The sequence below is a fragment of the Pezoporus occidentalis genome, unplaced genomic scaffold (genome assembly GCF_034315485.1).
Source record: "Pezoporus occidentalis ecotype Australia unplaced genomic scaffold, CSIRO_AGI_Poc_V1 ctg93, whole genome shotgun sequence".
Classification (NCBI taxonomy): Eukaryota; Metazoa; Chordata; class Aves; order Psittaciformes; family Psittacidae; genus Pezoporus; species Pezoporus occidentalis.
The window spans coordinates 6120686-6409043 of NW_026916294.1; the positions used below are offsets into that span (position 1 = coordinate 6120686).

General features: G+C 42.7%; 5 protein-coding genes and 1 long non-coding RNA gene across 19 annotated transcripts in view; 4 read left to right on the top strand and 2 right to left on the bottom strand.

The window, feature by feature from the left end:
* Positions 1 to 9714: 9714 nt before the first annotated feature.
* Positions 9715 to 41174, top strand: FOXN2 (forkhead box N2). Of its 3 annotated transcripts, none has more exons than XM_062605891.1 (6): positions 9715 to 9865; positions 21006 to 21556; positions 26923 to 27047; positions 31204 to 31268; positions 35636 to 35704; positions 36430 to 41174. In XM_062605891.1, exons 2-6 carry the CDS (start codon positions 21020 to 21022, stop codon positions 36945 to 36947), a joined length of 1314 nt encoding a protein of 437 aa, XP_062461875.1. In that variant the 5' UTR covers positions 9715 to 9865; positions 21006 to 21019; the 3' UTR covers positions 36948 to 41174. The 3 variants fall into 3 exon arrangements, with proteins under 3 accessions (XP_062461875.1, XP_062461877.1, XP_062461876.1); XM_062605893.1 differs by having other exon boundaries at positions 31207 to 31268; XM_062605892.1 differs by lacking the exon at positions 9715 to 9865 and adding an exon at positions 11742 to 11874.
* Positions 41175 to 50463: 9289 nt separating this feature from the next.
* PPP1R21 (protein phosphatase 1 regulatory subunit 21) lies at positions 50464 to 82372 on the top strand. Of its 5 annotated transcripts, none has more exons than XM_062605860.1 (22): positions 50464 to 50546; positions 53458 to 53526; positions 53967 to 54113; positions 55905 to 56006; positions 56693 to 56857; positions 56958 to 57016; positions 59675 to 59769; positions 62095 to 62147; positions 64309 to 64458; positions 67464 to 67565; positions 67643 to 67731; positions 68601 to 68737; positions 69688 to 69780; positions 70903 to 71030; positions 71399 to 71551; positions 72286 to 72378; positions 73486 to 73719; positions 75214 to 75249; positions 76452 to 76568; positions 77460 to 77558; positions 79559 to 79687; positions 81132 to 82372. In XM_062605860.1, exons 1-22 carry the CDS (start codon positions 50487 to 50489, stop codon positions 81159 to 81161), a joined length of 2340 nt encoding a protein of 779 aa, XP_062461844.1. In that variant the 5' UTR covers positions 50464 to 50486; the 3' UTR covers positions 81162 to 82372. The 5 variants fall into 5 exon arrangements, 4 of the variants coding, with proteins under 4 accessions (XP_062461844.1, XP_062461846.1, XP_062461847.1 ...); XM_062605861.1 differs by lacking the exon at positions 50464 to 50546 and adding an exon at positions 52727 to 52789; XM_062605862.1 differs by lacking the exon at positions 75214 to 75249.
* A 6406-nt stretch (positions 82373 to 88778) lies between these two features.
* STON1 (stonin 1) lies at positions 88779 to 133412 on the top strand. Its single transcript, XM_062605839.1, is given in 12 exon segments — positions 88779 to 88832; positions 99389 to 101376; positions 110157 to 110359; positions 123472 to 123573; positions 123879 to 124002; positions 125465 to 125520; positions 126729 to 126822; positions 127659 to 127885; positions 127887 to 128273; positions 129804 to 130088; positions 130833 to 130922; positions 132453 to 133412. Coding segments are annotated over 12 exon segments (3705 nt in total). The 5' UTR covers positions 88779 to 88791; the 3' UTR covers positions 132561 to 133412.
* Positions 133413 to 139350: 5938 nt separating this feature from the next.
* Positions 139351 to 161963, bottom strand: LHCGR (luteinizing hormone/choriogonadotropin receptor). Of its 2 annotated transcripts, none has more exons than XM_062605721.1 (11): positions 161786 to 161963; positions 155625 to 155696; positions 153513 to 153587; positions 151841 to 151915; positions 151216 to 151290; positions 151032 to 151109; positions 148659 to 148727; positions 147837 to 147911; positions 146524 to 146709; positions 143283 to 143363; positions 139351 to 140713 (listed from the first exon to the last, which is right to left on the bottom strand). In XM_062605721.1, the coding sequence occupies exons 1-11, from the start codon at positions 161932 to 161934 to the stop codon at positions 139465 to 139467; spliced, it is 2184 nt and encodes a 727-aa protein (XP_062461705.1). In that variant the 5' UTR covers positions 161935 to 161963; the 3' UTR covers positions 139351 to 139464. The 2 variants fall into 2 exon arrangements, with proteins under 2 accessions (XP_062461705.1, XP_062461704.1); XM_062605720.1 differs by having other exon boundaries at positions 143283 to 143501.
* A 26856-nt stretch (positions 161964 to 188819) lies between these two features.
* LOC134157256 (uncharacterized) lies at positions 188820 to 258553 on the top strand. 5 transcript variants are annotated; one of them, XR_009962248.1, is made up of 5 exons: positions 188820 to 188935; positions 240624 to 240725; positions 244964 to 245151; positions 248281 to 248395; positions 257748 to 258553. It is a non-coding gene; the product is annotated as an uncharacterized LOC134157256 (long non-coding RNA). The 5 variants fall into 5 exon arrangements; XR_009962246.1 differs by lacking the exon at positions 257748 to 258553 and adding an exon at positions 254956 to 255049; XR_009962247.1 differs by lacking the exon at positions 257748 to 258553 and adding an exon at positions 254838 to 254885.
* The window catches only part of FSHR (follicle stimulating hormone receptor), a 76669-nt gene continuing 41467 nt past the window's right edge, over positions 253157 to 288358 (bottom strand). The window contains exons 3-11 of one of the 3 annotated variants that reach the window (XR_009962242.1): positions 277590 to 277664; positions 277116 to 277190; positions 269139 to 269210; positions 266569 to 266646; positions 264043 to 264111; positions 263853 to 263927; positions 258860 to 259045; positions 255986 to 256354; positions 254363 to 254493 (exon numbers count right to left, since the gene is read on the bottom strand). Coding sequence is in view for 2 of the 3 variants with exons in the window: in XM_062606008.1 (XP_062461992.1) it covers positions 253260 to 254493; positions 258860 to 259045; positions 263853 to 263927; positions 264043 to 264111; positions 266569 to 266646; positions 269139 to 269210; positions 277116 to 277190; positions 277590 to 277664 (1864 nt within the window). In the remaining variant the exon portion in view is untranslated. Of the gene's footprint in view, positions 254494 to 255985; positions 256355 to 258859; positions 259046 to 263852; positions 263928 to 264042; positions 264112 to 266568; positions 266647 to 269138; positions 269211 to 277115; positions 277191 to 277589; positions 277665 to 288358 lie in introns of all 3 variants that reach the window. The other 2 variants (XM_062606008.1, XM_062606007.1) reach the window with 2 other exon arrangements.

A 288358-nucleotide genomic window follows, 5' to 3' on the forward strand; every position in this document is an offset into this window, starting at 1 on the left:
TCTGCTGATTCTCTCATAGAATCCCAGACTGGTTTGGAATGGAAGGGACCTTAAAGCTCATCCAGTTCCAACCCTCTGCCATAGGCAGGGACACCTTCCACCAGACCAGGTTGCTCCAAGCTCTGTCCAACCTGGCCTTGAACGCTGCAAGGGATGGGGCAGCCACAGCTTCTCTGGGCTGCTCTCCATTGCATGTTCAACACAGACTGTGATCAATGAGCAAAACAAGGGGTTTAAGAACTATTTCTGACTGCTTGCCAACATCTTTTCTGCCCCAGAAGAGAGCCAACAATAACAACCTGGGGAAGGAGAGGGAGGAGGACTATATGAAACTGCCTGAAATCATCCACATGAGGCTGAATGGGGAATAAGGCTGAAGAAGTAGCTGCAGGAAGGAAGATGGATGGAGGGCAAGAGGCTGGAGCTGCAGGAGCAGCAGGGGCAGATGGAGAAGGATGGACCAACAGGAGAGAGGATGAGGAGTGAGATGCACAAAGGCAGCATGCGTGGCACAGCTGGAACCAAAGCCAGGCATGGCTTTGACATTCAGGGGTCCAGATAACTTCTCTTTCAAAATGCTGGTTTGTTGAAATATATGTGCAGAATGAAATTTGGTAACACTAGTTTGTTCCTACTCTTTGGCTCCTGACTAAAACCAGCCTCAGATGGAGAACAGAGCATTTTCTAGATGTATATGCACAGACACAGGTGACCCTGTATGGGATTGCTTTCTGTCCTTTCCTTTCAGCCCTTTCACTAGCTCAGACACCCAGCAGATCCCTGATCAACAGGTTTAATGCTGGCAAGCCAGCTGTTGGAGCTTCGGCAGTGAAGTGGATTAAAACCGTGTTAATCCATGAGTAGTGGGTATTATGAATGTGCCTAAAAGGACTGGCTCTGAGAGAAAAGGCTTAATGTACTCACCCAGGACCACCGGTGGTATAGTTTGCTGGCTACAATGAGTACATGAATATACCGACCAAACAAAATGCTGCATGATCATTCTACTGCCCTTAATCAACTGGAAGGCACCTTCCTGAATGCCACAGAGAGATGCACCAGCTGGTGTTGAATTGGCTTTCTTCTCTCCAAATAAGACTATAATCAACAGGACATCTGAGTCCGGCATATTTTCCAAGGCTTCATCCATCTGTTCTGACTCATGAGATCATACCCAGTGTCAGTGCACTGAAGAGAGCAAGCTTTATTCCATAGCCATGAGTTTCAACACAGTTACTCCTTCATCCCAGCACATTCTGCCCAGGCAATGGAAAGGTGTGTTTTGTCTGCAGAATAAAGACCATTTCAATCACCCTTTTCTCCCATGCCCTTTAAGTGATGGCAAGGTCACAGGTTAGTGCTTTGATCTACTCGGTATACCTTCATTTCATTCCTGCACATGAGCCACTCAGAAACAGCCAGCAGGAGCCATGCCAGCCCCCAGACACATGGTGATATGGATTTCAGTGTTCATTAGCTGAAAAAGAAAGTTTAGTGAAAGCATGGTTTTGGCTGTTGGAGACAGTGCAGCAACCAGACACAAAGGTCTTTGACTATTTTCTTTCCAATATATCCAGCCAGGGAGCTTGTTTGAAACCCTTGACTGGACCAGACTGTGAGTTTTGCAGCTTGGAGCTGGAATACCATCCATTTGAGTGGGACTTGTCTTAGCTTGCTTGAAAAGTTCATTGAGAATTGGTTTGCAGGAACCAAGCCAGCCATTACTCTTTGCCTAGTCAAGAACCGTGTATCTTGAGTTTCTCTTGTATGAGGTGATTACCAAGCAACTTCATTCAGAAATGGAGGGAGACTCAGGCAAAGGGTAACTCGCCTGCAGAATCAGGCTGCAAAACCATGTTTAGCAGTGCACCTGGAGCCATAAACCATGTGGTCCCTAGATAGAGCAGGAACTCAACGCTGCTCTCCTTAGGGGCTTGTATCACACCATGAAGTCACTGGAACTGATAACTTGGACTGCCTGAGTCAATGCTTTGATACTGATAGCACAACTCGGTGATAGTCTCTTGACATGAAAGCATTGCACAAAGAGCTTCATGTATAATAGATACAAGAAACTTCTGTTAAGAAATATGCACTCCTGCTTGCCCCATCCATAATCCCACTTCTTGTTTTATTTCTTTATATATTTCTACAAACACTTCAGACTTCATAAGAATGAAGTGCCAGTTCCATGTGCAATCTTTCTGTCCTGTCTGGAATCTCTTAAATTATAGGGTACAGGCAATGAAGGAGGAGAGGCAGGAGAGCCGGGGAGCTATGCACACATGCCTGAGTGTCGTGGTTTAAACCCAGTCAGGCAGCTCGTTCACTCACTCCCCGGCTTCTTGCCCTCCCCCTGCTCCCGGAGAGATGGGGAGGAGAATCAAAAGAATGCAACTCCCATGGGTTGAGATAAGAACAGTTTAGTAACTAAGGTATAACACAAATCACTACTGCTACCACCAATAATAACAATGATAAAGGAAATAACAAGGGAAGAGAATACAACACCTCACCACCCAGCAACTGATAACTCCCCCCCCCCCAGCCCGATGAAGCACCGACCCATACCTCGTCCAACCCCACAGTCCTAAACCTTCTGGGTCCCTCTCAGTTACATCCTGGGCATGACGTGCTATGGTATGGAATACCTCTTTGGTCAGTTTGGGTCAGATGTCCTGTCTCTGCTTCCTCCCGGCTTTCCCTCCTCCCTGGCAGAGCATGAGGCTCACAAAGTCCTTGGCCAGACCAAACATTTGAGCAGTAACTAAAAACATCGGTGCTATCAGCACTGTTCTCAGGCCAAAAGTCAAAAACACAGCACTGCACCAGCTACCAAGGAGAAAAAATGACTGCTACTGCTGAACCCAGGACACTGAGTTATGCTCTTACTGCTATGGCAGAGCCCCCATCACTGCTATTCCTATTGCCTCTATGTCTTGTCTGAAAACCAACTCGTCCAATATCAAAAGCTGTATATGGAGACCTGCTGCATATTGTCTTTTCTTCCCTTAGATCTGGGCCTCCTCTGTTCAGATGCCTTTGCAGTACTCAGGTAGACTAAAGGAGTTGGCAGGCTGATCACTATCATCCTTTGCTTTGTGCTGGGCACTCTTTGTTTTGTAAATGCTCTGTGTAAAAAGGGACATTCAGAGCATCTAAAGCTGTCCTCCCAGCAACAAGCTTGTGCATTCCTCTTGCTGATGGGCTGCACATTAGGATGGCATCACCTCAGGCTCAGTGGTCTGTGTAAGGTGGGTCCAAAACCACCCGACAGCAGAGCCACAGCTCTTCTGTGCTGTTCCCAATTCAGCCAAAAACGTAACGGGCCCGATGAAAGCAAATCTCTTTTGGGATTATTTCAGAGATGCTGAACCCCAGCTCACCACTGTGCAATGATGAGATTCTGTTCCCCTCCCAGCCCCTCCCTGTATCAACCCACCTATCTATTAGAGGAGATTATAACACTGCCTCGTTATAACACTGCCTCAGTCAGTGTTTTGAAGCTAAGCACTCGCAACTGCTTGAATATATTTGGATTAAAGATAGGCTCAGTAAAGCTGATATCAGAAGTAAAGCTTACAACATGCAGTAAGATGAGGGGCTAGCACCACTGGGCTTCAAGTCGTACCTTTTCTTTTGAATAACAGTATAAAACCATAAAACCTTTGCTACTAAGAGGCACCATAATGAGCATCTTGCATTGAAACCAAAATAGTTTCTTTTAAAAACACCCAAGCTCTCTTTAAACTGCCAGGTCTGTAGCTGGATATTTAACCTTAGAGCAGGACTTGAACTATTTGCCATTTGCCTTAAAACTGTGAGCATCAGTATAAAACTAAACCACAAGTAAATTCATTTGGAGTACTGCAGAATGCAAGGACTCAACAAGTTGAAAGCCAGTTGTTAAACAAGCAAGTACTCTCCTAATCGTAACAAAAAGAGAGTGCCACAACACAAGGTGAAAATAACCAGGAAGCAAATAGAGCACACCATTGATTAAGTCCTTCATTATGTAGGATAGCTTTAATGGAGGAGCCTGCTTGTGTGTCATTGCTCTTATCTCTCCAAAGACAGTAGGCACACACTGTAAAAAATCAGTCTGTTCATTTTCTGCTTGAAAAGATCATTGTAAAAAGAAAGGTGTCAGGGAGTGGAGGTCATGCTGATTTATTGGCAATTAAACCTGTGGGATTTCTGCACTCCTTTCAAAACTAAGTATCTCTGGGTAATTCAGCCTGGCAGATTACATTGTGGGCTATCTACTAAAAGGCATGAATCTTTTTGTTTGTGCACAACAGAAACAATTGACTTGGTCTTATTTAGGAAATTGCTGCTATTTTCTGGAAGGTATTTGTGTTACCCATGAAGGGAAGTAAGTTGTCTCTTAACTATGGAAGGTTCTTCCCAACAGTAAATATATGGGGTTTATTCCTCATCCATTGTTGAGGATAACAAGTCTACAGAGAAACTTCTTCCTGTTTAATGAGTAAACAGACAACGTCGCTAAATATATAACCCAGATGCATTGTTAAGACCATGTTTGCTTTACTCCATGGCTGATTTTTCCATTCTGGAGTAGGTACTTTCCAACCAGGCTGCATCGGCCTGGTCTCTTTGTGATTGTTTTCCAGAAGTCTGGAAAAACGTCGCCCTCAAGTGACATATCTAACCTGGCAAGGTGTTCACTATGCTGATTTGGCAGAACCATCTCACACAGATTTGGGGTTACATCATTTACTGAGCTAGCATAAGCTATACCAAATGACTAGATGGAAGTATGATTGATATTCCCACCCAAAGTAGTTCCTAGAGTAACAATGGTCTCAAATTTTTTCTAACAAAAGTAACTTCTTGGCTCTGCAAACAGTTTTGGATATCCAGTATTGACAGTTTTGGATATCCAATATTGTAGAGCCTTAACGTTTCAGCGATGATTCAACACATGTATTTCAGTCCTTGGACATGCAACATGTTGCGCAGGAGGAATACTGCAACCAGCACTGAACATTTTTCCAGTCAATGGTTGTATGGTTGGGAAAGCAATTATTGATAGATAATATTGCTCCTCAGACTTCCTTTATAGCTACCTGCTTGTCTGCACTCTAGATCTATCCTTCAGAGATACACACTGGAGATGATTAGGTCTTCAGGAAACATTAACAGCTCCTTAATCTTAGGAGGAGCTGTTAAGGGGGAAATTAAAAAGCAGAGAGCATTTTGAGTCCCTGAAATGACAGACTTCGGACCTGTCTGTATATAGCTATGGCAAGAACTTCATCACTGAGTCCAGTTTAGGAAGTAGCGAGAGATGAGAGAACAAATGTGTCAGGTGGGAGGGTGGTGGGAGAAGAAATGCTGTACATCACGCAACACATCATGTACATCACGCAATACATCATGTACATCATGTACCTCTCTTGGCTTTGCCTAGAGTGAAGGAAAAGATCAAATGCTAGACTAGAGCAGTGGTAGGAGACAGCAAAGCAGGAGGCATTCCTAAGCAGAAACACCCAGTTATGGTGTGGGAGCTGAATAGGGGGATATATGGACCTGGAGAAATAGGAAGTCCCTTTGAAGTTATTACTTCAAACAAGCTGCCAATGCAAATCACAGATGCTGCTTGCAACAAGAAGGCCTAAAAGAAGCAGGTGTCCAAGCAGTAGCAGCCCTGGGTAGAAACAAAGCTTAGCCAGAGCCTGTGCCCAGCACCCTGTTTTACTCCTCTGGAGGAGACAGCACTGTCCCTGGTTTGGATTAACCTGACAAACTCTTATTCTGGCTTTCCTCAGGACGATGCGTGGATCAAAGGGCCTGTGGTTTCACGATGCAAAGCGCTGAGGCACAATGGAGCCGACCATTCACACATGGCAGAAATCCCAGCAACGTAACTGGGGCTCACTGGCTCTTGTATATAACATGTTCAAGCCAATCTGGCACTTTGTATTAGCAGTTCCCTTCCTACTCTTCCCCAGTCTCCACGCTCCTAGGTCACACCTAAGAGCACTGATCTTGTATCGCACTTCAGATTACAGCTTGGGTGAGGAGGGGCTTTCATGGTGCTGGGTGGCATGGGTCAGCTCCAGCTGATACAGCCTTTGGAGACCCCCTCTGTGCTCTCTCCTCTCAGAATAGGCAGCTTGCAGCTTCCTGGAGGCAGCTTCCACCTTCCCAGTGGGGTTGTCCTCCACGTAACAGGTTTGGATGTCCTCTGTACCCAGGGTAAACTTTATCCCAGTACGCACATATAAATGCCATCTACCATCAACCCCTTGGATTGAAGTAAGAGCAAAGGTCTGAAGATACTGACCATGACGTGGGAGAGGTGGCAGGGTGTATTTTCTGCCCAGAGCTTGCATTGTGCTCATTGTGGTGAACACAAGTCATCTAGAGCTGTGACTGTGCCCTGGAGGGGAGAGGACAGCCAGCCTTTGGCAGAGATCATGCAGGAGCCAGGAAGGAGGGATGCAGTGATGAGGGCAAAGCAGACATGACATGTCCTTGAGTGGGCAGTGCCTTCAAGGACAGCCCCGGAGAGGCACCAGCAGCCTCTGCTGAGTCTGCCTTGGCTCAGAGCAGGAGGTGGTACCTCAGCACCTCTGCAGCCCTGCTTCCCCTCACCTCCTGCCTTGGGGGACTGCAGGAGGTGCGGCATGTGCATCCTGGGGAGCCGTGCAGACACCTGTAGTGTAGCACCATGACTAACATCTGGGCTGCCTATTTTAAAGGTCTGTGTTGGGAAATAGCACCATGTCCTTGTCACATTTATTGGATGAGTACTGCTTTGCTGCTGGTTTTCTTCAGTAGCTCTGGTGATTGTCCTGTAAGCAGTAGAAAGCCGAGGTGGAGCGAGAGGGAGATAAAGGCGGTGTGTGATATCCCTCGTGGGACAGGGTAAATGGCAGGAAAGAATGGGATAATGCCTTCAGACCTGTGAGCAAGCAGCTTTCAGGGGTTTTGCACAAAGCAGCCTGGCAGGGCATCCTCCAGGCCATGGCCCTCCAGCTTCTCAGGAATATGAGCAGGAAGATTCCAGTGGCCTTGGCTCTCTCTGATGCTGCTGCCCCCAGACCTCCACCACCTGCTCCCCCTTGCTTTCACAAATTGCATGCAGGATTTAGCAGGCCGTTGGGATCATGGTAAGGAAACAAGGATTAAACTCATCATGGACACCAGACAGGCTCCTCAATCACCCAGCAGCTGCCTGGGCACTAAGTGAAGGCATCCTGGTGCTGACTGAGGTCACTAGTCGGGAGTCAGTGCAGGCAGGGACAGACAGAGCAGGCAAGAATGAGGAGAGCTGCGAGTTCCCCCATGATGACCCATGGTGTCCCCAGCTGCACTGCTGCCGCCATCGGTGACTTCACAGGCTGCAAAGAGTGATGGTGATGCTGGTTGTTGTTGGAGGTGATGCAGAAGGCGCTCCAGAACACCTCAGATCTTGGTTACTGCCTTTATTGATATGAAGTTGATGGAATTTTAACAGCAGTATGGTTCAAAGCCAAAAACCTAACATAGACAGGTTGACGAGTAGAGAGGACAGAGGAACCTGAAGGTGATGATATTTTTCAGGAGGTGTAGAATATCGTTTGAAGAGCTCCACTTCCCCTGGTTTACATAAAATGCCCATTCAAAGGCGACGTTGGGGAACTTTTTGTTTCCATGAGAGGGTGGCAACTTCAGGGCACTTTCAGCTTTTGTCCTTTTAGTTTAGTTTTTGTCCTTCTTGGTTTGGGGGTTTGGGTTTTTAATCCACCAAAATGGACAAGATGTGAGGGTGCGCATTCCCACTGAACCCAGACTGTGTTTTTAAGGGATAAATGAGAAAAAAATCTGTGACCAGCTCCACTTTAAAGGCTGGGGTGGAAATGGCATCAAGGGGTGACAATAGATACCACCCTCGGTGGCACACACTGAGCCTTTGGTGTAACAATTGAAGTGGAAGGGTCCGGATTCAATCCTGGTCTCTCTTTCAGGTCACTGCCAAGCCAGGCAAAAGGCAAAGTAACACACTTGGATTCCAACAGGCAAACAGCAAGCTGCTCCTCCGTCCCTCTGGAGCAGCTGAGGTGTGGTAGGCAGCCACGCAAGCCGCATTGCATGCTTTCTGGGCAGCAAAGGGATGGAAATTCAGGCAAAATTGCCTCTCATGGGCGAAGGATTGCTGGTACCAGCAGTGCAAGGTCTGTTCTCAATGGTTTAGGAATGGAGGGTGCTTTCAGCATTCTGATGGTTTTAGTAATACATAATTTATACAAGTGCACTTCTGTTGCTCAACGAGAGGGTAGGAGAGCCCTGGCTGGCTCCTGCAGCTGTAAGAAGAAAAAGGTTGAATGGATCGTAATGCATTCAGAGAGCAGAAATTAGGTAGGAACAAAGTAACAGTTGCTGAGAACAATTTACCCTGGTCAAAACCATGCAGCTGGACTCTGTTTCCGAAGCTGAAGCTTCACAGCACAACAGAAGGAACCTGCCTGTGCTGGGCTAAGCCTTTCTGCTGTTGGATTTGATCCTCTGCCTGTGAGGCAATATTCTGCCTGCTGTAACCCTGGGCCTGATTCCTCCTCACACCTAAAAAACCCTAGAGGTTGTTCTCTGAGATTGTTTCCAGTTAAAATCCCAACAACTGGTTTCTGCTAGTGTGGAGTGGGGGAATTTCCTTGCAACCCGTTCCCACCCTCCCTTACAAATAAAGTCACTGCAATGCATCACGAGGCAGGCGAAAGCCAAGCATCCTTCTGAAGGCAAGGAAACCTTGGGAGGGTGAATAAACACAAACAAGAATTCTCCCTGCAGACAGCTTCCCGAGGTCCTCTTTATTATGCTCTAAGACTGCAAGTGAGCAGGAGTGTGAAACCCTGCTAAGCAAACAGCAAAGTTCTTGCCCTGAGAAGCTTAAAGCTGAGAGCATGAGCAGAGGACAGTGTGCTACAAGGCAGAGCAAACATAGTGGTGGCTTTATCTTTGTTAAGAGGACAAGGGGGAATGGCTTCAAACTGATTTAGATGAGATACTAGCAAGAAATTCTTCCCTGTGAGGGTGGTGAGGCGCTGGCACAGGGTGCCCAGAGAAGCTGTGGCTGCCCCATCCCTGGCAGTGTTCAAGGCCAGGTTGGATGAGGCTTGGAGCAACCTGGTCTAGTGGAAGGTGTCACTGCCTGTGGCAGAGGGCTGGAACTGGATGAGCTTTAAGGTTCCTTCCAACCCAAACCGGACTGGGATTCTGTGACCAAAAGAAAAATACAAGGGAAAAAAGAAAAAATGGTAAAAAAAGAGGAACAAGGGAGAAAAGAGAAAAATAAAGGGAGGGGAAAAAAAAAGGTTTAATGTCATTGGAGAAATGAAAAAGATGAATGGAAAGAGGGGAAAACCAGGCAAAACACACCAGCGCATGGGTGAGTGTGGATGTGTGAGCGGACCGGAAAGGGAAGTGAAACTAAAAGCAGACTTTACGTTTAAATTTAGGGTCTGGGGGGACTGTTCCGGGGGGAAACGAGAACTTTTCCCACCCGGCGAAGATGCTCTGGGCGGGATGCGGGGCCCGAGCATGGCAACCGGTGTTCCCGGTTGCCATGGGGAGGCGGGGCGGTGTTCCCGGTTGCCATGGGGAGGCGGGGCGGTGTTCCCGGTTGCCATGGGGAGGCGGGGCGGTGTTCCCGGTTGCCATGGGGAGGCGGGGCGGTGTTCCCGGTTGCCATGGGGAGGCGGGGCGGTGTTGCCGGTTGCCATGGGGAGGCGGGGCGGTGTTCCCGGTTGCCATGGGGAGCGGGGCGGGCGGAGCGGCCGCCGCTGCGCAGGGAGCAGCTGCTCCTGACACATCCCCCCGCTGCCATATTGTGTCCGCGCCGCACGGCTTCATGACCGCGGTGAGTGCAGCCGGCGCGCCCCCTCTCCCCCTCTTTCCCCCTCGCCCTCCATCCCCACGCCCGTTTTTGTTGCTTCCCCCCCTTTTCTTTATTTAGTTTTTGTGGTTTTCAGCGGTTTGGGGGTTGGGTTTTTTTTGTCTTTAACGTTCCGGACGGGTTTCGCGGGGGAACGGCGCGGCGGCTCCGCTGGTGCTTGGGGCGGGGGGGATGCTGCGACCCCTCTTACCACTCTCATTGCTGATGCGGGGCGGGGGGGGGGGAGTTGCGCGGTGCATGGGGACACCCCCCCCCCCCCTTCCACCCCGTTTCCCCGCAGCTCCTCCCCCCGGCGCGGCTCCGCGGAGCTTCCGCCCGCGGGTTTTTCCGCGGGTGACCCGGGATGACGCGGCCGCCGCGCGCTTGTTCCGCGCCACCGGGTCACCGCGGGAAAAGCCGCAAGCGGCTCCTTTAACTCAGCAAGCCCCGGCGGGTGTGTGTGTGTGCGCCGGGGAGCCACGTTGTCCTGTCCCCGGAGCGGTGGGGAGAGCCCCCAGGGGCGGGCAGAGGGGCTGCGGTTGGTGGAGGCGGGGGGGAGACCTCCTGGTGAGGATCCCACGTTTTGGGGTGAAACACTGGGAGCCGCTCATGAGGGGCTGGGATCTGCACGTGGCTCTTGGGAACGTTCCTGTGTTTCTTGGGGGAGGGGGGGGGTGGGTGTTCAGTGGAGCATCGGCTGAGCTCAGACACACCGATCCTCCCGGTCTGTGTGGGAGCCGGAACCGGCTTTAGTCCAGAAGGGTTTGGGTTCTGACATGGCCCAGACAAAGAGTAAAGAGGACAAAGAGGGAAACCAGAAGATAAGGAGTAATCTTGAGTGGGGCCGGATGAAGTCGCCTTGGTGCCTGCCGAGGGATGGGCATCATGTGAAAATGTAAAGTTAAAAATGATGAATTATGTCGGACTTGAGTGCTGTGAAGGTAGCTTGGTTGGGTTTGTGGCTAACCTGTGAAATCAAGGGAATTTTATCTATATTGTACTACGTATGTATATACATTATAGAATCACAGAATGGTTTGGGTTGGAAGGGACCTTAAAGCTCATCCAGTTCCAACCCCCTGCTACAGGCAGGGACACCTTCCACTAGACCAGGCTGCTCCAAGCCCTGTGTCCAACCTGGCCTTGAACACTGCCAGGGATGGGGCAGCCACAGCTTCTCTGGGCACCCTGTGCCAGGGCCTCAGCACCCTCACAGGGAAGAATTTCCTCCTAATGTCTCATCTCAATCTCCCCTCTGTCAGGTTAAAGCCATTCCCCCTGGTCCTGTCCCTGCAGGCCCTTGTAAAAAAAATATACGTACACCCACTCCAAATCATGTTATTGGTGGGCTTGCATTTAGATGGACTTTGGTAATGGTTGGGCTGCAATATGTTGACATGTGAATCATTTAACTTCTGCTGTGTTTCTTTGGATTGGGGTCTTCTTTTCCTTCTAGAAGCCTGGTGTGATGCTGTGTCTGTGCAAGAAGAATGGAGCTGGTGTAATGCCAGAGAACTTGAACTAGTTCAAAGTCAGTTTGGTGTTTGGTGTCTTTTTTGTCTTGGCAGGTGCCAGCTCGCATTCCCCAAGCTCTGCAGAAGGTAGTTGGGCACATCAGCTCTGAACTGCAGTTAACCCAGCACAGAGCTTGAGCTAATGAACTGAGTGCCCGGGTATGCTATTTCTGAGCCTGGCCACGTGAAACTTGGTTGATGTGTTTGTTGGCAACATCTAGGCCAGAGGATTGAGTGACCCTTTCTAGGTGCTGCTGCTGAGGCTGTGCTGGAGAAGTTCCACAGGGGTTGCTCAGCCCAGAAGTAAGATTATACCCCTTTTATCCAAAAAGGAACACCAACCAAGGAGTGTGCTGCCTCAACAGCTCCAAGCACCACAGATTTTCTCCTTGAGGAGCCTCCCCATGTCCTCTGTGCTGCTCGGGATGGGAGGCAGCTGCGTTGCCAGCAGCTATCTCGGTGTCAGGATGTGCCAGTCCAGTAAGTAATGGAGCAGCTACAGGGTTGTGTGATGGTCCCGCTGAAGGAGAAACTGCCTGGCGAGTGAGTGAGTGCCTGAGAAAGCAGACAGAGGCTTAGGTGAACGTCAGGCTGATTTTTACCATCTTCATTAACCACAGACTCTGCTTACTCAGTGCAGGAGACCCGAAAGCCTCACACCTAGAGCAAAGGCCAACTCTTTCAGTGAATGAGATAGTTTGGTACCTGAAGATGGGACATCTACCCCCAGAGAGGTGGTGGATGCACCATCCCTGGAGACATCCAGGGCCAGGCTGGATGTGGTTCTGGGCAACCTGATCTAGTTGAAAATGTCCCTGCTCACTGCAAGGGTTGGACTAGATGAGCTTTGAAGGTGCCTTCCAACCCAAACTATTCTATGATTCTGTGATTCTAAGAAGATGCTGTGTATGGATTCAGTTTAAACTGGTGAGAAAGTGATGCTGTTCTTGTGTGGAAATGTTGGTTCCTGTAAGAACAGCAGAGGTTTTTATGCTGGTTTCAGCTGGGGCTGTAATTCCACCTTCCTTCCCTGTTATTGCTCCTTGGTGACTGGTTATTTGGGTTCCAAGGAGCTGGTACAGATGAGAGGAAGTACCCCATGCATGCAGAAGACTGAATCTCACCAGTATGAACCGAACACCAGGACAATGAACCACTGCTGTGTATCTCTTGTGCTGTTCCCTTCAGTGGGGTAGTCCCACTGCACTGCCGTGGTGCAAAATGAGCTGTGTGAAGTACAGCTTTCCTTTCCCGGCTGTGAATCAATGAAAAAGGCCAGGTTGGATGCAGCTTGGAGCAACCTGCTCTAGTGGAAGGCGTCCCTGCCCGTGGCAGGGGGGTGGAACTGAATGAGCTTTAAGGTCCCTTCCAACCCAAACCATTCGATAATTCTATGAAACGCAACCTTTGGTGCCCATAAGTAAATGTTGTCAGTGATACAGATGGATGCTCACTGTCTTTTAGCACAAGTGGAAATCCTGCCCTTTTTCTTCCATCTGTCTCCTTGAGTTTTCTCTTTGTGGCCGTTGCTATTCCTCCACATCCCGTTCCTGAGGTGGGCTGTGTATAAGCTCAACTGCAGGATGCCAGCGCACTGATTGTAACCCTTCTGAGGGAAGCAGGTGGAGGCAGCGAGTGCCTCATTCCTAGTGCGTGTGCCTCGCTGCTCCACATCTGAAAGGGTGTTGGGCAACTTCCTGCGCCGAGACGCGGCCATCGGCGTGACTCATGTCAGCACACGCAGCTCTGTCTCTGGGCAGGTGAACACTTGCAGGCTGCAAACCCCATCAGCATCCCAGCGCAGCAGCCGAGAGGGCTGGTTTGGGTACGTGTGGTGTGTCTCCTTGCAGGTCCAGCCACTTCCTTGGCTCCCAGAGAAGATGCCTCTGCATAAAACAAGAAGACCCTGAGATGCTGCTTCACATTCTTTTTCTGGCTGGACTTCTGTGTGTGATACGTGTTTATTCATAGAACCACAGGATCAGTGCGCTTGGAAAAGCCCTTCAAGATCATCCAGTCCAACCATTCCCCAGCACTGCTAAAGCCACCACTAAACCATGTCACTGAGGGCCTCATCTACACTGTATGTGAACACTTCCAGGGATGGTGACTCCAGCACTGGCCTGGGCACCCTGTTCCAATGCCTGACTGCCCTTTCAGTGTAGCCTGAGGCCATTTCCTCTTGCCCCATCCCTTGTTCCTTGGGAGCAGAGACCAGCCCCCTCCTGGCTCCATCTTCCTGTCAGGTAGAGAGCAATAAGGTCTCCCCTGAGCCTTCTCCAGACTAACTCCCCCCAGGTCCCTCAGCCGTTCCCCATCACACTTGTGCTCCAGGCCCTGTACCAGCTCTGTTGCCCTTCTATGGCCCCACTCCAGCACCTCAATGTCTCTCTTGTAGCTGGGGGCCCAGAACTGAACACAGGATTCAAGGTGCAGCCTCACCAGTGCCCAGCACAGGGGGATGATCACTGCCCTGGCCCTGCTGGCCAAGCTATTGCTGATACAGGATACGATTCATTCCCTGTCATACTACGTGAGCAGTCTGACTTAGTGCATGCTGTGTGATGATGAGCTCTCCATCCCACCCTCATCATGGGTAAATGCACACAGTGATGCTCTAGGGTACTTGCAAAACAGAATTGAAGTCAGCAAGTGGCAGGCAGCTCACTCATGCATGCTTCAGGAATAAATTCCATCCTAGGGAAGAAATGCTGTCTGATGCCAGCCGCCGTCCGTATGACCCTGGGTACTCTGCCTCCTCCCTGTGAAACACGGTGGCTATGGAAGCATGAGGCTTGGGTTGCACCCGGTTTTGGGGAGCACTGCTGGGTGCTCCTCTGTGCTGAGTGCCTGCTGGCAACCAGGAGGCCTGGCTGTTGTGTCTGGGGTAGGAATACCCCTGTGACTGAGCGTACCAGGACCATTTCAAAAGAAGCCCAGAACTGGGGCAGATAAGAAGATTAATAGCAGAACTCAATGGTGTAGATTTTTGCTTTTTCTTTTTCCTAGTGTGTTCAAGCTTTTTTCTTTTAGGCTCAAACAAGACTTAGAGCTCTTTACTTCTTCCCTCAAAGCTTAGAGTATGTTGGGGACTGTGTTACATTTGCTACTGCTGCTGCAGAAGTTGCCCCCAACTCATCTTCTGCACCCTCTGTAAGGATCAGTTTATATGTAGTTTACTTCTATAATTAGTTTGGGTTTTTTTTTTTTGCTGCTGCTCAATCTTCAGGTTATCTACTTACACAGCTGAGTCTCCAATGTGCATCCTCTGAAAAGAGGATGGAGCCAGGCGGTGGCTGGTCTCTTCTCCCAAGGGATAAGTGACAGAACAAGAGGAAATGGCCTCAAGCTGCACCAAGAGAGGTTTGGATATTGGGAACAATTCCTTCCCCAAAGGGTGCTCAGGCATTGGAACAGGCTGCCCATGGCAGTGGTGGAGTCACCATCCCTGGAAGTGTTCCCAAACCATGTAGATGAGGCCCTCAGTGACGTGGGTTAGTGGTGGCCTTGGCAGTGCTGGGGAATGGTTGAACTGGATGGTCTTCAAGGTCTTTTCCAACTCAGTTGATTCAAAGATTCTGTGTGTGTCTGGCTGTTTTCCCAAAGCCCATCTCCTGCAGCAGCCTGTCTTGATGCCACTCTCAGGCCTCGTTCCTTCTCTTGGGTTATTTTCAGTGCATTCCTGTCTTGCAGTATGTAGCTAATTCTGGTTTCCTGGTTCATGTGGGGTCCCCTGCTTTCTTCCTTTTTAACACTCTTAAAGCATTGCATTGTGTTTAGATATGGGGCCATGGTCACCTAGAAGCTAATTACTGGATGTGGAGAGAGCTGAGTGACTGGAAAGCTTCCACTGGGTGAGTGGGAGCTGAGAGGCTTGCTGCTAAGCAGCAGCAGCAGTCACCCGTCCATCATCTTCTGGTCTGTGAGGACCATCACCAGACCCACTATAGAATCACAGAACGGTTTGAGTTAGAAGGGGCCTTAAAGAGCGGGGCAACCTGTTCCTATCTTCTGGGTTGGTTTGATTTAGGGATGTTGAGTAGTCAAAAGTAGGAGCTATATGCGTTTGGGCTCATGACCATGTGGTATGAGAAGTGTCAGATGGCATCTTGTACTTTGAGGGTCTAGTTTTGCTAGCATGGATGCCTTTCTTCTATGTTTAGAGACGCTTGTATCTTCTGCAGCCTTCCCCCTGAGGGTGTACCTCAACGTACAGACCCTGTATGATTAAACTGGGCCATTTTTCTGTACAAGAAACCTGCCTGGTCCATGTGTTCCTCTGTGGGGTCACCGTATAGAAGGTAATTTTATACCGCAGCCATGGTGAGGAGAGGGCTGATTCTGATATAAAGTGATTTGGAAACAGAAAACAAAGTTCAACAGTTGTGGAGTGAAATTAAGAGCGAGTTGACCAAGAAGGTCAGCATGGTGAGGAGCATCGCTTTGCTGCGTAGGGATGTGGAGCAGGAGCTGGGAAATAGCAACCAGTGACAGCTTCACAATCACAAAGCTGTACTGGTAACGTGGGTGGGTTTGTGCTACAACTAAATCTTGCAGAAGGGTCACTGGGGCGAAGCTTCAAATTGTTGGTTTTCAGCTGAAAACCAGGAGTTCTGGTTCTTTAAGGCTGAAGAAGGCAGAAAAGCTGGATGGAGCAGATAGCATTATGTTTTCCAGTGTTGGTAAATTGGTACTGACACCAGCTGGAATGTAGCTTATTTCTGTTTCAAGGGGATGGTAAAGAAACACATGGAAGGGTTACCCTGGAAGGGGAATTAGCATCAGAATTATTTTGCAAGGCATGTGCTCAAATGGCTCACTTGTGAATGTTATCAATGGCTTACATTTTTTTGCATGTTAGTCCATTTAGCAAGCAGCGTTCCAGGAACATGACCTGGAGGCATCTTTTGAAAAGCTGCTATTGGCGGTAAAGCATTTCTTTTTAAAGCACTTCTTCCCCTACCACTTTCTGTGACACCAAAGGGGTTTTTAGGGGGGTTTCTTAATAGATTTCGTTGCTGTTTTGTTTTGTTTTGTTTTGTTCGTTTTCTTCACTTCCCAGTTTCTCTGGTGGACTGTTTTCATGTGCATGGTTTAAATCTGAGGCACAGAAAACCTGGTCTGGCAGTGATTGCAGCCTTTGGAAAGGCTTCTCAGGGGCCAAGTCTCAGAGGCTCTGGGCCATGCACAGGGTCTGGAGTGGGGTCTGGGCATGTCTGAGTTTACATATCGTTGTTTGAGATGTTCATTTGGCTCACAAACCCACGTGTGTGTGTTTATGTGTACTCACTCTAAAAATGAAAACTTGTTTTCATACACGTTAGATCTCAGATGAAAACCACTCTTCCTTGGGCTATGGTAAGGGTTTAATCCCTTCCTTTTTTCAGTTTTGCAGCATTTCTTTTCCTCATATTGGACCTTTTCGTTGCTTTAAGCTCCCATTTTTGTTTTGTTGGTTTTTTGCTTTTCTTTTCCCCTGCCTTTATTTATATCACAGGGTGAGGGAGAATATTGACATTAAAAGAGGATTAAAATGAGAGAGGCTTGGGCAAACACCTGGAAAACCTTTCTTCTTCGACCACACCATGCTAAGGTTGAAAAGCAACCTGTGAGTTTATGGCTTGTCTGATCCCTCAGTTGGGTTGTTTTGTTTCAGGCTGGCTTTGAGAAGCCAAGAACTGCTTTTTAAATGGGTTTTAAACCAGTTATTTTCAATCCCCCCCCCCCCCCCTTCCCCTGCAAGCCATGAGGAGCAGGAAGGATGCTACCCTGATGGGAGCATCTCTGGGTGCCCTTTGTCACTGGTGGGGTGCAGCTGCCCACTTTCTCCTCTGCAGACAACAGCTCCTGGCTCGCCAAAGTCTATGGCCGTGAGGTGGTTTTGTCCTCGGGAGACTGTAATGCCTTTAGTTGTCTTGGATACGTGACATCATATAGTGTTGTAATCAAATATAGGCCTTTCACAGGGCTGGGAAAGGTGGGGGTTCAGCTGACCTCCAGCCGCTGCTGTGGGGTGGGCAGGGGATGGAGCAAGGCGGCCCAAGACAAAGGAGATGAGGGAGGGAGGGAAGGTTAAATTAATGGTGGGAAAAATGGCCTGGTGTCATGCTTTAATGCTCTTGGTGAAGCAGATGTGGTGCTTTGTATCAATGGGGTTTCCCTAGTCACGCAGAGATGTCCTTTTTTTGCTGCTCTTCCCTTTTAACATGCACAAACTTGTGGCTGGTCCCATGCTGTGTGCCTGCTGGCTTGGAAGTTTATCCCAAACTTGTGTAGGTGAGCAGTGACAGTCATTTATTCGTGCAGTTCTTGTGCTGTTTTAACAGCACAATACATTCAGTGATGTATTTAAGTCAGGACAAACCTGGTGTTGATACGTGCCATAGGCGCAGGGGAATATGGACATCTATAGAAGAGTTTGCTCCTGGTATAGTTACTTGTGTGCAAAAAGCATGTACCCATCGTTTTAAATACTCTCACAGTGCCTGTTTATGTTAGTACCAAAGCTGTGTGTGGAGTTCACAAATGCCCCAGCCCTATAACTAAGGCTGCACGCCCCGAGCTTGGTGCAGAGAGGGTGGTTGCAGAGCTGCTCTCCCAACAGAATTGTGATATGGCTAAAAATCTCTTATCCTGACTTAAAACCATATTCTACTCCTCAGACTGGGACAATGCACAGAAATATGTTGTTTTCTTTGTTTTCTTTTTAATTTTAAATCTGGGGTGAAATCACTGCATTGTTAGCAGTGCTAGCAGAGGCGACTTTTTTGCTTGGCTGGTCCTACAGAAATAAATAGGTATGTTTAGTTGTGGAGAAGGTTGCCCTTATCTGGGGCACTGATGTTGTGCAGATGCCAAACAGCACCTTTCATCTGATGCCACTGGACAGTGAGGAAGGGCCAAGCATGGTTCTCTTCCAGGGATGGGGTTGGCTGAAGATTTGCAAAGGGATAGTTCATACAAAATGAGCCAAGTGCTAAAATACAGGGAGACCTTATAGCAGTCTTCCCGTGCCTAAAGGGGCTACAAGAAATCTGGAGAGTGACTTTTGACAAGGGCCTGTAGTGATAGGACAAGGGGGAACGGCTTTAAACCAAGAGGGGAGATTTAGATGAGACGTTAGGAAGAAATTCTTCCCTGTGAGGGTGGTGAGGCACTGGCACAGGGTGCCCAGAGAAGCTGTGGCTGCCCCATCCCTGGCAGTGTTCAAGGCCAGGTTGGATGGGGCTTGGAGCAACCTGACCCAGTGGAAGGTGTCCCTGCCTGTGGCAGGGGGTTGGAACTGGATGAGCTTTAAGGTCCCTTCCAACCCAAACCAGTCTGGGATTCTATGGCTGAGAAGTGTGAGTTAGTATGTAGCTGGCTAAAGAGGCACTGAAGAAGAAGGTGAGGTTAATCATTATGACGAAAATGGTGCAGCTCACATTGCAGCAGGATTGGGGTTTGTCTCCTTTTAGGAATTTTGCCTCTTTGGTTTGTTTGGGTTTTCTTGTTTCTTAATTTAAGAAAGGAATGAAGAAGTGACATAAGCCTATGGATATATTGCTGTGTTTGAAGCCAGCCACCACTGAGTGCCAATATAAATCTGCTCTGACGGCTTGGGGGAATAATAAATTGTCGGGAGAGCAAAGCTATTTTTGACGGGCTGTTTGAGCAGTTGGCTTTGCTTTAATCTTTTTATTTTTGTTCATTTTTAATGACTGGATTGGTTGGTAATCACACCCATCCCTGCCTTAAACAGACAATCTGGGGACGGTTTCCAGCACTAGTACTGGTAAGCATAGGTGCGGGTTTTCCTGTCAAAACGGCTTTGCAATAGCTGGTGCAAAAGCATACAAGCAGATGAAGAGAGGAGAAGAAACTGCTGATGGGAAAGCCAGTGTATTTTCTGGGGAGGCACAAATTCTGCCTCCAACACTCGCCGGGCACCAGGAGGGGCTGGCAGGGCTCTGGTTCTTCTTGGGGAGCATAAAGATAGCTGTTGCCTTCCAATGTCACCGTGTCACTGCTCCATCACACATATCATTCCCCTCTTCCCAAGCAAGAAGGCTAGGCAAACACATCTCCAGGCAGGCTGGGCAGTATAACTGCATGTAATTCTTTGTTTGCTTGGGGGTTTTGGAGGCTTTTGTACAGTTAATACGAGTCTCAGCTTTACTGGTAAACCACATGCATAGTTGGGAGTGTCTTATGTTTAGAGCAGGTTGGTATAGCCTCTGTAATATGTGTCTTTGTGTATATATGTACAGTTGAGTGGTTTTGGTGGTCTGTACTTCTGGTACAGCTGTGTTGGCCCAAGCTGTAGGTGCAGTCAAGCTGTGACATGGTCACATCAGCAGGAGAAAAACAGCTGTTGCCATCACATAGTTTGCTAGATGGCTGCTTTTAAAGCTCTACAAGCAAGAAGACGTTCATTGTTAGTGTTAATGCCTCTAAAGCATGGGCGGCCTCTTCTGAGTGGCTTTTTTATTGGTGATAATTTTAGAATTCGGTGAGTTTTTTGGGTTTTGGTTGGTTTGGGTTTTCCCATCTAGGGAAAAATCCAAAGCAAGTGCTCAGCCATTATTTCTGCGACAGGCCTGAGCTGCCACCCCAGTGGATGGTCACTTCCTCTTGAGTGCTGGTCTCACCACTCTGCTTTGCAGGAGAGCCTGGGACAGAGCAGCCAACCCTTGCAGCAAGAGAAAAAGGTGGTCTTTTGAACCTGGGTAGCTCCATAAGACCCAACTGACCAACTGATAGGCTGGTCAGATCTTTCCCTGGTGGAAAGGGGAGGCAAAACTTGGAAGTGATTGTGACTTACACGGGGCTGTGAAGACTTCATTCACACTGAGTGAACAAATTCACTTTATGCTGATTTAAGTTTTGCAACTTGTTTTTCACTTGTTGGGCACCAAAGGCAAACGCTTCTTCATAGGTCAATTTACAATATAATGAGTGGAACAAAAGAGTTCATGTGAGAGCTGAATGGATCAGATCCTACCTGTTAAGGTCTTTTTCAGATTTCAGATGCTGACATCAAAATAGCTGTTATTTCTGTGTCGAGATTGGTGTTTCAAGATAGATACAGACGTTTCCCAATGCTTACCTTAAGTTCTGGTTATAAACCAAGGGGTGTTAACCCATGCTCATGAGATTATTGCCACGCTTTTGTTGGACCCTGGCTCTCATCAGTGACTACAATATTCTTGCACAGCTGGGGATGTAGAGGGACTTTTTGCTGGAGAGGGACTTTTGACAAGGGCCTGTAGGGACAGGACAAGGGGGAATGGCTTTAAAATGACAGAGGGGAGACTGAGATGAGACATTAGGAAGAAATTCTTCCCTCTGAGGGTGCTGAGGCCCTGGCACAGGGTGCCCAGAGAAGCTGTGGCTGCCCCATCCCTGGCAGTGTTCAAGGCCAGGTTGGACACAGGGGCTTGGAGCAGCCTGGTCTAGTGGAAGGTGTCCCTGCCCATGGCAGGGGGTTGGAACTGGATGAGCTTTAAGGTCCCTTCCAACCCAAACTCTCTGTGATTCTATGCTACAGCCCTGCATTTGGGTTTGGTGGGCTTCCACTGAACGTGGTTTTGAAGGTTTGCGTTGATTTCTGACCATCTCTTTTGTTGCAGACCAATAAAGCTAAATGGGTCCAGTCACTGGAATGACTCCGGATAAGAAAGCTGAAACACCCGGAGCAGAAAGAGCTGCAGGACTACGGCAGTGTCATGGCATGGGAAGCTTGCCTGATGCAGGCGATGCCGGCAGGCCAAAGGCCACCGTGGTGGACAGAGATTCAGCAGACGACGAGCTCACAAACTTGAACTGGCTGCATGAAAGTACTAACCTGCTAACAAACTTCAGCCTCGGGAGCGAGGGTCTTCCGATCGTTAGTCCTTTATATGACATTGAGGGTGACAGCGTGCCATCCTTCTCACCGTCCTGCTACCAGAACCCTGAAAAGAAATCCTCCACTTCCAAACCCCCCTACTCTTTCAGCCTTCTCATTTACATGGCGATCGAGCATTCTCCCAACAAGAGCTTGCCAGTCAAAGAGATCTACAGCTGGATCCTGGAGCGCTTCCCCTACTTCGCCACGGCACCCACCGGCTGGAAGAACTCGGTCCGACACAACCTCTCCTTGAACAAGTGTTTCCGAAAGGTGGAGAGAGGCCATGGCAAGGTGAGACCTGACGGGAGGGAGGTGGGGCAGGTCTGAAATTCAGGGGGAATGGAGAAGACTCTGTTCTTGAGGACTTTCGGTTTGGTTTGATTTGGTTTTTCCCCCCCTTCCACGTCCTGTAACGCTTTATTTGCAGCTGAAGATGGTTTGGAAATGCCACTCTGACAAATCACAGGATGACAGAAGTCACTTGGGTTTTGTATTTAGTGCTGGCCTAGGTAGAGCTAGAAGTGGTCTGGCTAACATGCTATTGCAAAGGACCTTGTTTTCACTTATGATTTTGTTAGCTTGCAATACCCTGCCTTAAATTTCAGGCATCTTGGGATGTCTTTTTGCTGAAGCTTCTTAAACTGGTGCTCTATTTTCCAAGGCTTAAGTATCAGTGTGTGTTCCTCCTTCCATGCTTTTCCAGCATGGCCGTGGCTACAATTGCACTGGCGAGCAGAAGAGATTGTGGGATGCCAAGCAGGGAAGCATTGGTGATGCCCATTTGGGTGCATATGTGGCCTTCAGCAAGGCACCCTTGCTTGCAGGCACACTGTATGAACGTGGCTGAGTGTTCCTCAATGTAACGGCTGCCTTGAATGTTAAACTCTTTCATTTGTGATCTTCCTTTACACTTACCACAATAACAGTCTTAATTCTTGCATCTAATGTACTGTATTGCTTTAACCTCTGTCATAACACAACAGTGTGTGTCTCTGCGTGGTGCAGACACAAGCTTCACTCCTTAAATTCAAGGATACCCTTCCCTGTACAAGTTCTTTCTTCTCCTGACCATTACAGTTTTACTGGTGACTTCCTTTTCCCTCTGTCATTTCCCATCCCATTTCTCAAAGAGCTGGCTCTGACTTGAATAAACCAACAAACCACATACCAGAAGTCAACAAACAAATCCCGGACGCGTCTGCTCGGAGGTCAGCCTGAGTGGTGGCAGCCTTGTTATCAGAAGTGTGTGCAATGCCTGGCGTGCTTGACAGCCTCTCACTGTAGATAGAGGTCCTGGAGCTGAGTGGCCATGGGGGAGGATTGCCTTGTACTGGTAGGACTGGATGCCCCATTCTTGGCAGTCTTCAAGGCCAGGTTGGATGGGACTTGGAGCAACCTGGTCTAGTGGAAGATGTCCCTGCCCATGGCAGGGGGTTGGAATTGAGAGAGCTTTAAGGTTCCTTCCAAAGCATCTATGATTCTATGATTTTCAGTATCCCTGCTCCTACATTAAATTGTTAGGGTGTTGTTTTCCCAAGCAGCAGCTTTGCTTGGGAAAAAGGACTTTCTGCTGCTGTATGGCAAGTTCACTGACTCTCCCATAGCCAAATCCTGCTGCATGTTAGGATGGGCTTTTAATGTGGCCACAGGTGCTGTAATGGAGTAGCTGCAGACTGTGCATGTGTGAAGGACGTGGATCTGAGCAGCCAACACAGGTGGCAAAAGTGCCATTAAAGGTCTGTGTGGCTCCATCCAGGAAGGGAGACAAGAGTTTCAGAAGAATTAAGGAAAGCAAGGAAAATCTCCTTTATTGGTGTATGTTCCTGCTGTCTGTGAACCTGCCATTTAAAGCTCAGCTCTTTCCAGCCTAGAAACACTCAAGGTTTAGGAGTTACCATCAAAACCTCATGTCTTGGCGGGTGATTGGAGGAGCTTGAGACTGCCAGGTCCTCTGCTCACCCTCACCAGTATTGCTGGGCTCTGAGGATGGCTTGCTGCTGGATACAACATCTCTAGTAGGAAAACCACAATGCAGAATAGCTACCATCACTACCAGTAAGGTGATGCTGATGTGCTCTGTCAGCATTTTCCCAGGGCTCCAGACACTCTGCAGCTCTCTAATTCTTAAGAACAGAAACTGCATTCACCAAAAACACCCACCGCAGAAAGCCTCTCCTGAAAGCTTGCTGAAGCTTCCCCATTTCCAGCAAACAGTGGTTAAGTCTTGATCCTCTGCCCTGCTTTAGAAAGGACCAGATGAGAGTACTGCTCCAAATTCTTCCTGCAAAACAAGTCTTTGGGGCACAGCAATACATGTAGACTCCATGGGAGATGATGGGAACGCTCAGACCCGCCTCAGTTGTCACCTTGGAGCAAGCAGCGGTAGCGTCCAAGCTCGTTTTGCAGGTGGTGTTGCCTGGCACGTGTGCTAGCCATGGTTACAGCCATGCCTCCGGGTGCTTTGCTCAGAGGGCAGGATAATTTTGTATTTTATTCCATTTTTTTCTTTGTTAATGGCATCTTAATTGTGTCCCAAAGGGAGTGCGAGTCAGCTTCTATCCCAAGCGCCTGGGTAAGCAGGGAGGCTCATGGCATGTTGCGTCAGAGGAGCATGGCTTATTTTGGGTGAGAAGGGCTTTAAAGCCTTTCAAACAAATCTGGGCTCTCATATTCCTAGACTGTGTCTGACAGGAGGGGAGGGTCTGTCCCCCACATCCCAGGGCAGGCTGAGGATGCTTTCTGATGCCTCCATGGGTATTGTTGCTAGCCATTGGCTATGAAATCCTTTTGCCCAGAGAGGGGCTGGATGCGCCATTCCTGGAGACATTCAGGGCCAGACTGGATGTGGTTCTGGGCAGCCTAGTCCAGTGCACTCTCCCATATGAGACAGCACTGCAGTCAAGAGGAAGAACTTCTCATGTTTTGGAAACAGGATGTACGTATGTCACATCTCTGCTAAAATATGCACTGCCCTTTCTGTAAGCACGTGTTGTGATGCTGCTGTACCTAAGTGGTTTGTCAAAGTTTACCCTAGTTGATAGAGCTGAAATACCCTTTCTTACTAAAGTTACAGTTGAGCTCATGCCTGCAGTCATCCCAACAGGAGATTTCCAGTGATTCTCTGGTACTGGTGGCTGGGAGCTGGAGTTGATGAACAGCAAGGGGATGATGCTGGAGCCAGTGCCTGGGACACCTGCTTGCCTTCCAGTATACCTGCTGTGGCCTTGGTGCCCCTGAAGACGTGGAGCTGTGATTACGGGCTCAATTTGATGTGATTGTGATTCTGAGCAATCCTCAGAAGATACAGCTAATGCATCTGAAGCACTGTCACGTAACCTTGGGATTGGGGGGAGAGAGGTCTGCAGGGGGACATTGCTCTTTTTGAAGGAGCAGTGTCTGATACGCAGATTTGAAGTGAAAAGTGGTTTGGAGTAGGAAGCCCTGAGGAGCCTCCCTGCTCTTTGCTAGATTTGATTTTACAGTTGTGGGTTTGGGGATTTTTTTACTAATCAGTACCACTGGGGAGAAAAGGTGTTAGGAGGCAGGAGCAGCATCCGCGTCAAGCATCAATTTGGCATGCTGCTGCTCATATGGATGTGGCCCTGCTACTGTTTCCTCCAGGAGGTTGGGGGAGACAGGGCTTGAGTATCTTCAACAGATCTCCCTTTCTTTTTCTTGGTAGGTATGTCCTTTTTTTTGACAAGACATGGTGCTAGACAACCTGTGTGGCTGTTCAGGTATTCAGGCAATGAGCAGGTCCCATCCATAAGCCTGTAGAGATAGGAGAACAGTGTCTGTGATCTGACAAACCTCTTGGTGGGTGTACGACAGACCTCCATGCGGACACACAGTATTTTCCAGTACCCAGCTCAACAGCCCATACCTGATGGAACCACAACCACTGTGCAGGGCTGAAGCTGGGTGCTTCAACAGCTGCCCCGCTGTTGATGTGAAATGGTAACCTCCACCGGCAGTTTAGCATTTTAGGTCATAGTAGACTTGGTCTTTGGTAGGAGAAATGGCAGTCTGTTTTGTTGCTGTGGTTAGACCTCTGGGCTCTTTTCAAGCTGGATGTATCTGTGTTCTATGGGGTTTTCAGCTCCAGCTGTGCATGGCTTTCCCCTGAAGTGTGACACTAGCAAGACCTGTCATGGATTGCCACTGTGCAGCTTTGCTAAGGCAGCCAATGTGAGTGAGACGATGCATACAAGCAGCCCCATGGGCATCACCACCTCTTTTGTTTAACGTCTGCTTTTAGTGCAAATAATGGTGGGTGAAAGTGTGATTTCACATTATGCTTAACCCAATATAACTTCCCAAAGGAGTATACTTAACCCAGTCTGACTACTCAAAGAAGACGTCACCCTGTTTATTGCCTCTTGCACTGGACTGAGTGTCTGTCTGGCTTCAGCTCGCTGTTGCAATACCCACCCAAAATCCTTGTGTTGTGTTGTCAGGGCAGCAAACTGGTGGGAATACCTGGCTGGGAAGACGAAAGAGGGAAACTAACTCCATTCTGGCTGCAGGCCCAGCTGAACAGCATTAGGTGTCAAGTGGAAGTGCTTGCCTGAACTGGCAGATAAAACCTGTGGTAGCTTCAAAGCTACCAAAGGGAGAAAAATAGCAACCCCCAGCATTAGGGGTTGGGTTGCTGGGGAAAGAGATAAAGGATGTTAGTCTGTCATTGAGATGATGGATGGAGCCGTCTGGGAGGATACCCCCTGTTAGTACCTAGCTGGCTAAATCATCCTGCCAGCCATCATGGCTGTTTAATTAAAGGTAAGCTTCTTGATAGGTATCTTGCGGGCTGTGTTCAGTTTTAGCATGAAAAGATGGGTATTAAGAAAGATTCAGGTTAAAAAAATCAATAACGGAGAGATGCTGCAGCTCAGAGATCTTTATGAAAGGCAGTAGCTTCAACCAAAATTGTCTCTTGCTCAGCTGGAGCCCTCCCTGGTTTGATTTTTCACTATGTATAGCAAAATATTTCCTCTTTTCAGTAAAAGCCCTGTGACTTAACAGGACTGTGGATTTATGTGCTGTGTGGGTCCTTTTTAGTCTTGTTTCACTGACCATCCATAAAATGGTGCTTAACTATTGGCATACCAAACTTAATAGCAAGAATAACTAGCACAGTGGTGCTTGCATTGTTAGGTGCATCAAAATACGTTCATTGGGTTTTTAGCCAGGCGTTTGGCAACGTGCTTTTACAGGATTGTGTAAAGTTAAATGAGTATGTGTACTTATGTAAGTAAAGGGAAGGGTGCTTTGGTTCCTTAGAAACCTCTTAATTGGAAGACTGCTGATCAATTCACTGGTGCCTGGACAGATCCTTAAACTCACGGCTGTATTTACCAAGCGTTAAAACAAGGTTTACAGCTTTCAGTGGACAAACATGAAAGGGAATGGAGCTTTGGAGCTGCTATCCCAAGCTGCAAGATGGGTGCTTCCATACCATATAATGAGGGTCTTGGGACCACACACTCACACAGGGAGTGTCCCCTTCCCACGCAGGCAATGGAGCTGCCTGAGGATGATGCACATCATCTGTACGGTGCTGGATGCCAACATCATTGCCTCTTGGGAATGTCACATTAGAAATGACTGTAACAGCCTGGCCCCTGGCTCTTCTAATTTGCAGTATTTCTTTCTTGCAGGTGAATGGAAAAGGGTCATTATGGTGCGTTGACCCGGAATATAAACCTAATCTTGTCCAAGCCCTGAAAAAGCAGCCTTTTCCCTCAGCGCTTGCATTTTACACGCCGCCAGCATCACCCCCAAGGTAGGTGAATTTTCTCATCTGAGTAAGGTGTGTGGTGGTTATGATAGAGAGGAAATGCCCATGGAGATGTTGATGTGGTGTTACAGGCTGCCACCCAAGAGAAGGATTTGAGTGGGGCTTAGGTGAGACTGGCTAGAAGAGCTGAGGAGATGTAACGAGCTCAGGCTTCCCAGGTAGCAGATCTGGGGTTCGTGTCCAAGTCACCTTCATAACTGTGGGAGAGTTTAAGAGAAGGAGGTCAGGGCTGTGGTGGGTGCTTACTGGTGATCCCGTGTGTCTGGAGGGCAGGCTGTGGCAGGAACTGGAGCAAAATCCTCCTTCAAACATAGTTCACCAGGACTGATGTAGGGTGCCTGGTGCTGCTAGCTTAGAAGGAAGTGTGGGTCTTTCTCCTTTAAGTCACTCACCTGGATATAAAATGTATATGTTAGATACTGTCGTAGAAAACAACTTTTCCACAATCTGAAGTGCTTAGAGAGGTTGGTCTGTGAAAGGTGTGTTTTTCTTGGAGGCTGTTAAAAGCATTTTGCAGCAGGGATGGGAAGAACAGCCTTTACCATAAACACGCTCGGAAGTGGAGCCTGCGAGACTTCCTCACCCAGCACATGTTAAGATTAGGCAATAGGTTCTGGAGAATTTGAAGTGAACATCCTCAGTAGAGGAAGAAGAACTGCAGCTAGGTTAGCCTATGGGGTGAGACAGAGAGGAAGAGGAGAAGGACAGAAAGCAGAGAGGAATGCATTGCTGATGGTGAGCTCAGTTCTTAGGTAGGCATGTGGCCAGTTTATCTAGTTTAGCAAAGAATTTGGGTGAGATAAGAGATAATTACGGTCTCTGAACATCGCCCTGTGCCTTAACCTTATTGCGAGGAGTTTCCTTAACAAACAGGAGGACCTAGGATTACAGGAGCAGGATGTAAAACTGATAACGTTGAGCAGAGATTTATAAGGGTCCAACAGGTCACTGACCCCGGGAGCTGGCACCCCAGTGCAACCCTTATCTGTCTGGCAGTAGCTGAAGATTTGTGTGGCATGGGCTTTTTCCAGTTGGGCTTGTAACCTACAAGATGAAACAGTGGTCTCTGACCTTCCAGCCATCTTGAGCTGTAAAAGGGTCATGTTGGGTTTGAAAGAGCCAAGCAGGAGTATCCTGTTTTCAGTGGGAATGAGAGCATTACTAAAATAACCCTGAAGCACTTAAGCATTAAGAAATAGTAAAATTGGAAAGTAAGAGATGGCTGGTGGTGTTGTAAGGCTTTTTATGGGAACAAAGATTATTGAAGCTACTGTAATTGAACTCCTATAATGATGATAATGCTTTTACAGGCTTTAATGTTTCTCTGTAAGGGCATGAACTTCTGGTTTTTGGTACAACTTGAGTGAAGGTTTTGGTCCTTGAAAGCTTTGTTAACACCGTGTCCATGTTAACATGGTAAAACTTCCAGATTTAAAGAATAATACAGATGGGAAAGGACCTCTGGAATGCTGTCTGTCCAGACAGAGGAGCAGAGGATCAGGACAGACAGCCTACTGCAGGGCAGGTCATTCAGAGCCTCAACCTCTCCAAGATTAGTCCAATGATACAAGCACTGAAGTTAAGATTTACCTTGCTTGTAGGAAAGCAACATACTGAAATTAGGTGTAGGGGAGGAGAGATGTTACCCAAATGCTGAAGTACTTGGAAGATCAGGACTTCAATCTAAGCTGTTGTTTCCGGTACCACTTTTTTTCCTTCACTGAAGGACTAGTCCCACTTGCCAGCTATCACAATTACAAGGAAATCCTGGTCCTAATGAAGCCACATGGCAACATTCCCACTGCAGTGCTTTTATTTACAAGGACAACAAAGTAAGATACTAAACTTCTCCCTAATGAAAGCTGGTTTATTTGCCTTTAATAATAATAATACAACCATTTGTAAGACTTTCAGGAAAACAGATTTATCTTTTTCCCTTCCATGTGCAAAAATCCTTGGACTAATTTTTTTTTGGGCGGGGGGGGAGGGCCTCAAGAGGCCGACTTGTGTGTGAAAAGAGAAAGAGGAAGGCCAGAGTTGCAGCTGGAGAGAGGCTGGAAGGACTGTCCAAATTCATCTACAGGCTGATGCTCGAATTCGACTGTGTCTTGTTGTGGGAGGGCTCTGTGTAGTGTTCATAATTACAGTGTGCTGGGGGGCTATGCCTGTCATTCAGTGGGATTCTAGGGTAAAATGAAAGGTGTTACTTTGAGTAGAAGCTTTCCAAAACTGGAATCTGTGTCTAGTTACACTGAAATGTGTATGATCATAGGTGACTGGCTTCACTGATGTGTTTTATTTCCACACAGCTCGTTCAACAAGTCCATGCAAGGCCCCTGTGTTCTAATACCACTGTATTATATCCTTTGGCTCTGGGGACAGGCAGGGTCCTCATCTTCCTAATACCTTATGCATATGCATAGCTTGCGTTAATACTAAGCATTAATTTTCTCTAAGAAAGCTCTGTGTGGATATAATTCTTGGAGGATCTGAGGTCAGAAAAAGGGATGAAGATGTTTAGCATCTCTTTGTACAATCTACCTGCAGGTGGCAAAGCCAGCCACGGTGGGGTGTGCCCATTGCTTTCCTTGTGGCTTTTGTTTTTTTATTATTATTATTTTAATTTTTTCCCCATTTTTGGATCTGTTCCCTTTGCACTCCTTCAAGAAAACACAAGTTTTGCACATATTCACATTCAGCTGCCCTTTTTCCCTTTGGTTGCCACACTGGGAGATGCTTAAATGTGACTCTCCTTTTCAGTAGCTTTAGTTACCAGTGCCAGGCAGGCTGCTGTGCTGCCAGGGCTCCTTCCATAGCTCAGATGATGTATTCCAAGCCACCTTGCTTCATTTCTTTTCCTCCTGCACTTATGCCAACCTTTGGAGCTGTTACCATTGGCCAGCTGAGTTTGGATAACATGATGGCAAGTTGGGCATCCCTCATTTACAGCTGTGTGGAGTAGCTGATCTCAGGGCTGTTGAGATGCGTGCAGCCACAGCAGCAGCCAGCAACCGGTGAAAAATATTTTATTCAAAATTCAACTTAAAGAATGAAGATTTTAGTTAAATAAATGTATTTTAGAAAAATGAAGTCGCCGTTTTGGGGTTTTAATTAATGATCTAGAGAAGTTAAAAGAAATATGAAGCATTTAGCAACTTTGTGATTTTTTGGGGGGTGGAGATTTGTGGCTGTGCCTTATTTTGGAAAATAGAGCTGCCTAAATATGATAAATATGAAAGGTGAACACGCCTTAATGATAGAAATCACCCCATTAATCCTGTGAGGTTGCTGTTACAGGTTGGGCTTGAAAATTCTGCCCATTACCCTTTGAATTCTTCCAGCAATGCTGTAAAAGATGCACATTGCTGTGTTTCACACAGCGTTAAGAGTTGTGTACTATTCCTGTTGTATTCGTTTCTAAACGTTTGCTACTGTATTTATAATGAACTGAATAATTAGGACTGGGTGTGCAGCAGAAAGCCATGTGAAAGTTTTAACTTGACCTTTATGCTGTAAGGTATTAAGTGGTACTTTGCCAGGCAAAGTAAGATCTCCTAAGACAACAAAGCAGACAGCATCACCAAAGCAGCCCAGGTTCAGCTCACTTAAAACTGAGCAGATATCTTGGTTTGAAGGGGTTTTTTTTTTGGCTCTTCCCCAGCTTTTGGCATGACACTACCTTTTGTTCTTGTTAATCTCCCACTACCATTTCAAAGAGCAGGTGGACACAACTGGTCCTTAACTATCCTGTTGCTCCTGGGCTCTAAGCATCGCTGCATAAGCTAATGTCTTGTTCACATGGAGGTTTTACTTAGTAAAAATCACTGTTTAAAATCCAGTCTTTAAGCAGGTACATAAACTCTGCTGAAGTTAGTATCTCTTGCCCACCAGGCTTTTGTTTAGTGTGTGTGGTTGGAGGTGTTTTGCAAATGCTGCTGATGGCTTACAGTGCTCCGTAAACCATCAACCAATGTGTCAGACCATCTACTAAGGGCAATAGCAATTGCTTGCCCACCAAACTGTGGTGATTGGGTTGGTTTTGTGTTTACCTCTCTATGATCATATTATTGTGACTACTGTACGTTGTAGAAATCATTTGGCTAATCAGGGCTCGCCTTTGACCTGTTGCATTTCTCTTCAGTAGGTCAGTGTCCCCTCACTACCTAACTTCAGTCCTTCAGCAGAATCACGGCCGATCTCTCAAAGGTAAACGTTTCATTTTCATTTGCTTTGCTCCCCTGGCTTTAGTCACAAGTGTGTGCTGAAGCCCAGCTTATGGACCTGCTCCGAAGGGTCTGCTAGATTATGATGTAGTAGAATGCATCCTTCTTAGCCACCTGTATGTTCAGTTGAAATCCCTCAGATGAATTTAACATGTAGTAGGAGCTGTCTTGCTCTGCCAGCAAGGTATTTAGCAGGCCCATCACTCCCAAATACGACCTGCTTAAAGAATGAATATTTCAGTAGAAAACAAATCTGAAAGCTGCACATCTTTACATTAGTTCTATTGGGTACCAAGAACAAAAAGCAGCCACTTTTAATGTATGTAACTGGTGGGACGTGGCCACAGAAAAGTCCCTTAAAATTGTTTGTTTGATATAAGTGGGTGGGAGAGCATGATGGGAATAATGAGTATCCTTCAGATGAGTATTTCATAGCTGTGTGGTCCTTTTCACTCCCTTGCCAAGAAGATGGGTACAAGCTAGTGTCATTGCCAGTGCAATTAAGCAGGAAGACCTGAGTTCTGGATATTAACCCGGAGAATAGAATAGCCTCATGTTGTCTGTTTAGTTGAAGGTGTCACCTTAAAAATTGTAAAATGTTCATTTTAACTCTTGGGAGAGAAGAATAGGATGGGTTTAACATATATATACTCCAAATGCAGGTCTTGATACTGTAGGCTGCATGCAGTACTGCCCCTCAACCAAGTTTGTAACCCTCTGTGTTTCCTGTATTAGTAATGAAGTAGGTGGAGGAGAAACCAAGTCATGTCCACATCCAAAAGCTTTTATGTAATATAAATGTTAGTTTAACCGTAGTCACCAAAAATTGGTGGAGAAAGATTGGATCTGACCGAGTCATGCTCAGTGTATTACCATGGATGAGTAATCTTTTCTAGCCATGGCAGGAGCTCTGACAGGTTTTAATGAGCATTAGAGTCAAGAACTTGGCCATGGGTCTGGCCTAGGGGTTTCTACGTTTGCTTTCCATGGGGAAAAACAGCCAGCCAGATTCAGATTTAAAACCCAAAAAGTGAATTTAAGATGGAAATCTGTTTTTCATTGGCAATCAAATGCAAATGGAAGCAACAACAGCTCTTGAACGGGAGATGGTTACTTCATTTTCCCATATGTACCTTTATGGGCTTTGGTACCAGGTACATATGCTAGTCAGCATGCTGGGAATCACAGCATTTCTTTTGAAGAAGCCTGTTCAGCCCAGGTCTTGCACTTCGCTACTAAAGCTTAATACATTGAAAGCTTGTTCTTGTCAAAAATAATACTAAGGTTTTTTCAAAGTGCTGTGCATTTTTTTAAAGTGCTCAGTTTGTAAAGGCTGATTCCAAGAAAAAGTGAGCATAAGTTAATTTCTCATAGAGGAGCATTGTTAAAGCCCTTTCAAAGGGTTAATGAAAGGCCCCTGATGAAGAAGGACTGGAGCAGCACAGCAGACATCCAGCGCTCTGCTTTTGCTAGCACAGTAGGCTAGCAAGGTTGTTTTTAGTTTTTGGCCTTGATCCAACACCATTGGTTAGGCAGCAAAGGCAAGTATTTTTAGAGACCAAGAAGCTGCCTGGTCCACAGATGATAATTCCCATGCATCCAGACAGACGTTTTACAGTGGTACCCAGGTGGCAAGGAAGCATCCCTGGCTGGCTGGTTTCTGCAGAGCTGCTAGGTCTGGGATTCCCAGGGATCAGAATCACAGAATCATACAATTCCAGGTTGGAAGGGACTTCAAGGAACATCTGGTCCAACCTTTCTAGGCAAAGCATGACACAGACCAGATGTTCCAGCACCCTGTCCAGCCAAATCCGAGAAGTGTCCAATGTTGGGGAATTCACCACTTCCCTGGGGAGACCACTCCGATGGCTGTGAAAAATTTTCCTCTTGCATTCAATTGGAATCTCCCCCAGAGTAACCTGTGCTCATCACCCCTGCGCTTTTCCATGTGACCCCTTGTAAAAAGGGAGTCTCCATCTTCTTTGTAGCCACCCTTTAAATACTGGCAAATGGTGATAAGGGCTGCCCTGAGCCTTCTGTTGTACAGGCTGAACAAACCCAGCTCTCTCAGCCTGGCCTCACACAGCTTCCCAGTCCTCTTGTCATCTTTGTGGCCTTTCTCTGGACCCTCTCCAGTCTGTCCACATCTTCTTATATGGTATAGTGGGGACCAAAACTCAACAGCATTCCAGGTGTGGCCTGACAAGCAATGAGCAGAATGGGATAATGACTTGTTAGGGGATACAAGAAATCCCCCTCCTCTTAATGATTTTGCTGGTGTGTCCTCTGACAGGTTTGGAGATTGCCAGTCTGATGCTAACTGTTCCAATTTGCTACACTGCAGGTGCCAAAATAATGACATACATCTGCTCTCATTTAACTTCTTCAGCTGGGTGAACCTGTTCAGCATCTCCCTGGCATTGGAGGCAAGCCAGTAATGTTCCTGGGGTCACATAGGGCTGCTGCTGTGCAAATGAAAGAAGTCCTTGGAATAAAGTGGTTCCTCAGCCATTCTCCTGGGGAGACATAAGTTTGGGAAATACTGCTCTGTTGAGGAGAATAGTCAGAAATGCAGCCAAAGCACATTAATAGTGACGCAGAGTACTGCTGAGGAGTCACTGCAGAAGTGTCTTTCCTCATTCTTTGGGGATACTAAGATGCAGCAGTGTTCTCCACAGGTAGTAATTCTGTGTTGCGTTCATGCCTCTGATTGCTTGTCATTTTAACAAGGTGGTGCTTATATACCAACATCAGATGTTAAAACCAAATGTCTGTGATAGCAAGTAAGGAATAGGAATATTTCACTTTCTGGTTATGGTAGTGGTGGAGGAAAGTAATTCCTTATGCTTGTGTTTTCATTTCTTTTTGTCGTCTGGATACATATGACTTGGAAATTCAGGGGCTCTATTGCCAGAAACAGTATTGACACAACAGGAAGAAACCCCAGCCTTGTGCGTGCAGTGGGATAGACCTTAAAGTATGCTGGTTTTAAAATGAGAGAGAGTGAAACAAGGGAGAAATACGTACTTACGTACACCTTGGACATAATGTTTTGCTCTGAGACACCAAGGCTCCTGTGAGAGCTCACCGTCTCATTGCTCCCCTTTTTCCTGGTTAGTGTACCATATGTATTCCTCCTGGAGGGACACAGACCTGCTTAAACAAGTCCCGAGGAGCCCACAGAGATGTTCTGAGGGCTGGAGCACCTCTGCTCTGCTCCCGGTGCCTAAAGGGACCGATAAGGGCCTGTAGGGACAGGACAAGGGGGAATGGCTTTAACCTGACAGAGGGGAGATTTAGATTAAATATCAGGAAGAAATTTCTTCATTATGAGAGTGCTGAGGCACTGGCACAGGGTGCCCAGAGAAGCTGTGGCTGCCCCATCCCTGGCAGTGTTCAAGGCCAGGTTGGACAGGGCTTGGAGCAACCTGGTCTAGTGGAAGGTGTCCCTGCCTATGGCAGGAGGTTGGAACTGGATGAGCTTTAAGGACCCTTCCAACCCAAACCAGTCTGGGATTCTGTGATCCATAGCTGGATGTCAGGGAAGGAAGACCTTGGATTTCCTCTTTTTTTAAAGAGCATGAGTGTGTCCTGAAATGAGAGAGAAAGGTGTGCTTGTTTCTTTTCCTCTTCACCTGATTCTAGCTAGAAATGTCACTCTGTCATAATGTCCTTAAGGTGCCCTTTTTGAGATGTAAGCAATCTGGGTGGCAAAGGATGGCGTTCCTCAGCAACGCTTGTTACCATAGCTAAAAGTGCTGCAGTTCACCTAAACCTTTTGAAGCGCCTATGTATTATTTAGATCCCCGTGCTTTCTAGATGAAGTAGTTCAGTGCCCCCTTCCCTCCTTGTCTTCTCCATTTCTTCCATCTGACTTGTTAGCGTGCAGATTACTGCCGGAGGAGAGAGGTGTGCTGAATTAGTGCTGCATTAACGGGCACGTTCGTTCTCAGCCTTGCATATTCACATAACCAGGGTAAGAAGCTGCTGAGATGCTTTTCTGTGCCATATGCGTAATCTTTCTCTCTCAATTGGTACCAACAAAAAGCCACTTGTTGGTAAGTATAGCAACAGCATCATCATATGAATGCCTAATTAATGATTCTTGGCTTCAGCTTTGGTAAGTGCAGTGTGAGAATTCAGCATTTGATATCATAGATAAGATGTGAGGCTGTTCTATAATGGTGTTGCACTGTACGAGTGTCATGCTCTGTCTGAATTCATGCATTCTCCCAGCCCTGCCCTTTACTGTAGGCCAGTATATATAGCTATATGTTCTTTATATGTTCTAGGGGCCTCATTTTGTCAGGCTTACCAAAGATCTAATGTTTTGCTGCTTCTCTTTCACAGAATCTGATATTGATGCTGCTACTGCAATGATGCTGTTAAATACTTCCATTCAACAAGGGATGTTGGACTGTAAGCATAAGCCATTTTACTTTGCTTTTCTTTTATACCCAGAAGCTAGATGTTGCAGGAAACAAGTATGGTCTATTCAAGAAGCAATTCTGGGTTGATTATTCTTTCTCTTATTAGCGTTTTACAGAACCACCTTCTCTTCCCCCCACATTTAATCTTGGGTGTTTTTTTTTCAGCAGAGTTCTTCCCTGCCCTCTTTGTGCTAGATGGGAAGCAGAGTTTCTTAGTTAACTTCTCTGTTTCTCCAGCTCTTAGCTGTGATTAGCTGAAGGCTGTTGTCCTTCATGGATAAATGCTCACATTGAGTTTACTTTGCAGCCAGCCAGAGTGTGCTCCTATCAGCCTACCAATGTCTGAAGGGCGCCTTCAAGGGTACTGGAGAGGGGCTCTTCATCAGGGACTGTAGCAACAGGACAAAGGGTAATGGGATCAAACTTAAACAGGGGAGATTTAGGTTAGATATAAGGCAGAAATTCTTCCCTGTGAGGGTGGTGAGGCTCTGGCACAGGGTGCCCAGAGAAGCTGTGGCTGCCCCATCCCTGGCAGTGTTCAAGGCCAGGTTGAAGGGGGCCTGGAGAAACCTGCTCTAGTGGAAGGTGTCCATGCCCGTGGCAGGGGGTTGGAACTGGATGAGCTTTAAGGTCCCTTCCAACCCAAACCATTCTGTGATTTTGCAGGTGATCTCAGTGGGGTATTTGCTTACTGACAAATCTTGTTTTTGACAGGTGAGAAGCCTCAGCCTCTGAAGACACCCAAGAAGAGGAGTTACGGCAGCGCGTTCAATCCTCCCAGTTCCATAAATTTGCAGGGAAATGATTCTGCAGCCACCAATATCGATCCGAAAGAGGATCACAACTACAGTGCCAGCAGCATGGGCTCCCAGCGCTGCGCATCTAGGTCCAGCGTGTCTTCCTTGTCCTCCCTTGATGAGGTGTATGAATTTATCTCCGAGACCAGCCACGATGGAAGTGATGGCAGCGAAGGGTTTCACAGCGAAGTGGATACAGACGTTGACTATGAAGATGATCCTCTTGGAGACAGCGGCTATGCATCCCAACCTTGTGTAGATACCTCTGAGGAAAGTCAGCCTAGCAACAAAGCACTCGAGGAGTTGTGTCAAGAAATTGATGAAGAGTTGAAAGAAGCAGCAGGGTCTCTGCTCCACCTTGCTGGCATCCAAACATGCTTGAGTTCCTTAATAAGTACTGCAAAGACCCACTGTCACAAGCAAAGGAAGAAATAGTATGTTTGTCAGTGTTGAATATATACATATATTTTTTTTAATTGTGGCAATACTCTTCTACTTTTACCCTTCACAAGGGAGATCAAAGCCATAAGAGGACTCATTGCTTTTTTAATTTTGGCGCTAACTATAATTTAGCCATTTATTTTTAAATCACTGCCTAAAAAGAAAAGTTATTTAATCTTCTCCAAGTAGAAGAGGTGCATGACTTATGAAAACCTGAAAGCATACTTCTTAAGGATCGCTTTTAGTTGGTTTTACTTTCTTTTCCCCAGAGATACGTTTGTTCAGATGCACATTGTGGATCATATTTACAGCTCCGTTGGCCTCATCCACAGAGGGGAGTTTTGCCCTGTCTAAGGGCTCTGACTTCCACATAAAGGATTAAAAAGGAGGAGAAAAAAGAAAGGGGTTTAAATTAATAAGGGGTCCTGGCTTTGGTTGCCCATCCTGTCTTCTCTCTTCTGAGACAGGTCCTGGTTGGAAGGCTGGTGAAGCGAATCCAAATGGCTGCAATTTTCAGCCCATCTGACACTGAGAGCACTCCAGGAGCTGCTCTCAGCAGGAGGCAAAGTACCCCCTGGAAGAGTGTGAGTAAGGGGTAGTGAGGTGGGTACCACCCACAGTTTTCTTCTTTGTCCTCCTTCCCCCAGATCTGCTGTGTTCAGGTCAGATTCCTGAAAGAAAACAGGTTGGGGTTTGTTTGGTTTTTCCATCTTAAGACAAATTGCCTTTTTGAGGGGGTTGCATGTGTCCTTTTCATGCAGATGCATGCACACCTATGTGCACCTTGGATGTAGCCAACAGTGAAAGCCAAGGTTGATGTTGTCCTTGTGTTACCACCGCTGTTGGTAACTATGTAGTAGCGGTGTAGTCCAGCAACACCTACCCTTCTGCTCCCCTATATAGATTCATGGGGTGGAGGGGAGAAGGACCCCACAGTTGGTGGTGACAATGTGGACAAGGTGTGGGCTTTAGGTGGCTAAGAGGTGAACAGCTGCTTAAAAGGGCACATTTTACCCCTTAACTGAGACAAAATAGAACTTCCTTTTGGATCAGTGAACCATGAATTACTTTTGGGGGTTTTTGCCCTTTCCTCCCTCCTCCATTCTTGTTGTTTCTGTCACATGGGCTGTCCATACCTTTTGTTCCCTGATCACTGTGCCTTGTGCTGTGTGAACCCCATCAGCCTCCTGCCACGTACGGGCATCTAATAGGCAAGGTTTCATCCTTTGGATGTGCTTTGTCGCTCAGGAGGACCTCTCTGTTTTGGGAAGAAATTCCTTCACAATTCATTTTTGCAATAAGAGAATCTCTTTAGAGTTCCCAGGCATCCTTCAGCCAAAAATGTTTTAGTTGTCTGGTGGACTTTGTTCCTCTTTTTCCAATGTTTAGTTTTCTTTGAAGATCAGTGGTGACTGCGTACAGCTTCCTGTAGATGAGGACTTTCTTCTTTCAATTTTCTGTTCAAAATGGGGAAGCAGTTCTGTTGGAGTGGGTTTTAACAGTACTGTGCGTATCAGGATGCCTTAAGTACGTTGCAGAATTGTATACAGCTATCGAGGTCATCTTTCCTGTTCCTGAAAGATAGCATGATGTGCCATCAGTGTTCTTGCTAACATGTGAAAGTACTGCTTGAGCAGGTGTTGGGTAAACTGACTGAAAATTAGGAGCAGAGCCACCTAGGAAACCAGTGTTCCACTGTTTTGGTTGTTGAAAACGGTGCTGGATTCAGCCAACAGCTACCCTTTCCCTAACAGGGTATTTTTCTGGCTATTTGGAGGCCTTTCTTAGACCAGTGTGGTTCTTTTGTGTGTTGGGTTTTGGGTTTTTTCGCCTTATTTGTTAGTCTCTTCATGAATACTGCCATAAACTGTGTACTTTAAACATTAACACAGCCATGCTGCTGAAGATCTGTTGCTCTGAGGGCCTTCCAGGGCCTCTTGAAGACAACAGTGGTGCTCCTACTGACTCAGTGGCTGTTGGATTAAGCCTGAAATATTTGAGGTTCTTTGTGTTTTGGAATTTAAAGCCAATGTTATTTTTCCTTTTGAAAGCACAAACACTAGGAAAAAAGAAGTGTTGTTTTGGGTTGTTTTTTTTTTTCCCCAAATACTTCAGTCTTAAGAATGATCTCTTGAAAGGGAAGAAAAATACTCTGCTGCATTCCTCTTTGTGTGAACACCCGTTAGCCTGCAGCTGTGACAGGGCAACATGTGTGCAGATGTGTATGTCTTCTGGATATCACAAGTGGTGCATTAGCCAATTAGATCTGATACTGGATGTGTTACTGATGGATAGTAGGAGGAAAACTCGCTATTTAAAGGTAAACTAAGTCCCAGTGCAGTCGTTCTTAGGATTTTGAGATGTGAAGATAACGAATGCTTGCTGGAATTGCTTTCTTTGCTCATGGATTGCTTTTGTACTTGGATGGAAAACTGCAAAGGGCAGAGTTTGTGTCTATGTGAAAATAAGGGTCCAGCTATACAGAAATACTGTTAGCAGACTGGGATTTTCCTTGGTGCCATGATTTCACTAGTATGCTGTTGAAGGGGGGTGCTGCCTGGCTCCCACTGAAGGTGGTCACAGCTTTTCTGTAGGTTCCAGTGAAAGGTGGATCAAGGTCCCAGGTACTCTGGAAGTGGTCACGGTCTGCTCTGTGGTTTGGTTCTGAATTGCTTTTTTTGCCTCAGACAAAACTTGAGAAGGCTAATACTAAGAGTGTGGCTGTGCTGGTGTTAACCCTGACGTTGGTGATAATAACTTCAGTGTTTCTGAAGGGATGGGGTTGGGTGCTAACAATGCATTTAATTACCATATGCAACGAGCAATAAAACTGTACTGATCTGAAGTTAGCAATGAAAGCTGCCTCTGTCCTTACAGCTTTCAGCCTGGGAGAACTGGAATTGTGGAAGGGGGGAAGCAGTCGCAAGCCCTTCCCTGGGGCACAGTGGTGCGGCAGGGCTGCACTCTTCAGGCTTTGCTATCTTCCCTTTCTCCTCCTGAAGGAGAAGGGAGCCAGTAAGTGCCCCCGACCTTGTTCCACACCTCTGCCTGCACGTTTTGGCAGGCAAAGGCCACCTGCTTAGTTGTGGAGCATCCCTCTTGGTAGTGGGAGAATAGCTACCCTTCCTTTTGCTTCCATACCTAGCATTGGGTTTGGGTTTGTTTGCCACCTCAGTTACAGACCCTGGTGTATATAGTATAAATGGAGTATAATTTAAAGTTATTTTGATTGTTGGGTTTGGGTTTTTCTTTTTAGTGACATATGTAAAGTGTTCATGCCAATGGTTGACTCTGATATATTTTGGCAAGCAAAGTATTAACGAACCCCGTTCAATTCTTTAAATGCAGTGAAGAAGTGTATGAGACTCACGTACAAGGGAGGCTGCTCTGTTGAGGATGAATCTGATGTGAATACAATATAAACCTGTATCTGCCTTTCAGATTCCCATGCTAAATTACTGCTTTTGCAAAAGTCACATCAAACATTTTGAAATGCAACTGTAAAATGGAAGTTGTACGGTTTGCAACTTTTCATCAGCCTGAAAAGTAAGTACAAGCTCCGGTGAAAGCAAAGTACACTCATCCACGTTAATAATGGTGTAGTCAAAATATTTATTGAAAAGAAAAGGTAGAGTATTTTAAATGTTGCACCTGCCACTATATCTTAAAGCACATTCTTCACACCTAACTGCCAGTGCCATTATCAAGTCTTGTTTTATAAATGTACATTTCCTCAAACTAAAAAGTGCATAATTATAAGGATTATGTTACTGCCATATAGTGATACAAAACATTTTATAATTGCCAAGTCATTGTAACTATTATTTATTTGAGAGTGAATTGTAAGAATGCTTTCTGATCAAAAGAACCAGAGTTGTTTTTAAACTGTTCCTGTTAGCTTGTTTCTAATGTAGCATAAGCAATGTCCTTGGGTTTGTTTAGAATAAATTTGCCAGTATGTGACCAATTCTAACCCTTTTTCCTCCGGTTTAGTCCTTTACCCGTTTTAAAGACAATTTACAGAAGTTTAGTTTTTTGTATGCTAATCTCTGTTAATTAAAATGTTTATAAATTTTATTTTTACCAAAGAGATGCAATTCATTATGACAAAATATTGCAGAATAAACTTTGTTTTATAACATTTGTGACTTTTTCTGCCCACATTTTTCATTCTGATGATCAAAGGGGCTTTTCTAAAATAAACAGCATTGCAAACAGAAAGCGCTGTGTGCTCTCTTTATCTACAGACCCTTGTTCCAAGGGCCCCATCTTCCCATTTAAACCTCATCCATGTAGCTAGTGTAAAAAGCTAAATGTGCAATTCATTGTCGGTTAGTTAAGACAGTCACATGCATGTGGAAGTCATCTGTTAAATACCTTCTCAGTCCACAGCAGGATTTGCTGTGGTTCGTCCAGGTAATATTTGAAGAGTGTCTTATTCAGGCTAAGATTTTACCCTTTAACCTGGAACTCAAGGAGCTAATAGAAGGGCAGCAGAGCTTAAAGCCCCGTCCAGCCTGGCCTTGAACACTTGCACAGTGGGGCAGCTAATGGAAGGATGCATGGTGTCTTCCCTTTACTCCTTTTACTTTCATTAAGGAAACAAACATAAACTATCCATTTATATAGAAGACCTTCCACTGCCCGAGAGGCAGAAGTACAAGAGGGGGACACATAATGGGACATGATGCTTCTCTCTTTTAAAAGCAGACATTGGTATACCTCTTCCATTTTTATTTTTTTAACCTAGTTGTATCACTGAGTTAAGTTTCCTCTGCAGGATCTGATGGAAATGCATCTGTTCCTTCTGCAATACTTGAAGGGATCCGGTAGATTCTTAACAAAGACTGTCCTTCATCACCATATAAAAAGCAATTTAAATCACAAATTACAGAATATATATGCACTATTAATATCTTTGATTTAGTGTTCATCTTAATATACTGATAAAAGAACAACTGCTCTAATTAGTTTGGACAAAATCACAGCTATGTATCATATGTTAATGATGTCTAATTGTTATTCACTATATTATGCTAAGACAGCCTGGAGTTCATTGCTAAATTTCCCAAGAGTGTTTTCCTCTGTTACAACTTTGCTGGAAATTACCCTCTGTATGGAGCCACAGCTCTCAGAATAAAGCATTAACTGAGGTAATTACCCACTTATACCAGCTGTATTTTAAGGACGTTTGTGGAGGAAATACTTAATAGATAATTTAGAAACAATGGCTGTCTAAATGTGACACAGAACATGGTTATACTTTCACAGTTCTTGAGCTTCCAGATACCTGTAAGTGTTCTTAGTTTGAATAGTCTTGAGTAAATACACGTAGCTGTGAACATCTGCTGTGCTTAGAGGTAATCATGTGTGAATATCAGTCCAGCAGTGTTATTGTCAACTTTCCCAGCTTAACTTGGACATAGAAACTCTCTTCCCTGTTTTTTACCCACGAGGGTTGTCTTTGCACCTGACATGTCAAAGCCCTATCACCTCTGCTCCAATCTTCAGTCTTCAGATCAGCTGCGTGTTCTTGGTTTCCCTTTTCTTCCAGAAGGCTCTGCTGAAAGGTACCTGCTCTTACAGTTACAAACTATTTATAGCTAACCCAAGATTATTAACTGCCCTCTGCCAGTGTTGGTTTAACCAGCTCTCCGTTAAACATCAGACTGTTTGTTTTCCTATGGCATCAGTACAAAAGCAATTGTTTCCCTTCTTAGACCCTTGACTTATTAAACAAACCAAGATTATTTGGTTTCTGTTTGGAAGACAAGATCTTCATTCCTCTGTGCATCAATTCTCATTTTAATTCACCCTGCTGGCACATGCATGAGAAGAGCTATAGACACTCTGGTGTGTCTATAGAGTGCTGGTGCTTTTTGTAACCTGGTCTTAGTATTCCATGGCTTGCAGCACTACTCTGGCCTGCTATGTCCATGGCCTTTACCTGATCACACAGAGTTGACTAATCCTGTTATCAACTAATATGTCCATGTCTTTGTTCTCCTCTATTGGTGAGGCTGCAGCTGGCAGAAAAAGTTGGTGGTTCGTGACCTGGAACTTGACTTAATGAGATTTGTCTTGATCCTGATTCTTTGTGATCTCTCCTGGTGACCCTCCTGCTCACCAGGAACTCCTTTTTTGGCACAGCCCATCCAACTAAAGGAAGAAGGACAAGATTTGTCAACCATGATATGTATTTCATCAATGCATGTTGTCATTCAGCTCATTTTGCAGTCATCTACAGGGTGGTTTGGGGTTTTTTTGCTTGTTACAGTGGGGACAGATCAAAGGTGTCTGCCTCATGTCTTGGTGGGAGATGCTACATTTGCCATTGTCAAACCTCATTTGACTCATCAGAATGACCACCCTCAAACACTTACTTGTCTGTGCTTTTTCAGTGTTCAGAGAAGGACATCCAGTTTCTTAAAACAAGGTACGTGTACTGAGCATTATTTTTATGCTGGTTGCCATAATCTCTGTTTCCACGGTATCTTGACTTTCCAAGCCCTAATAAGCAACATACAGGATTGGACTGAATACCTAATTTCTGTATCTGTTTCAAAGACACTGCTAGCAGTTAAGCACTTGGGTATTTTCATGTCTAGAAATGCAGGTTGGTCCCTACCAGACCAACCTCGGAACCACTTGATGCGTTTATGTGCTTTGCTGTTGGGCAGATGTTCAGAAAAATCCCTGTAGATGCCTGTATCAACCTTTACACAGCATCACTTTTAAAAATAGACTTTGTGACTCGAAGGCTTTTTTTGATTTCATTAGCTTGGTATCTTGGTTTTCCCAGTTGTTTTAGATGCTAAAATAAACTCAGCAAACTACATTTTCAGTTATTTTCAGTAAGGGTACATTTTATTCTCTCTCATAAGCATGTTTTCTGAGCTGCTGGTGGCAGTTTCCATGCTCTGAATGCATAGTCAGACCTCCACAAATTACAGGCATTTTGATGTGTCTTTTGGCTCTGAGTAATTTGAAAATATTAAACCTCCACCTGTTGAGTTCTGATGATGGTGTGCTGGGCAAAATGACCTGCTGTTTCATGCAGCCTGCGAGCCCTTCCGTGGGGCAGGTGAGGTGCAGATAGGGCTCAGTCATTTCAACAGAAAAGATGGTCTCCTTAAATCTCCAAGTGGGTACACAATTCTGGGCATTAACTTGAGTGTGAGCATGTTCAATGCTACCTTAAAAAATGATGCTGCTGTGCTGCATGATGTCACCTTGACCCAATCATAACCCATTTTCTGTGAGCATAATCTTAACTCCCCAGAGAAGCATCCGCTGAGCGACAGCAGCATCCCATGCAGCCGTTGCTAAGCGACAAGATTCAGCTTTCAGCAGGATCTAATTTTAAAGTATTTAACCCTAGATCTGTCAAGGCTCATTATTTTCGATGTGGTTGTTAATCCCTCCTTGTTGGTGTCCAACTTCACAAATACCCTGCTCCTGGTAGTGTTGCTGGTTTATTTATCATAGATAGTGGCTTATAACGAGGAGAAGCATCTTGCCTCCTGGTGAGCACCCCAGGTAGACCTTGATACCAGATTTCATTTCACTGACAACCTACACACAGAAATATGGGATGCAATTAGAGGTGGAAAATAGTGCATTGTCACTTGGTGAATCTTCCTTTCTTTGCTGGCTCACACAATTGTCGTGCACCTACTTTCTTTCTAAGGAATGCTGGTTTTCAAATGAATGAATGCTTACGGATGGGCAGCTGGCAATCACAATTAAGCTTCAATTTTTAGTGATGTTATGTGTCCTCTTACTTCTAGCTGAATTTCATCTAGGTTAAGAAGCAAGTCATCTTACCTAAAACCATTCAAAAAACCTGCTGTCATTTTGAAATGTAAAGGGGTTTTAATACTGGAAAATTTTAAGTCTTTTAAATCATTACATAGGATATTCATCAACCATAAGGAAGTTGTTGGGTTGTTTTTTTTGTTGTTTTCTTGGTTTGTTTTGTTGTTGTTGCTTTTTGCTTGTTTGTTTTAATTGTAAATAGTTTTCTTCATTTTATTTCTGTCTAAAGTGCAGAGGCCTGGAGGCCTACTCCCATCTTTTAAGTATAATGCCTTCATTATTTCCTACACATGTCCTTGTAAGTGCATTGTAAGCGCACTCAAGTTCAGTGCTAGCTCCTTAAAGGTATGTGGTATGTGCTGTTTCACACAGCTGAAATAAAGCTGCTCTTACTGGTCAGGATCATAAGCAGAAGAAAAACAAACCCACTGAGAACTGCACAACCCCCTAAACCGTAGGTAAAAATAAAACACAAAACAACCCACAAAAACCCAAAACCTACACAGAAAAAATTAGGTTATCATAGATTTTTAAAAATGCTAATATAGTTCATCCCGGCCTCGTAATCCCGCCTAAGACTCTTCCTCCTCCCATTGTTAGGATTTAAAATGGACACTGCGTTGCTCCTCATGCTGTTTCTTTTTGGCAGTTCATGCTCATCTGCAAAGACAAACCTGTCTCCGCCAAGGCACTTTTTCCCAGCAGTCAGCTTGATGGTAATACTCTCCTGCTGCATTTCCATCCTCCTGAGGCATCGCCTCTTCCAGTGCTCCAAGTTCAAGGGCTTGCGATGAACAAATACCTGTATATCACTTTCTCTTTCCACACAGTATGTTGTGCCCTGTGCCCGTGCTCTGCCAATGAGGAACCCTGCCCCACGTCTCCTCCATCCTGCTTCTTCTTCCACAACATTCTTTGCACACCAAAGACCTGGCTTCAGTTCATTCCAAAAGCCCAGATGACTTCTGGAGGTGCCACAATCTTTCTAAAAATAACAATGCTCATGAACGGGAATAGTTCTGATTAAAATGTTTCCTAAACTGCTGGAAAATCTTCCAGGTCCCTTTTCTTTCTCTGCTCATGTGTCTGTCTCTGGAGAGTTGAGAAAATGAAGACAAACCCAAGCCATATTTGCTGCAGGTAACAGCTCCTCACATGGGTGAGTTGGGACTTCCGTCAAAGGCTGTGTCCACACCTGGTGTACGTGAAAGAGCATTCACTTCTCACTGTATGATCTTCATAACACCCCTTCTCGATTCAGTCTTTTATCTTTCTCTATGCAACCAGACAATATGTCTCTAGGGATTTAATGTACATTGTTTGTCTTTTTCCTTCTCCAGCAAAGACTAGAACCTGAGTGCAGGCAGTCTTAGCTGGGCCAATGTTTCTCAGCAATGGCCCCTTCAAGCATTAAAAGAAAAGCAGGAAATGAGGCTGCAGATGTGTAGACCTTCAACAGAAGATGCCAAAGCTAGGGAAGAGTTTTAATTTTCTTAGAAGAGGGGGAATTCCATATTCAACAAAATGGAAGTAACAAACTTTTTCAGGTGTTTCCAAGTTCTGCTGGTTTATGAAGTATCAGTAAGGATTTGCTGTGACGATACAGAGGTTGCTGCTGTTGCACCAAGGCTGGTATGTGTTGTACCCAAGTGGAATGTGAGCTGCAAAGTCAACTCTGAATTATCACAGGCAGCTGCCTACTCAGGCTTTTTTCATCTTCTTGTTCTCAGCAATTTCTTTTTACACAAGGGAACCACTCCCCCAGCCACACACACACCCTAGAGATGACTCAAGCTATTTATCCTATGGGCTGGGAAGGGATATGAGAGACAGAGACTTGTTTTCATTTCTATTTTTAAATGCTATAGAAACAGTGAAATTATGATAATGAGGACCACAAATAATTAAGAGAAACTGTTCTGTGAGGTGCACAGTTTTATGGGCATATACCTTCTTTTGTTGTTTTGTTGGGGTTTTTTGAGTACTTTCCTTTTTTTATCAGCACAATCAGAGTTTGAAAGAGGTGAAAGGTTATGAACAAGAAACAGTTTGTTACAGAGTCACCATGAGAAATAACGAGCGTGTACAGTGAGCACACATCCTGCTGTTCATACTTGCTGTTGCTAAGATAACAGAAACAAAACACCAGTTTAGGGTGCTTGCAGCTTCTGAGGATGTGGTTTATGCATTGCTTGCAATAGTCTGATGACTGAAGATGGCTTCCTTCCCATCATTTATGATTTTTTTTGCAGGTCTTAGAAACCTTTTTGTTGTGAATACTTGTAAGCATGTAAGTGATGACAATGAAGTTTATTTTTACTGAGCAGAGAAAACATTCTGAATAACTCACAGGATACTCTTTTATTCTTCATTTCTCCACCTGCACCTATTCACAGAGTATGTGAGTACAAGTTCTTACTAATGGGATAGAGGGGAAGGCACTGTTTGAGCAGGGAAGGGAGGATAAATGAGCTTGGAAATAAAACATATCGAAACAATCACTGTAATTCTTTAATAAATTATTTTCCTCAAGAAAGCATCAAAACTTCAACACCCATTATACCAGCTGCTGAGCACAGACATAAAAAAAGTGTGGCCTCCGTTCCACTGTATATCCCTTGTTTTGCACTCTCCCCCACAAAAGGCAACAAGACAAGCAAAAATGCTCTGACCCTTGGAAGGGATTTGTTTGCTCAAGAATCAATTTCTTTGCTTTAGCTTGCATTAAGTTCTGCTGCCACAACGTGCTCTTATCTTTGTGTGGGTGTATTTGCAGCAGGTAGTATTTTGTGGGTCCTGTGGCAATGACCCCACGCTGGCTGGCATTCCACTCACTTCCATTCTTGCTCTAAACTTCCGATGAGAGGATCAGTCCTTTGCAATTACATACCAAGTCACTGATGAGGAAGCATGCGACATCACACTGCAGCAACACACATTGTGTGCCTCTCCGGTGTAGTGGCTGGACACCCTTGCTCTCGAGAGAGGGATGAATATTAAGTGACTGTGAGGAAATGGCACAATTAAGACTTTTTTTTTCCACAGCTGCAAGTAGAGGAGTAGCACTGCAGCTGCAATGACAAATCAAAAGGATGAATCTGAGGATTTCCTAAGAGGAAATAAAAAAGGCAAACAAAACCACGCCACAGAACTTTTTGTTACCTGTATGTTTGGGGAACTTTGACTCAAGCTGTTGACAAAACACCACCATGGAAAGGTGATAAATTACAAATTGTATGTTCCTAAAATTATAGGGCCTGTAGGATCCATGAGAAACTAGGCAGGGCCACTTTGAAATACAAGAGGCTGGCCTGATGCTCCAAATACACTGAAGCAGAGCTATTGCATTGAACTTAAAAATCCCTCAGTCACCTCTCAGCTTCAGAGCCTTTGAGCAGTAAAAGCTCCATCTTTTCATTCACTCCGCTTGTGTTTTAAGAAACTGACATTTCCTCCTATGATAAATGCCCTATATAATGTACATTTGGATCTTGCTCTTCTGGATGGACGTAGGCAAATGAATTCTGTGTTCTTCCCCCCTGAATGCTAGCTGCCCAGTCGGAAACACCGTTGCTGTCAATGCAAAAGCAATTCATTCTGCTACAACTAGGCTCTGTAATTCCCCCAGCTCCCTTTCCCAGCTTTCAGCTGTGAAACCTCTCTGCCAGCATTCCCTGCACCAGACACAACGGGAGAATTTTACCAGGATAGCATCTTTGAACACAGCACTAACCAGGACTGCTGTATTTTGCAAAGTATGGTCAAAGCATTTCAGTCTTAACACATCACAAAAGACATATCCTAGAAAATGCAAACCTAAAATCACAGGTTTCAAATAAATTGTAAAGGTTTGGGTTTTGTTTTGTTTTCTGTTTAATTTTCTAGTATAAAATTTACTGCACTGACATGTGAGGACACAGTATAAGGTGCACTGCTGTTTAACCCTGGTCTGATAAATGGCAATTGCAAACTCCATTCACTCCGCTAAGAACTTCAGTAGGGAATACAAAATGGAGTGGAAGGAGTAGTCTGCTATGGCTCTAATGTTGAAAACTAGAGCTTCCTCATTTCTTATTCCAGTATTGCTATTTAAGCTGTTGTGGTCATACAGAACAGCAGTAAGAGCATTCGGATGAATAGTGACAATACATGTTTTGCTTTCTCACCCCTTTTAGACTTCCTAAAAATGTGTTCTTGGCAACATGGGTCAGTGACATGTCCTCCAACATTAAGACTTCCTGTGGAGATACAAACATATTTACTAATCTGGCCACCGTATCATATTTAGTGCTTGCCAACTCCACTACCATGATAAGCAAAAGAATAGCACCCACCATCAAAGCCTCAAGACTAAGGAAAAGGATTAGCTTCCATTACTGGCACCTACTATCTACTCCTACTTTAGGGAAACAAAGAGAAAAGCAGGTAGGAAAATGATGATTTAGTGTCTCTACCCACTACTGAGGAAAGGCCCTGAAGACAGCATGCTGAAATCAAGTGGAAAAACCTGATACCATGGAAACTGAACAAAATAATCTGCTGTTACATCTCTATCCTAGACCAGGAAGCCCTTAACCTGCAGATGCTCAGTAAATACTGGTGTGGTATCATCACGTTTCTGCCTTGTTATTCTTTCCCTTTTCCAGGCATTTTCAGAAACAAAATCCTACACTGGCTGGACCAAACGCACCTATTACAGTGTCTTCAGATTCTGCTTAAAGACGGGTGATGGTATACACACATTTAAATACCTGGCAAATCTGAGGAGGAAGAATAATAAAACCAGGAGATAATCAGCACAGCCCAAGCAATGTCTGAAGGAGGATGGCTGAATGCAGAAGCTGAAAGGCGCCTCTGAAACAAAAGGACCGATAGGCTGGAGGCAGCAGAGAAGCCTCCACCACCCCCCCGGGAACCACGGGGTGCAGATACTCAAAATAACCCCCCAGACTAGTTTCTGCAGCTTAAAAGCAAGAGTTACCCGTGTTCCCCTTCATCGCGATACAATGGCACTGGAGGCTGAGCGCATTAGGAAGAGCCAAGCGCTGGCACCTACTAACCCCATCCCTGCCATGAGGAATTACTTCACTGCCTTTTGTCTCATTTCTTCTCTGCAGAAAAGCGCATCGTGCATCGGTATTACGTGCGCTATGTCAGACACCGCGCTCTGAAGGAGCACGGCCGCATGCTGCAGGCCTCCTTCCCCGCAGGCAGGCAACAGCACACCCCAAGGTCAGCCCCTGCCGGCCGCTGGGAAGCAGGCCCTACAACACCGGCGGTATGGAGGGACCCTCCGCGCCCAGGCTGGCTGTGCAGCCCGCTGCCGCAGGCCCGGGGCTCCCCCTAGCGACACGGCCATGGGACCGGCCCCGGCGGTCTGCCCGCGGAGGGGACGGCTCCGGGGCACCTCCCGCTGCCGCTGCCCCCATCGCGATGGGCCGACATGAGCCTGCGGGCCCCCCCCTCACCTTTCCCCCTTTACCCCAGCGCGGCGGGCGCTGAACGCGCGGCCGATGCTTTTTGAGCAGGGTGGGGCCCCGTAGCGCCCGGCGGCTGTTACTATGGCAACAGAGGCGGCGGTGACAGCCGCGGTGGTGTCACGTGGCCCCGCCCTTCTCCGTGCCGCCATCTTGGAAGTTGCGTCAAGATGGTGGCGCCTGCGGCTTAAGCTCCGCCCCCTCCCCTCCCGGGCCGAGCCGAGCCGGCGGCGGGGAGATGGCGGCGGCCGCGGAGCTGCAGGGGAAGTACCAGAAGCTGGCTCAGGAGTACTCCAAGGTATCAGGTGCCGGAGCCCGTCCCCGATGCTCCGCAAGTGGCGGCTGCCGCCCCCTTGTCGGTGCCGCCCCTCTCCAGCCGCTCCCCGCGCGCGGGCTGCCGGCCGTTACGCGAGTAACGGCGCCTCCCTGAGAGGGCAGCGCTCGGGCCGCGGGGCTGCCCGTCCCTGCCCGGGATGGCGGCTGGTCAGCGCTGAAACGCTGGTGTTCGTGGCAGCGCGAAGTGTTTGGGGCCCGCAGGTGGCCGCTCTTTGAGGATGAGGTGAAGGCACGGGAGGTGCGAATTCGCAGGTGCCGAGGGAATGCGATGGTATTGTCAAGTGCCGGGTGGGTAAGCCGGTGTGAGCAGCCAAGTGGCCTGGTCTGCAGCGCATCCAGTAGGACAAGTAATGGGTTCAGCTACACCAGGGCAATGCTTTCTCTTGCTTTTCCACTTCTCAGTCAAGCATGAGGCTTAGTGATGGATGTGAGCATCTTTTGAGGTCTTGGTCTTGTGTCTTACCCATAGCCTCCGAGTTTGCTTTAACTCTTGGTTTTGGGAGTTCAGTGGTAGTGGTAGTACTTACAATGGTGTTGCACTGTCTTGGGAACGAGGACGCTTAATTTCACGCTTCCCTGTTCCCATTCTTCTGCATGGGCCTTAGGTAACTTTGTTTCCCATTTCTGGTGCTATTTAACAGGGTATTTGGAAAGACTTATGGCCCATAGCAGAGAATGCATTTCCAAGGTACTACCAATGATTTTTTTAAAGGGTGGAGCCTTGCTTAATACTGAACTCTTCATTCTTGTTCTTCCACTAAGAGGAAGAGGAGACCATTGGTCTTGAATGGCTTTAGGAAAGCAAGCTATAACTTCTTGTATAGCCCAGCATCAGAGGTTTGGCACAAATCACTTGACTGTATTTGACACCTTTCCCTAGATTACAGAATGGTGTATCTTTAAATACTGTTCTCCTTGGAACTGCTAAAAACCACAAACCAACCATTCCCATACAGGTATTTATTTTTTAATGCTTCCACAAAATCACTTAAAAACTGAAATCACTTTGGGGCTTTGTTGGTCACAGAGTTTATCTTTCTTGTTGCTTTCTATAGTGGCTCTGCTGTACCTTGGAGGTTAAAATGGTTTGTGATAAGGTAATTGACAGACTTCGGTGCTTGATTCCCAAATGAAACTTTGAAATGTAGACTTTTAACTACAGCTTCTAAAAGTTCCAGCTACTGGATCCTCTTTCATTTAGTATCATGGTGTCCAAAAGCTTTTATTTAACTTAATCTTGCAACTTTTGGTCCGTGAGGTTTCATTGGTTCTTTGTGGGAACTATTTCTTGGTCTCATCCCACTTCTTATGTAGTAGCTTGTGGGCGTTGTGGGATCCCCTTTGCAGATAACTCGCCTTTTTGTGCGAATGACCAGTTGTTCAGTTGCTTCTTTGTTGTGGTGGCTGTCTACTGTGGGTAGAAATGGCGAGTAGCTTTGGGAAGCAATTTGCTTGTTCACTTACTTGTGTTGTGGAAGCCAAGGAGAGTGGTAGACAAGGGCTAGATAGACTCAGGGAGTGTAAAGGGAAGTACTTGCCAAAGGATTGCGTTCCCTCTCAGTTCACAGAGCAGTCCAGAAGAAGAATATGTTTTCAGCATCTCTTCCCCTCAGGTTTCAGCTTCTTGGCTCTCTTGTGCAACCGTGATGGAAGAAGGAGTCGGAAAAGGCTCTTTCAACTTGTGACAGCTTTTGATGGATCAGTCTTCAGCTTGCATATCTCAGTGCAGCACAGTTGAGCTAGTTCATTCACTACCTGGCATGTTCCTGCATTTGTAGCTGTGGCAGAAAAATGGTATATAAAAAGTACTGCATTGCTTTTTCTTGCTAGGGAAACCCTGTGCTTGGAAGTCTTTCTGTGGCGCTCTTGCAATCTTCTCTTGCCTTTGTGGTGCCTGAGCAGAACAGTGGGAATACTGGAAGGCAGACTGTGCTTAGCAATGTCAACTGACTTTTGACCTTTCAAGTTTATTCAGTCATCAGACTGAAAAGATTAGCCATTGCTGTTTTACATTGAATCTTGCCTTTTATGCATCTGCCAGACATATTCCCAAACACAGTACAAACCCTTCTAATTTATATCTGCAACAGCTGGACTCAAACATGTCAAATGAATACAAAGTGCCATTGAAGAAACCAGGATTCAAGCAATTATCAAGGAATGGGAAGATGGAACTGTCGGTATCCTCATTGCTGCAGGGTAGAGGTACTCTGTGAACTGACTGGGAAATAGGTTTCTTGAGTATCACTTCTCACCACAGTGATTTTTAGCTCAGATTTCTGAACTAGATAAGTACGACTTAGAGGGCTTTTTCTTCCATGCTTTTTATGCATTTTCCTGAAGTGTTTGTCAGGCAGTTTTCTCTGGATCATCTAGTGGCATTAGGTATTTTTACATTAGAGTATAGTTAAGCTCTTCTTGAGCTGATACGAATTTTGACTTTGTGAGTCCTGCCTATATTCCAGAACCAGCATGAACAGTTTTGGGGAGAAGAGGGGTGACACAAAAATAACACTGAGAATGAGCAAGAACTTGGTTAGTCAGGGAAGAAGTCACAATTTTTGCATATGTGTTTGCCATTCTTCAAACTTTAATTATATTCAAATAATTATTCTTCCAAGATATTTATTATGTTCTAATTGTCCAAAATACTCAGATGGTAAAGTAACTTCCCGTTTCTTAGAAATTCTAAATATGAATTGGATACTTTTTTTGACCTGATTCTACTTCTGTCTGCCTGAACAGAATATTTTAAAAAGCATGCACAACATGTGCTCTCCTGAGAGAGAATATGATGCTTCATGCACATTCTAATGAATGCCTGTTATTTATTCTTTTGTCTTGTATAGTTACTGGCATCTCTTATTTTTCAGCTTCGAGCTCAGAACCAAGTACTGAAAAAAGGGGTTGTAGATGAGCAAGCAAATTCTGCCTCTCTGAAGGTAATCTTGAAAAACCACTCATGTCAGATGTACTAAGCTGTAACAACATAGTTAAATAGGAAGGGTAAATGGGAATACATTTTACTCAAAGTATTGTGGTTAAAAGAGTAAGGAAGGAACTTGATTTCAGTAAAAGAATTTCTGTTCTGCAACTAGTCTTCATTGTTCTCTGAAGGTGTGGACTTTGTGAAAGTGGAAGGTTGCTTCCTGATAATTAACTTACAGAATGAGGTACCTACTTGAGTGTGATCTTTGGGCAGCTTAAGAAAGTGAAATCTGGTTTTTAGTTTAGAAGCCATAGTTTTTGCTGCTTCAGTGTTCAGATAGCAAGCAAAGCAAATTTTTAGTGTGTTCTTTCTTTTTTAATGCAATACTTCTTACTACAAGCATGCATGAAAGTAAGTGTAAAAGTTTAATTTTAGAACTTTTTGGTCATTCAGGAGCAACTGAAGATGAAGGATCAGTCACTGAGAAAACTGCAACAAGAAATGGACAGCTTGACCTTTCGAAATCAGCAACTTGCTAAGCGGGTGGAGTTACTTCAAGATGAACTTGCATTGAGTGAAGCTAGGGGCAAGAAAAACAAGGTATGTGCTACAGGCAAAAAACCCCTTGCTTAGCAGATGTCTGCTCCTCACCTGACCCTGATTTCTATCAGGGGTTGCTTTGTGTCAAGGGTTGAGCTGAATGTTTTTGTCAGAACTTGTGGTGTTCACTGATGTTAGTGAAAATATCAACAAAACAGATACTGATACATATGATGTATGCTGAGTAGTTCTGTGCTCTTCTTTCTACTGTGTCAGCTAACTGATACTGAATTACTGTCTCCCTTTCCAGCTATTTAAGTGTTCAAACAGCTTGGAGCTCTGTGATTAATCTATTACTATGAGGAAAACTGATCACCCCTCATCTCTTCTCTCCTTGCATTGTAGTTTGATGTCAATGGTTAACTCTTCAGACAATGATTGTAGCTTAGGTGAATCTTGTCAAATACTTCGAAATCTAAATTTTTGGCTAGTATTCCCTATGTTGTTTCAAAATGTCAGAATAATTTCAGTTTTGCAATCTTTGTCTGTCAAAATGCGTGGTGATTAAATCCGATTATACCATGTTCTGTCTAAACTCACCCATATCTTCTATAAGTAACATCAGAATTCCAGGGGTAGTGTGTCTGGACTTCAAGAATTCTCAAGCATCCTTTGCTACCTTCCTCTTATGAAGAAACCCCTCTTAATTACTGTCATCTTTTCTTTTTGGTTAGCTCCCAAAGTGCTGTAGCAATCAATACTGTCATTAAAGAAATTATTCAACTGATTAGTAATACAGTCATCCTCCTTACTTTTTCCCTAAACTCTTGTGCTTTTTTTTTTTTTGCTATCCAGTACCTTGACAAGCATAGTACCTCTGACTTACAGTGTTCATGCACCATAGTAGATTGTTCTCCAAAATGCAGTTTGATCCTTCTTTTATCTCATACTAAGTTACTGCTTTGCTAGACAGGCTTCCACATTTTGAAGGACCTCAGCCTGGCCTAAGTAGCTTTGCAAGTCATTGCCACTGACTGACTTTCATGGTGGTGCAAGCACTTGAAGTTCAGTATTAAGTTTAAATGTAAATAGCCTCCCTTTTGTTTGGTACTTCCTTTGGTCAGCAGTGTGGTTGAGAAAAGTAGTGTGGAATTCACTGGTAGTCTCTGGGTCTTCTGAATGAAATAGGTGAAAAATGAGGAAACAATTGGCAGAAAGATGTCCGTATTATCAGGGTAGATGGTGGACAGTGAAGACCCTGTGTTTGCCAGTGCCACCTTGTGCTACAAGCCTGCTGTGGGGTAGTGTGCTTTCAGTGATTATTGCTGGTCCCTCCTGAGATCAGAGCAGCTTAGATGTGAACACTTGGTGTGGGCAGCTGTGCCTTACACACAGCTATCAAACCAAATAAGCCTGCATGTGTACAGTTTAGTATTGCTGACTGTAGAATCATGGAAGAGTCAAATTATGTCAAATGCACACCTGCCCATACAAGCCATTTCACGCATGTGAATGTGATGCCTGAGTAGAGGCTTTCCTGAGTCGTTATCGAGTTAGCATTCTACCACTATACAGTAACAAAAGAAGTGACATGAAGAAAAGTAACGTGAAGAAAAAGTGCTGGTTTTAGGCTCATCCTTTGTGCAGTATGTGTACCTTTTGAAATATTAACTGATGTATATAACAGATGTGTGTGTGTGTGTGTGTGTGTGTGTATATATATATATACGCACAGGCACTCATGTTGCATCTATTAGGAATTAGCAATGGGAAGTGTTTTCATATACTTGGGGCTGGGCTTTGGGGTACTCCCAGAGACTTGGGAGATCATGAATGCATTTTCTTTTTTAGAAAAGTGCAGAATCTTCATCTCAGTTGAGTCAAGAGCAGAAAAGTGTCTTCAATGAAGATCTTCAGAAGAAGATAGAAGAGAATGAACGACTGCATATACTTGTGAGTGAACTTCTTTTAGTCTTTCTTTTTAGTTCAGAAAACTGGTCACACACAAAAAAATAAAATGCCATCTGAAAACTATTGGGTTCAGAAGCTTAGTTGTATACAAAACAGTGGATTAGAGTGGATAGCTTGTTTATAAAGTTGTTCACTGTGCAAATGAGAAAGTATTTTGACTTTGGATTATTAAGACAGTATGTGTAATAACTCTTGTAATATGTGTTTTCTCATATAGATTTGTGACTTTTGGTGACACTTCGCTACTCTACTGAAAATAGCCATATAGTTGGTACTGGGTGGAAACCTTTTAGTTCAGTAACTGTTTCAGGATTGCCTTAAGGCTTAAAATATTTTCTGCAAGCTGCCATAATTGAGTTAGAATTTTTTTACTGAAATTAAGGTTTTAGAAACCTTGAGGGAAGCTTTATGGCTGAAGTCTAATTTTTCAGGTGTCTATTATTAATCAGCAATATATTTAAGGAATGCTTGGTACTACAAAACCTTAGTAACCACAGAGTGCTTTGTTCCTGAATCTTTTGTCTGTAAATATTATAATAAAGTTTCTATTTGTCTGAGATCTAGTACTTGCTATTAACCTGGACTGGCTAATTAAACTAGTGTAACTCATAAGACTAGATTCTGTAGTAAAATGGAACTTTCTAAGGACTGTGCTTTTCTTCTTTTAGTTCTTTGAAGCAGATGAGCAGCATAAACGTTTAGAAGCAGAGCTGAGAACTAGACTTGAAGTTTTGGAAACTGATGCTGCCCAGCATCAAACTGTGGTGGACAGTTTAACGAGGAAATACACAGATACTATAGAAAAGCTGCAGAATGATAAAACCAAATTAGAAGTAAGTAGTCTTTCCTCTTACTTGCAAGTTTTAAAAGTTTTGAAATGAAATGTCTTGCTGTTTCAGTACTTACATTGTAAGATTATCTTCTTGCATAAAGATCAAGTCTCAGACACTAGAAAGAGAAGCTAAGGACTGTAGGCTTCGAACCGAAGAATGGTAAGTGTTTTTATTTAATATAATGAAAAATTGATTTAAAGAAATAACTGCTGTAAAATATTAACTGTATTGTTTTTAGAGAATACTACCTTAAAAATAATAAGGGCTTTAACTCAAAATACTGGGAAACAGCACATTAACACCAAGACTGTGCAGGTCAAGTTTCCTTCTGATGAGTATGTAGCTAGACAATCGATTCCACAAATTCAGCTTTCAGTAAGAGCAGCTTTGTTGCCAAGCTATTTTAAGTAGCAGTGAAGTTGATGGAAGCTTGGAGACTTTATTTCTAATGAAATGCTATAAAACGTAGAGAAACTACTGAACTTGTATGAAACAAAAGTGCAGCTGTTTCTAAAAACAAAGCTTGGGTAAAGTATGCTGAGTCAACTGACTGGAAAGTGTTTCAAAAGTCCCCCTTCACCTCAGTCTTCTTGAACAATTGCTTTTGTTTCAAGTATAACATGCTCAGCTAGAATATTTGGCGGGAGGGGAAACAGAAAGAACTCCTTTAACTGCATGGAGTGAGGAGGTTGCTGGTCTTTTCTCCTAAGTAACAAGTGTTAGGACAAGAGGTAATGGCCTCAAGCTGCACGAGGGGAGATTTATACTGGATATTAGGAAAACTGTCTTCCCCAAACAGGCAGTCAGGGATTGGAACAGGCTGCCCAGAGCAGTGATGGAGTCACCGTCCCTGGAAGTGTTCGCAAACCACATAGACAAGGCCCTTAGTGACATGGCTTAGTGGTGGCCTTGGTAGTTCTGGGGGAACGGTTGGAGTTGATCTTGAAGGTGTATTCCAACCTAGTTTGTTCTGTGATTTAATACTTGAAATCTTTTGCTGAAGGATTGTATTGCTTTTGCAATACATTCTTTGTCTGGAAGACAAGTTGTAGAAAAAGGGAAAAATTTGAGGACTGAGCAAATCAAATTAAGTTCATTGTTGAAGTGTGTTTTTTAGAGATGTCTGTGCAGTATAGATATTTAATGTAATGGGTAAAAATATGTAGTGAATGATCAGATGAAGAGTTCCCTCTTTCAGATGGTAACCTTGAAGTGTGTATTTTGATTATTTTGATAGATGTGAAGATACTTGAATTCCAATAAATCTGCTCTAGTACAGGTCTGGGTTTCACTAAGAATGACTTTCAAAAGAGGATGAAAGCTGTGTTTTGCTGCTGTTTACTTTTCTGTGGTGTTTGAAACACAGTGTAGTATTAATTTGCTACTATTCCATTCAGAGCTTGTCTGTCATGTTCCATGATGACTGGGTAATTAATGTAATTGTAAGAAATTGTCTGTACCATTTAAGAAGGGAGGCTTTTAAAAAATTATAAAGCCTGACACTTCTTTATTTTAAACACTGAAATCGGTATCTGATGAACACAGGACAGAAGATGTCTTTGAGAGTACTGCTCTTCTGTTTTCCCTGCTTGTTTAGGGTAAGGGATCCATTTGCCTCCGACGCCCATGCTTTATTCAGGAAAGCAGGGGATATGAGACTTGACAGCCTGCATGCCTTGAAAATTAAAGGGCAGAATGTAAAACAATACTTACCAAACTACTTGTTTGTTGTTCATTTATAGTACAAAAGGAAACGTCCATACCTCTTCAGTTTGAGTTTTCCTATCATGCCCAATGCTACTGTGGTTCATGCTGTACAGTATCTATGCAGTTTTGGAGCCGCTGATCAAGAAAAATGTTTGCTAATGTGCACGAGCTACTTTTTAGCCTGTTTCTTCATATCTTGCTTGTTTATTTTTGATTCTTTTTACTTGTTAGTACTGATAAATTTTCACGTATCAAATGTGTTTGTAAAAAAGGAGAAACTGTCACTTTGACACCTTCCCCCCACCCTCCACTGTATGTGCAGGAGTTCTAGATGTCAAACGGGAAGCAAAACAGTGAAGAATTTGGGGGCCTAAGTTGGGTAAGGTGTGGAATTTGATACAGATCAATATACAGTAATCTTTGACATATGCATATAATGCTGGGATATGTTACTATTCATTTCAAAAACCTATATAAATGATATTGGTGATCTTAATTTAGGTTTGCATCTATATACACAATCAAATGCAAGTGAAGTAGATTTAGAGAAAAATCACTCGAGAATGCATCAGAAACATGTTTGCCAGGTCTCTGGTAGTGAGCCATATCATAGTATTTAAATACTGAGCCCTTAAAAGCTTGTGAGGTACTTCTAATAGTGATGTGATATAGTTAAATGAATTATCAACAGCTTGCATGTTAGAATACCACATTGCTTATATAGTAACTAATTTAAAAATCCTTTTGTATTCCCATTCAAATTCCCATAGAAAAGAATATCTCATATAGCTCATACGATAATAGCAGAATTGGAGTATAATGTAAAGGTTAACTCTGAAGTAAGTTGTGATTCTGAAGGATGGACCTTGTGATTTACAGCAGTTTATTGCATCTTTTACAGCATATGTTAGGGATTAAAATACATTAAATATGACATAAAGGAAGAAAAATGATTCCTACTGTCTTATTTCTACTTAACTTCTAGAAAGAGACAGATACCTGTACGTTCAAGGGATCCTTATGATGAGCTGTGGTGTTGGTGATACAGATTAAATTTTGAAGGATTACAATGTGTGTGTGTGGTTTTTTGTTTGTCTTTTTGTTATTTAGCCAGCAACAGTTAAAGAGTCTTCAAGCAGCTTTGGGCAGTAGACTGGAAGAATCTCTATGCATAATCAATGAAAAAGTCCCTTTTAATGACACAAGTACGTATTGCTTTGGTCTGTGTTTCTTGTTTAATTTTGGGTGTCCATCTGGAGGGAAGTACTCCTTATGAATTAAAACATATTAGCTGTAAGAAGTGTTGGATATCTGAACAGACACTTGGTAATTGTAGTAAGTGTTCATAATACCTAATCTTGTTTAATAATCTTAAAATAACAAGGTTTTATATTTACATATATATATATATACCTAATGAAAATCAAGACTTCTGAAGGCTTTTGTGTAATTTGCTACTTGTCTTGATTAGTGTTGACAGAATGTTGTAGAAGATGAAGGAACACTGTCAATTTACTGGTTTCTCCACAAAGATTTCTTCAGTTACTTGTCTCAAAGAGTATTATTTTTGGCAAGGTATATTTAAGAGTTAGAGTAAATTAAAATGGGGATAAACTAATGGCTGCAGAGACGTTGACTTTAATTAATTAATGGGACATTGCACCAATAATGCTCTATACTTAGTACTAGTAGGAAGTCTGTCAACATGTCTCATCTCTGATCAGAGAGCACCCACGCTAGTTCCTGTCCATGGTCTGTCTGGGTCTTATCTATCTTTTCAGAAGAAAAAACACCCTTTGAATCTGGGGACTTATACCAGAAGCAACATTCTTTTCTGCTTCCTTTACAACCGCTACTAGGTAGACTGAAGCGCAGCAGATACCACAGAGTTAAGAGTGCTCAGCCTTTGCACTTCTTTGGTACAAGAATTGATTAGTATGTGCTAGATCAGTGCTGTGTAGTGGATGCTTTTGTAAATAGCTTGAACACGAGGTTTTAGATGGGCAGGCAGCAGTGATGCTAGGAAGACCTGGAATACTGAAAAAGCTCAAAGTAGTGGAGAAGAAGCAGAGAAGTGAAAATAGGCTGTTGAATTTCTAATAGGTTTTATTGGTAGCCTTTGCATTTTCCATTCAGTTTAAAACTTGCTGACAATGTTTTGAATAGCCTTAGGTTCTCTAAAAGCTGATCTGGCAGGTGCTGCAAGAGTGAGGCTTCCAGGTTCTCCACTGGGTTGGCAATTGAGTGAGTCTTGGCTTAGAAACACCAGATCATCTTCTCTTTAGGAAATGTTGACCCTCATATAGCGTGTTATGCTTAGGTGTTGATGTCTTCAGCTGATAACCCTTTTCACTTCTTTCCTCTCACAAAGACCACTTTGCCTGGTATCTGCTGCCTATTTCTGCTTCTCTGGCTTCTTTTTCTGTTTGTTTTGGGTTTTTTTTTTTATGGGTGGTTATCATTGTAGTAAGAACTTTGATGCAAATAATTTATCTGCTCAATAGCATAATGTTTCTGCTTGTGTAGAAAACAGTGGAAATAGTGGAGAGATGATTAGTGATGGAAAAGTGAAAGAAAGTCAGGAAATGTCTGTCTGCTATGGATTTCAACTTACTTGTAGGCTCTGTAGTTGGTTTTAAGTGTAACTGGCAGCTGGCTTCAGTTTTGTAACAATCAAATGACTTGCTGAACGCTAAGCATAATCTTGAGAGTACAAACATGACAAAAAAGATGTTCTAAAGCATTTTACATAGGAGTAAGGATTTGGTAAATCTGGACAGTTACTTGTTCTCAATACAACTACTTCCAATGTGATAACTGCCAAACGTGAATGATACAAAAGGAATGCATGCAGACTTTAAACTGAAGTGATTATTATTCCATTTAATTGAGGATGGATGTGATTGCTTTAAATCTTTAAGACTTTCTAAGCTGTTCTCTAGGTACAAATATCCGTCTACGTCTTTAAAAATTGTGCCCCTCTGTAACTGAATAATTCTGGTTGCTCTAACTGGAACAGAATGCCGAAATGTGGAGAGTACATCTTATTCTTAATTATGAACAAATCAACTATATGCAGGAGCTTAGTTTTTTGAATGTACAAACCATGAAAAACATACATTCAGATTGTCTTATGGTACCTGGGATGTGAATGAAATTTGAAGATCATCTTGAATTCCTTAAAGGTTTTTAGAAACTAACTTTTCACTCTTGTCAGAGATGAATACTGTTCTTTTGGGCACGAGGATTCTGCTCTCAAATTCAGGGTGTTCAGATGGTTAAATAAGGCTTGTAATCGGAGACAAGTATGGAAGTGCTGTCTCTCCACCTAGTCACAATAACAGATCTTAAAGATGTTTATGCCCAATTTATTGAAGCCAGTTGTTTGTATCTTTTGAGTTCATATTACTTACATGAACTCTAATATTACTGCAATGAAATTTCATTTAAAAAAAAAGCCAACCACTATTTACCAATAATTGTTTTTTTAAAAAACCATGCTGTAATAAGTGCATATTTTTGTCTTGTAGGATCTAGCCGATACAATGCTCTGAATGTACCATTACACAACAGAAGATACCAGGTAAGCACTTTCTGTGGCTTTGTATGTGATGACGCAGCTTTCTACACAGATGCTGAACAAAACTAGTCATTTTAGTGACATGAAATTGGCAAAGATAGGCTACCTTCCTACTGTCATGATATTCCAATGGAATTTCTGTCCACGGAGCCTCTGCGCTTTTCAGAATGTAATCTATACTGCTTTTGTGTTGGAGTCAAGTTGTCTGCTTACCTTGCTTCACTAGAGCTAATCTATTGACTTCTGGCTAATGATCACTGTAGGTGTTAACTTGGGCATGCCTTCCTAAAAAGAATGGCAAAAGGGTTTAGTATTTGTCTCTTGGTAAAGTTATATGTTATATGACTTAAACATTTCATTTTTAAATTCTTTGACTTAAATTACATTTTATGTCAGAGAATGTTTGTATTTGTAAACTGCTTGTAATACATAGTTAAGTTATATGAATAATTCTTTTACTATGTCAGCTTGCAGTAAGTTAGGACTTAAACATTTCATTTTTAAAGTTGGTTAAAACTATGTTAGTTTAAAGCTTTTTGTGGAAAAGAAGGGAGTTTGGGTATCTTAAATTACATTTTCCACAAACTGAGCTTCTTTAGTCACATCACTTGAGCCCCAGAGAATGTTTGTATTTGTAAACTGTACCTTGGTGTGTATGCTGTAATACCATGTTAGTTAGTGTTGCTTGCCACTAGTCATAATCCTTTAAGGAATAAATCATGTGTCTTTGAGAACTCTTTATGGTTTGTCTACATTTTATAGGGTATTTCTTGTCAGAGCACCTCTTACTTGCAGCCAAATCACCCTTATTAATGTAAATGTTATTTTAAACCAAGACAGTTTCTGTTTGTTTCTGTAACTTAGATTTCCTTGGGAATGTGGTTTGCTCAGTATTCAAAAATGAGGATTAGTTTTCTGTGAGTAGCTATATATATTAAAGCTTTTTTACAGGAGTGAATCAGATGCCTTGATGCAATCAAAATTTTCCTGTTTTGCTGCCACTGAGGATGGGCTCTGCAGAACTGTTTTTTTTTGTCTCTTTTCTTGTACGATATGCCTCGAACCTTCAAGTTAGTGCATTGAGACGCCACAGTAGAAAGACTTCAGGTAGCTGCTTTCTCCTTTCTTTAGAACTGCCTACAAAGATACCTTGTTCCTCATACGTCTACTGTGGGAACAGGTGACCTCATGTGCAGTTTTGTGATGGAAGTAGCCTTAAATTAACCTGCTGCTGAGTTCTAAGAAAAATCTGAATAACTGCATGAGATGTTTCTCATTTTACTATTTTCTGCTAGCACTGTATCAGCCAGCCTTATGCTTCAGGACCTACAGTCTTGAAAATGCTCCAGGACAGATTTTTATGACCGACTTTGCCAGCAGAGGCAAAATGCTAGTGCATTAGCACAGGCTGCAGTGTAAAGGATAGCAAATCAGTAATGTCTGTTTTTCTTCCTTGCATAGTTAATTAACATACACAAACTGAGTATAATGGCTGCATTAATTACTTACCAACATTCCTGATCCATAATCAAGATTCACTTGATTTAACGCTTCATTAAAGTATTAGGAATACATCTCTGAAGGATAAGTCATTCTTGGATGAAATGTCACTTTAACCTTATTCTCTCCTCTGTAAATCACAAGAGCGTGGTTTTCTTCTTTGACTTTGGTTTTTCAGACTGTTCTATTTAGGATTCATTTCTTGAATACTTTCCTACAGCACTAAAGCCACAGAACAGCGTTATTCATGAGCAGCAGCTCAGTTGTATCCAGGACAGAATAAGAGCTAAGTGTTAGTAGTTAGAAGCAGACACCTTTTATTCTGCCTGAAAACCTCATTGGTTTTTACTAATTAAAAGTTAGGTTTCCTAACAACCAAGTGTTACAAGTTTCTTAACTATCACCACACTGAAAGAACTGAACTGTTGTCAGCAATTAGTCTACTGGACTTTAGAAATCTTAATTTCAAGGATGGTGTCTGTAGTTGTACTAACCTCTAAGTGTTCTTGTGTCTCGTAGTTTGAGAAATGCAGCAGAAGGAAAGCATACCCTTCTGTGTGGCATTGTAGTTTATTCATAAGCTTTAAAAGTGAAGTTAAATATAATTGCAACTATGTATTTTAGGTACATGTCAAGTATAATCATCTTATAACTGTCTTTACAGCTTAAGTTGCGAGACCTTGCTGGCCAGGCACTAGCTTTTGTTCAAGAACTTGTAACAGCTCTTCTGAACTTCCATACGTACACTGAACAGAAGGTCCAGATCTTTCCCATTGATTCTGCAACTGACACTATATCGCCGTTAAATCAGAAGGTAAAGCTTACAGATTTCAGCTACAAGTTTATCAATTATGTGCACTTTCATGTGTGAATGATCTTAGTCATGCAACTGTCTACCACCTCTATTGGAGTGCTGTGAGTGTGCTCCTATGGGGCAGCCTCTCCTGCATGAGGAGTCTTTTTCTGTTGAGTGAATGCAGGTGAGTGTGTAGCTGCAGAGAATTCTCTTTTCCCCTATGCCTCTGCTACGAGAGCAATATGATAGTCAAATCAAGGCTTTGCTTTTTAAGTGCTAAATTTAAATGCATTTGTTGAAAGTTCAGGTGATTTATTTAAAAATACGCAAGTATTGCGCTGCTAAATAGATGCTTGTCTTTGTTATTGTACTGGGGCACGGCAGATGTTGACATGGGAGGTCTTGTGTAAAGTGAAGTAAACTGGATGCATGATAGACTTATGAAGGAAAGAACTTGGACTCTCTTCCCTTGTCAAAACTAACTTTATAATCTGATTTGGGGCTATTTGTAAGACTTTTCCTGTAAGCGTTCTGAAGCTTCAAGTCTCTAAAGTATGTTGAAATTATTAGGAGAAACTTGACCTGTCTCTTCCCATGCAACTCTGTGGGAAGACTTTTCTGAGAATATCATTCAAAGCTGTTAAGCTGAATCTATTGCCTTTCTATGCCATGAAGCATGGAAAAGAACTTTTTGTACAAAATTGCTTTAACATCAGAGTTGTTGACTTCATAGTGCAAGTAGACCTATGTGCATGTAAGTTGCTGGCTGACAGTATTTTCTAATTCAGACTATAATTTCAGTGCAGTTGTTTGTAGGGCTCAGACTTAAGAGACCAAGATGAATGTGACTTGTATTCATCAAATGGCCACGTGTACTGACAATGTTAACTATCATTAAACTTTCCTGTTCTTAGGAATCCCTCCTTTAATCTCTTTGCAGATGAAAAATACGCTTGCAAAGGTGTTTATCCGCTAGAGAAATCACACTCTATTTGTCTTCTCAGTTGTTTATACTATTTGAATCAAGAGTCCACTTTCACAGAGATTCAACATAGATCTTAGTTTAAGAGCATCGTTTTCTTACTTCTGTCACCAAACAAAGTCAAGCTGGCAAATCTTCCTTGTGAAAACTATGCAGCTTTGTCATCTGCCAAATTCTTTGGGGCAGGATCTGTGTCTTGCTTATGTAGCCCAATGTGGTGACTGGCTTCTGCAGATACTACAGCAGTTTACACTAGGGGAATAATATCAGGTTTCTTAGACATCGCTTCTTACATAATTTTTCTTAATGTCCTAGTTAACATTTCTTTGTTGCTTTTCAGCAGAGAACTGATTCCACACAGCTGAAACATGCAACTCTGTCAGAACTGTAATTTGATTCTCCTTTTCTGATAATGGACTTGATTCAGTAGTTCAGGCTTTGTTTGTATTCGTAATTATGTATCTTCTAGTCTGCCCCACGGTGTATTCATGGCCTAATTGCCTCAGTGCATGCTACCTCTCGGGCCTTTTGCTGTGACTTCCCAGCAGTGAAATATCTTTTATTGCTCACTGAAGCTGCTGTTGCCCCAGTATTTTTGATTAATTTATCTGTTTGCTTGGCAAGTGATCTTAGTGTGATCTTGGCTCCTCCACCGAGTGGTTCAAAAACTCTCCCTTAATATGGTAGAGAAAATGAGACAAGTGTCAGGTAGCAGCTTAGCAGAATTGCACTGATTTATTTTTCCCCAACTCCAGGTCTTGTCTGGTGCTTTCAAGCTATTTTCCCTACCAAACATTCAAAGTAGATGTGGACAATTGCCTTCCAGGTTCAAGTATTCCTTTTCTCTTTAAGTATTGGATTGCTGGGTTCTGCTGGGTCTTCAGCATTGTGCCAGATAACTCCAGTCCTCTCTCTTGCAACAGAAGTCAGGAGCACTCTGCATGTGTTATTTCTTCCTCCTTAGATTTAGGAATTTTCCCTAATTCCATCCAGATTTGTGCATGCCTGAATGAGAGCTTGGCATCATTCTTTCTTGTTAACACTGTGTTACTACACTGTAATAATAGAAGGAATTAAATTTTCTCATACCCTATTTGCCTGGGATCTTTAGCTATTATTGTGGTTTAAATAACCAAAGGTGAAGGTATCTTTCTGTGGGATGAAATAAAAACCAAGATCACTTTTGACTACCTATGCTGATCTGTGGAACAAGCTTTTTGTAATGCTATGGTATCAGAATTGAAAGCTGATGGCACTGTTAAGTTTTTTATGTAAGGGTAAATGCTGTTGTTCTCAGGTATACTTTTTTGAAGGTGAAATTAGCCACAGAATTTACTTAAGCAGTTTTTAGCCAACTCAGGCAGTTCTGTGAAGCTGAAATTTCGTAATAGCCCAAACCTGTCCCAGTTCTTGAAAGTAAAAATTTTCCCTTTGATTAGTTACTCCTCCATCATTTGCATTGGCATAACCATGTTTTGACCCCTGTTGAAGACTGGGTACAGATAAAGATTAAAATTAATCTCTTGATCTCAGTTTTAACTTTTAGTTCTTCAATACTTTCCACAGCATAGCTGTGCAAATCAAATGCTTGTGCTGATGTACAGGGCAAGGGCTGAAAGACAAAACAACAGCTGGGAGAAAGGTAGGATAGTTTATTCTGGAGGCTTAATGGTGCATGGATTTAGTCTTAATTTCATGGAGTTAAGGAAGGAATGCCAAGAATGTTTAAACTTATAAAGCAAGGGTTTGGTGTGCTCTGCATGGCAGTTAAAATGAGAGAGGGTGCTGTGGCAAAGCCCTAGGTGGGGTTTTGCCTGGATTTCCATTGCAGTCTTCGCTGTTTCTCACTGTCCCTCAAGGTTTGTGTTTGTGGGTCCTATAGAAAAGGTTGTTGTATGTCACTTCATTGTTATGTCTTATTATTGACATCCCGGGGATCACTTAAAATGCAGGAGCTTTGCTAAAGCGGACCGCTCACTTGTTAACATGAACAGTTTGCAAGAGCCTTCAGCAACCACCATTTAAAAATCCCTGTGCTCAGTTCTCACAGTATCTTCATGAAAACGCTTCCTATGTTCGCCCTCTGGAGGAAGGAATGCACCACTTGTTTGAGAGCATTACAGAAGATACCGTGACGGTCCTGGTAAGATTTCTTGGGTTTACTATTGAAAAAAGATTTTTACAGAGCAAAAATATTTATGTGTTTGTTTTTCCTTTCAGGAAACAGCTGTGAAATTGAAGGGCTTCTCAGAACACTTAGCTTCCTACCTAGGCTTTTTAAGAAAGATTCTTCCTTATCAATTGAAAAGGTACTTTTGATTTGATAGATTAAATTAAAGGGGCACTAAGTGTCAGGTATGCAGCATTATTGACATCTACAACACAAATATCAAGTCAACCTTTAAAGCACATTGTCTTAAAAGGCAGAACCTTTAATTTTTTATTTCCTGCTGGTTTTTGAGGATTTAGGTTATGCATGTTTGTTCACTGGGCATTACAGCTAAATATATGTATTTTAAAGCCTTTTTCCCCCTCTCACAGATGAGACTTTAATGAAAGCTGAACAGATTTTAACGTTTCTTAATATTGTTCAATAGCATTGATACTATTCAGGGATGATACACTGAAACTGCTCATTTCTTCAGCCTGTCTGAAGATTATTTATCATACAGTAAATATAGCAGTGTGGTAAAACTTGGCCAGATGCACATCCCTTCTGCTGTGAAGATCTTTGTTCTGGAGTGGGTCAAAGGGAAGAGAATTACCAATGTAAAGGGCTACTTGAAAAGAGGTTTTGAATTAAGGAAGGAGAAAAAGCTTGTTTTGTGCCGCCTTTGTACCTGTTCTCCTGCTCCTTAGGAAGCAAAAGGTAAATTACATGTAGTAGAGGCAAAAGCCTTTAAACTGATGCAGTCAATTCCTTGCTGTGAGTGTAAACCATTCCTTAGGCCTGAAGGCCCTAGGACAGGGGGTAGTACACACACACAGAGTAATTTTCATGTATTGCTAGGTTACTTCGATATGTTAACCTTTCTAAAATAAACTCCTAGTCCATTGTTGCTTAGGGGTAGGGATGTAGACGACACTGGTAATCTACTTCAAAGTCATGAACTTGATTTTTTTGTTTTTTTAAGATAATTTCTCACTTCTTAAAAAAAATAAATTCGTATGTTCCTAGTTTGGAAGAAGAGTGTGAGTCTTCTCTTTGCACAGCTGCTTTAAGAGACAGAAATATGGAGCTACACAGAGACATGAAAAGGTTGACTGCAGTCTTTGAGAAGCTGCATACATACGTTAGTCTTCTTGTGTTACCAAGTAAGTGCTAGTTTTGGCTCAATTGGTTACATTGAGGTTGGAAGGTACTAGCTTTTTCCTTTTGGGTTAGTATTGAGGTTCTTGGAGGTTTGTTTGGTTTTGGGTTGTTTTTTTTGTATGTGTGTGTGTTTTGTTTTTAGCCACCTCTGTGACAGAGGCAAAAATAATTAATGCTACTTTGTAGGTACAGTCTAAACTATGGGGCAAGTGAGTTCAGCCTCACAGCTGAACTTTGTGGCTTGGAGCCTGAGTGTGCTCCAGAGTGTTTCTTTAATCCTCCACACTCTTCCTTCTGGCTAGACACGAGCATGGTGCAGGCCTGGAAATTAGCAAGCAGTCAGATGTACCACATTTTAGGTAGTCATAGTTAGCTGTAGAGGAGAAGTAGTGACTGTGGATTTTTATAGTATGATTGACAGTGTCTTTTGTCATCCTTTAATCATGTAGTTAGTAAACTACACTTTATTACTAATTGCACTTCCAGTTCCTTCTGTTCATAAGATTATTAAACTACAGCTCTCATGGCAATGACTAAAATTGGGTAAAAACTTTGTGTGTATGTGGGGAAACTACCTCCAAATGTGTACTGTAAAGAATAAGGAAACAGTTAGTATGTAGCTTCAGGTTATTTCAGTCTTCACTCTTTAGAAGGACCCAGATGGTCCTTCCTACAGCAGTGAACATGTAAATCTTTCTGCATGTGTAATTGTTTTTTGAGACCAAACCAGCTGATATTTGTAAAATCTGAATGAATTTGGGGGAACTTTGAAGTCTTTTACCTGCCTACTCTCTCAAAATCTGGTATGTCTACTTTTGAGATTGAATCTCTTATGATTCTCACACCCCATGCAAATGTTTCTAGTAGATGGAAATTGGATTACTTTCAAAGCTAACTCTTCATTCATGGTCAAATCTTAGTGGTGTTTTTCCTTCCTACATTGTATTCTTAGGTACAAAACCAGAAGGACTTCTTAGGACAAATTACAACTTGGTGTTTACAAACATTGCTGCAAGTCTTCATGGATTTCATGACATTTTAAAAGGTGAGAGTACAGGAGTACTGTTATGTTTCAGCTCTGTTTCTTTCTGTTTAACATAGCACACATGTATTCTGTCTGTTACAATGTTGAATGTGTAATATGTGATAAAACTGGTTTGTTTCACCTTTACAAACTAAGATAAGAAACCAGAGCTACTAACTACTTGTTTTGGACATGCATGCATGTTTTTCACTCCTGTTCTGTTAGATTTGCTCTTCTAAGTTGCTAGAATGCTTAATTTTGGTGCTCTAGATCTTCCTGAGCAGTATCACTTTACTTTCTGAACTTCATTGATCTAGGGGAAATAGAATACATGTATGTATTTCCCCTGCTTTCATACTGTTGACATAGCACCTGCCTTCAAAGTGGAATTTTAGCTTACTGTGTATAGGTTTATTACTATTTTTTACATGAATATATAACCAAAGCTTACAAGGAAGGCTGTGTTCTTTTTGAAACTTAAGTTACTCCTTGAAAATGGCTTATCTTCCTTTTTTTAAGGAGTTTTACAGAAAATGTGTTATGTGCTAGAATTTCTGTACCATATAGCACTTCCCACAGAGAAAATAGGTGAATTGTTTTATTGCTAGTCAACTGTTTAAACATTAAGCTTTTATAATTTTAAGCAAAATTGAGAGATTGTTTTGTTTATAACATCAACAGCATAGCTCCATTTTGAAGAGTCCCTGTTTTAAAAAAAGATTAGAGATTGTCCCTCTAACAAAATGAGACACACCCAGAGTTTTATAGCATAGATGAGCTGATTGAAAAATACCTTGTACCTTTTAACACAGTTAGTATAATGTAAAATCAACCCAGCTTATACTTTACTTTGCTTTTCTTTATTTCCTTTGTAAAAGCACTGAGGAAAACTCATTAGAATTCATTAGCTAGCAACAGAAATGTTGTACTTAACATCTCACACTCCCATACTCCAGAATGCTTTATTTGTTCCTTCTCTCCTTCTTTCTCAACCCAAACTAATTTCCAGCTGCTTAAGCTTGCCTCAAATTGCACTTTTTGGTGGTGGTGACCTGGGATTTTTCCATTCTGTAGCAATAGTATTTTATTGTCAAATAAAGTTGAAATTAATTAGTGTATTTAAGATATCTTTTCTTTTTGTAGATATTTCCAAGCACTACAGTCAGAAAGCTGCTTTAGAACAAGATGTTCCAACTGCCACACAGAAACTCATAACTACAAATGACTGTATTTTATCCTCTGTTGCTGCTTTAACAAATGGAGCAGGCAAGGTAATGGATTTTTTTGTTTCAATAAAATGCCCTGCCTTGTGCAGGTTTAGAAAAATCCCCACAACTTAAGTGAATGATTTGGAAAATCTATGTATGCCTCTAATACTAATAATTTATCAGGTGTGTTCTGAGGTATTTTCAGGCTACAAGTTAAAAACAACTGAATGGGTGATAAAAGTAGGAACTGTGGAGAGAATGCTTTACATTAGAAAGGTCTAAGTTATGTGGAAGAGCCTGTAGCCTGCTTGAAATTCTTGTTGTGAAGTCCTGTTTCACTCAATACTTGTTTTTCTCTTGAAAGAGTAATTGCCCTGATGAATCATTCTGGCCAATTTAATTCAAAAAGTGACTTTTCCTGATCTGTCTAGATTGCCTCGTTCTTCAGCAACAACTTGGATCACTTCACTGCTTCACTGAGCTATGGCCCTAAAGGAGGAACAGAGTTCATCAGCCCTCTTTCAGCTGAGTGTATGCTGCAGTACAAGAAAAAGGCGGTTGCTTACATGAAGTCTTTGAGGAAGGTTTGTTCAGCTGTCATGCTTGCACAGAGAGGAAACAATTCTGTTGATAATTGGTTTTGCTAAAGAGAATACAAACTAAGGATTTTGGGCATTTGGAATGGATGAGACTCTTTGAATGAGAATCTTTGGCTGAGCAATAATGCTGTTGAAAATTTTAGAGAACATAGTTCTCTGAGGTATGTGCCAATTCTGCCATTACCCATTTCCAGTAATTATTTCTTTGCCAAGACTCCAAGGAGAAAGAGGGTAACTGCTTAGTTAAATTTCCTCCCATATTCACCAGGAATATAGAGTGAATGACATCATATTCTTACACTTGCATTCACTGGAAGGCAGTGGAGAGCAGCAGGAAAAAAAGACGGCTGAAAAGGAGGTGTGCTGGAGCAAATGTGCTGACCCAAAGGACTGGACAGTCCCATGTCTCCCTGTTGACTCCATCAAAATCAACAATTATGTGACGGTGTGGTTAACAGTTGTTAAATCACTTTGCTGCAGTATCTGTAAAGTAGGCCTTAGGATGCATTTGATCACTTTTTAATCAGGTGTGCATATTGGGGTGGTGGTCTTTTGTGAACTCAGACTATACTTTTTTGTCTTCTGGCTGGTAAACACTTAAAAAATGGTTTTGTTTTTTTTTTCCCTTTAAAGTAAGAATGGCAATAAGAAGGTAAGTGTAGAATACATAATCTGATCTACTCAGAAACATGTTTTGAGGTTTCTTTATCATTCTGCAGCCTTGTGCAGCTTCAGTGCCTTATGAAGAGGCTTTAGCCAATCGCAGAGTTCTTCTGAGTTCTACAGAAAGCAGAGAAGGTCTTGCACAACAGGTATTCTGGTATAAATTTTACTAACATGTATGATAGTGTATTTTGTAAAGGTAAAGTAGTATCAAATAGTCTCCACATTTATGCATGTGGTTGTTTGTACGTATATATGCATATACTTGAGCACTGTAGATGTCCTGTAGAGTTTTGAAAGTAAAATTTATCCTTGTCAGGCTGGGTTATGCAAAACTTGTTCTGTACTTGCAGAATGTACATGTAGTTATAAAAGACAGGATAATGTCTTTGTTGTCTTTGTTTATAAATACAGTAAGTCAGGCAATCTTTAGTAATTCAAATAAATGCAAAATAAAGAATAAGGTATACTGACATATTAATTTCTAGTGTCATGTACTGCTGCGAGTGCTTTTTTTGGACTACGTAGGTTTTATTAGCACTGGTAAAGAACAAAGATTTTCCTTTTCAGTTAGTCTGTTAATAGAGTACAGTTTATCAGTCTTGCAATATGCATAGATACATAATTTTTGCCCATCATCTCATGTGAATGAGACTAACTGATCAACGCTAGAACATCTTTTATTAGCTTGAATGCTCAGACTATGCTTGAGTCACCATCATAGAACTCCTATGAAGAAAAAGAACTTTATTGGTGTGGGCCTTTTTTGTAGTGGCCAGTATTCAAAGTGTATTAGTAGGGGTGGGATGAATTCCAACAGAGTTGTGTGGAGTGATGTGATACGTAGTGTTCCATAATTGATTTTTTTTAAATCTCGACAAGTGGGTTCTTATCAGGACAAGTGTAAGGTGAGACTGACAGGAGGGGAGAGGTTGTTTCTAGCACAGAACAAGACAGTGCTGGTGCCAGGCACATATCTTTCAAGCTTTCATCAGATTCTTCCCTGCTTTGTTTTTTCACCTAATCATGTTGCCTGTTCTATGAGCTGCAACTTTGTGATGCGTGTTTCAGATGAATTAAGTAACACGGTCATTTATGAGAGATGACCACAGTTAAATGTGCAGCTGAAATCGGTAGTTACCTGCTGCATTATTCATTAGCTCACTTACGTAATAATACAGTCTCAAACATTTCCTGTGTGGCTTTCACACCCCCCGGTGTTCAATAACCTGGCCTGTAAACTTTCCCTCCTAAAGGTCCAGCAGAGTTTGGAGAAAATTGCAAGACTTGAACAAGAAAAAGAACACTGGATGTTAGAGGCCCAGCTAGCTAAAATAAAGCTAGAGAAAGAAAACCAAAAACTGAAGAACTCTCTTAGTGGACATTTAACTGAAACTATACAAGACAATTCTGTTTTGCCAAATGTAGCTGAACAAAAGAAGGAAACCACAGAAAAGAGTCTGAGGGAACCTATTAGGAGTACTAGTCTGGTAAGTGCCCCTCTTTCTTCAATAGAGAAAAATCCTTTTTCTTTAGTAGTAGTACTATTTGATCAGTGGAACACTAATAATGAAACCTTTTTTGATTGTGTTGAAATGCATTCACACTTGGGCTCCCTGTATTTGCAAAGCTACTTGCTAATGCTTTCTGCAGAGTTTGGAACTTACTGGATTTTTGAGACTTTGTTCACTGTTTTTAGTATCATGGTGATATTTTTGTAGTTCAATACCTGTGTGACTTAGGGAGAAATAATAGGCAATTAACTCCTAAATTTTTCTTATTTCTTAATCAGGAAGCCTTGCAAGTAATACATGTCTTGGCTCTGTTCTGAATTTCCAATACTTACTCATGTCTAGGTATGTTTTAAGCAAACAGAAGTAGGTAATTAGTATTTTTAAATGGGTTAAGACTTATTACAGGTCAGTTTACTATAGCTTAATTTTAACCTGAAGCTGCTCAAACTTTCAGTGTTTTCTGGAGCATTAATTTTTATGTAACCTTCATAGCTGCATACAACTGGGATTCAAGAACTGCCTTTGAATATGGCATGCAACATGTCCTTGCTCTTTTGTGCTGGTAAATGGCTTTTTCCTGTTTATTACTAGAATTTAAAAGGGGTTGGCCTTTCCTCTGAATTACCAGTTCTGAAGTGGTATTAAGAGGGATGTCATCTGTAAGAAATAATCACTCTACTCAGCACTCAATAGAATTTCCCTCTCCCTCCCACACCCCCTTTCCTTTCCAGATCCAGGATAAAAATGACCAATGGATTGTTTTGAAATCCCTGATCTTGAAGTAAACTTGCATCTTAAGTTTTTGATCCTCTGTTTTATCTGTTAGGAATTTGAAGAAAATGGCTTTTTCTAGTTACAATGTTTAATGCAAAACAGGTCAACATATGGGGTAAATATTTTGCATTTACCTAAGTATCCATTCCTGTTGAGATCAGAAAAACCCCTCTCATTTCTCTGTGAAAATATTCTTCCATTAAGCTAGTTATTGGCATACACTCACCTGCTAGAGTTCTGTCAGTGCTTTGTAGCGAACTGGCCATGTAATTCGCTAGTCGAAGTGAAAAGAAGGGAATTCAGGAGGTACTAAAGAAATCCAAGTTGTATTTCTTTGCTGTAAGATATGCAAAGTAATGTTTCAATATACTACCATGCCTTTGAATTAGTTTAATGAAGCAGTTGCATAACTGTACAAAATAGCAGTGTCCTGTTGTTTTTATTGTTTTTTCCCTGTGTGCATCGTAAGGAAAAGGATATATTTGCAGAGTTGGTGTCAGCTTTAATTCTGTTCAAGGCTTTCATGTTATTGTCACCCATGTTTGTTACAGGTAGAAATACTTAAATCTGGTTTTGGTTTTAATTGTGAGAGTTTTTTTAATTTAAAGTCCTTCTATGACTGAAGCTGAAGTGACTTGGAGTTATGGTATCTATTTTTGCAGTTCTCACTTAAGTGTATTTTCTTCCTTGTTCTAGATTGGAATGTTGACTATAACTACTGATAATGAAAAGGTAATCTGTTTTAAACATTATCAGTGTACATCTGGTAAATACTTCAATTCTGGTTCTGTTAAATTTATTTCAAAGGTCTGATTACCAAGAATGATGATGTATAATGGCATGAATCACCCATGTAGTCTTAATACTGTATGTTCAGGTTTCTGAAATCCATGCATTCACTTCCTTCTGTTTAGTGAACTGTTATCTCTTATTTATGTAAGCAGTTTGGAGCAGTGGGAGCTATAATCCAGGTCTTATCTGTGACTTGAGGAAGGCATTGCTGTGTTTGTACTTCAGTAACCCTAACTGCATTCCAAACCTCAATTCCTAACCGTTGGGGAAGAGCTTAAGCTGCAAATAAGTCACTGGCTGTAGTGCCTGGTGTTTAACACTTAAGTACAGGCTATCCCAGACTAGAGGTCACACCAAAAGAAACATGGAATCAGCTGTCAGACTAAATGTTAGCTCTTTATTTAGCACAGCAATAGTGTAATGCTTGCCCCAGTAGGAACTTAGCAGCATAAGATTCAGTACTTTCTGCTCATAATTCAGAGAAGTGATGTGTATCTTAGTTTATTCCTCCTCCTTTTTTTTCTGAAGGTGTGATTAAAAGGGGTGGGGGGCGGATAATGACTGACACAAATGCTAAAAAGCTCCTGTGTCGGTTATTATCTGAACTTGAAGGTAATGACAAGTTACGTGAAAGCTGCTTTTAGTGGGCTACTCTGTAACTTACAGCGAACTGGCAAGTTGTCTTGGTATGTTTATTTGTTTTTAAAGTTCAAATGTCTAGAGAAACTTCTGAAACATACAACATTAGAAATAGTTCTGACTATTGGGAGCTTCTGAAATTCAGTTCTGTGAAGGAATTCTTCTGTGGGAAGAGCCATTTCTGTGGGAAGTTTTAATGTGGGTGAAAGCAGTTCACTTCTGCATTGGATTTTCATCTTTGTCAGAGACTTGGTATGTTGAATTAAGCTAACTACTTACCTCTCTGTCAGCCCTTTGTCTGGTCACTCTGATGGTGACTCTTGATGTGACAAGTTGCAGAGTGACCTGCTATAACTTCTGTTGTGTTTGGAGAATGTAATGTTTTTGGGTAGAGCAGCCAGGCCTCAGGAGGGAAGAAAAGTTAGCATAGAGGGCAATGTTGTGATGTAAGTATTCAGTCTGAGAGCCATAAATGTCTGTCTGTGTAAATTTTGGTTTGCCAGACTCCAGATGTTGAGTCTCGTGAAGATCTGATAAAAAACCACTATATGGCAAGGATAGCAGAACTTACATCTCATCTGCAGCTTGCTGACAGCAAATCGGTACACTTTCATGCTGAGGTGAGCATATGTCTATACTGAAATCAATAAATCCCTTTTGCATGTTATGATAATGAGTTTAAATATATGGAACATAGTCTTTCATAAAAATCTGTTCCTGGTATGTTTTTTGCCTCTTGTGTAGTATGCATAAAAATGGATGCTGTAGAAAGACATACTTAAATAAATCCTTTGGTAGCCTTGTCTTGGGTGTATTAATAAATACAGTGTATGTCATGTATAGGCATGTTCATAAAAGCTGAAACAGCTGGCTTTAGTTACCAAGCTGGTTTTGACTTAGTGATGCTGATGTCATTCAAAAATGAGTGTATCTTGAAGTGATGAAGCAGTTCTCTGAGAAATTGGTTCTTAGACATAAGTTCTAATTAACTTCAGGCATTAACAAAATGATTTGTTGTATCTATGGTTTCCCGTTTTCATTGCAAACCATGAGGTATTTTTTCTTGAGAGTAGTGGCCATTTCAGTTTGTAATTAACTGATGTGGAATATACCATAGCCTCCAGGTTAACAGAGGAAATTATACTAAATGTCTTTTAAAGGTAGATGACATGGTGTGGAGGAACCATGTTTCTCTGATACTCTTGCCATGTATGAAGTGAGTTGTTTGTGTTGCTTTTCACTTAGGACATATTTCCTAGCAATTATATGCTAAATAAGATATATTTAGAGGATTGGCAAGATGGTAATTCTGTAAAATGAAACAGAAGTGTAATGTTAACTATTCCATTACCTTTGCATTTAAAAAATGCGCACAAGCTCTGACTAAATTTCTTGAACTCTAAGGATTACAGAAAGATGGAAACATCCAAGGCAATCAGTTAAAGATGGCATAAAGTAATACTCTGAAACTTTCCTCCCTTCTGTCTTCCCTATCCTGTTCTGATTGACAGTGTCGAGCGCTTGCCAAAAGGTTGTCTTTAGCAGAGAAGTCCAAGGAATCGCTCACGGAAGAGCTGAAGCTAGCTAGTCAAAACACCAGTAGGTTACAGGTAAGTAAAAAGTTGTATAGTATAATGGAAGCATTTTGTAAGCGTGTGTAAGGGGAAGTTGGAGGAGAAAAATTGGAGCCATCAAGCGTGGTCATGCCTTTATTAGGTCCTTATATGATGTAGAAGCTCTAATGGTTGGTAGAGAAGAGACTTAAATAAGATACTTCAAATCGCAGGTTTAAAGTTGAACATCTTTGCAAGGAGAAAGTTACAGTAGCCAAGCCTGTGTTTCAGCACACTTGAGTCAAGGCTTTTTGTGAAAATGGCTTTTTTAATGTCAAAAGGTGTGGTTGTGTGGCTGATTTCAGATGACACAGTGAGCTCATTATCGTTTGTAGCATTTGGGACTGAAAGTCTTAAAAATGCCAGGGTGTTTTTTAGACATGGATAGCTTAATATTAAACAAATGTAACTTTAGGGTAATCTTTAAGAAGCCTTTCTTAACAACAGATAATAAACTCTTAACCCAGACATCCTGTAAATGTCCTGCCCCTTTGCCCTGCCCCTCCACACAGCTGAGAAAGGGGGCAGTACTAAAGTGTATATAAATATTCAGTTCATAAATGCCTTTGTGTTTTCTTTATGTTCAGTTCATATCTTTATTGCTCATCTGTACCTAAAATGCTCCATACAGGCAGTTAACAAAATGATCTAAAGAATTGTTAATAAACATAGCGTTCTTTTGATTTTTCTTTAACAAATTCCACAGTCAGTATCCAACTTGGCAGCATGAGATGTTCATCTCCAATTACATATTAACATCCTAAGAAAAGATAGCAGGTTTACCATTTGTATGTTTAGTAGTCTGCATAATACCGAATCATGGAATAGGTTGGAAGGGTCCTCTGAAGGTAATCTGGTCCCCTCCTATGGTCAGAGCAGGGAGAGTTCAGATCAAGCCATCCTGACCTTCTGCCACGACTGCTCCACTTCCTAAGCATTGTACTGTTCTTTGCTTTGTTCTTGATCGTTCAGCTTTGCTGGGCCCCTTTAACTTCCAGAGCAGTTTTACCTGGGATCTTGCCAAACAGACCTTGGAAAAGCCAAAATCTGCTCTTCTTAAATCTAGGGTTGCTGTAATTCTACTATTCATCTTGCTTCCCTCAGAATCTTAAATTCCACTAACTCCTGGCTGCTGCAGCCAAGGCTACCATTGGCTTTCACATCCCTGACCAGCTTTTCCTTATTTGTGAGTAGCAGGTCCCCAGAGAGCATCTCCTAGGCCAATTGATCACTGCTGCCAGGAAGTTCTTTACTACACTGAAGAGAACCCCTGAATTGCTTGTGTTACACCTTGTTGCCCTTCCAGGAGATGTCAGAATAGTTAAAATTCATCATGAGGATCATGATCTTGGCGTTGAGAGTTTTTTATCTGCTGGTAGCAGATACCTGCCATATCAACCTTGTTTTCTCCTCTGATCCCTATCTATAAGATCTTAATTGTCTTTAAAACACTCCTTCATGTAAAGCATGATTTATCCCATTTTATGCTGTCCTTCCTGAAGCATCTGTATCCCTCCATTGCTGAATTCTAGTCACTCATGCAGTCACTCATAGATGTGCAGTATCCCACCATGTGTCTCTAATCCCAGAGAGGTTATAGCTCCACAACTGCATGTGGCTTGCTGATTCCTTCAGCTTTGTATGCCATTTGTGTTCATGTACAGGCTGTGCTCTAACCCTAGAAACTCCACTTGTTTGTTGGCTGGAAGCAGTGTTGGAAAACTTAGCTGTGTTAGTCTTTTGTGTAAGCCATAAAATGTAGGGAGGGGTGTGGAAATTACAAAGGAAGCAGAGTAAAAATAAAGAGTGCAGACCATGCATGAGACTTAAAAGAAAAATAGCTATTGATTTTCTTTCATAAAGTATTTTTTTTCAATGATTTAATTGCACACATTCAGCATTAAAATGTAGCTTATTAAGTGGAGGTAGAAGTGAGCTGCTTTGCCACTTTTCATTAATACTGAGCAAAGGCTTGTGGTTGTTTTTTTTCCCCTTAGGATGAATTGATGACAACAAAGAGAAGCTATGAGGATCAGTTAAGTATGATGAGTGACCATCTCTGCAGTATGAATGAAACCTTAACTAAACAAAGGGAAGAGATTGATACACTAAAGATGACTAGTAAGGTAAGTTGCAAGGTGGCCATTTGGCTAAAGTTTGGAGTTCTGTGGGTGGCATTCAGCATTCCTGCAGCACTAACCTTTATCAAACCAATTGTAGTTCTTATTCTCAGCCAATTGGAAAGAAAACTCCAAACCTGTGAACATAAATGCACACTGAAGTTCTTTTCCAAGCAGGGAGTCTACCCATTTATCAGAAGCAAGTTTTTGACTTACCTTAGTGTTAATGATGAAAAACACAGAAGTCTGCTGTTTTGAACAGTCAGTGATTAATCCATGCTGTATCTTTATTCTGACAGTTCTAGGGAGATGTCTAGGCAGATGTTGTGAGGGCCTCTGTCCTTCCCTCATCTGGCTGTGAAACCAATAAACTAGCATTATTCTCCTTAACTGTGGAATGTATGGAAGGAGGTTTCACTGAAGGGTTAAAAATAATTTAAAAATACATGTTTTGATTAAAGATCCTGTGATGGGGATTTTAATTTTTTTAGGGTAAACTCTTCCCCCCACTTACAAAACACTTTTCCTTCAGATACCTGAGTGGCTTGACTTGGCATCGTAATCTTTAAAACTACATTTTGTTGTCCAAGCTCTTGTGTTTTTAGAGAGAAGCTCTTGGCTGCATAGTGACCATAGCACTTGATGTTTTTATAAGATGTGTTCTGGAATTTTTCACTTGTCATACTTTTAAGACTTGAAGTGGTTCTCTCTGTAAGGAGGGAGTTCAGAATCTCACAACAGTACATTCAGGTTTTCAAATGCAGAAGGCGACTGGGTTGAAATCAAAGCGATGAAGTTCAAGCCATTATCACTTGGAGAGGGTTGCTGGTTAGTTTAAAAACAAGTGTTATCTTCAGGAAATAGGAAGGCGGAGAATTGCCAGCAAGTAACTATTGTACAGAAGTTTATTTTAAGCTACACGTTTGCTTTGTGGAATTGTTGCAAGTCAAATGTGAGTTGGTTCGTTGTAGAACAAATTCATTGCTAAAGTAGGAAGAGTTTGTATAGCCCAAGTTAAATTTGTTTTGGAACAAAAGGATAGGGTGGGGGGTTAATTTTAATTTGAGGCAGTTATCCTATGAGGTTTATATTTGACATAGCACTTACATGAATTATGATTTAACTTACCTTCACTGCCCTTGCAGTATTAGTGATGTTGATACAATTCACTGTCTTGGGATGTAATTCAGATGTCTTCTTTTCTACAGATTTCACTTAAAGTAAAGTACTGTTGTGCTTATTTGAAGTATATGGTACTTTCCTGTCATGCCTGTAAAGATAAGAGGGATTTTCAGATCAAGCAGTTACAAACTTCCATTATTAAAAGACTGTTTGAGTTTGACCATACTTCTTTGCTGTAGACACAAATTATCAGACATAAGGATGTATATTATCTGTCTAGATTTTCTTATCTGAATTATATGTTCTGTTCACTTGTTTCTTGTTGCAGGGAAATTCTAAAAAGAGCAAAAATCGATAGCTTGCAGCCAGTCAACTATCTTCGGAAGCTGCTGCACGGGATGCAGATAGTGAATGCTCATTGTCCAATTCCTGTTTGTTCCAGGAAGCTGAGCGTCATATTGGGTCTAGTAAAAACTGATTTGGTGCTGTAAATGGCTTTAAAATATTTAGAACTTGTAACAAATCAAACAGAACTTAATGTTGGTTCTAAACCAGGAAATAGACACTCTGGATAATTTATATAGTAATTACCTTCAGTTTTTACTGTGCACTTTTTAAAACCAGGTTTTAATTTCATGTAATAACTTCAGATTTTGTATATTTTCAACTATGATTATGCATTAACAAATTTGGATCAGTGCAGCAGTTGTCTATTTTTGAGTTAAATGTTAACATGTCAACGTGTACATTCCTTGTAAATAACAGTTTAGTTTGGAGACTTTTGGCCATGCAAGCTGTGCAGTTACCGTAAATGTATTACTCCTGTTCTCAGCCCTTTTGAATTAATTGGAATTGTGGCTTTAAATGATTTCTGTCAACTCACACAAATAAACGGGATCACTGTTTCCTTTTAGACTCCAACAGTGGAAACTTTTGCTGCTTGTATTTGGCACTTTGGATTTTGAAGTAAGGAGCACAAATAACTGAATTGGGATACTTCTGTGAAATTGCTTGAAGCCCTTATTTTAGGCTTTTTGTTTACATGTGTATATATATATATATATATTGGTTGAACTAGCCGTTTAAAACTAAGAGGAAATTGTGATTGTAATTTGCCCCAAAAGAGTGGAACAATGCGTGTGTAGAATAGATCAGCTGACTGTGCTCGCTCTTACAGTAAAGAAGAATATGAACTATATAGAAGATTTAAACACTGAATTTGCAAAAAGCCTTCATGGAATTAAGTCCTCATGGATTCACTGGGGGGATGCACATGGCTTTTCCTGTGTTTTGAGAAGTTTGTGAACTTTAAGCCTCTCCTGAGATTATTATTTCCTTTTTTTAAAGTGAATTCTAATACCACAAGTTTTCACAGCACTGATTTTTTTTTTTATATATAATTATTATTATTATTTTAATCAGGTGCTGTGCTGCTCCACACTTTACACTGATCTTCTCTTCTGTAATTTGCATTACAGCACTTATTTGTCCCATAAGGGTTTACTCTGATATCAGTTGTGTCAATATGTATTATTAGTATGTAATAATAAAATCAGCTACATGAAACCAGCTGCATTGCTTTCTTAATTCTGGTTATACCCAGGTTGCACATTGTGATAGTGTGGTGAGATGTTAACATCTATTCCCAGTGGGGTAAGCTTAAGTAATTATACCAGTCTAGTTACTCCTGGTAGCGCTTCTCTTTGAGCCAGGCTGCATTTCTGTATCTAATGCTGCAGTGTGCAAATACATCATGTCCAAGTTAGCATTTTTCACCTTCTTGTCTGCTCAAAGGCAAACAAGCATCCAGCTTACATTGATTCAGCTGTGGAGCTGTTCTGATACAGTTTTTCCTTTTAATGATAGAATGAATGTGGTTGTGAAACTGGGGAGGAGGCAGGGAGGGCCTGCAGGGGTTCTTACTAGCAGCATGTTGAATTGAAAACTACATAGTGGTGCTAGTGAGGTTTGGGGAGTGTTCACTTCCTAGCCATTTTATTGAAGCAGATAGAGCTTCAACTGTTTCATTTAGGGTTGGAAGCTAATTGCTTTCTTCCAGTTCTTTTGAAACTGCCTTTTCTGAGGACTTCCATCATGCAATGGAGGTATTAATTTGATTGTTAATTTAATTCTCTGGGTCAAATCGCTGAACTTGTTACTGATGCTGCTTCTCATAGGCGGCTGCATTGAGAAAAGGGTTTTGCTTCTGACGTTTTTGTCAGGCTTAAGTAAAAATATGCTTTGAAGACCGAGAGTTAAAAAACGTGCATAAAAAGGTTAAATGTAGCTTACCTCAAAGGGTGTTTACAACAAGATTATACCCCCCAATATCAAAATATGAATTAGTATAGAATGTGTAGGCATTCAGGTACAGTTGCAACATACATCCGTTTATCAGCATCTTCTTCTTGCAGTATCTATTTGGAAATGTATTGGGGTGTCCCCTTCACCAATCAGCAGTAAACATGCTCAGGAAGAGGCAATTTTGATCACTTGAGCTGCCTTCAGTTTCTCAGGGAACTGTTTTCAAGTTAAGTTCCAGGCTATCATAAAAACTATCAACACACAAAAATAGAATCTTGGGGAAAATAAGTAAACCAGTATTTTGGATACTGTTGTAGTAATGCTATGGAGTGACACAGCATATTACATGTAACTTGGTGGCATTAGAAACTGGAACAAGGGGAAATGCCCAACCAGCTTGCGCTCATCAGCTCACCACGTGGTTCTGAATCAGCCTCTGAATATCTCAAATGCTCTTAAATACCTAAATTGTTACAGAACAATGCTGTGTTACTGAAAAGCTGAAGGCTATATTCAGCATTGCAGTGAAGAATTCACCTCTGAGACACAGTTACCCAGAAACAGGCACTGGAATCGTCTGTGCGTGTTATGGAATGCACAAAATTTGGGCAAAGAAGTTGTACTAACACTGGAATTAGGGTTCAAAACTTTGGCTTCCTACCTGATTAATCAGGGACTTAATAATGACAAACTGTTATAAGGCAGGGAAAGTTCTAGAACCATAGGGTGTAAGAACAGTGTTAAAGAAAACTCCCAGTGCTAGGTCATTTTTGTAATGGACAGCTGATTGCAACGCAGGTTTTGAAAGCATTATTAGAGTGCTTATTCATTTCTCTGTAACGTTGGGCACCTCACGAATAACCTTTATACTCGTGAATAAATAACCAGTTCAGGAAAACAGCACTATTTCCTATTAATGGTTTTAACTGGGTTTTCATAAAACTCGGTCAGAACTTTGTTTCAAACCTGTGCTAACACCTTCAAAGCTTGCTAACTGTTTAGCTGTCCTAGATTTGTGAAAGTACACCCCTAGTAACTGTTCTGTGTTCAAAATCGGTATTTGCTATAACCAAGAATGAATTTAACTTCTAGATTGCCCTTTTAAGAGCTGCTGCTTCAAAGTACCCAAGAAGCACCAAATCATTGGCTATTTTAAAGGGCCTTAAGCTCTTACAGGTCAGCGGTTTCCCTGCCTCAAAGATTGGCTTCTAAAACAGGAGTCTTAGGCTGACATGGTCAGAAGCTGCACAAGAGTGTCATCTCATTGCTGTTTAAATAATGATGGGATTATTTTAAGTTGTTATGTCTGTAAGTATACATCTGTGATTTAAGTGCTGATCATCTTAATGTTGATTTTTAAAATGGTGCTGTTTGTAATGTCTCTTGCTAATTCCTTCAGAGTCATTCTTAACCAGCTCAACATTTCAGTAAGAGCGGTGTCAGGAGCTTCACACTAGCTACGATCTAGTGGCACTGCATGCAGCATCAGTATCAAGACTGGAACACTTTGCTTTCCCATCTTTGTTGAAATGCATTTGCCACTTGTACAAGGTATTACCAAGCCAGCTCCGTTTCTGATTTATGCTTGTAATCCTGGTGCTCTTTCTGCTCCAACTTCCCTTGCTGACAGATGAGTTGAAGTTCTGGTGGGGAAAGCTGTTTGGTCTAATGCTGACTTTGTGCACAGCAGGGGCCCATCACCGTTTAGCAGTGCTCACTACCGCTCCAAAGAACAGATTTGCTCAGACATCCAAGGCATCAGTTGCAAACAGGAAAGGAAATAAGCTTCCTATCCAGGTATCACCTTCATGAGGATGAAGGGGTTATTTACTGGCTTGGTTGAGCAACGTGAACTCTTTTGGTTTTTTAACAATATAAATCCAATGATATATTAAGCTTTGGAGAACCATCTGGCTCTGTAAGCTGGGCAAACCTGTTCTTTAATATAGTATGTATGAAAGGTAATTTGAGAGCACTATCTTAGCAACAGCAGGGTCATAATAAAAATAAAGCTTCGTGCAGTAAAAAGCTGTAATTGGTACCAGAGGTCTGATTACTTCCTCCCACAAAGGCTAGACGCCGCTCGGTTCAGAATGCTTGCTTTGTCTTATTCTGCCTTTCCTGCCTCTGTTACTACTTGCAGTATTATTCAGCGGTGAATTAAAAGCATGTTTGTTTAGAAGAGGCCATGTTTGCCCTCATTCCTGAGTATTTATTTTAATGAGTGTCAGAACCTTACTTTAGCTATGCTTGTGTCTGCAGACCTGCTGGCTCAGTCGCAGATGGGGACAGAGAAGAGCTTTTGAGGACCTTTATAAACCAAGGCCTGAGTGGGGCTATGGAATCCACCACATGGAAACTTGCCTGGGGCAGATCTTGTTGTTTGCCTCTGCTGTGTGTGTAGGCAGCTTTAGACATGTCAATGCTCATTGAGCTTCTTACAGAAGCTTTGAGTGCAGATACTGTAATACTGAGGTTAGGCGGCTGAGCTGCAAAACAAGAAGCGATTGATTCTGGTTGGGTTTCATTTGAATGGCAACCTATCATGCTAACAGCCCTTTTGAGTTTACACTTATATGTGAAAGTCAAGCGATGACAGGGGAGATCATGCTTTATCTGTGCTAGTTTTAATTCTAATTCACCCTCTAAGTCCAAAGCTTTATAAACTGATGAGGTCTTCGCTCGTGATGTAGCCTTTGAAATGGAGGTCTGGGGTCAAAATTGTGTATATAAACAACACAGCCTGGTCTTGAGAAGAGTTAAACCCATGAAACTGAAGAGTCCAGGGAATTTCCAGTCATTTAAAGCACTATGCGTTCTTTCATGGGTTGACTAAGATGCTACTCTGTGGTAGTATGTAGCTTCTTGCAAACTTTCTCCATATAAAGCTCATTGCTCCTGAAATTAGTATGGGGGGATATTAAATCTCCACACACACACACTTTCTACTACAAAGACTTCACCCTTGTCCGCCCCTTGACTAAAGCTTTAAGTTTCCTTCTTCTCTGACTTCGAAGGCTTCAGTTTGTGCTCAAATAGGAAAGGCAGAACACTTTCTTTGGGAAAGATTATTTTAATGAAGTTATGAGCTTAAAGTCTGAACTGAGAACTCGGGTGCAGTTTCGTTAACAACAGCCTTTGGCATGAGGCACAGCTGGAATTATTACTGGTGGACCTATTACTAGTGACCTAGTAGTAGGAAGTATTACTACTAACCCCACTGCTGGTGGGATCATTACAGAACTATCACTACTGGAACTGGTGCTGCACCCCTTACATGCCTTCTACTTAGTGACTTCCAAATTGCTTTTAGAGAGCTAGATGATCTTAAGGTCCTTTCCAACCCTAACTATTCCATGATTCTATGAATACGCAGCTTTGGACATGGCAAATATTCGCCTTGGGACAGAGGGAGTCAAATTTAGCTGAAGTTGCTTTTGACATCTGGAAAGGTTGGTTTATTTTCCATCCAGACAAGGAGACAAGAACAAGTTTCTCTTGGATCATCAATCTAGCCCCAGAGGTCAGGGACATTTGAAACCAACCAGCACTTAAAACACAAAAATAATGTGAGTATGCTAAATTTTATCAACGATTTATACGTCGGGAACATAAAGTACTCAGCTGGTGAATATCCCAAACTTGGGAGGGTTTTTTGATTGCAATAGCACTAAGAAAAATGAACGTATTAAATGAGAGGGAGAGAACACTTTGACTCTTTTGCGTTTTGGTTTGAATGCTCAGTTACGATGGACTTTGTTGGTAAAATAAAAAGCAAAGTGGTAGAGCAGAGGGTTAAAATAAGTCTTGACACAAGGGCTTCTCTGTCTCCAGTTAAGAATATTTGGTTCTAGCCAGATAGGAACTAACGGGTTTTGCTTTTGACAAAACAGTCATAAACAGTAAACAGCTGATAACATGATTCTTTTTTTACCCTTTTGAAGATCAACTTATAGTCATCACTATAAATTCACTTCATTAGCAGTATCAAACGTTGAAGGAGTTCTATATCCCTACAGGCAGTTATTAAATACTGCGTCTTCATGTCAAATACTGGAGTCTTTGTCCTTGTTACAGGTGTAAGGCTCCTCCAATGGAAGCTCTCCTGGAGGAGAAACTCAGCTTAGGAAGAAATAAATTGAAGCTCTTCCCAAGAAGTGCTGTCCTTTGAGCTCCGTTCTTCGGGCCATCAAAGACACTACTGCATGGTCCATCTTTGTTTCCTCTCCTCTTGGCTGGCTGAAAGATGAATTCTGCCCATCCATGACTTTGCAAAGGCAGGCCAGGGCAGTGATGCCCTGCGGACATAGTGATGACCAAACGTAAAACCAGAGTCACCCTAACTATACTTACTAGTGCAAAACTTCCTCTGCTGCTGCCACCTAAATAATGTTGACATCAGACATTTTCTTCCCTGTTTTCTGCATTCCATAGCTTGGATAACTTCCTTACCTCTTATTTACATGAAGATTAAGTTAACGCCTTCAAAACGCTCAGTGCTGGTGTAAAGTGAGACTGTGCAGCGGTCCGAAAGGACTCCGTGGTGTTTACTGCATGTATCAGGATTTGTGTGTATGTCACTAGCAGAAGTTGGTGAAAACCAGCCCTGGAGCTGCTGTATTGTATTACAAGAATTATGACATCTAAGGAAAATGGGTGGGGGTATTACCGTGTTCCAGCAACAGCCCTAGAAAGAAATTTTCTGCTTGAAAGTAATATAAATGATGTACATTAGATTAAACACTTCTTAAAAGAGAGGCCCCTGTCCTTTGAAGAAACTGGTTATATGCTGGTGAGTTAGAATAGAACTGTAATTCCAAAAAGGACTTGTTTATCATAGAATCCCAGGCTGGTTTGGGTTGGATGGGTCCTTAGAGTTCCAACCCCCTGCCATGGGCAGGGGCAGCTTCCACTAGACCAGGTTGCTCCAAGCCCCTGTGTCCAACCTGGCCTTGAACACTGCCAGCGATGGGGCAGCCACAGCTTCTCTGGGCACCCTGTGCCAGGGCCTCAGCACCCTCACAGGGAAGAATTTCTTCCTAATGTCTCATCTCAATCTCCCCTCTGCCATTAAATTAAAGCCGTTTCCCCTGTCCTGTCCCTACATGAGGGGATTCTCCGCTTTGCTCCACTTCGGTCCCTCCCCCCACCCCCATTCCTGTGCCCAGCTCTGGGGGCAACAACACAAGAGGGATGTGGAGCTGTTGGAGTGAGTCCAGAGGAGGCCATGGAGGTGCTCTGAGGGCTGGAGCAGCTCTGCTCTGGAGACAGGCTGAGAGAGCTGGGCTGGTTCAACCTGGAGAAGAGAAGGCTCCTGAAGGGGAGACCTTAGAGCAGCTTCCAGTGCCTAAAGGGGCCAGCAAGAAATCTGGAGAGGGGCTTTGGACAAGGGCCTGTAGGGACAGGACAGGGGCACGGCTTCCCCTCCCGCTGCGGGATGCTGACCCGGTGCTACCCTCGGGGGCGGGGCGGTGGGGCGGGGTTTATCCGGTGCCCCCCCTCCGCTGCGGGCCGGTGCGGTCTGCGGGCGGTCCCGCGTCCCGGCGGGCGGCCGTGCGTGCAGGCGCGGGTAAGGAGCGGGCGGGGGTCGGGAGCGGCCCGGCGGCTCCGTCCGCACTGGAGCGTTCCCGGTAGCCGGGGCGCAGCTCCGCAGTCCCGGCTGGGAACGGGCCGGTGGATGGGGCATGGGGCGGCTTTGTTTTGGTCTGAGAACAGGACTGAAAGCGTATGTACTTGGCTCGGGGTCTGTGTGGGTGGCTGGGGTGGTTGTTCCCCCACTTCCCGCTTCTCTCCTTTTTCCCCTCTTTTTTGCTTTTTTCTTCCCCTTTCTTCCTTTTTTTTTTTTTCCTTATTTCTCTTTGTGTTTTTCCCCCTCTTAATTTGTCTTTGGTTTTATTTTAATTTTTCTTCCTTTTTTATTTTTTCCCCCCTTTTCCTGTTATATCTTAAAGCAGAAGCGCTGAAAAGGGGATGGCTTCTCCTGAGGTATCCAGAGCTTTGAACCGCTGCAGAAGTCGGTGGGGTTTGAGTGATGGATATCCTGCAGGATCGAGTTCCCATGACTTTTGCTTTGTTAGGGAGGAGACCGGGGCGATGGAGAAGTTTTTTAGTTTAATACTCGAAGTGAAATGAATTCCTGGAGCCTTCCTCATGTTTTGTAGCGGCTCAGCTGATGACGTTACGCTGTGGATGTAGGCTCATGGTGCTTGAAATCATTGCTGCGGGGATCTCTGTTGTGCGTGCAACAGGGCTCAGGGCTTGGGAGAGCAACTGGAGCGGATGCAGAAGGATGCGCTGCGCGGGGCTGAAGCGGTTTGACTGCGCTTACCGTGGGCACCCTTAGAGCGAACTCCACAGGTGGTATTTTGAGCATAGAGCAGCTGAGAAGGAATATGGGAGGTTTTCACTTTCCAGCTTTAAATAAGTACTTGCTGAAGGGGGACGTTTCAGTTTGTTTCTTGTTAAAGATGGGGGTGTTCTGATACTTGTGGCAAATAAAAGCCCTTCTGAAACGTGCTAGGAAAAATGCCCACTAAGGCATTTTAGGGTAACCCAGGGACAGTCCGGTCCCAGAAGTCTCCACTCGCCTTCCCCAGTGTTTTTCCCTGTCTGAGGGGGCTGCACAGAAACCCTCAGTGATTCCTCTGCAAAGAGGACTTGGGTATTTTTGGGAGAGCAGTAATGACTGTCTGGGGAGGAGGGAGCTGAACTTCTGGAGCCTGAGGCTTTTAAATACGAACCGCTCATTTCGCTGTTAACTCCCTTTTCCCTGCCTGGAGGCTGAGCCCTTCCCATGTCTGTAAGAGAAGAAGGAAAAGAGGTTGCTGGAGACAAACCGTGGAGGTGCCTGGTTTAGTGTGATGAAAGCTCACCTACAGCGAGAAGGTGTTGCGAGGAAAGATTTGCTGCTCTCTTGACTGAGTGTATGAGCAGAGAGCTTAGCACTGCACTCTGAACTAGTTGTAGCTGAGCACAGAAGTTTGTACTGGCCAGAGACACGACTTAACTGTGTTGGAATTGTAAATCACACCACTGGGAAAACCTGCCTGAAGGCAGGTCCAGTGCCCTTGTTTCATGCTGGGGTTTCAGTATTTCCCTCCCTTCTCCCTTTGCTCATACAATGAATGCTGCTTTCTATCACTTTAAAATTATTGGCTTTTATAAGCTTAATGGCCCAGCTTGTTGATGCTTCTGCCCAGATCCAGATCTCTAAATAGAAAAGAATGTAAGCTTTTAAGTTAATCTGTGTACAGCTGGTAACTCCAACAAGAAACACCCCATTACATGACTAGAGATGCGCTATCACGGGCCGCGTTTTACTTCACCTTTTGGTAAACAAGATTCCTTTAGCCCACCACTCATTTCCGTACAGTTTTGATTGGTATGAATAGAAGCTGCTTAAAAAGGAACCCAGTGAGGCTTTTTTTTGGATGGCTGCATTATGAATTACACTTTCTGACATGACTGTCATCAGTTGCTATTACAAATACCTCTATTCAAATTAACAAAGAAGGATTCAGCTGTGACACTTCTCCTTGCCAGGGCTAGTATTGTGGCACTGTATTATACTATAAGGCTTTAAGGCAGGGAGAATGGCAGTAACGTCTGTCAGAAGACGTTACTGACTTGTCATGTTCAGAAGACCTCTGTGTATCTTACACCATGGGTTAGTCTCTGCAAAGGTACTAGCACTTGTTTATTGGGCACTAAAGCATCAGGTAGTTTTGTATCCTTCATGGCATTTCATCCACTGCTTCTCTTGGATACTTGGATACAGAGGACCGGGTTGAAATTCACTTCTGAGTATGACCGGTTTAATATGTTGATACATGATCTGTGTGCCAGAGAGTTCAGGCCTTTATACTGTTTTTTGCTTGTTTCATCCAGAAGGCCCAAAGAAACGAGGCTGTGGATTTTACAGAGCGGGACAGGCACCCATAACTGCAATTGTGCTGCTTGGTAGCATGTAATAAATCTCTGCCTCTGCTCAGGGGGCGGGGAGAGGGAAGGGTTTGGGATGTGCAGCTACTTGCCAAGAGCCCTGTGTAGTGCTGCCGTGACCAGGGCACTTTTGTGGGATGTTTGTGTGTTTCTAATAATAACAGTGTGTTTCCTAAACACAGTTAAAAATTGCCTCAGTAGATGCAGAAACATTCCATGAACTTCGTGACCTGCAGAAGTACTCTGAATAAAAATAGATCTATTTTCCTGTCTCTTCCAGGCCAGAGCACTGTGGGGAGGGCTTGTTGTGTTGGTCTGCTTTGGTTTGGCTTTAAATTACCCCCCCCCCCCAATCCTTCTGTACAGTGAAACATCAGCTAGTGACAACAAACAGTTTACATGAGACTCTTCTGATGCTGTCCATTGGCTTTCCAAACTGCCTACAGCGTCTAAGTTGTGCAGTCACTATGGAGATGCTGAAGGGGAGTGTGTTCAGAGAGGATAAAGCAGGACTGGCTGAGTGAACTGAATGGGAGCAGGAACAGGAGCACCTTTCAGGGGGGTACCCGTGCTGCTCCCTGCAGCTTGGCAGCACAGTGGCCTCGGCCTCTTCTCCATCATTCTAATGGGGGGGTTCATTTGCAGGAAGGGAAAAGGCCCTGGGGAGAGGTGAGTTGTATACACAAGAGAGACGTGCATATGCCCAGTGAAGTGAATTAGAAGTGATTTACATATCTTGTCTAACCAGAGTGTAGGAAGAAATTCAGTGCAACAGCACGGAGCAGTTCATCAAAACCCAGTCTCCTGCCACAAAACATTTAAGGATCACAGGCTTGCAATGAGCGCTCTCTAACATTAAAAACCCAACCAAACCCCCACGTTTTTCGACCCACCTTTTTTTTTACCTATTTGGTTTTGAGAAGATGTGATTACATCTCACATGACGGCTGGCAATCACATCTTGCACCCAAGTGATGTCTTAGAAGGCACTGTGATATCCAGGAAGGAGGAGGAGATAAATACAGAGCAGTTAATATGGATTTGGTCAGGCTTTTAATTAGTTCTCCTAGGAAGAAAGAGTTTTCTTCTGTTCAAGGTGTTCCATACACCAAAGATAACAACTTTGTGGTTCTTACAGTTTAATCCTATCCTCATTCACGTCAGTAAAAATGCCCTAGCTCGCTGATGGAGAAACTCATGAGCAACTTCCGAGAGTTGCTTCAAGTGTCTGTTCGGGCATCCTTCCCAAGGACACATAAATCAGACTTCTATTTTAGTTTATTTATTTTTAGTTTATTCTCTTTAGTTTATTTTATCCCACGCTGAAAGTTATGTTTGTGATAATAAACTCTGCAAAAAAAAACCAAAACCACCTGGTGCAGATCCCAGGTGTCTGCCTTGTAGCGATGTATGAAAGTCTCTCAGTTCCTGTAGAAAGCATCTTTGTCACATCCCCATAAAATCCTATGGGCACTTCCAGTCAGGCGTTGTCTCTGGGCTTTCCTGCCTCGATTTCTATGCTCAGCTGAGAAAACACTGAAGGACAAAGCTGGTCTGACTCACCCGTGATGGAGGGGGTGAGGGAGGATGTGGGAATCAGGGCTTTCCGTGTGTGGGTGATGGGTTGAAGCTGATGGTGTTCCACACAAGACCGGTCATGCGTAATGTTTTGTTGTGTTTCTGAGGCAGCTTTGAAATGGCTTCAAGTCTAAGTGTTAGGGAAAGGCCTCCTAGAATGGAAGGAGACATGAAAGGAGTTTAGTTACAGTGACCAGCAGCTGAGGTCTGGGCATCTTTCATGGCAAAGATGGGAATTGCTCTGAATAGCTACGCTAAACTTCCATGTAAACTGGATGGTCCTCCCCATCTAACCTCCTCCTGTTGTGAGCAAGAAGAGGAGCTACTTCTTTGGGGAAGACCTGCTTCAACCACAGGCTACAACAGTTGGCAGGGTTGTGCATCTGGCAGCTTTTCGTTCATTTTTCATAAAATCCCAGACTGGTTTGGGTTGGAAGGGACTCATCCAGTTCCAACCGCCTGCCACTAGAGCAGCTTGCTCCAAGCCCCATCCAACCTTTAGGTATTGGAAGAAATTTGAGAGCTTCCCGTAGGTTTTCCCTCCTGTGTGAATCTCATACCTGCTTACAGCCTTTAGAGCATGAGATGTGACTCTGAGGGACAGAAGAGAAGATGTTTCTTCAGATCTCCTTCATCTAGTACCTCTATGTAGCATCCCTCCTGGGTGCTGGATGCTCTCCCTTGTGTACAGAGAGCATCAGTGCCATTGCTGTCAGTGTTTCCCCTTTTGGTGGGGAGTCCTCCACGTCCCAAACCATCCACTAGACTGCTTCAGCCCTAAAACTGTTGATTTTCCCTTGCTTGCATGCACAAATATCAACCACTTGTGAACTCCCCTTTGACCGAAGGCAGAAACAAGTAACAGCGAGGAGTGTGTGCATGAGTTCCGCCTGCCTTTGCTCTGGGGATGTGTGTGCTGTCAAAAGCTGATAGCTTGAATTCCTCCGGCTCTTGAGGCCACGAGTAAGGAATTCCAAATTAAACAGATCAGCTGTGAGCTCTGAACCCCTCCCAGCCGTACCTATGCCCCAGCGAGGGAGCAACGTAAATATAAGTTCACGTTACACTTTGAAGTCTTTTGGACTATTACACCAGTTCCTTATTTTCTAGGAGTAACGACATGAGTAATGCAGTGGGAGACCTAATCCATGTGTATATCCCAACTACAAGCGAAAGCCAAGAAATTCCTGTTTCCTTTCGGTTGTGCCTTTTGCTTATGTTTATTTCAGATGTATGGCTTTGAGAACTAGGAGAGGGAGAGGAGAGTTAAGTAAAAGTGCAGCCATCTGTAGTCTCAAAGCAAAACTGGAGGCAAATCGACATAAATCAAGCTATGTTTTACGTGGAAGGTGTGCTTCAAGGGTTTTTTTTTTGCATGGTTAAGTAGTAAATGAAACAGTGATGCAAAGAATAGGGCTGTAAAACACAGAGATAAATCTGCCATATTTTACTTGGATATCACAAGGGCTCACAGGCGTTTAGGGTATTTTATATACCGCATGTGCTTTATTGCTTAAACTGCAGAGAACTTGTACTTTCCTGCGAGATTATTGCACTTTATGGCAAAATGCTTGGAGAATTGCCTACGTATTTGTACAAGAGAAGGTACCAGCCCACACGGTGTTGTTATGGGATGGCTTCAGCACAGCATGCAGAGTCTTGTGTTAAATGTCTCTATATGCATCCAGCAGCATTGTTCCTGGCAATGTAACTGACGTGTAGTAGATGCATAGGGTCCATAGTTGTTCTGTAAGGGTGGGAAGATACTGACCAGGCGTTGACCACAGAGTAGCTTGTGTGACAAGCACAGCTTATTCTGAAGGGGTTATTTAACCCTTCAGTTAGGCTGGGTTGGGGTAAATCTGAAGCAATTTGTGAGGTTGGTATTTGCTTGGTAAAGACTCCACTATGCAAGAGGCACGCGTAAGGATGTAGCAGCGTTCAGTATCTGAAGGGGGCCTACGAGGATGCTGGTGAGGGACTCTTCATCAGGGACTGTAGCGATAGGACAAAGGGTAACGGGTTTAACAGGGGAGACTTAGGTTAGATATAAGGAAGGAATTCTTCCCTGTGAGGGTGCTGAGGCACTGGCCCAGGGTGCCCAGAGAAGCTGTGGCTGCCCCATCCCTGGCAGTGTTCAAGGCCAGGTTGGACGGGGCTTGGAGCAACCTGGTCTGGCGGAAGGTGTCCCTTGCCTGTGGCAGGGGGTTGGGACTGAATGAGCTTTAAGGTCCCTTCCAACCCAAACCAGTCTGGGATTCTATAATGTATAGCTTAACAATTTTGAAGCCACAGCGGCCTCTGGAGCAAGAGAGGCAGTAAGGAATGTATTTATGAAATGATGCTCTTCTGTGTGTTTTGGAATGTGAGTAGTGTCTGTTGTACTTACTTGCTTTATGCTTTGCAGAAGGGAGGTTGTTTCCCTGCCATTCCCCATTAGCTGATCCCATGCTCCTTCAATGCTTAAAAAAAGGACCTTTGTGTTTAAATCCAGAGGGAGCTGCTGGAGGGTTCTAACTGGTACCAGATGTTAGGGAAGACCCTGGGAGTGAAATGCTCAAGGAATTCAGTTGTGTGCTGTGCTGCTTCAGATGCTGCCGCTTCCCTGTGGTGGAGGCAGCGATGGAATGCTGTGGAATCAGGGTGGTGGTGGTAGGGGACGTTGCTGGATGACAAGTCAGCGCCCTCAGCTAGCTGAGGACCCGGCCGTATCGGGATTTGAAGTACCAAACCCAATACCTTGAACTGCACCTTGGAGCCAGTAGGAAGTTGTTATTACTGCTTCATTGTGGGAAGAGATAACTGTATCCCCCAGCAAGACACAGAAGCTGAGCACTATTTTCGCTGCAGATTTGATCTGGGATTTTTGAAGCAACAAAGGACTCGGTAATAGTTGCAGCCCATAAAAACCTCTCAACAATAGGGTAGGATTTCTCTTCCTTGCCTCCTCGAGGTATTAAAAGGAAAAAATTAAGCCTCAACCACTGTTCATTAAATGCTGAGGGACTGAGTTAATCTGATAAATGGGGAGATTGTTTTCAGGCAGAGGAGGATGAATTGAGATGAGTTGCGGCTTTAGGGTTCACTGGAATGGATGCATTTAGGATGGGCTGTTATTCCAGCCAGCCTTTTTGTCTGCAGTTTCAGTATTCTAAAAACAGTGTTTCCTGTCGCATATCTGAATGAGATACCACACGTGCTTGTAATTTAAATGCTATGGGCCGCGTAACATGTGGTAGTGGAGATCAATGGCATCCTGTATCGTTTTCCTCTTACCCAGAATGTTTGGGTTATGTTAGCACGGGTCCCATGGGAGCCTGTTGGAGGCAGAGCACTTCTCTCCTGAAGCCTGAGTTTATTGTGGTTTTGAGGGAGAACATCCTAAGTCTTGAGAAGGAATTTGGAGCACTTTTTAAAACAAAGGAGAGCTTGAGAGAAAGGATTGCTTTATTGTGGCGTGCAGATGGAAAAGCTTTTAAAGATCCACTTGGGTTTTCTTTTTCCTCCATTCCTAGTAGTCAGCTTAGGGGAGCAGTGAGCAATAGTAGGGGACCCACTGCCTACTTCCACACTCGTTTCTTGCACGTGTGATTTTGTTAACATCCGTATTTTCACTTTCCTTTTTAAAAACACTTACCTAGAACAGTAATAAAAGGTGAAAGCTGCAGCCCGTGATGCTGAGGGTGTTGTCGCTGCAGATGAGAGCGCAGTCTGTGAAAGTGGGGTTCTTCGTAGAGTTTTATGGTCTGAAGTGAAATGTTTGGCAGGTGAATTTCAAACATCTCTTTGTTTTGTAACAGGGGAAAAAAGCCGAATAATCTGTAACATCACATTCAAACAAGTGAATAGTAACAGGCCTTGGGGAGGGTGGGAATCAGCATCTGGAAAGAATAAAGGATGCTGAAAAGCTTCATTTCTAACAAGACAGGGAAAGAGGCTGCAAGATGTGTTCCGTGCTGTAAACTTCATTTGTATTTATTTACATTCCCATTTTATGTTTTCCTTTTTGTTGGAGCCTCCTGGTGTTTGGTGATTTCCCTTCCATGTGGCTATGGTCACAAGGAGTAGCTGCCCCTTCTGCAGTACCCCTGGTCATCCTGGAGCCCCTCTGGAGAGAAAGGCTGGCTCTCCCTCCCCTCACTCAGTGTTTTTTCCTCTCTTTTGCTCTAAGCAGTTGCTTATCTCTTGCAAATGCCAGAGCAGTTTTCAATGGCCACATTCAGGCTGCTTCCCAATGCTCTATTTACCTGCGTGCCCCATGGTATTAGACAAAAGGGTTATGTGCCGAGTTAGCATCACATCACAACACAGGAGGAACATGGACCTGCTAAAGGGAATCCAGGGGAGGCCATGGAGATGCTGTGAGGGCTGGAGCAGCTCTGCTATGGAGACAGGCTGAGAGAGCTGGGCTGGTTCAACCTGGAGAAGAGAAGGCTCCTGAAGGGGAGACCTTAGAGCAGCTTCCAGTGCCTAAAGGGGCCAGCAAGAAATCTGGAGAGGGGCTTTTGACAAGGGCCTGTAGGGACAGGACAAAGGGGAAATGGCTTTAACCTGACAGAGGGGAGAGTGAGATGAGACATTAGGATGAAATTCTTCCCTCTGAGGGTGCTGAGGCCCTGGCACAGGGTGCCCAGAGAAGCTGTGGCTGCCCCATCCCTGCAGTGTTCAAGGCCAGGTTGGATGGGGCTTGGAGCAACCTGGTCTAGTGGAAGGTGTCCCTGCCTGTGGCAGGGGGTTGGAACTGGATGAGCTTTAAGGTCCCTTCCAACCCAAACCAGTCTGGGATTCTGTGATAAACTGTTGTTAACAAACGAAGCTTGTTAAGATGAAACAAAGGCTGAAAACTTGAATACTTCTTGATGTAGATACAACCAATATATACTGCTGAAGGAGCAGTGCTGGCAGCCAGAGAGAAAGGAGGTGAAGGGTGTGGAACGGGAGGAAGAAATGACGACCAAGTCAGAGGCCAAATAGCTGTGATTTTTCTTCCCATTGCTACACATTATTTTGATGCAGTGACTGTGTGGGTGAAGGGTACACTGGTAGTTTTGTGTGTCTGAGCTATGGCAGTCATTTGTAACTTGTTTGCTCCTTTTCTGTCTGTGTAAGCGGAGAGGAGAGTGCTTATAAAATAACTAGCATAGTGCAAATAGTTTTACTGAACAAAAAGGGCAAGAGTTCAAAAAATAATGAAGGACCAGAGTCCTTCTCCATTGCAAGGTCTTGTTTGCCTGGCTGCAGAGTGAGCAGGTTGTGTCACAGTTTATGCTGCTTTCTTAACAGCAAGAAACTGGCCAAGACACATGGGAAAAAGGTAAAAATAATGACTTGTAGCTTAAGATTTCACTTGGGTGAACTTTGGCATCTCTAGAAACAAACTGTTCTCTAAGTGCTACAGATAAATAGAATCGCAGGCTGGTTTGGGTTAGAAGGAACCTTAAAAGCTCACACAGTTCCAGTCCCCAGGGACATCTTCCACTAGACCAGGTTACTCCAAGCCCCCTCCAAACTGGCCTTGAACAGGGATCCCTTCCAGGGATGGGGCAACCACAGCTTCTCTGGGCACCCTGTGCCAGCGCCTCAGCACCCTCAGAGGGAAGGATTTCTTCCTAATGTCTCATCTCAGTCTCCCCTCTGGCAGGTTAAAGCCATTCCCCCTTGTCCCTACACACCCTTGTCATGGCTTTTGTGGTTACATGATTATATGCTGTAGCACTGGGCAATTAATAATGGCTCGTCACTAAAGGGATAGCTCTAAGTCATCATTACCTAGCCTTAATTAACAGAGTAACATACGTGCAGGTGGATTTGTCTTTCTGAACTCTGCTTTCCTTGTGCTTTCAGGCAAACATGACTCTGTTCTGACTTAACAAGAATAGCTTTTTATCAAATGAATGATGTTTCTATGTGCCCTGTGGTCCTTCGTTGGACTTGATTCCTTCTCAGGCATTAGAAAGTATTGCTCGCTTCTTCATCAGTCAGGAGCAGCAGGGAGGAAAATCTCTGGGGACAACATACCCTGCATAAGGACAGAGTGAGCATGCTTTAAAACCATGAAGGCAAGTTTAATTATTTACTGTTTGCAGTCCTGCTCTGAGGACATCCAGCCAAGCCCTTTACCAAAGATACTTCATTTGATGAAGTGTAGTTTATTAATTGCTTTAAACACCTGTACTTTTCCCAGGCTACCAGCTAATGCAGTGCTGAGTAGGTGTGTATGTTGTTACTCAGCCTTGACTTGTGTTTCACCAGTGTTTTATCTCCAGTGGATGCTTGTAGTCTACCCTTCAACAGAAATAAATGAAACTGCATCTTACTAAAATGCTGTTTTGTTTAATGGGAGCAAAGAAGGGAAACCTCACCTGGAGCAGACGCCCAGCATGGAAAATCTCTGTCCTTATTCCAAGCTATACATAAGCTGTGTAGCAGAAAGTATTACTAAAGTAGTCCTGTTCCACTGTGGAACCTTCTGCTGTCTCTGACCTAGAGGCTGCACACATCAGATGCTCTGAACAGCCCATAAAGCTTCGATCTCCCTTCGATCTCCAACCTGAGAGAGCAGTGGGGATTTATGGGCAGTTTCTCTGTTCCCATAGGGCTATCTCAGATTATGCTTATAAAACACAAAGTACATTGGACTCGTGAGCTGCGTGCAAGTTTTGAGCTTTGTGAGGCTTGAATTTTATAAGGGTTGGGTTTGTTTTGTCTTTCAAGAGAATTCTATGCACTTCTTTATGCTCACATCTGTTGTTTTCTTTGTAGATGGTTTGCGGGTGATACGTGTGCAAGCGTCTCGAGTTTCTCCTACAAGATGTGTTCCACAAATCCAGCAAATTGGGTCACCTTTGATGACGAGCCGCTCTTCCAGTCTCCTCAGAAATCGGTGGATAATCAAAGTAGTTGTAAAGCAAACGGCCTTAAACTCAATCTATCTAGCATGCATGAGTCTTCAAGTAGGTCATCTTCTACAAGCAGCACTCCACTCTCGTCTCCTGTAGTTGATTTCTACCTAAGTCCTGGACCCCCCAGCAACTCTCCACTTACCACACCTACCAGAGAATACCCAGGAAGTTCGTGCATCCCGAAGTCTGGGATTCACATCCTTTATCCCATCCCTGAATGGCCATCAAACGTTAACCTTCCTCCGTCACCCGGGATTTGCTCATCCCTAACCTCACAGACACCGAGCAGCCTTCCTTTGAACACCTCACCTAGTGACCATCCAGTGAAGATTTCAGTCTCCAGTACAACAGATGAAGGAAGCCCGAAGCTGCCAGGAAGCTGTGAGGAGTTAGGAGAGTCATCATCAGCACCGGGGCACTTCCCGTACTTCCAGGGTGATTGCGCTTTTTCCAGTCCTTTTTGGAAGGAAGGGTGCTTGCTCAGCACATCACCAGCTAACATTAGCACACACAGGAAGGACAAAGCACTTGAGAGGAGCATCTGCCATCCTAAAGACAAGGAAACTTGCCACGACCAGAAAAGCCTTAACCAGGGCTCCTTCAGCTACATCTGTGAGAGGCTTGAACACCTGCAAGCTGATAGCTGTGATGCTGCAGGAAACCTGCCTATCTCCAGCACTCAGGCATGGCACAAGCATTCCCCCTCCATCCTACGCAGCCTCTTCAGGAGCCGGAAAGCAGATGGGTGGCCATTCATGCTGAGGATTCCTGAAAAGAAGAATATGATGTCATCTCGCCAATGGGGCCCTATCTACCTTAGCATCCTACCCGGAGGTGTATTACAGATGTATTATGAAAAGGGCCTGGAGAAACCTTTCAAGGAATTCCAGCTGCAGCCGCACTGTAAGCTGTCCGAACCCAAATTAGAGAGCTATAATGTCTCAGGAAAAATCCACACGGTAAAGATTGAGTGCGTCTCTTACACAGAGAAGAGGAGGTATCATCCCAAAGTAGAGGTGATCCATGAGCCAGAGGTTGAGCAGATGTTGAAGCTGGGCACCACGGATTATAATGACCTTACCGATTTCGTTGTAACGGTGGAGGAAGAGCTGATGAAACTTCCTACCATTTCCAGGCAAAGGAGGAATTATGAAGAGCAAGAAATGACTCTGGAAATAGTGGATAACTTCTGGGGGAAGGTCACGAAGGCAGAAGGAAAACTCACAGAAAGTGCCGTCATCACGCACATCTACTGCTTGTGTTTTGTGAATGGAAGTGCTGACTGCTTCCTAACCCTGAACGACCTGGAGCTCCAGAAGAGGGATGAGCGTTACTTTGAGAAGGAGAAGAAATGGATTGATATTCTTGATTGCCATTTCCATAACTGTGTTAAAGTGCAGGAATTTGAGCAATCACGAATTATTAAGTTTGCCCCCCTGGATGCCTGTAGGCTGGAACTGATGCGTTTCAGGACACGGTATAATGGGCAAGACCTTCCCTTTTCTGTGAAGGCTGCAGTAGTGGTTCAGGGGGCATACGTTGAACTTCAGGCTTTTATAAACATGTCTTCAACTGCTCCAGCCCCAACACGTTTACCCACTGTGAAATACTGTGAAAACGTTATGATACGCTTTCCCGTTCCCACACAGTGGGTCAAAGCACTTTGGACCATGAACCTCCAAAGGCAGAAGTCCCTAAAAGCAAAAATGAATAGGAGAGCGTGCCTTGGTGCTTTACATGAGGTGGAATCTGATCCTGTCATACAAGTCTCGGTTGGAACAGCTAAATACGAGAGTGCCTACAGGGCGGTTGTGTGGAAGATAGACAGGCTTCCAGATAAAAACTCAAGTAAATAATTTGGGCTATAAAATGATGGGTTTGGGTGCACCTCTTCACCTTCCATCAGCCTCCATGGTGTAGGTTGGTTGTTATCTGTGTGGTGGTATTGTTAGAAGAGTCATCTTTTATGACAAAGAGAATATAACCTTACGTATTTTTTCCTAAATTATTTGATGGAAGCAGATGTATTATTGTCAGTAATTATAAGTGTGCAGTATCAGGGAAGTTGATCTGATCATTCTGAGCGAGCCTCAAATCTGCAGTAAGAAAGAGGGAAAGATTCATGCAATAGCAAAATGATCTGCCCACCAAGTATTGCACACTTAATAGAGAAGGTGGTATTGTAACCGTTGGGTCTTGGCTTTCTAGCATCACATAAGAAACGATAGGTATGATGCATAACTTGAAGGCAGGGTGTTCAAACTTGCTGTAGGAAGTTGACTGTGCTTTTGCAAAGGCAAAAAAGGTGTCTATTACCTCTTTTATGGGCTTGGATATTGAGACTGTTCATGGCAATAACTGTACTGACAAAAAATGCCTCTCGCTTCACTCTTCTTTCTCTCTGGTGGTGGTAGCTCACTAACAAACTTTATGGAGAACAAAAATATTTACATGGTTTTTAAAAAAATATTTACATGGTTTTAAAAGACCAGGTTTTAATCACGTTACCAGATTAACAGCCTTATATAGGACTGTGCTAGCATACAAATTCTTGAGGAATACGGAATTCTGCTTCTAGTGCTGTAGAGTGAATTTGATCCTGTGCTTAGATGTGCATTACGTGTATTTGAGGCTTTGGGTAAGGCAAGGGCATCTGTTGAAGCATTTTGCCTAAAATACTGGTAAAATCTGTACTTTTAAGAAGAGGGTAAGTGTGTAGTATTAATAAATGGATTGGCCTGTACTAACTGCCTCTTTAAAATGTCTAGAGAAGGTTTTACCTTCTTAAGTCCCGGTTTCAGGGATGCTAGTACTGAGTTGACATATCCACTCTGACAGCTAGATGTGTGTTGGTGAGAGTTAACGTTCAAACCTGTTAAAAAAAAGGATACCAAAGGCAAAAAAGCCCTCCCGAGGATATTTTGTTTCCTGACTTTGAACTAACTGTAATGTATAGTTAATCTGACCTGTTGAGTAAGTAATTGAGACTTTATTTTTTTACAGTTTGATGTTTGGATTCTGATTGGTATTTCAGTGACAGAAGTAGCAGATCGACAGGAAAACCGAGGCAGAAGCAAATGAAGAGGGGAATATTAGCCTGAGCCTATATACAAACTAAATAAATTGATCTTGGTGTTAAAACACCATTTGAAAGCATCCTATAGCAACATGTTAATGCAGCAGTTGTGAGGGTATGACTAGTGGCAGACAAGAGCTAGTTTTTTTGCTGATGATGTTGTATAGCAGTACTAGTCCCTTTTGCGTGCAGACTGTGTCTTGCTTTGGCAATGAAGTCTCTCAGGTCTTGAGCAATTGCGCCTTTAGGTTTCCGAGGATGAGGAACAGTACAAATGACACTGTGGTCAGATTCAGAAATGATGTTGTGTTAATGCCATCTCTGTTTTTACTCTTCTTTTTCTTTGGAAGAAGCTGTGGTTAGCTTGGACTACAGGTGTATGTAACTATATGTAAGGCCATATAGTTCGTCCCAGATTGGCTGAGTGCTCCCTTCTACATGCAGCTTCATCCCTGGGTATTTCATGCTCTGCTCTGAGAGGATGCTGGTGGCTGCCAAGCAATGGGCAGCAGGAGAGCAGGGGAGATGCAGCATTGGCAGACAGGCTAACGTAAAGCAGGGAGCTCAGACACAACTAATGATGGGGGGAAGAAGATTCTTCAGGTCTTCAAAATCTCTAGGTATTGGTGTCTTTCACTCAAGGCTTCAAGGATTTGCAGCGTGCTGCTGTGATCCATGTCTTTTCCCAAGGCTTATGGGACTGATTGCTTGGGTAGCTTTTAATATTCTTTGCTATTTAATGTAGGTTTGCTTCTGCAAAATCAAGTCAGCAATTTAGTCAGGCAGTTTTAAAGAAGATTATAATTCTGCCAAAGACTTTAATTCCCTGCAGTTCGTTCACCTTAAGATTTGATGTGCACAATTAACTTCAGATTTATATATTATTTGAAGGCAAGAACTGCTTTTGTGACATTCTACAGCTTTACTTTATTTTCTAGCAGTAGCTCAAGCTTTTGACATTTGAAGAATTCCTCTGGCTGAGCTCTGCAAAATCATTTGTATCCTTGAAATGTTCATGCCTTTGAAAAAACATTTTGTTAGTAATACTGCCCAGTCACATTTTAAACCTCTCTATTAAGTTTTGTGTATGCAGCAAAGAGTTTAAAAATAGACTTGGCCCAAGGCATGCCAAAAATCTGGAGGCACTCAAGCTAATAGGAATATGTAAACTTTCATCATGAGTTTACTGCAGGGAGAAAAATATGCCAAGGTTTTTGCTTTCAAAAAGCCTTTGTCCAAGGCTGCTTAAAAAACAGCAGGAAGGGAAAAGCCTACAGTTATATTGTGACTCCATTTATAGACATCGAAATATGTTAGTATCCACTGGGTTCTGCTCAAGTGCTTCCTTGGAAGGGTGCTGGGCAAGCAAAGTTGATGCGAGCTGTGAGACCCCAGGTTTTTAAAAGCTGCCTGTGCTTATTCAGGTATTTAAAAGGAGAGTTTGGAGCCAGAGTGTTAGCATTAGTAAATAAAGAATTAAAAAGCCATAGCCTTTGAAAGGTTGAGCCAATGGAATATTTGCAAATCGAGTTTGTGCTTCTGGAATCGGATGTAGAACGTGTCATGATTTCAGCACAGTCTTTGCACTGGAGAAGCTGTATGCACCTGGGTTACCTATGGAGCTGGGGAGAAGCTGGACTTGGGAATGCCCTGTTTTAATCTCTTGCTATGTAAATTTGTGCCCAGTGGTGTTTCCTGCTACGACACCTCCATCCTTGGGCCGCTGTGTAAGGCAGTAGTTCCTCAGCTGATGATTTTCTGCATTGTGAAGCCACACTGCGGAAGCAGTGATTAAGCAACAAAAGATATGAAGCCGGGGCAGCTTGTGGCTGATGGCAGCCCGGCTACTGCCTTTTAGTGTGCAGGGTGATGTGGATGCTGTCAACCTTCAGCTGCTGCTTTCCTTACTTCTAAACTGCCTAGGTGGAAACACCAAGCCATGACTTTGTCAAGTGGGCTCCATCCCTGCCCAGCCACCTCTGTCTGCTACCACCACCATTGCAAACTGCTCCTTGGTGGTGGTACCTTCCTCCTCCCCTATTTCCTATGCATTTCTCCCAGCAGGTTGGATAAATGCACCCACTTAGAAACAGCAGCAGGAGCTGTTAACTCCTAACAATCCTCATGTAAATCTGTTCTTAGTCATTGTTGATGTTCTCATGTTCAAAGTAAGACTTTCAGAACTGGACCTATTTTGCCAAAAATAGAATTACTACTTAACTAAAATATCCAGCACATGTGCTTTTGGTCTAAACTGCTTGGCTTTATGAACCGTTCTCAGATCCGGGTTACTCGAATGCTACTCAAAAAAGGGGAAGTAGTCATAAATAGTGTGAGTAGATGCAGTGAAGTTAGATTATTAATTGTCTGTGAAGTGCTATATGAATGCTAAATGACAGTTTGAATCAAATGTCATAGTTTTACTGATCTTTTGCTTGTTTTGGCTTTCTTGTTGGCATTCTTCAGAGGATGAGAGCAAGAATTGGGAGCATTTTTAGTAAAAAAGAGCCATATTTTCAGATGTAAACCAGGAAAGACTTGGGCCTGTCAATTCACAAAAGTCTTGTTACCTAGACACCTAACCCACAGAGTTTCTGTCTCCTAAGTTAGCTAGTAAAAGCTCAGCTCTCCCCAAAGTATCTGTTTGCCTTTCAGGAGTGATTTTGATTTCATCAGTCCAGGTGGTCATGTCTCCATAATGCCTAACAGACAGGGGGGGCTTGCATCTGAATGTGTTGTCTTAGCTCAGTGAATGGATGTACACTGTGCCTGCTTCAACCCACTTGTCTTCCCACACCGTTACCTTCTGTCTCTGTTTTTGGCCAACATCTTGCTTTTTCAGCATTACAGTTTCTTTTGCAAACGGATCTTGTACACGCAGGCTCTCTTTCTTCTTCTAACTCCAGTGTAATAGGCCTTGGAAACAATAGTTCCATGGAGCAAATATGACAAGGACTGGTCAGCTTTAGGTGAAAACTAAGGCAACGCTCACAGTCTTCCAATGTGTTGGTCACTCCCTTTGTTGGCTGACAGTGGATGGGAAGAAGTTGCTCCATGCTCCTAGCATGGCCCAGTGGTGGGCAAAACTTCTCTTCAGTGAAGTGGTGAGTATCTCTTTCTGACACTGATGTTGGTACAGGACATGGATGGGTTGGAGGAAACCCTGTGTTTTGGGAGTAGGCAAAAAGGTCTGGTGGAGGCCACTCCAGAGGGCCTAGGGGAGTAGCCTTACCCAGACCCCAAAACTATCGTCTCTGCCTTTGCAGGTTACCACCTAGGGGAAAGGAAGGAACTCAGAATTCATCAGATCTCACCACTGAGGCCACCTCATGGGTGTCAGTTACCTGGAATATAAACCCACGTATTTTTTAAGGCCTATATGGTACTGAGGCACAACTGTGCCAGGTCTCACAGAGGAGCCTTTAGCAGCAGACCAAGAGGAACAGCACATGCCTGGGCTCAAGTGGACATCTGTCATCCAACGTTTCCCAGGAAAATTCCAAGCAGTGCTTACTTCTGGATTCCATTTCTCAGAAGGCAATTTTCAGACTATTCCCATTGCTGCTAGTTTCTTCATAGGCCTCCCTCTCACAACAGGAAGATGCTGAATTTGATCTCCAAAAGCCCTTAGATACACACCATTTTCCTTCTACCATGAATGGACTCCAAACAAGATGTTGCTGCTCTTTGACAAACCCTTTCTCCTCAGATCCTTGTTCAGCCATTGCTCCAGAGAGTTCAGCTTTTCCTGGCCAAGGAATAATGTGCCACCTAAGGGTTGTAATTGTAGCCCCTGCTGTTTCCTGCAGGACGTTTTACTTGTGGCTGTTGTGCAGTCCACCCATCCCAACCTAGCAAACAGAACAGACCAGGTCAAGTATGTGTATTACCATGCTGCATCCTGGCACCACCACGTGTGAGTGGAGCAGGTCCTGGGAGCCAAGAGGAGCACAGCTCAGGCAGGTTGTGGTGCCACAGATGAGATGAGATGAGATCTCACAGGTTGGCTCCGGTGCTTTTTATGGCCTCCTTGACAGCTTCACCACAGCTGCTGCTGGGTTGATGGCAGATTCAAGAATGGAGAGGCGTGCCTCAGCAGAGGCTCTTTCCACCATGTCCAGGCAGTCTGGAAGAGGGATTGTGGACTAAGAGAGTGTTAGTGCAGGAAAAATGGGCTTGGACACAGGAAGAGACGACCAGCAGCACTGCGGACAAGGGATCACGTCAGCAGTATACAGAGCTGCCTGTCACTCTGTTCATGAGTGACAAAGTGCCATCTCCTCCTTACACTTTAGTGCTCCAGCTTCATTCTTAAGGGGTTGGCAAGTGATTGTAACATTTGTTTCTGATTTTGTTCCCTCCTCTTTTTAAATAATGAAGTCCCTAATGTTACAGTTTTACCTGTCTCTGTGTATTGTCTTATTGTCCTGACACTTCAGCCACATGCTGTGTGCCCCTGGCATTGCACTCCTTTGCCTAAGACCTTTGTAGGCTTGCAAACTTGTGTGTTAGTGTGTTGAAGGACCCTGTAGAGTGCTCAGAGATGTGAGTAACGTCTCACACATGCTGGGAGCACTGATTTAGCACAAATCACAGTTGGTACCTCCTGCCCCACCTCCATACCAGCCTTGCTGTCTAGCTGCATGGGGGACTCAGAGCCTAATGCACAACTGAAATAAGCAGTAGGCTATTACATAAAAAGAAGGTGACCATGCTGCTGCTTTTGGTTGTGGGCCATGTTTTGGGTGGTGGTTGTCATTTGCCAAGTGTGTGCAGAGTGTAAAACATTATGCCTTGACTGGTGCGGCTGGTGGGATGCAAAGTCAGCAAGGAGGTGTGAGGTTCTTCCATCCCATCTCTCCAGCCTGTCTGTCTGGGTTTGGTGATGGCCATTGCTGGGCAGCTACTTCTCCCCACTCACCTTAAAGTTGTACTGGACCTATTTAGTCATAGAATCACAGAATCCCAGACTGGTTTGGGTTGGATGTGACCTTAAAGCTCATCCAGTTCCAACTCCTGCCATGGGCAGGGACACCTTCCACTAGACCAGGTTGCTTCAAGCCCCGTCCAACCTGGCCTTGAACACTGCCAGGGATGGGGCAGCCACAGCTTCCCTGGGCAACCTGTGCCAGGGCCTCAGCACCCTCACAGGGAAGAACTCATTCTCAAAACTCAGAACCTACCTCTTTTATAGATCTGCCCTTGCAGTTATGAATGCAAGTTTCAGTACCTCTTCCTTCAATTTCTGTAATAAATTCCTTATGAACATGTATTAGAGCCATGCTTTGGTAGAGAGAAGCAGCTAGTCCCATCTGGGGAGTGATTGCTGGGCCTCATTGTGATACATGTGTCTTTAGGAGACTTCATGGCCAGTGTTCTTCACAGTGCAGGATTCTAGCTGGTGGGTGTAGTTATTTTCTGATCTTCAGTCCAGGTTGTCTCTGAATATTACAAGTAGTTATGTAAAGAAACAGCATTCAGGATAAGGATTGAATGTGATGTATTGCTGGAAGCAAGCCTGCAGGGGATGCTTGTAAATCAGCTTTGTACAGAGTCCAGCTGGTGAAGGACTGCACTTGCCCAGTGACATGCTCCTTGTCTCAAGCAGTGGCTGTAAATGCTTCTGTGTTTCTGTGTGCATGCCTTTGGGGTCAGCTGAGCACGGATAGGAATGCTTGCAGTCAGCAGACAGCTTTTCCAGCTACTGATTATTGTTGTTGTTATTAAACATGGATGAAAAAAGGGGGAGAAAAAGAACTGGAGACCTCCCCATCTGGAGTCTTAAGGGCTGATAATCCAAAGGTCACATCCTGTTCCTTTCTTTCCATCTCTCACCTTTTCTTCCAGGCAGCGAGGTGTTAACTGTGCTGTTGAGTGTAGCAACAAGGAAGAAGGAAGGAATTATTAATTATACTAATTATGTACTTAGTCAAAAGGAAACCAAAATGTTAAATGTTTCAGTGATTATGATTAAGACAGATTAAAACAAATTCTGTGCTCTTTAAGCCTTGATTTTTGGGGACACACTGACTTTATGCCAGACTTGGACTGAAATCTGGAGGATGGTTCATTGAGTTAGACTTTGTCCTGGTAAAGTTGGAGACACATGACAGAACTGCCCACCAAACCACTCAAGTGGCAATGGTCTCCTAATACCAGAAGTGGTTCGGGCAGGCTGTGAGGCAGGCTGCAGGGAAAACATTCACAGACCCAGCCCAAGGCTCCCAGGAGCAATGGAGAGGTAGCTTTCTAAATTTAGGTTTGCCTTACAAAATGTCACTTGAGCATGTGGATGTGGAGTGTCACTGTGATTTTTCCCCTGAGATGGATATAGCTCAGTGTATGATAACTCCATCTTCAGTATTTCCTTCGTTCTGGTATGAAATTGATTCCTGTCACTGGAGAAGGCCAGTGCATAAAGAATGGAACTTTGAGATGCTGCTCAGTGTAATGGATGAAAACCAAATCTGCACTGTCAGGCTTGCCTTTGACAAAATACAGCCAATGCTTTCTCTGCTTGTATTTTTCTGCCTGCAGCCAAATGGTAGTCAGTTGTCTGTGCTGATGCTTAAAATCCTGGAGAGCAAGAGTAATGCAGAATTACTACATTTTGCCCTGAAGAATTTGGAGAGGCAGCTGCGATATAAAGGATTCTTTCATTATATTGTACTGTACTGCTTTCATGCACACAGCGAGCCCACTGACCTCAGCTTCTTTGGAAAGCAGGTTTTTCCCCCTTGTGTTCCTGTGTGCCAGGAGAAATGCTGTCCCTTAACCACTGCCACATAGAAGAAACGCTAAAGCAAGTGATCCCTAGGATCTTAGGCTGGATTGAACTTAGAATATGCATGGGCAATCCTCCACAACTCTGCATTATAAGATGTTCCTTCAGTAATACTTTGCTTTGGAAGAAATGGGGTATGTTCTTTCCCAGGCATGAAAAGGAGTCCAGGTAGCCTTTGTCCTGGCAGCTGGGACCTGGCTTGTTTGAGCAGCACTTTTGAGCTTCACCTTTATCTGCTGCTATAGATATACTGTAACAAGTGATGTTACACAAGATAGCTGTAGTTCTTTAAATAAACACTGCAGTACAATTCCTATAGCAGAGAGCTTTGGAAAGTGTGGTTGTTGGACACAGGGCAGCATCTCAGCCTTGGCTAAGCTGGGGCCTTCCAGGTTTTATTTTTCTATGAGAGCAAGACATGTATTTTTAAGGGAAAACTGAGATTCTTCCCTAATCTAGCAACCAGTCCCTAAGCCTGTAATTCTCTTCTTTCAGTCTGAAGCTGGAAGGGTCTGGTAAATCTTGTATAATTTAATTTGTAGAGCTGCAATGACTGTGAAAAGTGTGCTGAAGCAGACAAACAATGAGGAAGGGACCACCTTATGCCCAAGTAGCACAAGATTACAGATGGAATAATCTTGTAACAACAGCTCTGCATTAATAAAAGACAGAGCTGTGCTCTCTTGCTAGGAGATTAACCTTGCACTCTAAGCAAAGAAAAGATAATTAACTGATGGTTTGGGGTTGTTGTTTTTTTTCTTTCCCAAGGTTCAGATCATCCACACAGCCTGTCTTACAAATTGGAGCTGGGATCAGACCAGGAAATACCATCTGACTGGTATCCATTTGCTACTGTCCAGTTCATCGTTCACGATACCTGTGCCTCAGGAACAGAAGTCAAGTCACTGGGCGTAGAGAGCGATGTGCAGCCCCAGAAACACGTGGTTCAGAAAGCTTTCTACAATTGCCAGGTATTTTCCAGTGCTTTCCTCCTCTTCTTCCTCCCCACTCCCCCATACAGTATCTGCAAAGCAAATGTGCTTTGCATTTTAAACAAACCTTGCATATACTTGTGATAACGACTTTGAGCAAAAGGATCATTAAAAACTAATTCCTTGTCTGATCAGAGATGATGCTGAAAAACAGAACTGCAAACGTGGCGTGGTTTTTCCTCAGCTGAGCTGTTTTTAGCAATAGTGGTTTTGAAATCTGTTTGGTCTGGAAATGTTTTGATCCTGTGTCACAGCTTTTCTTCATGCTGTTGCTGCAGTTCACACTTCCCGTGCCCAATTTTTTGCTAATTCTATGTGGGTGTTGTTTTTGTTTTCTGACTACAGGTTGAAATTGAAAAGAAGTGGATCAGGCTTGATGGAGAAGACCCAGATAAGGCTGGCAACTGCCTCATGCAGTAGAAAAGGACAGGAGGCACCGTCATAGGATGTTAGGAGGCATCCAGTTACATAGGAAATCCTATTGTTAGAGGAAGCGCAGTGACCTAGTTTAGGGTAAACATGGTCATTTTATTTCATTTCTGCTTTTGGGTTTGATTCTGCAAATCAGTACTCCTTTGACTGGTCTGTGTTCAAGTAGACTTCCTGTCATGGGAATACTGGTATGAGTAATGTCTCTTTAAGAGCTGCAGGATGTGAGCACTTAACTGACTGATTCTAATATATTATTTTCCTGTTTGGTATCTATGACTTGGGAATGATCTCATACTCTATATTGAAACCGAATGGCTCTACTTAAAGAGTACATGTCACTTGGACATACAATATTCAGCAATAAGCCTGACAGAGTGCTTATGTTCAGTCCAGCATCTGTGTAAGGTCCAGCAGGACCAATTACATTTTTTAGTGGAGTCTGAAAACTGAAGTCCCCATATTTCTGCTTCCCTCAATATATGTGAACAGAGCAAGTTATAATACTACCCTTGACAAGAGCCTCGAATAATGACTTGGAAACGGGGTGATTTCACTGGTAAAATGGGAAAAGTTCCTCTGCAATAATATTATTCATTTTTCTGTGGCTGCAAGTGTTTCCTTCACAGCATTTTATGGCTTCAGTCAAAGTAATCTCTCGGGCAAAAAACTGTATGGCAAATGTGATTGAAATTTGTGTTCAGGCATTAGACAAATCTTTCCCACTGCTGCAGTAAGTGAGGCAAGGGGTGGATCCCCAGCAAGCGTGCATCAGTCCAGGCCCATTTCATATGATGGAGCTTTGAGAATTCATTTGATGAAGCTGTGAGAATTTACTCCAGAGGAGCGTATTCCCACAAACTGAAGCCATGGCTGCTGTTTGCTCTGGGTCTCCTTTAGGATGCAGGTTCCAGAGGCTGGTTTAGAAATTGCAGGAGCTGTTTCTTTGAGTAACTTTTAAGACAGCCTTTCCCTGCTGTGACACTTCAGCAGGCAGTTTGAGCTACTAATCCCATATCAATGTGTTAACTGTGTTTTCAACAAACAACAGGCATTGAGGGAGAGGTTTAATGCTTCCCCTCAGCCATTCTGCCCTGTGTCATTCTCTGCAGGTTGTAATTCCAGGTTGGAAAAAATCTGATAAATTTAAAAACTGCCCTCAATACCTTTTTTTTTTTCCCTGTATTTTTCCTAAAATTATCCTTCCTTCAAACTGAAATTAATGGAGATGAAAAACACAGTAATGCACTGAATCTCACTTTATATTTTATACAGCTTGTAACTGTTCATATGAACACTGTGTAAAAATACAGATCAGTGTGATTCCCCAAAAGTAGAAATATGTAGGATATGCACTGAGGAAAATTACCAGTCTGAGGAAACAGAAGGCCATAATGTGAACCTAGTTCATCACAATAAACTTTTCCCCCCTATTTGGAAGCTGGGAATAAAATGGCTAATAAATTCTATAGTTCCTGAGGGCAGGTTTTTTTATGGGTATTGCATTGGCAAAGCCCCAAATAGACTATTATGGTATTTTGACTTCTCTATATATCCCTTTTTATTAGCAGTTTATATTATTATAAATCTAAGCAAGCATTTGAGTGCAATAGTGATCCAAGTATGTCTCAGCTGTCACATCCTCCATTGTGTTTTGACTGAAGAAGCCATTAGCACTGTCAAGTCATGTTTGCTTTCTTTTATTCATATTAATTTTTAGTTTATATACTTCTCAGCTGAACTGAGAGGCACAGGGCGTGCCAGGGCAAAGTGTTTGTTCATAGCATCATAGCAGAGCTCTGCAGATCATTGGAGTCCATGGTTATCCTGGAGCTACAATATCTGTTAACCTCTTCTGCTTGGTAAGGTAGAGGATGCAAAATACATGTTGCTGACACCTGCACTAACCTTAGTATGAGGCTGACTTGTTTTGATTTCCATTAATACAGCTAATTGAGTAAATCCGCTAGTAGTCATTGTTGTCTAAAGCCTGTCTTGCCCAGCTGGCCCCTATTTTCTGCTTTTCAAATGGAGGGACATGCAGGCTGATCTGGGGCTTTTTTACCTTAGGATCACCATTTACAGCATTCTTTCCCTGGGTATTCAGTACCTGGTGGTGTTACAGGTTTTGTAGAAGCAACAGCTGCTTTTCTTCTGTCAGGTGTCTGCTGTATCATAGAATCATTGAATGGTTTGGGCTGGAATGGACCTTAAAACTCATCCAGTTCCAACCCTCTGCCACGGGCAGGGACACCCTCCACTAGACCATTTAGTGTTTGGAAGCCCACACAGCATTGACCCCTCAAGATATGAGCTGTTGTTTTGAATGGCCTAAGTGATGAACAGCCACATTAAGAGTCATCTTTCCTGCCAGTGAATGTACATTATATCTGGTATGGTGCAAATGATCATTCAGCCTTTTTGACATAAAAAGGTCAAGCTACAGTTTTATCTGTGTTGCAGACTTTTGGATTTCTATTTGAGGTCTGCAAGACTCACCATTTACTTTAATTGGAATAGGATCAGGATCACAGAGAAGTAATTCCACAGAAATATTGCCACACTGAAGGAAAGTTACTCTGTTTAATATATGTCTTTCAGTTTAAACCCAACAATTAGTGCAGCCTGAGTTTGAGTAATTACTCTGCTCAGTCTCAAACTGATGTTTGTATGCCTTGCTGTCAGAATATTTAGAAATAGGCTGCAGTTTCATGAAAGTTAGGGTTGTCTGACATCTCCCTCCATCCCCCCTCAGATTCTGACTTTCTATGCTATTGCAACATGCCAAAGCAGAAATACGCTGGCTTCCTCTGCCTTCTGCATTGTCTGATGTCCTAGAGTATAACCTACTGGACAGATATTCATAGAATCATAGAATAGTTAGAGTTGGAAAGGACCTTAAGATCATCTAGTTCCAACCCCCCTGCCATGGGCAGGGACACCTCACACTAAACCATGCCACCCAAGGCTCTGTCCAACCTGGCCTTGAACACCACCAGAGATGGAGCATTCAAAACTTCTCAATGTTTAAGACTCATTTGCTAACATCTTTTATGAACACTATAGCAGGTGACAGTGAGTAAATGCTTTGATTCTTTAGAAATCAGGGATATAAGTAGTCTGGTTTTGGGAGGGGAATGGAGATGAGGAACAGTTGCTACAAGCTGTTGTGATGCTCAGTGTCCAGCTAGCAGAAGGATCAGAGCTTTAAATAACCCATGAGGTACATTGGCATCATGCGAGGAACGAGGTTTCATATGTATCTGATCTCTGCTTCCCACAGCTACTGCCTGCAGTCACTGAAATGCTTCCGACTGCTTGGGTCGCTTAAGATGCTGACACTTCTCTCACGTTTACTACAGGGCAGTATGTAGATATTATCTGTGTTTCCTTCACAAAGGACCAGCAGGGTTTGGAATATTTTCTATTTTAAACAGAAATCAATGAGAACACCTATTTTTATAGTATGTTTGCCTTATTTTACAAGTGTCCTATTTGCTGAATCCGACAAACTTTATCTGTACGTTCATCTTTCTCATATGATTGTATTACTACTGTAGGTAAATGGTACTTGATGTAATTTTGGACTCAAACACCCATTGAAGTCAATGGAAGTCTTTTAACTGACAAAATGGAATCTGCATCGAAGTCCCTAAGAATAAAGGAGAGGCAAAAAAAAAAAAAAGAGGAAGAAAGGAATAGTGGTAATGTGCAAAAAATCCACAGAAGATTCTTGATGCTAGTAAGTAAGCAACCTGCAATGCTTGTTTATTCCAACCAGAAGAGAGCAAAAGAGAGATGTTACCGGGTGTCAAGGCTGAAGCTTTGCAGTGACTGGAAATGATGGTGTGGCTGCCCCTACATAGCAGCTCTCAAGTAGGGAGGATGATGGTTCACTCCATTGAACATGATGCCAAGCTGCTCTCATCCTTATACTTCTTGCTTTTTTTTCCCCCTCCAGATTCCATGTAAGTTGTCTGAAAGTACTTTACACCTGAAAGTGTGTTTTCATGTGTTGCTTTTAGTTGCATTTATTTTACTTGACAGATTTCTTATTGGTGCCCACACCTCTATTTTACATTCATTTCTCTTTTTTTTTTACTAAACAGAGTAACTAACTGCTGCAGTTAGTAGTTCTTAGGTATAATTTTGATAACTCTGAAGCAGTGCTGTTATTCTTAATGGAAAATATAATTTTATTGGGGTCTTCTGTCTGTGTAAGTATGAACAGGTCATGTTGATAATCTTGTAATAACATTTTGTAGATTGCATATTGATTAAAAAATAAAGTTGTGTTTCAAACTAGCAGTTTCTTGCCCCTCACTAGAAATTTATCAAGCTTGTTTTACTGCAATTAACTGGTTGTCTCGTGTCATCGAGTATTGCGATTTATTATAAAGAGTGGTTCTCATCTGCGTTTGGGTGGGGGACATCACTCCTCGTCTTAGGTAAAGCTAGGTGCAGAAAGCTGGGCATCTTTCTGCACTATATTCCATTAATGATCATTTATGGCAGGCCCTTTTCCTGCCTTACTTGTGTAACAGTAGTAGCCCAAAGAATACTCTGTTTTTTTCCTGTTGTATACATCCTCTGATCTTTCTGGGATATTTGAATACAATGTAGCAACAACTGGTTTAAGACTTCCACAATTTTCAAAGTCTGTTCTTGAAATAAGCTGTTACTAGGGAAATAGTGGAATAAGGCAGAGAGATTTGTGTAGCAACGTTCAAAGAATGAGCTTAAAGTATAAAATAACCATACCATGTGTCCTATGCTGCTGTCTCTGTAGCAAACCAGTCAGCTATTCTAGGAAAGACTGGGAAATACAGTTAATAATAGTTTTCACTTTATTGGTGTTTTATCCTTCAGTGAGCAAATGGAAAGCTCTAGCAGAAGGCATCTAGCAGAAGTATAGTCCCTTTCCACAGCTTAAACAGTTTGCAGTGTTTAGAGGTATCAGTGAACAATATGATTTAGGTACATGAAAAAAGTGAGATGGTAAATTGCTATAATACAAGTAAAAACATGAAAACATTTATTTTTGGACAGTTTCTTTGGATGTGCTATGCATAAGATGTGCTATTTTATAGCCCTGTTCTTTCCTTAGTAAAAACAACCTGTAATTTTGTACAATAACACTCATAACACATTTTAACTGATGTTCAAGTTCCCTGCTGAAGCCTTACTGATAGAAATAAAAGATAAAGCACTGGCTCAAATTCTGTTTTGCCATCCCACAAAACCCATGTGCTTAGGTATTTCTGCATGTGGATAGGTATAGTCTAGCACTACATTGTGTTGTGAGGGCCCTTTTGGTTTAATATAAAATAACTTTAACCTCCATTTCCATATTCAACAATAAAAGTCTGAGGAGAGAAAATCAGAAGTGGGATGGATGTGCTGAGAGCAGAAGAGACCCATGATGAGTGGAAGCAGTGGAGGTAAGAGGGAGGAGGCAAGGAGGGAGCAGGGAGCTGGGAGAAGGGCAGCAGGCAAAGCTTGCTTGGAAGCGGTAAAGAGAACTGCTGCCTCTCTAAGTGAAGGTGAAAAGTCTACCTATAAATGGGACTGAAATAAAAAGGCAGTGAGGAACTTATCAGAGAAGCATCTTCGAGGGAAGGTATTGAAAACAAAGTTGTGAGTATCTGCAGATGGAAACTGAACTGAATGCTCTCCTGGGGTTGGAATGAGTCGGAGTTGGGAGATGCTGAAGAAGGGGGGAATATGGGCAGAGCAACCAGAGACACAGCAAGGTGGCTGTGGGACTGACAGGGCACAGGGAGAGGTGCTTTACCTGAACAAGATGAGCTGGTGTCTGCTTGTGGTGTGGCACAGCCCAGGGCAGCTGGTTCTGCCTTCGTTTAGTATGTGCTGCCATTACATGCCAAGCAGAAGACCTTGCTCAGTCTTGAGCATCCCTACATCACATCTGTATAGCTGTCAGTAATGGAAAACCTCATCTCCCTGGACAGGAAGATCCTGTTCATGCAAGGGACCAATGACACAGTCATGCCAGAGGAGATGCAATGAAAATACCAAAACCCAGCAGTGGAACAAGGAGGATTTAAAGCAAGAACTTGGACATTATCCTGATGATACCCAGAGGTAAGCTACCACTGTAACCTTGTTGGACGGCTCTTTAGGAAGGGACCTTCATCCATCAAGTAATTTGTAACGTTGAGTAGATTTTACTGTCTAAATGTAAGTACTGATACCAGGATTTAAATGACAGTTCATCTGAAATGGAGGAAGCCATCCACTGCCTGGAGAGAAAAGCGACAGGCTGTTTCAGCCCCTTCATGCAAAGCCATTACTGAGTATCTTTGCTACTAATTATGTGATTATAATGTCAAAAAGGGTGTGCAGAACATCTGCTTCAGGTAGATCTACACAAAAGGAGAGTTGGAGGAAAAAAAGAAAGAAAGGAAAAAAGAGAAGCCTGAAAAGGTCAAGTATTAGGACAGGGGGAGTCCAACCATGTTTGCTTAGAAAGATGACCTTGAGCAAATATTGGAGTCCTCACACAAATGCTTCCAAGACCTGATGCAGGTTAGTCTCCATACACCTGAGTTATTCTCTAGTGGTGTTAAACTGATGTCAATTAGGCAGTAAAAAGAAGAACCTGATTGCTAAACTGTGCTTCAAACTGACTCAAAGTCACCTGCTGGATTATTTCAGTGGTATGGTTGGTGCTGCAAAACCCACTGCTGGTGAAAGGGGCTCAGCTTTGCATTTGGTAATTTGGAGAGGAATCAAGTCAGTCAGAGCAAATTGGCCTTGACCAAAACATGCTGCTCTGCTCTTATTTAACTTTGCACTAAAACTGCTGGACTTCTGCAATCATCTGCTTGACTATGAACTTCCAACAGCGAGAAGGGAAGGGGATTTCAACCACTGATGGAGGGGGGCAAGATGTCAGGGAAAAGAATAAAAAGGCAATGAAAGCAGAAGCAGTTGACAGAACAGGAGGAAGCTGGACTGGGGTTTTTCTTGGGGACACAGGGCAGGAGATTGGGTTCCCTCTGGGAAAGAGGGTACTATAAGCATTTGTATGCCACAGGTAAACATTGCAGGCAGCAAAGGAGGTGAGGGAGCAGGAGATGAGCGCTGAGCTGGGCACTAGCATGAGTATGGCAGAAAGCAGGGACAGTGAAGTGGCTGGTGGCTGCTGTTTCCCTATGAGGCTTTCTCTCCACATATGGTATTTGTATCAGGGTGAGTATTTAGGAAAGGCAAGCCTTACTTCTTCCTTAATTAGGCTTACTCATACTACGCAAGTCCTTGGGCTTATGAAGGAGATGAGATATACAGTACTATTCAGTATATTCAATCCATCAGGACTGCCATTTTTATATAGCAGTTTGTAGAGGTCAAAGCTTTTCTTATTCCACCCAGTGTCCTGAAAATCTGTAATTAAATTGAATTAGGGGACAGGTCTTTCTACAGTCCCTCTGATAAAGTGGTTTAAATGGTTTAAGAAAGGAGAGGCCCTTGAAGACAAAGGAGTTACACATGAACAATGAAAGAGGAACAAATCACTGGTCCCAGTGTTATCCGTCTCTGAACCCCACAGAAACGATGGAGCTTATAATAAAATCATGCTGTTAATAAAATTGGTTATGAGACTAGAGTGCTGTATGAGTCAACAGCTGAAAACAAAGGGAGCATGTTAGAGAATACCTTTAAAATAAAATTACAGTTCTGCCCGTGTCAAGGCATTTCCATGAGGACTGCCAGGATTCTGCAACCGGTTCCTCCTAAGAATGATTACGTTTACTTGGAAAGAAGGGCAAGATGGTATTTGTAAAGCATGCCTGACACAGAATTCTGCAGTCCTGCGGTTGAGCAGCCGAGCTTCTCTACAGCAGCAATGCTGCATTTAAGCAGAAGAGGGCATTCGTTACCAAGCATCTGAGTTTGCTGAGGGCTCCGTTTCTAGAGGGAAGGCATTTCTAAACCGGTAAATTATTATATATATATTTTTAATGATTAATAAAGGTTCATCATCCAAAAATAAATCTTCTCTAGACATCATGTACCAAGAGGAGTAAAAATAATTACAGATTAAAACCTGTCTAGTAAACGAATGTTCGAGGTGCCCTTAAACAACACTATCCCAAATGCTGACAAAACCCCTGAAAATCAGGAGGGTTTGAACAGCATGCTAATCTTTTCCATAGGTTGACTTCAAAAACTCTTGTGAGCTGTTAAAGACTGCAATGGGGAGAGCTGGACTGGACTTTCATTAGAACCAAGTCTAATGAAACCTGGATGCTGCTCCCAACTGGCATTTATGAGCTTGGGAAAAAGATTTGGTGTGTCTGTGCCTCAGTTTCTTCTCTTAAAAGCGGGGTTATATTTAACAGAAACCATATGCATGAAAATCACGACAGGGCTGCACTTTGTACTGCAGGACACTGATACTAGGTTATCACCAGTATCAAAGCTGGCCAGTCAGTATGATTAATGCTATTCATGGACAATTGTGGCTGCTCCCTCCCTGGCAGCATTCAAGGTCAGGTTGGACAGGGCTTGGAGCAACCTGCTCTAGTGGAAGATATCCCTGTCCCTGGCAGTGGGTTGGAACTGGATGAGCTTTAAGGTCCCTACCATTCTATGGTTCTATATTTGAATATTTTTTTCTTGTTCAGAGAAGATTGATTTTTTTCGGTGTACACCAGTCTTCCTCATGCTGCTCAGCTGACACTGCTCACAATGCTTGGATGAAAAGACACCTTCTCTAGGAATTTGTAAAAGAAATTATATAAAGTATGTTGCTAGACCTCAGGTGAAAGCAGATGTGCCTTGGTGTAGCATGAACCGCACTCTGCAACCTCCCTGTGCAGTTTGGAAAGTTGTATTCCCACTCCCAGCGTTTGCTTTCTCTGCAGAGATAGCTGTGTACAATCAGGAGGCTTAGCCTGTTGTCCTTTGCATGAAGGGAGCTGACAGGCTGACCTTGGTGACAGGAGTTTTGGTATTCACTGGCAATACAAAAGATATCATTTGTAACAGATGGGACATATCCACAGTGCCTTGTGCTGGTGGGATGTGTTAGGTATATGCAAATACAGAGACATGCAGTCAACCTGAAATGCAGGTGAATACCATTTGCTTTGCTCTGCAAGTTTTAATGTGGACATAACCAAAGTAACCCCACCATTATCTGAGACAGCTGAGACGTCCTCTGCTATCAAGCTCCCCGACCTCTGTTTCTTTTTGAAGTTAGGCATAGAAATTGCACTGATTTAAGGGCACTTTGTAATCCCTAGATAAACAAAGGGTGGTAGAAGGCAGGGAACTGATTTATAAAATCTTCTTTCTGCACCACTTCCACCTTTCTGAAGCTGCTGTGCAGTGTGCTGGCAGATAGATGGCTCAGCATCAGGTTTATCTGCCTGATGAGTAAGTCGCAGCCAGTTGCAGGATCACCATCTGCAACCTCCAGGGCCCAGTGGGATCCTCAAGGCTGCAGTCATCCCTGCTAACATGACAGGACTCACCAGACAGGAGAAGAATAACGATGCTCATGGCAGATCACCATCCTAGGCAGTTTCAAATAAGCACCATGCTTTAAAAAATAAATGTTTTATCACTTAAATTATTCTGTAAGCAAAGTAACATGAGGAAAAGGCTTGCCTTACAGCTCATATTCAGCTGTTCTGTATGCCCCGCAAGGGGCAAGCCTTTTCCTCACGATGATGCAGGGCATACAGAACAGCTGAATATGCAACTGCCGTTTAATTCAAGACCCAGACAGTGTCATTAAACAAATTTTGTTGCAGAGCAAAATTAGTTCAATAGCAAATTGCATTTGTCTCATTCATGAATATGCAGCTTACAATATTATTATGGATGTTGCTTCTTTGTTGTTGTTGTTGTTGTAGGTGTTAGTCTAGCTATATAATTAAGGGTCTGTCAGTATTTTCGTTACAGTCTTTCCATTTTTTAGGATAAGTCAGCCTTAAAAATTAAAGCTTAATGGGTGAGTTGCCACATGCCAAATAGCACTGTACCAACACAGCTATCTAAAAATTGAAAGGGAAAAGAAGGGAAAAGAAAAGATGGTGTTTCTAGGTTCTCGGAATCATAATGGCAACACCAGTCCACGTACAGAAGGTGTATAAAGACCAAAGTGTATATTCTCCTACATATATGAGATTAATGAACATTTTTCCAGATGAGCGAAATTGGTAGATCTCTGTATTAACGTGAACAGATTGCTGCAAATGTAAGCAGTAATTTGTGTAGTTGCACCAGATTGCTGCTGCTTAACTGGTAGCTTCAGCTATCTTCCTGTTTATGGGGTAATAATGACTTCAGAGTTTATTAAAGCAAAATAATATGCTTTTGTAGCCAGCCTTCCTAGGTGTATTGTGGCACCACGGGTAACTGGCCCTCCAAACAAAGCCTCCTTTCCCCTATGCTCATAAGCTGAAGCTTCAGGCTATTGCTCAGGGCCTGAACTACAAACCGGGCCCTTGGCGGCCTTAAGCTGTGTGCAGGGGCAGATCCCTCTCTTCAGTCTCTGAAAGAAGAAACCAGCGTTTAGTAACCATCACCCGGATACCATGGGGTGTTTCAGGGCAGAGGGGACAACAGCCAGTCCAGCCACGGGAAGGAAGGAAGGAAGAAAGGCCGACGAGGGCCTGGGCGGAGCCGGCGGTGGGTAGGCCGCGTTCCCGTGGCAACGGCGCCATAAGGCGGGAGGGCGGGTAGAGGGCGGTCAGTCGTGTGGCCGGCAGCATGGCGCATGCTAACCTTGTGGTGAGCTGCGGTGAGGCTGAGCTCCGTCCCGTCCCGACAGCGCCGGCGGGTACCCGGGGCTCAGGGGCTGTGAACGGCTCGGCGGGGTCTGGCTGCCTCTCCGTGCGGGAGAGAGAGGTTGGCGCCAGGGTCCTGGGGTTGAGGCTAGGATCCTGGCCGTGGCCTCCTGCTCCCTGGTGCCCAGGAGGAGCCTCCAGTTTTTCCCTTTGCAAGGCGTTATTTTTTAGGCGGTGATGGTTTGAAAAAAGCGTTTTGTAGGAGGCAGAAGCATCGTGGCAGGTGTTGGTGAGAGGTGCTGGGTAGCTCCAGGCGTGGAGAGGTGCTGTGCAAGCCTAGAGGTGACAAGGAGAAAGGTGGTGGCTTTTTGCCCCCTCCGGGCTTCATCTTCTGCTGCCTTTCCTTAGTGGGGACTTGAGAGGATGTTTCAGATGACAGTAATCCCAGGGAAGCCTTGGAGGGTTCACTTTAAGACTTGCTTTTGGCTTTTTGTTTTCCCTGCTGAGTTTGTGGGTGCTGGCAGTTCCAATGTGGATGGCCTGGTTCTGGCAGTAAAAGCTGTGTGTGTGAAAGCTGGAGTACAGTAACATCTGCACTGTGACCGTTCCTCTCTTAATGTGGAAACCTGTAGTGTTTGAATTGTACAATCGCTATGTATAGGTTTCATATAGCGCAATGGATGTTCTAACTATAGCTTGGCTGTCCTGGAGAGAGGAATGGGCCTGTTGAAAGATTTCAGTTCGGTTTCTCTTCTGGGTTAGTAACGAAGGCAACGCGTTTGCCATTCAGACTAGTGAGCACTACTTAGTGTAGTGGTGCAAGAGTAATTACTTGTTTTCTCCTTACCTTCCTTGTGTCCTGAAATGTGGGAGAATTGGAGATCTCTAAGCTCCCATAAGAAAACGTACATGAATGTGGTTATTTTAAAGTAGTGCTATGTTATGCTGGAAGCTTTTTGCAAACAGTGTAACTGTTACTTCTTAATAACTTACAGGTTTTTGGGTTTTGTTTTTGTTTTTTTTTTTTTTTAAACAAGCTTTTATCATCTTCAGTTTAGCACAGCTTTAGAGCAGTAAATTTGATATTGTTAGGAAAATATAAATTAATATCCTGGAATCTTAACTTCTGAGGTGTCCTGAAAATCTCAGCTTTATCTTTCACCTTATGTAGGCTGTTCTGGTGTTAGTGATAGTCAGTTTAAACTTTAGCAGTTTAAACTGCTAAAAGCTTATTTTACATTTGCATCTGAGTGAGTCAGTCTTCTAGCTCATGTCTAGACCTGTTGTCCAGGTCTGACTAGAGGATCAGGATTTAATCACTGACATGAGTTGGGCTCCTGTTGTATTATAAGATGAATGATACGTATTGAAAATGAGCATTAAAATTTCCATAGCTAAATTACTATACAGCATCAGACTATTGTCACAAAGAAAAAAGTAAACTGACTCTGATTGCTTGTAGGTTGCTTACATTGTGCTTTTGGTAGAATTGGCACATCTCAATGTTAGTAGTTTGTGTTGGTTGGTCTTTAAGTTAGGTGTGATGACACTAGAATGATACAGTTTTAAACTGGCATTTGAGATGTGCTTTTTTATTTCAAAACAATATGGCACAGCAACTGTTTTTGTAATATTTCTAGGATTTTCTTAAGCATTACTGTAGCACAGAAGCCAATAATTTGAGGCTTGAATCCAGTATTTTTCCAGGGATGTTGGATTTAAAAGAATGAATGGTCTTGCAGGCCTTTGCACTTGGGAATATTCAGTTTATTACACTGCTCTGTTTATGTTCTTCAGTTTGTAACAGTAGTTTTTACAGCAAGATTAGATTGGTGCTGTCATTTCAAATGACTTAATGTTCATCTTAACTTGAAAATATTTTTATTTTCTTAAACACAGGCCAAACTATACAAATCTGTTATTGAAGATGTGATTGAAGGTGTGCAGGAACTCTTTGCAGAGGAGGGTTTAGAGGAACGGGTTCTCCAAGACTTGAAGCAGGTTTGTCAGGTTCCCCTGCATTAATAGAAGTTGTGTATTTTATTTTTTTCTTTTGGTATGGTGCATCTGACCTTTTGTTTGCCCTCTAAAACATGCATATTTTGTCCTAACTTAAAGTTACAAATATCCCGTGAATGATGTGTTGGGCTACTGGAAGTCGGAATTCAGTGGTGATTGTCACTGTGTTTGTTGGATAGAATCAGTCAATTTACTCTTGGAAAAAACAGGAGTATGCGATAATAATTTTAGCTGTGCTTTGTTTTTAAAGCTGATGTCTGTTGACCTTCATAAAAATCTTTCTGCAGCGCTGGGAAACCAAGGTGGTGCAGTCTAAAGCAACAGAAGGTTTCTTCAAAAATAGCCACCATTCTCAACGGTTTACCCTGCAGTTGCCACAGAATCTTCACCATGTTCTGCAGGCTTCAGCAGGTCAGATGTTGTTGATTACAGCAGATGCAATTTAAGAATCACTTAGTGATTCAGAAATCTTTTTGGAAGACTTGAAAGTTCTGGAATAATCTTGATTTATGATGCTTATGTATCCTTGTTTAGCATGATGGGGAACGGTAATTATTTGAAAGCAGAATTTTACCGATAAAGGACAAGTTAAACTTTGATAAACTAATGTCCTGTCTACATGCTTGTAATCTCCTGTTTATTTCCAGTAGCAAAATTTGAAGAGTGTTTTAGCCACTTCTGCGGTCCAGAAGTGTAACCCTTCAATTGCAAATGTACCAGTAGGGTTAAGCTTTCACTTCCCCTTTTGATGTATGGCATGATGTGTGCAGAGGTTGTATGGCATAGTTGTGCCATGCAGCTCTGATGTTGTGTTGGGGTTTAATCATATTCTGCATTGTTTAAATGTAATCCCTTGCTCAAACGGAAAAGTGTGTTTTTTGTTTGCCTCTCAGTTAGTTCTCCTAAAGCAGTATTCCCTTTGCAGAGAAGTACTTGACTTTCACACAGCCTCTCACATCAGGGCCTATCAGTCTCAATTAAGTCCAGCTGACCACTGTGGTAATGTTGTGATAGACTGTAATGCTTAGCTGAGATTTCTCCCAGTGAGGAGCCATTAGCTCTTTCTTCTCCCTGTAAGGACAAATAAACACAGACTCATGAGATGATTTAATTAAAACCTGTGTTGTAGTGCACTTCAGGGTTAGGCAGGGACTCTTCATCTGTTTGTTTTGTGGGTTTTTTTGTTGTTTTTTTTTTTTTTTGTTGAAGCCAGTGAACTTCTTATTTGCTGTTTTGTTTGTTTTTTTTTTTAATGTGCCATGGCTAGGGATTTTCAGAGTAGTTAGGATTACTCAGCTGTTTGCTTCTTGAAGCCTGGGAAAGTTTTTCCTTTGGTTTATCTTCACTGAAGTCAGTATTGAGTGCTTTAGAAAATCCCACCCTAGTGTTCCTACTATTAGCACTATTGGATTTGATATAGTGCAGAAAAATACTCGTATACTTTCCACTTATTTACAAGGCAATACATTTTACATATGCGTTCTTGGTCATGTTAACATGGTGGTATTGCAGATCCGTCCATGTAATTGATAGCATGTAGAAATGACATGCTTAATTTTTACAGTGCAGCTTAAACAGATCAAATAGTTATAATAAATATTTGTCAAACAAACAAATCTCCAAGACCAGCTTTTAGTAAAATACAAGTTTTGTAAGTTCAGGGTATAATCTTTTCCTCCCTCAAGCACAGCGTAAGCTTGAAGCATCATTAAGGGAAGTATATTTAAGAGCCTTACCTCGATGTGCTTGTTTGTTGATCTAATGAGTGTGAACTGAAATCAAATTGCTTTAGTTTCAGCAGTCCTTGCTGTAAATTACTGAAAAATCAACTGTATCTGAAAACTTAACATTTTTATATTTTTTGGTTTTACAGCTTCTTTTGTCATCCCAACTGCCAGAGGTTTTCAGCATTTTACAGCAGTAGACCCGGTATGTAGCTGTAGTGATGTTTTCTTTCAATTTTGATTAATCTGAATTCCAAATGATTGCCAAGTTGTTAATAGGCTTAAGGGGAGGCAAATATTAAGTATTTTCCATGTATAGATCTTCAGAACAGCGTTTAGGGACTGAAAAAGTAGCATTTCTCATGATTTCACGTGTCCAATATGGCAAGAGAGCAGGAGTCCTGCTGAGAGAGAATAAACAGCTAAGGAAACTCGTTGTTGCTTCTGGTCCTTTTAGTTACTTATTTTTTCTGAAAACCATGCAAAAATTAGGAGTCTGCATAGAGAGAGCTGTAACTTTGCTGCTTCTGTTTGAGCAGTAAAAAGGGATGGGATATCTACCAGTTGGTTTTGCAGGCAGTGCAGCCAGAAGTGTGTTGGAAGATGTGGCTGTGTGTGTTTAGCCCATAGGATGGAAGTGTAGTAGTGGAAATACACATCTACAGATCCTTTTTTTAATCACTGCGTGTTACAATAATTCATGGTTGGGATATGCTAGTACTAGTGAAGCTGCGAGCAGCATTATCCATGAGATACAGAAATCACCCAGAAGACAATGGGTGTTTTTAGAGTTGACAGGTTCTAAACTCTGGACATGGCAAAATTTCTTTAGGGAGAGGCTGTTAAGTGTCAGAGCTTGATGTATTTACTGAGTGCCTCCTGAGCCTCAAGCTAACTAGCTGGCCAGGCTGAAATATAATACAGAGAAGATGTTTGTGTAATGTGCAAGATTCCTGATTTAAAAACTGGAATTCCCTGGAACAGCTAGTTTGAAAGGGAGACGTATATCCAACTCCACTTTCCAGGATTAAAAATGAATGTGAAGTGACTTCACAGGCCTAGGCAAGGAGCCTGTGCTGTTTGGAGTAATGCATAAGCTTAGGGTAAAGTGGCTCTGACTGGAAAAATACTTTTCTGGATGGTGTGTACATTGAAGAAGTAGAGGAAAGTGTTCTCTTAACAAGAAGGAAATGTGATAATTGGAAAATAGGAAATACTTGGGACAAGTTATTATGCTATCAATATAGAATGCTCTTTACATGTCTGAGTTTCAAAAGTCTGAAGCAACTCTTCAGTAAAGATGATCACAAAAAGGCCCTTGTTGATGTTTCAGCTGGTTATGTTATGTGTGACATCTAGGGCCCTAGGAGATAAAGTATGCACTGTTTCTTAATGAAGCTCTTGTGTATCTAGGGTGCTTCACAAGCAGGTGCAACTCTTACTCACCCTTCGGGTATTGCTTATCCTGTACATGTGCCAGCTGGAGTGATGCTACAGACAGCATCTGGTAAGATTAAGGAGATGTAAAATGTTACAGCATGTGGACTGTGTGTGGGTAGTGAAAGATGGTGCTGAGAACAGTAGATAAATGGGAAGTTAAAGTATAGGTGGGTGGAGCCATTTATCCTTCACTTTTTTTGTCGTTTGTGATTGCTGCATAGGGAAGTAATAATGTTGGTTAATTAGTGTCTCAGTTGGGCACACTTGCAGGTTAGTTAACATGGGCTGCCACCTTATTTTGTTTACAGTTGCTCGCAAATGTGCTCCTTTGTCAGTCTGGGCACACGTATGTCCTCGTATATGAGAGACAATCTTCCTTTCTGGTGCTTTGGAATCAAATTGATTTTTTTTATTCAAATAAAATCCAGTCGTTCATTAACCTTTTTGCTTACGCTCTTTTGTTGATAAAACTGCCTATAGTGCTTGTACAAAAATGTGCTTGAACTGCTTAGGGTGTGATGAGTGGCACGCTTATTTCTGTCATAGATTGACTCTTCTCTCCAACAGCTGTTCGTTGATGAGATCTTATGTCTCTGGATACCTATTTTAGGTATAATCACTAAGGTTTGGAAACCTATAGGCTGATATGAGTGACTGTGTGTAAGCATGTGTGTGGGGAAAAGAATAATTAAATGAAATTGGGAAGTTAGCTCTGGCATCTCAATTCTAACGCTGATAAGAATAACTAAGGATTAAATCTGGGGAAAGTACTGCTTTGTAGGCATCCTGTTTCTCATGATTTGCCTTCATGTTTGCTATTGGTAATTAGTGGTAAGAGGACAGTGACCTGGATGAACCTGTAGTTTAACCTGTTGAAGCAGTTTGTAACTCTTCTCTTTGTAGGGCACCTTTATAAGGTGAATGTGCCTGTTGTGGTCACACAGACCACAGGAGATGTGAATATTCTCCATCATCCTGTTCAGCAAATGTATCAGCCCCTTGGGCAGCCTTCAGTTCTGCAAGCCAATGTTGCCAGTGTTGCACAGGTGAGCGATGTCACTTGTGAAAAATGCACAGCATCTTCTGCTGAAATACTGCAGCCCCAGGACGCTGCTGTCCAGCACACCATGTTTTTTTCAGCCAAATGTCATGGAAAAAACCAACCTGGAGAACTCTGCCAATACGTCTTTGGTCCAGCAGCCCTCTGTGAGTCAGCAGCAGCTTCCAACTGATGCAGCATTAAATCGGTGTGCAGACTCAACAGAAAAATCCCAGCATGGGAGTCATCACACAGCTGTGTTTACTCCAGAATCCTCCAACGGGTTTTCTCCTGCTGAATCCCTGGCAAACAACTCGAGCAGTGTGCTGTTGGATGTGGAGGAGCAGTTAGAAATTCAGCTTCAGGAGTCAGTGCACCAGCAGGTGTCTGATGATATCATTGACCTGATTATCATGGGCAACAGTTTGGATGATGGCAGTGTTCTGAAAAATCAGGACAGAATTGCTTCCTCTGACAAGGTAAGACCTTGTATTTCTCAGCTGGTGAAAATACATCCATTGGAGATAGTTGGTTGAAGTATCGTGAGAAATGTGACAGAGGGGTTGGAATCAAATGATCTTTAAGGTCCCTTGCAACCCTAACCATTCTATCATTCCATGTGATCTTGAGCTTGTTTTGAATAGCAGTAGCTGACTGTTCAGTTTTACATTAAGAATTGTTCACAAATGTTGCTGAAATACTGGGATGGATGAGAATGTCAATCTAAATGCTAAAAGTGGAGTGGATTGATATATTCTTAGACTTACTGACTATTTTGGGGGATTAGAGTTGGGTTTTTTTTTTTTGAGTGACTGAGCAGACCTGGATGACCCTTTGAGAACTCCTGTGTCATTCTGACACTCAATCTGCATATGGATACTGCCCAGTTGTGGGCAAATTGCTTTGCGATTTCACCTGGAGTTAGTTTTAACTTGTGTGAAGAGCATTGAGAATGCATAGTAAGTATGAAAAGTCAGATTTGGTAGGTGAAAGTTTGCTGGAAGGAAATGCATTTCCTTGGTGGGGGTGGGGGGGTTTGAATCCCAAACAAACTAGAATTTGGCTCAAGCTGTGAGAAAAACTTGAATGATTTTAATTAATAAGCCACTTTCTTGACCTCATCTAATTTTTGTTCCAGAAATTATTTGCAGATGTTTGAAGTTCAGGCTGGTTTGCTGACTTTGAGTTGTAGTGCTTAGATGTGATTGAAGCAAATTTATTAAATGCAAATTTAATAATGGTAATGACAAATGGCTGTAAATTGAAAGCATGTTCTGTTTCTCATCTGAACTTTGATGGCAGGATGATGAAGACTGTCTGTAGTAAGAATGGAAGGTCAAAACAAAGTATGATTTTTTTAATTTTTTTTTTCTTGAACTAGAAAGTGTATGTGGAGGAGAATTAAGTGCTACAATAAAAATTTAATGAGAAACTGAAGATGGCTGAAAGCTGAAGGCCCTTTTATGCTCCTGTGAATGCTCTGTTTAGGAATTCTAGCACTTTTATGAACAGTAACTTGCAGTACTGAAATACTGTCTCTCTCAGCTTATCTCTTATTCAAACAAAGCATTTTGATTGAGTTGAGGAAGAGGGATGAGTTCATATTGACTTCTATTTCAAAAATGAAAAATGCTATTTTTTGGGGTGGGGAAGTAGTTTATTTCATTTTGGGGGGTTGGTTTTGGAGTTTTCTTTGCAATAGAAATTCTAAAGGCCTGCTCTATCAACTTCTTAAGTTGTTTGAGTAGAATACTGTTTAAAGAAAAGTCTAGGAAAATGTCTTTCTGTATTGCTGAGGAATATATGGCATGGATTCCATTTAAGCTTAAGTGTAAGAACAAGATTTGCAAATGTACTCAGGGTTTACGAGAAGGCCAGGAGTTGAAACTCTCATTGCCCCAATTTTGTTACTTTATTAAACAAAAATCTCAGGCTTTGAGGCATTTAAATAATGATAGCTATGTGGTGTTAATTCACAAGCTGTCTCTGGTCTGTTTTCTTCCTGTCAGGTGGAATCCACTGTGCAGATGGAATCTAATTTACGATCAGAGAAGGATATCTGCAGTGACATTGAAGGCATAATTCAGCTAGATGGTACTGGTGATGCTTCTCCCAAGAAAGAAATACCGCTTACAAAAGATAGGGAGGAGAATGCATTCATTGGTGTTGTTGAATCAGAGGATCTAAAAGTTCTGGATGATGAGGATGATGAAGAATGTGGCAGTACTTCGGACACAGAGTCTAGCAGCAGTGGCGGTGATAATGAAGAGCCCCAAATAGATATAGTTGAGGAGGTAATTTACTTTTAAGCCTTGTGATGCACAGTGTGATAGGATATCCATCTTGACTGTTGAATTGCTTGACCCAGCCTGATTCCTGGTATGTGTAATGCAGAGAATGCATAGTTAATTTAGATACCTCTTGAGATAGAAGGTACTGATGAGAAATTATTTGAGCTCATTCTGAGGACTGTGGACAAATGAAAGAGACGTTGAGAAGTCAGTTGTTTATTGGATGAATTAAAATACTTAATCACCAGAATTAAAGTTCAATAGTAAAATGCTGGCCTCAATGGGATGGAGTTCTGCTTTTTAATTAAGTAAGACCTGGATACAAATCTAGGTTTCTTTCCCTTCTGAAGGACCCATGGGATTAGATAGAGAAGAGAACAATGTGATACAAATACATAACTTTTCCTAGGAAAAGGGTTTCCTTGAAGATGTGCAATTTTGTATTCTGGAGATTCGCAAGAGAACCAACTCCTAGCATCTGGACTTAAAATGAATGCTGGTTGATTAGTAGTGTTCCAGTTACTGGGGTCAGTTTTGTTAGTAGTCTTGCTTTTTGACCTGTTTTTTGTTTAGAGTGTTTCTGAGAATGTAAAGGTGCTTATGAATGAGCTCTGTACAACATGGTCTTCATAGCCTTTAGGTCTTTATTTTTTCCAGTGGTAACCTTTATTGTTCTAGGTGTGTTTAATGTCAAGTATATTCAGTGCTATTCTGAAAGAACGTATAAAATACAATTTTAATCTCTAGGACCCCTTAAATTCTGGTGATGATATCAGTGAACAGGACATTCCAGACTTGTTTGACACCGACAATCTGATAGTTTGTCAGTATGACAAGGTAAAGTATAGTTTTATTTTTGTTCCTTAATTATTCTAAGTAATATTTTCAGCAAGTCCATGGTCTACTGTCGGTGCCATTTAAAGGAAACCTGATGCTGTAATAACTGAGTGTTTAAATTACGTGCTCAGCTGACAGTAAGCTGAAGACACTACCTGCTGTTTTCTGAAATGAGGATAATCAATGGGTTTATAACGGCCTATTACAGGAAAGGGGACCAAACCCTGCAAAACAAAGATTTGGGAAGCAGCAAAAGCTTATGTATTTCCTTAACTTTTAAGTAGTATCAACAGTACCATGGACGGATGAGTGCGTTTTCAGCCATGGATTAAGACTTTCAAAATGGGTAACAGAGGAGTGCATGTACTTTCTTTTACATTTCTTTGTCTTTGAAGTGCTCACTGAGTTTTTCCTACCAGAATTCTGTTGTTTGAAAAACAAAGAAGTTAAGGGCCATTTTGTTCTCCTTCATTTTAATGTTTAAAATTCAATCTTATTTTGAACTCTTGAAGATCATATTGAAGTTAGAAGTATTTAATTTGGTTTTGGACACTTCTTTGTCAGTAGTTTAAAAGCTGACAAAACAAAGTCCATGTTTGATTTAGAACCAGGTATGGACAGATACGTCTTTAGTTTGCTTGAGAACTTTTGGCTTTTATTCTTTCAAAACTGACTAGTGATATTTTTTTTATGTGTGTTCACCTAGGCCTCCCTTAGTGTCTGTGTTTTAGGAAGTAGTGAGGTGCGATGAAAATTATTAAAGTGTTACTGAAACGAGTAATTTGGGAAAACATGGTTAGAGAGGTGTGTTTAGAAGATGCACCTGAAATGAAGCCTCAATGCTTGTGTTGCATTGAAAAAGTATGCAAGGTTTTTGAATCTGCTTAATTCAGTATATAAAGAATGCTTTTGGCAAAATTGTCTTGTTTATTTTTATCCCTCCTTTTTCCTTCTGGACTTGAAAATAGACTGATTAGAATCCAAGAAAATTTCTAGGGGTGTTTAAAATTCCTCCTTTTAGTATTAAATATTTTCTTCAGTATAGATTGTTTTGCAGGCCTTTAAAAAGAAGCGGAATATGCAAACACTTTCTTATGGGTTTGCGTGGCAGTATTTGCTTTTAAGTGACGTTTTCCTCCTTTGGCCTCATCCTAACGTCTGTATGCACACAGTATTGCTTTGCAGTGTGTACTGGAGAAGAAAACCACTGCAGTTTAGTTCAGCCATACTTGTTTGCAGGATGCAGTATATTTTGGGATTGATAAACTCGTGAAATTGCTCCATTATTGTCTTTGTTTCCTGTCACACAGCTCCCTTTGCTTCAGGAGCTGGGGAGATGCTAAGATTCAGGAGGTTGTTCCCTTGTGTGTTCAGTGACAGTGGTTCGCATGTTTTGGGCTATCAGGATTTTAAAAGAAAATCAAGGTTTGTAAACCAGGTTGTGCTTAAAACACCCTCTTTAATGGATGGTCTAAGATGCGTATTTTGAAGCGGGGTGGGGTTATTGATTTATTTTTTTTTTTCCTTCAGATACATCGAAGTAAGAACAAATGGAAGTTCTATTTAAAAGATGGAGTGATGTCCTTTGGGGGTAAAGACCACATTTTTTCAAAAGCCATTGGAGATGCAGAGTGGTGAAACCTCCCTGAAGTACGTACTTTAAGGCTGTGGCACTATTCACTTACAAACCTTCTGTGAAACAACTTGTCTTGTTTTGCCATAAAAACAGCAAAACAACAAAGCTGTGATAAAAATATGCAAAAAGTGTTGTTAATATGTGCTAACTAAACCACATTACTCTTAGCTACTCAGTTATCTTCACTGTTCTTTTCTGATTATTTCATTACTTTTCTACACAAGAAACGTCATTGGAATAAGTATCTTTAACGACTAGAATGCTGAACCTGTTTGCAATTCAAGAAGCTAGTGCAATAGTAACTGGCTAAATGTAAGTAAATATTGGTTCTGTTGGTTTTCTTTCCACATATTTAAAAAAAGAGCTAAAGTACGAGTTGAAATATAAAGAAATATAAAACTACACTGTTATCGGTTATACTGTGCATTTCTTTTCAGAGGCCGCTGGGTTAGAATAAGAGCAGCATCTCTGCAGGTTTGAAACCTGTGGTTGTTTCAGCTGTGTACTTTTCTCTCCCCTTTCCTTCCTCCCTTGCTTATTTTGTTGTTGCTTTGTGGTTATTTGACTTCATCTTAAATACAGGTGCTTAAGATTTAAGTCAGGAAATGTGGATGGGAAGACCTTTGAGCTCTCAATATATGAGAATTATTATTATTTATTCTATACCTTCAGTCTACTGAGATGCAATGAACAGTGAGATTTAACATTAAAATGTGATTTATTTTCACTGTCAATGCAAAATCGTTTAAGTTTGCTTCTGTACATATCCACCACATTCTGGGACTACAGACCAGTAAGCTGTGAATGATACAAATTGCGCATGATAATAAAATGTCATCTCGTACATGTTTCAAGCAGAGAGTTGTGTTTGTGTTCCCTAAATATAAACTTTGCTTAGAGAAGTGTGTCGAAGCCATACATGTGACAGTAGCTCATCCTGCATTCCTAGCAGTCCTTAATAATTTTGTTTGTTCCTCTAGAAGTAGAGGTCAAAAAAGTTCTGTGCCCATCTGGGCCATAGCCTTTCAGAGCTACAGCTTTCTTCTGGCTAGCTCTGGTTCCTTCTAGGGCAATACTAGAAACTAAATGGTAAATCCTCAGCAAGGCTGACTTAGAGTGGAATAATCCTCCTAGAATCATAGAATGGTTTGAGTTGTAAAGGACCTTAACGCTCATCCAGTTCCAAACCCTTGCCATGGGCAGGGGTGCTTTCCACTAGACCAGGTTGCTCCAAGCCCCATCCAACCTGGCCTTGAACACTGCTGGGGATGGGGCAGCCACAGCTTCTCTGGGCAACCTGTGCCAGGGCCTCAGCACCCTCACAGGGAAGAATTTCTTCCTAATGTCTAATCTAAATCTTCCTTCTGTCAGTTTAAAGCCATGCCTTTTCTCTTGTCACTACATGGCCTTGTAAAAGTCTGTTAAGCTTTCTTGTAGGCCTCCTTTAAGTATTGGAAGACTGTTACAAGGTCTCCAATGAGCTTTGTTTTCCTCAGGCTGAACAAGCCTAGCTCTCTCAGCCTGTATCCATCGCAGAGGTGCTTCAGCCCTCAGAGCATCTTTGTGGCCTCCCCTGGACTTGCTTGGGCAGGTCCCTGTCCCTCTTGCGTTGGACAGCAGTACAAACAAGCACATGGCACCCCTCCGTCCTGTCTGCTTCTTTTACATCTGCTGGAAGAAGACATCATGAGACAATTTGTTTTTCTCTGCTCCCTTAGAGGATGCGGAGGCCTTGAAGAGAAGGAAAAGAACAGGTGGAGAGAAGGAATATATAGAAGAAATGGGGGAAGGAAAAAAAACCACTTGTGCTGATGGCATAAGCAATTGAGATGCTTCCCTTGTGGGATATGTTTTCAACAGCTATTGAGTTTCTTGCATGCTTTTTTTTGTTTTGGTTTTTATACATATCTGCTGCTTTCCAGTACCAAAGACAAGACACTGAACTACAGGGCCTGACCTGAGTGTGGCATTTCTTTTGTCTTTTACATATACTGCTGATGGCATGTGAAGAATTGTGTATTTGGAGACAGTTAAAATATTACTGTGTGTGATTTCTTTTTTTCCCCATTCAGCTGACTTGCAGCCACACTGGTGCTGTGCTTCAGACTCATAAATGCACAGGAAATATAGCTGTTACTATATGATAGATGCTTTTAGATTTCAGCACTCCCACAGGCTCCAAGGTGTTCATGCTCCATAAATGTGTACATTATGAACTGTGAGACCACCTTCAACTTGGGCAGCTAGTGATGCTTCAGAAAAGACTGGAAGCAGAGGTAGTGCAGCACAGGAATCCATGGGGCATGAATGGATATGCACCTTTCACTGAGTACCACACAGTCTCTGAATGTTGCTTCTGGAAACAGAACTTGGTCTTGTTAGTCACTATAAATTGAAGTGGCTGAAGTGTACCTAATTTTGGGCTAGTTTTGAAGATAGCTTTTTCCTGTTTGCAGCATCTTTCTACTTTATGGTGTTAAGACTGCCTCCATGTGACAGTAAGGATGTTCTGAGCATCCTTATAACTGCTCATGCTCTCTCTCCCTGTCCCTTTTCAGACCTTGTTCCTCTGTGAATGAATGCTGAGATATATTGGAGTTAGAGTAGAAATTCCCCCCCATCTCTTAGGCTTTACCAATTCATACTTATTTACATACCTTCTACCTGTTAGCCTCTTCTGCCTTTTTATTCCATTCTTGAAACACTTTGTACACTTGAGAGTTTTGCAAGTTAATTTTTACAACAACTTACTGCAGCCCCTGTGCGATTTGAGTATGATATTGACTGTGTAGACTGCACATCTAGGATTGGAAGCATTTTTAACACTGATCTCTTAATTACAAAACTTCTTGTAAGTTCTACAGATTGGGCATTAGTTATATTTTTCATGCTCTTTTGCTTTTTCACAACTCGTGTAATATCAGCAATCAAAATCCAAAGGGATGGTTTGCCATCTTTCCTTCTGGAGCTTTGCTAACAGTATGCATAGCTGGCTGTTGCTCCTGGCTAAAGCTGACCTGCATCAAAAGATGTTGCTGAAGATAGCTTAGCTACACCAGCAAGCATCTCATGGGTTTTCATTTAGTTGTGATTTCTAATGCAGCACCTTTTTGATATGAAGGACCCTTAATGTGGGCTCTATCCAGTGTATTCCCGAGCTATCAAAGGTAGAAGCTTTAGGGATTAGATTGGGGTTTTGCTCTTGCTATCTCAACCCTTCCCCTATTTGAGGAAATGGCTCCTGAATTCATAGCACTGCACATCTTCTGGCTCCATCCAAACTGTGTTGCATAATATTCCTTGGGAGTGCTTGGAGTGATTTCCTCGGTGGAGAGCTATGGACTTTCCTTTTGGCCTCCTGCAGTAGGACTGACTTTCGTCTTCCATCTAGGCATATAAAAATTGCCCTATATTTTGCTTCCAGTGATCTTGAATGGACATTGGCAAAGACTTAGAGCTTTGAATAGACACAACAAAATATACTGAAAGTCAGGAATTTTATACTGGAAAAAGAAGTTTCTTATTAAAATGTAAGCTCAGTTAACTAATTACTGTAGCCTATGAATTGAGTAATCAGATCAGAGTGCTTTTGATCTGAATAGTTTACGTATTAATGTTTTTGATAGCCACTAACAGTTTAGCAAACAAATTGCTGTAGATGTGATGGGAAAAGGTGTATAATACAAGTTGTGGTCATCCAGGATCCCTCAGTAAATGGCTGTGTGAAACTTTACACTAGAAAGAAGCTAAGTTTACAAAAGGAAGTCAGAATAACAAGTGTAACTTTTATGAGAGGCTTTAGACTGAATCTGAGTCATTGCCAAGGTTTGCTTTAACTTGCTCATTTTTGTGTGTAGAAAAATTTGAAGTATATAAATTTGTTGTGTGTGTTTTTTGGTGGTTTTTGTTTGTTTTCTGTTTTTTTCGTTTTTTTTGTTTATTAACTAGCAATTATTTTCTAAGTGGTAAATTTCATTCAACTTGCAGAAAGTACAAAAAGAAAAATTCAAAGAAAAAAGAAAAATATGAAAGACGATCTCATAATTCTTTGCTGTTACCTAAGCAGCATTGTGAAACAGGTACTCTCAGTTGTTGCTATTTCAAACTCATTTCTCTTGCATGTAGTTGCCTGCTAATGTTATGTAACAAGTGGATAGGAAGGGTGGGCTGGCGTCCTCTTGTCCTATTGAAAAATAAGGTAAGTAAACCAGTTATTGCTCATTATCAAGATATGTCCTAAATTGTGTGCAGGATTCTTCCAGGTGCTGTCTGAATAAACTAGTCTTGAAAATTGGTTTTGAGGTAGGTGACAGAGAATCATAGAATCATAGAATAGTTAAGGTTGGAAAGGACCTTAAGATCATTTTGTTCCAACCCCCCTGCCGTGGGCAGGGACATCTCACACTAAACCATCTCACCCAAGGCTCTGTCCAACTTGGCCTTGAGCATCGCCAGGGATGGAGCATTCGCAACTTCCCTGGGCAACCCATTCCAGTGCCTCACCACCCCTACAGTAAAGAACTTCTTCCTTATATCCAATTTAAACTTTCCCTGTTTAAGTTTTAACCCATTACCCCTTGTCCTATCACTACAGTCCCTAGTGAAGTGTCCCTCTCCAGCATCCTTGTAGGCCCCCTTCAGATACTGGAAGGCTGCTCTGAGGTCTCCACACAGCCTTCTCTTCTCCAGGCTGAACAGCCCCAACTTTCTCAGCCTAAAAGAAGCCTTTTTTTCACCAGTGTCTTTAGTTTCTGTTATAGTTAAATACCCTATACTAGTCCCATTTGCTTATCTGCTAAGCTGGGAACTGGTGCACACAAGGTGTGCATCCTGTGGAATTTTTATTGATTGCTAAACAGTAGTTTTACGTCTCCTCTGATCTTGATCTTGCTTTGTTCCCCACATGTGTGAACTGCTGGTGAGTACAGCTGTGCTTACACACAGAGCTTGTATACTGATTGGAAGCAAATATAATTTGCAGTGCAGTGTTTTGGCATCAAGAGGTGTGCTTTGGAACACAGACTTTTATTCTATTGCTGTCACAGACTTGAAAGGACTCAGTTCAGAAGGAGAATGGAAAAGGTTTAAAGTCATTGCAAAAATACCATTTTCTTACGTATTGGAGTCTGTGCTTTTGGTTCGGAACTGTTTGGCTGTGACTGTTCTGGAGTGAGCAAAGATCTTAAAGCTGTGTACAAGGGAGGTATGTATTATACCAGCTGAGGGTCTGTCTTCAGATAACCATGAGTATCATCTACTGAATGTGATCTAAGATGCTGAAATTTCGTCTACAAGCCCAAATAAAATGTATTTGCTTTACTTTCTGTGAACCATAAGCTGTCACTTGTAGGTCTCGTGTTGCTATACTGGTTTAATGAAATATAAGCACTTGTGTACCTCCCATCAGAAGCAGCATAACCAACCTGTCAAGGATAAGCAACCTAAGAGGAGGCTTCATCTGCTGTTGCATCTGTTTTTACCCACAGGACTCTGATCTTTCCAGCAACTAAACCATTGCAGAATGGAGCCTCCTTAGGATGTGCCCGAAGCAGATGCCCACAGGGATCCTGCCTGGCATTCAATGCAGTCTGCAGCTGGTCACCCAGTACATATTTTTTGGTCCATACAACGCAGGTGAGAGTTTACACATCTGAATCTCCAACTTCAATACAGCATGGTGCTGGCTCACAGCAAGTGAACTCCATGAAGCTGACAACTTATTTGTTGCAGACAGAGTAAATGTGCTGCAGTAACAAAGGAATGCTCAAAATCCTCACTTAAGTTAGGAATGCAAGCGCAAATCTGGATCTCCTTAGCATCAGGAAATGCATGGTGAAGGAAAAGATAGATTTTAAAGGGAAAACCAAGTCACTGAAAGGTAACAATTCTGTTTCATCAGCTGGGAATTGAGTTGGACTGTGAGTGCTGAGGAGTCCCTGGTGCATTCCACACGCCACTGGCACTGGTGATGCTGGAGAGTGGTCAGATGAAAATAATTCATGAGACTGTCCCTGGAGAGCAAACAAGGCAGCATGTACTTGCCTGTGCAGGAAGCAGCTATCCTGCTGCTGAGAGGAACCTTTGACAGCCTACATGGTTTGTGTGTGTGCATGTATGGTACATGAAATACAGCCCTATGTGCATCTTTTGTGATTTCCAGATTATACATGACTGTGTATAGGTTAATTTTTTGAAGTAAATTACCTACCAGCTCAGACTGAAATCTAATGTAAACTGCAAAATTGCCAGTAACAAAGGTTCAGCAGATCAACTTTTCTGCTTGCTGAATCTTTGCAGCTACTGCTTCGTAGAATCATAAGAATCACAGAATGGTTTGCATTGGAAGGGATCTTAAAGATCTTCTAGCAGGGACACCTTCCACTAGACCAGGTTGCTCAAAACCCATCCAGCCTGTCTTTGAACATTTTTCTTTAGCTGGATGCAGGTGGCTGTGTAATTGGAAGTTTCTGCTGATGAAATGAAAGGAGGCATCTAGTTTAGTGCTCTTTCTTTCACCCAACAATGCTGGCACAGCTGACAGGCAATGGAAAAAGAAGGTTTGAAAGGTAGCAGACAGGCTTTAAATACTCCAGAGAAGCAGAGCTGAGAAAAGAGCTAGACTGCAATCACTGCAGTACCTGTTAACTTCAAGAGCACCTTGACTCCTCATGGGCTCCACTGGTTCCCCCAAAGAAGAGTTTTGCCTGATAGTTACCTTCCATGCCTATCCTTACAAAAGAAGGAAAGGGAAAACATCACTGTGAACATCAGAACAGTTGCATTGCATAAGAATTCTTGATCAGCATTTTTATTTATTGTGAAGTGTTCAAGCTATTACAAAATAATCTCTAGTCACTAGAATAATTACAACTGGCCTTTCAAAGTGCTGCATCTACTGGCTCTGGTTTAATTTTTGTTGTAAGACATCTTCTCCCCTGCTGCAGCATACGGCTTCTCTAATGCTGACAAGAGCAGCAGTGCTTGTGAGACTTTGCTGGGGGCTGTGGCTGAGCTGCCATTCTTGCAGTTGGAGGTGTAAGCAGAGAAATAATTCATCCTGTAAAGCTCTGCTCTGCTCTTGCAGCAGCCAAGCTTGCTCATCAGTAGAAAGAAATCCCTTCGAAATGCTTTGGTGAAAATTGCGTAGAGAAATGGGTTTGCGCAGGAGTTGACGGGGTAAAATAGAACCAGCAAGATCTTGGAGTTTGTCACTGTGATGAGAGGTACCTTAAAGGCAGCGGATATGGCAAAAAAGGAGATGGGGGCCATGCAGGTAAAATCTGTGAAGATCAGTATTGCCATTCTCTTAGCGACCTTGGTATCTTTATTGGCAGCTACCAGCTCTGGATTCTGAACAGCTATGTAAATCTTAATGTAGCAAGCACAAATGACAATGAAGGCAACAACATTTAGCACTAAGATCAGCAGTATATAAGCTTGGGAAAGACCCGTTTCAATGTCCATGGGTAAACAAATGCTGACCTTCATGTAACTGCTGATCCCTAAGAGGGGCAGCACTGCTATTAAAATAGAGAATATCCAGCCTCCGAGCATGATGGGCACAGCATGCCTCAGCCGTAGCTTTCTGTCCAGCTGCATGGCGTAGGTGATGGTGTGCCACCTCTCTACAGTGATTACGGTCAGCGTGTACACCGAGAGCTCGCTCGCGAACACGGTGAAAAAGCCGGCAGCGCTGCAGCCACTGCCTGTTTGCCAGTCTATGGCGTGGTTGTAGTACTGACCTCTGGTCTGGGCATCAACAGAGGCAATGAGCAGCAGATATAGCCCCATGCAAAAATCTGCAAAGGAGAGGTTGCACATGAGGAAGCGAGGAACAGTGAGCTTGTAATGGCTGGTGATGAGAACGAGGAGCACAGTGAAATTGCCAGCAATGGCAAGGATGTTTATGAACCAGATCAGGACTCGGAGAAAGCTGTATCCCAGGATGTCTTCACAGGGATTAAATGCGTCTGGTTCTGGAGTGCACGTGAGTATTTTAGGCTGGCAAAAGTCGTACTCGAAGTCGAAGCCGGTCATTTCGCCGTCATTGAAAATGGCTGAGTAACTGTAAGGAGAGGTTTCCTCATCTGTTGCGAATGGGTACATGTTTTTTTCTGCTGACCACAGCGATGTGTTGTAAGAGCCATCTCTATAACTATCAAAAAAACAAACCCCCACAAATGGAAGTGAGCTGTTTGTTACATGCTGCTTGCATTCTTTTGTAAAATACAACAGATAACTGTTGTTTTAAATCAGTTACTACTTGTGTTTCTACAGGGTGTTTACATGTAATGAAGCCTTGTAAGGAGGCCTATTTATGGGTAGCAGCCTTGGAGAGCAGCAAAGGTCACAGTCACATCCACAGGAATGCTTTCTTACACAACTTATTTATTTGTAAGTACTTTACCTTGATTGCTTTGTAAGTGAGCCATTGTTCTCATGCTGCCAGTAGACTGCAGTTCAAACTACAGTAACACTTGCATTGATGGATTATAGGTTTCATGTGCATAGGCTTATCAGACAGTTATAGAAGCCAAACTAAAGTAACCTAAGGATTTTAACAGCACATCATTACCCTCCCTTAGGAAATGCACTTACTAAACAAAGTCCTGAGAATACATATGACTTGGGAAGTGTTGAGGTATTCTATGTTCACAGTATTATAAAGCGAGGAGTAGAAATGCACAGTTAACCAGATGGCTAGGAATATATTAAGTTTAGACTGGACCTTATGCCTAACTATAAATGTTTTAGGTATTTAAAATAGACCTCTCTAATCTCTAGGTCACCAATAGTGTGGGGATAAGCTTACTAAAGATGAAACATTTTAAAAGCAAACACTGTCTTTTCTGATTCCCTGCCAGCACATGTACCTGTTTCACAACTACCCAATTATCCTGACAGAGTTGTGGGCAGACAATCTGCAGTGTGAAACATGGAAAGTATCTCTACTGAGGGCAGCTCTCCAGAAAACTGGTAGCTTTGGGATAACTTAAATGCATACTTGAACTTCCACATCCACTGAAGCATGTACTTTAAACTATTTTTCTGGAGCAGGGTCTTAACTGGCAAATGAAGCTGAGCTGCTTTTCAGCTATTCCTGTTGGGCAAATAACTTCCCAATCTGGTTATCCTACCTCTTCTCTTCTTACATGAAAAACTGCTCAATGTCTGTCTTTTACTTGCCTAGCTTAAACTGGAAGAGCAGGGAATGTATTTGTTTCTATTTATGAATATAAAATTATTTTGATTTCTGAGAGGCCATGTAAACATGCTGCCATGTGCAAGCTGGTTGGTTTGTGTTTTTCTAATGAGAGTTTGGGACTTTCAGCTGATTTCTGCTGTGGTTTTCCAAACTTTGCAACTTGCAGCCTGTTCTGCATGACCTTACTTTCATCTGCTTAATCTAATGTCTGCTCAGTGAATTGCTGGGGTTGGGATTTAGCAAAGCAAAATCTTCAGGAGCCAATAGACTGGGCAGACTATTTACTGCACAGTGGGAATGCAACAGATGCTAATCTGAAGCAGAGGGATTTCTCTGGCATAGGCAGTGCTGATTTGTGTGATCACATTCCTCACTGGGATGTCACTTCACTCACCTTTATAGCATGGTCTAATGCTCTGTGTTTACCTTCTTGCCTCACCTTGTTTCTCCCCAAAGCCACCCCTGATAGAGACAATATATTCTTGGTCCCATTGACTGCGTAGACTTTGCCTTTTTGTAGTCCTAAAGTGCTTCGGTTTTGTGGTTAGGAGTGGAGTGGACAGGACTGATTGAGAGAGGCATGCAGAGGAGATGCAGGCATGCAGCAGATGAGAAGCAGTGACAGGAGATTCAAGGCAGCTGTTGCTTTCCAACAGGTCAAATAAAACCAAATGGCAAGTGTGGGAGATCTCGTTTGCAGGAGACCAGCAAACAAGATAATGTCCAAGGAAGTCAGTACCCCAGTGAATCAGTCATACTTCAGCTGTATTTAGCTGTTGGAATTTTGTGACTATAACCTTGTTTTTTTCTAGACTTTACAATGCTCCAACCCCATTTCAGGGCTGCTGAGAAATCCCAAGGTCTCCCATTTGGCTGCAGAGGGATAAATAGTAGCAAATCCTTAAATTTCTCCATTACATACTGATTTAGAGCTTGTGTCAACCAGCATGGCCAACGCAACAGTTCTGATGTTAGCCTTTCTCACTGTCCCACTGAACACTGTCAAACAGAACTGTGATGATATGGAAAGATGCGTTTAGGAGGAGTAAAACGACTGCATGGGGTTATCACACTTCTAACTCAGGGACTCTATTTCTGCCAAGGGAAACTACTGATATACAGAATTGTAATTATTCTTTTATAGGAAAAAAAATATTAACAGTAACAGCTCTTCTTTCAATCATGCAAACAACTGCAATTATCTCAGGGCATGAAAAGTCTCCTTGTAGGCTGTTAACTTCCTTAAATATTTAATCACTGTTTTGAAAGTCTTTCAACAATTCAGAAGAGAAGCTAGAATAAGTAAAGCTCATGAAATTACTTTTTTTTTTCCCCCTTTCCTTTTGAACATCAAAATCACAAGTCTTGGTTTAATGATAGTAAAATTACCACTGTGCAACTTACAAGGGTGACTGAACTGGCAGCAAAAGACCTGCTGGTCTAGGAGAAACACACAAACAAAAGGAGGGGAAAGTCCATATTTGCTACTTCCAGCATCTGCATGCAGAGAGGTACTTACAACATTTCATTAGTTGGTTTCCTCATGGTGCTTTCACACTCTTTGGAGAACTTGTCAAAAATGGAAAGCAAGGAATTTTGTCTGAAAGAAGAATGGAAAGAAAGTTGAGCTGCAGCCTGGATTTTGGCCAAATTCTCACCTTCTCTGCAAGTAATCTTCGCAGGTACGTAAGGTGAGCTGGAGTTAGCTTTACAGCAGTGTGAATGTTCATTTAGACCTCTGAAAGCAGGGAGAAGAAGGCTTCAAATACTGTGACGGTAAGCAGTACCTCACAGGGAACTTAAGGATGGTCTTTCAGCTTGGTTATTATTTATGATCCATTTTTTAATAGAAAAATAACTTGAATTGAAATTAAAAGCTATGGTTTGCCTTATGAAATACTGCATTGAAGTAGGCCGGATTCTCCACCACGAATGATAGCAGTTATGCCAGCTTTTAGAGAAGTGCATATTAACAAATGCTGGGAAGCTGGCCTGATTTTCTATTTTTAACAACTGTTTGAGATCTGGAGGTAGACTTTACATGGTGGAAGTAAAGCAATTTGAAAAGTACAAGTTGAAAGATGATCTATTTGGTAAAATCTCTGGTTTTGAGGTGTTGGAAGCATGGGCCAGGTACTCTACCAATGTGAATGGAAATGGCTTTGTCTGACCTCATTGCTGCAATAGTAGAAAGAGCCAGCAAAACCACTAAGCTGTTTTAGTGTACTTGTAAGAAAATCGGACACCTGGAAGCTTACAGAAAGTTTTACATAAAATGAGAGAAATAAGATACCAACCCCTATGTGATGCTTATCAATAATAAGATGGCAACAGAAGCTGGTTTTTTTTTTCTTGCATTTTTTTTTAAGTTGTGGTATATATACCTGCCTTTTTCTTTTTTCCCCATATTCAGGCCAGTGAAAGTGTCGTGGTTTAAACCCAGTCAGGTAACTCGTTCACTCACTCCCCCCTTTCTTTCCCTCCCCCTACTCCCAGAGGGATGGAGAGGAGAATCGAAAAGAATGCAACTCCCATGGGTTGAGACAAGAACAGTTTAGTAGCTAAGGTATAACACAAATCACTACTGCTACCACCAATAATAACAATGATAAAGGAAATAACAAGGGAAGAGAATACAACACCTCAGCACCAGCCAACCGATAACTCGCCCCCCAAGCCTGACCAAGCTCCAACCGATACCTACTCCAACCCTGCAGTCTCCCAGCCCTTCCGGCTAACTCCCAGTTGCATCCTGGGCATGACGTGCTGTGGTATGGAATACCTCTTTGGTCAGTTTGGGTCAGGTGTCCTGTCTCTGCTTCCTCCCAGGTTCCCGTCCTCCCTGGCAGAGCATGAGGCTCACAAAGTCCTTGGCCAAACCAAAACATCCTTGTTATCAGCTCTGTTCCCAAACTGAAAGTCAAAACACTGCACTGCACCAGCTACCAAGGAGAAAAATGACTGGTACTGCTGAACCCAGGACAGAAAGAAAGGGACTGAATGCTGCCATCTACCTGACATGCCTCAGGGAATGAGCACACCACAATTGTACCCCAGAAATCTCAAGAATATTTGGTATGAGGATTTTATTTCCCTAATGTCTGTGGTGCTGTCTTAAGTGAACCTGCTTGCCCAGTCAGATGTATGTAAGACTATGTCACCACATCTCACTAAGCAGAGAATGAAGTCTATAGGTGTTAAGGAGTAGGACATGGGGCAGGAACGGTAACAACTGGGTGAGATGACTATGTACAGGGTAGAGAAGGGGGTAGAAGGAGACAGAAATAGGCTGCAGGCATGTGAACATGAGAATGCATAACCACAAAAAGTCTCTTCCCTGTGTAAGCTGGGAAGGTCTTGGGAGGCCTGCCTCTGTGGTCTTCTGCTGTCATCAGTAGGTGACAAGAAAAGCAGCCAGAGATCTGTTTCTCATTCTTTTGTAGTAGCTGGCCATATAGAACATAACAGCCTGTTGCTTATACAGGTTTTTCCAGTAGCTAAGGCTGTGCAGATAGCTGATGCATCAGCACTGCTCTGAGCCCTGCTGATGCCCCACTAGGAGTGCAGTCCAGTTTCTTGATTTGCAGGTGTTTTTTTTTTCACCAGTTTCCTAAGGAAATAGTTATTAAATATAAGTATAAATATAGTGACTTACTAAAGCACCCCTGTTTTCATAGATTATGATCACATTGCAAAGTGAAGCACTTGAAAATTAATATAATATCAGAAACCTGGTTATCTTCATCTGAATAATTAATCTTTTCCCTCCTCACAGTTGCCTCTGCATTTAATATACTCAGAGACTTCATCTGGGACTGAATCAGAGTTTGGGAGCAATGGAAAAACCTTGACTGTAGGATCTTTGCTCTGTTCTTGCAGAAACAGGAACCATTTAGTAAAATGAGGTAGGCAGAGAAAGCATGCCATCACCCCTAATTTTACCTGAAAGAATTGGATTCTACTCTTGCCTTTGCAACATAGTCCCGATGCAATGACATGCAAGTCACACAGACCAGGCTTCTCACAAATGACTGCTCAGTATGTTTTTTTCTGTAGCCTTCATTTGAAACAGATGAGAATTGAGACATCCTCATAGCTTAAACTAATCTGGAGCTGCTTTGGCTGCCTAAAGCCTACTGAGGGTTGATTTTTTTGAAACAAAAATGCTGGAAAATTAGCTCCAGTTGTCTCACTGACTGCCTGAATTGGCAGATGCAAAGCTCTCTGCGCCACAGTTTCCAACTGTGGGAAGAACAATACTGTCTATTATCTGAAATGACTGGAACTGCACTGAGTAACCTCTTTCTGTAGGCATATGTCAGGTCCTAATTTCAAGGGGTAGCTGAAAGCTGCCTTTTTCTACTAGGTCATCATATTGCCTGCATTAAATAAGCTACATAGCTGAAGGTCTACAGTGGGATTTTTTTTTTTAGGGCAACATGCTGTGTTGATGGAGGTCTATCTTCCATGTGCCAGTGGACTTTTTAATTGGAATAGAAGCTTTAAGCAAACTTAAAATAATATTCCTGCTGGCAGATCCTGGCCACAGGATGGGATCCATTTCAGTTCTAAAATAAATGGGGATCATTTTCCTGGCTTTAGGAAAGATCTGTTGTTTCATGAGGCCTTGCTATGTACCACGTACAAGCTTCCTTGGCACTGGAATAAGGATAATCAAACCTTGTGAGCTGAATAAAGAAAAATTGCCATTTTTGAGCTACTGAAGTACTGCAATACAATAATGAGCTACTTGAACTTACTTTTCTGTCCTTAGATTTCGAAAAGCACAGCAGTGGCTGGGATACGTTAGAACAGCTTCCACAAGGCTGCTGAATTTATCCAGTGGTGGCAGTCTCTTTAATGAGTATGATGACGTTGCATTTAGGACTTGAATGGCCTCAAGCCCGTAGCTAGGCAGGGACTCCAGGGCTGTTGAAGAAATATCCCTGTGAAATAGAAAGTATTCTCTTTTTGTATATATAAAAGAAACCACCAAAGCATGACAGTAGGTAGCAGCAACTTTTTTTTTCACAAAGGTCTAAGTCTGCAAAGCTACTTCAGCACCTGATACCTGCTCAGAAACGTGGCCTGTGAAACTACAGGAGCCCCAGTGAGGCAAGGTGCTCATTTTTTCCTGGGGAAATCAAAACCCACTGCTCCAAGGGCTGTACCACCATGCAGAGTGAGGGACGGCAGTTTTAGGCCAAAGAAAGGAAGAGGGAAGAGGTGAATGTGACTCTCCAGCCAACTAACAGGTAAAATGCCCTCTTGGCTCTCTGCTTAGCTCCAAAGGGTTGTTCTAGATGTTTTAATTAAATAGTTATTAATTAAAACACATAAAAGAATCTGTCATTCTTTCCAAGACCAGCTTAAGCAGCTTGGCTTAGGATATCTTCAGAGGGCTGTTTGTGTGAGGAAAGGCTATCAACACAACTAAGGATTTTCAGTGTCGGGGGAAAAAAGGCTACAATTCTGAATGTGATGTTAGTAGTGCCATGTACCTTAAAGCACCAATAAAAGGAACAAAATGGCACATGTGGCACAGAGAGCTACTTACATAACCACCCATTGTGTTTTATCGCATGGTGTTACAGTCAGTGCACCCCTCCAGTAATTGATTGATAAATCATGAGGAGGATAATGTGTTTAATTCAGCACAGGCTTATAGCATACATTCAGCATTCACTTTTATAACCAAATTCTCAAATAATATATTGTAAAAACATACTTATCTTACCAAAAGACAAGTTAGTTTCAGTGTCAGGATATAAGGCATAGGAACAAGATCAGGAGAATCTGACAAAAATAAAGCAAAGGCTGAAATATCTAAGAGATGGAGGTCAATGCCAGCACTAGAACTGGCTGGTCTGCACTTCTTATGGTGCAAGCAGCCTTCCACCCTGTAATTTCATGCATCTCATTGACATGCTTCCATTTTACAACTAGAGGGTAAGAGATCAAGTTGCCTTCCAGACTCAAAGCCTGTATTTGCTGAGATGACAAAGTCCACGTGGCACAGCACCCTTCCCATGGGACACTTTAAAGCACGGACAGTGGAGCAATGGATACTTACAGGACATCTGGCCCTGTGGCTCCTCTCAGGGCATTGTTGTGTATCCGCCTGAGATTCTTATTGTCCCTCAGGATTCTGTGGAATCAAACATGAACTCTCTTTATATCTGTATTTTGATGGGACTTTGAGCAACCTGGTCTAGTGGAAGGTGTTCCTGCCTGTGGCAGGGGGTTGGAACTGGATGATGTCCAAAGTCCCTTCCAACCCAAACCATTCTATGATTCATCCTCTCTCTCTGAGTCTTTTCTCTCGCCACAGCAGTTGTTGCAATATCTAGCCTGGGAGTGCTTGTATTTCTCATGTGACCTTTGCCTGTGCTGATGCCATCAGACCATTATCATCTACACTTAATTCTGATCGTTTCTGATTTCTTCTGACTAAGACCAAGAACAACCAGTCTGGTTCCTTTGTGGCAGTAGCCCTGTCCAAAAATGCAGCAGAAGTTTTGCCCAAACCAAGAGGCTAGTCCCAGAGCACGTGAGAGTGATTTAGAAATGATTGATGTTTCCAGATATGAAATGCAGGTTCCTCAGTTTGGGCTGCAGTTTCAAGCTTTCTACCGTTGCTGCTAAGTTTAGAAATTTATGAAATTTTATTAAAAATAATGAGCTTTTCTCACAAAACCTGCAGTGTTCTCTAAGGAATGGTGTTTCAGGAAAAGCACTAAGTACTGCAGGATTAACAACTGAGTGACACTGAAACATTGGTTTTCTAATGGAGATCAGGAAATGCAGTCGCTTAGGCTGAAGAAAGAGTCTTTACTGTATTAGAACTATTATTTACTGTTTAAAAAGAAATACTGAGGAGGGGAAACATACTCACAATTGATTCAGCTTTGTCCCATTGAAGGCGTGGCTGTGGATATCTTCAAATCCATTTTTATACAATTTGCTGGGGATTAAAAAAAACATACAAGGGAAAAAGATTGGGAAAAGATGAGGTTATGTTATGTATTACAGGTTTAAAATCTTAATGCTGCATTCATTTTAATGATTAGAGGGTCTGCATATAAAGAACAAGGGTAACTATTGCATGACTTAACTCTAAAATTAAGAAGGCGGAGCTTAAATACCTTAAGCACCTTTCTGTTTAGCTGTAGAAGAGAACTGCTCATGAGCAGATCCTCCCTCTCTGGAGGGCTCACCTGTGCCTATCTTGGGCTGAGATCCTGAAACAAGAAATTAGACCAGGAAAGTGCCTGGTACACAGACGCCAGCCTGGAGACAGAAGACCTGGATGTTGTGGTGTCAGCAAGTGTAAATGAAAGACTGCAAGGACTAGAGAAGTGTCAGATGGAAAGCATCTCTAAAGCCTAGAGGATGCTGCTGCGTTGTAGATCCCATGTAGAGAAATCTTCCAGCAGCCCAAGAGACAGCTTTGCAGAGAGGCAGGAGTGAGTTGTGCATCATCTAGTGGCCAGTGAGCTGTCAGCTCCTCCAGAGTACTGCTGCCAGGCTTGAGTTTTGCTGTGGAAAACCTGCTGTCTCTTGTGCTGCCCTAGGTTCTCTTGACTCCCCACCCTGGGGCCAGATACCTAAAGGCTGGGCTCTGCTGCACCTAAGTCCAGCTCTTTTCCTTTATTAGGGTATCTAGCCTATGGGTCTGATTTCACTGAGAAAAATCCATTTGTGATATGGACCTGCTCAAGTGTGTTCAGAGGAGGCCGTGAAGATGCTCAGAGTGCTGGAGCACCTCTGCTGTGGAGACAGGTTGAGCAAGCTAGGCTTGTTCAGCCTGGAGAGGAGAAATACATGAAACACTAACTGTAGGAAAAAATAAATTAGCTATTTGTAGAAACAGCTATTACTCTATATCTTCATAGATTACTTGTGTTTCACCAGACTATGCTGTAACAAGAATTGCTTCAGCTAATTACAGTTAAGCACATGGGGTGGAGTTAAGATGTAGCTGTACAGTTAGGAATCTGTTGGTAAAATAATCCCTTTCTTCTAATGATGAGCTCCCTATCACAAAAGGATGGGAAAAAAAATTGATCATTGGCTGTTTCATGACTTAGACTCCCTCCCACTTAATACACTTTAGGGTTACAGTAAAAAAGTTAAGCACCTTTCTCCATCTCTTTTATGTTCATTTTCTTGCACCATTAACAGAATCGTAATTTTGCTGAATTTCTTTCGTAGAACTTGTTGGTAGGAAAAGAGGTTTATAAGAGGAAATGATGCCCTAATCTAAGCAATTGCTCCTCTTTAACATTGCATAGTAGTAGTGTTCAGTCACATTTATGTTCAGTCCCTTTAATGGTTTCACAAGGTATTGGCCAATACATAAATTCTGTGTCAAAATTGCTGTCATGCCCACACATCAGCCTGATGAAGGGCCTAATTTTGTCAACTGCAGTTCCTTTTTCCTTTATATGTTTTTCTGCTTCTGTTGCCTCAGGAGACCTGAATTTTGGGCACATCCTGTAGAGAGGCTTAGTCTGTGATATTTGTTTGTTTTTTTTTTTCTCCCTATTTCAGTATTTCTTTGTGGAAGTTTTTGTGAGAACAAGGGTGCTGTGAAATCCACATGGTTCTTGCTGTTCTGGCTGATGACACTTTGGCTTTCTGCTGCTTTTTGTATTCCTCAGGTAGGGCATCTCACCTAGCATTGAATCATCTCACAGGTGGCTGTACCAATGAATCCAGTTTGCTAAAAGCAAAGTCTTGGGTGTGGAAACTTATGGGAATCAATGTCAAAAGAAATCAGGGTAACAAACATTGGTACTTTGCACCAATTTCTTCTTTCCTTTCCTCTCCTTTGGAGGGACCCTGTGCAGCTGAAGCTTAGCACTGTTTGGTCAACACTTTCAGCTTAGTTGGGCCCTGAAAGCACTATTTCAAGAAACCATATCCCTGTGGGGAGAAGAGAGATTTTGACATCAGGCTTGTGGTCTTCATGTCCTGTTGATGGTAGATTTAAAAAACAACAGTGCATGGAAGATGAGGATTTGGATTCCTCCTCCTGTTTCCTTTCCTAAGTGAAGTTAGCTTCTGGATAAAACTCACCTCTTCAGCTTGAAGAACACCCCTCCATTTCCTAAGAATTTCAAGTTTAACTCACAATGCAGACACATATTGCATGGGGCTTAATTTCCAGATTTTTATGTAGCCAAACTTCAAGCTTTATAAAGCTTTCCTCAAGCAGAACTGTTATCATTACAGAAGGAACTGGAGCTAGGATTATTTTACTCACAGTGTCAGTGATTCATTGTTCATCCCCCGGAAAGCATTCTGTGGGATAGTTGTCATACGCAAGTTATCACAGAGCTCCCTTTGGGAAGAAAAATAGATCAAAAAACAAAGGTATTTTTCTCAGTGAGCCAGGAGGAAGAAGATGGCAAAGACTCACAGCTGTGTTAGGTTGGGTCTCTACTTACAAAATAAAGTAAGCTTCTAATGAGAAGATCTGTGTCAGGTCTGGAAATTGTCTTATTCCAGTGTTACAGATGCTCCTAGAGAAAGGCATAATTCCTGTTTACAGGAGGAAAGATTACCACAGTGGATGCAACAAAAAGCCCACTCAGTAGTTACGAGTTTAACATGCATTAAACAAGGCATTAAAAAGTGAATGACAAATATAATAACTTTTAAGTATGCTCCAATTGTGTTTGTAAGGCCTGTAAATATTAAGTTTTGTAGCATCTTCAAGCAGTGCTCTGGGGAAGCAGTGTCTGTTCTCTCTACATTAAGCAGAAGGAGTAGATTTTAGTTACCCCTTTTGCATAGTACCTTATCAATCTGAAAGCTTTATTCTAGAAATAAGCACTTAGCAGAACTAATGTTCAGGCTTTACTACTTTTCTGTCCAGTACTGTCCTGGGTTATGTTATTTAGTTGCCTATTGACAGACCTCGCTATTGGTTACCTGCACAGTAAATTATGTATGTATTTCTGGTGTACTGTAATGCATGAAAACCTTTTTTGCCTTATACCCCTTTATTTGTCTATTCCTATAGAGGGACGAAAACCAGAAAAGAAACAGAACTCTTTCTTTCTTCCTTACAAGTATTTTAGCCTTGGAAGGTTTCTGAATGCTCCGTCCTCAATGTGCAACAGATTTTTCATGTTCAGGATTAATCTGTAATGAAGGGAAAATATGTCAGGATTATAATTGTTATACATTTGGGAGGGTCCTGAATTTTTTCCTTTGTCAGAAAACAGTCAACTGCAGAATATGGCAGAAGGTTCTCTTGCTGTGAACCAACCTTCTACAAATACATCCTGAGTGCATTTTGAAGCACTATTGGTGATAAAAATGGCCTGCAGTTGTTAGATAGCTGGCAAAAGATAACAGCTGCATCATCCCTTGTTTCCATTATATAACTGATGCCGTGCCTAGCCAGGAAAGGCAGTTCCTGAGAGGGTTTAACCTCCTAGAGTACCATGGACTCCCTTAGAGCAGTGGCTAATAACACTAGATGCCTACTTAGATCTGCAGAAACTGAGAGATGAAGATAAGTGTGTGAGAAGTAGTGTTTCCTACTGGTCACGCAAAAAATGGGCAGCACCTCTTAATCAGGTAACACTTTTTGCAGCTGTACTGTCTGGTAAAACTATGTTTGCATAAATGCACAGTAGCTGTAGCCCAGCTCCCTCCCTATGCATAATTTACAAAATTCAGAGGTTTTAGCATGTGAAATTGCAATAAGAGTTGAAATCCAGGAATGCCATTGAACCCACTTACCTTGATCATCCATTAGAAGGGGCCTAGAATGCAGCTTGGAACATCAGGCCCTTGCAACGTGAGGCAGGTGTGGAGCATTCAGAGTCCAAAAAGGTTTACTTTCTAGCCTGTAGCTCTTTAATGGTCTTGCTTACCTTTTTGGTTTTGGAGGAAAGGTAAATGACAAGCTATCCACAAAATGTAGGTGAATGCATGGGGTCAAATCTTTTATTCCTTCCCTAAACCCACCATTGATTCTAGTGGAAGTTGGACCCAGTCAGAGTTGGATAAATCTGTATCTATTGCTTATGTGAGTAACTGACTTTAATGGATTTCACATATAAGGGAAAAAAAAAAAAGAGATGGAATTTTTCTCACTCAGTTACACCATTTTTAAGGCACTCACTGATCATGCTATGTGCAAAAGGCAGTAATGAGTTACTGAATCAGATTTACAGTTTCCAATTTCACTAAATATTTCAGAACATTCTCCTAGTCATTGCATTTAACTCACTCAGATGCCTATACTATGTGGGTCAAGTTTAAGATCAGTACATGTTCTGTTTGAGTAATATGTTAGCACTCGAAAGAAGAGCTACGCATACTAAGCAGCTGTACTTAAATACTGTAGGGCTTTGAGAACTGCATCTTCATAAAGGAAGATTTTTCTCATCAATTATCATCTGGAATTATTTCCCTGCTTAGAAAGCTTGACAGTGCCAGCAGAATTAGACAGAGCTCTGCTTCTGCCATTGAGCTCACTATAAGCAGTAGTACTCTCTATGCATGGATGTCTTTGCATGATTTAGCTCTCCAAGGCTAGACCTTACACAGTGCTCACTATTTCATATGGTACTTTGGAGAGAAATGTTTCTCATCATAGATCTAATCCAAAGCCAAGTGAAGTAATGGAGAAAGATTTGGTCCAAGAATAGTTCTCTGCAGACTGCTTATTCCTTGATGATCCTAAATCATGACCTGGATGCCTTTTTTTTTTTTAACTGGTGCTTACATTTCAGACAAAGTGGGAAGGCTGTCAAATGCGCTCGCTTCTATTCTCTCCAGGGAGTCACTCTGAGAGATTTCACTGTAACGAAAAAGGCAGACACAAAGCAATGTATTAGCAGAAAAGATACCAGAAATCAGCCTTCCACTTTGTATTTCCTCCTTTTATGCAGAGTTGTTCAACCTCCCCACCAATTCTGTTTGGCAGCAAGTGTCCATGCCTCACCCCAGACTACTTGAGAGCCTGTGCCAGCTGGGATTGAGGGAGACAGGCCTGTTGCTGTCTTGGTAAAATGGAATGCCAACACTTTGGAGTAAGTTGATCTCTAACAGCAAATTTCCATCTTCTCAGTAAACTCTGTTATTTTTGGTATTGCACTAGTTACTCGAAAGATAGATGTAAGGCAGGTGGCCTGCTGGGCACCTGATCCTTAGAGACTCAGGGGCTGGTGAGGTCAGTGCCTGCTGGCAAAACTTGAAGAGTCTTTCAGGTCTGGGGTCTGAAACATGCTCCTTCTGTGGGATCCCTCCTGTCCGCCACTGGTTTACCATTTACGTATGTTGGAATGACTGATGGTAGTGAGAATAATTTATCATTTGATTTGCAGAGGGTGATCAGTTGCCAAATAGATGATTTAGAGATTAAACTAAAAAAGATTTTAAAATGTGCATTCTTCAAAGTAACACTAAATCTCAATATAATTATGAAGTGTTCTATAGATTTGCTTCAGACAAATACATTGATTTCTATGCTGTTAATCTGGAGAGATCCATTAAAAGGACACAAAGTAATCAATTAAATTCTCTTTATCAAAGGGAAAATGTCAGTGAACAAAATATTCTCTGAAGAACAGGATACATGTACAGCTTAGGCAAGTTTAGCCTCAAGTCATTCAGGTAGGAAAAACTTCATGGGTTTAAGTTGGTCTCCTATCTGAAAATGGTTATGTTCCCATTGACCATTCAGATGCAAGTGAATGCAAGAATACAGTAGGCTTGGGGTTTACAATCATACTTTATTGCAGTGGAATACATGCAGAAGAGTTCAGCTTGTTTTCTACTTTCTAGAGCTACAGTAACACATACATTTTTAATTTGACCAAAATTGTTTAACCAATGAGCACTAAAAGCTGAACTAGTCCACCTAAGTCTATTCAGGCATTTGCATTACCCTCATCCTTCAGGTCTTTGCCTTCAAGAAGGCACCCCAAAAAGTTTTCTACTTTCTTTTTTTGTTTACTTGAAAGTAAATTATGTAACATCTAATACATGTTTTAATATCTGATGCATTATGTGCTTTTCACAGGTGAAGAGAAGTTATAAAAAGTGCTTCTTGAAAAGAAAGTGGCATCATTGGTGCTCCTCCTTAGGTTCTGCACTGCACTGGTGTGGTGGTGGTCACCAGCTTTGTCCTTTAGACACCACTCAGATAAAATAATAATACATACTGGAGACTCCAGCCTGCCATCTTTCAGCTGGAATAACAACGAATAGTGTTCTGTTTCAGTGGCAAGAGTGGTCAGGTGAGCTTTATGGTCTGAGTCCTTGATATAAAATAGGTACAAAGCCAAGGGAGGGGAAGCATCGCAGACCCAGTGTGCGAAATTACAACATATGTAAACCAAAAGATCCGAGAAACAGGTTCAGTCCTGCTGATACCCCTGCCAAGCTTATCTCTTGGTGCAAAACACCAAAGAAATACCTCATTTGGGTATTATGTAAATGTATGATCACAGAATGCCATAGCTATCATTGCAGTGGTAATGATGGATGATAAAAATCTATCTCCTCTGCCAATCAAAAGCACCTATCATCAGCTGTTAATCTGTACCCAGTTCTCTCTGATATGATTAATGTTTCATTATGTGATCTGTTAAACATCTGATAAAAATCACACCTTTTCAAAAAATCTTTTATATACTTCTTGTAAGAAAAGAAATGCTATATTTATCCTTTCCCAGTGGTTTGTTTTGTTTTTTGTTCACCTGTAGTATGTTTTAGCAACACATTTTCACATTACTGGAAAAAGATGTTGTTTGGGGTGGACATTTATGATGGAATTTCTAGAATTTCTAGTGAGAAATTAAGGAAAAGCATGTGGAAAATGTTGTCAACTTACATGATGAAGGCATCTCTAAGTCCTTCAAATGCATGCGATGGGATTACTTTTACAGGGAGATGAGTAAATGATCTGAAAAAGAGGGAGGAAAGGATTGTAAGGCATGGGGTTTCCTTGTTTAGCCATTTTACCATTATGGCAGGGAGAAAACCAATAAAGCACAATTCTTTAAGGTCCCTTCCAACCCAAACCATTCTATGATAATGCCACTTCAGTTTGCCTGCAGTTCTCTGCGCTTCTGGGGCCTGATCCATTTACCATTGATCTCAGCTAAATGGAATTCAAAGGTTATTGGGGCAGTTCCTCAACAGCATAAATTTGAGACTAATCACCATCAAATCAATAATAATCATAATGTAGTAAGTAAATGCCTGATGGAAGTGAGCAGCTACATTCACAAAGGAAGCTATAGGCTTGTTTAAAGTTAGTTCCTCAGAGAAAGTGGCTGCCATGTAAAGGTTTCTTTATAAAAGAGTATCTTTGCATTTGCTGGACCATGCTTTCGTCCCAGCAGCATCCCTGTAATGCTGCACCATGGCACCCTGCATTCACTGTGAGTGGTCTGGCTGTGTACAATCGTAGAAGAAACCGAAATCAGGCCTGATATGTTGGGTTTTTATCATTCTGTTTTAAAATTAGTTGTATCAGTCTGGTGCTTTTAAGCAGCTGATTAAAAGCAAGCATATATTGTCCTTCTTAATCTTTTAGTTACTCAGACTGAGAAGTTAATAATGATGTGGGAGACAGATCTGCATTTTACTGTTCTACTCCATGTCTGAATCACAGTACTTTTACCAGCCAATATATCTACCCATGGCCGTACTCTCCCTGATAATGGCCAGAGGAAAATATTTAACATATTTCAAGACATTATCTCTGTGCAGACAGATAATTGCTCCATTTTGCTTTATAATTAGTCAGAGACATTTGATTTCCATCTTTAAAAACCACCCCTCAAGGTTTTTGACTGAAATGTTTCCATGCTATTCATAGAACATGTTTTTTTCTCCCCTTTGTTGTCATAATCTTTTATATGAAGGCAATTAAAAATGTTTATCAACTTTTTAATATATATGTATTTTATATACATGTGTCATGCCCACTCAATATAGTGGCAGGCTGCGAAACACATGTATGTCTTGGAGTTACAAATCTAGATGTGCTAAGGAACCTGGCAGCCAATTCCTAGCTGTGTTCCAAACAGTCTGTATGATTTAGGGCAAATCATTTAGTTTCCTTGCACCTTGATTTTATGTCAGCAAACTGGGAATAACAACCCTTCCCTACCCAATAGGAATGCTGTAAGGATATGTGTGTTTTTCATGCCACTGTGTCTAGATGGACAGTGGCATGTTTTGTTGTGTGTGAGGTTCGGTTAAATCAGAAATGAAACTAAAAGCCTGGAAAAATGTCTATGTCCTTGAGAGGACAGACAGGTAGAGTTAACCTGCAATAGCACTCAATGTTCTGAGCCAAAAGGAAAAGAACTTCAAAGAGAGGTAAAAAGTAGAACCTGAAATAACCTCACAAATAATGCTCCATAACCCTGGCAGCAGGAACTTCCCACATCTGCACCATCAGCTGGGGCTCCTTGGAAGATAAAACATGCCTGTTGTGAAATTGTCTGCCAGAAAAGTATTATCATTTACACAAGAAATAGAAATGTAACTGAAAGTGCAAAAATTAAAACCAGGTCTTGCTTTTTGATTGCATCAAAATATTAATCCCAGAGCTTCCTACCTCCCTGTGATGTGCCTGTGAGCAGTGTGGCAGCTGTAAAATCCCCATAGTGTGTGGCTTGGAGTGACCCACTCCCTGCTTGCAGAAAGCCTTTGGCAATGGTGCTCTGAGCTTAGGCATCTTAGCTATGTGATTAAATTTAAGTGGGATGACCTGGAACATTTAACACATACTGTAGCTAAGCTGCATCATGGCACTCAATCCATTCTGTATTTCAACTTCATTGGGTTTTGGGTTTTCATTCTTGTGAGTTCACCTTGATAGCTGGAACTGTGAACTCATCTGCATTGACATTACATTGTCCCATGAAGCATCTCACAAAACAGCAAGAACAAAGGAAAAAGGCAATTCATAATCAGCCTTCTCTTAATCCTCAAAATACTGGTGTTGCAAACCAGGCACTTCCACATCGATAAAGGCATCTTAAATTCACCAAAAATGTGAATGTTTCCGTCCCTGCACTTGTCCTCTTTACCTTCATAGTTTTTACCTTGAGGTGAAAACTTCCCTTGAGGCAGGTTTTGAAACCTGCCTGTGTTAAAGGGAAATGTTATAATTTTGGATGTCTCTATACTTACACATTTTGAAGAAGATCCTCTAGCTTGTTAAGCACAATTCAGTTTGTGTATATGTATAGGCATTTAGGTTGATAGAGTTTAGAAGTGCCTGTTGCAGGCTTAATTCTTTCCAGAGTGCCAAGTAAAGTGAGGCCTTATCTGATGTGATGTCTTTGCTATTGAACATGACTTTGATAGTTCACAATGAAAATGAAGCAGGTGCTATCAGGAATTATAGGAGTCATAGGCTGCTTTGGGTTGGAAGGGACCTTTAACCTCATCCAGTTCCAACCCCTGCCACGGGAAGGGACTCCTTCCACTAGACCAGGTTGCTCCAAGCCCCGTCCAGCCTGGCCTTGAACACTGCCAGGGATGGGGCAGCCACAGCTTCTCTGGGCAACCTGTGCCAGGGCCTCAGCACCATCACAGGGAAGAACTTCTTCCTAATGTCTGATCTAAATCTCCCCTCTTTCAGTTTAAAGCCTTATCCACCAATGCTGTCATCCTGCTGTAGAAGGCTTTTATATTTTAGTTTCTTTATTTTATATGATTACTCATCTTTCTAATGCCCAAAAAGTGAATCCATAAGGTAGACTTCTGCTGGGAGTGGCAAACTTTTATTCTGTGGTGCCCTTGGACTTAACTCAGGATTGGGAATGTTGGTAAAAATTAACACTGAAACCCTGTCATCTGCCTAGTATTTTTATCAGCTTCTGGGGGCAATGCAAAGTGTTGGCACTTTACATTGATTTTTAAAGCCCTGTGTATCGGGCATTATCTACCTGAAATGTGAAATATGATGCTGGATATATTACACAAGCAGCTAGAGAGTACTTTCCCCTAGATGATGATGGGTGATTCATTATCTCCTATGAAAGACAATTTGGCCATGAAACAGAATTCCTCTCTCAACTCCAATGAGCCAAATGTGCTCCCAGTGAAGATATGGTAGAACTGTCTACTTCTTCAGGCTCTTGCCACAAAGCTTTGAATTTGGTACCTGGTAATTTGGTGCCTAATGATGTGCCACTCACCCTACCACAGAAGCCCTGCATACATGGTCACACACTCAGGCACAGCAAAGTGAACCTCCCTGTGAAACGAGGTTTTGTAAGGGGCAGAAGGGTATTAGGTATCCAATGCCCATTACTGTACAGCTGGAGTTGGATGCCTATCCATTTAGACTTTGCTAACCCCCCCAAAGTACATACAAGACTTCAAAAGAAGGAAAATCGTGTTTTGTTTCAAAATATAATGGTGTGTGAAAGATTATTTTTCTGCTGAAGCGAGAAGATGCATAGCCCCTCTAGCCAAAATGGCATAAAAGGTGTCTGGATAATGGAGTTTCTATAGGGTTTGTGTAATGTCCAAATTAAAAACAGGAGCCTGTGAAAAAATATGGTCCATTCAGGACTGTATAAAACACATCATTCTGCAACCTGTCGGAACTCAAATGATTTTGAAAAGTCTTCCAGCAATAATGTGACATGGCAAGAATAACTTGGGTGAAGAAAAATGGCTGAAATTTCCCTACAGGGTATATACTTGAGATATAAAAAATTATCAGAAGTACATCTGGAAGCATGGCTTATTACAGCATCAGGGCTTGAATTACTCAGGTATAGCTGGAGTTACATATTGGTGTTTATTCTCTTGAATGACCATAGTAGTAAGGACTTTAGCAAGCACTATTCTGCAGTTCCCCTGTTGCCCACAGGTACAGATATGGCTATGCAGGAACAAAAGTTACTTTCTCTTGCTTTGCCTCTCATACACAGAGCTGGGCAGCGGGAGAAGAGAGCTAAAAATACTGGTAAAGTATGGAAGGAGAGGGAATCAGTACTAACAAAGCTGGAAAAGCCATAGAAGTAAGAGAGAGGGAAGATGAAGGAGCTGGACATGTCTGCAAAGTCAGACTGAAAGAAGGATTTTTTTGACATCTAAGTGTAAATATTGTCTCTGTAGGAGTATTGAGCAGAATCTTGGTTGAACTCTTTTCTGATTGTAAAGTTGGTTTCTACAGCCAGCCTAATGTCTAGACTTTGTGCACAATCATAAAGATTAAATATTATCTTAAAGCTTGAAGGGAAAAAGTCTTCTCTTGCTTTTACCCATAATCTAACCCCATTGATCTGAGTGAAGTGTAACTGGCAGCAGCCCTAAGCCCATTATCTGCCTTAACCTGACCACTGAGGATGGGATGTCACTTATTCTTGTGGTGATAGAAAAGGAAAAATAAAAGAGTAAACCAAAAAAGGAGAGAAAAAAGTCAGTTTAGAGCTTTTGACAGCCTCTCTGGGCTGTGATGTGCATCATCCTAATAAACATGCTAAATCACTGCAAAAACTAAGCCCCCATTTGTTTCTGCTGCTGCAGGGATCCTTGATGTGACTGATGCACTGCCTGCTCTGCCTGTGATACAAACACCAGGGAAGAAACGTGCTTGTTGTAATAACTGTGGAGAGCCTCTCCAGCATCCATGGACTCTGCTTTCTCTGTCACTAAGGTAACGCAGGAAAATGTGGAATGCCCCATCTCTGGCGGTGTTCAAGGCCAGGTTGGACAGGGCTTGGAGTAATCTAGTCTAGTGGAAGGTGTCCCTGCCCATAGCAGGGGGTTGGATCTAGATGAATTTTAAGGTACCTTCCAACCAAACCATTCTGTGAGTCTATGAAATGAGGAAGAAACCAATTCAGGATAGAAAGTTTTCTAAGAACTGACTTTGGAGGAATGATTCACATTGGCTCTAGGGCAATACAAATTAGTGTTTCTTTGTCCTATCAATCCTCAAGCCAAGGAAAAAGTGAAGAGGAGATCAGGGTTAGTATCATCTCCAGGGAATTTCAAAAGCATGTTAAATTTAAAACAAATCAGATGAAAATTGGAAAACACAAGCTTTGTTACCAAAAGAGCATAAGTCATGTTCCTGTCATTCTCAAGTCATGCACAGGTAACTGAGGGATCCTAGAAACAATAAGTATGGTATTTGTAGGTCGCCAAATCTTGTATTTTGATGCCATGATTGTTTAGATCAGTCCTGTAACTGAACCCATGAACAACCTAACAACACTTGAAGACCTACCTATATCAAGTATTTGGTGTGGTCTACTAGACCCTGAGCTTGGAGTGGGATAAGGGAATGCCTGTGATTCCCTGTTGTTATAATTTAACCCTAATTCCCAGAGGTGCATTAGGCAGAAAGATATGATGGATCACCCTACAGAAATCCAGACAGCCTGTCAAAACTTACAGCAGCTATTTTACTACTAGAGAGGGGAAAATGATTAGCCACTCACTTGTCAATGAGTTGAAACTCAAAAAGAGGCAACAAGCACTGCTCAGAGGATTCTGATGCTTCAATATCGAGGGCATTAAATGGCACAAGCTTTTGGAGAAGAACTTGCAAGAAGTCTGATGGATTTGTGAAAGAAAAAGCAAAGAACCCCCAGAAATGGCAGAAGCTTTAAGACCAGACATCAACCTTTCAGTCCGGTTTGCTTAAAGTTGACCATGCCACTACAAGGTGCTGGTTTTAGAATAGGAAAGCTTCTGCCTCCTGCCTCCGCGGGAGAAGACTGAAAGTTCTGACAACTTCCCTCTGCCACCGGGACTGGTGCCACGCGGTTCTGAGAGCACCACATTTTGGCCACCGAGAAAACGTCCCGAAAGACGCGCATCTTCTTGCCGGGGAGAACACTCCGCGCCTGGGCTTTTACCTCCCCGGCAGCATTCCGAGCCCAAGAAAACCCCAGTCCCAAGCGCCCCACCACTTCTCCTCGCCTCCCCGGGGTCAGTGATGCTCAAACCCCTCCCGCTGCCCGTCCGTATCCGTCCGTCCCAGTCCCCGTTCCCCGCGGTACTTACGCGCGGGCCGGCACGGGGGGCGCCCCCTGCCTCGGCGGTGGGCAGCGCAGGGCGCGCTGGGTGCAGGCGCAGCGGGGCGGGCAGCGGCCGCCAGCCCCGGCGGGCAGCAGCGGCTGCAGCAGCAGGAGCGGCAGCAGCGCGGGGACCATGGCCGGGGCGCATCCACCCTCGGCTCTGCCCGCCCGCAGCCCGCGGGACACGGCCGTCGCCCCCGGCTCCTCCTGCCCCCGCCCCGGGGCGGGCTCGCAGCCCTCCGCCGCACCCCGGTCCCCACCCTCCCCCGGGGCTACCCGAGGAGAGTCCTTCCTCAGCGTGCTACTCGTGGTGAAGTTGGGTGCGAAGCCTACAGGTGGCAAGCAGAAGCCCTCTCTCTGTCATGAGTCCCCAAACCACCTCCATCGCTGGAGTGCCCTGGTAGGAGGATTGGGAACACATACATGAAGACAGGTTGAGAGAGGGGATTCTCACCCTCTATTCTGCTTTGGTGAACCCCCCTCCCCGCAGTCCTGTGTCCAGCTCTGAGGGCAATAACACAGGAGGGACATCGAGCAGTTTGAGCAAGTCCAGAGGAGGCCAGGAGATGCTGCGAGGGCTGGAGCACCTCTGCTATTGACACAGGCTGAGAAAGCTGGGCTTGGTCAGCCTGAAGAAGGCTCGGGGAGACCTTAAAACAGTCTTCCAATACCTAGAGGGGCCGAACAGAAAGCTGGAGAGGGACTTTTACAATGGCCTGTAGTGACAGGACACAGGGGAATGGCTTTAACCTGACGGGGGAGATTTAGATTAGGCATTCTATAATTCTGTGATTCTATGATTCATTTTATGATTCCAAGTGATGCTCTCTATTCCCAGAGGGGTTCTATTGCCAGTATTTTTGGTGAAAAGACCATGCTCAGCTCAGCATCAGATTGTGCTGTGTGAAAGCTGAGCTGGTGGAGGTGTGGGCCATGGAAACTCCCATTTGTCTGGTGTTACTGGGTGGTTGTACCTTGGGGAAAATAAGTTGGTTTTGCCTTAATGGAGTAAATGCTCATTGTGCAGATATGGCAGCCTCGTTAGTGCATGGGAATGGTTGGGATACAAATGACCCTGTCAAACACTCTCTTATGGCTCTATGCACAGCTTCTGTATCGCTAATGAAAGATTAAAATTTGCCTGCAGAGTCATCAAAGAGAGGCATTTCAGGGTCTCGTTACTTTATGATCAATTGTACCCTTTGTGTGGAAGTACTAATCATGTTTTCAGGACTACTTATGTTCCCAAAGGTCCATTCATTTTTTAAGAGACTGTTTTGCACCTGTCATTATTGCTGCTGCTGTTATTATTATTTATTACTACAACAATAGCTTTTAGAAGGTGCAGTTTGAAATCAGTTACCCTATTTATGACGAGTGATGGAGCAAACCACTGAAAAAGATGATTGCTTCCCAAAGTAGATTTTGCAAGCTAAGCAGAAGGGTATGGACATGTCATCAAAAGCTACCTCTGCCTTCAAGTGTATCTAGGAAAAAATCCGAAGTGTGAAGGAGGAAATGACTCAGCACAATGTGGGGTTTGCCTGAAATGATTTTTCCACTTGTTGCTTTAAAATCATGGAATCAGATAATAAAGCCTTTTACAGGATTTGGTGTTTAGGACTAAAGTGTGAGACGTGCAGGGTCCAGGGCCATCCCTGTGTTCTCAGCGGCAGCTGGGAGAATGGAGATTGTGAGCAGTTGCTAAGCAGCTCACCTGGGGTGGCCTCAACACCATGACCTGTGTCAACCCAGATCGGGAAGTAGAACCAAATCTTGCCAAGGAAGGTATGGTGGCAAAGCCCTGCTTCACTGTCCTCGAGAGTGCTATCATTGACTCAACCTTCTTCTTTCAGCATTATCCACTCTGCTTTAAGTGATGGAACTCTTCAAAGCAGTTTTCCAATACCTAATGGGGGGCCTACAGGTGATCTGAGAGGGACTTTTTACAAGGGCAGGTAGGGACAGGACAAGGTGGAATGGCTTTAAACTGGCAGTGGGGAGATTTAGATAGGACATTAGGAAGAAATTCTTCCTTGTTAGGGTGGTGAAGCACTGGCATAGGTTGCTCAGAGAAGCTGTGGCTGCCCCATCCCTGGCAGCGTTCAAGGCCAAGTTGGATGGGGATTGGAGCACCGTGGTCTAGTGGAAGGAGTCTCTGCCCATGGCAGAGGTTGGAAGTAGATGAGCTTTAAGGTCCCTTCCAACCCAAACCATTCTGTGATTCTCTGATCTTTCTTGTTACCAGCAACTTTCTTGTTACCAACCCTCTGTGAACCTTAAGTCACAAAATGCCTCATGGCCACTGGCGCTTGACTTAGAGGTCAGAATACTGAAGGCAAAAGGCAGGCAGGTAAGGAAAGAGAAATGCCTGTACAGCCTATAGTGTGTTTGCATTACTGCCAAAGATGAAACTGCAGATCATACACAAGCTAGCCAGCTCCAACTACAACATGCATCTCAGTGCAGCTCGAGCACTGTCAGACAGAGGAATTGCTTTACACATACTGGAATGCTTTCCTGAATCCTTGCCTCAAGGCTGCTGTGCAGAAGTGTACGTGAGCCCTTCCACACTCAGGAATCACAGGAGTGGTAACAGCTGCCAGGGCTGCAGCTGCAGGTTGTAGGTTTGCTCTGCACAGGCGAAAAATATAAACAGGAAAACCCCGCGGGTCCTTCCTCCATCAGATCTCCCATTGATCTGAAACAGGGGTTGATGGAGCAAGGACTGAGAGATCTGGCTTGCAGGAGCTGGTACAAGGTCTCTCACCCTGACATCTGACAGCAGGGCTGCAACCTGTCAGTCCACTTTCTTGGGGAGCAACCCAGAGCTTGCAGTCATTGTAGACTCAGTTTAGGCCAGTTATTCTAATTTACCACCTTTTCCTCTCCTTCTCCGTTTGTTACAGGCCTTTTACAGTTCCTCAGAGAAACGATGCCAATGGAATGCTCGTGTAGAAAAAATGGCTTTTGAGATACAGAACACAACTAATTACAGTGTTACAATTAGCTGAATGCCCTTAACAGAGTCCAAGGTGGTGGGAATCACAGTGCAGCATCTGCTATAGCATATGCTTTCCTAGTTTCCAGAAGATAACAGCAGGCATATATGCTGCCGTGGATTGTGCTTTCTGCCAGGAGAGCAGAGCAGCACGCAGATGCTCCGCTATTTCTTCCACCCAAACTCTGTTAGAAACATCTGATGCTGCACACATCTGTCATGATGAATTATGCTTTCTTGGCTTCAGATCCTTCATGCAGGCAGACTTATAACTATGCAACGGTAATTCATGTCCCATCGTTCCTGAATGCATACTTCATCCTAAGGGTAGGTGTTGTACCGAGAACGGTGTAATAGGCAGTACGGCATCACATGAGTTTGTGCCCAGCTCTGAGGTGCTTCACGCTTTTCACTGAATTACCATATAAAACAGAGGAGCTGCTGCTTTCTGCCTGGTTTGGGTTTTTTTTTCCCTGTGGTATTGGAAAGCTGCAGTGCTCTTCTGTGCACTGCTTAGTGAACTAAACCCAAAATGCCTTATTATTCTCTATTCTGTAGATTAACTTTGCCTTGCCTAAAACATCCCAGAATAGTTGTAGGCCTGCTAATATACTGCTCAACATGCTGAACTATGGTACTTACAGCTGAATTAGAGCTGACAAAGATTGAGCCAACTTAGTTAAATACTGCTTCAGATTGAACACAAACCTTCTGTTCCTTTTGATTGCTTTATTTTTTATCACATATTTGATGTTTTGCTGTCTTTTGCCTTAACCAGGCCCAGAACTCCAAAAAGAAATGTGTTTGTAAAGACATTAGTAAAAAATATGTCACTATAGTCACAAAACAGTAAGTAATAACTAACTTTGGACCACATCCATACTCCTAAGTAGTGATTAATAGGAGAGCTTGCTATAGAAAGCGGGTTTCTGTTATTTAGCCTGTTACTTAATAATTAATTCTCTCTTCCCAGTTTGTTGTCAGCCTTGTGGCAGCTCCTGACAAAATAAAAAGAATTGTTAAATTATTTGGAAGGGCCTTGGCCAGGGAGTATAAACCTGTGATTTACCTCTAGTAAAGCCTAGAGGAAGGATGCTGAGAGAGAAAAAGGCCTGTGGCTCCTCCACCAGCAGCTGGAAAAGAGTCTGGCTCTGGTTGGGTGTTTGTGAGTGTAGCTCTGCTTTACTGGGCATGCCTTCAATGTACTGCTGGAGCTGGTTGTTTGTTCTTCATTAATAATGATGTCATACAGTTAGTGCATATGTCTTTATGAATTAGAGAACTATGACCATCTTGTGAGTGCTATGTGTTTTTATGTGGAGGCCATGAGTGCAATGGGGATTTAACGCCGGGGTCCCAGTGGTGGGACCAGAGCTGCTGTGGAGGGTAAAAGTGGATTAGAGGAGGTAGGATTTTTCTCACTTGGGCCATAGTCTTAGTTCTCTGATGCACCAGTTGAGTCTTACTTATTTATAACTATACATAATTATACACTTGCAGGTGTTAAACAAGACTGGTGGGAGGCTCCTTGTCTGCAAGAAAGTCCGAGTGCCTGAAAGAGTCACTGAGCTGAAAAGGCAGGCTGTAAGTTTATATATGTACACGATGCACAACAAAAGCCTTAAGACTGGATAACGTTTGAAGTAGGATGAGTTGCAAGCTTTTTTCACTAAATGGCAAAACCCATGGTCTTTGATCCAGTAATCCCTATGTCAGTTGGATCACAAATCCAATAATTAAGTACAGTTTAGGTTTCAGCCCCTCTCCCAAAGACTTTCTTTCACATTCTTATTTATCTTTTGTCTTTTGTCTTGAAATGTCAAAAGAGGTGGTACAGCCGTTCACAATCAGATCTGAGCCTGATTCCTCTGTCACTTTTAGCATGTATTATGCACTGATTTAGAAACCATTTTAAAATACATTAAAGCCACCCTGAGAAACGAAGGAAGCCCTGCACTTTCGAGTGTGTGTTTGATACTTACCTCATTGAATTCAGGAAGAGGGGATTATTACAGACATAAAAGCCGTCTCTTTATCAGGAGCTTAAAAACACTCCAAGGGAAACAAAATCTGTTGCGCTTAGCTGCTATAATTTAAGAGCCAACTTCTGCTCTCATTTATAACAGCATAAATTTGAATTTGATTGAACTCTGGATTAACATCACTGCAAATGAGATAAAAATGTGACTTCAGAAGTTCATAAGGTAAGAAGCAGTTTTGCACCCGACCTTGTTCATTTTATCTGTATGTATGCTCTTGCTGACTCTGCTTTGGCACATCATCCTGGAAAAAAGATACCTATGGCATGTTTGATCTCTTTTTAATGGTCCTAGTCAGGTTGGATATTTTTTATTTTAATGATAGATGTAGCCAGATTGGTAAGATTCCACTGGGATTTGTACACTTTGCCATTCCCATGATATTTGAATACTGCATGAAAAAATAATGGCATGCTGCCTAGATCCGGAGATTGTGGTTCAGGTATTTCATGGACTTTCAGGTTCAAAAGGGCTGCAATTACATCGCGTTTCACTTGCTACATAATGCAGGCCAGCTTGTGTGGTTCTGACAGTGCAGGGATGAATAGGAGAGAGTCTAAGAAGACTGCAGTAATTTCAATAATCAAATATTGGTTTAATAGTTAATACAAGTTCATTATGTAAGAACAATAGCTCACAATCTATTGTTGTAAAATCAGAACTGCCCATACTGTATTGATTAAGAACTACTTAAATGTTATGAAGTGGATTGTTTATATCTTTTTTTTGGGAGCCCATGAAAGTTGAAGTTCTTGAATCAGAGTGTAGACTTATAAGGGAAAATAATTCCAAATCTTAGTGCTCGTTCCAAAAAGAAATAGTGTTATCCATCCTCAGCTTGTTCACTTTCCTACCTCTTCCACTGACATCCACTAAGGTTACATTATTTCAAGGTCAGTATTTCCAAGGGTGATTCTCTTCAAGGGTGCAGGACGTTGTGTAATTGGCCATCGGTCAGAAAAATGCATGAATCCTGATAAAGCATGTAGGAACTTTTTCTGCTTGTCCTTATACAACTTACAAAATATACAGTTTCTTTTCTCCCATCCCACCCCAACTCAACGTCAGATTAATGGAGTTTGCCAGCTGTTTAGGCAATGAGCTAGAACAGACGTTATGTTTATAGAGGAGATGTGTGTGTACGTTACATTGTGAGGCCAAAATCCAGAAAGATGAATGTTTTCAATTATCTTTACAACCAGACTCTCTCCCTGCATGTTCAGTGCCTAGTAGCTTTAAAGAAAGATTGTTCTGTAAAACCTTCTAATGATTGCTGGCAGAAATACAAGAAAAATGAAAGGCACTTTGATTTACACCAAAACTGAGATCAGAATCGAGTTCTGAATGACAGGCATTTCCAGTTTATTTGTGATTAACCTCTTACTCCTCTTTTCTTCTTTGAGTAGTGCTTCACTGGTGTGGATAAGGAGTTAGCGTAATGCTTGGGAACAGGCCCAGGAGGTGACTGACCCCAGTTCTTCCATGTCTTACCTGCACTCAGCTGTGATGTGTTTTTGCAAAAGCTAGTGGTATCACCTGAGCTTGAAGAGCTGGAGCCAATACCAAACTGCTCTGCATAGCAGCACCTGTCTCTAAAGTTTGGTCTGTACGCTTCTTGCACAGCTCATGGAAGAAATTAAACACCTCCAAAAAAACAATCCCAAATGATGCAGACTGTATGAAGAGCCATCCAGAGATCTCTGGGCAGAGGCATGAAGATAAAGCCCAGCTCATGCTAGAGTGGGGTTCCTGGGAGCAAACAGCTTCATCCACTCAGGATCCACAGTTGCTAATTCTTATAGCTATCACCTGTGAGGAAGAAACGCTTGCAGACTTGTTCTTGATTGTAAAGTGTTTTCACATGGGGAATAATTACTGCTGCCTGTAAGGAGAAGGAAGCGGGGTTGGGCCTCTATCCTGTTCTAAGAGGGTTTTGGATTTGTGTTTCTCACCTTCTGGGTGAGTAGTGCAGCTCTTGGTTGGGGCTTGAGCTCCTGGAAGTTGCTGTTTTGCAAGAAGGAAGGTAAGAGGTATATTTCCTATGTGCTTTAGGTTGCTGTAACTTTCACCTGCTTTTCTTTTTCTCTATGATTTCTGGCTCAGATTAGCTGAGGCATTTTTGCTGATGCGGTGTTGCTGCCATTCCCTTTGTTTATTGTTGCTAATATCCTTCTAAGTTGTGTATTCTGCCAGTTACGTCTGGAACGCTTCTTTGCAAATTTTCCTGTTCTGTTGAAAGGGGAATTCTAGGTATTTGTTGATTTAAGGATAAAAGAAGCTCCCATTTTAATCCCTGCACTTTCTTCCCCAGCTTACTTCACTGTTTCCTTTAGTTTTCTCAGTTTGCACACTTGGAAGTCAGGACTTCTTGTATGGATTTTTTTCTTCTTTTGGGTTAGTGCCAAATGAGGGCTTGATCACTTGCTGTAGGGCTGTTCTGTGAATGACTCTTGCATAATTGTCTCTCACAATTAGCAGAGAGTTGGAGGTAAGTGCTGTGTGAGCATCCAAAGGGATTCTCTGTCTTGTGGAAGGCAATGGCAAAACTTTCCTGGCACAAGCTTGCTATGGCTGTAGAGTAACATGGTAACAGCCCCTTAATTTGCTCTTCACTGGCATTGGTACACAAAGCATTTGTGTTTATCTTTTAGAAAGTTAGGGTAAATTGCTTGATGTTGGTGTTTGAAGGGAGTGTTGGCGAGTGCTGGGCTGGGAGGGTGGTGGGTGCTAGCAGAGGGGCCATGGGAGGCACTACCCCACTCCCAGGCCCAGCAGGTGCAACATGATCATAAGGAGCTTGACTACTCATTTTCTTATCAGGCTATGCTCTCATTTGTTCTTTTACTAAGTTTAGATTATTGTGGATGAAAAGAAGGTTTGGTATTTTTCAGCCTTATCAGGGCCAGAGTTGTCTTTGAATACCAGCCAGAAGAGGATTAAAGTGAGTCCTTGGGTAATGGCTCACCTCACCAAAGACCACTGATGTGGGGAAGGGTTGCAGATGGCATCTTGGTGCAGCATTTCTGATTATTTATTTGCTTGGACTGGGACTCACTGTCCACATCTATACATTAATTTGGGATATCCAGTTGCCCTTCCTGTGTACAGCCTCTCTGGTGTGCCCCTTGGTCTCCTCTCAGTTGTAAGAGGTTACTGTTCCCTCAACCCTTTTCCCCCTCCCCCCCCCCCCCCCCCCCCAAAAAAAAAAGCAACCCTTGCATTTGTGTCAGGGAAGCTTGCTTTGGCATGCTTCAGCTTGATCCAGTTCTGTTGCTCTTTCCCCGGCTCTGCCATCCTGAGATGCTCAGAAGAGAAGGTCTTCAAGGCTAGTGGAGCTCTCTCAGTGCACTTGCTGCCTGGCCCACACAGCTACCCCACATCCCTGGCATCTATGTTTTTTCTCAGTATTTCCAGCCCCTGCAGAGTCTCCTTTCTTACTCCTTTCAGTTTCCTCTGCCTGTGTTCACCCTACCTTCTTCTACATTCACATGCAAGCTCAGGAGGCGAAAAGCAGCCTCAGCTGTAGGTCTGATTCAGTCCTGCTGTGCCTCTTGCTGGCTCACCCTTGCACAGATGAGGCATGTATGAAGAGGAACTGGGAAGAGCTCTGGCTTTGCCAGCCAGCAGTTGCTGTGTGCTCAGATCACTCAGCAAGCACCCTTTGGCTCAATTCTCCTGTCTCCACCTCATTCTCTTTGGCTCAGAGTAAGTTTTTGACTGTACATGTGGCTGCTAGAGAGGAGAGTGTTTTCAAGATCAAAAATAAAGCAGAAGAATATCAATGAGAGGAATATCAGACATTTCATGAGCTTCCTATACTTTCCTTTTTCTCCTTGCTTTCTCAGGTGTGTTATGTCCTTTCCCAAGGGCACGCTGGCTGCAGGATCCTAATCTTTCTTTGCTCTCATGAGGTCATTTCTTGGTGTGGCTGCTGAATATAATGACAGGTATGGGATGCTGGTTGCTTTAAGCCTATGCTTTGGCAGTTTTGGGTTAAAATAAACAGGAACAGGGTGCACTGCTTGTGAGTTCTTATGTAATTGCTGCAGCCCCACAGATGAAATTCATTCAACGCATCTCTTGTTTGTGAAAAATGTAGAGGTCAAGATAGTCCCTTTTCCTTTTCAGGCCCTTCCTCATTATTTTTGAGTTGCGTGGTTTTTAGATGAGTAACTGAGAAACAGGGAAAAAATAGTGACTGGTCTCTTAAAAGGAAAAAAAGAAGCTTTGTTGCTTTGATCTTTATTAAATAAATATCTGTTTGATCAAATCCTAAAAGAAGGAGAAAGAATCTGATACTCTTTATGGACCCGTGAGCCCTTTGTATGGATTTGTATTCTGCTGAAGTAAAGGGCTCAGTATAAAAAGAAATGTGAAGACTTCAATTTGTGATGGCTAAAAACTAAAGGAGTGGAATTATTTGAATTCTAAACTATTTAAATTGAGTATTTGCTCAGGGGAATACTGTGATAAGAAGTGATTGCCTATTCTTTTTAATTCATCCCTGATGTCCGAAATATCTTTCAGTTATTGGAATTGCATGGATGTGAGCAATCTCATGAAAAACAAGTTGAGTGTGCTCATAGGACTGAAGTTAGTTGTGTGTATTCATCCCACTGAGTTTAAGGAGATGAATGGTGTAAATACAGCTACTTGTGTGTTTGTGGATCCATGGAGTAATAGCTCCTGTCTTGCAAGGATCTACTATCTAAAGAAGTAAATACTTGCTGAAGCTGCCACATGAGGTGGGTGTATTTCTCATCTTCCATCTCCCCAGATGAAGCAGTCAAATCCAACTTTTATAACCCAGGCCATTTGCCCAGTAGGCCAGATTCTGAAACCCCTACTCAATGACACTAATACTTGTGTTTTTGCATAGGCAAAGCATCCACTGGTGCAAAGGAAATGTGTGCCCAAATAACCTTAAAGGAGTGGTCAACTAGCCTACGGTACTAATTTCTTGCAAACTCTTCTGACTGCACATCTATATATTCTGTAAGGAATAGCTCTGCACCTTAGCATCCTCATCTGTCTTAAGTAAGTTTGCTTCACTTTAAACTGAAATACTTTGGAGTTAAGGCATGAATGAGATCATGCTTATACACTACGCTATGATGTGGTGTTACTACTCTTGCAGTAAAAAATCCCACAGTGATCTTGTGAGACAACTTTTATGATATATCTATATTTAAATACATCTAAATCCATTCTGAATTCTGTTAAGGGGGAAGTTGTGATTTCTTGACTGGAATTCTTTTTTTGCCTTCAAATCTTCTCATAATATGAAAGTTGCAAATGAAGGCACAAGTTTAACAGTTTCTTTTCAGGTTTTTGTTTTTTTTTGCATGAAGACCCCACAGAGTAACATGCCTCAATTAATGGAAAGCAAGAATGCGTTGCATAAACACCCAATGAATATTTTCTTAGCAAATTAAATCTGATTGAATGCTTTAAGCCAAAGAAATATTTGCATAGCTAATGAAACTGATTAACTTGGAATTAATTTGCAATGTTTAGTCACACGGCTTAAAAGTAAAGTGATGTTAGTAGTGTGTTGATTATTATTAGTACTCAAGATAATCAGGCTTGCTAGATGATTAAATGTAAATACATGGTAAAAAATTGGTTCAGGTTAATAAACAATTTCAAATAAGAAAATACCCCATGATGATAAAGTGAAATCAAGGGGTGGTAATTGTACAAGTAGAAGTTAAGAAATGTGGGGAAAGCTCTTGTCTTCAGGTGAAAAGCTGGGATCTTTTTTTCCATTTCCTTTTGATTTGCTAATGACTTCTTTATGATCTGTGTTACACTTGTGCCTGGGAACAGCCAGTATGGGCTACAAACCTGTTGTACTCAAGTGCTGTACAAACAGATCTCTGTGAGCTTGTGGGAGTGTGAACAGGACCTAATGGGTAGAGGCATCGGGCAGAGGAGATGGTTTGTGGGTCGGTGCCTGTGTGCACAGACAACAGAGACCTTAATTCTCCAGCAGCCTAACTGTAGCTGGGACTTCTTTTGCTTAGTCCTTGTAGCAAAGTTTTGGGATGGAGTTGCAGGGAGAATCATGTAGTGACTTTTGGAGAGTCCCTCTTTGAGATAAGGTCTCTATTGCAGAAAGCATGGAAGTTTATGCTTAAAAATGAAGTGGTTGTGCTGCTAAGAAGTGATATTGCTGACCTGTAAGGATGTAGAGCTTGCTGGTCAGTAACCTTAAAGAGCAGATAAATAACCTTGGCATAGGAAGCAAATGGCATGAAAAGGATAGAGAGGCACCTAATAAAGTACCTATTCTTATCCTGTTGTGTGGAGGTTCAATCAGCCTGTAGATGAACTAGAGGTAATGCTACTTCCTTTGTGCCATCAGTTTCAAGAGTTTTATGTTATGTTTTTGGAAGTAGCTACTATGATGATGCCCTGGCCTCTGCTTGGATATTCTAGGTGCTGGGGGAAGAGGGGTGCCACACGTGGTAACTCCACTCCATGGAAAGATATCATTCATAATATTATCCAGTGCTTTTACAATATATAACCCACATGTACACACATGTGTTTAGCTCCCAAGGCATATTCAGCTTTTACTTGTTTCAGCAAAAAATGAGAGAAACCAAAATGAAGTCTTTAATTCAGGACAGAATCAGGCCCACTGCCAGGTTCAAAATATTGTTATATTCAGGTTAACTCTGTATACTGATAATATTAGGAAGAGCCTCCTTTATTGCTTCTGACTGCATAAGACATCCAACCTTATAATGCGTTTAATACAAGAGAATGATGTTTATAACATGAGCGCTTCCTGCTTATAATAGTCATCTTGGTCAGCATTTCTTGATGTTTTACAACCAAATTATAAGTCCATTTAAGTGACTTATTACACCACAACCTGGATAGTAAGCACAGGTAAACGGGTTCTCTGGGAAGATTTAAACTGGGAGGACAGTCACTATAAAGCCTAACAGAAATTCACTGCACTTTACAGATGGAACAGATTAGAAAAAAAAAGTCCAGAACTACAGATATCAGGGAAAGAAAGTCCTAAATCATCAGGATGCAATGAAAGCCTGTCAGAGGGTGCTATACAAGTGACTTGGAAAGCAATTTTAATTGATTAATTAAAAGAGTAGATGAAAACTGGACTTGGTTATGAGCTATTTTAAGACAGCCTTCCAGGCTGCCTATCTCCAGTGGGTCATCTTAGAAAGCCAGTGTGATTGTGCTTGGCTGGAAAGTGAATGGGGTGGGTGGGGGATGACTGTAATGATGATTTGCATTGCCAAAACCTGACACAGGTCTGCAGACTGAGGAGAATGAGAGTCCCAAGCAGTTAAAAATCACATGAAGCTTTCATGCAAATCAATTCATGTCAGGATTTCTTTAATTTGTTTTCTACTCTTTAGCTTTCAGGGTTTGCTTTGTCCCTGCTCTCCCAGCTCCCCTCTGTGACCGTGGCTTGTTTTGTAAATGGCAAGTTGAAAAACACATCAGCTGTGGAAAGATCTGCTGTTTAGTCGATCAGGAAGACGGCACTAAAAGGGAACGAAAAATGTCACTGGCAATGAGCATGGATTAGGAAATCTAGAGCAAGTGATAATTTTCAGAGCTCTGATATGCCAACAAAGTACAGAGAAGCAGGACAGAGCCAGCAGAGAGGCTTGGAGCTGGAAGGAAGTAGCATCTGTGAAATGGCTGTCAAACCCACAAGTTTTGAAAGAGATTTTTGGAAGTCTGGAGAGGGTTAGAGTCAGTAGCAATCTGTTATTTGCCAGTTAATGCTGACTCAGTGTCTTAGTTGTACCCCTTAGTTAGGGGCTCCTTTGCTTAGTGAGGAGCTCTTCGTACAGACTGGCTAAACAGCAGTGAACTTGCTTTTGGTGCAAGTTACTTGTAACAGGCAGGACTAACTCCCCAGAGTCAATAAAGTTGGTGTGTGATGTCAGTGCTGTATCTGACTTGGAGCTGTTGGCTTCATCCTCCAGTTTTGTTGCCAAGCAGGTTTTGAGGGATAGGGAAGTGAAACAACCTGCTTAACACCATCAGTCAGGTTAAAAGAAAAGAGAAAACAACCAGCATCTTGGCTTTTATCTTGAAGGATTTGTGGCTCTACTACTTATTAAAACTGAAGCCACCCCAATAGCATTGTTCTTGGAGGGAATGGCAATAGCCTGCCTAGATGTGTAATGTTAAAGGAGAAACTTTGCTTCAAAGGCAGAATTTAAGTTGCCTTCCAGCTTTGATTTTGCTTTTGGAATACAGGAACTGAAGTGCCACCTGCTAACAGTTTTCCCTCATTCTTTATACAGGCCCATATTGAGTCCTTCCTTTGTAAAGGCTTGTCTCTAACTTTGTAACTGCTTATGCAGGGAGGAAATGAGAGGCCGAAATCTTTTCTTGCTTTGTGACCCCATCACTTGCCTAAAAAAGCAAAATGATGTCTCTTTCATCCTTCTTACAATACCCAGACAATAGGTGGGCCTGTTTTGTTGAGTTCTAGACAGGTATTACCCACTGTCAAAATGTATATAATGCTCAGAAAGATCATGTAAACAACTATACTGACAGCTGTGTTAAATGGTGTCTGAATCCTAGCTGTCAGCTGGTTGGGTATTGACTGTGGAAATAAACAAGGCTCTTTCCAAAACCTGCCTACAGTGCACAGTTCCCTCAGGGATCATTATGTGAACACTCGTTGCATGTGCCATGTAGGAATTTGAACTAGACATTCCTATTACATTTATCTTCATTATTTATAGATATCTTCATATAGAGCTGATTCTGTGTTAGTTTGACTTGGATGCTATGAGCAGGGCTTGCCCTCATTCATCTGTGCACCAGAGCAGGTCAGAGGTGGCTTTCATGTTAGCTGATAGCTCAGGAAGCAAGCAAAAAATAGCATGGTAACAACCAGTAAGCAGTAATAATAGTGGTTAAAATTTTACTCTCTGATTTGGTTTTGGCTGTTTGGCATATCTGCAGCTTTTTTGCAAGTCAAGTGTATTATCAGAATGGGGACAGGCAGAGGGTCTGCCTTAAAACTTGTTTCTTTATACCCAAGTCACAAAAGACCTCATAAGACGTATAGATGTAGCTTGCAGTAAAGTCGTTTCATGTTGTCAAATCTAAAGAGATCTTTGATATAATTGAGAGTTTAGAGCTGTGTTTCTACAATAGAAGCAGAAAAGAAAAAAGCCTTGAGCACAGAATAGGTAACAATGAATAATAGTTAAAAATTGCAATCTATAGGAATGTGCAATTTTCAGTTAAAATCAATTGGGTTTTCAGTTCAGATGTTTATTACTCATAATGAAATAGATTTATGCCTTCACCAGAAACCCATGTACCAGTCGTGAATCCCCTGTTAACCCAATACTTGAAAGTTGTTGCACATCAAAATAGTGCAGCATTCTGAAGTCTGCAGTAGGTGTGTGTATTCTCCTGGCTCTGCTTGCTTCCAAGGGAATGTGCTGCAAGGACAGATGAAAGTTCTGGGTTTGCTGCTGCAGGCAAATGCAGTTTGTGAAGGGCACAAAACAGGCAAAGGAAGCTGAGTCACTGCTCCTTTTGGTAGGGAAAGAAGTCCTGTAAAAATTCATGCTTGTGTTTTTATGCTTTGTAAACATGGAGGTTCTTTTTTTTTTTCTTGCTAAAATCTAAAGATAGTAGTTGAGAGCTGGTGTGGGCAGACCTTGTTTCTATGAAGCTGTTGATTTTCGTAATGCACTAGAAGTTTTGTTGTCATCCCAGGGTTGTTTGGTTTTCCATAGTCCAGATCTTTGGCACTGTGGAGGTTAGATGGTTTTCAGCAAGGGGAAAGTGGCTAATAACTGCAGTGACTGGTCAATAGGACTGTTAAACTGTTGATAAAAATATTCCTAGATGGTGGTTTTGGTAAAGATGCAGAGAGCATCAATTTCCAAGGTGCTTTCTTTCTTACTTTTGCCATTTCCTTCCTATTCACCACCCTTTCCTTACAGCGCAGCATACATAGAATAGGATCACAGAATTGTTTGAGTTGGAAGGGATCTTGAAAATCATTTAGTTCCAGCCCCCTGCCACAGGCAGGGACACCTTCCACCAGACCTGATTGCTCCATGCCCTGTCCAACATGGCCTTGAACACTGCCAGGGATGGGGCAGCCACAGCTTCTCTGGGCCAGGGCCTCATTACCTTCACAGTAAAGAATTTCTTCCTTATACCCAACCTAAATCTCCCCTGTTTAAATTTGAAAGAGAGCTTGAGATGGAACTGTGCTTTTCAAAATGTTTTTCTCATATGTGCAGGACTTCAATATTCTGTCCTTTTTGAGCACCTGAAGCATACAGGGGCAAGGTTTCCTTGCCACCTGTACAGAAAACATGTAGCATTCACTGCTGCAGGAGTTGCCTGAAGTCAGTTTCAAGGAAAGAAATAAATCCTGAATATTCAATACCCATAATGCGATGATCATTTCCCCATGCTGGAATTTGATGGGGAGAGCTCATATTTCAGCCTGTGAATGGATGTGCTTTGCCAGCAAAGCTGGGTAAGTGGAATATACAGTTGATATATTACAATAGGTTTATACTTATTTCATGCTAGTGTCCCTCTGAGGCTATCCAGAGCACAGTTCTTGCTCAATAACAAAGGGTATAGCGAAAGAACCAGTTCAATTACAAGTATTATTCACTTTGCTTTTGAGCATTTCATTATTTCTACTGCTAAGGGCAGGATAGTGAATGAAAGTTCAGCAAACCCCATTCCTCATTGATGTTTTCTCTAAGTAATTGTAGCATTTCAGTTTGATTTACCATGGTCTTTTTCCTCCTCAAAAGAAGATTACAAGCTAGGGAGCATATTGACTGGAAGAAAATAGCTGCTAATCTTCTGAAACTAATGTTTAATCAGTGATGGAAAGAAAGTAACTAAAAAGCTTCATCTAGCTAATTAAATAAAGCTGGTTATTCTGCTGGAAACAGTTAATGAACCTGAAGTAATATAATTATTTTCAGAATATTAAAGCAGGAAATAAGTGATTACTTATTTAAGACTAAATAATTACAATATATTCTTTACTGTAAAAGGTTATAGATGCCAAAGACTAAAGAACCACTATGCTTCTAATTCTCCCTCAGAGGGTATTTTGTGTGAGTTATTACATTTGATATCTAGCTTATACTGAATTTACTTCTGTAAGATAATCTCCAATGATCTCTAAGGGAATTTGCCTCTCTTGGTGCCTCTTATTATTATTTTTAGGGACTTGCAGTATTTGATTGCCCTTAAAAATCAGCTGTGATTGTGGTAAATGTGCAGAAGGGATGAAACGCAGTGACTCTGATCATGGTAGTAACAACTCTGAGCTAAGCCTAGCAGTCTGCTCTGCTGCTGAAATGGGGCAAAGGAGTTTGGTCTCATGGGTTGAAATACTTCCTCTCAGTTGGAGTTCAGCTTGTCTTTTGGTATGTTTCACATATCTTCTGTTTTGAGATTAAGGACGAAGGGGAATTTCTCTAGGCATGGCAGATTGTAGCCTAATTACCCCTGCAAGTGCTGGGAGCTTCTGTCTTTGAGAGCAGAGTCTGCTTAATGCTGGGGACTTTGGAAAATCCTACCTGGCTCTGTCCTAATAATCACTGAAATACTTTACTTCTCAGCATCTGAAAGCTGAGACACATGGTGGTTAAAAGAAATCAAACCCAAACCACCAACCCTCTCAGTTGTCCCAGCCAGCTCCAGACAAAGGGCTTTTATTTATGAGGTACATCCTGGAGGAAGGGGCACTGCAGAATATCTTGCCCCAGGAGGCATCCCTGAAGGAAAACATTGGTGTGCCTGTTCTTGCTCCCTTGCTAATGCCGGTGATGTTGTGCCCACTGCTGTCCGCCTCACTGATTTGCTGCCTTGGAAGGCTCTCTGGTGAGGTGGAAAGGCTCTCTGGTTCTCCAGCTTCTCCTGTTCATATTTACAGTGATCAGGCTCAGGTTTTGGGGAGAAAAATCCTGAAAAGCTGTATTCACTGGGAGGGAAAGGGACTAGATTTCCACCTGCCTCCCTAAGCCTGGCTCAGCTCCCTTTCCCATCCAAGGACATCAGATGAGAACCACAAAGAACAAAACACAACTTCTTATTTTCAGTCTTTTTATTTGAGTTATGTTCGGTGCACCCCCACATACACACTGAATACTCCTTCCACTTAGCCAGGAGCAACCATCCTAAATGTGGTTGTGGCTCATAAGATCATTGAAATAAACATCTCAGCCATTTAAAATTGTATCTTACACTTGAGAGAGACATGCTGAGGACATAGAGAAACAATAGATTTAATTAGGCTTTTAAAATGTGACACATCTATTATATGTTCCATTGCTGCTTTGGAAAAGTCTCTGGTTCTGTATAATAAATCTTGCAATAGTACTATCATTTAATTAAATGGGTGTCAGCACTGGGAACAATTAAAATAAGTTTATACACTTTCAGGGAAACCCTATAGCAAGATGTGCAAAATAGCTTACAATAAAATGAAAAATTAAACCCTTAGTGGGTTTGTGCTGCTGTGTGTAAGAAATTTGATAAAAGGCATTTCAAGAAAGTAGGCTGTTTTACAGTGTAGCGTGTAGTCTGCTCTGCCTCAAAGGTACCAGCCCATGTCCCTTGGCTTTTTTTGCCATCAAATGGTTGTATTCATTAATTCTAACAAGTGAAATTCATCTTGGGGAGGGGAGGAGGGAAACCAACCCAATTTCTTTAAAGCTGCAAACAAGAGTGAATCTCACCTAGCAGAAAGGGTGTGTAAATAGGGGAAAAAATGACTCTATTCTGAATAGCCTCTGAACAGTGTCAGCCAAGGGTCTCTCTGCATGCTGGATTTAGTGTCAGATATCTGAAGCCAGATTTGTTTTTAGGATAGAGTTTGTATGGTAGATAGGTAAGCAAACAGTGATATTCTCTTAACTAGAACTACATATATATATATTTCATTCCATATTAAACCCCATTTCAACATTGCATTCAACACAGTTTTTGTTGTTTCCCCCAGCTTGCTTATTTATTTGGTCTAAATAAGCAGCCTTGAAATGAACATCAAAACTAAATGGCATTGAATATAATGAAACGACATTGAGTCTAATGAAGCAGAATTGCTATGTAAACAGGGATGCTTTTATCTCGCTGGAATTTTTATGTCCTTGCATGTGCCTCAACTACATTTTTGTAACCTGATTCTTAGGAAATGTCTGAGATCTCTTTATGATTGTTAGCAGAGACCAAGACAGTGCTACAGTGTGTGCTTAACGGTGTGATATGAAAGTAATATCGAGTTTGCTGTTTTAGAAGCAAAATGTTTGTTGTCTTCACCTTATTACAGGGGGTTGGCTGTAAAACTCGATAACCTTGAAATGCCAGAAGGTCTCCTAAGAAGACCAGGTTTCATGTAGCCAAGGGTCAAGTGAAAGTGTTGCATGGAAGCTCCCTGCCTATGAGCCCTTTAATTGTCTTTTAATGCCTTTGTCAAGGTACCAATAGTAAAAACACAAGCAATAACAGTAAATCTCGTAAAACTTTCTTCAGCTGAGAAACATGCCAAAAGAAGAGTTTTCACTTTCCTGCTGTAATGTACGCTGTACCAGGATGTTAGCTGACCTTTCCCTGCCAGACAAGGGTGAAATACCCAGCCACTGCTGTGCATCTGCTCTTCATCACCTTGGGCTGTTGCACGAGTTCTGAGGAAGTTCATGGTTCTTCCACTGCAAAGAAAAATAACTAGTAAAGACCTTCCTTAAATACACTTTTTATTCTCACCTTCTGATTCTGTGCTCATAAGTCACACTTAAACATATTTGGCTTGTACTTGAACGTTGTCATTTACTTCCTCACCAATACATGCTCTTTGCCTTTTGGACAACAGCTCAAAATTTAGCTTTTCCTGTCAATGTGCTGCTGCCCCTCATATAGGAATGAGGTTGAGCAGAAGCATGTGAATGAATGGTACTCTTCAGCGGTGTTGAACATGGAAATATCTCTGGCACACTGATACATGAGGCCCTTTCAAACTCTCCACTGCCCACTTGAACTTAAAAATAGATGATGGAAAAGTAAATTAATGTGTGGGTTTTCTTGTCTGAAACATAGTCACTGGAAGAAATGGAAGGAAACCACTGTGATACCTATCACCAAAAACTGTCCTGTTCTTCTGATAGCTTCTTCATGTAAAATACCATCAACGCTGCCAAGTCTTGCAGTTGTGGTGCAGTTCTTACACCTCTTGCTCTTGGAAGTTTGTGGTTTTTTTCCTAGACATTTGACCTGTTGAGTTTCTGTGTGCTGCCTTTTAATGGGCATGATGCACAGAAGGGCTATGGTGTCAGTTTTTCCATATCTTTGCATTTATAAAGGCTGGGGGTCTTAAAATGCTTTCCTCAGCAGCCAGGTATCACATCAGCTCTTCTTAAGAAATATGTATCCATTAGTTGGGCTTTCTGTTTGTTTCCCATGGGTTGTTGAGTCTGCAATCAGAAATTTAGGCAAATGGCTAGCTGCCTTAACTTCCAAATATTGAAAAACCTTGAAGTAATGTAGCATGTAACTGAAGTCACAAAGTCTGGGTATGAGGAATGAAGTTTCCCACACCTCATTTTAATTACAAAGACTGTAACAAGAATGGAAAATGTCACAAGAATGATTCACTTGGGTTTGGTGTTTTGCATTGTAATTATCTAGTCCTTCTTGCTTTGGGCTCTCCTTTTCCTACCTAACTTCTGGGACAAGGTGCGTTTGGCTTGTAATGGTCTAATAAATACGAGTTATAGCTTGTGATTTGTTTAATATTTTGAACGGAAAGATCAAGGGTAGGAAGATTAAAAAGCCATTGGGGGAAATGCTCCCACTAAAAGCTACCTGTTGCTGGAAGGAACACAGTTTCTGAAGTAAGCATAAAATCAGTTTAAGAAGGCTCTAAGCCCAAATTAAAGCAGAAAGGAGAATAATGTTAGTGAACAGATACCACCAGCTATAGAAGGGTAAATGAAATGGAAAACCAGGCAGGGAAATCATACCCAGGATTTCCCATTGAGTCTCTGGAGCACTGGTTATGATTTTTCTTTTTCACTGGGTTTTTTTTTGAGCATGTGTGGAAAATCTGTCAGTGGGACCAAAGTCATGATCAAAGTGCTCTGGTGTCTAATCCTTCCAGTTTGGCTTTTGCTGATTAAATTGGAGCTTTTATGACCTTTCCAGGTAAATGACTGCCTATGCAGTAAGTAAATGGTACTCTCTTTTTTTGTGTATGGACCCTGAGATGAGGACTTTTGCTCAGATAACCCCATTCTGAGCAAACACACCTCTACAGCAAAATATTTAAAGCTTACTGCATCACAGTAAGCTTTGCATTGCATTGCTACAGCTTACTAGTTAAAACTTAAAGTTATCCCTCTGTAAGTGGAGTTTAGTCATGTGTTTAAGGGCATATATAGCTGTGTGCAATGATTTGTGTGTGCTAAAGTTTTGTCAGCAAGCACTATTTCTTCTCATCTGCTTGCCAGAAATCTTGCCCCTACTGCACATGTTACAGCATATTGAAGTTCTGCATGGCCAACCCAAAAGATGTGGTGTTGAGATTGGCCAACCCAAAAGATGTGCTGTTGAGATCATCCATCCCACCCTGAAAAGAAAATGTGTTATGAGTTAGTCTGTACTCTGACCCCTCTCTCCCTCTCCTCAATGCCTGCATCATGTGTAAGGAAATAAGGGTAACCCCTCTCCCCTCCCCTGAAATCATGTTATTTGTGCACTGTGAGAACTGGAGACCTGTGGCAGATGGGTTTTCTTCTATCAGAGGCACTCTGGAGAGTTTGCACATTTCCCTGGGGTCCCAGGCAAGTACCCTGCTTGCTTTCCTCTGAAACTGGCTCTTTCCATCACAGAAAATGGAATCATGTCTGCAAAGATCTTGGAATATGCTGTTAATTTTGCATATTTGTTCTGAATGACAATATGGGAGCTGTTCCTCTAAAATGTCGTCTTTATTAAAGCAAACAGGCTGAGCAGATGTACGATGTGGGTTTCTAATTGTGTATTTGGTAAGCAGAAGGCAGGCTTGTTATCAGTTTGGTGAAAGGATGTGGGAGTGAGGAATATGGTCTGGGAGGTAATTAACAGTTTATTGTGCGTTTGAGGATATCTACATTTTTGCAATGTAGAACATGGAAACACAACCCCACTGTAAGGGGGTGAGAGCTCGGAAAAAGAGCTGAAGCAGGTCAGATGGAGACACTGTGCCCCATCCGCTGGTCCCATGGATGGCTGAAGGTCACCAATGGCTATGAGTGACTGTGAGGTACCGAAGGTGTAATTAATATCAAGTGTGGTATTCTCTGTCACTATTAAAGGTGGAAATGTATTCATAGCCTCATAGAAGAGTTTAGGTTGGAAGGGACCTTGGGGATTTAGTTCCAACCCCATGTCACAGGCAGGAACACCTTCCAGTAGACCAGGTTGCTCCAAGACCCATCCAACCTGGCCTTGAACACTGCCAGGGATGGGGCAGCCACAGCTTCTCTGGGCACCCTGTGCCAGTGTCTCATCATCCTCACAGGGAAGAACTTGTCCCTATTGTACCTGTAATTATCACTGTCCAGGTTAAAAACGTACCGCAGCAGTGTTAGGTCATTCTGACCTTCTGCAGTGCAAAGAGAAAAAGCTATTTAGTACTTTACAATTTCTTAACAGCATCAGGGTATTTTTTTCCCCTCCCTGATGTGCTCTGAGCCATTAACCAACCCTCCCACAGAGCAGGATCATGCTCTTCTTACTTAGTTTTGGAAAACATTTACCATATACTATAGCAAATCACACAATCAATTTTCATGCTAATCATTCTCTGCTGGAAGCTATTTACTACAGAAACTTCAGAAGTTTTCTTACTAGCTGGAGATCAGGGAGCCACAGCCAAAAGAGTGATTCACTCACGTTTAAAAAACCCTCAAAACCCCAAATCAAAATTGAATGCTTTGAAAAGGTTTGAGAATTTCAGACTAGATAGGTAAAAGCTGAACAAAGGGACCACTCAGAATTTGTTTTACTCAGTGGAGCTTCTCATTTAATCCCCCCAGTTCTAATTCTAGCTGAAGTCGCTTGCCTCAGCCTGTGCTGCCACTTAAATTACAGACCTCTGATGATTTACATTCGTTCTGTCACAGTGGCTTTGTTAGTTATATCTGACGTTATCACCGATTTTCCCAGCACCCATGGTTGTGCCCAGGGTGTGCAGCTCCCTTTCTGCTGAGAGCAGGGTCTCCAAAGGTTTCAATATTGTGCTGCCCATAGGCAAATTTTACTACTCCTGGTATTGAACAACTGCAGAGCTACCAGCTGGTTACATGATTTAGGATTTGTACAGTTCTACTGGGTCCTAGAAACCCTCTGTTTCAGTTTGTGTTTTGTATGAAATATTCTGTTTTCTCCTATATTGCTAAATTCAGCTCTAACAACCAAATACTTAGATTATTGCTTCTGCTTGCAGTACAGACTCTTCTTCTAGAATATTCCTACTCCTGATGAAAGGGCTGAGCTTTGATTTAGATACAAAATGTCTGGTACCTGTCTCTGATGTTCCACTGCTTCCCCAGAATATTGCAGTTTGCACATGGGGGGGGGGGGGGGGGGGAGATAAAGCCAAAAATCTTTGGGATGCAGCATAGTGAAATGTGCTATAGATTTCCACAGCCAATTAATACCAAAATGACACATTGCCACCACCTGCAGCCCTATAATGTGACAGCGAAGGGACTGATGGAGTGGGGTCCACCAGCACCTAACTTGCACACAACCCACTGTGTATGCAAAAGGTCTTGGGGGCCAAGTGAGGTTTCGTGCTCCTCTGGATGAGAGCCTTGGACCTCTTGCTGTTCTGACTATGCTTACGTGGCAGTCCTAGAAAGTATTTAGAGGCTTGGGCCGGTTTGAAGAACCTAGTTGTGATTAAAAAAAGAGGGGCAGGCATATGAAGCTATTGCATGTCTGGAGTTTGTGGTAGGTCTCTTCAGAAAGGAAACGGGCAGATAAAACACAGTTGAACAGAGACTGGATTGTTCTGGAAAGGAAACAGAAATTTGCTTTTAAATAGATATCTGGTAGAGAGCTGCAGCATGCCTCACCCTCTGCTGCACCGCAGATTTGATATGCTTTCCAAAATCAAACAGCTTAAGGTTTGAGTCACCCTCCATTAAGTGGAACAAAATGAAAATGCCAACACTTTTGGAACATGTTGGTGTGGGACCTAAATTGAAAACAAACATAGCACTGAGCTGCCCTTCTCAATGCAAATTGAGAGAAAGAAGCTGTTCCATAAAGTGGGGAATTTGGAGGACTGGGTCTTCTGCATCGCTCTGTGTTGGGGAAAAAGTACTGGACGACAGATAAGTTCAGTGTCTGTTGAGTGGGATCTGCTCCTTGACTTGTTTCTGATGTTACAGTTATCACTTGTTTCTTATTTATCTTGTTCAGTACTCAAAAAGCTGATTCGCAGCAGGAGGTCTGACAACTTGGTGCAGAACAATCTGGGACATCAGTGAGTGCAATGCAGCCCTCGGGGATGGGGTGTGGGTCTCAGCTTCTCTTCCCATCTGAGCGCAGCCTGTCTGGTGGGAGGAGGGAGGAAGGTGGGAGAAAGGGGTTTATTGTGAAATATCCTGGAGTGCAGCCAGGACTGGGGAGCTGCTATGGCAGATGCTGTGCCTGCAGTCTCACCGTTACCTGTTATTGGATTCCCTCCTCCGCAGGTCGCTGCAGGGGAGCATGCAGGTGGTAGGAGGTCTGGCCATCCGCAGGCATCTGGGAGGCTAAGGCTACAGGAAAATGGTATTAAATTGGGAATCCGAAGACATCTGCTCAGAAATGCACCAGAGGCTGTGTGTGGAAAGAGCAGGGAGTCAGCAGGAGCACACAATGCTGGGGTTTGCAAATGGGATGAGGTTCCCCACATAATCCTTAGTGCAAAATATGCTTGATACTGTTTCAGCAGGGTTGTCATTTCCAGCTTAATAAATTTAAGACCCATGGTGATTGCCTCTGAAAGTAGCTATCAATTCTGTTCTGTGCAAAAAACCAGTGCAGGCACTGCCTGCTTTTGGAGTGTGGTCATACTCAGTGCACCTTCCTGAGTGCACCCCACCATGACCAGAGCATCTTATAAGTATGATGTGACATGTTTGTTTAGACTGGTGGCATGAGGGCAGGAGCTATCGTAGCTCTCAGTGGGTGCTACTTGAATGAATAAGTCCACCGTGGCTTCAGACAGGTCTCTCCTCAGGTGAGGTGGGTGAGCAGTTCGTACATTATCTGTTTTTTGTGGAGGAGCTATGACTAAGGTTATCAGGAGAAGCAAAATAGGAGAGCAGATGGGCCTTATTTGCTTGGTATTGCAACCAGTGGGAAGGTTGCTGTCTTCTGATAGGAGCCACCCAGGATGTCACACATAGAGACCCCCTTGACTGCACTGCCATAAGAGCAAGGTCCTGTTCTATTTCCAGGCAGATGGAGGGTGGCCTACAGGCAGGTGTTGTGGGATCTATTGCTCTGTGGTGTTTCCCAGAACTTACAGCATGCTGGCTGTGGAGGCTCCTTTGAATCACAGAATAGTTTGGGTTGGAAGGGACCTGCAAAGCTCATCTAGTCCAACCACCTGCAGTGAGCAGGGACATCTTCAACCAGATCAGGTTACTCAGAACCACATCCAGCTTGGCCTTGGATGTCTCCAGGGATGGTCCATCTACTCCCTCACTTGTGGTATTTGCCACCAAAGGAGATGGTGGCACAAGGATGTGCCCCATTGGTGTACATAGGATCATAGAATCAACTAGAGATGTTACCCAATCCCCACTATGACCATATCCCCACCATACTGGCCTCCCACATGATGACAAAGGCATAAGGTAAATAGATTGTCCACTTAAAGACAGGATACTGCATTTAGTTTATTTCTGCAACATGGAGTGATGGAAAGTCACTGCAGCCTGATAGTTGTGGACATGAGACTAGATCTCCACTCTGATTAATGATTTCTACCTCTTAAAAGAAAGGCTTTTTAATGTTTTAAATACCTGTTTCATAATCATCAGAGTTTTCAGGTTGTACAATAGGGCTGATTAATGTGCACCTCGGGTGTGCTGGAGGCTCACGTTTATTACACACACTGTGCACCCATTAATCAGCAGTGTGACACAGTCTGTCGTGCTGTATTGCTTAATTACGTTGTCTCCCCCCACCCAGGGCTTATGTATTGTGCAAAGCCATAAATACTTCAAGAGCCCCATTTGCACTGAAATCAATAGGAGTTTTGCCATTGTACTGGGATGAGAGCAGGGCTTTACTGTAAAAATAACTAACAGGGACTTTCAAGTGGGAAGAGGGGCAGCAAAGGACATGTGAGTTATGAAAGATCAAACTCAAAGGGGATCTGAAAAGATTACAGAATAAACAAATATATTAAAGGAGGCGTAAGAGTGGCAGTGATAGAGGGTAAAATGAAAATTGGACAAGAGGTAAAAATAAGAGACTTCAAGTGGATAAAGAATAAGACGCGAATGAGGCAATGGGGAGTCTGCAAGATGGAAAGGGTAATTTTATAACAGAAGCAGCAGACTTTGTTGAATAAATAAATGAATTGCGACTGTTTCCACAGAGGAGAGTGGGAGAAATTCAATATATTGGAGACAGTGTTCTCGGGGCAGAGGAAGGGACGTGTGTGAAGCAAAAAGGGGAAAACAGGAGTAAGCCCACCACTGTGGCACAAGCACTGGACACTGTGGCTCTCTTTCTGGTTCTCCTGGGGATATGCTCTGCAATATGTAACTGTTCTGCTTCTCTTCTGTGCTTTAGCCAGGGTGGTAGTGGTCTCCTGGGACAAGGTTTGTCCTTTTTGTCCAGTGGTTTGGTAGGAGGCAGCCTGAGGAACTGTTCTGCTTCTGCAGGATTAAAGTCCCTAATCACCACCAAGAAACTGCTAGATTACCTGTCATTCCTGCACTGCAAGAGTAACTGAAAGGGCAAGGAATTTAACAACAAATTGGGTTTTGGTAGCTATACTTTTTGCCTTTATCTTGTAGAATGATTTGCCACAATAGGTATTTGACAGTGTTTGAGTCGGTCCATCCCTAGGTGTCTGTCAGCTGTCCATCACAGTTCTGGGACCTGTTTGAATGTATAATAGCAAAAGAAAGGTCTGCTGGGAATTGCTTTAATGGGCTAAATTAGCACTTGGTCAGTTTATGAGCACAGTGGCTGGCAGGATTTGGTACTATATTGGTTATTTGGATTTCTCTTGTTATGAATGCATGCTAAGTGTGGCAGAATAAAGAAGGGTGCATTAGAGCTAAATGAGTAAAGCAATGTAGTGCCAAGAGGCTGTAATACTAAACTTCAAGGTGTGTCATTTTGTGTCAGACAAGGACTGCTAAAACTGATCCTTTTTTACCACCTGTTTAGAACCAGGAAGAAACGTGAAAACATGAGGCATCTTTAAAGACTTCAGCTAAGGGCATTATGCTGGAATAGCTGCAGAATCCAAGTACTCCTATCTAGATTAAAGAATTAAAAATTTCCCTAAAGCTCATAGGTTAACACAGCAAATTCCAAACAATTAATTTGACAAGCTTACAAATTGAGTATCTCTGATTCCATATAAATCAAATGTAAATAACTAGGCAGGCAATTCTGGAATAAATGTTGGGAGGGAATGAAAAAGACAAAAAAGAGGAAACAAAACCTCCAAACCAGCAAACAGAAAAGAAAACATCCAAGCCTTGCAGGCTCCTGCTTGTAACTGGAGGGAAAACACAGTGCAAGAATGTCAATGGGAGATGAGCCCAGGAACCTTTTTAGCTTTAAAACCTTGTTGCCAGAATATTTTAGGACCACATTACCCTTTCTTTTCTTTAACCTGTGTCAAAATAACGTGAGCAGTTTGACTTGCAAGCCAGCCTGGGAGCTTGGCTAACTCTGGGGATGCTCCCAGGCAGAGACATCAACTCCGCAGGTGGCAAAGCACTTGATGAGACATGAAAGGATGAAGGGAGCCAGTACAGCCACATCACTGCAGGCTGGATTTGAGTACATAACCAGAAGCCTGGTGTGATCACCTTTTACTGCCGTGTTAAAAGCTTTGCGCTTTTCTCAGAGGGGCAATTCTAAATGCTAGTGCTGATTTTAGCCTAATTTTTGCAGTTTTAACTTGTATAGTGTCTAAAGGCATTGTAGCCCAACTTTGGGTAGGAATGAACCCAAGAAAAAAAGCAGTCTCCTCTTGCAGTTTATTAGTTGCTTTGTATTTAGTTCAGCTGCTGACATCCCAGTTCTTATAATTCATCCAACCCCCCAGAAAACATGAGCTAGTGAATAGAATGTTTAGAGTTGGAAGGGGCCCTAAAGCTCATCTAGTCCCAACCCCCTGCCATGGGCAGGGACACCTTCCTTGAGCAGGTTGCTCAAAATAAAAGTCTATGTAGTAACTAAAGTTCTTGTTGGGAGAGTTTGTGACCTGGGGCTCCAGTTCAGTCAGGGGATAAGCTCTGTCCATTTATATGCTTGAAACCTGCCTTCCAAAGTCAAGTGGAGCCAAGCTCCATGTGAAGCTTTGCACCTGCAGTTCACTTCTGCAGCCAATATGGGCAGCAGGTCTGGCTGCAGGGCCATGAAAACCAGCTGCAACTAGTCCTGGTAGTGCTCCTCTGGTTCATCGCACTGAGATAGTAATCTTCAGCCTCAGGTAGTGCTCAGGTTGCCTTGTACATGTCTGCACCCCACTGCAGCTCTGGTGGTGGAGGAAACCCACCCATATCTCTGTCACCAGAGCTGTGTCCTTCACAGACAGGCAGCTTCATGTCTTAAGGTGGTAGTCAAAGGTGAGCAGCAAGCAGAAGGTTATCTAGCCCCTGTGGATGCCAGGAGGGCATGGCTGGCCAGAAGAGACAAATACAGGTGTTAAGGAACCTTGGACCTATATACCTACTGTACATATATATTATAAGGCTATTACCATTTTTCTCTACTGAGTTATTCCTTCACTGTGGATGAAGAAATATTAGACCAAAGCATGTCATTTGTCTGTTTAAAAAGCTGTGTGGGCAAAGACCTGCTTACAGGGCTAGGAGTACTTTCTTTTAATAATAAATCTTTCATAAAATTAAGGCATTGACTTTACATCTCTATTAGGGTAATTTACTCCCCACAGTAATTTTGACTTAGTTTGTTCTACATGGAGTGATATTTTAATCATCCTTTCAGTGCTTATTGATGAGGGTTTGCTGAAAAAGATGAGAAGATTGGTTTGAAATTATCCCTTGTGAATTTAAAACAATAACAATGAAGAAAACACAGCCTAAACCAAATTAAGAAATGTAATGGACTTAATAAAAGGCTGATATGTTATTCGATGTACAAAATGACTGCAAGACTCGCTGTGGCAGGGCTGCATATACTCTAATCAAACTATGTTTTTTTATTTCTTTTTAATTGAACAGGCACAAGTGTTCCCCTCTCTAAAAGTAAATGATGAATGAGAGAAATGGTTTGCATTTTGTCCAATCACAAAATGCATTACCTTGACTCAAGCAGCATAGAAAAACTGTGCCGCCTTATACCCATCATCTAGGAATAATATGCATTTCCTCACTCACCAGGAGGCCCTTGGATTCAAAGGTTCCCTTTCATCATCTCTTGGCCCTTCCTTAGTTTGTGAAGGGGGGTAGCTTTCTTCAAAGGTAATTGTCAGGTCAGAGAAAGCAGAGTTATCTTCCTTGGACAGTAGGATCCCTGCAATACTGCAAGGGTACACCAGGGCATCCTTGAAGGCTGAAATCACAGCTTCAAATGACCACCTATATGGTTGGTTGTTTTTGACTAAACACGATGCAGTCTCCAGCATTTATTTTAAGTGGTAATCAACCAGACTGGAAAATAAAATGAAATCACAGTGCCAAACTCCTTAGATGGCTGAACTGTCCCAGAGGTTTGAGAATTTAGCCGGCCTCTGCTCAGTGAGAAGCCTTGGTAATCACATGCTAAACAAAAAACATCACAGGGTGTTTTGGCACTTGTCATTCCCTGGCACTGAGAAAGGTGTGTCGTTTTTAAAGAAAATATTTAATCTCAAAAGCTTTATTTTCAAGGTGGGAACTGAACAGTTGCACTTGGTGAGTCCTTCAAAAGTGCTGGTGATAGATAAAGCCGAGGTTTTGAGTGTGTCTGCTCCGAGGAGCAGAAGAAATCCAGGCGTGGCAGCCAGATCCCTTCTTGAGTTGTGTCCTGAAATCACTGGGTGGGTATGGGGGTTTTTCAGTTCTTCTTGTTTTAAACTGTGACTGCATGTTCCAGTGTCTTGCTAAGCAGCTGCTGAATGAAGCCCATACATACGCATACACCTATAGATGTATAAAGTGTACATATATTTGGCATAAGCTGTTCTGGGTCTGCCAGTGTCACTCTGGATTTGCCAGGTTATGGAAGCTGGCACTTTGGCCTGCTGCACAATTTGTGAAGTTTGCTAAATTCTTTGGAACTGCTTGGGATTTAAGGCCCTATTTGAGTGTAAAATGAGATTAGTTACAGTGAATAAAGCTGATCTGGCTGGTGCACCTTTCTTTCCATTTAACTAAATGGAATCAACTGATAGATGTGCAGTGTTAACCTGGTCATGGACATTTCACATGTGATCAGAGAAACACAGCCACTGGGAAGTTTGCCCATATAAAATGTAGTCTCTTTCCACTGTTTACTGGCTATGGGGTTGGTGTTTTATACTCAACATAGATGTGGTGAGGCTTGATCTCCATATAGCGTGAATAGTGAGAGGTGTCAATCCTGCTCACAATGCCAGCTGGATGCTTTGGCCACGGCAAGATGCTCTTTGGTGGGCGAGTGGGATCTGCAGGAGAAAACACTGAGCCGTGCCCTTTGCATCTGGGTTCAAGTATGAAGCTTGGCATTGGTTTAATTATACCTGTTTACTTTGTGTGGGCATATAATGAAATGTTTATGTGTATGGTTTGAAAGGCTCTCATGGAAAGTGGTTCAGAAGAGCTGCATGTTAATCCTGCCGATTCGCAATATCATGGCCTGGTATGATTAGATTAATCATCTGAGGACTCAAACTCTGTTCCATTTAATTGAAAGACCATGCAGGTGCTTGTTAAACGGTCAAACAGCACACACTAATGTCCAGCAACTTTGGTGTCTGTGCGCTGCAAAATGCGGTATTTCAGCTCCCCAAAGCTTTCCCTCCATTAGCTTTTCTGAAGTAATGCTTAACAAGAAAATATCTGCGAGATATTCTGTATGCTACTTGAATTTAATTATTTCTTCTCTGATTTGAACAGAGGGCATGTAATGTGTGCTTGTGTACTTCCATGGAAGTCTTAAATGGAAAGAATCAGTTTTGCCTCATCTGCATAGCCTGCTGAGGATGGACCTCAGTGTACAGATGTTGATGGCAATAAGATGAGCATTATCCAACCTATACCTCGTACCATACAGGTAGAGAGGTATGTCTGGATCAGCTGTGCTACTTCTGGCATGCCCTGAGGGTTTAATTTCCAGACTTTCATTTCCTCGCTCTATTTTCAGCCACTATTAACTTTAAAAGCGGGGTTGTTTTTGCATGAGGAAGGATTATGCATGGCACTGACACCTTATTACTGGCTGAAACTCAAAGTCTTTACTAGTTAGGCTAGAACATTAAAAATGTCTTTTGATAATGATCTGAAAGGGAAATCAAGCAGATGGCTCTTAGGCCCATTGCACGATGCAGCTTTGCAGTGATATAATAGTTTCAGTAATGGGTTACAGAGTTTTATTTAAATCACTGCTGTTTAGTGGAAAGGGGTAAACCAGTTAGGGCTTTTTTGGGGTGTTGCTTTTCCTTTATTTTCTTCTCTCCTTGAAGTGAACCAAAGCACACGTTGAAGTACTGGGAATTTATTCTTTCCTCCCTTTTTATAGTTTGTCCATTACTTTGTTGCTGTTGTCTCTGGTTTTCCTATGGGTGACAGCTGCCAGCTTTCCGCAGCCTGTTTCCTGATGGACTCATTTACTATGTGTGTTGTAGAGGTGGTATTTATGTGCTTCAACCTGCTACCTATAGCTAGAGATCTCCTGTTATAGTGGGTTTATACAGTAAACAACAGCTTCTTGGGAGGCTTTGTGGAAAATCACAGGGAAGTAAGAATATTTCTCAGCCTCCAGGATGGATTAGATAGCTGCAGCCTGGGATGGCAGCTCCTCTTTGTGTGCTGGAAGGGCAGGGAACTGCAGGGCTCCCTTACTGAGAGCACTAAAGCAGCCAGTGTAGGCATAATCATCAACACCGCAGTTCAGATCTAAAGGCAGAGATGCAATAATTGGGAATTGTGGTGATTGAGACACAGCTCCCAAGCTTTTGAAGGGGCAGGAGCTGATTTTTGGAGTGCAGATGAAGAGATGTGTAAAAGGTGCAATGTGTTTGACATGTGTTTTATCACCCACTCTCTAAGGAGCAAAGCTCTTTAACCTGTTTCCATCTGAGCATTCAAGAAATCAGATGTGAAAGGTTCTTCTTCACTTCTGAACATTCAAGCCAAACAAATGCCAGACTTGTAGGCATGCTCATTTTTATAGTGATAACACCTTCCTCCTTGAAACATGCACTCAATCCTGCACTCTTCATTAGATATTAGTGAAATCTTTGGAATAAATATTGGATGTAGTTATCAGGTGCTCTAATTTCCAGCCCTAATTTCTGCTTTTAGCAGAAAATTATGGCACATTTGAAGACATAAATAATAAAAATTCAGCATATTAAGTCAAAAAATGAGAAGTAAAGGTGTGTTTACTCCAGCACTGCACTGATTCAGTATTTGCTAGGAGACCGATATCAGGTATGCCCCATTCTTCAGCACAGTAAATGCTTGGGATGATGTCTTTGTTTTTTTTTCATAAATTAATGCAACATCACGTCAAGAACTGGATGTGGAAACACTAAAGTGGCTTACCCTGGGTAAAAAACCTGGGTTTACAGTGTTTCATAGAATCCCAGACTGGTTTGGGTTGGAAGGGACCTTAAAGCTCATCCAGTTCCAACCCCCTGCCATGGGCAGGGACACCTTCCACTGGACCAGGTTGCTCCAAGCCCCTGTGTCCAACGTGGCCTTGAACACTGCCAGGGATGGGGCAGCCACAGCTTCTCTGGGCACCCTGTGCCGGGGCCTCAGCACCCTCCCAGGGAAGAATTTCTTCCTAATGTCTCATCTCAATCTCCCCTCTGTCAGGTTAAAGCCATTCCCCCTTGTCCTGTCCTCACCTGCCCTTACCAAAAGCTCCTCTCCAGATTTCTTTTAGGCAGCTGTTAGGTATTGTAAGACTGTTGTAAGGTCTCCTCTGAGCCTTCTCCAGGCTGTTTTGTACAGTCTGAAATCAGAAGGACTAGAAACAGGCTCCAAGCTAGTGGAAATTTGTTGTGTTGTGGGACCTGCTGCTTCTTCAGACCTCCTGTCTCAGCTGAGGGCACAGCTTCTTGTGGGAGCTGGTCCTGTGTCTGCTGGACCACAGTGCCTCTTTCCAGCTGCCCTCGTGGAGCTGGATGGATCTATGCTAAATTAAAGACACAGGAGAAAGAAAATGAAACCTGAAGGAGTGTTGATGTCCAGAAGGGGTGTGTCAATCAAAGCTGCCTTACTTGTCCAAATTGTGCTGGCAGAAAGAGTAAAGACAACAGGATTTTGGTGAAGTCTTGTCATATTACAGTGTGGAATATAACATAAATTGCCTCTCATGTCTGCTGTGGCAGGAATAGAGGGAAAAATACTCCAATAAAAGTAGTACAGGTTGTGAAACAGCGGACATGACCTCCTGTGCTAACCTGATATGCTAAAACGTGGCCTACACACCACTGTTAGTCATTATGGTCCTCAGTAAAAGGAGTTTTCTCCTGAGAGGTGTCAGCTTAAAATACAAGGTCTTGATCTTTAATTCAAATCCCTCTAGGCAGACCTTTCTGTCAGTCTGGAACACCTTTGATTTCAATAGCACTTTGTGGTTCTGGAGGCACCAGTCCAGCTGGGGGTTTATATTCCTGCTAAACACTGACCTAGCAGCTTTTCGTGTATCTTGATAGCCTTCTTCCCCACCCCTCCTCACCCCTCCACCTCAAATGATATATTTGGTTTGACCTTTTTCTTCATATTTCACTCTTGTGTAGTTTTTGGTCCCAGTTTTTCTTTTCTTTCTCAGGTGATTGCAGACATTGATGTGTTATTTTTGGATCATGTCACAGAAACAAATGAAACGAGGTGGTAAATTAAACTTCACAGGTAATTTCAGACTGGAGACTCCAAATGCCCTCTTTTCTTTTGAGGGTGTAGCTTCACTTAACCCACAAGAGCACCTCACTTCATGTCTCTACAGCATGGCAACTTGGCACGCTTGGAGAGTCACATTGCCACTTAGCACCTGTAAATATCCCTTACAGCGTAGGGTTGGTTCTGTAGCACAGCTGCCCATTCTGCCTTTCAAGACTGATAAAAAGATCCTTGGGAATGATAACTCCAGTAAAAAATAAACTCTGGAGATAAATGGCACATTGACTTTGCCATCTGCATTTACTCTGCCGTTTGAGATGACTTTTAATTATTCAGAAGAGGCAGAATGTAAGTCGCATCTATCTTTATTTCTTGCCCTAAAGCAGATCTGCTGTGTCAATTTTCCTGTGACCACTATACTAATATTTCCCTGGAACAGCTGCTCTGATTTCCACCTTTTTATTTTTCTTTTTTTTTTTAATTCCCTTTGAAATCTTTTTTGATGTTTGAGATGCGACAGAATTCAGCTGCATTGAGATGTTTTCTTATCAGCTAACTCGGAGCAGATTGATCAGTCTATTCATGTAACAAACAAGGAGACGAACATAGACGCTTTCCACTGCTGCAGGCATGTATCTAGAAAAATAATGTAGCACTTAAATAGCCTCATCAACATGAACATTGCAAAAACCCCAAACCCCTCCATTATGTATGTCCATGTTAGGAAAAATCTGGGTGCTTAGTGTCTCATCAGGCACACATGTACCTGGGAGGGAAAGTAAATCTTCAACGTGTTTAGAGATATGAGCTCTGTATCTTTTCCCTTTGGCATCCCCCGCCGCCAAAAGCGTGGACGCCTTCTTTCCCCTCTTCATTAGAAGTGGAGAGTTATTTATTACAATATTAGCCTGGTGTTTTGGAAAATGCTCTGTGAGAAATATGCAAAGCAGTAGGGAACTGAGCATTCTTGCTGTCAGATTACAAATGGTTTTGGCCAGTACATTTAAGCACGGAACAGCGTTTGCTTCTAGGGGCTTTGAAGGGAATAATGGGAACCCTAGAAACTTACGAGAGAATTCAGGTTTTGATTGCTGAGGAATTGTGCTCTTGCGTCTTGCACCTGCTCCAAGTAGGAAATGGTTTCAGGTGTTTACTTAAGGCCTGTGAAAAAACTGAGAAGACAAAAAAAGATTGGGGGGGTGGGGTGGAGAGAGCAAAGAGGGTAAAAAGATCAGTTTCTTAGCAGGAGTTTTAAACCCAGCAAGCCATGTGGTGGTGCTAGAGTTACAAAAGATGAATCCTCCCAGCAAAATGCGCAGAATGTGGCCAGATGAGATATGACAACAAGTACAAATTATAGCAGTGGCAAACCAGTAAACATGGAAATCTGAGTAAATCAGTCATTTCAGATCTATTTGCCAAACTGTGTTTATCGTCTGTAAAACCTCCTGATCTCCATAGGAAGCACTTCAGAGCAATCTCTGCAGGGCTATTGCTGGGTGGAGTTAAGGATCAGGGTATTCCACAGCAGGCTTTTTGCAGACATTACAGTTGATCTTTCAGCCTAATTGAAATGAACAATGATGATACCTCCGTCCCCCCCCCCCAACCCCCCGGCTCCCCAACTTGAGTGCACACTTTTAAACTGCTACATGAGGAAACATTGAATACTAGGGATAGATAAAGCGCTTCCAGTTTAACAGTAAAAAACCATGGTTGCAATATTATGTTTGTGTGTTTCTTCCTCATCCCTAAGCTACATGGGTATCTCGGTATTTTGCAAGAGAGAGTATCCTGTAGAGCTGTCAGGTTGGGTTTTTTTCCCTGTGGTTTCACCAGTACCATCCCATCAATTTCAATGCAGGCCCTCTTGTGTGTGACAGAGCAGGATCTGTCCTGCAATCTGCAGTCTTTTCCTGCTTATTCTTCCTGGCCCATGTTCCTCAAATTGTGTGAGTGCTCTGTTTATTTGTGAGCCCTATGCGAGACCAAGAGTAGAATTTTTAAGTCTTTCTTTCTTTTTTGCCTTTTTTATCTCCCCCAAGTCAATTTTAAGCACCTAAATGGAGCCCTGAATTTGTGAGCTGATGACAGAGGTCCTCAGTGCTGAGAGCTGACATAGGCCAGTTAGCCTTTTCAGATACATTCTGTGACTAGGGCAGAATAACTGCATTCAAAATCCATGTTTAACATTAATTTACAGGCTTACAACGAGGCACACTGTACGTGCCATCCCCTAATTTGTACCACTTGAGGAACGTTTTCCTTGCATCAGCATTTTGTGTTGGCTTTTGTAGATAGAAGTTTTAAGATCTGAGTGCAGACCTGTTTCTGCCTCGGACCTCCTGAGTAACCTTGGGCCAATTACTACATCTCTGTGTATCAGTTCTTCCCTCTGTGAAGCTGTGACTACAATACCTGTCATGGAAGTACCTCAGGCTGAGCAGGTTGAGATGTGGCTTGGAATATGTTATCCTGCTGTTAACATGGTATTCATTTTCAGGAGCCTCGCCAGAAGTCTTCCTTTTTTTGCTGTCCTCCTTCCCTCCAGCTCCTTTCTTCTTAAGCTGAGCAAGAGTCAGTAATGCCACATTTTCCCCTTTCATATAGGAAGGCACATAAGGCCATATCAGTCAGACTGATGTCCATTTGGACCTCATTTCCCCTCTGCAATCTCCTATGCCATCTACGATTTAATGAACTCCTCCCATATCCCTTCTCACTCTCCTCTTTTCCAGACTAATGGCACTACTGTAGTGCCTTTGGTTTGTGCCAGGGAGCCAAGGCTGTGGTCAGCCTTGCTGCTGTTCTCTGAGGGTTTCCATAGGCTTTTCCTGACAGGTGGCCTGGAAATGCACATAGTATTCAAGCTATAAGGTGACCAAATATTTCTAAAATGGCATAATTCTGGTTTTGATTCTATTCTTCCTTAATGCTTTATATATTCAGAGCTATTTATCTACCCCAAACAAACATTGAGCTGTATTTTTATCAGTTATCTACCAGTGCACCCTAAGATAGTCTTCCTAATGTATGACTACAAGCTGTTGCAATTATTTTACCTTAAGGAAGGCTCTGTCTGAAGGAGGAAGTGGGAAGGGGCACAGAAACTTCTGAAACTGGAAAATACCCTGCTTACCTTGGACCCAGGAGATGTGGAAGTCTTCTAGAAAGGCAATGCTTGTGATCTCACCAAATCCTCTATATCACACGATCTGATGGCAAATCTCGGAGTATTTAAGGTCTTATCAAGTACATGGACATGTCTATTAATGAAGAAAATCTGCTTACATGTACTTTTTGTATACATAAATGCAGATTTTTATCTCTTCTGTCATAAAATATTATGAGGAAGGGCCTCTAACATACCAAAGCACTGGTTTCTTAGAGCTGCTTTCTTCAGTTTCCTAGCTGACCTGCTGTACTGTGACCAACACTAAGAAACCTACCTGTGGAGAATTTTTGAGTCAAAGAACTTGTAAAAAGCTTAAACATGATTTCATTTCTGTTTGATCCCTTCATTAAAGACCACATCCTAGATGTGCAGTTCCCCTACCTTTCCTCTGACGCACAGTAACAATTCCTGGTAATTTCCTGGGGAGAAGTGAAATCATCACTGGAGCCAGATCAGACCTTTCATATTTACTTTCCACCATCCCATTTATGAGCTTCATTTAAACTCATTTCTCTAAAGGTAACATTTATACTGATTTAGAGCATGTCTGTTGGCAAATAATATTATGCCCCAGGCTAGTGGGACGCTTATGGAGGGTTATGATTCACTGACATTTTACCCCAGATTTACAACCCCTGTTTTCCAATGGAAGAAATTAAACTTCCCTAGATCCATACGTGAGCAGCAGGCAGCAGAAACACACAATCGCACAGCAATACGTTGCCTCATACACAACATTCATATTCATAATGAGGGGTTTGTTGCAGAAAACGTTGTTTGTAGTTACTTTTTTCTAAAGTGAGGATTTAGTTCTTTCCCTCCCCTCCCAGGAAGTGACTGTTTCACTGACATGTTATTTTCCTTATCCTGCCTATGGGAATACTTTGCTGCCAATACAGACCAAAGTCTCCCTGCCTTGCTCAGCCTCTTTAAACCCATGAGCTGCGTAAGTAAGTAAACCAAACCAAAGTTGTAAAATGGACTCCATGTCTGGCTTGTGAGTGCCAGTTGCTGTATCAGCATCTGCTGGCTGCTCCAATGCAGGTTTTTGTGTTCCTGCAAGTTGTGAGCTTTTGGCTTGGGATCACAGATTAGAATCGTGGAATAATTTGGGTTGGAAGGGACCTTCAAAGCTCATCTAGTCCAGCCCCCCTGCAATGAGCAGGGACATCTTCAACTAGATCAGGTTGCTCAGAACCACATCCAGCCTGGACCTGAATGTCTCCAAGAGATTCATTCATCACTCATGATGCTCCTCTGCCATCATCCTCCCAGTACCCAGCCATGCTGAACCTGCTGTGCTCCCTTACACTACTCTCTCCCCAGTAGCCCCAAAACCTGTTTCTGCCTCTATTGTGTGGCTGGTGATAGCTTCATGATTTGTGCTGCATTCTATGTTCAAACCAGCACTATCTTGCAACCCTCCCCCAGATTTTTTTCAGGCATGAATACATATTGATAACCTGGAGTTCAGTATTGCTCAATATAGTAACGTCACTTGTCTCATTTGTGTTGCTTTGATTGGAGAAAGCCCTGGCAATGGCCTAAGATGCCTCTTGAGCTGTACTGAGCAAGATGTGTGCTTGGCTTTTTTGGTTTGGTGTGCTGGGGCACCAGAAGAAAAGAAACAATTATTTTGCACTGCTCATCCTTCAGCAAAAGCATAAGGACCAAGTCCTCAACCCATTAAAGACCAGGGAAAGATTCCTGTTGTTTCACTCAGCTTTGGATCAAAGCCATTGTGCAAAGACATGATTTTTTTTTTAGTAGGTTAAAAAGAATTTATCTTCAATTTTATTTATTAATCCAAAGAGTCAGAGCATGGACATGTTCTTCCCAGCCCAGCTATGCTGGAATAGTGAGAATGAAGAGGTTTAGAGAAAATTCAGGTGAAAAATATAGGAACAATAATCTGTTAATCCAAACCCACTGTTCTAAGAGTGACTGAAACTGTTAATGCATCTATGGTGAAGTTTGCTGGGCAAAGGAAATAGCAGGGAAGCATTTGTTAAAGGAGTTAAAAATAATTTTTAACACTTATTTAAGCATGCAATTTAGGAATGTGGCTTGATGCGATTTAAAAATAATATAGCAAACACTGACTTAACCCAAATACCCTGTAGTAAATGTGTCTCCTGCCCCAAAATAATCCTTTTGTCTCCTTCCCCAGCTTCCTAACTTAGCCATCAACTGAACGCAGGAGTCTAATTGCCCAGCCGTGATTGTAAGGAATCTGTTCAAACAAAGTGACTGCTGTTGCCTCCTTTATGGCTGAGCCGTGCACTCCTATTAACTGGTAGGCAAAGCATTTTTTGTTGCTTGTCCCAGTGAGCAGCGTGCATGTATGTCTCTGTTTAATCAGATGAAGTTCTGAGAATGCTTTGTGGTTCCTGCAACTTTCATCCTTGGTGCCAGGGTTTTCAGCCTGTGCCAGGAAGAATTAAGGTGCTGCTTTTCCTGGCTCTTCTGACAGGCATATTGCTTGTTACACCTGGATGCAAATCAAGTGGTCTGCCTTTGTTGTGACAAGGAAAATGAGTGAGCTTTGCTGTAGGAATAAGAGTTCCTCGAGGCTGGAACTCTACCAGGCTCTGGGGACGTGTATGGTGGGCTGGAGACATAAGCATGTGAAAGCAGGCTGCTTTCTTATGGAGCCAAAGGGCTCTCAGACAGTCTGTAACCATGCTGTAGCTCACAACCTTTGTGGTATGCCCTTGGCATTAGCAGAGATATAGCATCTCTGTTAACATAGCCCTTGCTGTGCTGGGTGGTACACCCTTATTCTATTGCTGCCTCTCACCCTATACATCCCTTTTGGGGCATGTTCAGTCCAGTGCCTTTTCTAGGTAGTGATTATTGCAGATACTTAAGAAAGCATTTTTGGAAAGAAATGAAGTGTATACCTACCCAAATGTCAGCAGCCAGCAAGCCGGAGATACAAGCCGCCTCGCAATCCTCAGGTTTAATAGTCTTGGATAAACTTTCTACCATGGATTTGTCTGGTCAGATCCCTTTATACCTTCAGCTATTTCAATATCCTGAGGTCTGTGCTTCAGTTATACGTTATGTGAAGCCGATGCTTCCATCTCTGTTTTAAATCCACTGTCTAATAATTTTATTAGGTGCTTTCTCTTTCCTGGATTCTGTGCAAGAGTTATTAATCTTTCCAGGTTGGCTTTCCCATTCCCAAAGGTGATTGTCAAGCTTAACTTCCCATACATGCTCCATCTGCCATCCTTTTTCCAGGCAGAAGACTGGACTCTTTCTTCTCACCTTTGTGGGGCCATTCCCTACTTGGGCACAGCCATGAGCGTTTTGTTCCAATGTTTCCTCCTTTGGGGAGAAAAGAGGATAGCAGAACGCTGTGATGTCCAAGGTACAGGCACACTGTGAAGCAGTATGATTTTCCATAATGCTGGGATTTTTTTTCCTTCTCGTTTTCTTTCCAAATATTATAGCTGCCTTTTTGATTCCTGCTGACAACAGAGTTGATGTTTTCCGAGAACAATGCACAACAGCCCTAAGTAGAATTGGCTAATATCCTGTCATTTTGCATGTATCCCCGGGGTTGTTTTCTCTATGTACATAACTTCATACATCTTATAACAATATTATCAGCCCAGTACAGCATTGTATACAGAAATGGCTGCTGAGATTTTCCTGAGTACTTAATCTTCTGTCAGTGCTTTTGTCAGGAAGACTAAAGCACGTGGACTGGCCAGAGCACAAAGTGAATGAGCATCCAAGACCATCCCTCCCAGACCTGAGGGTGACAGGCACTGTAAACCTGCCCGAAGGTTCACTGTAATTAGCAGTATGGTTAAAGACATTTCTGTATGGATTATTTGTTCCCCTGAGAAATAGTTTTACATTTTGCTCATTATTTTCTATCAGCCTGCAAAAACAGCGGAAGTGTGTCCATTTCTCAGTATAAAATAGGTATTTGTTTAGAAAAAAAAGTTTAATTTTGTGTTAAAAGTGTTTATGCTAGCTTAAAATCACAATGAGAGTTTTCATTTGACTGCGTATATAAATACATTCCCTTCAGGAACAGGCATTAAAATGAAAATCGATTTGTATTTACCCAGCTTTAAATGCGAGGCTGTGAGAGCAGAATACTGCAGAAACCATTTCTTCAGCAATATAGAATCGTAGAATAGTTAGGGTTGGAAAGGACCTGAAGATCATCCAATTCCAAGCCCCCTGCCATGGACAGGGACACCTCACACTAAACCATGGCTCTGTCCAACCTGGCCTTGAACACCATCAGGGATGGAGCGTCACCAATTTCACTGCTGACCTCATGAAATAGGGCTGTGGGGCAGAGCTAAGGAATTTTTTCAGCTAACACTGTACAAAGCATCATGTAAAGGGAAGGCAAAGATCATGTTTTCACTTCTGTGCAAAGCCACTGCCAGCACTCTGGTGTGTTGTGTGTGTGTCAGGCAAAGAGAATCCCAGGGTAAGTGGGATGCATCACCTTTAGAAATGTTTCATTCTTTTCCTCTGGTAATTTGTGGATAATTCTAGCTTGGGCTGGTTTGAGAGGCCTAACCCAGGTTGGACTTAAGAGGGCAATGCTTAGAGAGGAGCAAACCAGGCACCTGAATTTGATTGGCTCTTTGGATAATTTCATCTCCATGACTCGCTGCCCATCATTGTAAAATGAAATAACACCCTTGCACTCCATTCAAGCAGTGAGAAAATTCAGCTGGCTGGAAATGCAAGAGCCTAGAGCCAGGGAACACCAGCCTGCTGCTGCTGTTCCTGTTTGGAGGTGTCACTGCAAGACAGGCTGAAATTTGGTGTTGGCTGCATCTGCTTCAATGTATGTGGGATTAGACTATCCAATATATCCACTAGACAGTGGCAGAGCTTCAGTAGAGCAGTCTAAGCAAACCCAGCTGCAGCTTTGTCCCTGGTGTCATCTGCTTTGAAAGTCTGAGGGGAGATAGAGCTGCAAGTGGATCTTGTGTACCTTGGGCGAGACCCGAGTTCTGAGCTCCTGCGTAAATGGGGAAATAGCCTCCTGTTCTGCTTGTCTGTTGTGAGGAGATTGACTTCATGGATGTGCTGTAGCTATCTTCATGGAAAGCAGGCAGGGGAGCGGCGAGTTTGCCCATCCCAGTGGGATCTGGGAATGAGCAAGATGCAAAGCTGCACAGTGTTATCAGGACATGTGTCCATCAGAGGGTGCCTCAAGCTCTTAAGGATATTTACTGACAGACATGGAATAATTAAGTCCTGGGAACCTGAGTCATCCCTCAGGTGAGGAGGAAAGTGAGGGGGTTTTTAAAGACATCATGGTTTTGCACTCTGTGAGGCTAAGTCGTTTTGCACATCTAGATGTAAGATGCAAGATGTGATGCCCTCCGAAAGGTCTCCAAGGGGGTTAATCCAGTGGAAAATATAATGCATAACTGGGTGCTTAAAGACCACGTTACACACAGCAAGAACTGAGATTACATGGGTAAATTTAACTGCAGGACTGCCTTGCTTTGATGTGCTTGAACAGGAACATTAGCAGAAATTTCAGCTATATTGAAAATACTTTGTGTGATTGCTGTTCTAGAAGGCAGTAGATAAACAGAAGTTGCTGGGTTTGAACATAAGCAATATTTATTGTAATCACTTTGCATGAGTTGAGTCTTTTTGGGCTAGGATCTTCTGGTTGCACAGCAATCATGACATTCCCTCACATTTTCATTAAATGTGAGTACTATTATATCACTAAGTACAACTCCCTGAATTTTAAAAGTCTTACAAAGGCCTTTAAACATAGCAGCACATATTGGGTATGGGAATGTGACCCAAATAAATCAAAAGGCTATTTCCCAACACCTCCCAGTCCCCCAGCTGGGACCCAACACATATAGGTGCGCTGTCTTGGCTCAGAAGAAGGGGGCATTTCAAGAAGGGCAGTCATGACAAGGGGTGCATGTCGACCTCTGGCTATAAGCAGAGAAAAGGCTCTTCTCTTGAAATATATTAGGCAAATAAGGAAACCTGCCAGAGATTTCCCTGGGAAACAGAGTGCTAGAGAAGGGAGGCAACATTTTAAAGCACATCTACTACGCCCCAGTTGAGTTGTGTCACTTCTAAATGCCTTGGAATAGTCTGCTCTCACCCACCCCATCATTAAATTATGAGTATTAATGGGACTTACAAGAGTGCATCCATGGGGAAATACACCGCATCTCTGTTAGTTTCCTTCACGATGACATGTCTGTGCACACTGTGTGCTTTATTGGCAACAGCTCCTTTTCATTTGAGATGTGTAAAGCTATATTTACAGTACAACAGTTTTAATTACTGATACAGCAATGATAAAAGGGAAGGAAAGAAAGGGGTACTCCCTAATTGCCTGTCTTTCTCTCTGATCAGCAGCACTTCCATCAGTTTCCTCAGAATTGCTACCCAAAGGAAGGAAACATATATAAATATCTAAGATGAGAGTTAATTAATGAAAGTGCATCAAACACACTATATATTTCCATCATCAAAACCTTTTCTGCAGTCATGATAAGCATCTGACAGAAAATAGGCCATTAATTAGTAAAGAAAGTGAATTATAATTATGCATGGCAATATCCACTCTAATGGAGTTAAAGTGCTGGTATTCTCTTAGCAAAAGATTCCTTAAGGACTGGGGGCTGCAAGATGAACCTCAAATGACCAAGGCTGTGCTCCAGAGCTCAAACAGCTCCTCAGACCATTGCCTCAGCAGAGAGGAGGTCAGTCCTGCCCTATTGCTGCAATGGGTGATTTAGGGCTAGGCTTTGAGAAATGTGAAGCACCTACTGCTCCCAGTGAAGCTGCCATCCAGCGTATCTGCTCTTCTGGTGGAAACTGGCAATTCACTGAAGCCAAATCCTTCCCTGGGAGCAGATGTAGGATCTGCAGCAAAGATGATGCTTGGCAGGAGACGTGGTCAGCACTGCAGATTCACTCACTGATATAGTAAGCTCTGCGTTAAGTGGCTGCTCTGTTGTATTGCAGACCAGGATTTCAGTCTCCTGGTATCTCAGGGGAGCTTTTGACCTGCAGGGATGATTTGAGGTTTGTTTTCCTCTTCCTCTTTCCTGTCCTGCGGTGTTGTACAACTAACTGGCCCGTTAGAATGAGTGAGAAGCCTCCTGCATTTTTATGCAGAAAGGAAAAAAGGCCAAATCAACCTTCCAAAAGCTTTGTAAGGTATGGAGGTGTGTTTGCAGAGGAGAAGCAGATTTCTGAGAGTGTGAAAGCACCTTTAGCTCGGAGAACTTGCTTCCCAACAGCTCTGTTTATGGTTTGTATTCCCGGTATAAGGCAGTGCTGTGTTTCTGGGTACTCTGGGAATGTGGGCTTACTCGCCAAATTTTCTGTAGGCTTTGTTTGCATGACTTTTCCTTGTATTTTGTAGCTGATTAGTTTAGATTAATGCAATTAGTGTAATTAAGTGTAATTATGAATTTTGGTGCAAAATCATGTAATCACCTATTTACAATGTGTAATTAGGTAATTACAATATGTAATTTGCAAGGTAAAATGTAATGCCTTTACACAATGCTGATTAAATTTCACAGAGAAAAAAAAAAGATGTCCTGGGCACATGGAATGGATAATCTCTAAAGTTCATTCTTTTGTAATACCTTTAGTAAGTCCTTTCCAAATGATCCAACCCCTACTATTTCCCATATGGAACTGGGGCTCTGCAAAAATCTGGTTTTATAAAGCAAGCATATTCCTCATCTCACTGTGGTCAGCTGAAAAAGTACCCTCACCTTCCCCTTATGTTTTCCAATCCCTTTTCTACATCCATGCTTTAAAAGAAAAACAGACACAAAAGAACTCAAATAAAACGTGCCAGCAATTGGCAGCAAGAGCAGCAGTAATGCAAAGTAACAACGGTTTATGTTTTGAAATTGTAATGATTTGTGCTCTGTTATAGTGAATCCATTTTTCTATGCAATATTTAATCTCTGAGCAGAGCATTTAAAATGCAGCAATTAAATGCCTTTATAAGTTGATGCATCTCTGAGGGCCAAAGATGAAGTAAATGGATTTTGCTTGTGGATACTTTGAGGAAGTCTTCCAGGAAATAAAATCTCCTTTTCAGCATCAATCGTAAATATTAGTTGGCCACCTTCATGATTGCCACAATGGCTTAAGGCTAATGTGGCGATGGCTGCGTGTGTATGTCTACAGAGTCCTGTGTGTGTTCATAGTGCCTTTTGTCCCTATGGATGGACTGAAATTGGGGCCTGTTGTGTTTGCTAGATGACATCTCAAGATATTGAGGCTATTGGCCAACAAATGTGATGATAGAGCAGAAGGTCACTCCCATACTAACCTAGCAAACCATCTGCCTGTCCCAGCAACCTATTAATGTATGAAAAACCCAGCTCCTAAGGTTTAATAATACCCCAGTAACAGTTTCCTTCTATCTGTAATACCTAAATCTCACTTTAAGGTATCTTTAATCCATTATACTCTAAAGTTGCAGCAGATATCTTGAGTATTTAAGCAAATAATTATTCTTGTCCGGGCATTCTTGCAGCCCCATTTCTGCTGTGCCGTGGAGCAGCAAAGCACAGTGAGCTGAAGCTGATTGTTCTCTTGGAGAAAACATGACTCGGTATTTATTTTGGTCAAGCTGTCCCCCAGTTCATAAGTGAAAATACAATCAGGCACTACAGAACTACATCAGGTTTTTAGCCTGATGTCACTGGCTAGAACAGCCATAAGGGGTGATTGTTTCATCCATGCGGCAAAACATCATCTTCCCCAGCACTGTAGATGTTTGGTAGCTAAGGACCCCAAATAGGGCCTGGACTATGAGCTTTACTTTGGAGTCTTGAGGGGCTCTGGACACTGGCCAGCTTCTGGTGCCAAGCTGTCGATGTACATCAGGGCATATCAGTAAAGCTTCATGCCATCCTTGTTGAAAACGATGTGAACTTCACACGGGCACGAAGCCAGCAATGCAGTTTGAAGGAAGGCTGTGTCATATCCTGCTCCATGTTGGCAGCTTTCCACTGCAATCAACACCTTCACATAGCTAACACCTTTCTGAGCTCCAGATGTGAGCGCTTTGAACTAAGTCTAACCTGACTACAAATCCTGCTTGGCTTGCCCAGGAAAATAGGCTGAACTTTCCAACACTTGCATCAAGAACCACTCTGAAGAAATAGCTTTCCACATTGCTTTCCAAACAGTTTGGTCTTCTCTATCCTTGAACACAGGGTTTTGAGCAGAATCTAGGCTTACTTTCTATTAGGATTGAAAATAAAAGTATGAGCAGGGCCGTAAGCAGAGGCCATAAGCCGAAAACAGAGGGAAAACTCATTACCTGGGGCACTGTGCTTCCTGAAGCTCTTTGGAAAAAGAAGTTAATTGGCTAACCACCTCATTCACAAAACTCGGGAGGAATTTGTGCTATCAGTTTCCATTAATGCCTGTGGAGACTGGCCATGAAAATATCCTCTGCACAGATGGGAGAATAAACTGTGTATCTCTGCTATGAAATAAATGTGGATGTTAGCAAATAAAGAACAGGTTTGTGCATAGATCCTGTAAAAACCAGTCTGTGATGTCTGGCTGTGAAGCAAGTCAAAGCTCGGCAAGGCAAGTCAAAGGGAAATAGCTTAGATCTAAGAGGTGGGTGCCTGGGGAGTATTTGGAATTAAAAATAAATACATATAATTGAAATAAAGGGGAAAAGCACATCTTTTGGCAGCAGAAGTATGTGTTAAGATAGGAGCTACCAAAACCAGGAATTGCTTTTAGAGTCCTTCAACATGTCTGTAAAGGAAATAAGATTATCAGGAAGGATGGCTTTATCATTAGAAGAAAAGGAATATTAAAACACTTCAGTTCAGTCTGAATAAAAGAGATAAATTTCAAGTAAACTGGCATGGAGTTTATCCATGGCTGGGCTTGCAGTAATAAAGTCAGTGAGGGAGTAAGCTGCGTGATTTACAGGCAGTAAGCTTCTGTAAAATTTACAAACTGCTGTTATAAAATGTCACCTTTTATGATGCATTCCGCTCAGCCTGCATATATAAAGGGCACTGCAATGGAAAGAGTAGGAAAGAGAAAGCAATCTTCTGCCCTACCTCACTAGCTGCCTTTTTTGCTTTTACAGCAGTATCAGAGATCTATCACCTGATGACCCTGTTGCTAGTTCTTTGTGCTCATTAATATTTCTGTTTATGAAGGTACACTGTTGGCCTTGCCAGTACAAACAGAAAATTTAGGGTGGTTTTAATGAGATGGATTTTTGTAAGGTGCTCTTGGATGAATAGAGCAAGACTCCTCCCATCTCCCTCTGTTAATATAAAAGTAGGGCTTATGATAGATTTGGGTAATTTTCTGTCTTCTCTGCTTTGATTTTAATTGCTGCTGTCTACAGCTATGCAAAGCTTAGGTGTATGAGGCCTTAGGAATCCACAGCCAAAATTAACCATCCCTTGACCTTGGGAGCTCAACATCCATTTCAAGCCTGACTATTTAAGTCTAGAAAGACTTCAAGAACCTGCCCCAGGGTGTGAAGTCTGTTAGAATGCTTTGCTGGAAGGGTTACTGGGTATTTCTCATTGCACCTTTGGACAAATCCAGGTGTCCTGGATAGGGATCATTATGGCTAGTGTGGTCAGGTTTCTGGTCAGCTTGGCCAAAAGGTATCCTCAGCCAGGTCATCTGTGGTGACTGAGCTCCTTTGGAGTCACAGCCTGTTCCCTGCTTATTGCCAAAGCCGTTCAAATGAGAGAAATCCTGCTCAGCTGAAACATGTTCCTCTCATTTTCTGGGTTGACTGTGAGGGGTTAATTCCTACCCAGTGCTTCACCTCCAGGTGAAAGCTCAGACATCATGTTGGTGGGCTCTTTACAGTCCAGCGTGGTTAACATGGTTGCCTCAGATCTAAGGGGAAAGTCCAGCTATTCTTTTTCTTTCAGTGCTAACAAAGCAGGAATACACTTTGAATTAAGCTTTTAACAGGGCTGTATTCTGGAAGTTCAGCAAAATAAATCAATAATGGTGGTGATAAAACTGCAGTTTAATGGTAGCTGTTACAGTAAAACAAGTCGGTGTACAGCCATTTTACCACCCTGTGGCCATGGTTTCTACAGTTCATTCTGACAGATTTATTGTTGCCTTCATTTAATAATCTACTTCTCTTTAGCACAACCACCATCATTATATGTTTAAAATGAGGCCTCTATAATTTCACTGCACAGAGAATAATAGATTTTATATCCACTGCCTAGCTAGCAAAATACTTAAACTCTTCATAAACAGAACAACAAATAAATACAGCTTAGGAACCATTTCTTTTGGTGGAAATTGAATGTGCCTCTTTGGCTTCACCAAAGAAGAGCATCTGAAAGCATGTGGGATAATGAGTCTTGAGGATGTGAGCCTACCAGTAAAATCCAGGAATCGTGTGTTGTGCAATGGGTAGCAACCAGCAGACAGGTTTATATTCCTAATAAAGTAATATTTAGGTAATTGAGAGCTGTAAGGTAGAAGAGTACAGTAATAGAAGAGACTTCGGAGTGTCTTGGAAGGAATGATTTCATGTTATGTCTATAAAGCAAAATACAGACCAAGTGTCATGCTAGTATAACTCCACAGGTTCTGATGCTAAGAATGAAAGCATGGGATTATTTTTCAGCACTGACTTTTGTGGAAATACTTTGACTTGTGGTGGGTTGAATCATACCTGAGTTAGTGTTACATGGCCAGGACCTTGCATGCAAAAGGAACAGTGAATAAATGCAGTAAAATCTAAATGGAGAGGAGGTGTGGCTTTGCATGGTGAATGTGAATTCAGTATTATTTGTTCCTAGTATTAATATCAATAACAACTTTGCAGGCAGTGAATCTGGTTGAAGGTCGGACTTCTCAAGCTGTCATGCACACACAGAGAATGTTTTTTCTCACATCATGCTTTTGGGGCTGCGCTATTGCCTGGTTCCACAATGATACAGTGAGTAAGAGGTCAGACGTGGTGAACGCTGTCTCTGACTTGGGCCAGCAGGAGTTGCACAGGAAAGGATGTGCTGCAAGGAAGGTGGCAAAGTTTGGAGGCAGAGAGGTCCTAAAGAAGGAAAATTGAGTGCATCTCTTGATAGGCATGTGCAGTTGGCATTTCTTCCTGCAACATGCTTATTTCCTTGTGCCAGCTGGAATTTGAGCTTTTACATGTTGTTTTCTTTTTTCTTGGCCTGTGGATTTGAGTATGATCCCTGAAAGCCAGAAACAAGTTCGGTCTTGTAAAAGCACATAGAGCAATTCATGCAGGAGCCGGGTGAGCTTTGAAAGCACAATGTTAATATTACTGCTCAACAGATTGCAATCCTGATTTAAAGCCAATGAGACTTGTGTCAAGACTAAAAACAGAGACCAGGCCCACAGGTTCCTTTTGCATATAGCCATCCGTCCCCTATGAATATGTGTGCCTGCTCCTGTTGAAATCAATCCCAGCACTTCCACTGATTTTAATGACTCGGAGCAGGCCATGAGCGCCTGTTCCATCAGGTGTGTCTCCTGCACTAATACCTAGTTTGGATATCCTTCTACAGCACATGTTAGGTGCTTGAGTAAATCAAACGTTTTTCAGTGGAATGACTTAAATTAAGAATGCTTAGATCAACAGAATTGTATTATTTCACCAGTAAATACAAGAAGTTGATACTTCAAAGTATCAGACACATTGTACAAATAGATGCTGGGCTCAGGTAGAAAGGCAATGAAAAAATCTTGGTGCGTATTGAACCATTTCTTCTCAGTATAAATTACTCTACCAGAAGTCTTTGGACCCTGGCTAGCATCCTTCAGCAGCAGAGAACCTGGCACATGTCTTTTTAGAATCAATTCTGTTTTCTTCCTCATTTCTGCTGGTTTGAGGTTTAAATAATTTTCAGCTGTACAAAGAAACTTGTCCTGAAGCAAACGTAGTTCTGTCCTATTGGGGACTGCAGTGCTACAAAGCTGTATGTGTGGTTTGAATGGGCACAAACAGTTTTAGGTGTGATAGAATCATGTGTCTCATATAATTTCTTCCTTTTCACCTGCTTATTTATTTTCAAGTCCCCTTCCTACAAAAGGAAAAGTTAGAGCATTAGATTGCCTGTCCAAGCCTAGTGAATCACCTTTCTGTGCAATACGTACATGCCTCCCTATTATTTTTCCACTAAGTTCTCCACATCTTCAATGCACAGGAGTGCTCAAAGAATGAGCAGACATTCAGTAGTCTCTTTTTGCTCATTGTTGCTAGTGTAGCTCCATGAATTATTTGCACACACCATTCAAATCTTACTTGGATTTCCTCCTGGCCTCTCCTTTGTTGTTCATTGTTGCAGTACATAAATGCATCACAAATATTAATGCACTTATTTTTGTACCATTCACCTGGGCGTGTATTAACTCTGCTCTACTTATCAGGAGCTCTGAAATGGGGATAGAGGTTAAAAGCATCCTGGCCTGCATACCCAGGTGGAGGGTCTTATTTTCAGTACACACAGGACTGTCCCTTACACTGCTCTCAGCTGGAGCTGCACAAGCTTTAGCCTTCCCTCAGCGTGACTCCTGTGCCTTGGCAGTGCCCACATTGCCAGCCTCACTGAAAAATACTGTTTGGCAGAGATGGGGAGGGACTGTAGCTTTTCAGGGCCAGGGAGACTCTAGATTCATTTGGGTGTTGAGTTGCCTTGAGCTTGTTTTGTCTGGTTATGACTTTTGCCATGAGTCAGTTTCTGGCACAATCCAAAGGTAGCCCAGCCCTTTTCCAAGGGACAGCATTGCTTGCCATAGCACCCAGTCAGTGCACTGCCTTGCAGTGCTTCAGGCTAACTCAATTAACATAGACAACTAGTTGTGATTTTCCTGAAGACTCACAGATGCACAAGGTTGCACCCTCTGGGTATAAAAAGAGCTGTTAATTAATAATTGGATGTCTCAGCTATTTGGAGGGTAGGATGTGATTTGTGGTTTTGAATACATTTCTCTAAGTAGGACATGAGTTCAAAAATGGGTTGAACACTTGTGAAGGACTGGGCTGTGAAGAAGGTCCGTGCCAGCAATGCTGTTGTGTCTGTACAACCAGGCTATGAGCATGGGGAGATTCCTTATCCGTGGCTTTCGGTTAATTGGTGTAAATGCCATGCATCTGCATGCAGCTATAGCTGAAGTATGTAGGTGGAGATCATCTCACAGCTTCTATCCCTTCTGCAAGAGAATGAGTTATTAACTGTCTGTGGGGACCCTCATTACTTTGGTGCCCTGACATTGCAGTACTGTGTAGCCAGGTCCCAGCTTTGGAGCCCAGCCCTACATAAGGTGAGGGTGACGGAACACTGGAACAGGCTGCCCAGGGAGGTTGTGGAGTCTCCTTCCCTGGAGACATTCAAAGCCCGCCTGGACACATTCCTGTGTAACGTTATCTAGCTGTTCCTGCTCTGGCAGGGGGATTGGACTAGATGATCTTTTGAGGTCCCTTCCAATCTCCAGCATACTGTGTGATAAGGCTGGGATAACCTAAGAATGTTTAAGAGGAACTGAAATTAATATATCAAGCCCATGGAGTGCCTGTGTTTGGTATGCCATGGATCATGGTACCTGCAGGTGACCTTGGAGACAGTGAAAGCAGTTTCTGTAATTAGTCATGTCTTGCTCATAGATCAGCTCTCTCGAAGCAGCATGTTGGAAGGAAAAGAGCACTTCTTGCCAAGTGTCTTCTTGTCATACTGTGTGCGCTGCTCAGTGAGTGTGTCCTGATGGCTAGCTCCCTACAACCACTGCAAAAATAAAAGCCAAATATAGCTGAAATCATAAAGGGTAGCATGGCTATTACAGGACCATGGGCTGCAGAAAATCCAGAGACTGGATCCTCCCCAGGGTTGATATTCTTACGGAAGAAACCTCCCCATCAGACTGGCTGGTCAAGACTTGGTATAATAAAACTCATAAAACATAAGATCCATTTTTTCAAGTTTCATGCCGATTTGCACAAGGGCTTAGGCAAAGCTTTGAATGTTGTATTGGGGAACAAAAGTGAGGAACATGAGGATTGTGTTAGGGATATATTTTGTTCTAGATTGAGTTGCTTACAAGAATTTTCCTCAACATCTGCCCAGCTGGCAGCTCAAGGAGATGTGGTTCTTGCGTTGTTCCAGCCCACCTGTACGTTGGGTAAATCGGTGTCTGCTGCTCCAGACGGGCTTGTCAGGTGGCTCCATGTGCATTTCAAGCCACAGTCAGTGCCAGAGGATATGCATGAAAACACGAGACATGGTACCTTTGGTAGAGATAGATGGAGAAATATCTGGGTGACAATCCCGTCATCAAGACTTGCTGAAAAGTGTGTTGTGTCTGGATTGTTGGGACGAATTATATGGCATTAGCATCCCTGGATCTTCGCAGCCATGGCACTGCTGAAGAGAGAGCTTTTCTGTGAACGTGTTCTTCAATTATACGTATTTGCCTACCTGAGTTAACGGCCTCTAGATTTGGTGTTGGTTTCAGATTGTTCAGCCTCATTGTTTCCTGTTACCTTTGTGTAACAGAATAACTCCCTTAAACAGTGTTGTTCTTGGCTGCTGGTTGGGTAATTTAAAATTCTTAAACGTGAGACAGCCTTTGCTAAATAATTAATCGCATGCACTCTTGTTTGCAGGCTGAGCTGCTTCTTGTGGGGATAAACAGATGCTTGCATGAAGAGCAATCCTTTTGAATAAATCTGCACAGGCAGAACTTTGTTGCAGCCAGTACTAAACATCGTGGGAAATCAACATGGCTGCAGTGAATAGCTGGTAGGAATATAAATAAGAGTGCTTAAAAATTCTTGGGTTATCTGGATGGATTTCAAGCTGAATGCAGCAGCCACCCTTAAAGAATGGTATTTTTATAAATAACTCGGCGTGTGCACAAAGCCTGCATTTTATTTCTATTTAGCTTTGGATTCCTTGAGTATATTTTTCTTATACATGGGAGATGTGGAAACACATTATTGGCTGTATCTTTACCAGCAGGAATGTAATTCTGGGAATGGTGGGAGCGCTTGACTCACGCTATGATTTCTGCCACAGAGCTTGAACTGTGACACAGCCTCTGGTATCCTGTTCTTTCCTCTTGCCCCTGGAAAGGCACAAAGCAAAAAGGATATTTTATGAACAAGGTAGGGAGGCCAAGGACTACCTTGTACCCTGTGATCCCAGTAATGCTACCAGCAGCCCCACTGAAGGGAGACTGTGACAGCTCTGAACAGCTCTGGGGAAGAGCCTGGGTTGCACTCCACTGAAATGTGCAGCATACCTATAGTAAAACAAACTAGCAAACCTCCAAAAGGGGATCAATATGCTGCCCTTGCTCAAAGAGCCTGTCATCCCGTAAAAGGGACTTTAAAAGCCTTTGGGAGTTTTTACTACTACTACTCCAGCTTGCAATTCTCTTCACATATCACTTCAGTACCTAAATAGCATCTTAGAGCTCTAAAAATCAGAACCCCCTAGACCTCCTGCTAGCATAATAAGATTTGTTTCCTGCTTATTCGAGTGTGTCTGTGTGTGCTTAGAGAATTTGGGCTGGGAGCAGGAGGCAAAGGGAGCCGATGGCAGGCTGAAGTACCTGTTTTCTAGCTGAGGGAATATGTAATTATAATCGGCACCTTAGAATATCAAAGCATCTTCCAGAAATTATTTCACTCCATAGCAATAATTATTGCTATGCAATCATGAGGAAACAGCATATTCAAGAGAACTACACAACTTGGTGTAGTTCACTTTACAAGAATATGTATATTCAAAGGTTGAAAGAAGAACAAATGGAGTTGTTCCTCTGAAGGCGTTGAAATTCATTTGAGCTGATGGCCTTAGATGCATGTTTGTCAAATACAGGTAATGTTCAGCTACACTGTAAATCACAGGCTACCGTAGCTTGTGCATACTGATGTTTCATGAAAAAGGATGAGCTAATGCTAGGTCTACTTGATTTTGTCAGCTCTGTTCAGCCTTATATTGAGCGTCTATCTCATAGTGGACAGTGAACTGTACCTGTATAGTTTAACCTTTCTTCCCTTATTGAATGTAGATTTGGTTTGGCTTCAGGCAGGAAGCTGTCTCAGAACCTGAAGGTTTAGGTTAAATTAAGTTATTTTTAGGTTTTATCACATTTAAGCAGTCTATCCTATTTGCCTGTACTTACAGAGCTAAAAAGGTGGTGACCTGAACTGAAGTTACAAGTCAGGGCTTTAACCATCTTCTGCAATAACTGGTTTTGCTCCCACCTAGATCATTTGATTATAAAGTTGAGGATTTATACAGCCCTCAAATCAGGAGACTGCTTCTAGTTTTTAATCACATTGATGTAGTAATGTAAGAGTCCACAGGAGTTTATTTTCACTGCAATAAGCATTCCTCCTGGGTGGCTGTTCTAGAGGCTCAAAAATTGCATGCTATCTTATCCTGTGCAAATCCTTTGGTATTTTGCTTCCACAGCTACTACTCTGTTGTTCAGTTTCTTGAGTGGATCAGTGCAGCTGTGTGAGCAAAAGTTTGCAGGAAGTGACCCTAAGGGATGGAGTTTGGTTTAGGGAGTTATCTGCCAAAAGCTGAGGAGAGTCAGAGTCGGTCTCCAGCCTGTCAGAGAGAAACAATTTGGGGTAAAAATGTAGCTTTTGATTTCACCTTTTTTAAAGCGTTTTAAACATCAACCCTAATGCTAATGGACTCACAATTGGGTGGCACGATGAGCAGATGCCACTTAGCTGTTCCTTGGCACCTCAGGCAGATACCACCTGCCTTCTACCACTTATTATAAACAGATTCAACCTGTTCATTGTCAACGAGAGGTAAAAACACCTTCTGTATTCCCTGGCAAAATGTGGAGGTGCTACTTGCCCTCTGCTTATTATCCTAAGCAAAGAGCTGGCACGTACTTTCTGCCTTGTATTAACAGTAGAGATCAGAGACTGCCTTTTATTTCAGATGCACTCTCGCCCTTAGATGCATGTGATGTCTCATTTTTTATGAACAATTAGCTATAGAAGCAATCATCACAGTGATAAAAGCAGTGCTGTGTTTGTGCCTGGAAGGCCAGTCTCAGCTCTGTACAGGAGGCTGCTGGATTTTTCTGTAAATAAAACTTCAGGAAAGGTGCCTGCTGAGGTTAGGTGGTTCTTCATTATTTACCTTGGCTTCTGCATTAAATTTATGGTGGTGTTCAAACAAAGCTTGAAGGATCCATGTTTTTGAGCATGAGTTCTTGGGGTTTGAGAGATTTGTTTTCTCTCTCAACTAGCTGATTACTGGTGGCCAATGGAGGAGTTCAGGCTGGAGTGGATACCCTAATGCAACAAATGCTGGCTGGAAGGAGCCATTACTACCTCCTTTGTAGCAAATGTTCTTGCAGGAAACCTATGGAATTTGCTAATGCTAGAATTAAAAGCTTCAACAGGCAGACACTGCTCTAAAGGTCTGGAGAACAAATCAGTGCTCTGGAGATTTTCTGCCTGTCCTGTGAAATGCTCTGGGAAGGGTAGAATTCATCTTGGGTTTTTCTGAGTGAAAGATCCTCAGTTTCATTCACATCCATGCACAGTAGGTGAGATAAACAAGCGCTACCCTTTTTTTTTTATGACTTTCAGGTATCAGTCCCAAATGCTCTTGCAGAGAGAATTTTCCTAGCTAATCCCTTCAACTGTGTGTCATTTTGTACTTCTCCACAGCACTCTCTTTTCTGTCGAGCAGTAAATATACTTGTTATTCATCCTCACTTTCGCAAATGACATATCTTACCCTTATGTATTATCTTTCCTTAAGATGTTGCTCCTGTTTCTCTCCTGCCCGAGGCAGTAGCCTCCAATCTCTTTGCCTTATTAACACTGCAAACACTTCCCTGTCTTCTCCCATGCTGCCTTTCATGCTTGAATAAACTTCCTGTAAAAATTCACAATCCCCCTCATTATCTTCTCTCAGATCCCTTACATTGCTCTCCTAGGCTATGATACCCACAAGAAACCCCTTGGTAACAGACCACTGGGTGTAGAGACAGCTGCTTCTCTGAATGACTGAGAGCACCTCGGCATTTTCTTCCATCGGGCAACATAGATTTTTGTTGCCTTCATTTCTTCTCCTGTGTGAAGGGTGGAATTTTGATGTTGCCAAGGCTGGGCAGAGCTCCTGCAGACCTTGGGGAGGCACTGCAGAAGTATTTGTCTCATGGAGAGGCTAGAGGGAAGCTCTCCCGGGCAGCATGCGAGGCTAAAATAGAATGGCAGCTCAGAAGAATGGCATGTGTATGCCTTGGTTGAGCCAGGACAAAAGCATCTATATTTGTATTTCCTGTTGCCAAGTTAAAACTCAATTTTAGTGGTTTCCAGCTTTCCATTCTCTACAGCTGCTACAATTAGAGTCTGAGCCCTCTAAACTACTGACGAAGCTTTGGTTTTGAGCATTTCTGATGCTCGTAAAGCAATGTTAATGCTGTGCAATGAGTGTCCAGCAAGCTGTGTGGGCAGCACAGACCAGTGGACTGAATTTCTAAGGATGCAGGCATCTATCTGAGCAAGCTCTTGGGCACATCAAACTGTCACATAAGATTTCCATGACGAGCTGGCATGAAATTCAAATTATGGGCAACTGTTGTTTTCCACTCTGCTGACGATTTATTGGGAATCGCACTGAGCCTTTCTGCTGCAGGCCACTCCTTTAGCTTAATGTGACCTGACACACGGTGCCCAGCATTGTGCGTCACAACACAGAGCATCACACAGTGCATCTGAACAGAGAGAGGGGTGATCCTGGGCATAGAAATACTTCTTAAAGGGTTTATAGTGGAAAAAGGAGTCTTTATTCACAAAAGCTCAGGATGGAGGCATTTGGTTCCGATTCCCCACTGTTCCCTCAGGAAATTGGTGCTGTGCTTCTAATGTAAAAACTCCCACTGCTACCATCTTCCACCATGGATGATGCTTGGGACAGTGGGATGTTCACTTACGGAATCCCTTGCCTTGTGGCAGCACATCGACACCCTCTGCCAGGGTGGCAGCTCCTGGTGCATTATACACTGAGCACTTTGCAAGAGCAGCAATTGTCAACCCTGCTTCATATGGCTTTCAAATGGAAACACACCTCCAGCCATTTCTTCTGCAATACAAATGTAAATTGTACTTAAACTATTCTTCCTAATTTAATTTAGAAGTAATATAAATCAACCTTCTCTGAGGTGATCAGAAACACATGTGCTGTGTCAGGGAAAGACTGTTCCAAGAAAGCTAATCTGGCACAACTGCCTTCTCTGTGTATGAAATATCTAACTGCATTTCAGACCTCATTGTCATTTATCTCGCTCTTCCCTTCTCTACTCTATTCCCTCCGTATGTTAGGTCCTACACAGACTACAAACTCACAAGCTTGGTGTGTGAATAAAACTTTTCACTATGCTCTTTTACAGCAGGTTTCAAATTAGATCAAGCAGTAAGCAACTTTGCTGACACTGCCCAATGTCTCAGTGAGCTTGGGTACACCCAGAAGGTTAATTCCTGCAAATACTACCTTTCTGTTAGCCCAGTGGCAAAGCATTAAGGCACACAGACATGCAAATGTAATTTGGCATCCCTGAACCTGGCAGGGACAAGCACACCAGCTGCATTCGCAGCATTAGAGGCAGTTGCATTGCATAGTGAGCAGACACTTCGGAGCGGTCCTGTTTGAACTGATCTGGGAAAGCCACAGCTCTCTGCCTGACCCCATGGCAAATAAAGATGTCAGGGTGTTCATGGAGAGAATTGGTGTACCTTTTCAGATTTCACCACTTCTATTGTGGCAATAGAAGGCCACAGCACTGCTTTTCTGGCCAGGGGACTGCCAGCAGTTTGATGGGAGGTGATCATGGGCTGCCAGTGTAATTACAGTGAGGGGAAGTGCAGCAGCAAGTGGTCTTTCCTGCTAAAGGTTGTCGGGCTCTCAGAGGGGCTGAGGGTTGTACAGCTTAGCAGCTGTACTGCTCTGTCTGTGCAGAAAGTGGTAGCCTACAGGACCAATTTTGGCTCATGATGAGTTCACTTCAAAAGCAGAGTCACAATGAAGTTATAAGGGAATGCAGAGGCATCCTTCAGACAAAATGGAATCAAGGTTTTATGTGGATTTACATTCATTTGCCAGCGTCTGAGTTTCCTGAATTGGAAAGTCCCATCAACCAACCTTAGCTCTTTACTTTGTGTTTCAATCCCTCCTTCTCTCTGGCAGGAATGAAAACATTATTTGTAAGAGTTAGGATTATAGGGGAAGCTGTAATTGCCATCTGTATTTTCAGTTCATGTTACGGCATGGATGAAAGATCACTGTAATTTCCAAGTGATTTTCCACCCTCTTTATACACTACTGGTGGTGAAACTGGTGCCACAATCCCCCCCCAGACGAGTTTCTCCAGCACACTGTTAGAAAGTCCTGCCTATTTTACTATAAGGGGGTAATGGTAACTCTGACTACGTGATGCAGCTCCGTCCCTTGCTGCCTGCTCTGCCTCCGAGAGCTGACTCATTCTGGGATAGAGGAGTTCAGCTTGAAAGCTGGTGCTTTCCTTCCAAACAGAGATGTGCGATAGCTGGGGTGCTGGGTGATTAAGACTCTAATTAGAAATGTGTTTTGGTTGATCATGTGTATAGGAAGAAAGTAAGTATGTTTTTCTTGGAGGAGTGTGGGTAGGGGCTATACTCTGTCCGCTTCTGCTTTCAGCAGCTCTGGTGTTGGATAAGCTCTGCCCCTTGGGACGTACAGTATCTGGCCTTTGAACAGAAAGTGATTTTTGGAGGTACTGGTGTGCCATATTTGACTCCATGCAATGTAGAGAAGAGCCCATGTCATCTGATACAACTGCTGCAAGCAATAGGCTCCCCAGCCCTTCATCCCAGGGGGTCTCTGAGCCCCTCTCACAGCCTCCTTCCCCTCTAACCACTGCCTGGGCTGTGACCCCTGTGACATTTGGATGTCTCTACATTTGCCTCATTTCAGGCTGCTGGGGTTGGTGGAGGCTTCAGGGCAGCTCAGCTCCTGCACACATGGGACAGGTTTTTCTAGATCTAAGTCTGTAGGGCTACAAGGATGGGGCTTACGGACCTTCCAAGGGTGGGGATACACCACATTCAGCATGCATACAGGACACAGCAAAAGGCTACATCACATGGCTGTGCTTTTCCAAGCCCTGCTTGTAAAAGGGAACAGAAACCTCCTGGGATTCAAGGACACTGAGGTCCCAGATGGCGGAAGAAAACCCCATCCTTCAGCTCACCTATTAGAGGAAAATAGAGCATGAATGTCGCTATGCCGTTATTTTGGCTACCTACTCTCACGTTATTTTTAACCTCTTATTGCCCTGATCTGTGCCTCTGTCCTTTATGTGAGTCCTCTGATCTTTCCTACTTCTCACATATCCCATTTCCTCCCTGAACCCATCTCATTTCCTCTTCCCTAACCCCTCCCTGCCAGCATTTACATATGTTTGTTGCATTCTCTTTGAAAATACTTCTAAGCATCTTCTGTTCTTCTCAGATCACATCTCCCCAAGAGAGAAACTCTATAATAAAACCCCTTTTGACAGAGTCAGGCAGCAGCAACATTCATTTTTCTTTTCCAGGCCTCTGCCTGCTCTCCAATCCAAGCTGACACTTACTGGGTGTAGGTCAGACTTGGTGGCTTCTGCATGTCCCCCTAAGCTATCCAGTGGCTGTGAAATCTGGCAGGCTAGACAGCCTTTCAGCTACTTGGCCTGCACATACACCATGTGATTTGTTTGGTCTACGAGCATTAGGCTTTATCTTTATCCCTCTGCAGAGCAGTCTTCACTGGATGCTGTTGGAAACGGTGTATTGTAGATGCCATTAACTGATGTGATTGTTGTTTGACCCCATTGTGTGTGAAGTGCAAGGAAGTTCCAGGAAGCCTCCCCAAGATGACTGGGCTGTCATCATAACAGATAGAAAGGATGGTGTCTGACCACCTCATCATACAGCAAGAAATGAGCAGTGCCGTACTGCAAAACATAGCAGCATCCCATGCTGCTGTGATGGGAAGCATCCACAGCAAGTGAGGGGATGCTAAATGAGAAGTAAAATAAATGTAAAGGGATAAATACTTAAAATCCATAGGAAAGAGTATCCTGATAGAACACTAATATTCAACTGGTGTGGTGGAAATGTTATCAAATGCAGCAATTATATTTTGAGAAGAATTTGGGCCTCTTCACATAGAAAGTTCTGGATAAATATTGGCCTGAGGGTGGGTAAATGCTGTTCCCTGGCCCTTCCTCAAGTTTCTTGATTGCTACTATAAAAAAAACCCTTAAGTACAATCTTACCATTTTAAATAATTCTAAATAATGTAAAAGTGATTTCTGTTGGCTACTATTCAGAAGACAGTCTTTTTTTCTTATTTGCTGACTAAAACCCCCAGTTCATCTCTGCTTGGATTTTTCTAGCATCTCCTGGTCATTCAAACTCCGATTAACTTGTCTAATGCTACACTGACACAGCCTGACTGCTGTGTTATCATATCCTAAACTGATTATTTTCCTTATCCTATTCTGTTCTACCTATGAAAGTTACATGGTATCTAAACCATCTGCATTTATACCTGTGTCTATCTGTTCTTGTATGCTTAAACATTATTCTTTGGCCTCCTCAGAGTAGAGATTAAAGGATGGCTCTATACAACCAGTCCACTTTGGACATTATTGCAACCTATTTGAGACTCAGGTTAGTATTAGAAGGACAGTGCGGTGGTCTGTCAACCTGTTACTCCTTTCAGCTGTGCTCTAATGTCCCCATATGGAGCTCAAAGCCTTCCTTGTGCAGCCCCCAGGTAAACTGAATTAACACCTGAGCACTCTGAATGCTGGCTGTTAAACAGAAGAAATTGTTCCTCTTAACTTGGTCAGTGCATCTAGCCTGTCTCCTGTAACTGGTGTTCTGCTGTAGTGGTACCAGTTAGGCTTAGCTGGTGAGCTGTGTTAGGACTTGTGAGCTTTTGGAGATCCTTTTGCTGTAGTGGCTGTGGTTCAAACAAAGACGCTTACTTTGCGATGGATTTGCTATCCCCATGGAAAGATAACAGCTTGTGATAAAGCTAAAATTGGTGGAGTGGACTGAAATGGACAGGTAACACTGACTCATCAAGGGGTATCTGGAGCCGACTCCAGTGGCAGTAGAGTTCGCTCTTTAAATGGCGCAGTTAGGAGGGGACATCTGTTGCTCAAGACAGAGCCTTAGGATAAGCTGTTAGCTTTACTGGTCTGGAAAGAGTATTTAGAGATTATACCTAGCCCTTTAACAGTGTGTTAAATTTGTTCAAATTAAGCCAATTAACTCAAGTGATAAAATCTGAAGTCGATGCACTCCAACAATATTCCTGACTGCTCATGAAAATGGAATGAAATAAAAAACGTAATTATTTTAGTTCTTAGAAGTTAAGCAAAATAAATCCTACTTTATGGCTTCTTCAAACTAGATAATAGCACAAAATAAGAGCTATGGGACAGGACACTTGATAATGAGTGTCATCAATAAAACCCAAAATAATAGGCCGAAATCTTCCTCTCTGCATGTCAAAAGTAGTAAGTTACTTTATCAAACCTATTGGCACACAAGGGATGTGCGGAACTGAGGTGCAAGATGGGAGAAACAAAGAGTCGTATTCCCGAGCAAAATTAAATGCTCTGAAGTTAACTCCCCATTTATAGGTGTCAGTTTATAACCCCAGTTTCATGATCTTGATCCGAGCGATTACCAGCAAAAGGGGGATGATTGAACACAACTTTGAGACCAGGGTATATGAGTGTGGTATTGCTGACAGTGACTCTTTCTTCTACTGCTGGCTGGAGCATTCAGCTCTGCCTTAAGTGATGTCACCCTATTGTCATATTGGCTAGTTTTATCGTGGGGAAAAGAAGGACCCTTGGCTCCCTCCAAACTCAGTGGGAGGAAATTGTACCTGTGGCTTGTGTTCATATGGTTTAAGGGTAGCAGTTTTGTTCCCAGTTCTTCCTCTTTCCCTGCCCTCTTTCTCCATCTCGGGCTCATTCTTTTATTATTTTAATCACTTCTTTTGCACCGATATAATTTTTCTTCTCTTTATCACCCTTCTCCCCTCACACCTTTTTACTTGTTCTTCATTCTCTTCCTTTGCTCTTCTCCTTCTTTTCCTTGATTTACGGTTCTTCTTCGGTTACTGCCTATACTATTTCATAGAATCATAGACTGGTTTGGGTTGGGAGGGATCTTAAAGCTCATTTGGTTCCAACCCCCCCACCATGGTCAAGGACACCTTCCACTAGATGAGGTTGCTCAAACCCCCATCCAACCTGGGTTTTTCACAACATTTCACTAACTTCATCCTCTGTAGATTTTTTTCTAGGTCACTTGCTCCTTTCCACTGCACATCTCTTCCCTCATGATGCTCCATCTTCTCCACAGGACAGTAATGAGCATCAGTTATCCCTTCCCTCTCCTCCTCTGCATGAGGGTCTCAGGGAAACAGAAGAAACAGGGGCCTGTAAAGGAGCATGGGATCTCCCTTTTCTTTCTGGTAAGTCAGCCAGCTACACTGGTGGGATGGAGATGTCAGAGTGGCTGGGAGGAAGGCAGCTCGGAAATCTTTCCTCAGGACATCCCTGGACATGTCTGCTTCTCTCTATTTCTGTGTTCTCCTGTAAGCATCTGCTCTTGGCCAGCGTCAGAGGTAATAAGCTGGACAGCCCTCTGGTCAGCCCTAGCTGTGAGCAGGCAATAGAGCTGTTCTCTCAAGAGCACTCAGGCAAGGGCACACTGGAGGAGACCTTAGCTCTTGGTGAATCACATTACTTCTTCCTCAGTGGCAGAAAGGGGCTCTCAAGTCAAGTTCTGATCTCCTGGGAATTTGCACAAGCATTTTCAGCCACAAACATACAGGCAAAGTTGCACATGGATGGCTGAGCCTTGCGTGTCTTTTCAGACAAGAGAGACAATTCTGCCCACAAAGAAATAATGGAGAAGGAGAAAGCAAAATGAATAGCACAATAATCTGATTCCAAACATCTAAACTTCATTTTCCTCTGCTTGTTCTTGCTGATCACTTGCAAGACGGACTTTCTCCATCAACAGCCCTAGTCCTGGGTTGGGATGTTGTGTCCTGATCAGTCCTGGCTCTGTGACAGCAATGCTGTAGTCAGCTCTGTGGTCAGATAGAGAGGAAGATGCATGTGATGCCGCACTTTTGGATTACTTAACTCTTTGTTAAAGCACTATAAAGCACTTGGCTTCTTCATTCACACCTTCTTCTCCTGAGCCTGAGAGTCAGAGATGTGCCACTGGTTACAGTGCAGCATATGTAAACTGTGTCTTGTTATATTTTGAGGTGATTCCACTGATGGGGAGGTTTTCTTGCTTGTCTTCTGATTGTGGTCATCTTCACATGCCCTCCATCACCTGCTGATTAACAGCACTTGAGTTTGGGCTTGGGAACTATGTGCTGAATAGAAGATGTAGGAACTAAACCTCATTGGAAAAGGGATCTTTTCTTCCTAGTGATTGTTTTAATCAGTAAATTCAGTCCAAATACTTAACCTAGAGACTGAAATGGCTTTCCTTCCAGAGGTAAGACAAACACTGGTACTGAAAAATAGGCTTATAAGCACTGCAGTGATAATCTGATTTTAGAACTCAGCAGTCATTATTTTCTCTACACGGAGAATGATAGACAGGTAAGAAAATAACTTGACTGTAGCTCTCTATTCCAGTTGGCAGAAAGGATTCACTTATCTTCGACAGGAATTTCCTATAAATCTATATTTAGTACCGTTCATAGTCTATCATTTGATGAAATTACTTTCCTTCGTGAATGTGCAATAAAGTCTGTCAGTGATATATGTAAGGACATAAAATTTTCAATGGCTGTGTTATGAGCAAAGGTGATCTAACAAAAAAATAATATACTTTAAGGAGCAGACAGCAGGGCCCTGTCTGAGATCTCATTGACAAGGCTTAACAGTGGTAGATCTCTCTTTACATTAGTAAAATCACTCATTTATACGGATGTATGGGAGAGGAGCTCTTTCTTCCACACGTCTGCTTCTCCTCTCTCACACATCCATTCGAATGGATGATTTTACTAATGTAATGTATATTATTTTTCGTTAGGTGTAGTTCAGTTTGAAGCCAGAGATAGAAATTCGTTAATGAAAAAGGAGAACCAATTATGTGGGTGGCTTAGGCTGAAAAAAATATTATTACCCTGCCCAGGAAAAATATTCCCCTCAGCAGACTGTGATTTCCCTTATGCCATTTCCCATTTATGGTTGGAAAGCTAAAATTGTGCTGTTTCTCATGGAGAGGAAAATCTTCATGCTGGTAGTCAAGTCTCTGTGGGTTCCTGATGGTTATTATCTGCTCCTCTGACACAGTTAAAGATCCAGTTCTATTTTTAGAGGTAAGAAAAAGGCTAGCATTTGCTTGAGGATTGTGCTTTAAAGTGATGGATATGCTCATATGTATTTTCTTATGACTGGGTACTTTGCATATTTTCTTACTGTCCTCACTTTACCTGGGAAAACTGACTGTCCTTGCATGGCCCTTTGCTTTTCCCTCTCTCTTTTAATTGTGTGTGTTTACTGGATTTCATTTCTGGAGGATCCCTTACAGAAAGGTTTTTTTTGTATCCTAGTTAAAAGGTGCTGCCCTCTTATCACCCGACTAAGGCTGAAATCCAATTTGAGCCCTCTTGTGTGCCACTTTATTTATGGTATCATTACAGTTTGTTTCAGAAGAGCAAACCCTCTGCTTTCAGGATACTTATCTAGCAAACACTATCACTTAGCTACGGCTGGAGTCTAATCTGATGCCTTAAATTCTAGCCTTACATAAAGATAATGCTTTTAATCAGAAAAGTGAGACAAGTTGTTAAGAGCCTGTTCACAGTATCTGTCAGCAGGGAGCTGGAGTGAAATCAGGACAAAGTCTTTGTTTCCAAAGATGTTTGATTTTTGAGTTACAAAGGGTCATCAACAGCAGGACTAGGTAAATGCAAGGAGAGGAAGCCTGAGCTGATGCTGCTTTAGCTTGTACTCAGTAACTGCTGCACTGTGTGCTCATCCTATGGAAAATGTGAGGTAGTGGGTACTCAGCTGTAGAGAAGCAAGTGGTAAAAGCATGGTCAGTGGTGGATGCTGCAGAAGTGCTGGTGTGGTACAGATCTCTCTCGCTCACTAGCAGTGCCTTGGCCAGATGTGTTGCAGGTTTGCTAAGGAGGAGGTGGAAGCTGAGGGGCCAGCAAAGCTACTACAAAGTGTTGGAGCATCGAGGCTCATCATCTGTGGTGGGGAAAAATTGGTTTTCTCTTCTGGGAGGCCACCACTAAAGTCTTGCAGAGAAGGTGTCAGTTGAAGGAATTTGGTAACAGTTGATTAACCTTGCCTGCTGATTGCCTTCCAATTGCATCTGGCATTTCTCATATGATATTCCTGCTTTGCATTCAGCGCTCCCTCTTCTATAAGGGATTCTGTCAATGCAGAATTGATCATTGCATCAATGCAGGAGCTGGTTTGCATACAGCTTTTTGAGCTGTGGTAATTTTGACAAACTCAGAGTGGGGTATTGGTGATGTATGAAAAAAACAACCCTCTCTTAACCCAGTACCCAACCCAAACCTCTAAAGGAAATATAAAAGCATAGTAACTTTCATAAGCTTAATGAAATTCTGTTGGTGTTTAACATTTCCTTACCATCTCTCTGTAAATGAGTGTATAGAGAAGCACCATCCTTTCAGTTTAAAAGAAGCAACATTCTGGGACAAGGTAAGGGTAATTTTAGCAGTTACAGATTTAAATATCAAACATTTAATTGATATTAAAGCTTAGTTTTAGCTTTCTGTAAAATTATAAATATCAATTGGCTTTGAATAAAAGGCAAATCAAAAGGCTTGCTATTCCTAAAGCCCAGCTATGGGTATGTATTCAGCAGTGTGCATCTAAAATAACAGTTCTTACATAAGCTGCCCATAATGAGTAAAAACCATTTCTGAACCTTGCTGCCTTAATCCTCACAGTAGTTTTTAGTGGTACAGAGAAAAAGCAGAAGCGCTGATGACCCATAGCTCATTAAGAACGCTCAGTTTTTAAGACCTTATGCATTCAAAATTTGCACACTTCCCAGATGCAAGGAGTTTTTGTGTCAGTTGGAGCTCTGCCGTATATCGACACCGAGCACAGAAATCTCTGCAGAAGACAGAAACAAGTCCAAATGAGACCAGTAAGCCCTTCACTCCTCACATCAAACCCCAGTGTTTTGTGGAAAATGCCCCACTCCCAGCAGGGGAATGGTAAAAGTGATCAGGGAAGCAGGGCAGGAGTTCCATATACAGCCTTTCAAAAACCCCATTTCTGGTCAAAGCATTGAGACCCTGTGGGGTCAGACCTCTCCTTGGGAGTTTCCATGAGTTATATGGCTGTTGGTCTATATCTGTATGAGAGATAGAAATTGAACTGAAGGTGTGAAGACACAGGAAAATTCATAGCATGCCTGGATGCTCTCACTCAGGAGTTTTAAGTGGCTGTAGATCTTTGTAGTTTATGCCTCGGAGAGTTAAATTATAGTTGAATTAAAGACTCTGCTGCACAAACTCAGGTGATTCATGTGGGGAAGATTTAACGGATTAGCACCCTGTTCCCTCCTCTAGCTGGAGACTTCTTCCAGCAGGGTCATAACTTGGGCTGCATTCAGCCTCTCTGCAGTGCTGTGGTTATCACTCTGTCTTATTAATTGCTTGCACAATCAATTGCAGTTTGGATTAACTCTCGAGTCGATGAACTGTGCCACCAGGAATTAGACCTTCCATGTCTCCTGCACTCTTGCTTTGGTGATAGGAATAATGGGGGAAGACAGGCAGGTGGAAAAGGCAGTAGCCTCTGTCATGCCAGCTAAATCTTGCAGAGCCCACATGTTAGGGCCCTGAACCATCTTAGCATCTTCTTGCAGACTGAATGTGCTTTGAATTATGCACGTTGCCTCCTCCCTGCAGCAGGTCTGCCTTGACCTTCCTGGCTATGTCTGTGTGTAAATAGGCCCCTGTAAGGGGCTTCAGCCATGTAGGGTTACCCCAGGAATAGTCATCTGAGAATTGAAAAGCACTTTTGCTGCCTTGTTATGTTGCCTGATTTTCTTACTGAAGCCATAAGCTCAAGACTGTTGCTATAGGCAGGGATGCTGAGTGACAAAAGGGCTGTATTACCCACTTGAGGAAAAAATACGACACCTTGAGAAAGTGTAGAAGAAGCTGAGCCCCACAGAGATGTAAGTTCAGAAGCGGCTGAGCAGTGTATCAAAGGAAAGGAAATAAAAGGGAATGAGGGCATGAATAGACCTGTGTGTGATGATCTTGAGTGGCTTCACTGCCTGCAGTGGCAGAAGAAAGGGATGCTGTGGCTGCAGACAATCCCTTTTCGTGCCTGCTCAGGTTTCCCATGGAAGGACCTGTGCTGGCAATGGCAGGAGCCCTCTGCCTCTTCTGCAGGTCAGGAACAGGAAAGCAACAGGCTGAGAAGCTAACCGCTGGTAAATTGGTCCAGTGATTAAGTGCAAACATTGTTTAAAAACGGTGCTGGGTTTAGAGTCTGTTTTTTTTCTAGCTTCAGGTTATAGCCATTTGATCTTTGATACATTTGACTGCCGGGTACCTGAGCTCTGCTTCAATTCTTTCTCCTCAGAAAAGAAATTTTAGGAGCTGTCCACATAACCCCTCAGACCTGATGGGATAAATAGCTTGAGCCCCTGCAGTTGCTTGTTAAATGTGCTTTCAAATCCCCCAATCATTCTTGAGAATTTCTTGGAATCTTTTCTAAGTGTTCGAAGGTGTTTAGAGTGACAGATGTAGCGTTTCCATCACAGATGGTAAGTCTCGTGTGCAGAGAAAATCAAAGCTCCCTGTTTCTATCAATGCTCTTTAATTATGCACCTAATGACTACATTTGTCCAGGGCCACAGTTCTGTACCAAGAACTTACACTGAACTGATTATCTGCAAATCTGCCCTGCTAGAGATGTTTGTTTACTGCAGAGAGCCAGGGGATGATTTATCCCACTGCTGCCTTAAAATGCAAACACTTTTGCTAGGTGGCTCTGCTCAAACATGCAAGATGCCATTCTCCTCAGCCAGAAAGCCAGGCTTTCTAGCCCAGCTAATAGTCTGCAGTGACTTGCTCATGTCTTACCATGTGAAGACAGAGGCTGGGTTGCGCAGGTATGACATGTACCACACTTGCTCTATGGACACAGGAAAGAATTTAAGTAGGTTCATAAGTGCCAGGGGAACAGAGGGAGAAACAACACAGCAACTGGCACTGCTCTCACTTGGCTCCCCACGTTGGCTTTGTGAGGGGAGAAAAGCTGACAACAGTACATCCCTGAGGCTGCCCACCCGGAGCTAATCGCTACAGCTAGTCCCAAGGCTGTGCAGAACTGCCTCTGAGGGACACCAGTTTGTGAAAGTAGAAGAGCCAGCTTGCAATTCATTTATATCAGCAGCGAGACTTGGAGGAACAGTGCCTGGGGGAGAGTAAAGCTCTCTCTGTGCGTTCTTATATCATAATATTCGTACCTGAATGAATAGTTAGTCTTTTAGGTCTCTGATGCTGCAATTTTGCATCATGCTAAGGTGGCTTGCCCATAACTTCCAGATATTAGAGGTGCAGCAGGTGGTCATACTGGTGGTCATAATGCCTAACATCCTAGGGGTATCATGTTGAATAATCATAGAATCCCAGACTGGTTTGTGTTGGAAGGATCCTTAAAGCTCATCCAGTTCTGGCTCACTGCCATGGGCAGGGACACCTTCCACTAGACCAGGTTGCTCCAAGCCCCATCCAACCTGGCCTTGAGCACTGCCAGGGATGGGGCAGCCACAGCTTCTCTGGGCACCCTGTGCCAGCACCTCAGCACCCTCACAGGGAAGAATTTCTTCCTAATGTCTCATCTCAATCTCCCCTCTGTCAGGTTAAAGCCATTCCCCCTTGTCCTGTCCCTACAGGCCCTTGTCAAAAGCCCCTCGAGCTTTCTTTTCAGCCCCTTTAGGCACTGGAAGCTGCTATAAGGTCTCCCTTAAGGAGCCTTCTCTTCTCCAGGCTGAACAAGCCCTCTCTCAGCCTGGCTTCAGAGCAGAGCTGCTCCAGCCCTTGCAGCATCTCCATGGCCTCCTCTGGACTCGCTCCAACAGCTCCACATCCCTCTTGTGTTGTTGCCCCCAGAGCTGAGCACAGGAGTGTGTGTTGGGGGTCTCACCAGAGTGGAGCAGAGAGAGATAATCCCCTCCCTTGACCTGGTGGTGACGCTGCTGGGGATGCAGCCCTGGACATGGTTGGTTTCTGGGCTCAAGCGCACACTGCCAGGTCATGGGGAGCCTGTCATCAGCCAACACCCCCAAGTCCTTCTCCTCAGGGCTGATCTCAACCTGTTCTCTGCCCAACCTATACTTGAGCTAGGGATTGCCCCAACCCATGTGCAAGACCTTGTACTTGGCCTTGTTGAACTCTGTGAGGTTTGCACAGTCCCACCTCTCCAGCTTGTCCAAGTTCCTCTGGATCCCATTCTTTCCTTTCAGCATGTTGACTGCACCACACAGCTTGGTGTCACTGGCAAACTTGCTAAGGATGCACTTGATCCCACTGTCCATGTTGTTGACAAAGATGTTGAACAGATTGGGCTGGAGGCACTTCTTCTGTGTTATAGCTGAATGGCGTGAACTGTAGTCTGCAAAACCAGCATGGTTAATAATTTGGGTGTAACAGGTACATGTCACTGTGCTATGTGGACATACAGAAGAGCTTTCTGCAGCGCACATCCTTGGGAGGAGGAGGGAACCTCTGGGCTTAAGCATCATGGGATATAGACTAGAGACATGAAGGTACAGGAGGAAGTACGTTTAAGAAAGGTTCACACCATTAATTTTAAGTGTCTCTTAAGTGAGAGAAGGATCAATTTATACCTGTGGGTATCAGCACACTGGGGTGGTGGCAGAGATTGCACCCAGTGAAAGGGTTTAAAGGTATGTGAGTTGCCTTGGGTCCAAGACAACTGCCAATCTTCTGACAGTTGAAGTGACCCCAAAGATTTAAAACCAGCATGCAAATGAGAGTGAATTAAGAGACATTGGCAGTGCATATTTGCTCTAGTCATGTTACTTAAACTCAAGGTTACAGCAATGTAAAGAACCAAAGCACTGAGGCATTTAAAGAAAAGCAGTTCTTTAACAGCCTTTCTACCAGCATGAAAAGTTCAGGCAATAAACAAGAGGAACTACACATTCCCATTTGTGAAAAGAAGTTGGATATCATCAGGAGTAGTGAGGTTGGAAGACCAGGATAGCTGTAGTGCTCAGATACTGGCTGTAACCTCTGCAGGAACATTAAATTGGGCAGTTGCGGTGTGTATTTTGGGTACTTGCATTAGGCTGGGAGGAGCTCTTTTCATCAAAGATGCCATTAATACCCCAGGGTGGTATATTTCTAAAAGGCTAAGGTCTCTTTAATGCTGATGGTCACAGGGCTACATGCAGAATGTCTGGGAGGCAGTGGTCGAATGGATCAGAGTGAAGGCAGAAGACCTTTGTAGGTCACCAAGAGCATCCCCTTATATCCTTTAAGCAGAGGATATAAGCAGGGAATAACAAGTTTTGGAACACGTGCATTCTTCCACTCACACCATAATTGTAGACTTTCTAAAAAGAGGGAGGTCGTTTCCTAAGAACAAGATATGTTTTACATATCATAAAGAAAAGCCTGCGTTAGATATTACTCTGTTGGATAAGGCCACTTGGTTACTTCAGAAGACAGCAAAAAGCATTGCTGAAATGTGAATGATCAAACCCAGTTCCATCTCCTGATCCTAACTGAAATAGGTATGTCCAGGAATCAATCTCCCTTGCTTCCTTTCTGGAAGGGATAATTCTCAAAAGAAGATCATAATGAGAAAAACTGAAACATCAGAATACAAACAATGGTGGAAATCTCTTCATGAAATATTTCAAGCCCCTGCGATTCAGTAATGCTACAACCTCCTGCAGATTAAAAGAGAGAGCAGCCAACTGCATGTGAAACCAAATACGTGTATACATGTTCATGGGCATTCCCATAGATCAAATTGGAATGTGAGGATCTCAAATTTAATAGGAAATTCAGAAAACTGATGAAAGAGGTTAAAGACAGTGCTAAGCAGCCTAAACCTCTGTTTTAAATGGATACCTTAATTGCTGCATCCGAGGAGCAGATGAAACTTTAGCATTGGCACATGGACAGTCATAGATAAGGATGATAAATAAAATTATCAGTCCTGATACTAAATAACTAGATTTTTTTCTCGTGGTGGTGCTGTTGGAGTCACGATAGTTTAAAGATACAGGTAAAGCAGATTTCACAGGAAGTGATAAAATCTTGTTTTAGACTTGTTGTCAGCATGATCAAAACCATCCGTTAGTCTAAGCCTAATAAATATATTACCTCTCCCTGAAAGCTTTGCCTCAGAATTGTTCAGTAATTGTTTGTTCTGTGGTCAGAAAGCAGCAGAATAATGGTTTCGTGTCTCAACGTAGTAAAAACTACTTTGTCTTCTGTTCTTAATCAGGCAGGATGTTAAACAGCAACTACCGAAGTTAAACAGTTTGAAGTCTCAGGACTATGGTGCTTGTATCCCAAAGCATTGAAAGGCTTGCCTTAGGAGTTTTATGAACTGTTTGCCCTGATTTCTAGCAAGCCTTTGAGCATGAGGGCTGAGGGATGCCAGAGTTAATATTATGCCACAATTTAGAAGGGTAAATTGAATACACAGCAAATGACAGACCAATTAATCTAGCAACTCTCTGGAGGAGACATCATGTAAAAATAGAAGAGGATCCATAAGTAATTTTTAATTCATTAAAAATAATAGCAGAAGTATTGCTGTAGGTTTATGAATCAGTTTGCTCAGTTGAATCATGTCAACTCAGTAGATTCTGATTTCTGCAAAACAAGTGAAACCTGACCTCTTGCTGCGTATATTGGCAATCTGCAAATATCATGGTGGGCCCTTACTAGGTGGATCATATTCCAGTTAATGTGAGGGTGGTGAGGCACTGGAATGGGTTGCCCAAGGAAGTTGTGAATGCTCCATCCCTGGCGGAGTTCAAGGCCGGGTTGGGCAGAGCCTTGGGTGGCATGGTTTAGTGTGAGGTGTCCCTGCCCATGGCAGGGGGTTGGAACTGGGTGATCTTAAGGTCCTTTCCAACCCTAACTATTCTATAATTCTATGGTTAATCCACTGAATTGCAAAATGTAACTGTGAATGGAAAACTGCTGTTCAGAGGAGGGTATGTCTGTTTGCTCTCCACAAGAACTCATTCCAGGACTGGTTTAACCCTTCATCAGTTTAGGGTTTAGAAAAGAGATGATGTGCAAGTGTGGAAACGTACCCGAACATAGTAAACCTGCAGTGCAAGCAAGCTTCTAATCAGAAGAGTCCAATCGTTCACTGTGTAGACAACTTCAACTGTCATTAGACTTTTTCCTAAAAGAGAGATTAAAGTTGTTCGGGTTTTTCTTACTTATTAGTGTGTGCCTAGTTTATCCAGGGTAAAGAGGAGAGCTCTTCATTGTATGTGTTTATCTAGAGGAGAAGATAGTGCTGATGAAAGCCATCTCTGTAATGCAGCAGAGAGTAAGAACAGAGATGGGAGAGATACTCAGGATGGGCATGAATATATAATTGCATACTTTTTCCCCCCCTTTATTCATCTTTTTTTCTTAAAACAGAGAAATAACCACCCATGTAGACATGGTCGTGTTGGGGTCACTACTCCACTAAGGCTTCTAACCACGCTCAGTTAGCTCTCCAGGGGACTCAGCACAAGTGCAGCAAAGCTGTAAGTTTGCTGCAGATGATGATGGGTGAGGTTGCCTGTGCCATGCAGACACCGCTGCCAGAATTGCGTTCCTGGCCTTAAAAATCTGAGTAGTGAGGAATGTCTCACTCGTTTAAATGAGCAAAGGCTTCAACCTGAAGAGTTGGGTGAGCTCAGTTGGGAAAACAGTGGGGATCTGCTGAAGACTTGGGTTGAAGGGCAGTTCAGGGTGTCCATGCAGTGCAGTCGCTCTTCTGACAAAGCAGTTCATTTGTAGTGCTGTTTGCACTGACAGAATCCCGTTGTTTTTTTTCTCCCCCAGAACTTTAAAGTTCCTGTACAGATTTAACTTTGACGTTATGGGAAAGTGGTTCTTTCTTACGAACACAAGCTCTCAGCCTTGAAATCTCAAACCACCTTTGTAATCTCCATCCCTGCAATAAAAGTCTCTGGATAGCACAAACTGCAGAACACCCCTCTAGCTTTTATGAAATCAACCCTTAGGAAAAACTCATTAAAAATAAAAAAAGGCAGTTGGAAAAGAATGATTTTATTTTTAAGTATTTTGTGTTTTGCTATGTATTAAATTATATTTTGCTCTAATCTACTCCTGTATTTGCAAGCAGAGTCTAGAAGGCGATAATACCATGCAAAGAGCGCAGTGACCCAATACATTTACCAATACTTGTAGAAGCCAAATGAAACAAGATTGTTTTCAAGTCCATGCAAATAAATATGTATTTTAATAACAGTTAATGTCAGTTCATAAAGGGAAGCACACTAGGAGAGTTCTTTAAGAGAATATTACACTCTGGGTACAAAATCCTTTCCTAGAAAGTGATTGAAAAGAAATATGAACCCACAAAATCCCATCTCCAACACAGAAGAGTCTCAGTTCTATTTTGTTCTTCCTCCCTTAGGAAAGTGGAAAAGGCATTATTAAGGCGTATCAATCAATTTTGGTAGCACCTTTATTGCCTAATATTATCACACTGTGTACATACTGCAGATTTTTCCACATATTGTTTACCTAGTACCTCTTACCACTCCCTGCTTCCTCCGTGTGCAAGTTATCACACAAAAGTGCATGTCTTGAATAATGCATGTGCACAAGGAACTCAGCGATGCTTTGACATCACCCACCACTGGCAGAATCTGTGAGAAATGCAAAGAGAAAGCCCCCCTCGCTGGGTAACCTAACTCTGTAATGTTAGTCATAGTCAGTACTCCTCATTGGCTTTGCCTTCAAAATGTGCTGCGTAGAGGTGCACAAAGAATAAACTAGAAGTGTAACTAGGAATTAAAAACTGTGTACTTTATCTCAAATCTGCTGTCAGACTCTGGTTTTAGCTGGAGTTCAGAACTGGTTGGATCCTGGGCTTCATCTCCACTCACTACAGGCATAGAGACAAGTTTAAAGATACGAGCAGTTGTCCCAGGGCCTCTTTAGGCTCTTACCCTTACTGCTTACTTAGCCTGAAATAGTGAGTAGTGAATCAGTGCCGTCATGCAGGAAGGTGGGACTGCAAGGAAACGTGTATCTTCACTACCAGTCTCAGACAAGTGATGAGGGTGCTGAGGCCCTGGCACAGGGTGCCCAGAGAAGCTGTGGCTGCCCCATCCCTGGCAGTGTTCAAGGCCAGGCTGGATGGGGCTTGGAGCAACCTGGTCTAGTGGAAGGTGTCCCTGCCCATGGCAGGGGATTGCAACTGGATGGTCTTAAGGTCACTTCTCCACCCAAATCACCATCTGATTTGACAATTCTATGTAGACTCCTTGACAGTATCGTTTTTTTCTTCTTTTGTTAATCAGAACCAATTTTCCAATTTCCTTTCTGAATTTGTTCTTGATTCACTCATCATGCCTCTTCGATTTTGTATCAGTATTATTTCTAACTCCCATTCCTAATTCTTTCCTTCATATGCGCTTTCAAATCCATTTATAAATAGTCATGATAATGGTGATGTCACCAACAAAACTGTATGTTTGAAAAATGGAACTGGGGCAGCCCACATCTTCTGGCAATGAATAGGAACTGTTGACTGACTGTGACTGCTTCTGGAATGTACATTTTTTGGCTGGTACTGCTGAAACACTCAAACCATCTCATAACAGATCTCTTGCAAGTTCTAAGTGAGAAGATGATATAAATGGGGCCAGAATTAGCATTTCAGAGACCTGGGCTTTCTTAGTACGCTCAGTGTAGTATCTGCGCTAGCATTTTTGAGCAGAACTAGAGTGTGTTTTGACATGAGTTTCCTGACCATCCCTCCTCATTCTGCTTTTGCTTCCCACTATGGGGAAGTCTTGGACCACACGGGCTTTTCAGGGCAAACTAGAGACGTGCGCTGTATGCATTCTGTCTGCGAATGTGAGTTCAGCTCTACGGCACCAGACTAGAAATGAATGCATAGCAAGGACTTATCCATGTGGGTGTTGTGAATCGCACACAAATGTGGACCTCTAGTCTTCACACATCCCTCCTTACAGCTCCACTCCTCCTGGGCTGTGTTACCTGATAAGCCTTAGATGTCCCACATGACCACAGCAAGTGATTCCAAGGATCTGTCCACATGTTTGACATCTATAAGATGGGACTAACTTGTGTTTTTTCTTGAGGTCATTAGATTTACGAGTGACTTGTGCTGTGTGCTTACAGCAGTGATCACAGTGAGTTTAATAACCTCTTCCTTTTTGTGGCACCAGAAACTTCCTATTGCTGCTAATTAGTAACTAAGCTAAGGAATTAAACAAATGCACTGACAATGAATTTACTGAAATGTTTTGACAAACTAAAACTAATTAAATGGTTTTAATTTATTGACTGTTTTCTGCAACAAAAGGTTTTGTTTTGATCTTTTGCATTACTTTTTAAAATGCCCACAAGGCAAGTTGTTTTTCATTTAAACTTCACATAAATTTTGGATTGATGTAAACAGATTTAAAAATTGTAAGACCTAATTATATAACAGAAAGCTAGATCCAAAGTGTTTGATTTTTAGGTCAAATATGGCATTTTTTTTTTACTTCATCCAGAATATGCATTCTCTAGAGTTTTTCTTTGGGATTTTTCAGGTAAAATTGTAAATATTCTGGTCAGATGAAATTTCTCTGAAGTTTTCAGATCAATCATGAGCATGGGGGGAATCTGTTATTTCCCAAGCTATCCAACAAAACACTGAAAACAGGCAAAATAAGCTGAGAGTGAAATTTCTTCTAAAAGAAAAATCCTCATGTAACCTCAGTATTCAGCACAAGGCTCCTGTGCTTACACTACATCACTGGAGTGCAGCTTTGAATCCTAGAACAGCAGTCTTTGGCGCACTAATGCGTCATTAACGTGTCTGGCTTTGCCTCTGAGCTTGCAGAGCATCTCTGCTTGAGACCATGAGATGTGCATCCTCTGGGAAGGAGGGTTTGCAGCTTAATGAAGTCCTGGCTTGGGTGAGTGCCTGTCCTTAGGGAGCAGTCACCATAAAAAAACAGGTCTCATATGCAGATGTGTGGAATGTATTTGAGCACTTAAAACATCCCTCTTTATGCTGACTTGCGCTCAGTTAACAACATTAATGAAACCTTTTGGAACAGTTTGAAAATACTCCCAAATTAAGCAGTCTTTTTCTTATTTCTTTCTCTGTTGAGAAATCTTATGATTGCAGCTTGAAATGGTTAAATTTAGTAACTCCTTTCTACCCTGCAGCTATTTTCCATCATAGTCAAAAGTTGTGTGATACTCAACTGGTTTCTGGTTCCTGACTAGCTCCAGCAGGGTTCTCTTTGAGATACATCAGAGACCACAGGTCTTCAGCAGAAATTGCAAATGCAAGAATTTAACTTCCTCCAGAGCAACAAAAATCCCTGCTGTCAGAATCTCATTGATTTGTTTCAAGATCATTTATGAAAGCCGCACAGTAAGGATTCTGGACCTTCGTTTGTATGAGCTCACATGCAAGAGCTTATAGAAATAGTCTTGATGCCAGTCTCCGTTAGATATTTGGTATGCACCAGATTCTTTATTTCCTTGTGATTTTTAGACGTCCAATAAGCAAGGTCCTACACCTGGGTCGGAGCAATCCCAGGCACAGCTACAGGTTGGGCAGAGAAGAGATTCAGAGCAGTCCTGCAGAGAAGGACTTGGGGGTGTTGGTTGATGAGAAAATGAACATGAGCGGGCTTCAGTGTGCCCTTGCAGCCCAGAAAGCCAACCGTATCCTGGGCTGCATCAAAAGGAGCGTGACCAGCAGGTCGAAGGAGGTGATCCTGCCCCTCTACTCTGCTCTTGTGAGACCTCACCTGGAGTATTGTGTGCAGTTCTGGTGTCCTCAACATAAGAAGGACATGGAACTGTTGGCACAAGTCCAGAGAAGGGCCACGAGATTGATCAGGGGGCTGGAGCACCTCCCGTATGAAGATAGGCTGAGAAAGTTGGGGCTGTTCAGCCTGGAGAAGAGAAGGCTGCGTGGAGACCTCAGAGCAGCCTTCCAGGATCTGAAGGGGGCGTATAGGGATGCTGGGGAGGGACTCTTCATTAGAGACTGTAGTGATAGGACAAGGGGTAACGGGTTAAAACTGAAACAGGGGAAGTTTAGATTGGATATAAGGAGGAAATTCTTTCCTATAAGGGTGGTGAGGCACTGGAATGGGTTGCCCAGGGAGGTTGTGAATGCTCCATCCCTGGCAGTGTTCAGGACCAGGTTGGATGAGGCCTTGGGTGGCATGGTTTAGTGTGAGGTGTCCCTGCCCATGGCCAGGGGGGTTGGAACTGGATGGTCTTAAGGTCCTTTCCAACCCTAACTATTCTATGATTCTGTGAATGTAGAAAGCTGCCTAGTTCTGGAAACCACAATTCCCCAACCTGCCAACAGGAATGGGCACACTGATTAATTAACTCAAGGTTTGATGCCATAGAGTGTCTGTTCCAATAGAAACAGGCCAGTCACTTCAGATTCCAGAAGGAAAGCAATAATATAATATGTAGCAATATTGAAGAAAGTAGACTAATTTTTGCCTGTGACCCTGTGAAAGCTTTAGTGATGGAGGATGTGAAGTAGGATGGCCTCTGTTTTCAAGGCTTCAATTATTTACAAGTTCAGTGACAGGAACGAAATATTAAGGAATAAATCCACATATGCTAAGAGCACATGAACAAAGCACACTTCTGTTGCAGATATTCCTTTGCTCATTATTTAGTGAAATTCAGGCAATCCCATTGGGGTGAGTTTCCAGTCCTCTGTAGGAAAGGCAGCAAACTGCAGTAGTTCCATTTTGCATGTAGATTTTCCTATAAAACAAAAACGTTAATTCCTCAGCAAACTCAATAACACTGCTTCTAAGAAGAAATAAGTATTTCCCAGGGCAAAGGCTCTACCTTTATGGTCCTGGAGGTGATAGCAGCAGCTCTGATGGGAGCAACCAACCCATAGAGAGCCCCTTCTCCCTCAGAGGCTGACTTCTCCCTCCTGTGGTTGTATTTTGCTGCTGCAGCGGTCTGGCTGCGTGGTCTTCTTGGACCTCATTATTGTGGATCTGGTGTGTTTATGGAGAAGAAACCCCAACCCTTCCCCTGGCACCTTTCCCTTCTGGGTGTCAAAGCACACTGAAGGGTTGTGTAATTTGCTTCGCAGTGTATCTCCCTTTGGGAACATATTATTACATCTAATCTAGCAGCGCGGTGGGTGTTCGGGGTTCATGCTGAGCAGAATGCTTGCATACATTCCCTCGCTGAGATTTCACACTAACATGACAGCCTTTCCAAGAATAGCTCTGGGAACACGGTGGTGGTTTAAAGTTTTGGTTTGGGGGGGTTTTGCTGCTGCTGTTTCAATTTGCAGACTTTTCCCAAATTTTTAAAAGAAAGCATCTCCTGTATCATTACCCGCCGTGAATGAAGAGTGAATGCGTTAGGTCAATACATGGCACTTAAATTCCTGGTATATTGTGCTACAGCTGGCAGTTCAGAAAACTTCAATGTAGGTTTTCCTATTAGAGAGGATTTAATAGCAGTTTCTCAGTGTAATCACCAGTATCTGATATCACTAAATCCACGGAGGGTAAATCTACAGTGAGTACCATCTCACTGCAGCCCTTTTCAAACTGTCTCTATTAAAAATGTGGAACCTGAGCATCAACTTTTGTCCAAGGACATGGAAAATGCTTATTTCCTTGGTCTTCCCAAAGCAACTCTGAGGATCTTCCTCCCGAGCATGTGGCCCCTCTATAGGAGTTGGAAACTCACTTTAGCAGGCTTGACTCCCAGAGCACGTTTTCTTTTTAGTGATATAATTAGACTTTTGTCCTATAAATGGAAAAACCTGGAAATGCATTTAAAAACCTCTTGAAAGCATTGTGTCAATCTTTACCAGTGCACGCACAGAGAAATCCCAAAGTGAATGTGCATCTATTACAGGGCTGGAAATAAACTCATCTATTTTTCTGCATTTCCCTCTAGGTGGAATGCCACTTTGAGAGGGAGGAGAAAGAGCAACAAAATGACATATTTGCAGCAGTATGTGACAGAAGATACATCAAGATGAATGCCTGCCTTTTTGTGGTGAGCGAATCTCTTCTGTCAGACTCCTGTAAGGGTTTGCTCATGTGTGCAGCACTGTCTCTGACTTCTCACCTGGTATTAAATGCATCCTAATTCTGTCAGCTGCAGCTGTATGGGCAGTGGAAATGAAATCTGGGGATCTTTTGCATAGCACAAGAGCAGCTACAGCCTGAGTCACAGGCAGTGGTCTGACTCAGCCTGGTTACAGCTATTTTCTTTGCTGAGCAGGTTTCAGATGCTGTTGACATGCAAGAGGCAGCAGATGCTGAGCCCTTGCAGATGGGATAAATTCAGTATCACCTGCCTGTGCTGGGGTCCCTCCAATGGGTTAGCAGGGCTGGCTGTGGGTTAGGGCCATGTGAGCATCCCCTGAGTTCCCTTTTCACCCTTAGCCTCATAGTCCTTTGTCCTCCTGCTCACATCCCCAGGAGACGCCCGGGGAGCATCTTGGTGCTGTTCCGCAGGTGGGACCACAAAGCTTCCCTTGCACACCCCATCCTCTCTATCGAGTTATGTCCCATGGGTGGGCAGCAGGGAAACAGCACGGGCAAGGTCACAGGTGCTGGGGTGAAAGGAGCTGGCCTCTCCATGCCAGCACTGTTGCATTTTAACCATACTTTTTGAGATAAACTTTCTGCTGTTGTCCTTAGGGAGGGAGTGTTTCCTGATATAGGCGTGATGTAATGTTCCTTTTTTCACTTCGGGAAGAAAACAGGCATTGCAGTCTGTAGCTCAGTAATGTCTGTGCAGTTAGATAACTCACTGCAGCTGCGTGTGGGAGCACACTACAATGTCAGTCCTGGAGTAACTCATTTTCCAAGCACAGCAGCACTGGGGAGGAAACTCCCTGGCACTGGGCTGACCTTGGATAGGGGAAGCAGCCAAGAGACAGTGCCCTGCTGGAGGCTGCTTTGCCTGCTGTTTGCCATCTGGGAGTGATAGCTGATCCAGGCAAAGCCTCTCCCCAAATCATGCTTAGAGCTGAGCATCATGGCCCTGGCTCCCTGCGATGCCTTGTCTCACATAGCTCATTCCTCTTGCCTTTGGCTCCTGAGCCAGAAGCTGCAGCAGGAGGGAGCTGCTGTCCCTCTGTGGGGCATTTCAGACGTTTCCCAAGGATGAAGGAGGTGCATCACAGTTCCCCTTTCCACCTCTGTGCAAGCCTGAGGTGCACAAGACATGGACTCGAAACAACACGCCTATGGGCAAGCTTGCCCTGTCCTCTGGCCCCACCAGATCCCACTGGCAAGAGCCAGCAAGCAGCAGGGACAGCCCACTAACAGGTCCCCTGCTGCGGATGCTTAGCTCTTGCTCTCCGCCTGCAGGGATAACCGGGGGGGGGGGGGGGGGGGGGGAGAAAAAAATGTGCAAAGAGCTAGGGAATGTGAAGAAAGGGGAAATGTATGTCCATGGCAATTGCCAGCAACTACCATTTCTGCTTCCTGGAGTGGCTGCTCGGTGCTGGAAGCTTGGCTGTGCTGTCTACAGAGCACGGGGCGCATGCATCCGTCAGCCTGACTCCATGGCCAGAGGCTGTGTTTAGTGGTGGTTTTGTTTTCTGGCAGGGCTTTTAAAGCACAGTAGCTTTCTGTACTCTGTGTTGCTCTTATTAAATGCCAGCCAATGTCCTGTAAATAAGGTGACAGTCAGTTCTCGTAATTACTAACATCTCTACCTTTCTATCTCTATCTAAACCTGGCTCTTAGGGAGGGCTTAGCCTTTGGTTGCAAAGGTCCACCCCAGGTTCACTCTCGGGGATCCTTTGAGCTTGGCCAAGGCTTCTCCTTCTCTTCTGAATCTCTCAAGAAAATATTCCCCACCATCAGCCTCCTGACTAAGCTCAGGCTTCCTGCCTTGGGCCCCCCAGATCTCCCCTCTAAGCTTTTTGTGTGCTTGAGGATATTCCCATGAGAAGTGAAGCACCTTGGCTGGGTCAAAGAAGCGTAACAGGGAGGGAAAGGGCAGGCACAGGAAAGCACTTCATCAAAAGGAGCCTGCCCTGAGAGGTGGTGGAGGAAAAGATGGAAGTGGATTACAGCAGAGAAACATGGTGCAGCTTGGGGAATAAGGAAGGAGGCATGACGAGAAGGAGCTGTAACCATGGCAGAGCCGTGGGCACTGCAAATGCCTGATCCTCATAACTGGCTGGACTGAGTGCTTTCACCTGCTCTGAACAAGTGGATACTTTAGCTTGTAAAATGGTAAACATATAGAATATGTAGGCTTAGGAAAGAAGCAGAGGGTCTACCTCTTTGATCCCCCTCAGAAAGCTAGGGCCAGCCCTTGAATAACTGCCAGGCTCAGCTAGCTTCCACAGAGCCTGTAGATTGTGCTGTTGTGTAGTTAATGGTGCTCTAGCATCATCTTATTTTTGTGTCCTGGCTCTTAACAACTATCCAGAACAATGTAGGAGCAAAGCACAGCACCTTTATTTCCCCAGCTCCATTCTTGCTCCCTTGCTCATCGTACATCCTTGCATGAAAAGCTTCTGCACTAGAACAAAGGACTTGTGTGAAAGCAAGGGGAGGGCAGGAACTCGGTATCTCAAAGGCAGATGGTGTCAGCCTCTTTTCAGTGGTGCCTAGTGACAGGCCATAAACTAAACCACAGTAAGTTCCACCTCAACATGAGGAAGAAGTTCTTCACGTTGAGGGTGGCAGAGCACTGGAGCAGGCTGCCCAGGGGAGTCGTGGACTTTCTTTGGAGCCATCTGAAACCTGCCTTGGTGCATCCCTGTGTAACCTGCTGTAGGTGGCTTTGCCTTGGCAGAGGGGTTGGAATAGATGATCTCCAGAGGTCCCTTCCAACCCTAACCGTTCTGTGATCCTGTGACTCCCCAGCCCACTGTCTGCTCTCTATGCAGCCCCCGCTGTCTGCTTTGCTTTAATGCCCGCGCAGTAGCTGGGACCATATACGCTCAGTTATTCCATGTGCTTTCCTCTGCAGCTCCCTCTGATGGGGCACGCCATCAAAAGCCGGTCTGCGAAGGCACTGAGAGCTTGCTTTCGTTTTGCAGTGCCCTGCCGGGGGAAAGCATGCCTTGAATACACACGTGTGACTGTGCCAGGCTGTGCAGCTCCAACGACAGCCGCAGGGTGAAGGAGAGGCTCGAGTCAGTGCGCGAACACTGCCTTGACTGTTGATTTTGTCATTTCCAGGGAGCAGGATGGGGCCCCGGCGTGCCTGTCGCTGTGCAGACGCGAGGTGAGAGGAGTGTCTGCTGCTAATGGAGACACCCCCCGCCCCCCAGGCAGAGGAAGACTGAGAGAGTGGCAAATGGGATGTTCAGTGCAGACAGGCATCCCGGTGGTAGGAAGGACTTGGTTAGAAAGGGATTGGTTTCATGAAAACTGAAAGAACACACAGGGAAAAACCCAGGAGGTGCTGGGCTGCATCCCCAGAGTCGAGGGAGGGGATTCTTCTCCCTCTGCTGTGCTTTGGTGAGACCCCCACCTTGCAGTCCTGTGCCCAGCTCTGGGGGCAACAACACAAGAGTGATGTGGAGCTGTTGGAGCGAGTCCAGAGGAGGCCATGGAGATGCTCCGAGGGCTGGAGCAGCTCTGCTATGGAGACAGGCTGAGACACCCAACCCTTCCCTTTTGCAGGGCTTTTCTGTTTTTCTCCATGTAGCTAGAACAGACAGGAGCTCAGCTGCTCCTGTAGCCTGTTTGCCTCCATTTTGGGACTTTCAACTCAAAATAGCCTGTCCCAATCCTAGGTAATAGGCAGAGGCCACCTATCTTTCAGGGAAGAGTTTTACCAGCATTTATTCTTTAAAGCAGCATGCTGCTCTGGTGCAATTTTGTGATGCAGAAAATCAGAGCCAAAAGGGCACATAAACAAATGTGTGTTAGGAGTGGCTGGGGGCGATGGGGCAAGCTTGGGTAATTTTTATAGATGAAGGACAAGCATTCCCTGCTCAACATGCAACCCGCTGCAGTGCAGAGGGCCAGCACAAAACCTACACATCATGTCAGCCCCTCTTTAAAGTTCATTTGTTGTGGAAATGGTCCTTGTGATGGTTCTCTGAGCAAGGACGAATATTAGACTTTATGCAGAGCATTGCTTGCAGGAGGCCCAGCTTAGAAAAATTAAACACTGGGTTTCTTTATGAGCCTCCTCAGTGCAATCTTTTCACTCCCCTCGTAAGAATTATTTGTATAGTTTTATTTTAAGTAAGAGAAATTTCATTCTCCCTCTCTTCCCCCTTCCCTCCTTCCTTAACACCGTTTCTCCAGTTTGCCAACACTAAGAAAGGGATAAATCCTTTGAAAGCCCCACTAGGATTCTCTCCTCAGGCAGACGATGCCTTCTCTTGGCTGACTGAAGAACTCGGGACACGGAAGGTTTTGCCACAATAATATCTGGTTTCTGGGTGCAGCCTTGAGGAAATCATTCTATTTCTTTCATATGGCAAAAGCTCCAGGTAAGTGCATCTTGTTTTGCTGGACACTATGCCCCCTCCTCCCACTCTGATTTGTGATTCTCCTCACACCATAGCAGCGAGTGCTTCTCCAGGCTTACCCCTCAAAAGCCCTTTTATTATTACAGTCTGTTGAAAGGGGCAAGGGGGCACTGCTGGGAACTGACCTTTGATAAGTATTGATTAAAATAGGGCATGTGATGATATTGGCTCACACAAACCCATAACTCCTCCCCCAAAGAGTTTTCTAGTCTTAAAGGGATGCTAAAACCTCAAGCCTTCAAAGAAGGTCTCCCTGTGCATGTCCATGAATCCTGGGTACCTAAATCATTAGGTTCCTGTGAAGATCTCTGCCCATGGTCTTCACTATTGTCTACATGCAACTGTTAAATGGAGCTTTGCAGGAGTGAGGGAAGCGTGGAGATTGCAGTAACTCGATGAGCAAAGAGGAAGTGAGCATCAGTGCAAAGAGCCTGGGCTCGCTCACAGCTTCCAGCATCACCGTCTGTGTCTGCCAGGCAAGAGGAAGCCAGACAGAGCAGTGGTGGTGCCTCTCACCTTTTGAAAAAGCAAGGAAGGATCTTTAATTATGAAAGAGTAACCAGGAGCCACTTGGGCTGGGACTCACAGGGGACCTTCACTGCAAGGAGCTAGGTGCATTTGATAATGAATTATTCCTGAAGAGGAATCAAAGTAACGGATTCCGGTAAGGCTGTTTTCCAGGGATTAAGTCAGATCTAATTAGTTGTGTAATTAATTGCCTGATTACCTAACTAGTTAACTGTTAGTGACCTTTTTTAGCTGGTGGTGACAAATGCTTTACAGACTGCAGCTTCAGAACCCTGAGTTCTTAGCAATGAAGATGATTGCTAAGAAGTTTAGCAATGAAGGTGATGCTGCCCCATGATGCTATGTGATACATGGAGGGTTACCTATAGCAACAAGGAGAGAGGCCAAATTGTGATCATGTATGTTGTGATTTGGCTGCCATTCAAGCACCTTTTGAGGTCTTTGAGCAATGATGAGGCTGTTTTGAGTGCAGGTTGCCTGTTTCCTCCCTGATTTCATATGACATCCACAGACAAGCCTCCTCACAGAAGCAGATCTCTTCTGCTGACACTGATGAACATCCAAACCGGACTAGCACCTACAACAGGGCAGTCAAAACGGGAGGTTTCTTTTGAGGATCTGAGAATAAAGAAGCTTGTCTGGTTAGTATGAGCGACATCAAAATCAGGACCAAAGGCACTAATGAGCTGGTGCCTTCATAAACAGTATGGTGTAGGACAGGCACTGAAGCTGAGCATGAAATACAGTGGTGTTAAATGCCTGGGAAGATGTTCTGTAGGCAGAGTGTTGCCATGAGGTAAACAACACCTTGTTGTTTAGAGCACAGACACCTTGAAAGCTTTTTCGGTGACTAATGAGTCAGTTGGGACTCAGGTGGAGTCATGCAAAAAGGTGCCACCGACCATGGGAGGGAGGAAAATGATGCTAATAGTGGTGGTGTGGGCAGCAGTGAAGGAAGAGAGAACAAGTAGTCCTGGAGAAAGGTAATGTTGTGTAGCAGGAGAAGTGGAAGCTGCTGGGAGAACAAAGCCAAACCTTGGTTAATTTGTTGTGGTGGGAAAAGCACTGCCGTGGATAGGCCACCTCTGCTAACCAAGTGCAGCTCAACCCAATTTTTGCCTAGTCCAGACAAGCTAGCTCTCCTAAGGAAGTGTTTCTGTAGTGCAGTAACACAGCCCAGGTAGAGCAAGGGGAAAATACACTGTTTCTGGTGTCCTTGCTAATTTGGTGTCTTGGCACTGCCTCATGCCATGTAGATACAAGCAGAGACCCCACGGTGAAGTGAATCACAGAATCCTTGATATGGGTCCAGGAGCTTGTGGGAGTCATTTAAAGGCTGCCCTAATTTTGCTGTGCTTTTCTAACTTTTGATGGCCCCACTTTATCCAGATTGTGTTTCCTTCCTCCCCCAGAGCACTTAGGGATGCTTTATGACATCTGTAGGACAAGGCAAAGATGCAGCTGGCAATGTAGGAAAGAAAGCTCAGAATCACCTGTGTAAAATTAAGGTATCTTTCCCCCAGCAAAGCCCAGGGAATGTGCAGGGGCAGAATGAGGTGAGGGGTCTGTTTGTTTCACCCTGATTTATTGAAATCAGCTCACTCAAAGAGTCACTATTGCAAAGCAGAATGTTTTAAACTTGGGAAAGGGTCAGTTATCCTCACAGTAGTCACTCAAACAACCGAGGTGGGACACAAACTGGAAGGCAGTGTAAGGAGACGTGCACCCCAGTACACAGAGAGCAATAAGCAGATTCTGACCTTCCAGCTGCTGGTTTCTGAAGGAGTATTTCTAAGGGCCATGAATTCTGTTCATACCTGACTGCAGGTAAAAGCAGAGCACTTCTAAGCATAGGCAGCATGAACCATCGTCATGGAAAGGACCAAACTTGTAAAGCTGAAGCAATGAGGAGGCAAGTATACGGATATCCAAGGGACTTATGTTTGTCCTGATAGCATAGGCAGGAAAAGAAGAGGAAACTGGGAGCATTTAAAGCTAATTTGGCATTTATAGCTCACAAGTAATACACAGAATTGCAATGTAGAGGTGACTGGTGCTGGTGCAGTGTGGCTCCTGGGTGGCCCCTTCTCTGGAGACAGCATATACATGCTGTTTGTATCAGTCTTTTGCTTTTTTTTCTTTAACACAGTTCTTTAGCAATGGAATAAAACCCCATGACTTGAACTTCCTTTTAAGTTTATTTCTCCATAGGATTTTCCCATGCAAATTTCTATTGCTTGTTACCTGGGAGCTATAGAATGATAGAATGTTTAGTGTAAGAGACCTTCAAGCTCATCCAGTTCCAACCCCCTGCCATGGGCAGGGACACCTTCCACTTGACCAGGTTGCTCCAAGCCCCTGCCCTTGAACACTTTCAGCCAGAATAAATAATATATAATGCAGCATTTTAGCTCTGGATATTTGGATGACTCAACAAAAAAGCACATACTGCTCAATCCTGCCCTGCAGTCCTCCACCTACTCAGAAATACAGCACGTTCCCATCTGTGCACTGCTCTCATTGTGATTTTGCTGTTGTTCTATTGTTCCTGTTCTATATTAGTGTGGATACAACTTTGTGCCAGTGTCCAGGCACGTGTAAAACAGACCCAGGTAACACATGGCAAACTTGCCACGAGAGAGAAGAAAGGAAATGCAGCATTTTAGTTACAACAAGGGTAAGTTAAGCACTCACCTGGGATGCTTCCATGTACCTGGAAACATATCCTTGTTTCAAGCAGCATAATTTCTCTTGGAAAACCAATGCTTTGCAAATGGTATTCAATGGACATGGGGGTGGGGGGGAGTTGAGGGGCCAAGGGTCCTCTGCAGTTTCTTAAGGCTTGAAATCCATCCCTGAGTACTTTCATCCCTAATTAAAGGTCACCTACTGGTTTGGGAACAACTGTTAATGAAGAGTTTAATTATCCAGATGACAGCTGTAAAATCCTACTCCTGGGCTTGAATATTTTAAAGCAACAAGGCTCAGATTTTCTAATGTATGCTTATACCCAAGTACTTAGACCAAAAGCTCACTGTGGAGAAGCGTGTGTATGTGTAATTCACATCTGCATACACAATGAGAGATTACACTCTGCCCAGATATTACAGAGGCACATCTGTAAGGAGGTTTGTCTGTGCTTACTTGACAATTTAACCAGACCCACCTTTCTTTTCTGTTCTTTCATTTGGGGAGGGGGAAGAATGGTTAAATTGTTCCTCAAGGATGATTCATTTCACATTACTAACTCTTCTTAACAACAAAGCTGTATAAATTAAATGTAAGATTATCTGCTGTGTCCTCAGTGGAATGATTAGGAGGGAATCTACAGGAAAGAAATGAGGTCAGATGATCTGAAGACTTTCTAAATGGGATGCAAAGCCTCTTCTCGCATTCTTAACAAGCTCAAATGTAGACCTGCCTTTTAATGAGTAAACCCTACTTGGCATATCTGTGCAACCCCCAGAGTAATGCTGTAACGAAAACGGTGCATGGTTACTTCCTCTACTGGGCCAAGTTTTTGTTCTGTTGATGCTTTTGACCAGCTGCTCCTATTACCTTTACCTGTGGTGGCAATTGTTGTGATACGACCTTTAGTCCCACAAGCCGAAGTGGCCCCATTTGTCACTTCCTATCAGGACACCAGATACATGTGTCACGTACGGGTTCTCCACCAGGTGCATGGCTGAAAGAGTGATGCTACTATCAAGATGAAGTAGTTGTTTATGATGTCCTCACTGCCAGCACAGTCTCTTTCTGTCACTCTGTTATTCGTACCATAGGGGCAAAGACATTTGTAACTCAACTGGGCGTTTTCTGGGGGTTTGTGGAGATGAAATACAAGTGCCATATAAGGGTAGGGAGGAAAACCTGAAGGTATTTCAAGGCCAGGCTGGAAAGCTGTGCAACCTAGTCTAGTGGAAGGTGTCCCTGTCTATGGCAAGGGGGTTGGAACTAGATGGTCTTAAGGTCTTTTCCAGCCCAAATTGTTCTTTCTATGATAGGTACTACAGTGTTGTTGACTGTCAGATGCTCTTTGAAGCACGCTAGCAATGGGCTCCAACTTAGAACAACTCTGATTTTTTTTTGTCATGAGTCAGAGCTAGGCTTTGACTCTGTTTCCTTGTTATGGGTGGCCTCTCTCTCCCACACACAATGTGTACACACAGACACACACTTATTTGTTTGAACAGAACACTCAAAAAAACAGAGCTCCAAGCCCTGGCTAGAAAACAGATGGAAAGAAAATTACAGTGCATCATATAAAAAGAGCCATTTATATACATTAAAAAAGGAGAAAAATGCCTATCAAAGTTCTGTCAATGATTTATGCCTTACTTCATAAGAAATGTGAATAATAGAAGAGATTGGCTAAAACAAAGATCAGTGTTGCTAAGTTACCTGTTTAAGAGGTTGCAAACATCCCTTTCTGTGTTTTGTTAACTCTCGAGGAGCATTTTCTTTGCAGAGTCTCATCATTCGAGTTTCATCCGTAGGTCACAGTGACCTGACTGTGGAGGCTGTGCCACATAAACGGAGCTCTCTAGATAAGCAGTAACATTTATTGCATACTTTGTCAGCGTATCTCTGGCCACACACTTGTTCTCCAGGCACTTTGTTTTGATATTGGTTTTATTAAAAGAGATTTCGGAAGGGGAAATGTAAAATAGTTGAAAGATAACACACATAAACACGTTGTTCAGAGCTGAGAAAATCCACACAAGACCATCAGGCTTTCTTTACATTACAGGCATGAATAAAATGTATCTTGCTTTTTCCCCCCTCCTTACACTGCTTTCTTCATCGAAAAAACACTGCTTTAAAAAATTGCTCTCAGTAGACTAGCATCTTGCACAGGGCAAGACACAGGTCCTACAACACCCCTCACAATTTGGAAGATGCTTAAAATTGAAATCCAAAGATGAGTGAAAGCCAAGGAGATCTAAGGACTATAAGAAGGAGGTTTTTATCTTGGTGGTGGAACCACCATCCCTGGAAGTGTTCAAACACTGTATAGACAAAGCCCCCAGTGACATGGTTTAGATAGACAAAGCCCTCAGTGACATGGTTTAGTGCTGGCCTTGGCAGGGCTGGGGGAAATGGTCAGACTTGATACTTTTAAAGGTCTTTTCCAATCTGATTGATTCCATGATTCCATGATCTTGACAGCCACATGGTCAGGGTCCTCCCAGCTTTGGAGCTGGTGCCACAGCCTGAGCTACCTTCAGAGCTCAGGGCAAGATGACATGTGCCTCAAGCATTTCTGTGCTGTCTTTCTGCTAGGGATGAGGCAAAGTGTCCCATTACACATGTTCTACTTTCTCTTTGAGTATGATCCCTTGTCTTTTCTGGAGGAAGAGTTCTGCTCTCACTCTGGCTACAAGACACAACCCTGCAAGGTCGCTGTTCAGGAGTGATTTATTTGTAAAGCATATTCAGCCATGTCCTGATTCTGGGCAATGGTTTTGCATGAAGTAGATGATCTGTACCAAGCTTATGTGCCAGACAGATGTAGCTGTGGGAGAATTTACATGACTGGCTTGTGGGCTATGCCTGTGCTTTCCTGAACTGCCAGCTCTCATCCTACTGCCTTTGCAAAGGGTCAGGGTCTATAAGACTACAAGAATTTGCCCTATTTATCAACAAAAATGGGCTAGTGTTTGCCAAAAAATACCCCTTGGTTCTGGCCCAAAAATAGACTGAAGAGTCTTCTTTTAATACAAGACTATTTGTCAGTTTGGAATATCATCATTCAGACACTACTATTGGGATGGGGTTTAATGGCTGCACACCAGTACACTGTATGTGACATAAAGCATTTGTGAAGAAATGATTCCTCAGAAGAGCTTCCCAGAGATAGATAAACTGTCTTTCCTGTTTTTCATTCTTTGTTCTCCTGGATCCTGGAGGGAGTGTTACTTGTGTTGAGTAATGAAATTTCCCTCTCCAAAACACATTATCTTTGATCTCCCCTGTTTTATGCACTAGGGAGCTGACGCTTCCTTCCCTGTCTAGGACTGAATGAATAATCATCTCCTGTAGTTATTCACATCAGGTCAGATGCAGAAATGTGAAGCTGATGACAGGGGAAGTTATGGACACAAGCAGCAAGAATTGCTACTGAAATGTTAGGACTTGTGGGCAGAAATAGTCAAAGCAAATCCCATTTAACCATGAAGGCTCCACAGATTTATATCTCATGGGGCAAAACCGTGAAGTGTTTGTGAGGTGTGAATGAAGCCCAGACTCCTGGCCTATTTTTTTTCTTTATGGCCATATACCCACACAATCAGCATGAGAAAACCCTACCCAGCCCTCAAGTGTTGGTGTGATTTGGAACGATTAACCCTCAAAAAGGTTGATACTCAGATCATGTAAGAAGTCTATATGTTCATCCAGGGATTATTCAAAAGCCTTATACCATCAGGAAATCTTGATCAAGAGGTATTTTTGTTATTTCAACATATGCAGTGTGTGGTTTCTCTCGGGTCGTTCAATCCAGACCACCCTCTGAATGTGCAAATGGAGGGGTTTGGGGTTTTTAAAAAGGGAAAGGGTAAAAGAACTTTCAGGATTTCACAAAAACTTTCCTTCAGGTTTTCAAAAGCCATATCTACGTCTGTTATCATTTACATAGCCCAGATAATGTAGTGCACTAATACTGCTGTATGGCAAATCTGCCTCAGGTATCACATTAGAGCAGCCCGTTGGCCCATCCTGCATACCCAAGGGGCTCAGCCACACAAAAGTGATTTCAACCCAACTTTAAGAGATCAAGTTGAGAAAGCACCCTGCTTATTATGAAGGATTTCCCCTGCTCTTGTTCTTGCTCTGTCTCACCTTGAAAACAACCCCAACCTGAAAATCCTTGTTACAAACTCGGATGAAATCTGGTTCTCTGAGTCTGCCAAGCTACAGCAACACAAATCCCACCCAAAGTGACACTTCTGTGCAGAGGAAGGCAGGTTCATGCATGCAGACATCAGCTGGAGATGCCTCCTGCCCCTCTGCTGTGGTCAACAGAAGTAAATTAACACAAAACGCACCTACTACTTTCATTTGTACTAAGTCTGTGCTGAAGGAGGGCATTCAGTTGGCCTTCTGTCTCCTGTAACCCCAGGAGATATGATTAATGAAAAGAGCTAACTCTGTATTATCGTTAAAACATGCTTCACAGGCAAAAAAAAACCCTAGTTCTACATATTTTTATCTTTCACTGTAGATAACCACTACTTAATTCTCACTGAGCAGCTAACATCTTCCTAGAATTAAGGGTTGTCTCTGCCTATATGGTGGGAGACACCAGTCTATAATCTCGTTTTGTGGAACAATTCCACAAGAACGCTGCAGGACATACTGAAGTTCTGGTCTTTGCTCAAGATGTTGAAGGTGATGTGTTCGGCTCCTCATGGAACTAAACTAGGGAAGTGGCAATAAATTATTCTTATTAAAGAAAATAGTTTAGAAGCCATGCTAACGTCATTATTCAAATTCACAGTTGAAACTGGTTATCACGCTGCCTCAGACACGAATTCATGCGCTCATTTTAAGTGATTCAGAGGAACCAATGTGTAAGTAGTTCCATCACTGCTTTTTGATGCAGGAGGGCAATGGCCATTTCTCGTGTGGAAATTATGAGCAGATGAGGTCGTCTCTGTTCTGTAAATCTGGGCTTGCATTTCACAGCAACCGAACTTGCTCAATAAAATGAAGAAATCCCTGCGGAAAGTCTTTGTGAAAATGGCATAGAGGAAAGGGTTTGCACAGGAATTGATGGGATAAAACAAAACCAGAAGGATCTTGGATTTGGAGACTGTGATGAGAGGAACCTTGAGTGAGGCTGATATTGCAAAGAAAGATATTGGTGCCATGCAGAGGAAATCTGTGAAGATCAGTATGGCCATGCGCTTGGCAATCTTGGTGTCGCTGTTTGAAGAGACCACATTAGGGTTTCTCACAGTAAAGTAGATGCAGATGTAGCAGGCACATATAATCATAAACGCGAGTACATTCAACACTAAAAGAAATACAACGTAACCCTGAGAAAACAGTGTTTCTATATCCATGGGCAAACAGATGCTGACCTTCATGTAGCTGCTGACTCCAACTATGGGAAGAAGTGCCACTGTGAAAGCAAACAACCAGCCAAAAATCATTACAATCACAGCATGACGAAGTCGAACCTTGCGGTGCAGCTGCATGGCATAGGTGATGGTGTGCCACCTTTCCAGCGTTATCACAGTCAGTGTGTAGACTGAGAGCTCGCTTGCAAACACTGTGAAAAATCCTGCAGCATTGCATCCTGCCCCAGTTTGCCAGTCTATGGCATAGTTGTAGTACTGGCTTTTGGTCTGGATATCTACTGATGCAATAAACAATAGGTAGATACCTGTGCAGAGGTCTGCAAAGGCAAGATTGCACATTAGAAAGCGAGGTACGGTGAGTTTGTATTGGCTGCTTATTAAAATAATGAGGACAACAATGTTCCCAGTGATAGCTAAAATGCTGATAAACCATATCAGAATTCTCAGAGTATTGTAGCCCATGATATCTTCACATGGATTGAAAGCATCAGGTTTAGGTGAGCAAGCTACATTAACTACTTTATTGCACAAACCATAGTCAAATTCATTCTCTGCTGGATCAAATCCTACGCCATAGCTGGAACTCTCCTCTTCAGCTGCAGATTGTCTACGTATCTTATTGCCAGGCTGCTCCTCATCAAGGTCTTGCTTGTTCTGAGATGATATACTACATATTGGATGTAATTCAGTGCTGAAATTTTAAGAAGAGTAGATTAGAAACTGACAGCACATGACATACAACAAACACAAAATCATCCCATTAACAGCTCAGTTTTCCTGGTTAGCTGATTATATAGACTACCCTGGAGCTTGAAATCAATAGTCTGGCTGGTCCCTATTTATAAAAATATTACAGGGAAGCGTAAAAGGTTTGGAAACATCATAAAATGTAAGGGAAAGGAAAGCCTAACATTTGCCTTAGTAACACTCATTATGCACATAGATAATGCATTGTGTAAGAAGCCTCCCTTGTTTCAAGTAGATTTCTCCCATAACCTATCACTGGTAAGTTTTGTGTTTGGCTTTATTTTCTAGAGTATTAATTCTGTGCCCTTCTTCATGCCTAGCCCAACAGAAGATAGATAGATAGATAGATAGATAGATAGATAGATAGATAGATAAGATAGATGATAGATGATAGATAGATAGATAGATGGATGATAGATAGAAATGCTTTGGTTGAGATGACAGAAGGATGATCAGCTTCATCAATCTCAGAAACAAACATCAAAATATATCAACAGGAAAGAAAGGGTCAGATTTTACAACTGCTTCTCCTAGGCTGCCTTTGAAGTTTGCTGTCTCAGACATATGCATCCATAGTTTTGCATAAGACGGATCCAAGCCTAATCTGATTTAGGGAATAAAACAGCTGACAATGTGTTTCAAAACCAACACAGCTCAGCTCTGCCTACTTTAATCCACAGCCCAGACATCAGTTTAGGTGTGTGATTTCTAGACTTACACTTTACTCTTATCTTCTACCCTGACTTGTGGTGCAGCTGAGAAAAGAGCTTTCTAGGCAAGTTTTAGGTTGAAAACTTTAAAGAATTGGTAGCAGCTTAAAAGGGAGACTTTTTTTTTTTTGTAAGCTACTTTTACCCTTTGACTTTGTGCACTCTCTACGTCCTCCAAAAATCGAATTTAAAAGGTCTGCGAGAAAGGAAAACTAATGAAGCCCCAGCATCAGAAGGTGAGGGACATTTCCTATGAGGTTCTGAACATCCTCTACTATTATCAATATTTTTCATCTTGCCTGTCAACTGAGGCAAAAAACTGATTTTCTGTTAGGTCAAATATGTACTATGAAGGTCACAACAGCAATAACAAGGCATTACATTTTGCTCCCCTGTGTTCTGCTCGTGTAAGGATGAGTGAGGGGTCCAGTGTATTGATCGATATATCAACAGTTCTCTAGCTGAAAGGGAGCATATGCCCCCAAGGAGCAATAAAGGGAAAGAAAGTCCCTCAGTTTTGAGTGAAAAAGGCACTCGAGGGCACTGAAAACTACTGCAATTGGTGGTGCTTCAGCAATGAACTGAGGGAAATGTTTTTATCCAGTCATTTCTAAGCTATGAGTTAAAAATAAACCTTTTCCCAAATTACAGAGGCAGCGCCTGAAGCTAAATTTGTCCCCTGACAAGACTGCTATGTAAAGCCAGTTAAATATTTCTGATTATTACAACCTATTAATTCTTGAGTTACTTTACAGCGAGTGGTCCCAAAGAAAACCAGAGTCCCACAGAGGTTTAGCTGTTCTTTTTGCTCTGAGGATTGGTGGTGAGGAGTCTTCTTCCTGGTCAACTGTGAGCAGGTAAGATGGGCAGTTGCAAACTGCTTTGGTACTGATTGCTTACTAGCAATTTGCTCTTGGGTGTTTGTTTGCTCTTTGGATTGTGTGGTGCATTCAAAGCAACAAGCTAAAACATATTTTGGCAAGGGATGGGTCCTTGCTTTCTTACAAGACGGTAGGTATTGTAACACGGTTCATTTGTTCAGTCTCTGTGTAACCTTCTGTTACTGTTTAACATTGCTTTGCTCAAGCAAACCCTCTGAAAATAGAGAAAGGACAACTTAAAGAACAAAGTTAAAATGGGTAGAGTGCTCTGACAAAACTAAACAAGAATGACTGCCTTTGCACAAGTCATTATTTTATGTGCTTCATTTGGATGCAGTGACAGCAGAATACTGTGTGCTAAGGAACACGCTCAGCAGAATAAATAGTCCCAACTTGGGTTCTGTATTAAGCCCTATCTCAAAGCAGTCATCCTCACCAAAAAGTGACACAAAGTGAGCTGTGAGCAGCTGATAGTATGTTCTCATGAGACAAGGCCCAAACGTGACTACTGATGCTGCCATACTTTAAGAAAAAGTAGGATTTCTTGTGACAGCTCCTCCAAAGAATAATGATTGAGTGTAAGGACAGAGTCACATCAATGTCATTCTTTCAGGCAGATGGTGATCTTTATGTCAAAGAAAGCCAAAAGCTTGCTAAAGTTCATAATGGTCTCTGCCAAGTTAAGGGTTTTAACATTCAGCCTCTGCCCTATCTGCACTTCAAGGATACTATTTTCCAGTCACAGAAAAACATGAGGGGTGTTCAGCAAACTGCACTGGGTTTGTCCTAAGAAAGCGGTTCACCTTCTGTTAGGCCAGTGTGATAAATCTTACTGGATTGGAAAAATCCGGTAATATAACCCTTACTGGAATGGGGGGGAGGGAAAGGAAAGCATCAAAATTGTTTTAATTTGCACCTCAGTGTGGAGGAGCTGTGCTTGATGTGACATGCCCCAAAATTCAGAAAGCAACGCAGCTGTAACAGGTTTAAGCTTTCAGTTATCACAACAGCACCTGTTCACCAGTACCGATGGATTTGGAACAGGTGATCAAGTATGATCCACTATGGCAACTTATTTTATCTGGAGTGCTGCAGAAGTCTCAGGGAGGGAAAATCTAACAGAAGTGGGGCAGGCAGAAAGGGGCCACACATCCCTGTCTTAATTCCTTCCCAGATTTCCTATATGAATGCCAATTGCTGTAATGATCCTTAGAAATGCTCTTCTGGGGGTGATGAAGCATCCTTTTTATCCTGCCTGGACTACCTGAGAGTAAATAAAACATCCCCTAACAGCATGGTTTTTGAGACCCAAACGGCCACAGGACAATTACCGTATCCTGTGAAGGTGCGTGGCAAGTCGGGTCACATCACAGTTAACTAGTTAACTTGTACATTTGAAGTCTGTCTATCTGAGCTGATAATACTCAGTGAGAATCATTGATACTTGAAGTCTCACTGCAATTTGCTAATAGAAAATTAAAATAAGCATGGAAAACTACTTTGGGAATCTAAAAAGACACCCTGCCCTGACTGCTGATTTAGGTAGAAAAAAGTCTGTTCTAGATTAACCATTTCATAAATCATGTCCAAAAATGTTGTGTATGTAGACTTGACAGATGCTGTATCTGTGGCGCTTGGTAGCTGTTTCAAGATCAGTGTGGCTTCCTGAGAAACAAGTTTGAGATCATGCAGTGGTCCTATTACCCTCCTGAACTGATGGCCAAGTACCTACCAGCTTCTGTGTGAATCACAGCTTTCCCTCCAGCTACCTCCTGCTAAGTTATCAACCTTTTCCTGTTGAATGTCTTCAGCATGGCTCCAGGCTGACCCAGAATAGCAGGTCACAGTGACAGATGGACCTTTAGCTAGTGGGAGCTAGAGCCACAGCTGGGGAAAATGCTGATGCTAACACACCTATCAAAATGTATTATTCCCCTTTAGTAGAGAGGCAGTGCACTGTGTAGCATGAACCTCCATGTATTGTATATATGTTTATTTCTATCCATTTACTTACCTGCACTGAAGAGACCTGTTCCATCCAGACTTTAAGGAAGTTCACTTAATGAGATGAAAAAGGTATGCAAAGAGTAATGTTCATACACTGCCATGTAGTCCTTGACGTGTCTTCTGCATCTCCAATACCCCTGGTGCTGAAGGCTGTGTGGATCTCTGAACGTTTACCCTACCCTGAATCTGAATGGGATCATGCACCTGAATCATAGGATTTGTGAATATCTCAGCCTTAACCCTAACCCAAACCCTAATGTAAGTGACATCATGGAGATGAGGCCTATGTCATGAGCACCATGTCTGGCCCACAGAAGAAAGGTATGGAATGAGTAATGTTGGTGCTATCCTGTGCACACCTTCGCATGCCTTTTGCAGCCCCAGTGTCCCTGGAGCTGTAGGCTTTGTGGATCACTGAACCCTAACTCTAACCCTAATATAAGCTGCATCATGGAGATGAGGCCTATGTCCTGACCACCATGTCTGACCCAGATGAGAAAGGTGTGGAAGGAGTAGTGTTGGTTCTGTTCCATACTCCCCTGGCATCTCTTTTGAAACCCAGGTGACTTTGGATATGTAGGACTTGTGGATTCCTTAATCCTAACCCTACACCTTACCGTAACACTAACATAAGCAGCATCATGGAGATGAGACCTACGTCCTGAGCACCTGCTGAGAGACACCAGAAAGAAAAACAAATGAAATCACTTACTTTTGTCTTTTCCAGTTTGTAAATGCACAGCAATGGCTGGGATAGGTGAAGTTTGCCTCAATCAAAGCTCTAAATTTGCTTAAATCAGGAAGCTTTTTTAAATTGTATGTAGACCTTGCTCTTAGCTTCTTAATGAGTTCTAATCCATGACTTGGCAGGAAGCTGATTCTCGTCCTTGAAATATCCCTTTAAGAAAACATAAGAAAATCTTGGTAAAACGCAAACTTACTTCTTCTCGACAGTGGGTATGTGTTTTGGACTGTCCTACTTTTTCTTGGAGTAGTGATTGGAAAGAGATCAGCCAGAAATGTACACTGAAAAGAGGATCCTGGGATTAATTACGTGTTCCTCCAGGAAACCTGAACTAATACCTATTGCCAACAACAATCAAATGATGTTAGTCTGGTCTCAGAAAAAACTCTTTATGTTAGAATTAGCAGGGACATAAACCTTTAGTGCCATATGGTACTGGGTTTAGTAAATACCCAGTAAATACAACAATCATCCCTCAGTACTGCTACAGGGTAAAAAAGGCTGACGAAATCACAACAGAAGTTTGCTGCATGAACATCACATCAGGGGAAGGCTGCTGTGGAAAAAGCACTAAACACAAAAAGACGAACTCGCGTAGGGATATGTATGTGAGGAGAGGTTGGGATATCAGGTCTTGTACTCATTAGGAAGAGAAAGAGATCAAAGAGAGACATGGGTGAGTTGGTTCAAACTGTGAGGAACAAAAATAAGAAGACATTTCCAGAGGTTTGAAAAATAAAGACAGCACAGACTCAAGTTGAGAAAGGGGCGAGATTACAGGAGGTTTGGAGAGATGTATTTGTATGGAAGGCAATTACTGCGTGGGATGGGTTATCAAAGGCAGCGATGGAAGCAGCAGCTACAAAGGCCTTAAAGAGATCATTAGGGCTTTTAAAAGGAAACCCATTGTGCAAACACTAAATCTTGCCCTGTGCCTTGAAGGTGGGGAAAGGGAAGAAGGACCAAGGGTGCTCCATCTCCAGGCTAAGAAATGCTTGGGAACGCATCCCAGTGGCTCCAGGGTGTAACAGCTGGGGCAAAACATCCCCACATTTCCCTCACCAAGGCACAAACTGTGTCCCTTGGCTCATGACAGCAGGAGAGCACACTCATTTCTCTGAGAAGCAACAATGAAATGAACTGCACAAAATCACCCTGTCCTCCCTTCGCCCCTGTGCTCTTATGGCCTGAGACTGATCCAGGCTGCGGTGTTTGCTGAGGGTGCTCTGCCCTTCAGTCTCCAACAAAAGAAATGAAATTTCCCCAATCAAGGAATTGGACTGACAATATCTGTAATTTTCTCCGTGCCCCCTCCAAGGTACAGTATCCAATTAATCTAATTAATTATCCAATTAATAACAATAAGAAGTCAGGACAACCTATTGTTTGATCTCTATAACCCAACACAGAATCATAGACTAGCTAGATTTTTATTACCAGCATATTAATGCAGTAAAATGTCATGTGAGGGGGAGACCGGGTTTTAGCAGCATGTAATAAAGTTCAGACAGCTGCTATGTACCATTTGCAACTCTGTTCTAAGAAGCGAAATGAACACCAGGAAATGGCTCTGTTTGAACTCACAGTGAGTGATAGTTAGTTAGCTTGGGGTGGCCAAGTCTAACAAATCCATAGGCAGCTAGTAAAGCAGATGGTAAAGTCAGCAGAGGGTAAAGATCATCTTTGTGTCCATGCTGTGCCACAGCTGAAGCTTTGCCTCCAGGCTCTGAAGGGATATGCCACCTTCAACAACTGGACCAGGAACTGTGGCAGCAGAGGAGCAATACTGCACTCCCCTACCCTAATGTGGGGCCATGACTTCTACTGGCAAGGTGAGACAGACCAGTGGAGCCAGAAATGCTCTGAACTTCTGCAGGTCAGGCTGAGAGTAGCCACGCTGTGGTCCTGAGGCTGTTCTGGGCCTGATCTGCTTCTCACAGGAGCTAAAAGCAGCAGCTGACAAGAAATCTTAGGCTATCAATACCTGACTTAGATGCTTGAAGAGGTAATTAGGATACAATAAGCAACCGTGATTGTTTCATGGACTGGCTGTTGCCCTTAGCGTGCCATTGCCTAATAAAATATATATATATGTATGCACTTACGTCTCAACAACTAAACAGCAGTTTTCTGCCTAAATCCACTAACAGCATCACTCATGGCATCATTGCGAGTCGGTGGGACTTCATAAGGGCTCATAATTCTCAACAAGAGCATGGAAAATATTTTCTTTGTCTTGTTAGCTAAAAATCTTTACTGAGTCCCAACCGTGAATAGGAGCATCACCTAGACTTAAAAAATAGCTAAAATGTCACTGGATCTCTGGGCATCTTTAAATAATTACATAGATATTAAATATATTTTTCCATTATTTTCTTCTTTTATAAAAAAATATCTTTTTATGCTCATTATTGCACATAAGTTGGAGTGAGATAGGGAAAGTGCTGTTGTTGGTATGTCTGTTACGGATAGTTACCAATACACCACTGACAAGCCCTCAAACAGCAAACACAGACATTGTGCATGTGGTTTAGTAACTTACTCAACTGAGTCACTACATGCAGACCTCAGTGCAGAGGTTCTCTGGAACATTGCTCTCTAGTTAGAGGCTTGATAAATTAAATAAGCATGATGAACAAGACAATAAGGTGGCAGTAGGAAATCAAACCATAAAGCATCAGTGACTGGAATACATGTGCTCGTACTATTATTGCCTGGCTGCTAGTCATCAGCCTTGACAGCAGCCAGCTCAGAAACAGCAAAATGAATCTGACTTCTCTTCCAATCACTTCTCTTTCCCACTGGGAGTCTCTGTTGGATTAGCAAAACTACTGACCAACTGATGAGGTCTGAAAGGCACATAAAGAAACAGCAAGAATTGGCTGGTGGAGCCCAGATCAGAGCAGAGATCAGCGAGCCACCAATCACACTGATTGGTGAGAAATATTTTCCCTGTGCTCTAGGGACTCAGCTGATGAGTTGGCGATCAACTGGAACTCTCCTATGGCCCCCATACATGGATTTCTCATTGAAGACAAATTGCAAGGGTAGGATGGACCGCAGCCGTACCTTGCTCTGCACCCAAGTGAGGATACAGCCAAAGAACTCCAAAGGACTTCAGTAAAAGCTGATGTAAGCCACTACAGCTCTAGGAGCATCAGAAGATGATTAAATGAGACAATGTGGCTGAAAATTGAAGCTGTGAAATTCCAAGTTGGAAATACAGTGTATTTCTTTATAGGAGGAATACGTATAGGTGTGGGAGTAATTAGCTATTTGATTTCCCTGCCTACCGGCAGCGCTGAAATCCTTTAAAACTTGATGTCTTTCTAGATGATGATATTCTAATTCAGCCAAGAGCTGTAAACCTCAGAGGAACTGATTTACTGATCTGTGAAACTGTGTAGCCTGTATGAGGGCTAAGATCGGTGCTTTCTGACATTACTATTCATGTTTGTGTTTCTTCACACTATTTTAATATGCTGCGTTATAAAACAGAAGTTGGTATAAATTGACTGTAGAAAACTGATTCAGGAAGATCAAGAGTTAAAACATCCTGACATTCATTCTAATAAAATAATGCAGTCAGCAACATAGATTTGGTTGCAGCAACACTATTTGTCCCAGCAAAGATATGATTATGGGTCAATCATTTCCGTACGTGCATTCCTGGTGTACACTACAGTGATGGATAAGTAAGAAGGCTCTTATCCTGATCTCAGTTAGGATAAAAAGGTAATTTCCCATCCATAGAATAGTGGATGTATTGGTAATGGAACAGAAAACTTCCTACACAAATATCTCAGTGTTAGCAATTGAACTATCAACGGAATCTGAACTACAGCCAAATCAATTTGATAAACTTCCAGAATATGACTGTATCAGCTACAGCTTGCAAAGAAAATGCATTTACTTTTGACTACAGGAAAGAATGCTCTTCAAAAGGAACATCTATGATCTTACTGCTCAAACGATGCTTCACAAGCAGTCTTTTCCAAAGAAAAAGACGCTGTGAGGGAGTGATAGAAGTGGAGCAGAATGCAGTAACCCATATCACATATAACTCAACTCTTTGTACCACAGGTGCACTGACCATCACAATGTGGAAATAAGGCCTTCAGAAGAGCTCTGATCTGAACTCCAGACATTATTCTCCTTTTGTAGATTTCTAACCACTCTAACCTCCGTGTAAAACCTTCCACCAGCTCCAGTGACTCCCTTTCCGCCTTTCTGGTTAACTCTTAGCCCTCTCTGGACATCCAGGGTAGATGGGCTCTGATGAATTGATGAGACAAAATATGACTCCCATGTCTCTGCTGCAGCTTTTCTGTGTTGTGCCTTGTGCTGAGCACACAAGCAGCTGTGCACACTTAGGGGTGTTTTCAGACCCCACGGCAAACCATTGAGGTAATGGTGACTGAGATCCATGAGCATTCTTACTGCAGGATTCTCTACTGCTAAGGTCCTTCTTTCTAGCTTACCACCCACCAAAGACACCTTCCTGTAACTGCATGAGATATACCTCATACCTAGCTATCCCTGTAGGCTAGGGAATTTATCTTCAGAATTAAGCCTTAGAGATGCAGGGGCAGATCTTCAGTGGTGAGCAATTCAGATTTAAGCACTGAGGACCCACTCACCTATTCGTGATATTGCTCAACCCAAAAAACTAAGCATTTTTCTCTGGAAAAAAACAAAGCAGATCTACTCTCTTACAGAACTTAATCAGCTGTGGAGAGGAATCTCGATTTAAATTCCCTGATCCAAATACTCTCCAAAACTTGAGGACAAAGTAAAAATATGGAGCTAGACTGAAATTTCACTTACAGCTTCCAATATATACCTCCACTTTTGAACTCCAATGTTGAGATGTTGAGATCCGGGCTTGCATTTATATGTTCTTCTCTACTCTCTTCTAGGGAGTTAATAGTGAGAAAAATGGTATCTGAATATTACTTACAAAACAATAGGCCCACTGGCTCCTTGGAAGACCTCATTTGGTAGTCTTTCGAGGTTGTGATTATCACTTAGATTTCTGAAAAACCACAAAAATATTCATGCTAAAACGATCTGAGATGAAAATGGCCCTTGTAGCAGTTACTACCTTCTAATGATTGCTTTTGAGAATAGTAAACAACAGAAATTGTTACAGCTCATCCAGGAAGGTTCCATTAAATGCATGATCCTCTATTTCCCGAATCCCATTTTTATTCAGCCATCTGTAACAGAGAGAAAGCTTTCTTATTCCTGCTTTACAATTATATATAAGTATATAATTCACATCCATGAAAGGAACCTCAAATAAAATTATTAAATGCATATTCAAATGGTGACATGTCTATAAATTCTAGCAAGTAGTATCCCAGGAGCTGGAGGAAGGCTTTGGAAAGTAGACACGAGTAGGGCAGATAGGTACTACCATCAGAGATGACAGCTGGAGCAAGGGCAGAGCTGATGAAGTTGCTGGTACTGGAAGCAGCAGCGGAATCAGTGAGGCTGTTCCAGCTTAATCCCAGGACGGGTGAGACCAAGATCTTTCCTGCTAGTGCTGTTGGTGCCATTTAGTTTTACTTTATTCAAGATGCTTTTTTAAACACTGGGCCACAGCTTAACCTTTGCCAGGACCAAAGTGGGGTGGTGGTGGTGCCAAACCTCCCAGGAAGCGGCTGATTCCTCCTACATTTGCTGCCTTGAGAAATTACACTCCCTGTCTGCTCTGCTGCCCCAGTCCCACCTCCCCAGGCTTCCTCCCCCAAGAGGAGACAGAGGTATGAACCTGGGAATTGAAGCTCCTGGGGCTTTCTGCCAATTTGTCACTGAAGTGCATTAACTAATTAAGGTTTAATGTCCTTCCCTCTCTTCCCTTCACCGTCCTAAACATTTACATTTGGGTCAGTTATATTTATCGTCTTTATGATGCAATCTTTCATCTCGCTTTAAATGTCACTTTGCAACTCACACCCTCTCCAACAGGCAGTGACAGGTCTGATTGATGGCAAAAATGGGCTGATTTAATTAAACTGTCAGCAAACCTGGACGTTTTAACTCACACTGAACGCTGGGAACGTGAGTGACCCACTTAGATAAGGTCTGAAGTGGTGAGCTAAGGTCAGCATGAAAACCAGTTATGGGTCTGGCTGAAAGGATTACCCTTCTGACCATGACAGGCAGATGTACATAGCTCTGTGTCTATAATGTCTGTAAGGTCAGATGAGGAGAACTGTCACCGTCCCCTTCACTTGCAAGCGCTAGTAGGCAGGAGTTAAGCAGGCACAGATGAGAGACATGTCCCTGCTTATAGCATTTAAAACATTTATTATATTACATTGATCTTGCCCATTCATAACTGTCAGGATGATATATATGCTTTTAATCACAGATTAGCATTTACTGCATTCTTTCACTGAACATGATGCTATGAAATGAGATACTAAGCTTGTAAAACCAGAATCACTGTTGCCATACAGTGTGGACTATATAGTCCCATCACCTGGCTAATTGAATTCAAACAGTAAAAAGAGTAAAAAAGGATTTTACCTAAATCCCAAGGCCTCATTATAGTACAGAGACAAGTTTCTGTTGACACAAACTCTCCTCTCCCTTCCAGCCTTACCAACTCCACTAACTCTTACATTACCAACAAGTGACAATGGAGGCAGAGATGCAGAGCTTCCTGATTAGGAAAGCCTAATCAGGGACTGTCAAAGCACACAGGCAGGGCCTCTATCCAAAGGGAGAACTATAGCAGAATCAGGACATTATGTGACCAGGTGATGGTGGCCAGTTCTCCTTGCACACATTGCAGGAAGCAGGGCAAAGCAGCCGCAGCTTCTCTGGGCAACCTGTGCCAGGGTCTCACCACCCTCACAGGGAAGAACTTCTTCCTCACACGTAACCTAATCTCCTGTTTGAACCTCTTGTCCTATCACTACACTCCCTGATGGGGACAATATTGATGGTCTGACCTTGCTCTCATAAAGATCAGTGTGAGCCCATTCAGTCAATCAGATCTTGCTTGTCTACTTCAGGACGTGAAGCAAACTGCTCACACACAGAGTGGGAAAGTTTTCCAGTCTGGTCACTGGTTAGGTGAAACGAAGACAGCTTGTTAGCAAGCAAACAGTAGGTTTTGATATACCAACAGAAGCAATCAAAGAAGTCAGATCATTAAAATACATGACTGTTCAAGTCAAATGTAGAGTCATCTAACCATGCAGCTTGAAACTGTGTTGTGAACTGGCCTGTATCAGTGCATTTACATTGGGTGCATTTCCACAACATCTGCATATATTTTGCCAGAGTAATAAATGCCTTTGAATGATGTGTCTGAGTGTAAATATTTATGAGTCATGCTATCCTTTTGAACACAATTTGTATCACATGGAGCTGTTGTTGTAGGAGGAATATGTTTAACCTTGGCATCAGTAATTGCTAAATATGCTGTGCTTCTAAAATAAAGAGTAGGATTAGAACACAACAAAAACTCACAAAGGCATTAATTTTTCATGGCAGGATAACAGAATACCTGGATTTCAGGAACACGGAAGAAGCCTAAAACCTCAGGTTGAATTTGGAAACTTATGAAATAGTGCCCATCCCCTAATAGCCTTGACCTTATTCAGGACAAAAAAAAAGAGCCAACAAGAAGATCAATGAATTTTCTAAGTCTTACTCACAGAATCAGATTCTCAGAACTGAGGCCCATGAATGAATTCCTTTCAATTGTACGTATGTTGAGATTGTCTTGAATATCCCTGAAAAATAAAATACAGTGGAAACCATTGTATCCTGTATACAACAATAGATATTTTTGTACCTTTGTGAGCCTTTCAATACTGTACGCTATTTCCACCACAGTATTTTTCCACGTATACAATCTGAGGAAGCATTACAGACGAAGGGTAACAAGTTAAGTTTTTAAGACATTTTGTCTGCAGAGCGCAAATGATGAGTTTTCCAGGTTAAAAAAAGGCCGGAGCAAAACGTTTCCAGGACCCCCACACTTTCCTCCCAAATAGGCTGAAGTAATTAAAATGCATAAAAGCTTTGGTCTCATAGCCCTCATAAGGTCTCATAAAAACTCCTGAGGTGGATGAGATCCTTCAGCAAACAAACTACACAGAAAACGCAAGCTGAGGGGCTGCTTCTCGCAGCCTCCCAACCAGAAGAAGGAAGTTCCCCCCCCCATGTCAACAGGGTTCCTTACAAGCTTTGTATGTGCTTAAGAACTTAAGACCCGGGACCCCTGTCAATGCAGTTTGTCGAGCTGACAAGTAGGCATGTCAGTCTTTCAGCAGTTTTGACTAATATAGATGTACATTCTGTTGCTTGCTCAAAATAGACCTCAAAGAAGTTAAATAGGATTACTCATAATTTAGCCTGAGATACGGTTGTTTTCATGCTGTTTCTGTTGGAAAGCACAGTATGAAATAAATTATCTGAAAGCTTGAAATTAAGTGCGGCTCCAGAATTATCTCACGCTGACAGCTGAGTTTGGCCACAGCTCTGCATTAAGTGATACTTACACAGAGGCCTCATTCTGCAAACTGAGGTCAGCAGAGGTAGGAGTAAGGAGGGAGTGCTGCATCCATGCAGTGAAGTGTATCCTTTTGTTAAAGACCTGCACCAGCCCTTTATAAACATCTGTGGCCAATCAAGATGTATCTTTGGGACTTAAAATACTGGCACAACTGAAGCCAATGGGCATTATCTTATTGACCTCAGTGGGGCCAGAGTTTGAACCAAGGTCTAGTCTGAGACTCAAGCAGTATCAAGTCCTACCTATTCTTAGAGTCATAGAATAGTTTGGGTTGGAAGGGACCTTAAAGCTCATCCAGTTCCAACCCCTTGCCACAGGCAGGGACACCTTCCACTAGACCAGGTTGCTCCAAGCCCTGTCCAACCTGGCCTTGAACAGGGATCCCTGCCAGGGATGGGGCAGCCACAGCTTCTCTGGGCAACCTGTGCCAGTGCCTCAGCACCCTCACAGGGAAGAATTTCTCCCTAATGTCTTATCTAAACCCCTCCTCTGTCAGTTTAAAACCTCTTCCCCTTCTTATAGCAAAGTGAAGTGTTTCATCTGAAAAAAAACCCCAAACCTTTTGCTCAGCAGGGCACAATCATTCAACTCTAGTTAACGCTGATGATAAACATATATAGGTATATCTATTCCTAGGAGGAATCTGTTGCATTTGCTTGATGGTTTTGAGGAGCCCTGAAGTGCAGTTCTCAGAATTACTTATATATGTGTGTATATATATATACAGATATATACATACTTATATATGTGCATATATAACTTATATATGTGTATACCATATAGTCAGGCACCCCCCTCTATGTTTTCAATGCATTTTTATTTCTACCAATGGCCATTACTACAGCAATTGCAGGATTAATGTTTCTGCAGCTTGAAATCTTCTAGTCACAGACTTGGCTGTGCAGAACTTTGCCTGTGCATTAACAATATATCTTGGTCAAAGGAAGAGAAGAGATAGTTGCTTGCTTCCTTTGTGTTCTGGCTGCAATTATGCTAAGAATTGATTAAAAACCTTACATCAAGGTATTTTTCAGTGAAAAAAAAAAAATCAAGCTTTTTCTGATCACATTTTTTACTCAAAATCCCCAATGCTTTTACAGTGAAAAAAAGCGCTTCACACAAAACTTTACACAAACATTTTTTCCCTGCTGCCACCAGACTTTTCCATAGGAAAAATATTCTCTGGACAGTTTTACTGCCAGTGGCAAAGAAAGAAAAGGGTATGGTAGAGTTATTCCCCTGTGTTTTCTTTTTGGTTTTTACTCTGTGATGTGGATACCTCTCCACAGGACACAGCTCTGAGATCAACCCTTCCCATGCAAGCCAGAGAACGGTCACCAGGTGGCAACACATTTCCACTGCCACCAGCCCGGTTTGGATTTCAGTTGGTGAAAGGGGGTAAAAGGCTGTTACCCACCCTCTGGGCCACCCAGGCACACACTCATAGCGTAGTTAAAGGAAGAGCAGTCTGTAAAGTGCAAGTTAGAATGCTTTGTGGAAGGGAGACCTAGAGAGGACTGAGACCTTTTGGGCAACATCATCATCGGCCCTAGATAATTACAATCCAAAATCTACCACATGAAGCTAATAAGCAAACACAAGAGGAATCACATCTTGAAAGAGGAATCTTATCTTCAAAGGTTTTGTTGGAGCAGAAGACCATTCAAAGGGAGCTTTTAAAAGTGAAAACCAGACACTAAAACTTACAGCAAAACTTTATGGAAAGAGTGCACCTTATGGACAGCAGGTAAAAACCGAAGGCCAGTGTTTGATATCAACCTATTGGAGAGAGAACAGATGAAGATTATTCACTCTGCCCCAGGAGCAAAGCAATAATTAAAACAAAAGTAAATTGTACTTAAAATGGCGGCCAAAAAGGCAGTTTAGCCACAAATGGGAGAGCTGCCCATAGGAAACTTGAAACTGTAATGTAAAAAGGCTCTTCTGCAAAGCACAAGACTGAATTCTGCGCCACTGAAGTCAAGGGAGAAACCCTACCTTGGATCATTCCACAGTCCCTCCTGGTGATCCCAGGGAACTGTCACTATTAATTTCCCAACCATATTCTGAGAAACCAACTGCACTGACACAGGATAATTATTTTCACAGTAGCTTTTCTAAGACAAAACTCACCACAATTTTAACCTTCTATCTAGAGGCTATATTAATTCCATTGGGAGTAACATTATTTCATGAAAGTAAGAGAGAATTAGGACTCTTTATACCCCAGCACCTCCAGTAGTGGCGAACTGAACATATGGGACTGCTTCAGCAGTTTATGTGACTCAAAATGGGCCTGAGCCACTGTATTTATCTACCTCTCCTCTCCCACCGCATTAAGCATCACTGTCCATGAAACACCATCCTAGAAACACTGACTGTGAAGGAGAGCCCTGCACCCACAGAGCTGTACCTCATCTAATCTAAACAAATGTTGTTACCTAGAGTAGTAGCCAGTGCTGGGCAACAACACTGCCATGCAGCAGGAGATCCTGGTGGCTGCTGATGGGTGGAAGGAAGGATGAGCACAAGAGGGAGGAGGAGCTGGACCAGCCTGGGATCTGACCAGCTGGGAGTTTTGCCCAGCCATCAAAATGCCTCATTTCATCTCACCAACCACCAAATGTCTCACCAACCAAAGAGGAAATCTGGGTTCTTCAAAGTTCAGTTGTATCCCTCTATTTTTAATATGTGAGATGGCAGAGAAGGTAAACTGTCACTGAGAATACTGGTTCCTTAATGAATGTGTTAGTAGTATGTGGAAAGTATTTTTTACCCTGGCACTTACACAGAACAATATTCTTTCACTACTGGATGTGATCTGTTGGTTTGGTGTTTTTTTTGGATTTATTCCTGAATAGCTGAATGGTGATGAAAAGCACTATTTGAGACTGGAAAAAAGTAACAGAATTCATCTGATGTTTATTATGAACATCGATTATTTCAGGAGTGTTGCAAACTTTCAGGTTTCATAATCTGAGCTGAAAATGAACACCTCCATGTGACAAAGCAAATCCTACATTTGGGCACTCAGGGTGACACAGAGGTCCATAAAACACTCATTCACTTGGGTAAGTACTGGCTCTGAGCTCCCCGAGGTGGTATCTGGTGATCCTCGGATGTTGAAAAGCCGCCGTGTTCTGTTTCATCTTATCACAAAATGTAGCAGATTGTATGCAGGAAAAAAACCTTAAATATAGGAAATATTCAAGAAGCCAATTTGGGAAAGTTGCTGAAATGTCATGGCTATTCCGTCTCGGAAGTCAGAGTGGTCTGACACTGCATTAGCTTAAAAATAACAGCTGTCACATGTGACCAAGAAAGCTCTACAAAAATGTCTTTGAAAAGCTGTTACTTATAGTTAAATAGAAAGCATGATTTCACATAGAAATAGAAAGCAGGGACATTTCACAAGGCCCTTATTACTTAAAAGTACCTATACTTTGTAAAAGGAGTTAGCTGAAAAAATTAGAGGCAATAGAAGAACCTGTACCTCTTCCCTTCCAGCACTTTAAAGCACACTCTCTAAATAACAGGTGATGTACAGGATTTTAGTTGAAAGCTGCCTTTAATTTTGAATGAGTCATATTCTAGAAAAGAATGCAATTCTTTTTACAAGCCCCTTGTTAAATCTGAATTACAGCATGCTTCTCCTCTAGTTGATAAATGAAAAAGCAAACTGATGCCAAGTAGTGTGTGGCTATTGTAGGACAGTGAAGACATGAGAAGCTTTCCTCCCTTGAGGAAAATCTCAGTCCTCATGTTGCTGTAATGAAAGGTGATGATACTCTTAACATATGCTATTCAAACTCTGCTCCCAGTTGCAACTTACTCCCAACACATCAAAATGACAGCCTGGGCTTTCACCACGTGTGTGAAAAACCACATTCAAGGCCTTGGCTGATGCCATAGCCCTGATCTTTCCAGTAATCCCAAGGTGTTCAGGGCTCAATTTGTACTGGTGTCAACTGAGCAGCATGAGATAAAGAGGAAAGCATCTTTGACAAATCATTACATACTGAAGTAAATCTACAGGTGGCACAACGCACTGATTGCACAGAGCGGTGACTGAGAGTAGGAGAGGGTGCTCTTGCCATTAACTGGAGAAAAAGAACTAAAAAATATTTAGTTAGGCTGCAGCTTAGATCTTCCCTCTCCTTTTACTCAGCCAGCAAATCCCAGAGGCCTTTAAGTGGATAATCTTGTTAGAATGTAGATAATCCAATTTACTGAGTATCTTTCCTGCAGGACAATTTTGTCAATATATTTACCATTTAATGTATACATCCTTAGTAACCTCACTTTAAACAGGTGTCCTCTTTAATCTGAGTGAATCCCCGCTTGCCATGCGTAAGCAGCTCAGTAAGAACCTGTTTCTCAGATGGTTGATGGCTGCTTTCCAAAGCATTAACTGCCTTGCTAGAAAGGCTTACCGGACTCAGCACTTCAGAAAACATAGCACCATGATCAGCAGAGAAAAAAATAAATCTTTCAGAAGGTAATTCCTGGAAGATTCTCACTGTTTTTCTCCAAATATAGCAACGTCTGCTCTTTTGGATGCCAACTGATGCCAATTGGTAGGGGCTAACTCTGACAAAACTGGGAGCAGTTTACCTCATCAACTTACTGTGGGTATTTGTTGACGTGCAAACCCGAGGTAGGCAGAGATAAACACAACAGCACTCCCTTCTGTGTCTTTTAATCATGCTGGTTACTTTCTATTGCATGTGAGCCTGATTCATAAAATCATAGAATGGGTTGGGTTGGAAGGGACCTTAAAGCTCATCCAGTTCCAACCCCCTGCCACGGGCAGGGACACCTTCCACTAGACCAGGTTGCTCCAAGCCCCGTCCAACCTGGCCTTGAACACTGCCAGGGATGGGGCAGCCACAGCTTCTCTGGGCACCCTGTGTCAGGGCCTCACTACCCACAGATCACTCCAGCAAGGGATCCCTCTGACGTATGTGTCCCAGCTTTCCAGGCTAAACTGAGCATGTAATCCATACCACCCGCTTCAGGCGCAAGGTCTTTCTTTAACCGTGAGGCTGCCATGCAAAAGGAAGGAGAGGATCATCACTTCTGTTTATTGAAGAGCCAACTCCATGCAAAGCATCAGCAATGCTGTGAATTTTGTGGTTTGGGTTTAGGTAGCATGCCAGGTACATGGGCCAGATCCTCCACAAAATAAGACCAGGCAGGCACAATCAGCTGCAAGACTTTGGAGACGGGCTTTGCTCTCCACAATGCAAACTATTTTGCTGATAAAATGCATGCTTTTTCAACCTACGTTTTCCCTGCCCTCCAACAATCCAGCTGTATGCCCTCAAAACTGATGTGAAAGGAGCGTAATGTTTAGACCTTTCTATTTTAGGCTGAGATTGCTTAATACAGAACATTGACACATCACTGTAAAAAAAGGAACCAAAGGACACAGATTCCACATAAGAACTAATTCTGGAAAGGAAATAGCTTTGAGAAGCCATCACTACATTATTAAACAGACAATGCCACAGCTCTCCCTAATGAGAGCCAGATAAATAATCTTGTACCCATGAAAAGGTCAATAAATTACCATTTTGAAGCCGTCTGTCTCTTTGGCTTACATCCAAGAAGACCAATTAGCAATTCTCTTCACTGCTTCTAAAAGACCAGTGAGAAAGATTTTCTTTTCTAGGTTAAGAATAGTTCAGTATTGCGTTTCTTCAGCATTTCTCCCTCCTTTGTGCTTTTGCCATACCAGCAATGATGATACAGGAGACAAAGGGAATAGGGTGAGCAGGGAACGTATTTGTATGCAAGCTGACAGATAAAACCATGTTAATGTTTAACTGCTAGTGGCTGTAACGAGCCCATAAAGCTGATGAGAGGACTGCCAAAGCTAGCCAAAGCTTCTCACCTCCCCATAAATAAGACCTACTGGCTATAGAGTTATTTTTGACGAAGCATGGGAAAAGCCTTGCAAGCAACACGTTGTAAAGGTGATTAAACTGATAGGTTGTGGTGCCTAGGCTCAGTATCAGCCATTAACACTGGTTAATTTCTTTTTTTAAGGAAAACTGCCAGTAAATATGTTTTTTTCCATGAGATTTTCTGTGTTTTAACAGTTTGATCACAGCCAAGCACTGGTGTGAGGAATCATACTATGGGTCTCCTACCCTGCCAGATGCCACCACAGCTGGAAACTTCAGAAGAACCACAATGAGCCCAGCAACAGGCAGGTACCTGAGACCCACTGGTTTGGGTCCCACTACATCTTTTTACACCAAGATCAGAAGGTGCCTGTATGAGCTGTTCTGTCCGGTGGGTCAGATCAGGAATGGCTACAGAGGTCTATGGCAGGGTCTGCAGCAAGGATGTCTCTGAGCACAGGCCTCCATTTCCAGCTCTGCTGCCTTGATGTGGACTGTTTGGGAAGCTGGCATGAACCCCATCTGGGGATCAAAAACACCATGTAGGCAACAGTGCGACCAGTGTCAGGTTTGCTTTTCCACTCACACACAACCCTGCATGTGGTCAGACAGCATCTGCCAATCCGTTTTGTGACAAGGTATTTATGAAATCACTTGCTATTCTTTCCTAACTGTCAGCAGTTAAAGGGAGAATTAGGCTGTGATGCAAAGGTCTGTTAGTTTTCCCTTCAAGGCCTTAAAACTCGTATCATTTATATCAGCTCAAATAGCTGCTCATAGTGTTTCTATCCACACAGATGTCCAAGCCTTTTCTGAATTATTTTAAACTCCAGTCCCACACGTTTACAACCTTTTACTTCTGTATTGTACTAAAAGAATATCCACAACACAACAAAAGACCTGAAAACTGGACACAAACCCCATCAATCCATTACTCCGCATCTTGCCTTATGTTCTCCCTAACTGACCCTTCCTGGCACATCCCAGCTAGGTGAATATTAGGACTAGGTTACCTGCAGCAGCTGCTCTTTTGCAGCCTTCCATCAAGTTTTCTGCTTTCTCTCAATTTAACACTCCTGTCCTTTCAAACAGTAAAAACTTTCTGCAAGCACCAGTGAACGTCACAAGGGGATGGAGAAAATGGCAGTCTACAAAAAATGTGCCAAAGAGAGGAAGAAGGTACGACTACGTAGAAAGAGTGACCTGAGCATGATGTAACTCAGCAGCACACCCAGCTCATTGCTACATGCATGGTTCTGCTCTTGATCCCCGTGGTGTGAACTGCTGTAGTTCCACTGAAGCCAAAGTTGTTGCAGTGATTTATATCCCCAGCACAGCTACCTCAAACCTTGTCATTAGCATGAAAGACACATTCACCTGTTCATCTTTGCAGCAGTAAAACCTGCATCTTTTGTACTATCTATCATTGTGTAAGAGTTGTTTGGGTTTTATTTTCCAACCTAAAATGAAGGCATAAAGGGGATACAGCATAAATCCATTAGTGGAGTAAATATCGAAGATTATCAATGTAAATCAGAGAAAGCTTTGGCGCAAAAATGAATGTGAATTAAGTGGCCATAAATAAAAGCAGAGGAAATATTTTAGTCACCAAGTCATTGAGTTTCTGGAAAAGCCTGCCCTGGGAAAAAGAGAGAGAGCAGGGAACAACAGAGAGCATCAATAATGTCAATTAAACACTTAATTAATGGGATACATGGAAGGGAGCCAGTAAGAAATAGGATATAGTCATCTGGAGAGTAACTTCCACTCCTGTATGCCCATAAGGGAGAAACCTTTAAAAAATCCCCACATGTATTTTCCTCTGATTTCAGCTAGCGAGTAAAACTAGCTAAAGAGGAGTGAGGAATGGTCAGTTAGACAAGCAATCCTCTATATTTTTCATCTGTTGCTTCTATAGGTCATAGTAGTGTTGCTGGAATTGAAGTTATGTACAGGTAGGATCTCCGAATGCTGGAGCTGATGGGTATGGGAGCATGGAAAGGTGAATGTTCAAAAGAGGAAGCACCCACTAACATCTAGAGAAAAACTTCCACTACTTCAGATGCTTAAATTGGGATTTAGCCTTTCCTCATGACCTGTAATTTCTGTGTCACACACTTACATCACTGAAATGAGTGTGTTCATTAGTATATTTGTATTTCTTCTACAACTCTGTATGAGATGAATATGCTCTCATTCTTTCTACCTATGTGTAGACCTGACAACTGTACTACCCACAGCAGCTTGTTCTGCGGATTCTACATGGGAGAACAATCACTGTGGTTTTGTTCATAAATAGCCAGAACTATTCAAAGACAGTAGTCACTGCTGAATGACTCAGACTTGAAATAAAAGGAAAAAGGCCCATGGTTTCTCCTCATGACAAACTTAAAGCTTTGTTTCCCTACTGTCAAGACAAAATCTGTATTTCAGTTATACACATACAAAAGTTAAAGTTTATCAAGGCGCCTGGGGAATTTGATAAAGCACTTTTCAGTCAAAATTCTGGGGAAAGTGACAATCCTACCGCAACTCTAACCACATATTCCACTTCAAAGAGGGTTTAAACTATGATGGTTTGTGTAGCACTAAATACATCTCATCTCTTAAAGTCCAAATCTTAAATCTCAAATCTTAAAGTTCAAATTCAAAGCAATACCTCTTGGCAGTTGTTGAGCCCAGAACCTGTCAAATACTAGTGAATTTCAGAGACTTTAAACACTCATTAGCTTACTGGGAGTTATGCTTATTAGACCACTGGCCTAATTTCATCTCGTCATCTCTACCCAAACAGTTAAGCACTTAATCTTCTACACTCAAATGTAGAAATCATGATCAGGCTTCTTAAATGAGTTGGGAATAGAAGGCTTCTTGCAGAAGTAAGGCTTCTTCTATATGCTGGGAACAAAAGACTGGCTATGTGTGCTCAGGTGGACGGGCATACAAAAGTTAAGTTGATGTACTGCTGAGTGTACATGCCATTGTCCAGCAAAGAGCACCATGGTGGCTTATTTAAGCTACGGCCATTAAACTCAATTAACTTTAAAAGGAGTTCACTGGACTTCACTGGGGTTTTAATGCAGAGGAGAGATTGTTAGTCACATTAAGATCACAAGCTAAAAGATGTGAAAATATTTTTGAGGAATAGTTTATTCTAAAGATGGATTCAATTATCACTGAATTTTGATGGCAACGCCATGGGAGCAGATGTGGCAACCATATTTGTGCAAATGGCATTCTTGATGAGGCTGGCTAATGAAATAAGGTTATACCATACATCAGTACGTTGTATTTTTAGGGTTTGAATCATCTCACATCAAGTGTTAATGCATACCATCGCTATAGCACTGCCATTGCTAAAGGAAAGAGAATTTGAATGTTTAAGACAATGTGCATGAAGTATAACAGAGGGCAGGGCCATAGAAAAGACAGATGAGAAAGATCTTCTTCTCAAAGCTCTCAAGAGGAATTTCCACCTAAGCCCTTTTTAATAGACATATAAAAGGCCCAGCTCCTTTTCTCCTCACTTAGTTTCAACCTGAGGAAGGCTCAAGGATCTTGTGTGTGAGACTACTCCATGGAGGTTCTTACCTTCAGCTTTTGTGAGGACTTTGCACAGGCCTAGGCGTGAAAATGTGGAGAGAGAACGTGCAACTACTAGTGAGGAGAGAGCCTTATCCTGCCTCATCACCAAAAGTGCTCAGCATGCGCAGACAGAAACACATCTGTATTGTTCAAAATAGCTATAGTACTTGCAAAGAGTAAAAGACCTTACAAGTATCTGAGGCTCGGAAGGTATTGGAAGGCATCCTGATCAATGTACACGAGGTTGTTGGCTTTCTCAATTCTTCTGTGGAGAAAAAATGAAACACCGGAGAAGATACATCAGTATATTGATCTTAAAATATTTGTGGTAGCCCCATGATGTAGCGGTACTATACGCTGAGATTTTCTTTTTGACAGCAGATGATGTGCACGGTTTCAGAGCAGCCTTCCACAGATCAGCAGACCCCACCACTTTTTGATATTGGCAGTGGTTTGAGGATAACCTTCAGGATCGCCAGGGAAAGAAAGGAACAGTTAGACACGAAGACAGAAAAGACAAAAAAGACAAAGGGGGGTTTCAAATGTTCCTGTATCTCTATGAATTCTTCAGAGCTTACCTGAACCAAGCTGCAAAATCTTTGCTACTTGCCTATAATGAATCTTTATAATTGTCTCCTTTGAATTTAGATTGCTCATTACTTACATTTCATGTAGTTGGGGAAGGTCGGAAAACACATTTCCCTCTATGACCTCCAAGGCATCATTCTGTGAGATCTCTCTGAAAAATAATTAAAAATCAAAATATTTCAAGGCATGATGAAACAGAGAATGGGCAAGTGAAAAACTCACAAGGAACTTCTTCCCAGGTTACTTGTAAGTTTTAAAACCAAGTTGGATATCAGATAAGAAAACAGACCCCAGAAACACCGGTGAGCTGCCACTAAGAAAAACACCAACAGTCAAAAGACATCTTCTGAGGCTGAAGTTTGTAACAGCAGCCCTGCACCTCCTGCTGTCACAATTCTTTGTGTGTTAGAAGTCACGTTATATGCATCATGGGCTACTGGATCACTGGCATCACTAATTACTGATAGAGTTTTAATGAAATCTTTTCACTTGGTGAAGAAAGAGGGGGTGAAATAAAGACCACTAAAAAGTACCCAAGGAATATGACAAAACTTCAGCAGTAGGATATGCTGCTGTTTTGACCCAAAGTAAACCATAGATATTAACAATTAAGCCACCAGCAGACACATCCTTATTAACAGGAGCTGGAGACCACAAACATGATGAAATCTTCCATACCTTGAAGAAAACCCTGTTTGATCTCATCTGTATACAGTTAATGCCCACCTACAGGCACAGATCTGCAGAACAGAAATTGCCAGTTTTGTGTTATCAACACACCAGAATGCATCTCCTGCTAGCCCACAGTATACATTTCTTTGCTCCCTTAATTTGTGGGATGGCAAAAAGAGGGCTCAGGCTCTTGTGTGATTTAGAGCTCAGCAGTTCTCCTGGTCAATCAAGCAGGAGCTACTGCAGTGCAACCTGTCCCAGTTCCATCCCTTAATGCTGGCAGTGACCAGGAAAGCCAACATAAAGCCAGCTATGCCAAAAGTTTCTCTACTGTGATTTGTGGGAAATGGTGTCATTTTCCCAGGCTGTGGTCAGCTGTAGGAAGCAAAATTTGTAATACAGGTATCATTTGGTGGTAGTGTGACAGTCTGTTGGATTTTAACGGCACAAAGATGTGCACATCTTTGGAGCGAAACCTTGGATGAACGGATTGCAAACTGCTTCTGGATCTCTTGTTCTTCTGAAATTATTATGGCTGCAAATAGATTTGACCAGGCCTGAGGTAAAACAATAGATTGCAATGTTAGGTGCACAGTCAAAAAAATAACCACAAAAAACTATTGCAAGTAGTATAAAAAGCATTCCACTTCCTTCTGAGTAACAACTGAACCTGATAAATTACCTGCACACTTAACACTAAACAAAAGCCTTGTAAAAGAAGGTAAGGTGTTCTTCTGCTTTAAAAAATGCCTCAGTGGTTTGCTATTTTTAAGTTTACTACGAAGCTTTCCCTCCTGTTTCCCCAAGGATTTTTAGGGAAGAAATCAAGCTCTCCTCTTCACTGGGAGCTCTAAACTGACTGGAGAACAATAAAAGTACATGAGGACTGCCAGTAGGTTCTTGGTAGAGTGCGATGAGAACTGGGTCTGTTTAGCAGTGCTGAACGACCAGCTCACAGGTGAACATGTTCCTCTGTATTACTTAGGTTTCAGCAGCAACAAAATGCTTCGGCCAAGACTGGGATCCCTTCACTCCATGCAAGGCACACAGCCATTGCAAGGGATGTTTCAAAGACATTCTATTATTTTCCTGTTTTTTTTTAAATAATTATAATTTATATACATAATTAAAATAATTATATATAAAAGATAATTAACATATAAATATATGTAAAATATAATTTTACATATAATTACAATAATAATATTACAAGACACAGGGAAGAAGCAATCACCCCTGTACTGTATTTACATCTTGGTACAGTTTGCTTGCTTAATTATAGTCTAGATGATTCAACAACATGGGAAATATCTCATACTTTAAAGGTTTGAGTTGTTTTTTCTCGTGCTCTTTCTAGGGGGTGAACAGTATATTTGCCATTCCCCACAACCTAAAAATCAGGTGTCTACACAGAAAAGGTTTATTAAGAAACCACGTTACAGTAGTGACCTCACCAGACAGATAGGGCTGTTGAGGGTGACAATTCCTTATGATCCAAGCTGTTAGCTAACTTTGGAATGTGAATGATATACCTCTCTTAATGGAATTCTTAGAAGCCAGTGTTTTGGCTTACTAAGTGTGGGACAGGTTATGGGCTTTGTTTTGGTTCAAGAAATGGAAGAAAGTCGAGGCTGTTCAGCCTGGAGAAGAGAAGGCTGCGTGGAGACCTCATAGCAGCCTTCCAGTATCTGAAGGGGGCCTATAGGGATGCTGGGGAGGGACTCTTCATTAGGGACTGTAGTGATAGGACAAGAGGTAACGGGTTAAAACATAAACAGGGGAAGTTTAGATTGGATATAAGGAGGAAGTTCTTTACTGTAAGGGTGGTGAGGCACTGGAATGGGTTGCCCAAGGAAGTTGTGAATGCTCCATCCTTGGCGGTGTTCAAGGCCAGGTTGGACAGAGCCTTGGGTGGCATGGTTTAGTGTGAGGTGTCCCTGCCCATGGCAGGGGGGTTGGAACTTGATGATCTTATGGTCCTTTCCAACCCTAACTGTTCTATAATTCTATGATATAGATCTGATTAAAGCAGCGCATGAGCAGGCCTTCTGGAAGGCTCGGAGAACACATGGATAAGGAAGGGATGAAAGAGAGGTAGCAAGACAGGAGTATCTACATTGCCTTTACAAGATTCAGGTTTTAAAAGATTATTTCTTTTTAAAGATTACATTTTTAAAAGAATTAAATAATATTCATATAAGGGGGTTTTGCAGAGATTTGGGGAATGACCTGACTTTCATTCTCTATACCTGTTCAGGCTGTCATTTACGTAAGAAGGATAAACTAAAAATATCACATTCCACTTAAGAGATCAGTCACGCACTGTGAACAACACGCAGCACTCGTCTGGGGTTTGGTTGCATAATTTCCATGCACAATTTACTCATATCTAGCAAAAAATGCACACCCTGCTCATGGAAAACCCAAAGAACACTATCTTGGATATAGGTATCTCTGGCCTTAAAAGTACAAACCATTGCTGCTCACATCAAACAACCAGACTCAGATCCTCTGCAGAGAAGAGCAAATAATATCTGTAGCAGCAGCTACAAACAGAAAAGGGAGATTCCTGCCTAGTATTTGTGCAAGTGATTTGTCTTACAGTATAAATACACACAAACAGACGATTGCTGGTAATGCATATCTGATTATATGTCATCAAGAAAGAAGATGGGACTGTTATTATGTTGTTTGTTTGTAATGAATGATACCATTAGCTCTACTGTTAGCTATCGCAGCAAATCCAGAGAGCAATCTGAGTATCATTTCTGATGCATGAAAGCTTTTGAATAGATGGTATGCAAAACAATCAGGGGCAATTGCTTTAAAAAACCCCAAACCTCCAAAACCTCAAACCACCCACTGGTTCCAAAATGCACAAGCATCTGCCTAAGCTTAGTCTTCACTGCAAGAACACCTCTATTGAAATCAACAGTTGCCTTCGAAATCATAAACTGTTTACTCAAACACAGTCCAAAAGAGGAAAAAAAAAACCCAGTAAAGATGTCTTACAAAGGAACCCAGCACAGTAATTTTTATGTTCCTTCAAGGAGAATGTTAAGACTTCCAGGTGTGACAACATCAAATGAGTAAGGGAATTTGCCACCACTGTAGCAAACTGTAATCATTATTACCCATTCACAAGCAACTGACTGCAATGTAGCATTGGACTTGATGATCTTCAAGGTCTTTTCCAATCCAGTTGATTCTGTGATTTCCACTTGTGAATCCCAGAGCTAATGACAGTAGGGAGAGAAATGGAAAACAAAGAGGAGGAGGAAGGTGCTGCCTACTGGCAGCACAGCCTTAGCTTGGTTTAACCTGCCTGCAAAACTGCCCTTAGGCAGGGCTGGGAGTGCATTTCATGACATCCGTGACGAGAGCCCAGCATGAAGCATAGGGAGTATTCCTCTTCAAACCAGCTGCACTCATGCAGTGTGACCCATAAAAATCAAGATACACTGAAACAGCCTTTTAAATAATTCTGTTAGCAAGGAATTTATAGTTTGTGGCAGTTTCTTTGTAGCCCTCCAAAGAAAATATCCCTTAGACTAATCAAAGTCTTACAGCAACAGCAAGACTGTACCATTCACAAACTAATGGTCTTGCAGCCAAGTGGTCTCATAGTTCAAAACAATTAAAGAATAAAAGACTATATGTCTTTTTTATGATAAGAATTCCTTTCAGGATCAGAGCAGAGCACACAGACAGGGATAGGATCAATTTTCCCGTTAGGAACTGTTCCTATTTCAAACAAATGTGTACACATCTGTATACATTATATACAGATACAGAAGTTTAACATAGAAGAGTAAGTGGAAACTTGCATGCAAGGAGGAAAGGATACCTATAGCAGAAGATTAGCTTAGAGGCAGATCACAGCATCAGTCCCTTTCACAGAGCCCAGGGACATACACTCTTGAGCATGAAGACCTTGCAACACCAGCAGCAGGGATGACATAGAGTAACTGATGCCCAACTGATGAGCTTGGCTGGGTGACAACCACAGTAAATGTGGGATGTATGGATTTCTGTGTTTCATCTCTCTGTGGCAGACTAGCAGAGGGGGCTGTCCTGTGTGTCGAGGTGGCTTGGATACTTGCTTGGTGTGTTCACCTTGCCCACAGACGTGGCATGTGGTGTGAAGGGAGGTTTTTCCACCCTCTCTAGCCACTCTGCCCTCCTCTGTAGTGCTCCTCCAGCTTTTCTTGATGCCCTTCCAGAGCAGGTATATACATGGCTGTACACTTGATTCATTCACTTTACATTTCCTGTGATACATCATAACAAGGCATTTTGGCCTTTTATCCTCAAGCCTTTGAGGCAGTGTTTTTGTGGCATAAATATCCTGTGTATTCCTGTGAACAATATATTTTCACTCTACAGGTACCTGCAATTAGCAGCGATACTGGATGTATCAGCTACTCATTGCCAGAGCAGGTGGCCTCACTGGGCTCGCTGCACTGCAACAAATCAATAGCTTTGCACTGATTTAGAGGGAAAGGGAAGAAAAAAAAAGACCAACAGTTTCATCTTTCTACCTTTCTTTAACTATAAACAGAGCAATTTGCATAAATTCTGATCAGAATGAAAGAAAGAAGAGCTCCTTTACACAACTGTTTCTGTTCAGAAACAAGCCAGTGTAAAACCTCCTTTGGAAAACTTCCCTCTCAAGTGACAGCAAAAGGCTACTATGCTGATTTAAAGAGGTTACAGAAGAACAGCTATTTTTCTTAAAAGTATTAGAGACTTTTGACCTTTTAAAAATAGATAGTTGACACTTTCTGCTGCCACTTCCCTTGTGAACATGAAAAACTTGTCTCCCTACCACGATTTATTGAACACCAGGGAGTAACAGGCTAATATATCTTAGCAGTTATTGACAGTACAAAAATGAATCCAAACACTGACTCTTCTCATCATCTCTTCACTTTGCTGAAGATACACACATTTTACTAACCTGACTAAATAAGCAGGATATCCATTTAACCAACTGAGCATTAACAGTGATTTCACACTTAGATCAAAATAGCGTATACGTAAGTCTTTGAAGGAGATTACTAGGAGGCACCGATACTGTGCCTTCCTGCCTTCTCCAAAGGGCATGATGCCATGCTCTCAAATAAATCAATGCAGGCATGGGAAAAGTAAAATGCAAATTTCCACCCAGCAGACGGAAGCAAAAGGGATTTTGTTCCTATCGGTGCTTTAGCACCACGCCAGCAATCCAGATGAAAGTCTGTGGAGAGTTTGGCTGCATCAAATTAATTGTCCATGTAACAGTTTTAAATTGGTCTCTCTAACCTGAAAAAGCATATGATTAGTCTGCAGAATTGGAACTGATAACGACTGGATCCAGAGGCAGAAACCACATTATTATAAGAGTTGATTTTATAATCAGTACCTTTTGGGGGGGTAGGTATCTCCTCATACTCCAACAGTAAGGGGATGCATTATACTAGTTTTAGCTTATTGCCAGCACAGCTGAAATCAAGTGAAGGTTTGCAGAGTCAAATAAGCAAGGGCTTGGTCTTTGGAGGGAATGGCAGCTTTCTGCAGGAATGCTGGTTCCCTGCAGACAGCCCAGAGAGATGGGATTTGTAACCTGCTGTCCCCGGCATTTGGGCATCGCTGTATTTTACCTTTGACTAAGAAAGCTTGTAGGGAAAGGCAGCAAAGAAGGCTGAAACAAAAACACTCACTCTGGCAATGGCACATTTTTCTCAGGCATGATGGGCTCCAGAGCATCTTGAGATCACGCTGCCAGACAAAGGTGGTTGTTCAGATGAGGAAGGGACCTCCTCCTTCAGAGATGCTGACACAAGCTTCTTGCCCACATTGTAATTCCCTCCATGGAAATTGGCTGGCGGCATTTATTGCCACTTACCGTTTATTACTTCTCTCTCGGTTTTGATAGCCAGCTAATGATGAATAGTTTTATTAAGATGACCTGGGCAGATGAGGAGAGTACATTTGAGATAACCACTTAGGAGAGCAGCTGAATGAAGAAGTAGGGGGGAAATCAAAAGGCAGACTTTCTGAGGCTGGAAGAACGTGTGGCTTCCAAGACCCAAAGTCTAGTGACAGCCTTTCCAAACCAACCATCTTGAAGCAGGTGCTCGCAGACACTTCAAGAGACAGTTCTGAAATGCTTTAAGGAAGCACACATGCACAAGAGGCCGCTGGAGGATGGATCATTGCTAGCTCCAATGCATTACAGAAATGGGAAGATCCAGAATAGTCGGTGCCTCAGATATGCACAATTAAACTTTATTGCTGAGACTGAAAATGTTAAAAAACCTCTTACTTCTCAGATCTGGCATTAAAAACCTTTCCAGGCTCAGGAGAAGTCTCTAAGTATTCATTAGAGCAAATCATGCACTATGTTACACCTACTTCAGCGAAAATAAATCTCCATGAGTGGACCCATCATGAGAAAAATATTAGCATTGCCTAATGTTAACTGAAATTATGAATACAGACATGCTCTTACAGCTGCTAACACCATCCACTACACCTTTGCAATGTCCTCCTGAAGGGAGTTAGGTTTCTCTTACCAAATGGTACAATCTCCCTGCAAAATAACCTTCTTCCAGTACAAAGATTTCCTTCTGTTTTGTTTTCTGTTCACACTCATTCTTCCCTTCCACAAAAGCTACTTACTGTTTTTATGGTTTGTGTATGAGGCCTTGACCCTACAAACTCCAGTGCCTGAGCTTTGCCTCCAGGCTCAGCCAAGACACTACTGCATAACTATCTGCATGACTGGGGCCCTTAGATATAACCTACCTGGGAAAAGGATATTTTTTTATGCTTCCAAAGTTAAATCCAAACCTCTGCCTTGCAACAGACTGCCAGAGAAAACACAAGCACCAGCAAGAAGCTACTAAGTCAAAAGCTTTACAAACCTAGTGTGCAATGAGGATTATTTATCTGATTGCAATACTGTGCTATCATAAGCAGAAAAAAAATTACCATTAAGCCCAAATCTGCAGGTTCTGTATTGGAGGATGCAGAGATGGCACGCTACACAAACATGGGAATTGCCTACAATCCCTAATCCATTTGCCAAGTAGCTGATGACAGCAGAAAGGAGCCTGATTCCATACCTCTGGAGCCTTATTTGACAAATAATTGAACAGCTCTCTATGAAAACCACATCCTCTTACCTGACTTTCCTTGAAACAAATAATCCTCCTCATCAGCAAACACTGCAAGACTGCACACAGACAGATCTTAACAGGAACTGAACATGTCATAGAACTTGGCCAAAATTCAATATATTACTATGTTTCTATGTTTGTGTGTGTATACAATATTCCAATAAAAGCAATAAAAGTAATGGACCCACGGACATACAGTGCTTACTGCCTCAATTCAGCCAGCAGCAGCCTTTCTGCATATCTAATTACATTTACAAGGAAGTTGCTCATGCAAGACACAGAGGTTCTCTGCCACAACCACACTGTGCAACTCAGGCTTGTAGGAACACCAGTTTTTTGCTGGTATCTGCTGCTGTAATGCTTTAACAAGAAAGTCCTCAGACTGGATGGGACAGCCTTCACTACCGATTCCCTCAATGGAGTCTCCATAGGAATGTGGCAAAACCCTTGAGAACCCAAAGACAATTCCTGGCCACTTGGGAATGACCTGCTTTTTCCTAGGTAAAAGCACTTTTATCTCCCTGGGAGCTGTTTTCCTCCACGCTTTCCTGAGTCATATCTAATGGGAGACATAGAAAGAAACTGGAGCTAGAGATAATGCAAAACACCTTACCTGAAGTAGCTCCTCCTTCTTAATCAAGGGAGAAGAGGAATCTTCTTCCCCACAGCACTTAAAGAAGATGACTGAACAAGAAACATGGTTTGAATAAAACAGTGTTTTCCTCAGAAGCTGCTGTGTCTATCCCTTTACTGTACTGCACCGCATATAAGGGATACTGTTCTGTCTGGCTTCCTGTATTGATGTAAATGCACCTGAACTTCCAGTGTTTTCACAGCATACAAGCCTGGCAAAAACTTTTATGTTTCCAGGAAAACACTTTGGAAAAATACTACTGATGAAGGAAGGGGGGAAGAATCCTGAAGAGATCCCAAACCACAAAAATTACCATTTGAGGAAGTCATGCTGATGAAATGCATTTTACAAAGAGAAAATTAAATCCGTCATTTCTGATTATGCCTGCTGCTTTAGTCGAGACTGAAGGAGATTCCAAACTCTGCAGCAGAAGGCATGGAAATCCACTGGTTTTAATATATTGGATCTGTAGTTCCATTAGCACTCTACATTTTAGAGTGCGTATTTGCCTGTGATTTTAGCTAAGTATTGTCTTTGGAAAGCACACAGCTCAATACACAAAAGGACACACAAGTACTCTAACTAGAAGGCAATCCTATGAGAGCAATTTGGTTTTCAGATTTAAAGGAATGCTTTGTGTATGTTAAATACAAACTTAAAACTAAAAGGCAACTGCTATATTGTTTCTTCCATCAAACCGATACCAAAACATCTATTTGGGGATTATTTTAATGGGAAATGAAGAAACAAATTTAACACATGTTATGGAAAATGATCAGAGCTTCCTCTGAAAGATGTTCTATCTTGAAGTTACCCAAATCCCTAAGGGTCTGGATTGGATCCCTGGACAGGAGTGCGTTTTTCTTACATGCAGAAAGGCACAGCAAAAGAAAGCAACCAGCACTACCAGAACACACCCCGTTCTTCTACACAAAGGTAACAGGTTTTCATGATATGTTTTCTATGAGTTTGAAGATGGCTCTGGTTTATAAAATCCCTGTTCCCCATGCCTTTGGTGAGGACAGATTAGGCAGTGGCTAAGTACAAGAGCTTTCAGGTTTTTTTTCCCCTCGGGGTTAAATTGCTGGTAACATGAAGTGGGTACTTCAAAACAGCAGGCTCAGGACTTCTCCCTACAGTGGCGCCTATTTAACTTGAGGACCACACAAAGCCTCAAACCAGATGCTTTGGTTTCACCGTCAAAGTAATGTGACCACCTGATTTAGTAGATCCTAATCAATTTAAATGTATGCCTATCTTTTGTTTGCTTGGGGGTTTTTATGTATTGAATTGTTTTTGCTTTTAAGTGGCAAACACTTCTCACTATTCCATTTTATATCTTCTTTTCAGCTAAATGAATGCAACTCTGTGAGCCTACAAGTCCCAAGAAGCCATACAGAGAACACTCCATTTATTTATGAGACCTGTTAAAAGAGATTCATGCTACATGGTGGCTGCATTTTTGCTCACTTTTTCCTTACGTGCTGCTAAAGTCAATTTAAGGACATTCATCCACTGAAGCCTGAGAGGGGCAGAGAAACTCACATTCACCTGGATATGACCTGTATTCAGTACACTCCTATCTCCCATGCAGTCCTCAGACTCATTTTGCCTCATCATTCAACCTGTCCAGAAAGGTAGCAACAGGATGCATGCTCTTGCATCCTTCTCCTCTTTAAGGACGTGCAGATGGAGACTCATTAGGAGAGCTAAGATCTGTACGTGACATGACTAGTTAGCGAGGTGCCAAAGGAGGAGAAGAAAGACCCCCATTACACAGGGAAGCATGCCCATGATTTTCCTTTGGGTGACATTCAGTTAAAAATAAGGTGAAAATACTCGATCAGATTCGACTGGCAAAAATTTTCCGGTTATCCACCCATGAGGCACAGCACTGCCAAAGCAATCCAACCTTCCCACAGTGCCACACAACAGAGTGTGGTCACCCAGTGCGACACCAGCTCTGCTGCAGAGCCATTTCAACATCTGGCCAAAAGAGGTTGGTGCTGAAAGCCAGCCGCAGCAGCCGTAGCCTGCGATGAATCACCATCTCCTGAGGGCACGGGCTGAGATCACTACCTCGTGGTATGCAAGCCATCAGACTACTCATGCGAAAGGGAAACATTCATCACATACATGTGGACTGGATGTGAACAAGTGACCTAGAGATCTGGAGGGTTCCAAGTCCCATTACCCTCTGCCTGAGTCATTCTCCTGTCTCATGAACCTTATTGTGACATCTTTTGTGCGGGCTGCAGGGTTTGGGGATGGAGAACAACCTGAAGTCTATTGTGTCATTTCGTCCTAAAATTATGCATAACTCATCCAAAGACAAATAAAAGACCAAAATGACTACAAAAGAGGAAAACGTGGTAG

Coding starts and splice junctions, on each gene's coding strand:
- FOXN2 (XM_062605891.1), top strand. CDS start 21,020: ATGGGTCCAGTCACTGGAATGACTCCGGATAAGAAAGCTGAAACACCC. Junction 21,557..26,922: donor TGGAGAGAGGCCATGGCAAG/GTGAGACCTGAC, acceptor TCTTTCTTGCAG/GTGAATGGAAAAGGGTCATT. Junction 35,705..36,429: donor TCAACAAGGGATGTTGGACT/GTAAGCATAAGC, acceptor TGTTTTTGACAG/GTGAGAAGCCTCAGCCTCTG.
- PPP1R21 (XM_062605860.1), top strand. CDS start 50,487: ATGGCGGCGGCCGCGGAGCTGCAGGGGAAGTACCAGAAGCTGGCTCAG. Junction 56,858..56,957: donor ATGATAAAACCAAATTAGAA/GTAAGTAGTCTT, acceptor TCTTGCATAAAG/ATCAAGTCTCAGACACTAGA. Junction 71,031..71,398: donor TAACAAATGGAGCAGGCAAG/GTAATGGATTTT, acceptor TGATCTGTCTAG/ATTGCCTCGTTCTTCAGCAA.
- LHCGR (XM_062605720.1), bottom strand. CDS start 161,934: ATGGTCCCCGCGCTGCTGCCGCTCCTGCTGCTGCAGCCGCTGCTGCCC. Junction 155,697..161,785: donor CCCCCCGTGCCGGCCCGCGC/GTAAGTACCGCG, acceptor CCTCTTTTTCAG/ATCATTTACTCATCTCCCTG. Junction 147,912..148,658: donor GGGACAAAGCTGAATCAATT/GTGAGTATGTTT, acceptor TTGATTCCACAG/AATCCTGAGGGACAATAAGA.